At 48.0% G+C, this 288,358-nt stretch overlaps 1 protein-coding gene across 3 annotated transcripts; it reads right to left on the bottom strand.

Annotated features, from left to right (window-relative positions):
* Positions 1 to 82,975: 82,975 nt before the first annotated feature.
* Positions 82,976 to 228,706, bottom strand: LOC147123760 (transcription factor COE3-like). Of its 3 annotated transcripts, none has more exons than XM_085975725.1 (9): positions 228,043 to 228,706; positions 204,602 to 204,735; positions 201,474 to 201,600; positions 152,459 to 152,547; positions 117,994 to 118,059; positions 115,738 to 115,915; positions 104,940 to 105,119; positions 99,941 to 100,138; positions 82,976 to 91,863 (listed from the first exon to the last, which is right to left on the bottom strand). In XM_085975725.1, the coding sequence occupies exons 1-9, from the start codon at positions 228,101 to 228,103 to the stop codon at positions 91,832 to 91,834; spliced, it is 1,065 nt and encodes a 354-aa protein (XP_085831851.1). In that variant the 5' UTR covers positions 228,104 to 228,706; the 3' UTR covers positions 82,976 to 91,831. The 3 variants fall into 3 exon arrangements, with proteins under 3 accessions (XP_085831851.1, XP_085831862.1, XP_085831855.1); XM_085975736.1 differs by having other exon boundaries at positions 99,941 to 100,030; XM_085975729.1 differs by having other exon boundaries at positions 204,602 to 204,732.
* Between the last annotated feature and the right edge of the window lie 59,652 nt (positions 228,707 to 288,358).

The raw sequence follows: 288,358 nt of genomic DNA, 5'->3' as shown, positions 1-288,358 counted from the left end.
AGTGTTATTTCATGGCCTCTCCTCGCCCTCCTAATTTCTCTTTTAAGTATGCCCCTGCACTTTTTATACTCCTCTAGGGCTTCCTCCGTCTTTAGTCTTTTGTAATTGCCAAAAGCCCCCCTTTTTTTCCTAATGCATTTTTGTATATCCCTTGTCATCCAAGGTTCCCTTTGCTTGTTGGTCCTACCCTTGACCTTTACAGGAACATGTTGGCGTTGTACTCTCTCTATTTCCCTTCTGAAAGTCTCCCACTGTTTTGATGTGGATTTTCCTATAAGTAGCTGCTCCCAGTCCACTTTGGCCAGATCCTGCATTATCATATTAAAATCGGCCTTCCCCCAATTTAGAACCCTTATTTCCGGGCCGTCTTTGTCTTTTTCCATGACCACCTTAAATCTCACCGAATTATGGTCACTGTCGCCAAAATGCTCTCCTACTGACACTTCCACCACTTGCCCGGCTACACTCCCTAGAATTAGGTCCAGTACCGCCCCCTCTCTTGTAGGACTTTCTACATGTTGGCTCAAAAAGCTCTCCTGGATGCACTTTAAGAATTCTGCACCCTCTAAGCCTTTCACACTCTGACTATCCCAATTAATATTGAGGAAGTTGAAATCCCCCACTATTATTACCCTATTATTTTCGCACTTCTCTGAGATTTGCCTACATATCTGTTCCTCTATCTCCCCCTGACTGTTTGGGGGCCTATAGTACACTCCCAGCAAAGTGCTTGCCCCCTTTTTGTTTTTAAGTTCTACCCATATGGCCTCATTAGAGGAACCCGCTAATATATCGTCCCTCCTTACAGCAGTAATTGACTCCTTAATTAATATTGCAACACCCCCTCCCCTTTTCCACCCCCCTCTGTCTCGCCTGAAGATTCTATACCCCGGAATATTGAGCTGCCAGTCCTGACCCTCCCTCAACCATGTCTCCGTGATAGCAACAATATCGTACTCCCATGTGTTCAACAACAACTTCAGTTCATCCACCTTATTTGCAAGACTCCTTGCATTAAAATAAATGCCTTCCCGCCCTGCCATATTCCCTTTTGCCTTCACATATTTGCTCTGCCTTCCCAGCTGACTTGTTTTTTCCTCCGTATTTGGCTGTAAATCACCCCCTACTATAGCTCCACTCTGTATCCCATCCCCCTGCCAAGTTAGTTTAAACCCCCCCCAGCAGTGCTAGCAAACCTCCCCGCAAGGATATTGGTCCCCCTCTGGTTCAGGTGTAAACCGTCCGACTTCTACAAGTCCCACCTTTCCCAGAAGCAGACCCAGTGATCCAGGAAACTAAAGCCCTCCCTCCTGCACCATCCCTTTAGCCACGCATTCATCTGTTCTATCTTCCTATTCCTATACTCACTAGCACGTGGCACCGGGAGTAATCCAGAGATTACAACCTTTGAGGTCCTGCTCTTTAATCTTCCACCTAGCTCCTTAAATTCTTGCTGCAGGACCTCATCCCTCTTTTTACCTATGTCGTTAGTACCAATGTGGACCACGACCTCTGGCTGTTCACCCTCCCCCTCCAGAATGCCCTGCAGCCGCTCAGTGACATCCTTGACCCTGGCACCAGGGAGGCAACAAACCATCCTGGATTCACGTCTACGGCCACAGAAACGCCTATCTGTTCCCCTTACTATAGAATCCCCTACCACTATTGCTCTCCCACTCTTTTTCCTCCCTTCCTGGGCAGCAGGAGCACCCCCAGTGCCAGGAAGTTGGCTGCTGCTGCCTTTCCCTGGTGAGTCATCCCCCTCAACAGTATCCAAAACGGAAAATCTGTTTGAGAGGGGAATGGTCACAGGGGTCTCCTGCACTACCTGCCTGCTTCTATTGCTCCGCCTGGTGATCACCCATTTCCTATCTTCCTGTGCAGCCCTTACCTGCGGTGTGACCAACTCACTAAACCTGTTATCCACGACCCTCTCAGCATCGTGAATGCTCAACAACCCATCCACCCGCAGCTCCAGCGCCTCAATGCGGTCTGCTAGTATCTGCAGATGGATGCATCTCCGGCACACGTGGTCATCAGGGGCACCGGCAGTGTCCCTGAATTCCCACATAGAGCAAGAGGAGCATATCACGGGGCTGGGCTCTCCTGGCATGACCTTCCCTTTAATTAATTTAAATTAATTCACTATCACCAATTAAAGATATCTCTAAGGCGCTTGTATAGTCTACCAACAGTCCCTGCTATACCAGAAAAGACCCTAGTAACTATAAACTACAGAGTTAAAGTTTAAAAAAAGAGAAATACTCACCAACCAATCACTTACCTGCTCCCTGCTCATGAATGAACTTTTGCAACCTCCGATTGGTTGCCCAGTGCTCACGTGATCCCAGCCGGCTCATCGCACTAACTATGCCGCTGGATCACGCAAACACAGCGCGCCGGGAGCTGAACCGGGCCACAGAGAGGAAATGCAAGCAGGCCCAGGCTTCAACTGTCGGCGCGCTAGGTAAGTGTAGGTTGGGGGCTCGCACCCACGGGAAGCCGCCGACACCAATTTCTGGGCCAATGTGTGTGTGTGGGTGTGGGTGTTTTTTTTAAGGTATCTTGCTGGGTCCCTATCAGTCGGGAGTATATATGCGTCCTCTGGTTCAGACAACAGAGGGCAGTGGTGACCACTATAGAGATAAGCAGAACAACACCAACAATCGCACACAGGAAACGGGTAATCAATAGACGCTGGCTGAATCTCATTGACTCTCCTAAATACCACACAGCACGCTGGCGTCAAATTATTTCCCGTTACTTTGAGGCAGCCGCTAGCTCGTTGAAAAACAATGGCCCAGAAATTCGGGTCGGAGGCTTCCCGCGGCCACAAGCCCCCGACCTGCACTTACCTAGCGCGCCGGCCATTGAGCTGTGGGCCCGTGTGGGATTCCGACCCTGGGCCTGTTCCAACTGCCGGCGCGCAGTGCTTGCGTATCCCAGGGGCGCAGTTAGTTCGAAGCGTCCCCTGGGATCACGTGGGCCATGGAGAGCCAATGGTAGCAGGGAATGCCCATTCATAAATTTGACAGGAAGAGCTGTCAAAACCATAAATACTATAAGCCCCAAAACATCACTAAAACTTCAAATAATTTTTTTATTAAATCACATTTTTAAAATAACTATAAATTACATAAAATAACTATTTTAAACAATAATTTAAATTTTTGGAAAAATTAATTACATTTTCTAACAGGGCTAAAAATAAACTTACCTTTCTTTAAAGTATTTAAAAATAATAAACCTGTGGAAAAATGTTTTAATTTTACTTAATTCACCACTTACCTTGTTAAAAGCAGGCCTTGCGCCTGTTCTTTAAAAGCGTAGCTCCTGGAGACTTACCCTCCCGGAGAAACCTGCAAAGAAAATGGGGGTTCCAGGCGCACGCGCTGCCTCTCCGGTGCACGCGTTCGACCTGTGAACCCCCTCCTTTAAGGGAACGGAAGTTCCGGTTTCCCGCGCATGCGCAGTGCATGCACGAAACCGGCACTTTCGTTGGCCTTACGCGTGAGTACCCCGTGCGTACTCACCCGTGGGGACCCGAAGTTCTGGGCCATTTAAATATCTCAATTACTCTGCCTTCCCTTCACAGTGTTATTGCCTCGGGAGGATACAGTTCAGTGAGTATCCTGTGTCCTTCACTTCCTCAGTGCCTAGCCCATTATTACTCATCTTGTGATCCAGGTAGGCTATTTGAACATGGTGTGCATCACGACATAGTCTGATCCCGTTCTCACCCAGCATGCTCATACATTTGTCCTTCCACGGGAAATGTGTTGGGGGGGTGGTCTCCTCTACATAGAGATTAAGAGCAGCCATGACCCACCCACCCCCACCAGAGCCCTGAATTTCCACGGGGTTTCACCCCATCTCCTGCCGTAACTTTGCCGTGAGATCGGCAGAACCACCGGGGAAAGAGCATCAGCAGTCGAAAACAACGAGACGGTCCCAGTGGGATTTTCCGGACCTCGCCCTGGCCTTGGAACTGAGGCCAACTGCAGCAACCACCACCCACCCTCTCCCACCACCTGCCCCCCCCGCACTACCTCAGGCCTGGCCGAGACCGACTAGCTCCGGCCCGTGCCGAGGACATCGAAGCGGACACTCTCGCCAGTCCCTGTGGCCTAGAGGCGGACTGAAGGAGTGCTGCACTGTCGGAGGTGCCGTCTTTCAGACGAGAATTTAAACCGAGGCCCCGTCTGCCCTCTCAGGTGGACGTAAAAGATCCCGCGGCATTACTTCGAAGAACAGCAGGAGAGTTATCCCCGGTGTCCTGGGTCAATATTTATCCATCAATCAACCTCACTAAAAAATAGATTATCCGGTCATTATCACATTGCTGTTTGTGGGATCTTGCTGTGGACAAATAGGCTGCAGTGACCACACTTCAAAAGTACTTCATTGGCTGTGAAGGCATTGAAACATCCTGAGATTGTGAAAGGCGCTACATAAATGCAAGTTCTTTCTTTCTTTCTTTCTAGTTTCAGCCCCTGAGCTATTGGAACGGCTGAGCCAAAATCAGCCGCTCCTCACGGTGAAGGGAGGAAGGGGAATGAGCAGCAGAAAACACTGCCAAGCAGGGTTGGCGCTGCCTTTGCTCAGGCGGGATTCGAATTCCACCGGGGTGGTTTTTGGGAGCAGGGCAGCTAACTTCCTGCTCAGATATAGCTGCTATGTTACGTGAGGGGGGTGGTGGGGGGGGGGGGAGAGGAGAAAAGTAGTGCGAGCCTGAGCGACAAGTTACTTATTGTTTGCAATTATACAAAATTGAAAGAAGGCTCATTTTAAATGGGATTTAAAATCACGTCATTTCACAGCATCTTTTTCCCCCCTCACAGTGACGTTTGGCCTCAGTTATGATATATTTTCCTGAATTATGGAAAATATTTGATACCGGTAATGCTACCTGTACCTTGCTGTAAGATATTCGTTTCAACTCTTTAGGGTAATCAGGTAAGAAACAGCCAAAAGTCCTTCATACCTGTGGGTCAGGTTTTGTAGCTTGAGGCCTAGCAGTTTCAGGCTTTGCAGAGTGAGGCCCAGCAGTTTCAGGCTTTGTAGTTTGAGGTCTTTGTAGTGTATGTACCTTTAAGAGGAACTATGTTTTTGAAGCCCCTGTATACTGTAGTACCAGTAGTGACCACTCGGGTATATAAGCCTGTGTAGCGTCTTGGGTAGTTAGTTCACCTCCAGACTTTGTTCAGTAAACACTTGTTAAATCAACCCCTGCATTCCGTGTCTCCATTAACACACGGATCTAACAGTGGCGACGAGTTAGAAACGAACTTACCTGCAATTCGGCAGCACCTCAAGGGGATCGATTCCTCAGACGAAGGTCGAAGACAGAAGCAAGAAAAAAATAAAAATAAATAAATAACTCGAAGAAACTCGAAAACGAGGGCCAGGCTTGGTCTCCAGTCTGTGGTTTCCCCAGCTAAACGGGCTGGTGGCAGGTAGTGCACTGATCCTTCCTGGGCTGCGGCGGGCTAGAGCTCGATCGGGTGGCTCTGCAACGGGGCCGGGCAGCGAGTCGGGAAGTAGAAGCAAAGAGAGAGAGAGGGTGGAGCACTCAGGGCGCGTCCAGTGCTGCAAAGCAGGTCGGCGTTCGGACCGAGCAGAGGGAGGGGAAAGTCCCAGAGGGTCCGCTCCACGACGGGAACGGTTCTCCAAGTAACGGAGAAACTATTGAAGCGATAAAAAATTTTTTTTTTTTAAATAGAAATACCGCGAAAAACTGCAGGTCGCAATGGGAACTGCGGAGAACAGCGTTGGCAGCAGCAGCGGCAGAAAAGCGCGGGAGGCGCCATTTTGATCCATCGGGGACGGAGGAAAAGCGCGGGAAGCGCCATTTTAGATTTTCAAGATGCCGAAGACTGGCAATATTACTGCTTTCGATAGTGATATAGAAGATTGGACCACATATGTGGAAAGAGTGGAGGTATATTGCAAGGCGAATGAAGTAGCGGATGATAAAAAGGCATCGGTACTTCTAAATCTGATGGGCGCAAGGACATACGGGCTGTTACGAAACTTGACCACTCCAGCCAAACCGATGGACAAGAATTTTAAGGAGATTGTGGATACCTTACAAGAGCACTTAAACCCAACTGCTGATAGCGGAACGATTCAAATTCTTCAGGAGGAATCAGCACAAGAATGAAAGTAACGCGGATTACCTCACCGAATTACGAAAGCTGTCAAAGCACTGCCAATTCGGGGCAGGACTGGCAGATTCTCTACGAGACAAATTCGTCTGCGGTCTCCTAAGCGAAGGAACACAGAAAAGACTACTTTCTGAGAAAGATTTGACACTGGACAAGGCTTTCAGTGTGGCTGTATCATACGAAGCAGCAGCAAGAGGAGCTGCAGAGATACAGCAAAAGCCACAGGACTTCGGCACCCATGAAATGACACGGGGTTTCGAGAGATGTTATCGCTGCGGCAGATCCACCCATGACCAGAAGGGCTGCTGGTTCAAGGACAAAGCATGCAGGCAATGCGGAAAGATGGGACACATTGCACGTGTATGCAGATCTGGAAAGAAATCCGCTGACAGTAAAAAGGTCAAAAAGGAAAAGTACAGAAAGGTACAAATGATGACGGACAGTAGCTCCAAAGACCAGAAGAGCGATAGCGACTCCGGAAACAAGAGACTAAGCTGTCTCAAATTACATAATGTAATTGCCAAAGAAGATTACCAGACCATTTGGGTTACCCTCACAATAGCAGGGTCCCCAGTCAAAATGGAGCTAGATACAGGATCAGCTCTGACCGTCATGAGTCGACGGGATTACAAGCGGCTATTTCCGCATATACCTTTGAAAGACACATCCATTATCTTGAAAACATATACGGGGCAGAAAGTATATCCCAGAGGGAAAATAAGGGTGCCTGTTCTATACAACGGCAAGGAAATACAGAAGTTGTATTTATATGTTCTGCAAGATGGTGGTCCACCGTTATTGGGACGTGAATGGATCAGAAAGATACGTTTAGACTGGCACTCCATTCAGGCACTGACGGTGACCAGTAAGAAAAAAAACGATGATGACGTCATACCTGGACGATTAAAAGAAATCTTGGCTAACGCCAAATAAGTGTTTCAACAGGAACTAGGAACGCTGAAAGGCGCCACCGCCTCAATAAAAGTGGAAGATGCGGCAATTCACAAGTTTTTTAAGGCAAAGCCGGTGCCATACGCAATTCATCCAGCCGTCGAGGCAGAGCTAGAGAATTTAGAAAAAGCAGGCGTGTTATCCAAGGTAGATTGGAGCGAGTGGGCAACACCCATCGTCCCGGTCATGAAGAAAACGTTGAATAGTGATAAATCTGAAGAACAGAGAAAAGTTAGCATCTGTGGGGACTTCAAGGTGACTGTAAACCCGGTTCTTCACACGGTACAGTATCCTCTTCTGAGGATAGAAGATATTTTCGCCTCACTATCCGGAGGGAAACGTTTCACCAAAATTGACTTAGCACAGGCATATCTACAGATGGAGGTTGAAGAAGCCTCTAAAAAGTATCTCACGATAAACACACACAAAGGCCTGTACCAGTACAATCGACTGGTTTCCGGAGTGGCATCAACTCCGGCTATCTGGCAAAGAGCTATGGAGCAAGTCCTGCAAGGGATTCTGGGGACTCAATGCTACCTAGACGACATCCTTGTAACAGGAGAAAACGACAACGAGCACCTTGCCAACTTGGAGCAGGTGCTCACGAGGCTGAGAGAACGGGGCCTACAAGCAAATCGCCCCAAGTGCAAATTTTTCCAGAAACAAATATCATATTGTGGCCATGTCATTAACGAAGAAGGGTTGCATAAGTCACCTGAAAAAATTGAAGCGGTCGTAAAGGCCCCAGCGCCTGAAAATGTCTCACAATTAAGGTCGTTCCAGGGATTAGTAAATTACTATCATAAATCTTTACCAAACTTGTCGACGGTTCTGCACCCGCTTAACGCACTGCTAGAAATGGGAATAGTTTGGAAATGGAGCGAAGACTGTAAACGTGCCTTCCATAAATGCAAAGGCTTGATCACGTCCAGGGAAGTGTTGGCTCATTACAACCCATCACTGCCAATCAGACTGGCATGCGATGCATCCCCTTACGGCGTGGGAGCGGTATTATCGCATAGATTCCCTGATGGCTCGGAGCGGCTGATAGCTTTTGCGTCATGCTCATTGAACTCAGCTGAGCGTAACTATGCCCAGATCGACAGGGAGGCACTCAGCCTGGTGTGCGGGGTGAAGAAATTCAACCATTACCTACACGGACAAAAATTTACCTTGTTGACTGACCATCAACCCCTTGTCTCCATATTCAACCCTAAAAAGGGCGTTCCCATTATGACAGCGCAAAGGCTACAGAGGTGGTCCCTTTTCCTAGGGGCACACCAATATGACATAGAATACAAAGGAACAAAACAGCATGGGAATGCTAATGGGTTATCGCGCCTACCATTGCCAACGGTGGAAGAGGCGCCTACAGTGGACCCAGTGGAGATGTTCCACTCGACCATAGTGGAATGTCTACCGGTGACAAATTCTACCATTCAAAAGGAAACGCGAAATGACCCGACTCTCTCACGAGTCTACGATTTAACGGTGAAGGGATGGCCAGCACATGGCGAACCACTGTTGCCAGCATTCTCGCAAAGAAGAGAACAGCTGTCAGTGTGCCGAGGAACCTTGATTTGTGGATCCAGAGTGGTGATTCCACCCAAACTCAAGGATAGAGTGCTAAAGGAGCTTCACGAGGGGCATCTGGGTGGAGTGAAAATGAAGAACTTAGCCAGAGCGTTTGTGTGGTGGCCAGGTATCGATGGAGACATCGAAGAAATGACCAAGAGCTGTCTAGGATGCCAGAAGGTCCAAAACGCCCCACCACAAGCCCCTCTACATCCATGGGAGTGGCCCTCATCTCCATGGCAAAGGGTACATATCGACTTTGCTGGTCCATTTATGGACTCAATGTTCTTAATCGCGGTGGATGCACACTCCAAGTGGCCGGAGGTAATAAAGATGTCCTCCACCACCACGGAAAAAACCATCACAGTATTAAGGACCATATTCGCCAGGAATGGGCTGCCTGAACAGATCTGTTCTGATAATGGACTGCAATTTGTATCCGAAGAATTCAGGAAGTTCTTAAAAAACAATGGGGTTAAGCACTACACGTCCGCCCCATACCATCCCGCCACCAATGGATTGGCTGAAAGGTTTGTCCAGACCTTCAAGAAGGCCATAAAGGCCATGGGTAATGAAGACATAAATCTACAACATAAGGTCGATAACTTCTTGTTTGCGTACAGGAATGCAACACATGTGGTTACAAACCAAACCCCCGCCATGATGTTTTTCAATAGCAGACTAAGATGCCGGCTGGATTTGGTCAAGCCAAACGTCAGAAGGGACGTAGAGAACCAGCAATTTCAAAGCATGAATGAAAGGCCAACTAGAACCTTCCAGATAGGTCAACCAGTTTTGGCCCGGGACTACCGTACCGAGAAATGGCAGCCTGGAACTATTTGCACACAACTAGGACCGCTGATGTATACCGTGGACATTGGAGAAAGCATAATAAGGCGCCGTGCTGACCAGATCATAGAGTCATCCGAAAAGGGACAACCTACACCACAACGCTATATGCCTAGCGATGAAGCAGAGATACCCATAGTATCTACCTCCGATCCGGTGATACTGGAACCAGATGAACCCGACACTGGCATTCAAGCCGAATCGACCTTGCCAAAAGAACCTACTACACCACTGAAACCTACTACATCACCGAGGCGTTATCCGGACCAAGTCAGGAAGCCTCCAGAGAGACTGAATTTGTAATTGATTAACTTCAGCAAATATGTATATTATTGTTCTTGTAAAAATGTTATTTAATGATTACTTAAAATGTTATGTACTATTTATCTAAAAGGGGAGGAACCTTTAAGGTTCCTTTAAGAGGAACTATGTTTTTGAAGCCCCTGTATACTGTAGTACCAGTAGTGACCACTCGGGTATATAAGCCTGTGTAGCGTCTTGTGTAGTTAGTTCACCTCCAGACTTTGTTCAGTAAACACTTGTTAAATCAACTCCTGCATTCCGTGTCTCCATTAACACACGGATCTAACAGTCTTGAGTTTCAGGCTTTTCAGTTTGAGGCCCAGCAGTTTCAGGCTTTTCAGTTTGAGGCCCAGCAGTTTCAGGCTTTTCAGTTTGAGGCCCAGTAGTTTCAGGCTTTTCAGTTTGAGGCCCAGCAGTTTCAGGCTTTGTAGTTTGAGGTCTTGAGTTTCAGGCTTTTCAGTTTGAGGCCCAGCAGTTTCAGGCTTTTCAGTTTGAGGCCCAGTAGTTTCAGGCTTTTCAGTTTGAGGCCCAGCAGTTTCAGGCTTTGTAGTTTGAGGTCTTGAGTTTCAGGCTTTTCAGTTTGAGGCCCAGCAGTTTCAGGCTTTTCAGTTTGAGGCCCAGCAGTTTCAGGCTTTGTAGTTTGAGGTCTTGAGTTTCAGGCTTTTCAGTTTGAGGCCCAGCAGTTTCAGGCTGTTCAGTGTGAGGCCCAGCAGTTTCAGGCTTTTCAGTTTGAGGTCCAGCAGTTTCAGGCTTTTCAGTTTGAGGCCCAGTAGTTTCAGGCTTTTCCAATTGAGGCCCAGTAGTCTCAGGCTTTGCTGTTTGAGGCCCAGCATTTTCAGTTTAAGGGCTTGAATTTCAGGCTTACCCGTTGAAGTTGTTATTACAGAGCAGATACACAACTGGCTATATTAGCCAGTAGTAATGTACTGAACTAACAAACCATGGCAAGTTTTGAAATTGGATTCAATAAAATCTGGTCATTTGTGAGCTGGCGCCAGAAAAATAACCATGAATGATGCCAGATTGTCATAAAAACCCAACTGGATAACTAATGTTCTTCAGGGGAAAGGGGCCCTCCACCCCTACGCAGGCTGGTTGACACATGACCAAGTCCCTCAATAAATGCCCAGAGATATCGTTGTGCTTCAGTAAAAAGCTTCATTTTTTAAAAACTGAACATGTCGTTTGAAATAATTCCCACACTTTGAAAGACGCTGCATTCCATTTCTGACCTTTCTACCCAAATTCGGCTTCTGAAGAACAGGCTCCTGTTATTGTTAATGACTGCAGAAATGCTAAGTTAAACTCTAACTCTATTGCATCTCTTCCTGAGGGAGGGGAAGGGTCGTTTCCAAGTGCCATTCAAATCCTGAGCAGTCAGCTGGTTACGGTAGAATAGTGGTTAGGTTACTGGTAACTAGTAAGCCAGTAGGCCTGGACTAATGATCTGGGTCAAAAACATGAGTTCAAATCCCACCACGGCAGCTGGGAAAGTTAAATTCAGTTAATTAAATAAAATAAAATCTGGACTATAAAAGCTAGTATCAGTAATGGTGACCATAAAACTACCAGATTGTTGTAAAAACCCATCAGGTTAACTAATGTCCTTTACTTAAGGAAATCTGCCATCCTTACCTGGTCTGGCCTATAAGTGACTCCAGACCCACGGCAATGTGGTTGCCTCCTTAAGCTGCCCTCTGAACTGGCCCAACAAGCCACTCGGTTGTATAAGGTGGCTCACCACCACCTTCGCAAGGGCAATATTTAAAAAAACAAAGGCATGTGCACATATCAGGAAACAGCTGCTGTTAGGATGCCTCTTACAATGACAGGAACCAATTGAACCCATCCCTTTCTTAAAAAGAGAATATAAAATCACAGATTATTTCTTAGTTTATTGATGGACGATAAAAGTGGTAAAACAGATAGAAACAAATGTGACCGAGAGAGAGAGAGAGAGTCAGATCAAACCCTGAGCTTGGCCACCAGGGCATGCGGGAAATATTCAGGCCACAGCGAAAGAGCCAGGAAGCTGAGCTTTGGTGTCAAACGATAGATTTGTGAACAAACATTGAAGAAACATTGGGGTTCTTCCACCAGGAGAGGAAGAGATTGGAAGTCTCTCAGATAGTTAGTCATCGCATCACGGAATCATACAGTGCACAGAAGGAGGCCATTCGGCCCATCGTGCCTGTGCCGGCTCTTTTGAGAAAACTATCCAATTAATTCCACTTTGCCACCCATTCCCATAGCCCTGCAAGTTTTTCCTTTACAAGTATATATCCTGTTCTCTTTTGAAAGTTACTATTGAATCTGCTGCCATCGCCCTTTCAGGCCGTGCATTGCAGATCACAACAACTCACTTCGTAAAAAAAATTCTACTCATCTCCCCTCTGGCTCTTTTGCCAATTATCTTGCATCTGTGTCCTCTGGTTACTGACCCTCCTGTCAGTGGAAAGAGTTTCTCCTTATTTACTCTGTGAAAATCCCTCACAATTTTGACCTCCTCTATTAAATCTCCCCTTAACCTTCTCTGCTCTAAGGGGAACAATCCCAGCTTCTCCAGTCTCTCCACATAACTGAAATCCCTGATCTTTGGTATCATTCAGGTAAATCTCCTCTGCACCGTCTCCAAGGCCTTGACAGCCTTCCTAAAGTGTTGTGCCCAGAATTGAACACTAGGGGCTGGATTTTCATTGAGGAGGCGTGTAGGAGGCGGGACTACAACTTTTGGGGTTGTAGCCCCGCCTCCATCGAGTTGTGGCCAACCCACGCGATTTTCACTTGATTGACCTTGTTGAGCCCGCCCAGCGGGCTCAGCAGGCCAATTAAGGGCCACCCAGCAACAGGTGACATCACAGATTGTCATTTCATCTGTCAAGAGATTTTGACAGATGAAATATTAGTGTTTGACAGCTGTTTGAAGCTGTCAAACACTGACAATCTGTACTCTAAGTTAATTCCTTCCTCTCAGGATGATTTAGAGATCTCTCCAGAACAGAAAGCAGAATGCTGCAGATTTTGACAGATCGCAGCCATTCTGCTTTCTGTGCCGGTGAGATGAGGGACTCCCGAGACCTGAAGGAAGGAAGGCTGTAAATGTAAGTACATGTAAGTAAAACTTCTTTAAACACTTTACACACACCAAACACACTTACCTCTGCACTCATGCACCCATCACTCACCTGAACACCGGACATCTCGATCCCTCCAAGCCCTTCATCCCGACGGTCCGCCTCGCTAACTTGGCGTGGTTTGGAGCCGTTGGGAATCCTACACTTCACCAATAAAAATAGGGATTAGCCTAAAAACTGCCTGTTAACAACCTTTGCAACTGGCATGGAGGCGGGTGGGGGCAAGATGGGTTCGTGCCCCCCGATTTCAAGATTTTAACCCCCCACACGCCTCCAATCCCGCCTCCACTGCTCAATGAAAATCCTGCCCTAGATGCCCCTTACCCTGCTGACTGTCAGTCACTCACTCCTCTTCCTCTACCTGTATCTCTCTACATGGTGTGACTGCATTCTGGAGTAAACCATCTCCCCTGTGCTCGCTGACCTACTTTGGCCCCTGGTAAAGCAACGTCTCGATTTAAAAATTCTCATCCTTGTTTTCAAATCCCTCCATGGCCCTCGCCCCACCCTATCTCTGTAACCTTCTCCAGCCCCACAACCCTCTGAGATATCGGCACTCCTCCAATTCTGGCCTCTTGCGAATTCCCAATTTTAATTGCTCAACCATTGGCGGCCGTACCTTCAGCTGCCGAGTCCCTGAGCTCCGAAATTCCCTCCCTAAACCTCTGCGCCGCTCTACTTCTCTTTCCACCTTTAAGATGCTCCTTAAAACCTACCTCTTTGACCAAGTTTCTGCTCAAACATCTCTTTATATGGCTCAGTGTTAAATTTTGTTTGATAACATTCCTCTGAAGCGCCCTTGGGACGTTTTAATACGTTAAAGTCGCTATATAAATACAAGTTGTTGTTGTTGTAAACTATCCAGATATTCCTCCCCATCCCTTATGTGTCGGAGTGTGTCCTGCTCTTCTTCTTCCTTCTTAGGCAGTCCCTCGGAACCGAGGAGGACTTACTTCCACATTAAAAATGAGTTCACAGGTGACTGATGAGTCCAATGTGGGACCTACAGTCTCTGTCACAGGTGGGGCAGACGGTGATTGAAGGGGCAGGTGGGTGGGGTGCTTGGGTTGATGTGCACTCCTTGCGCTGCCTGCGTTTGGCTTCCGCTTGCTCCCGGCGAAGAGACTCGAGGTAGTTCGGCGCCTTCCCGGATGCTTCTCCTCCACTTTGTGCGGTCTTGGGCCAGGGATTCCCAGGTGTCGGTGGGGATGTTACACTTTTTCAAGGAGGCTTTGAGGGTATCCTTGAAGCATTTCCTCTGCCCGCCTGGGGCTCTCTTGCCGTGCCGGAGCTCCGAGTAGAGCGCTTGTTTTGGGAGTCTCATATCGGGCATGCGGACAATGTGACCTGTCCATCGGAGCTGATTGAGCGTGGTCAAAGCTTCGATGCTGGGGATGTTGGCCTGAACAAGAACACTGACATTGGTGCGCCTATCCTGCCAATGGATTTGCAGGATCTTGCGGAGGCAGCGTTGGTGGTACCTCTCCAGTGCTTTGAGGTGCCTGCTGTACATGGTCCATGTCTCTGAGGCATACAGCAGGGTGGGTATCACAGTTCAGGTCAATGATTCTGAGCCAGAGTGATGCAAGGCATAGACATTTCCTATAGATATGGCCATCTGGGACAGTCTCGCTATCCAAAAATACCCATATTCTGCAGTCCCGACGCACTGCATGTGCTGACATTGCCTACTTTATATTTACTTAATTATTGTACAGCAGTTAATCATTTATCTCCAGTACTGATTCGCCTTTAATACTAAATTATGCTGATCAGATGAATTTAATTTGATTTCTATTAGTTACTCCCATTACTCAGTAATATATCTATTTACTTATTTAAAGATGATGGTTAGTTTTTGCCTTTTGTATCTTAGGCATTAATTCTTTTTTTCATTTAAGTAGTGTCTTAATATACCACCTAGTTAAATATTAAAGTGTGAATAAATAACTGAGGACTTAATGTTTATTCCTCAGTCGCTCCTTTCTCTGTGTTAGCTAGGACGCCACTTTTTCGAATTCTTCACTCAATTCAGCGCTGTCACCGCTCCGACTGCCCCTGTGGGCTGTTTGTTAAACGTTCGCTCCAGCCCTTTCCCACAATGCTGCGCTCTGTCGCCACTCCCACTCCCCCCAAAGTGATAGCATAGCGGTACTGTTACTGGACTAATAATCCAGAAGCCTAGACTAATGATCCAGAGGCACGAGTTCAAAATCACACACAGATCACACACACACAGAATCCCCACAGTGCAGATAGAGGCCATTTCGGCCCATCGAGCCTGCACCGACACATATCCCACCCTATCCCCGTAACCCCACATATTTAATCCCCTAACACTAAGGGTCAATTTATCATAGCCAAATCAACCTAACCCGCACATCTTTGGACTGTGGGAGGAAACCGGAGCACCCGAAGGAAACCCATGCAGACACAGGGAGAATGTGCAAACTCCACACAGACAGTCGCCCGAGGCCAGATTTGAACCCGGGTCCCTGGCGCTGTGAGGCAACAGTGCTAACCACTATGTCACCGCGGCAGCTGGGGAATCAGTAATGGTGACTTGCCAGATTGTTGTAAAAACCCACCTGGTTCACTAATGTCCTTTAGGGAAGGAAATCTGCCGTCCTTACCCGGTGACTCCAGACCCACAGCAATGTGGTTGACTCTTAACTGCCCTCTGAAATGGCCTCTCTGAGCAAGCCACTCAAGGTCATGGGCAATAAATGCTAGCCCTGCCAGTGATGCCCACATCCCAAGAATGAATACAAAAAAAACTGCTGTTTTTTTTAACTGTGTAAAGGGGTCAGAATTGGACTTAGATCACTGGTTGAAAGGACAGGGGAAATATCGGAATATGGCAGCAGGAAGAGCAGACGGGATTAGGGCCACTGCTCGTGTGCAGGACAGACACTGACACGGACCGGATGGGCCGAATGGCCTGTTGTAATCTCCACGAGCCAGGGGAGTGGGGGGAGAAAACAGAGGAAACGCTAGGGATGCGTGAAAGCAGTACCAATTCCGAGCCAAAAAAAAAGATTATTAGTGAAGCGCCTGCACACAAATGGACGAGATACAGTCAGCGATCACATCAGAGGCACGAAGGTGATGTGCCTCTTGGCGGAAGAAGAGGTGCTGCCGAGCACTTTTTCCAGCATTGACGGTGCCCCTTTAATTAAAAAAAAATAAAGAGTGGCCTTCGGCTGGTGTTGCATGGTGTGGTTAGTGGCTCACTCACCTCTGCTGGCCTGATCTTCACCTACCACTCCATTAGTGTCAGCTCCGCCATGTCCAAATTATTCCCTGCATTTCCCCCCACCCCCCGAGAGTGCCACAGCACCGTTAATCACAGTGGGCCCTCGGTATGCAAGTACCGATGGATCCCTTCCCTGAATCATTATCAATCAACCAGGGCTGGCATCCGTATCAGCAAGCCTGGGGTAGGGTGAGGAAGGAAGGAGCTGTGCAGTGAGCGAGAGGCTGAGGTGGTTCGAATACACATGGTTGGGGTGGGGGGGGGGGCGGTGATTAATTGCCGGGGTGATAAACGGACCACCTTGATGTTAACACAAAGAGCAACACAACAACAACTTGCATTTATACAGCGCCGTTAACGCAGTAAAAACGTCCCAAGGTGCTTCACAGGGGCGATTATCAGATAGAATTTGACACCGAGCCACAAAAGGAGATATTAGGACAGGTGACCAAACGCTTGGCCAAAGAAGTAAGTTTTAAGGATGGTCTTAAAGGAGAAGAGAGAGGTAGAGAGGCGGAGAGGTTCAGGGAGGGAATTCCAGAGCTTGGGGCCTCGGCAGCTGAAGGCACGGCCTCCAATGATGGAGCGATTAAAATCGGGGATGCACAAGAGGGCAGAATGGGAGGAGATATCTCGGGGGGTTGTGGGGCAGAAGGAGATTACAGAGATAGGGAGGGGCGAGGCCATGGAAGGATTTAACAAGGACGAGAAATTTAAAATCGAGGCGTTGCCGGACTGGGAGCCAGTGTAGGTCAGCAAGCACAGGGGGTGATGGGTGAACGGGACTTGGTGTGAGTTAGGACACGGGGCAGCAGAGTTTTGGATGAGTTCCAAGTTCACACCATGTTTAAAGGAGCACAGAGCCCAATTAGCTGGCACTTGCGATCAATTGTCACAAGACCCGTATGAGGACCGTGGAAAAGTAGAAAGACCGACAGACTTGGGGCCACATTTTACCAGGCTCTTTTCTCTAGAATAGAGAAGGCTGAGAGATAATCTGGCAGAGGTTTTTTAAATTATGCAGGGTTTCGATAAGGTGGACGCAGAGAAGCTGGTTCTGCTGGTGCGGGAGTCCGAAACTGGAGGCCATAAATATAAGATCTGTTATAAATCTCATCAAGAAACTACTTATGAAATAACGCTAGACGGCCAGCTGGTGGCGCCGTCCAAGGAGTATAAATACTCAGGCGTGGGCCCCAGCTTGCTAGGGACATTTTGTAAGACAAGGAGCTAGTGAAGTACAACTAGACTTCCATGTTCTGAAACAAGTTGATTAAAGCTTTGCTTCATACTCAAACCAAGTGCGTAGTGAGTTTTATTACGTCAAGATCGTCACTAATAAATCCAGTAAGGAATTCAGGAGAAACCTGAGTTTAGAAGAATGAGAGGGGATCTCATCGAAACTTATAAAATTCGAACAGGACTAGACAGACTAGATGCAGGAAGGATGTTCCCGATGGCGGGGGAGTCCAGAACCAGGGGTCACAGTCTAAGGATAAGGGGTAAGCCATTTAGGACAGAGATGAGGAGGAATTTCTTTGCCCAGAGAGTGGTGAACCTGTGGAATTCTCTGCCAAAGAAGGCAGTAGAGGCCAATTCACTAAATATATTCAAGAAGGAGTTGGATATATTTCTTAAGGCTAAAGGGATCAAGGGATATGGAGAGAAGGCAGGAACAGGGTACTGAATTTGGATGATCAGCCATGATCTCATTGAATGGCGGAGCAGGCTCGAGGGGCCGAATGGCCTACTCCTGCTCCTATCTTCTATGTTTCTATGTTTCGATGTAACCTCTTTACCCAGAGAGCGGTGAGAATGTGGAACTCGCTACCACAGGGAGCGGTTGAGGCGAATAGCACAGGTTTAAAGGGAAGCTGGATAAACACGAGGGAGAAAGGAATAGACACGATGGGTCGAACAGCCTCCTTCTGTGCTTTAAATTTAAATGATTCTATGACGGGGATATGCTGATAGGGTGAGATGAAGAGGGGTGGGAGGAGGCTGGTGTGGAGCATGCACCCGTTGGGCTGAATGGCCTGTTACTGTGCTGTCCATTCTTTGTAATTCTATTTCACCGCTTATAATGGGACAGTGCCAGCAGAGACCTCCCGACAATAATTCACTGCTTTTTGATCGTTTCTACTTCTATTTTTCCTCCTCTTCTGACATTAAAAATCTAATTAGATCTGAACCGAAGCAATTAAGCCGAAAGTTCTAATGGAATTACAAATTGATTTCTGCCAATTCCTTTGTCCTGTATTGATTTGTCTTTTCTTGTTTCATTCTTCAAGCGACACGAGAAAGTAACAAAACACCAGACACTCCTGCGAGGGACGATCGCTGTCCCGAGTCCTGAGATCTGTTACTTAAAGGGACAGGCCCAGTGCGGCAAAAGGGGAGCGGAAAGATCATGAGCGCTGGAAAGCTACAAGCAGAATTTCGGGAAATGCGCCAACATGCGCAATTGAGTATCATGTGCAGTTTTGGTCGCCTTATCTGAGGAAGGATGTTCTTGCCATGGAAGGAGTGCAGCGAAAATTCACCAGGCTGATACCTGGGATGGCAGGAATGACGTATGAGGAGAGATTGGGTCAATTGGGCTTATACTCACTGGAGTTTAGAAGATTGAGAGGGGATCTCATTGAAACTTATAAAATTTTAACAGGACTAGACAGACTAGATGCAGGAAGGATGTTCCCAATGGTCGGGGAGTCCAGAACCAGGGGTCACAGTCTAAGGATAAAGGGGTAAGCCATTTAGGACAGAGATGAGGAGGAATTTCTTCACCCAGAGAGTGGTGAACCTGTGGAATTCTCTACCACAGAAGGCATGGAGGCCAATTCATTAAATATATTCAAGAAGGAGTTGGATATATTTCTTAAGGCTAAAGGGATCAAGGGATATGGGGAGAAGGCAGGGACAGGGTACTGAATTTGGATGATCAGCCATGATCGCATTGAATGGCGGAGCAGGCTCGAGGGGCCGAATGGCCTACTCCTGCTCCTATCTTCTATGTTTCTATGTTTCTATGTCAGCCAGCGTTTGGAAAGAGGGAAGAAGCAACTTGCATTTCTTCAACAGCTTATCACATGCTTGGGATGTCCCAAGGCATAGATATTACATATTAGAATTTACAGCACAGAAACAGGCCATTCGGCCCAACCAGTCCACGCCAGCCTCCCCCCACCCTACTTCATCTCACCCTATCAGCATATCCTTCCATTTACTTATGTACTTATCCAACTTCCCCTTAAATGCATCTGTGCTATTCACCTCAACCACTCCCTGTGGTAGCGAGTTCCACATTCTCACCGCTCTCTGAGTAAAGAAGTTTCTCCTGAATTTCTTATTGGATTTATTAGTGACTATCTTATATTGATGACCTTTAGATTTGGACTCCCCCACGAGTGGAAACATCTTCTCGATGTCGACCCTTATCGAACCCCTTCATAATTTTAGAGACCTCAATCAGCTCACCTCTCAGCCTTCTCCTTTCTCAAGAAAAGAGCCCCAGCCTGTTCAATCTTTCCTGATAGGAACAAGCTCTCAGTTCTGGCAACATCCTTGTAAGTCTTTTTTGCACCTTCTCCAGTTCCTCTATATCCTTTTCATAATGCGGAGACCAGAACCGTGCACAGTACTCCAAGTGGTCCAACTAAGGTTCTATGCAAGTTTTGACATCATTTCTCGGCTTTTCAATACTTTCCCTCTAGAAATGAACCTCGGTGATTTGCCTGCATTTTATATGGCCTTTTAACCTGCTACTTTTAGTGATTTGTGTATCTGTAACCCCCAGATCCCTTTGCTCCTCTACCCCATTTAGACTCTTATTTTCCAAGGAGTAGATGGCCTCATAAGAACATAAGAAATAGGAGCAGGAGTAGGCCAATCGGCCCCTCGAGCCTGCTCCGCCATTCAATAAGATCATGGCTGATCTGATCCTAACCGCCAATCTACTATCACAGAACCATCTCCTGAATCTAACAGAATTAGACACACGAAATAGGAGCAGGATCAGGCTACACGGCCCCTGGGCCCGCTCCGCTACCCACAGGGCCATGACCAATCCGAACCTAGACTCATGTCCAAATTCCTGCCCGCTCCCCGTAACCCTTAATTCCCTTTACGTCTAGGAAACTGTCTATTTCTGTTTTAAATTTATGTAATGATGTAGCTTCTACAGCTTTTTGGGGCAGCATATTCCATGGACCTACCACCCTCTGAGTGAAGTAGTTCCTCATCATCTCAGTTTTGAAAGAGCAGCCCCTTATTCTAAGACTATGCCCCCTAGTTCTAGTTTCACCCATCATCGGGAACATCCTCCCCGCATCCACCCGATCCAACCCCTTCACAATCTTATATGTTTCAATAAGATCGCCTCTCATTCTTCTGAACTCCAATGAGTAGAGTCCCAATCTACTCAACCTCTCCTCATACGTCCATCCCCTCATCCCCGGGATTAACCGAGTGAACCTTCTTTGTACTGACTCGAGAGCAAGTATGTCTTTTCTTAAGTATGGACACCAAAACTGTATGCAGTATTCCAGGTGCGGCCTCACCAATACCTTGTACAACTGAAGCAATACCTCCCTATTTTTATATTCTATCCTCCTAGCAATGAAAGCCAACATTCCATTGGCCTTCTTAATCACTTGCTGCACTAACCTTTTGAGTTTCGTGCACCAGGACCCCCAGACCCCTTTGTACTTCGGTACTTTCCAGTTTCTTGCCATTAAGATAATAACTTGCTCTACGATTTTTCCTGCCAAAGTGCATAACCTCACACTTTCCAGTATTGTATTCCATCTGCCAAATCTCTGCCCACTTACTTAGCCTGTCTATGTCCCCTTGCAGGTTTTTTATGTCCTCCTCACTCACTACTTTCCCCCCCATCTTAGTATCATCTGCAAACTTTGATATGTTACACTCGGTCCCCTCCTCCAAATCGTTAATATAGATTGTAAAGAGTTGGGGACCCAGTACTGACCCCTGCGGAACACCACTAGTTACTGATTGCCAGTCTGAGAATGAACCATTTATCCCAACTCTCTGCCTTCTGTTAGATAGCCAATCCTCTATCCAATCTCTATCTTATTCTTCATAAAAACATAGAAGATAGGAGCAGGAGTAGGCCATTCGGCCCCTCGAGCCTGCTCCGCCATTCAATGAGATCATGGCTGATCATCAAAATTCAGTACCCTGTCCCTGCCTTCTCCCCATATCCCTTGATCCCTTTAGCCTTAAGAAATATATCTAACTCCTTCTTGAATATATTTAATGAATTGGCCTCTACTGCCTTCTGTGGTAGAGAATTCCACAGGTTCACCACTCTCTGGGTGAAGAAGTTCCTCCTCATCTCAGTCCTAAATGGCTTACCCCTTATCTTTAGACTGTGACCCCTGGTTCTGGACTCCCCCGCCATCGGGAACATCCTTCCTGCATCTAGTCTGTCTAGTCCTACCAAAATGGACCACCTCACAACTTATCTGTATTGAAATTCATCGGTCGTTTACATGTCCAATTCCGCATGTTTCTTGCTGTATTTTGCTGCAGTCTTCCTCAGTATTAACTATCTGGTCTCCATTTTACGAAAAGGATACAGAGGCACTGGAGAAGGTGCAAGAAAGATTTACACGCATGATACCAGAACTGGGAGGTTATACCCATCAGAAAAGGCGGAACAGGCTGGGGCTCTTTCTGTAGAAAAGAGAAGGCTGATGGGGTCTTTTAAGATTATGAAGGGGTTCGATAGGGTCGACGTAGAGAAGATGTTTCCACTTGCGGGGGGTGACCCGAACTAGGGGCCATCAATATAAGATAGTCACCAATAAATCCAATAGGGAATTCAGGAGAAACTTCTTTACCCAGAGAGTGGTGAGAATGTGGAACTCGCTACCACAGGGAGTGGTTGCGGTGAATCTGTGGAATTCTCTGCCCCAGAGAGCCGTGGAGGCTGGATCATTAAATACATTTAAGGTGGAGATAGACAGATTTTTTTTTACAAGATAAGGGTGTGAAGGGTTATGGGGAGCGGGCGGGGAAGTGGCTTTGAGCCCAGGATCAGCCATGATCTTATTGAATGGCGGAGCAGGCTCGAGGGGCCAAAGTGGACTATTCCTGCTCCTATTTCTTATGTTCTATCCCCCAATTTGGCATCATCCACTTGGTGTTGTTCCCGACTAGGTCCAAGTGAGATGGCAAAAGAAACTGACACGGTCAATTTCATGTGTGGGCTGGGGTGGAGGGTGGAGGCCAGTCTACAGAACCTAATGAGATGTCCTTTCTTTCTGTCCTTTCCCATCCGTAGTCCTTATTTTTTTCCAACCAGGCAGACACTTGCAATACAGGCACCCTGCTGACTAGATAATTACCCACTTCCATGCAATCCTGCGTTTGCAAAGCGCGAGTCAATTTTTTTTTTAATCGGTTCAGAAAGCTGGAGAAATAAGTCAGGAAAAAAAAAAGTAATTTGTTCCATCTTTATCGCAGGACGTTGCCATGGTTTTGACTCGGTGTGTGATGTCCCGTCTTTTTTATATATAGATAATATATAAGTTCAATAACAGAGTGAACTTGTTCCATATGGTGACCAGGGAGAGACTCACAAATCCTCACAGCAGGATAACTAAAGAGGCTGGAGGCCAGGTGCAGGATTCAAAACCTCCCCTGCCCTATCCTCCCTCCATGTCACTAAATCTTAAAGAGGGGGAAAATTCTACAACTTGTATTTACAGCAGTAGGACTTTCATTTATGTAACACTGTTCACAACATCCCAAAGCGCTTTACGGCCAATGAAGTACTTTTTGAAGTGTAGTCACTGTTGTAATGTAGGGAAACGTGATAGCCAATTTGCGCCCAGCAAGATCCCGCAAACAGCAATATGATAATGACCAGATAATTTTTTTTTTAAGGGATAAATATTGGCCAGGACACCGGGGATAACCCCCCCCTGCTCTTCTTCGAATAGTGGCCATGGGATCTTTTACACCTACCTGAGAGGGCAGACGGGGCCTCGGTTTAACGTCTTATCTGAAAGACGGCACCTCCGACAGTGCGGCACTCCCTCAGTACTGCACTGGGTGTGTCAGTCTGGACTTTGTGCTCAAGTTTCTGGAGTGGAACTTCAACCCGCAATCTTCTGACTCAGAGGCAAGAGTGTTACTCACTGAGCCACGACTGACACCTTTATGGCACCTTCACCACGGAGGGAGCAGTCCCTTCGGAATGCTGAAAGGGCGGGGGGGGTGGGGAGATGTGTTTGGTGGTGGGATCACGCTGGAGGTGGCAGAAATGGTGGAAGATGATCCATTAAATGTGGAGGTTGGTGGGGTGAAAGGTGAGGACAAGGGAAACCGTATTGTGGTTCTGGGAGGGAGGGGAAGGTGCGAGAGCAGAAGTGCGAGAAATGGAATGGACACGGACCGCTCCCTCTACAACACCCTGGGCCACTCCTCAATCACTCCCCAACACCCGCTCCCCTTCGCCCGGCACCTTCCCATGCTAGCGCAGGAGATTCAACACCTGCCCTTTTACCTCCACCCTTCCCACTGTCTAAGGCCCCAAACACTCCTTCCAGGCAAAACAGCGATTCACTTGTACTTCTTGCAATTTAGCATACCGTATTCGCTGCTCACGATGCGGTCTCCTCTACATTGGGGAGACCAAACGCAGATTGGGTGATCGCTTTGCGGAACACCTCCGTTCAGTCCGTAAGAGTGACCCCGAGCTTCCGGTCGCCTGTCACTTTAATTCTCTGCTACACTCCCACTCTGACTTCTCCGTCCTCGGCCTCTTACACTGTTCCAATGAAGCTCAACGTAAGCTCGAGGAACAGCTTCTCATCTTTCGATTAGGCACTTTACAGCCTCCTGGACTCAACATCGAGTTCAACAATTTCAGACTATAAACCCTTTTTTTTAACATGGCTGTAATGATCAATAACATGTCATTCTATAGTGGACACTAGGTGGAGCCGTATATAGCTGTATGTATAAGACTACACTACCCAGCTGTATGTATATTAAGACTACATTACCCATGAGGCACTATGCTACCCACAAGGCAGCAGTCAAGATGGAAGCCTCTACAGATACTGTACCTAGTCCACATGTGCTCAATAAAAGTGTCTAGCAAAAGCTAGCTGTGTTCATAATAAGAATGTCTATTTATTAATGAACATAAGATGGTACCAGGATGGTGAAGATCTGCTAAAAATTGTGAAAAGCGACATGGAGAATTTGAAGCCACCAGAGCGTTTGAAACTCACAGGAAAAATCGACTACAATTGGCAGACTTTTAAACAACAATTCGAACTCTACATTGCAGCCATCGGATTCGGTACAAAGCCAGATGCAAGGAAGATAGCGTTGCTGCTTACGGTTGCAGGCCCACAGGAGATAGAGGTATTTAATACATTTGTATTTAATCCAGAGGAGAACAGAGAAAAATTAGAAGATGTGCTAAAAAAATTTGATGCACATTGCTCTCCCAAAAAGAATGAGACCTATGAAAGATATATCTTCTGTTCTCGGACACAGCAGCAAAATGAGACTTTTGATAGCTTTATAACTGATCTGAAACTGAAAGCACAGACATGTAATTTCTCTGAGCTCAAAGCATCCATGATTCGTGACCAGATTGTGTTTGGTATTCATGATAAAAAAGTCAGGGAACGTCTGTTGAGAGAAACCGAACTAAATTTGGAAAATGCGGTGAAAATATGCCAAGCCAGCGAGCTAGCTCGAAAGCACGCGAAGACTTTCAGTGAAATCAATAATGATGCGATTGTAATGAGTGATAATGCTGCTGTCGGTGCTGTGTCCTATAAGGGGAAGAAACATGGGCAGAACAAAAATGAAAAGCAATCGCAGGATGAAATTTTTAATTGTAAATGCTGTGGTTACAAACACCAGTTAAGACAATGCCCAGCGTTTGGAAAAATGTGCACAAAGTGTAATGGAAAGAACCACTTTGCCAAACAATGCTTTTCAAAAGTAAAAACAACGAAAGGGCAACGAGTTAATGTAATTGAGGACACTGATTTAAGTGAGACATTTTTTGTACGAATGGTGTCATGTGACGATATCAAAAAGGATAGAGAAAATGTGCAGCCCTCAGAAATGGACAATGCTGAACATAACGTCAATGCAGTAAAATAGGACAAATGGATGATCCCACTGCAGGTAAATGGAGCATTAGTTACATTGAAACTGGACACTGGGGCAAAAGCAAACTTAATCAGTATGAGTGACATTAAAAATATGAAAGAAAAGCCCAAAATACAGAAAAAGTCAGTACTACTGAAGGACTATAATGGACAGAAAATAGATAGCTTAGATGTATGCAGACTTAAAGTGACAGTCAAAGACAAAGTGCATCATCTCATGTTTTCTGTTGTGGCTGAAAGACTTGATTCGATACTAGGTGACAAAGCTTGTGAGGACTTAGAACTGGTCAAGAGAGTCTACCGTATAAACTGTGCCATAAGCAGACCAGATGACTCAGGTGATGAAGCAGAGAGCCCATCAAGGATGAAAAGGCCAAAGGGTATCCATGTCTTCAAAAAGCCTAGTTTCTCCAAGAAGAAAGAAAAAGACTTTAAGGTCAAAGAGAAGCCAAAGGAAGAAAAGCACAAAGAGGAAAAACACAAGGAGAAAAAGTCCAAAGATATAACCGCAGCAGATGTTGTTAAGCAGTGGAAAGAGAAAAAGAAAAAGAAGAAGCCTGCACCAGAGCAGGAAGCAGTTCCGGTGGATACTCCTTCTTCCCTCAGGCCAATCTTTGGTGTTCCATTAGCCGAGGCTGCTGAGAGGACTATGCTGTGTGATGGGATCCAGCTGCCAGCAGTTTTTCGAGAGTGCATTGACTACATTGAGAGTTATGGCATGAAGAGTGAAGGAAACACTGAAACCCTCTCCAAGCAAAGATCGCAAGGAGACCTCGATCTATACAAGAGCAGATCGATGACAATGCCGCAACTGCATCTTGTCATTCACCGCCAGAACAATCTCATGAAGACACATCAGGCTTACCCGTGTTGAGAAGATCCACACGTGAGGTAAAAAAGCCTGATAGACTTAATCTTTGAGTACAATGTAAAGCTTTGAAAATGTGTTGACTGTTTTGAAAATGTTTATGTTTATAGAGCACTAACAAAAGTGTTACTGATATTATCTTTATTGTTTTCTTGAAAGTTGATTGATATTGATTTTGTTAAACCTCAAAGAAAGGGGGATGTAATGATCAATAACATGTCATTCTATAGTGGACACTAGGTGGAGCCGTAGAGCTGTATATAGCTGTATATATAAGACTACATGACCCAGCTGTATGTATATTAAGACTACATTACCCATGAGGCACTATGCTACCCACAAGGCAGCAGTCAAGATGGAAGCCTCTACAGATACTGTACCTAGTCCACATGTGCTCAATAAAAGTGTCTAGCAAAAGCTAGCCGTGTTCATAATAACAATGTCTATTTATTAATGAACATAAGAATGGCAACTGTTGAAGATTCTGCCATTCCCATTTACACCTCTTCTAGACTTATCTTTTGTTTCTTTACTTGTCCCAATATATCTCCTTTTGCTTTGTACTATCATACCTTTTGTCATTTAATCTCTTTTGTCAGCCACCCTATCACAGACCTTCCCTTTTGTTCTTTCCTCCTCTCCCCCCTTTCCCTGCCCCTACACTGGCTTAAAATCTGTTCTATCTCCAACTTTTTCCAGTTCTGACGAAGGGTCATCGACCTGAAACATTAACTCTGTTTCTCTCTCCACAGATGCTGCCTGACCTGCTGAATATTTCCAGCATCTTCAGTTTTCATTCTAAGTTTATGAAACCTGTCCTCATAATTTAACCCTTTAGGCCCCGGGTATCATCCTGGTGACTCTGCGCTGTGCTCCCTCCAAGGCCAATATACCCTCCCTGAGGAGCGGTGCCCAAAACTGAACCCAGCACTCCTGATGGGGTCGGACCAAGGCTCTGTACAACTGAAGCTTCACGTCCTCCCCCTTTGTATTCCAGCCCCCCCCTTGAGTTAAAAGCCAACATTTCACTAGCCTTTTAGATTACTTTTTGTACCTGTGCACGAGCTTTTGGTGATTTGTGTTCATGGACACTCAAATCAACTCCACACCTCCTAATCTCTCACCACTCAGGTAATAACCCAATTTATCTAGCTTAGGTTCAAAGTGGATGAGCTCACACTTTCCCACATGTGTCTTTGTCCCTTGTCAATGTTCTGCTCCCAACTGCACGACTTATTCTCCCTCGTAATTTTGTGACATCTGCAAACTTGGACAGAAAGCTCTCTATTCCTTATATTTTTTTATTTGTTCACGGAATGTGGGCATCGCTGGCATTTATTGCCAATCCCTAATTAAGAACATAAGGAATAGGAGCAGGAGTAGGCCATACGACAACATCGAGCCTGCTCCGCCATTCAATAAGATCATGGCTGATCATCCACCTCAACTCCACTTTCCCGCCCAATCTCCATATCCCTTGATTCCCCGAGAGTCCAAAAATCTATCGATCTCAGTCTTGAATATACTCAACGATTCAAAATCCACAGTCCTCTGGGGCAGAGAATTCCAAAGATTCACAACCCTCTGAGTGAAGAAATTCCTCCTCATCTCAGTCTTAAATGGTCGACCCCTTATCTTGAGACTATGCCCCCTCGTTCTAGACACTCCAGCCAGGAGAAACAACCCTGTCAATCCCCTTCAGAATCTTGTATGTTTCAATGAGATCACCTCTCATTCTTTCAAACTCCAGAGAGTATCGGCCCATTCTACACAATCTCTCAACAGAGGACAGCCCTCTCATCCCAGAAATCAATCTAGTGAACCTTCATTGCACCGTTTCCAAGGCAAGTATATCCTTCCTTAGATAAGGAGACCAAAACTGTGCACAGTACTCCAGGTGTGGTCTCACCAAGGCCCTTGAGAAGGTGGTGGTGAGCCGCCTTCTTGAACCGTTGCAGTCCGTGTGGTTCGCACAGTGCTACAACTCTCTATTCATTTTATACTTGCATATCTATTGCACCTTTCATGACCTCAGCACATCTCAAAGTGCTGTACAGCCAATTAAGTAATTTTAAAGATTTAAAAACATCCATTCTCGGGATGTGAGCATTGCTGGCAAGGCCGGCATTTCTTGCCCATCAGATGATCTGGTCATTGTCACATTGCTGTTTTTGCGGGAGCTTGCTGTGTGCAGATTGGCTGCTGCGTTTCCTACATTACAACAGTGACCTCACTTGAAAAAGTACTTCATTGGCTGTAAAGCGCTTTGTGACATCCTGACATCGTGAAAGGCGCTATATGAATGCAAATTCTTCCTTTGTCGTTTAATCTATTTTTGTTGGTGTTGGTTGAGAGGGGAATGTTGGTCAGGACACCCGGAGAATTCCCCTGATCTTTGAATAGTACCGTGGGATTCTTAACATCCCTCATTGTACCATCGCTCCAGGCAGACGGGTCTCGGTTTAGCATCTCATCTGAATAAGGTGCTAACCCACTGACCTCTGAACTCTTCAAGTCAACAGTTCCTACCTGGGGAGTACGACTGTCTTGGAAAGTCCTCTTACTGAGAATTTGTCCTTTTACATGCAATTCATATGTTTAAAACAAATGAAAGATTTATAAGAGTTTAGGGCCTAGAAATTCAGTGCCCTTAGCACCGATTTTGCGGCGCTAGAGGGCCTAGCGCTGCAATTGGCGCCGGTTCCTAAATTGCCTGGGGCCCTTCCGCGGCGGTAGACCGGTAGCGCTGCGCCGGCACCGATGACGTCATCGGTGTGCGCAGCGTCCCGGTTGCCGTGGTAACCCGGCCCCAAGCCGAAATTCAGTTGCGACCGCCTCGCCAGTGGCAGCCGCAACTAAGACTCCGGCAAACGAGTGTTGCCGGAGTCTGCGCCGGCGCTTTAAGGAGGCACGGCGGCCGGCCGCTTTCCCGCCGGCCGCCTGCCCGCAGCTCCCTCCCCGGACTTCTCCCCCCCCCCCCCCCCCCCCGGAACAGATGCAAGCCCGGCACTTGTCCGAGGTGCCGGGCTCATTTTTGAAGAGATTTGCGCGGGCCGCGGCCGGGTGCAGGCAGCTCCTCCTTAACGGAAGGAGGAGGCCTGCACTTCCCGAGCCGGCCGCACCGCAGTGGGCGCCGCAGCGCCGGAATAGCGCCGCAATGCGGCGCGTTGCGCCAGTTTTCAGGCGCTAAAACCCTTCAGTAGCGCCGGCAGCCATTTGGGCGCGGCGCTACTGAATTTTTGGCGCGCGCAAAGGGACTTAGCGCCGGCGCTAACTTCCGGCGCTAAAGCCCTGGCGCAGCGCAAACTCAATTTCTAGGCCTAGATCTGTAGTGTATGTAACTGTTCTACCTTTAAGAGAACTATTGTATGTAACCGTCCACCTTTAAGAGAACTATTTTAGGTATGGCACTACTTTATCCTGGCTGCTGTATACTGTAATACCGACGGTGACCACACCGGTATATAAGTGCTGTGGCAGAATTTATTGGGCAGATTCGCCCTGACCTTCGAATAGTAAAGTCCTGTTTAAGTTACTCTTGTAGTCTGTGTATTACTTCGCTATACAACCCACAGACTTTACAGTGGCGACGAGTTCGATCTTACCCTGCGGCAACAATACTTCTGAAGAAGTTAACGAAGCGTCGAGAAGAGGCAACCGCCCTCGTCGTTTTGCTGAGAGAAAACTCGAGTCTGCAGACCAAGAAAGGAGGAAGATTTCAAACACGAAGTCTTCCATCAGCAACAGGCACGGATTGTCCCTTCTGCCACGGTGGTGAGTGAGCCGATCAACACGAGAAGCAAGTCGGCCACGGTGACTGTGAGTAAAGGGAAAATAGAAACAAATAAACGGAGGATAAGGGCGGTGCACTCGACCACGGTCGAGGGGGAAAGGAGCCGGACAGAAGTCGGGCCCAGAGGCGCTGAGACTGGGGCAGCGTGGAGCAGAAGCCGCGGTACAAGCGGGCTGGGGAGCGTCGTGAGACGGCTAGACCGCGACGGCGAAAAAGGCCGGACAACTACCGCGACCACGAGGCGCTGCGACTGGGATCGTAAGGCGCGGGAAGATATAAACATAAATAAGCCACGGAGAACTCAGCCACAGCCGGGGAGGAAAGCACCGGACTGCGAGAGGCTGGGAGGCGTGATTGGGGTGAAAAAGGCCAGACAGTGACTGAGGCCACGAAGCGCTGCGACCGGATCGTAAGGCGCGGGAAGAGATAAAATAAATAAACCGCGGAGAACGCAGCCGCAGCCGGGGAGGAAGCACCGGACTGCGAGAGGCTGGGAGGAGCGATTGGGTGAAAAAGGTCGGACAGTGACCGAGGCCACGCAGCGCTGCGACCGGGATCGTAAGGCGCGGGAAGAGATAAAATAAATAAATCGCGGAGAACTCAGCCGCAGCCGGGGAGGGAAGCACCGGACTGCGAGAGGGCTGGGAGGCGCGATTGAGAGCCGTGCGAGCGGGAGAGACAGAGCCCGAGCGAGAGCCGCGCGAACGGGAGAGACAGAGCCCGAGAGAGAGCGAGCGAGAGCCGCGCGAGCGGGAGAGACAGAGCCCGAGCGAGGGAGACTGAGCGAGATCCAGCCAGCGGCTGAGACCGTTCGCCGTCAACGGGTTGTACCCAGAGCCGGTTGCCCGGCCGAGAGAAGGGAACGCGCTGAAGCCGAAGTGCAGGCTGCGAACCCCGAAAGCCAGCGGCCGTCGCCCGAGGGAAAAGCTTACCCCTCCCGCCAGGGGAAGAAAAGCGGGAACCGCCATCTTGAAAGTGGGCGGGGAAAGAAGAGAAGCGCGGGAAACCGCGGGAAGCCGCCAGTAGGCGGAGAAAAAGATAGAAGCGGGAACCGCCATTTTGAAAGGGGCGGGGAAAGAAGATAAGCGCGGGGAAACCGCCATCTTAAAAAAAAAATTTTTTTTTAAAAGAGTTAAAGAAATATTTCGTTGTTGTTTATCAGGGAGGTGAAGATGCCTAAGCGTGGTAACATCAACGATTTCGATTCCGAGGTAGAAGATTGGGCCACGTATGTAGAACGCATTGAGATATATTGTGAGGCCAATAAAATAGAGGATGATGATAAAGCTATAACCTTGCTAAACTCGATGGGGGCGAAGACATACGGGCTATTGAAGCATCTTCTAGCACCAGTTAAACCGGCGGATCAAACCTTCGATAATATTGTTGCTGTTCTGAAGGATCACTTGAACCCCACACCGCTGATGTTGGCGGAACGATTCAAATTTTATGCGAGAATGCAACGGAAAGAGGAAAGCAACGCGGAATACTTGGTCGAACTGCGTAGGCTAGCGAAATACTGCCAGTTTGGAGGAAATCTGACAGAGGCATTGCGAGACAAGTTCGTGTGCAGGTTGTCGAAGGAAGGAACGCAAAAGCGACTGCTCGAAGAGAACGACCTTACACTGGATAGGGCTGTCCTTATTGCAGCATCACACGAAGCCGCAGCGAAAGGAACTGCGGAAATGCAGCTGAAGGCAGCGGTCCTCAGTGTGGATCAAATTACTTCGGGTGCAACGAAATGTTATCGTTGTGGGAAGACAACACACGGCCAGAACCAATGCTGGTTTAAAAACCAGGACTGTAGGAAATGTGGCAAACTGGGTCACATAGCCAAAGTATGCCGGTCAGGGAAGAAGACCAACAACCAAAAAAAAAAAGCCATCACAGGAAAAGTACAACAAAGTACACAAGGTGGTTGAGAAGAGTTCAGATGAACAGAATTCGGATTCAGACCCAAGCGGCCAGGAACTGGGTAGTCTGAGAATTCATAATGTGAGTAAGGAAGCTGACCTACAAACTATCTGGGTCATGCTAAAAATAGCCGGAGTCCAAGTGAGAATGGAATTGGACACTGGATCAGCCCTATCAGTCATAAATCGAAGGGATTACAACCGTCTATTCTCACATATACCCTTGAGAGGTACCAAGTTCGTATTGCAGACATACACGGGGCATAAAGTATACCCCATGGGAAAGATAAGAGTCAAGGTGAGAGACAGGGGCAAAGAACACCCCGGAATGGACTTATACGTACTACCTGAGGGAGGACCACCACTTCTAGGGCGGGAGTGGATCAAGAAAATAGACATGGAATGGCACTACCTCAAAGCAATAATGAGTGAGGACTCGGGGCAGACAATCAGCTCAGACTCTGAAACGGATGACGATAAGACCAGCCCAAGCATGAAAGACAAGTCTAAAAAGAACTTGCTGACTAAGGTTGGTAGAACGAATGTGGGCCTAAAGGCTTATGCTCCAGAGGAGAACAAAGTTTCAGAACAGAATTCCTCTGAACAACAACAACATAGCTTGACAGAGAATTCTGAGTCTGTTCAAGTTACAGACATATATATTACTGAGGAACATCGAGCTCGAACGCAAACTTATTTCAGATTACGACAGCAATTAGAACAATTGAATTGCCGTCTCGAGCAAGAGATGAAAGCAATGAAAAAGTTCTATGATACCGAATGGGAGAATCTGGAAAGACAACAGAAGCAGCTGGGGAAGAAAAGGGAGCAGGAGCACACAAACCGTCTGCACGAGGAGGCCAAATGAATCAAAGCTGATTCGGCTTCTGAAGGGGCGTGCTCCAATCCGGTGGAACAAGATGTGCCGCAACTGAAGGCGCTGGTTAGCAGGTTGCAGGCAGAAAAAGCTGAGTTGGTCGACATGACTTCCGAGCTCCTACTGAAGTTGGGTGCAGCATCACCGGACGATTCATTTGTGGAAATTCGAATGATGGGGGCTGCGGATGATGGCGAAGTAGAAGCAGCAAAGGAGCCCCAGGACAAGGTTCTAAACAGCCCTGCAGCTAATGGAAAAGGGATGAGGACAGAAGAGTTAACAGTCAGCCAACTCCTCCAGGGAAAGGTTATAAACAGCCCTGTAGTTAATGGAAAAGGGATGATGGCAGAAGAGTTAACAGTCAGCCAACTCATCCATATGCTGAGGGATAAAACTCTAAAATGGGAAAAACTTAAATACGAGCCTCAATCTTCAAAGGGAAGGGAGCTTTCAAAAGTCATTGGAAGAGCTGAGGTGGCAACCCAGACTGAGAAGTCTGCAGCAGAACAGCCCTTGGATGCCAAAAGTACGCTGACGCACGGCAATGTAGAACAACAGAATACTGAAACAGCTACTTCAGTAGAGGGATTGAATAGTCCGATCAATCAATCTCCGAATGAAGTTGAAGTATTGAAATCACAAATGAGGTAATTAGTAAAAGATTTGCAGGAAGCCCAGAAAAAGCGGGATGAATCTGAACGCATGATGAAGTCTCTTCAGGACAGATGTCGGGATTTGGAACAAAAGTCGGCTAACGTCCAGCTGGGTAAGGAGGAAATAGAAGACCCTCTCGCGGGCCTAGCTCAGGACGACACCGAATATTACCATGATCTGTTGAGTGACACTGAATATTACGAGGACCTGGTCTGCCCAGCTTGTGCCGAGAACTCCCAAAGTGCCGAAATCAGGATGAATCACTTAAAGTCTAAGGAACATAGGGAGATGGTGGCGTTACAGCTGGCAGCTGACAATGGAGCCCCGAGAGTCTCCAAGAAGCAAAAAAGGAAAAGACGAAGCAGAAGATGATAACCATCTGAACCATTATTACCTCTACCCGATCACACACGTGGTACCCCGAACGGAGCCAAATCAGTTGGAAAGTAGGAAAATTTCCCAAGGCAATCCAACTGTTTTTTGTTTGTTTTAAAAAGTCAGCAATGCTGGTTCAGAAGTGATGGAAGTAAAGCTGTTAAGTCTAGGGAAGGACTATGGGATGAGTCCCTCTAGCAAGGTGACCCGACTACACCGCGGAGGCGTGGTCCGGACCGAGTCAAGAAGAGCAGAGACTGAATCTGTGAACTGTTTCCCGCAGAGACTGAATCTGTGAACTGTTTCCGCAGAGACTACCTCTGTGAACTGTTGTAACATGAAGTTGGATATGTTATGATGTTATGTTAATGGGGAATAAGTATGTTGTAAGCTAAAAAGGGAGGATTGTAGTGTATGTAACTGTTCTACCTTTAAGAGAACTATTGTATGTAACCGTCCACCTTTAAGAGAACTATTTTAGGTGTGGCACTACTTTATCCTGGCTGCTGTATACTGTAATACCGACGGTGACCACACCGGTACATAAGTGCTGTGGCAGAACTTATTGGGCAGATTCGCCCTGACCTTCGAATAGTAAAGTCCTGCTTAAGTTACTCTTGTAGTCTGTGTATTACTTCGCTGTACAACCCACAGACTTTAAAAGATCGAAGATTAAATTAATTCTCCAGGATGGATTTATGGGTCTGTTCATTTTGAGCAGTGTTTAACAATTGAGAGGAGAAAGAAAGACAGAAAGAAAGAAGGAAAGAACGAAAGAATGAAAGAAAGACAACAACAACTAAAGCAACTTACATTTATATAGTACGATAGCAAAATACTGCGGATGTTGGAAATCCGAAATAACAACAGAAAATGCTGGAAAAACTCAGCAGGTCAGGCAACATCCGTGGACAGAAATTTGAGTTGACGTTTCGGGTCGAACCCTTCTTCAAAACTGAAAAGAAAAGATAGATCAGAGGCAGGGCTGCGATCGGACAAAAGAATAAAAGAAACAAAAGAAGTAAAAAAGAGACAATATAAGGTATTAGAAGCTAGACGAGATGGTAATAGGCTGAGATTGGGTGTAAAGTGTACTGGCAGGGCAGGAGATAGCTGCCAGGTGTGAGAGAGAAACAAAAGGAAAGGGGGGGGGAAAGGAGTGGGAAAATTACAAGAAAAATGAAATAGGGGCCGAGGTTATGATCTGAAATTGTTGAACTTGATATTGAGTCCGGAAGGCTGCAGAGTGCCTAATCGGAAGATGAGGTGCTGTTCCTTGAGTTTACGTTGAGCTTCCGTGGAACAATGCAAGAGGCCAAGGACGGTGAGGTCCGAGTGGGAATGGAGCGTTGAATTAAAATGACAGGCGACCGGAAGCTCGGGGTCACCCTTACGGACTGAACGGAGGTGTTCCGCAAAGCAGAATACTGTATTCGCTGCTCACGATGCGGTCTCCTCTACATTGGGGAGACCAAACGCAGATTGGGTGACCACTTTGCGGAACACCCCCGTTCAATCCGTAAGGGTAACCCCGAGCTTCCGGTCGCCTGTCATTTTAATTCAACGCTCCATTCCCACTCGGACCTCACCGTCCTTGGCCTCTTGCATTGTTCCATGGAAGCTCAACGTAAACTCGAGGAACAGCACCTCATCTTCCGATTAGGCACTCTGCAGCCTTTCGGACTCAATATCGAGTTCAACAATTTCAGATCATAACCTCGGCCCCTATTTCATTTTTTCTTGTAATTTTTCCACTCCTTTCCCCCCCCCCCCGCTTTCCTTTTGTTTCTCTCTCACACCTGGCAGCTATCCCTTGCCCTGCCAGTACACTTTACACCCAATCTCAGCCTATTACCATCTCGTCTAGCTTCTAATACCTTTTATTGTCTCTTTTTTACTTCTTTTGTTTCTTTTATTCTTTTGTCCGATCGCAGCCCTGCCTCTGATCTATCTTTTCTTTCCAGTTTTGAAGAAGGGTTTCGACCCGAAACGTCAACTCAAATTTCTGTCCACGGATGTTGCCTGACCTGCTGAGTTTTTCCAGCATTTTCTGTTGTTATTTTCCATTTATATAGCGCCTTCAACATAGCAAAACATCCCAAGGCGCTTCACAGGTGCGTTATCAAACAAAATTTAACACCAAGGCACATAAGGAGGCATTGGGGCAGGTGACCAAAAGCTTGGTCAAAGAGGGAGGTTTTAAGGAGCAACTTAAAGGAGGAAAGAGAGGTCGCGAGGCGGAGAGGTTTAGGGAGGGAATTCCAGAGCTTAGGGCCTTGGAGTCAGAAAAAAAGAACGAAAGAAAGAAAGAAAATGAAAGAAAGAAAAGAAAGAAGGGAAGGAAGGCTTGCATTCATACAGCACCTTTCACGATGGATTTTAACCCCTTCACTGGCTCCTGTCGCGAAGATAATCATACAGTTAAAGAAAGAAAGAGAGGGCCGCATTTTGGGAGGAATAAGAAGAAACGTACAGAAAGCACTTGCATTTCTGTAGCGCCTTTCCCGTCTCCAGGACGTCCCAAAGTGCTTCACAGCCAATGGAGTACTTTGGAAGTGTAGTCACTGTGAAGGGAGACAAGGCCAAGCCTCGCCACACCTGTCGATGGGATTAAAAGCTGGAGAAACGAAGGCTGCAGTAAACTTTTTCTCATGTACTGAAGACGTATCATTGACTACGAATGGAAAAACTTCGACAAGTTGCTCTATTAATGTTTAACTGGCGCTGAAGTGCTGAACTTCTCAGTCTGGGTTGAAACCTGCTGTGGTTATTCAATAATCTTGAAATTTTTTTTGCTGTTAACCAATTTCCTCCCTTCAGGAATTAATTCCCATTGGGATATAACCCTTCAATACTTTACTTCATTCAATGATGGGCGTCACAGCCCATATTGATCTTTTTATTTAATTTGGTTCTTGGGATGAGGGCAACACTGGCAAGGTGGTATTTAGCGCCTCTCCCACGTTGCCCTGAGGGCCATTAAGAGTCAACCCCAAAATGTGGGATTGGGGCACGGAAGCTAATTGTTGCACCGTTTACTGCTGCTTGCCCTCTGAGGTCATCCGATTCACCAGGAAGTGAGCCTGGGACCTTCAGGTCCCTGCATGGACTTCGGGCCGCATCATACAGTGCACTTGCCTATCAAGGGGCGCGACCTTGCCTGCCCCTGGGGAGGCGGGTATGGAGGCGGGACTGCCGGGAAAATGGCAGAATCTGGGGGCGGGTGCCCATCCCGCCCCCAACCCGCCTCCGTGCCATCTTCCCAGGAGGTGGGTAGCCGACCCGCGCCGGGTCCCGTCTCCTTGGAGGCGGGAAGGGGATTACTGTAGTGTATGTGCTTTAAGTCAGAACTACTTTTTACAGCTCCTGTATACTGTAGTACCGGCAGTAACCACACCGATATATAAGCTGTGCGCATGCCTCTGTACTCCAGTCTAGAGATGACCCTCCTCCAGTAAAGACCTGTTGTTTGTTTATGTACAGCATCCGTGTAATTCTTTATCCACTGAACCACGGATCTAACAATTACAGCCAGTTAACTGCCTGTTAACAGGTAGTTAACAAGCAGTTAAGAGGATTATCCCCATTTTTCCACCAGAGGTGCAGGCTTCCCCACATCGGGAAACCCCGCCAGGGTCACCGAGGCGAGCAGTGGGTCTGCAGGGGTCTGCGGGGTGCAAAAGTGCGCTGTAGAGGTAAGTGATGGGTACAGGTGTGGAGAGGTAAGTGTGTGAGGTAAGTGGAAAGTGATAGAAAATGTTTACTTACCTTTGTTTCTTCCTGTAGGCTTCAACAGTTGGGGATGCGGAGAGTCTCGCATCTCACCGCCAGAGATGACAGATGGCTGCTGCATTCTCCGATGCTACAACCATCTAATTTCTGCTCACAACAGAGGTTTGGTGAGTCTTGAATACAAGGACTCATCAAACAGCAGAGAATGTCAGTGTTGGACAGCTTCACAGAGCTGTCAAATGATGACAATTCATCTGTCAAAAGATGAAACATCATACGCTGATGTTCCCGGTAACTAGCTTCCCCTTAATTGGCCTGCTGAGCCCGCTGGGTGGGCTTAACAAGGTCAATCAAGGGAAAACAGCTTGGGTTGGCCAGAAGTCGATGGAGGCGGGGCTAAAACCCGACAAGCAGCAGTCCCGCCTCCAACGCGCCCCCATTGACAAAATCGCCGCCAAGGTATCCGGGGAAGCTCTGATTTGTAGTGAATCTGCACTGTACACCCCTCTATTGCCTCAACGCCCCTCCCCATAGTGTGGAACCCAAAACTGCGCACACCCCTCATAATTCTGAACGCTTCTATTGAATCTCCCATTAACCTTCTCTGCTCTCAGGAGAGCAATGCCAGCTTCTCTAATCTTAAAGATACTTCCTAAAGGCTTGCATTTATATAGCAGCTTTCACGACGTCCCAAAGTGCTTTACAGCCAATGAAGTACTTTTTGAAGTGTAGGACGGTTTTCCACTCCCGTGCACCAGTGTTGCAAAGGAGCAACTGCGAATGGGGTAGGGCCAGAGAAGCAGGCGGTGAGCCCATGCGGCCGAAATCCGTTGAGCGCGTGTTTTTTTTCCCCAATTGAGCAGCACTGGGGGGAGAGCAGCAGGCTTGCTGATGAAGAGACTTTTCTTTTACACAGCTAGTTGTTAGGCTGCTGAGTGATGTGTAGCACTTTCACACCTTGTGAGCCAGAAGGTCGTGGGTTCAAGTCCCACTCCAGAGACTTAATCCCAAAAATCTAGGCTGACACTCCAGTGCGGTACTGAGGGAGCGCTGCACTGTCGGTAGGTGCTGGGTTTCGAATGAGACGTTAAGCCGAGGCCCCGTCTGCCCTCTGGGGTGGATGTAAAAAATCTCATGGCACTATTTTGAAGAAGAGCGGGGGAGTTATCCCTGATGTCCTGTCCAATATTTATCTCTCAGTCAACATCACTAAAACAGATTATCTGGTCATTATCACATTGCTGTTTGTGGGAGCTTGCTGTGTGCAAATTGGCTGCTGCGTTTCCTACATTACAACAGTGACTACACTTCAAAAAGTACTTCATTGGCTGTAAAGCACTTTGGGACGTCGTAAAAGGTGCTATATAAATGCAAGTCTTTAGGAAGTATCTTTAAGATTAGAGAAGCTGGCATTGCTCTCCTGTGAGCAGAGAAGGTTAAGGGGAGATTTAATAGAGGCGTTCAAAATTATGAGGGGTGTGCACAGTTTTGGGTTCCACACTATGGGAGGGGTGTTGAGGTAATAGAGGGGTGTACAGCATAGATTCACTAGGATGCTGCCTGATGTGAGGAAATAGATACACAAAAAAAAAATTAAAAAATTAGGGCAGTTTTCATCAGAACAAAGTGGATTAAGATATGATTTGATTGAGGTGTTTAAAATAATGCAGAGAAGGGACAGAGTAGATAGAAATTGACTGTTTCCAGTGATTGAGGGGACGTGGATACAGGAACTTAGGAACAGGGCTACGGCTCATATAAAGGATAAATAACCTGAACTGGCTGGACCCATGGTCTGTTTCCAACTTCGGTGGCAAAAACAGGAAGACAGATTATTATCTGAACGGCAATAGATTGGGAAAAGGGGAAGTGCAACGAGACCTGGGTGTCGATAGCAAAATACTGCAGATGCTGGAAATCCGAAATAACAACAGAAAATGCTGGAAAAATTGAGCAGGCCAGGCAACATCCGTGGAGAGAAATTAGAGTCGACGTGGGTGTCCTTGTGCACCAGTCGCTGAAGGTAAGCATGCAGGTGCAGCAGGCGGTTAAGAAGGCAAATGGCATGTTGGCCTTCATAGCGAGAGGTTTCGAGTACAGGAGCAAGGATGTCTTGCTGCAGTTGTACAGGGCCTTGGTGAGACCACACCTTGAGTATTGTGTGCAGTTTTGGTCGCCTTATCTGAGGAAGGATGTTCTTGCTATGGAGGGAGTGCAGCGAAGATTCACCAGACTGATACCTGGGATGGCAGGAATGACGTATGAGGAGAGATTGGGTCGATGAGGCTTATATTCGCTAGAGTTTAGAAGAACGAGAGGGGGTCTCATTGAAACTTATAAAATTCTAACAGGACTAGACAGACTAGATGCTGGAAGGATGTTCCCGATGGTCGGGGAGTCCAGAACCAGGGGTCACAGTCTAAGGATAAGGGGTAAGCCATTTAGGACTGAGATGAGGAGGAATTTCTTCACCCAGAGAGTGGTGAACCTGTGGAATTCTCTACCACAGAAGGCAGTTGAGGCCAATTCATTAAATATATTCAAGAAGGAGTTAGATATATTTCTTAAGGCTAAAGGGATCAAGGGATATGGGGAGAAAGCAGGGACAGGGTACTGAATTTGGATGATCAGTCATGATCTCATTGAATGGCGGAGCAGGCTCGAGGGGCCGAATGTCCTACTCCTGCTCCTATCTTCTATGTTTCTATGTTATTCAATCTAAATCTATGAAGATTGGAAGAATATTTGCCCCCATATGCAGCCACTTACCTTTACGAGCACGTCCCTGTAATTTGGACCTGCTGGCTGGATTTTCCATATCCCGGTAAATTTGCTCCCGGCACAAGAATAAATCTGCTCAGATGAGCTGACGACAAATATTTGGAGGCGGTCAGTTCACCACTGGGCTCTATTCCAGCGAGGAGCCGTAGGTGTCAGCTGTGGCTCAGCACTCTTGTCTCTGAGTCAGAAGGCCATGGTTTCAAATCCCACTAGTGAGACTTTTACTGAGGGAGCGCTGCACTGTCGGAGGTGCTGTCTTTCGGGTGAGATGTTAAACCGAGGCCCCCGTCTGCCCTCTCAGGTAGGTATAAAAGATCCCACGCCACAATTTTGAAGAAGAGCAAGGGAGTTCGCTCCAGTGTCCTGGCCAATATTTATCCCTCAACCAGCAATTCAATAAGACAGATTACCTGGTCATTATCTCATTGCTGTTCGTGGGAGCTTGCTATGCGCAAATTGGCTGCCGCGTTTCCTGCATTATGACAGTGACTACGCTTCAACGTACTTGGTTGACTGTAAAGTGCTTAAGGACATCCTTAGGTTGTGAAAGGTCATATATAAATGCAAGTTCTTTCTGTGAGGTTGGAAAATCTTTCCTTTATTGCCCACCATTTTGAAATTGCCATGGCAACAGAATGTGGCACCACAAAATCTACTTGTGAGCAAAAGTGCTGAGGAACTGAGTTGTTGCAACTGGTTCCAACTTCTTCCGCCCTTCTGATAAGAGGCTGAGCTCATGAGGCAAATATTAAAATAATCCCGCAACAGGTGCTGGGCCTAGCTCACTCCTAGTCACCTCAGTTAATCTGTTTTTGATGGTGATACTTGAAGGAGGAATGTTGGTCAAGGAACTGGCAAAATACCCTGCTGTTCTTTGACTGGTGCCACGCTGATATATACTTTATTAGGCAGGCGACACCTAGATAGGATATAATTGCAAAATACTGCGGATGCTGGAAATCTGAAATAACAACAGAAAATGCTGGAAATACTCAGCAGGCCAGGCAGCATCCATGGAGAGAGAAACAGAGTTAACGTTTCAGGTCTGGGACCCTTCATCAGAACTGGAAAAAGCTGGAGATGTAACATATTAAGCATGTAGTGTATGTGCCTTTAAGTCAGAACTACTTTTACAGCTCCTGTATACTGTAGTACCGGCAGTGACCACACCAGTATATAAGCTTTGCGCATGCCTCTGTACCCCCAGTCTAGCGACTACCCTCCTCCAGTAAAGACCTGTTATTTGTTAATGTACAGCATCCGTGTGATTATTTAATAATAGCATATCCACTGAACCACGGATCCAACAGTGGCGACGAGTGTCGATTCGAATCTACCTGCAACATAAAAAATAAAAAAAATAGTCGAGGCCAGGAACACGGGCGTCGACCACGAGCAACCGCCCAGCAGTCAGGCAGAGATCCAACTTCGCAGGGGAGGCTGTGGAGAGCAGGGCTTGGTTCCCCAGCCACAACGAGCAGTAAGAGACCGACGACAGGTCCAGCGCAGACCCTTCCCGAGCAGCGGCGGCTGGAGCCGACCGATGGCGGAGAGAGAGCCGAGCAGCGTCGACGGGGTAAGACAGGGGTGAAGAGCGCAGGGTGCAGCCGGGGGTTGAACACCGAGCGGCGTCGAGGAAAATAAAACAAACCGGAGAGAGGGTAAGAAACAGCCGGGTTCTAGACTGAGCGGCGTCGAAAAATATAAAAAGAAGAACGCGCAGAGCACAGCCAGTGCTCACGGGCTGAACAGGGTCCGCGGGGCAATGAAAGGGGAGACGCCATTGAGCCGCGGAGAAGAAGGAAGAGTGCGGGAGGCGCCATTGAGCCGCGGAGAAGAAGGGAGAGCGCGGGAGACGCCATTGAGCCGCGGAGAAGAAGGAAGAGCGCGGGAGACGCCATTTTTAGAAGCCGCAGCGGAGAAGAAGGGCGAGCACGGGAAGGAAGGAAAGCGCGGGAGACGCCATTTTGTGCCAGCGGAGAAGAAGGGGAAGCACGGGAGGCGCCATTTGTGATAGTTAACACACAACCAAGGATGCCGAAGCATGGCAGTATCTCTACGTTCAACAATGAAGTCGAAGATTGGGCAACATATGTAGAACGTATTGAGGTGTACTGCAGGGCGAATGAAGTGCCAGATGCTAATAAAGCACTGGTTCTGTTAAATTCCATGGGTGCAAAAACTTATGGGTTACTGTGAAATCTAATAACCTCAGAGAAGCCGGTAAACAAGAATTTTGAAAGCACAGTAGAAATCCTACAGGACCACTTAAACCCCACACCGCTGCTGATAGCAGAACGATTTAAGTTCCATAAAAGGAACCAACACAAAGACGAAAGCAATGCTGAGTACCTAACGGAACTGCGCAAGCTATCGAAACACTGCCAGTTTGGAGCGGGACTAGCAGACACGTTAAGGGACAAGTTTGTGTGTGGGCTACAAAGTGAAGGAACCCAGAAACGGCTTCTATCAGAAAAGGACCTTACGCTGGACAAAGCTTTCAGTATGGCAGTATCACACGAAGCAGCCGCAAGGGGCGCTGCAGAGATACAACGGAGACTGCAAGAATATGGCACCAATGAAATGTCCTATGGAACAGGGACGTGCTATCGCTGTGGCAGAACAACACATGACCAGAAAGATTGTTGGTTCAAGGACCAAGTGTGCAGACAGTGTGGGAAAGCAGGACACATAGCAAGAGTCTGCAGGTCTGGGAAGAAAACCAACAGTAAGAAATCTCCACAGGAGAAGTACAAAAAGGTACACCAGGTGATGGACAGTGGTTCAGACGAACAGAAAAGTGACACAGACTCCGGAAGCAAGGAGCTGGGTTGTCTGAAACTACATGATGTAACCGAAATAGAGGATCACCAGACTATCTGGGTTACACTCAAGATAGACGGAGCCCAAGTGGAAATGGAATTGGACACAGGGTCAGCTCTAACAGTCATAAATCAAAGAGACTACAAGCGGCTATTTTCACACATACCCTTGAAAGCTACAGAGATTGTCTTGAAGACGTATACGGGGCAAAAAGTCTACCCCAAAGGAAAAATAAGGGTGAAAGTGACATATAAAGGCCAGGAAATACCTAAAATGGATATATATGTATTGCCAAATGGAGGACCACCACTGCTAGGACGTGAATGGATCCGGAAGATACAATTAGATTGGCATTCCATACAGGCACTGAAGGTTGAGGCCAAAAAGGATGACGACGTCACACCTGGACGACTGTCAAAAATGCTAACTGACGCAAAAGAAGTGTTCCAGGAGGGACTAGGAACACTAAAAGGAGTAACAGCAATGATTAAAATAGAGGAAAATGCAAGCCCAAAGTTTCTGAAGGCCAGACCAGTGCCTTATGCGATCAGACCAGCTGTTGAAGCAGAGCTGGAAGGGTTGGAATGTTCAGGAGTACTGTCCAAAGTGGACTGGAGCGAGTGGGCTACACCCATCGTTCCTGTGATGAAGAGGTCGTTGAGTAATACGCCTGGGGAACCAAAGAAGGTCCGCATCTGTGGGGATTTTAAGGTGACAGTGAACCCAGTCCTTCACACGGTGCAATATCCGCTTCCACGAATTGAGGATATTTTCATCTCACTATCTGGAGGTAAACGCTTCACCAAAATTGATCTAGCCCAGTACTTGCAAATGGAGGTAGAAGAAGCTTCGAAACATTACCTTACGATCAACACTCATAAAGGTCTCTATCAATACAACCGGCTGGTGTTTGGAGTAGCCTCGGCTCCGGCTATCTGGTAAAGGGCGATGGATCAGGTCCTGCAGGGGATTCCAGGGACCCAGTGTTATTTGGACAACATCTTGGTCACGGGCGAAAATGACGGTGATCACCTCGCCAACTTGGAGAAGGTGCTCACCAGATTAAAGGAGTATGGGCTACGAGCTAATCGCCACAAGTGCGAGTTTTTCCAGAAACTGATCTCGTATTGTGGCCACGTCATCGATGAAGAGGGGTTACATAAGTACCTGGACAAGATTGAGGCAGTAGTCAAGGCTCCAGCACCGGAAAATGTGTCACAACTGAGGTCGTTCCTCGGGCTGGTAAACTGCTACCACAAGTTCTTACCAAATTTGTCTACGGTATTACACCCGCTGAACACCCTACTGCAAACAGGGGTACCATGGAAGTGGGATGACGAACGTAGACGAGCTTTCCAGAAGTGTAAGGAATTGATCACATCAAAAGAGGTGTTGGCCCATTTCAACCCAGCACTACCAATTCGTTTGGCATGTGATGCATCACCCTACGGTATTGGAGCGGTGCTGTCGCACAAATTCCCAGACGGGTTGGAGAGGCCAGTAGCCTTTGCGTCTCGGTCACTAACCTCAGCCGAGCGCAACTACGCCCAGATTGACAGGGAGGCCCTCAGCCTAGTATGGGGAGTAAAAAAATTCAACCACTATCTGCATGGGCAGAAGTTCACCTTGCTGACTGACCACCAACCACTTGTCTCCATCTTTAATCCTAAGAAGGGCGTTCCAGTGATGACTGCACAGTGGTTACAAAGATGGTCCCTGTTTCTAGGGGCGAATCAATATGAAATAGAATATAAAGGCACGAAACAGCATGGGAACGCTGATGGGCTATCGCGCCTGCCACTGCTTACTGTGGAGGAAGCACCAGCAGTGGACCCTATCGAGATATTTTATTCGTCAATAATTGAACGATTGCCAGTAACAAACGCGGATATGGAGGAGACCCGCAATGATCCGACGCTGTCACGGGTATATGAATTGATGGTGAGGGGATGGCCAACACATGGCGACTCAATGTTGCCAGCATTCTCATCCAGAAGAGAACAGCTGTCAGTCATAGAGTCATAGAGTCATAGAGTTTTACAGCGCAGAAAGAGGCCCTTCGGCCCATCGTGTCTGCGCCGTCCATCAATCCCTGTCCAGTCTAATCCCATTTTCCAGCATTTGGTCCATAGCCTTGAATGCAATGGCATTTCAAGTGCCCATCCAAATGCTTCTTGAATGTTGTGAGGGTTCCTGCCTCTACCAGCCTTTCAGGCAGTGAGTTACAGCTTCCAACCACCCTCTGGGTGAAAAAGTTCCTCCTCAAATCCCCTCTAAATCTCCTGCCCCTTACCCTGAATCTATGCCCCCTTGTTATTGACCCCCCTACTAAGGGGAAAAGTTCCTCTTTATCTACCCTATCTATGCCCCTCATCATTTTGTACACCTCAATCAGGTCCCCCCTCAGCCTCCTTTGCTCCAAGGAAAACAACCCCAGCCTGTTTAGTCTTTCTTCATAGCTGAGGTGCTCCATCCCAGGTAACATCCTGGTGAATCTTCTCTGCACCCTCTCCAAAGCAATCACATCCTTCCTATAGTGAGGCGACCAGAACTGCACACAGTACTCCAGCTGTGGCCTCACCAGCGTTTTGTACAGCTCCATCATAACCTCCCTGCTCTTATATTCTATGCCTCTGCTAATGAAGGCAAGTATCCCATATGCCCTTTTAACCACCTTATCTACCTGTTCCGCTGCCTTCAGGGATCTATGTACATGTACACCAAGGTCCCTCTGGCCCTCTGTACTTCCTAGGGTCCTACCACTCATTGTGTATTCCCTTGCCTTATTTGTCCGTCCAAAATGCATCACCTCGCACTTTTCAGGGTTAAATTCCATTTGCCACTTTTCCGCCCATCTGACCAACCCGTTAATATCGTCCTGTAGCCTGAGGCTTTCCTCCTCGCAATTTACCACCCCACCAATTTTCGTGTCATCCGCGAACTTACTGATCATACCTTTTACATTCTCATCCAAATCATTAATGTAGATCACAAACAGCAAGGGACCCAGCACCGATCCCTGAGGTACCCCACTGGACACAGGCTTCCAGTCACAAAAGCAACCTTCGACCATCACCCTCTGCCTCCTGCCACTCAGCCAGTTTAGGATCCATCGCGCCAAGGCCCCCTGGATCCCATGGGCTCTTACCTTCTTGACCAGTCTCCTATGCAGGACTTTGACAAAAGCTTTACTGAAGTCCATGTAAACCACATCCACAGCATTTCCCTCATCCACACACCTAGTCACCCCCTCGAAAAATTCAATCAGATTGGTCAGACATGATTTACCCTTGACAAAGCCATGCTGACTATCCCCAATTAATCCTTGCTTCTCCAAGTGGAGGCTAATTTTGTCCCTCAGAATTTTTTCCAATAATTTCCCTACCACAGATGTTAGGCTCACTGGCCTGTAATTCCCTGGTTTATCCCTGCTACCCTTCTTGAATAATGGTACTACGTTAGCTGTTCTCCAGTCCTCTGGTACATCCCCTGTGGCCAGAGAGGTTCTGAAAATTTGTGTCAGAGCCCCTGCAATCTCCTCCTTTGCCTCACACAACAGCCTGGGATACATCTCGTCCGGGCCTGGGGATTTATCCACTTTTTGGCCTGCTAAAACCGCTAGTACCTCCTCCCTCTCGATGCTAATATGTTCAAGTATGTCACAGTCCCCTTGCCCGACTTCTATGTCTACATCGTCTTTCTCCATAGTGAACACAGAGGCAAAAAATTCATTTAAAACCCCACCTACTTCATCTGGCTCTACACACAGCTTGCCACTTTGGTCCCTAATGGGCCCTACCCTTTCCCTGGTTATCCTCTTGCCCTTAATATACTTATAAAACATCTTAGGATTTTCCTTTATTTTGCTCGCCAGTGTTATTTCATGGCCCCTCCTCACCCTCCTAATTTCCTTCTTAAGTATGCCCCTGCACCTTTTATACTCCTCTAGGGCTTCCTCCGTCTTTTGTCTTTTGTAACTGCCAAAAGCCCCCCTTTTTTTCCTAATGCATTTTTGTATATCCCTTGTCATCCAAGGTTCCCTTTGCTTGTTGGTCCCACCCTTGACCTTTACAGGAACATGTTGGTGTTGTACTCTCTCTATTTCCCTTCTGAAAGCCTCCCACTGTTTTGATGTGGATTTTCCTATAAGTAGCTGCTCCCAGTCCACTTTGGCCAGATCCTGCCTTATCTTATTAAAATCGGCCTTCCCCCAATTTAGAACCCTTATTTCCGGGCCGTCTTTGTCTTTTTCCATGACCACCTTAAATCTCACCGAATTATGGTCACTATCGCCAAAATGCTCTCCTACAGACACTTTCACCACCTGCCCGGATACATTCCCTAGAATTAGGTCCAGTACCGCCCCCTCTCTTGTAGGACTTTCTACATGTTGGCTCAAAAAGCTCTCCTGGATGCACTTTAAGAATTCTGCACCCTCTAAGCCTTTCACACTCTGACTATCCCAATTTATATTGGGGAAGTTGAAATCCCCCACTATTATTACCCTATTATTTTCACACTTTTCTGAGATTTGCCTACATATCTGTTCCTCTATCTCCCCCTGACTGTTTGGGGGCCTATAGTACACTCCCAGCAAAGTGCTTGCCCCCTTTTTGTTTTTAAGTTCTACCCATATGGCCTCATTAGAGGAACCCGCTAATATATCATCCCTCCTTACAGCAGTAATTGACTCCTTAATTAATATTGCAACACCCCCTCCCCTTTTACACCCCCCTCTGTCTCGCCTGAAGATTCTATACCCCGGAATATTCAGCTGCCAGTCCTGACCCTCCCTCAACCATGTCTCCGTGATAGCAACAATATCGTACTCCCATGTGTTCAACAACAACTTCAGTTCATCCACCTTATTTGTAAGACTCCTTGCATTAAAATAAATGCCTTCCAGCCCTGCCATATTCCCTTTTGCCTTCACATATTTGCTCTGCCTTCCCTGCTGACTTGTTTTTTCCTCCGTATTTGGCTGTACATCACCCCCTACTATAGCTCCACTCTGTATCCCATCCCCCTGCCGAGTTAGTTTAAACCCCCCCGAGCAGTGCTAGCAAACCTCCCCGCAAGGATATTGCTTCCCCTCTGGTTCAGGTGTAAACCGTCCGACTTGTACAAGTCCCACCTTTCCCAGAAGCAGACCCAGTGATCCAGGAAACTAAAGCCCTCCCTCCTGCACCATCCCTTTAGCCACGCATTCATCTGTTCTATCCTCCTATTCCTATACTCACTAGCACGTGGCACCGGGAGTAATCCAGAGATTACAACCTTTGAGGTCCTGCTCCTTAATCTTGCCCCTAGCTCCCTAAATTCTTGCTGCAGGACCTCATCCCTCTTTTTACCTATGTCGTTGGTACCAATGTGGACCACGACCTCTGGCTGTTCACCCTCCCCCTCCAGAATGCCCTGCAGCCGCTCAGTGACATCCTTGACCCTGGCACCAGGGAGGCAACAAACCATCCTGGATTCACGTCTACGGCCAGGGGACAGTGATGTGTGGATCCAGAGTGCTGATTCCACCCAAGTTAAGGGAGAGAGTGCTAAATGAGCTACATGAAGGTCATCTGGGGGGAGTGAAAATGAAAAGCCTTGCTAGGGCTTATGTGTGGTGGCCGGGAATCGATCAACAAATCGAAGACCTAAGTAAGAGCTGCTTAGGATGCCAGAAGGTCCAAAATGCACCACCACATGCCCCTCTACACCCTCCTCTCCATGGCAACGGGTGCATATTGATTTCGCTGGTCCATTCATGGACTCAATGTTCTTAATAGCAGTGGATGCTCATTCAAAGTGGCCTGAGGTGATAAAAATGTCTTCAACCACTACAGAGAAAACGATCGCAGTCCTACGGACCATATTTGCCAGAAACGGTTTGCCAGAGCAGATTTGCTCTGATAATGGACCACAGTTTGTGTCCGACGAGTTCCAAAAATTCATGAAAAGGAATGGGGTAAGGCATTACACATCCGCCCCGTATCATCCAGCCACAAATGGATTGGCTGAGAGGTTCGTACAAACCTTTAAGAAGGCGATAAAGGCCATGTGTGACGATGAAATTCCACTACAGCATAAGATGGACAATTTCTTATTAGCCTACCGAAACGCGACACATGCAGTTACCAACCAGACCCCGGCCATGATGTTCTTTAACCGAAGGTTGAGATCTCGTCTGGACTTGCTCAGACCAAATGTGCGAAGAAATGTTGAGGACAAACAATTCCAGCACATCAACGAGAAGCCGACAAGGAGCTTCAATGTAGGGCAACCAGTCTTGGCCCGGGACTATCGAACAGAGAAGTGGCAACCCGGAACGATATGTACAAGGCAGGGGCCATTAATGTACACAGTGGATGTCGGGGAGAACATTGTGAGACGCCACGTCGATCAGATCTTAGCGTCACAGGAACGCGTCAACCCCATGTCTCGAGTACCTGGGGATGAACCCGACATACCGGTAGCATCTACTTCAGACCCAGTAGCAGTGGAACCCGATGAACTACCCGATGAAAAGGGGTCAGAATCGCCTCTGCACCAAGAACAAGAACCTCTGGAAAGGCGCTATCCCGAAAGGGTCAGGAAGCCGCCCCAAAGACTGAATCTATAAATGGACTTTTGTTGTTTAAAGTACATGTTGAAATGATAATTGTTATTTGAATATTAGGGGTATTACTAATCTAAAAGGGGAGGAATTGTAGTGTATGTGCCTTTAAGTCAGAACTACTTTTACAGCTCCTGTATACTGTAGTACCGGCAGTGACCACACCGGTATATAAGCTTTGTGCATGCCTCTGTACCCCCAGTCTAGAGACTACCCTCCTCCAGTAAAGACCTGTTATTTGTTAATGTACAGCATCCGTGTGATTATTTAATAATAGCATTTCCACTGAACCACGGATCCAACAAAGCAGGTGCAGAGACGGTGGGCCGGGGGGGGGCGGTTAGGAGGGGAGGAAGAAATAGAAAGAACATCCTGTCCAAAGGACAGCATCTCCACCAATGCTGCACTCTCTCAGCACTGTGCTCAAATAGCAGCTTATAGATCATGGGGGAAAAATTCAGTTGGTAGCGCCACCCATTAGCGCCTTAAGAGGGCACTAAGTGGGGCGCAAACCAACTAGCGCCCGGTCGCGGCACTGCCCACACCTCCTGCAAAATTCAGTGGGAGGTTAGTGGTGGTGCTAACCGGTAGCGCCCTGCGACGCTGCGCCGCTGGCGATGACATCATTGGTGTGCGCAGTGCCCCGCTCACGCCCCGGCCGTGATATTCAGCAGCGCCCCCTGATTTACCGCCGGACGCTATGTCCGACAGGGTCAGGGGGGCGTACCTGCGGTAGGGAGTCGCAATATAAATGCGAGGTGCGGGGCGGCCATTTTTGTTGCTGGCCGTCTGCCAGCACCTGCCTGCGCTCCTGCCCCCAGCCTCCTGAACCACCACCCCCCCCGCCCCGTGGAGTGCTGGCTGCGCTCCAAGAGCCCGGCACTTCTCTTGGGTGCCGGGCTCTTTTGCCTGCACTCCCGATCCACGGGGGCCCAGCTGGGCCCCAGGTCGCGCTGCACAAGGCCCCGCCCCTTTAAGAAGGGGAGGAAGGCCTGCAATACCACGGCGCGGCGTGCCGCAGTGTGTGGCGCTGCAGCACGTAGCGCCATGATATTCACTCGCAGCGCCCCAAGAGGGAGGCGGAGCACTTCCAGTAGCGCCCCGCTTGCCTCTTGGGGCGCAACCACTCAATTTCCGGCGCGGGTGCGCTAATTTTTCCAGGGAGCCCCAGCGAAGTAAGCGCCTCAATTGGACGCTACTCAATTTTTAGCCCCATGTCTTCACATGCTGGAGTGGGGCTTGAACTCACAACAGTTCATGTTGTAAATGAGAGTTTTTCTTTTCTGTGTTCATTTTCAGGATGTGGGCTTCGACGGCAAGACTGACAATTTATTGCCCACCTCTGGTTGCCCTGAGAAGGTGGTGGCCTCTCTTCTTGAACCATTGGCAGCAGTTTGATACAACTGAGTGATTTGCTAAGGCCACTTCAGAGGGCAGAGCATAAGAACATAAGAAACAGGAGCAGGAGTCGGCCAATTGGCCCCTCGAGCCTGCTCCGCCATTCAATGAGATCATGGCTGATCCAATCTTGGCCTCAACACCACTTTCCCGCTCTCTCCCCACACCCCTCGACTCCCCTGTAGTTCAAATGTCTGTCAGTCTCCACCTTGAATATATTCAATGACTCCGCCTCCACAGCTCTCTGGGGTAGAGAATTCCAAAGATTCACGACCCTCTGAGAGAAGAAATTCCTCCTCATCTCCGTCTTAAATGGGCGACCCCTTATTCTGAAACTATGCCCCCCTAGTTCTAGGTACCCCACGAGGGGAAACATCCTCTCAGCATCCACCCTGTCAATCACCCCTCAGCATCTGTTTCAATAAGATCCCCTCTCATTCTTCTAAACTCCAATGAATATCGGCCCAGCCTGCTCACCCTCTCGTTAAGGTAGCTAAGAGTCAACCGCGTTGGTGTGGGACTGGGCTCACAAATAGGCCCGCACCGAGGCTAGTTCTGATGAAAGATCATCGACCTGGAACGTTAGCTCTCTTCCGCTCACCTCAGATGCTGCCTGACCTGCTGAGCATTTCCAGCAGTTTCGGTATTTATTTCAAATTTCCAGCGTCTGCAGTATTTTGCTTTTGAGTTCTTGTCGGCCCAGACCAGGTCAGGACGGCAGGTTTAATTCCCTAAAGGACATTAGTGAACCATTAGTGTTGGGTTTTTACAACAATCCGACCAGTGTTTTAGTTCAGATTATTTTTTTTGGAACCGAATTCAAATTCTCAAACTGCCGTCGTGCGGTTTGAACTCATGCTCCCTGGATTATCAGTCCATGTCAGAGTGCTGCCGACTAAACCAAGTTGACACCCAGAACTTTGAGACATTTTATAAATTAATTGTCCTTGGGATGTGGGCAACATTGCCCAGACTGCATTTATTGATCAGCTGCCCTGAGATGTATCTACAGCCCGTGGGGTGAAGGTGTTCTCACAATGGTGTCACGTAGGGAATTCCAGGTTATTGACCCAGCGATGACGAAGGAATGGTGCCGATATATCGACAAGTCGGGATGGTGCAAGACAGGGAAGGAAAATTGGAGATGATAAGGTCCCGCATAAGAGATTAGCGTGTAAAATTAAGGCACATGGGATTGGGGGCAAGGTATTGACTTGGATAGAGAACTGGTTGGCAGACAGAAAGCAAAAAGTTGGAATAAATGGCTCTTTTTCCGAGTGGCAAGCAGTGACTAGTGGGGTACCGCAGGGATCGGTCCTCGGACCCCAGCTATTCACAATATATATTAATGATCTGGACGAGGGAACTAGATGTAATAGCTCCAAGTTTGCAAACGACACAAAGCTGGGTGGGCGTGTGTGCTGTGAGGAGGATGCCGAGAAACTCCAGTATGATTTGGACAGGTTGGGTGATTGGGCAGAAGCATAGCAGATGCAATATAACGTGGATAAATGCGAGATTATCCACTTTGGTGTCAAAAACAGGAAGGCAGATTATTATCTAAATGGCAATAGATTGGGAGAAGGGGAAGTGCAACGAGACCTGGCGTCCTTGTGCACCAGTCGCTGAAAGTAAGCAGGCAGTTAAGAAGGCAAATGGTATGTTGGCCTTCGTAGCGAGAGGGTTTGAGTACAGGAACAAGGATGTCTTGCTGCAGTTGTACAGGACCTTGGTGAGGCCACATCTTGAGTATTGTTTGCAGTTTTGGTCGCCTTATCTGAGGAAGGATGTTCTTGCCATGGAAGGAGTGCAGCGAAGATTCACCAGGCTGATACCTGGGATGGCAGGTGTAGTGTATGTGCTTTAAGTCAGAACTACTTTTTACAGCTCCTGTATACTGTAGTACCGGCAGTAACCACACCGGTATATAAGCTGTGCGCATGCCTCTGTACTCCAGTCTAGAGATGACCCTCCTCCAGTAAAGACCTTGTTTGTTTATGTACAGCATCCGTGTAATTATTTATCCACTGAACCACGGATCTAACAGTGGCGATGAGTGTTGATGCGAGTCTACCTGCAACATTAAACAAAAAAAAAACAAAAAAAATAGTCGAGTCCAGGAACACGTGCGTCAACTGCAAGCAACCGCCCAGCAGTCAGGCAGAGATCCAACTTCACTGGGGAGGCTGTGGAGAGCCGGGCTTGGTTCCCCAGCCACAACGAGCAGTAAGAGACCGACGACAGGTCCAGAGCAGACCCTTCCCGAGCAGCGGCAGCTGGAGCCGACCGACGGCAGAGAGAGAGAGCCGGGCAGCGTCGACAGGGTAAGAAAAATGGTGAAGAGAGCAGGGCGCAGCCGGGGGTTGATCACCGAGCGGCGTCGAGGAAAAATACTGCAAAACTGGAGAGAGAGAGGGTAACAAACAGCCGGGTTCTAGACTGAGCGGCGTCGACAAATATCAAGAGAAGAACGCGCAGAGCACAGCCAGTGATCACGGGCTGATCAGGGTCCACGGCGCGAAGCAAGGGGAGACACCATTGAGCCGCGGAGAAGCAGGGAGAGCGCGGGAGACGCCATTGAGCTGCGGAGAAGCAGGGAAAGCGCGGGAGACACCATTTTATAAGAACATAAGAACATAAGAAATAGGAGCAGGAGTAGGCCAATCGGCCCCTCGAGCCTGCTCCACCATTCAATAAGATCATGGCTGATCTGATCCTAACCGCCAATCTACTATCACAGAACCATCTCCTGAATCTAACAGAATTAGACACACGAAATAGGAGCAGGATCAGGCTACACGGCCCCTGGGCCCGCTCCGCTACCCACAGGGCCATGACCGATCCGAACCTAGACTCATGTCCAAATTCCTGCCCGCTCCCCATAACCCTTTATTCCCCTTACTTCTAGGAAACTGTCTATTTCTGTTTTAAATTTATGTAATGATGTAGCTTCTACAGCATTTTGGGGCAACATATTCCATGGACCAACCACCCTCTGAGTGAAGTAGTTCCTCCTCATCTCAGTTTTGAAAGAGCAGCCCCTTATTCTAAGACTATGCCCCCTAGTTCTAGTTTCACCCATCATCGGGAACATCCTCCCCGCATCCACCCGATCCAACCCCTTCACAATCTTATATGTTTCAATAAGATCGCCTCTCATTCTTCTGAACTCCAATGAGTAGAGTCCCAATCTACTCAACCTCTCCTCATATGTCCATCCCCTCATCCCCGGGATTAACCGAGTGAACCTTCTTTGTACTGACTCGAGAGCAAGTATGTCTTTTCTTAAGTATGGACACCAAAACTGTATGCAGTATTCCAGGTGCGGTCTCACCAACACCTTGTACAACTGAAGCAATACCTCCCTATTTTTATATTCTATCCCCCTAGCAATGAAAGCCAACATTCCATTGGCCTTCTTAATCACTTGCTGCACCTGCATACTAACCTTTTGAGTTTCGTGCACCAGGACCCCCCAGATCCCTTTGTACTTCAGTACTTTCCAGTTTCTTGCCATTAAGATAATAACTTGCTCTACGATTTTTCCTGCCAAAGTGCATAACCTCACACTTTCCAGTATTGTATTTCATCTGCCAAATCTCTGCCCACTTACTTAGCCTGTCTATGTCCCCTTGCAGGTTTTTTATGTCCTCCTCACTCACTACTTTCCCTCCCATCTTAGTATCATCTGCAAACTTTGATATGTTACACTCGGTCCCCTCCTCCAAATCGTTAATATAGATTGTAAAGAGTTGGGGACCCAGCACTGACCCCTGCGGAACACCACTAGTTACTGATTGTCAGTCTGAGAATGAACCATTTATCCCAACTCTCTGCCTTCTGTTAGATAGCCAATCCTCTATCCATGCCAGAATATTACCCCCAATCCCGTGATTTTTTATCTTAAGCAATAATCTTTTGTGTGGCACCTTGTCAAATGCCTTTTGGAAGCCTAAATACACTACGTCCACTGGTTCCCCTTTATCCACCCTATATGTTACTTCCTCAAAGAACGCCAGCAAATTTGTCAAACATGACTTCCCCTTCATAAAACCATGCTGACTTTGTCCTATTAAATTATGATTATCCAAATGTCCTGTTACTGTCTCCTTAATAATGGACTCCAATATTTTACCTACCACAGATGTTAGGCTAACCGGTCTATAGTTTCCAGCCTTCTGTCTACTGCCCTTTTTAAATAAGGGCATTACATTAGCAGTTTTCCAGTCTGCTGGGACCTTTGCTGAGTCCAGGGAGTTTTGGAAAATTATTACCAATGCATCCACAATCCCTACCGTCACTTCCCTCAAGACCCTAGGATGTAAGCCATCAGGTCCAGGTGATTTATCCGCCTTGAGTCCCATTATTTTACTGAGTACCACTTCCTTAGTGATTTTGATCGTGTTTAGCTCCTCCCCCCCATAGCCCCCTGTTTGTCCAGTGTTGGGATATTTTGTGCCAGCGGAGAAGAAGGGGAAGCACGGGAGGCGCCATTGGTGATAGTTAACGCACAACCAAGGATGCCGAAGAGTGGCAGTATCTCTACGTTCGACAATGAAGTCGAAGATTGGGCGACATATGTGGAACGTATTGAGGTGTACTGCAGGGCGAATGAAGTGCCAGATGCTAATAAAACACTGGTTCTGTTAAATTCCATGGGTGCAAAAACTTATGGGTTACTGCAAAATCTAATAACCCCAGAGAAGCCGGTAAACAAGAATTTTGAAAGCATAGTAGAAATCCTACAGGACCACTTAAACCCCACACCGCTGCTGATAGCAGAACGATTTAAGTTCCATAAAAGGAACCAACACAAAGACGAAAGCAATGCTGAGTACCTAACGGAACTGCGCAAGCTATCGAAATACTGCCAGTTTGGAGCGGGACTAGCAGACACGTTAAGGGACAAGTTTGTGTGTGGGCTACAAAGTGAAGGAACCCAGAAATGGCTTCTGTCAGAAAAGGACCTTACGCTGGACAAAGCTTTCAGTATGGCAGTATCACACGAAGCAGCCGCAAGGGGCGCTGCAGAGATACAACGGAGACCGCAAGAATATGGCACCAACGAAATGACCTATGGAACAGGGAAGTGCTAACGCTGCGGCAGAACAACACATGACCAGAAAGATTGTTGGTTCAAGGACCAAGTGTGCAGACAGTGTGGGAAAGCAGGACACATAGCAAGAGTCAGCAGGTCTGGGAAGAAAACCAACAGTAAGAAATCTCCACAGGAGAAGTACAAAAAGGTACACCAGGTGATGGACAGTGGTTCAGACGAACAGAAAAGTGACACAGACTCCGGAAGCAAGGAGCTGGGTTGTCTGAAACTACATAATGTAACCGAAATGGAGGATCACCAGACTATCTGGGTTACACTCAAGATAGACGGAGTCCAAGTGGAAATGGAATTGGACACAGGGTCAGCTCTAACAGTCATAAATCAAAGAGACTACAAGTGGCTATTTTCACACATACCCTTGAAAGCTACAGAGATTGTCTTGAAGACGTATACGGGGCAAAAAGTCTACCCCAAAGGAAAAATAAGGGTGAAAGTGACATATAAAGGTCAGGAAATACCTAAAATGGATATATATGTATTGCCAAATGGAGGACTACCACTGCTAGGACGTGAATGGATCCAGAAGATACATTTAGATTGGCATTCCATACAGGCACTGAAGGTGGAGGCCAAAAAGGATGATGACGTCACACCTGGACGACTGTCAAAAATGCTAACTGACGCAAAAGATGTGTTCCAGGAGGGACTAGGAACACTAAAAGGAATAACAGCAACAATTAAAATAGCGGATAATGCAAGCCCAAAGTTTCTGAAGGCCAGACCAGTGCCTTATGCGATCAGACCAGCGGTTGAAGCAGAGTTGGAAGAGTTGGAACGTTCAGGAGTACTGTCCAAAGTGGACTGGAGCGAGTGGGCTACACCCATCATTCCTGTAATGAAGAGGTCGTTGAGTAATACGCCTGGGGAACCAAAGAAGGTCCGCATCTGTGGGGATTTTAAGGTGTCAATGAACCCAGTCCTTCACACGGTGCAATATCCGCTTCCATGAATTAAGGATATTTTCGCCTCGCTATCTGGTGGTAAACGCTTCACCAAAATTGATCTAGCCCAGGCGTACTTGCAAATGGAGGTAGAAGAAGCTTCGAAACATTACCTTACGATCAACACCCATAAAGGTCTCTATCAATACAACCGGCTAGTGTTTGGAGTAGCCTCGGCTCCGGCTATCTGGCAAAGGGCGATGGATCAGGTCCTGCAAGGGATTCCAGGGACCCACTGTTATTTGGACGACATCTTGGTCACGGGCGAAAATGACGGTGATCACCTCGCTAACTTGGAGAAGGTGGTCGCCAGATTAAAGGAATATGGGCTATGAGCTAATCGCCACAAGTGCGAGTTTTTCCAGAAACAGATCTCGTATTGTGGCCACGTCATCGATGAAGAGGGGTTACATAAGTCCCCTGACAAGATAGAGGCAGTAGTCAAGGCTCCAGCACTGGAAAATGTGTCACAACTGAGGTCGTTCCTCGGGCTGGTAAACTATTACCACAAGTTCTTACCAAATTTGTCTACGGTATTACACCCGCTGAACACCCTACTGCAAACAGGGGTACCATGGAAGTGGGATGACGAACGTAGATGAGCTTTCCAGAAGTGTAAAGAATTGATCACATCAAAAGAGGTGTTGGCCCATTTCAACCCAGCACTACCAATTCGTTTGGCATGTGATGCATCACCCTACAGCATTGGAGCGGTGCTGTCGCACAAATTCCCGGATGGGTTGGAGAGGCCAGTAGCCTTTGCGTCTCGGTCACTAACCTCAGCCGAGCGCAACTACGCCCAGATTGACAGGGAGGCCCTCAGCCTAATATGGGGAGTAAAAAAATTCAACCACTATCTGTATGGACAGAAGTTCACCTTGCTGACTGACCACCAACCACTTGTCTCCATCTTTAATCCTAAGAAGGGCGTGCCAGTAATGGCTGCACAGCGGTTACAAAGATGGTCCCTGTTTCTAGGGGCGAATCAATATGAAATAGAATATAAAGGCACGAGACAGCATGGGAACGCTGATGGGCTATCGCGCCAGCCACTGCCTACTGTGGAGGAAGAACCAGCAGTGGACCCTATCGAGATAATTTATTCGTTGATAATTGAACGATTGCCAGTAACAAACGCGGATATAGAGAAGGAGACCCGCAATGATCCGACGCTGTCACGGGTATATGAATTGATGGTGAGGGGATGGCCAACACATGGCGACTCACTGTTGCCAGCATTCTCATCCAGAAGAGAACAGCTGTCAGTGTGCCAGGGGACAGTGATGTGTGGATCCAGAGTGGTGATTCCACCCAAGTTAAGGGAGAGAGTGCTAAATGAGCTACATGAAGGTCATCTGGGGGGAGTGAAAATGAAAAGCCTAGCTAGGGCTTATGTGTGGTGGCCGGGAATCGATCAACAAATCGAAGACCTAACTAAGAGCTGCTTAGGATGCCAGAAGGTCCAAAATGCACCACCACATGCCCCTCTACACCCATGGGAGTGGCCCTCCTCTCCATGGCAACGGGTGCACATTGATTTCGCTGGTCCATTCATGGACTCAATGTTCTTAATAGCAGTGGATGCTCATTCAAAGTGGCCTGAGGTGATAAAGATGTCTTCAACCACTACAGAGAAAACGATTGCAGTCCTACGGACCATATTTGCCAGAAACGGGTTGCCAGAGCAGATCTGCTCTGATAATGGACCACAGTTTGTGTCCGATGAGTTCCAACAATTCATGAAAAGGAATGGGGTAAGGCATTACACATCCGCCCCGTATCATCCAGCCACCAATGGATTGGCTGAGAGGTTCGTACAAACCTTTAAGAAGGCGATAAAGGCCATGTGCGACGAGGAAATTCCACTACAGCATAAGATGGACAATTTCTTATTAGCCTACCGAAATGCGACACATGCAGTTACCAACCGGACCCCGGCCATGATGTTCTTTAACCGAAGGTTGAGATCTCGTCTGGACTTGCTCAGACCAAATGTGCGAAGAAATGTTGAGGACAAACAATTCCAGCACATCAACGAGAAGCCGACAAGGAGCTTCAATGTAGGGCAACCAGTCTTGGCCCGGGACTATCGAACAGAGAAGTGGCAACCCGGAACAATATGTACAAGGCAGGGGCCATTAATGTACACAGTGGATGTCGGGGAGAACATTGTGAGACGCCACGTCGATCAGATCTTAGCATCACAGGAATGCGTCAACCCCATGTCTCGAGTACCTGGGGATGAACCCGACATTCCGGTAGTATCTACTTCAGACCCAGTAGCAGTGGAACCCGATGAACTACCCGATGAAAGGGGGTCAGAATCGCCTCTGCACCAAGAACAAGAACCTCCGGAAAGGCGCTATCCCGAAAGGGTCAGGAAGCCGCCCCAAAGACTGAATCTATAAATGGACTTTTGTTATTGAATGTACATGTAAAAATGTAATTGTTATTTGAATATTAAGGGGGTATTATTTGTTGTATCCGTGTGTTAATGAAGACACGGGAAGCAGGAGTTGATTTAACAAGTGTTTACTGAACAAAGTCTGGAGGTGAACTAATTATACAAGACGCTATACAGGCTTATATACCCGAGTGGTTACTACCGGTACTACAGTACACAGGGGCTTCAAAAAAACATAGTTCCTCTTAAAGGTACATACACCACAATTCCTCCCCTTTTAGATAAATAGTACATAATATTTTAAGCAATCATTAATTAACATTTTTCAAGAACAATAATCTACACATTTGCTGCAGTTAATCAATTACAAATTCAGTCTCTCTGGAGGCTTCCTGACTCGGTCCGGATAACACCTCGGTGGTGTAGTAGGTTTCGGTGGTGTAGTAGGTTCTTTCGGCAAGGTCGATTCGGCTTGAATGCCAGTGTCGGGTTCATCTGGTTCCAGTATCACCGGATCGGAGGTAGATACTATGGGTATCTCTGCTTCATCATTAGGCATATAGAGTTGTGGTGTAGGTTGTCCCTTTTTGGATGACTCTATGATCTGGTCAGCATGGCGCCTTATTATGCTTTCACCAATGTCCACGGTATACATCAGCGGTCCTAGTCGTGTGCAAATAGTTCCAGGCTGCCATTTCTCGGTACGGTAGTCCCGGGCCAAAACTTGTTGACCTATCTGGAAGGTTCTAGTTGGCCTTTCATTCATGCCTTGAAATTGCCGGTTCTCTACGTCCCTTCTGATGTTTGGCTTGATCAAATCCAGCCGGCATCTTAGTCTTCTATTGAAAAACATCATGGCGGGGGTTTGGTTTGTATCCATATGTGTTGCATTCCTGTACGCAAACAAGAAGTTATCTACCTTATGTTGTAGATTTATGTCTTCATTACCCATGGCCTTTATGGCCTTCTTGAAGGTCTGGACAAACCTTTCAGCGAATCCATTGGTGGCGGGATGGTATGGGGCAGAAGTGTAGTGCTTAACCCCATTGTTTTTTAAGAACTTCCTGAATTCTTCGGATACAAATTGCGGTCCATTATCAGAACAGATCTGTTCAGGCAGCCCATTCCTGGCGAATATGGTCCTTAATACTGTGATGGTTTTTTCCGCGGTGGTGGAAGACATCTTTATTACCTCCGGCCACTTGGAGTGTGTATCAACCGCGATTAAGAACATTGAGTCCATAAATGGACCAGCAAAGTCGATGTGCACCCTTTGCCAGGGAGATGAAGGCCACTCCCATGGATGTAGAGGGGCTTGTGGTGGGGCGTTTTGGACCTTCTGACATCCTAGACAGCTCTTGGTCATTTCTTCGATGCCTCCATCGATACCTGGCCACCACACAAATGCTCTGGCTAAATTCTTCATTTTCACTCCACCCAGATGCCCCTCGTGAAGCTCCTTTCGCACTTTATCTTGGAGTTTGGGTAGAATCACCACTCTCGATCCACACATCAAGGTTCCTCGGCACACTGACAGCTGTTCTCTTCTTTGCGAGAATGCTGGCAACAGTGGTTTGCCATGTGCTGGCCATCCCTTCACCGCTAAATCGTAGACTCGTGAGAGAGTCGGGTCATTTCTCGTTTCCTTTTCAATGGTAGAATTTGTCACTGGTAGACATTCCACTATGGTCGAGTGGAACATCTCCACTGGGTCCACTGTAGGTACCTCTTCTACTGTTGGCAACGGTAGGTGCGATAAACCGTCAGCATTCCCATGCTGTTTTGTTCCTTTGTATTCTATGTCATATTGGTGTGCCCCTAGGAAAAGGGACCACCTCTGTAGCCTTTGCGCTGTCATAATGGGAACGCCCTTTTTAGGGTTGAATATGGAGACGAGGGGTTGATGGTCAGTCAACAAGGTAAATTTTTGTCCATGTAGGTAATGGTTGAATTTCTTCACCCCCCACACCAGGCTGAGTGCCTCCCTGTCGATCTGGGCATAGTTACGCTCAGCTGAGTTCAATGAGCGTGACGCAAAAGCTATCGGCCGCTCCGAGCCATCAGGGAATTTGTGCGATAATACCGCTCCCACGCCATAAGGGGATGCATCGCACGCCAGTCTGATTGGCAGTGATGGGTTGTAATGAGCCAACACTTCCTTGGACGTGATCAAGCCTTTGCATTTATGGAAGGCACGTTTACAGTCTTCGCTCCATTTCCAAATTACTCCCGTTTGTAGCAGTGCGTTAAGAGGGTGCAGAACCGTTGACAAGTTCGGTAAAAATTTATGATAGTAATTTATTAATCCCAGGAACGACCTTAATTGTGAGACATTTTCAGGCGCTGGGGCTTTTACGACCGCTTCAATTTTTTCAAGTGATTTATGCAACCCTTCTTCATTAATGACATGGCCACAATATGATATTTGCTTCTGGAAAAATTCGCACTTGGGGCGATTTGCTCGTAGGCCCCGTTCTCTCAGCCTCGTGAGCACCTGCTCCAAATTGGCAAGGTGCTCGTTGTCATTTTTTCCTGTTACAAGGATGTCGTCTAGGTAGCATTGAGTCCCCGGAATCCCTTGCAGTACTTGCTCCATAGCTCTTTGCCAGATAGCTGGAGCTGATGCTACTCCGAAAACCAGCCGATTGTACTGGTACAGGCCTTTGTGTGTGTTTATCATGAGATACTTTTTAGAGGTCTCCTCAACCTCCATCTGTAGATATGCCTGTGCCAAGTCAATTTTGGTGAAACATTTCCCTCCGGATAGTGAGGCGAAAATATCTTCTATCCTCGGAAGAGGATACTGTACCGTGTGAAGAACTGGGTTTACAGTCACCTTGAAGTCCCCACAGATGCGAATTTTTCTCTGTTCTTCAGATTTATCATTATTCAACGTTTTCTTCATGACCGGGACGATGGGTGTTGCCCACTCGCTCCAATCTACCTTGGATAACACGCCTGCTTTTTCCAAATTCTCCAGCTCTGCCTCGACTGCTGGACGAATTGCGTATGGCACCGGCCTTGCCTTAAAAAACTTGGGAATTGCCGCATCTTCCACTTATATTGAGGCGGTGGCGCCTTTCAGGGTTCCTAGTTCCTGTTGAAACACTTCTTTGGCGTTAGCCAAGATTTCTTTTAATCGTCCAGGTATGACGTCATCATCATTTTTTTTCTTACTGGTCACCGTCAGCGCCTGAATGGAGTGCCAGTCCAAACGTATCTTTCTGATCCATTCACGTCCCAACAACGGTGGACCACCATCTTGCAGAACGTATAAATACAACTTCTGTATTTCCTTGCCGTTGTATACAACAGGCACCCTTATTTTCCCTCTGGGGTATAATTTCTGCCCCGTATATGTCTTCAAGATAATGGACGTGTCTTTCAAAGGTATATGCGGAAATAGCCGCTCGTAATCCCGTCGACTTATGACGGTCAGAGCTGATCCTGTATCTAGCTCCATTTTAACTGGGGACCCCGCTATTGTGAGGGTAACCCAAATGGTCTGGTAATCTTCTTTGGCAATTACATTCTGTAATTTGAGACAGCTTAGTCTCTTGTTTCCGGAGTCGCTATCGTTCTTCTGGTCTTCGGAGCTACTGTCCGTCATCATTTGTACCTTCCTGTACTTTTCCTTATTGACCTTTTTACTGTCAGCGGATTTTATTCCAGATCGGCATACACGTGCAACGTGTCCCATCTTTCCGCATTGCCTGCATGCTTTGTCCTTGAACCAGCAGTCCCTCTGGTCATGGGTGGATCTGCCGCAGCGATAACATCTCTCGAAACCCCATGTCATTTCATGGGTGCCAAAGTCCTATGGCTTTTGCTGTATCTCTGCAGCTCCTCTTGCTGCTGCTTCATATGATACAGCCACACTGAAAGCCTTGTCCAGTGTCAAATCTTTCTCAGAAAGTAGTCTTTTCTGTGTTCCTTCGCTTAGGAGACCACAGACGAATTTGTCTCGAAGAGAATCTGCCAGTCCTGCCCCGAATTGGCAGTGCTTTGACAGCTTTCGTAATTCGGTGAGGTAATCAGCGTTACTTTCATTCTTGTGCTGATTCCTCCTGAAGAATTTGAATCGTTCCGCTATCAGCAGCGGTGTTGGGTTTAAGTGCTCCTGTAGGGTATCAACAATCTCCTTAAAATTCTTGTCCATCGGTTTGGCTGGAGTGATCAAGTTTCGTAACAGCCCGTATGTCCTTGCACCCATCAGATTTAGAAGTACCGATGCCTTTTTATCATTTGCTACTTCATTCGCCTTGCAATATACCTCCACTCTTTCCACATATGTGGTCCAATCCTCTATATCACTATCGAAAGCAGTAATATTGCCAGTCTTAGGCATCCTGAAAATCAAAAATGGTGCCTCCCGCACTTTCCCTTCTTCCCTGCTGAGTCAAGATGGCGCCTCCCGCCCTTTCCCGCCGCTGCCGCTGCTGCCAACGCTGTTCTCTGCGGTTTTTATTTATATATATATTTTTAAACAGTTTCTCCGTCACTTGGAGAATCGTTCCCGTCAGACTCTCTGGGACTTTCCCCTCCCTTTGCTTGGTCCGAACGCCGACCTGCTTTGCAGCGCCGGCCGTGTCCTGAGTGCTCCACCCTCTGTCTCTGTTTGCTTCTGTCTTCAGACTCGCTGCCTGGCCCCGCTGCAGAGCTACCCAATCGAGCCCCAGCCCGCCGCCCAGGAAGGATCAGTGCACTACCTGCCACCAGCCCGTTTAGCTGGTGAAACCACAGTTTTTTTTTTCTTTTTTTCTTCGACCTTCGTCTGAGGAATCGAACTCCTTGAGGTGCTGCCGACTTGCAGGTAAGTTTGTTTCCAACTCGTCGCCACTGTTGTATCCGTGTGTTAATGAAGACAAGGGAAGCAGGAGTTGATTTAACAAGTGTTTACTGAACAAAGTCTGGAGGTGAACTAACTATACAAGACGCTATACAGGCTTATATACCCGAGTGGTCACTACCGGTACTACAGTACACAGGGGCTTCAAAAAAACATAGTTCCTCTTAAAGGTACATACACCACATTATTAATCTAAAAAGGGAGGAATTGTAGTGAATGTGCTTTAAGTCAGAACTACTTTTTACAGCTCCTGTATACTGTAGTACCGGCAGTAACCACACCGGTATATAAGCTGTGCGCATGCCTCTGTACTCCAGTCTAGAGATGACCCTCCTCCAGTAAAGACCTGTTGTTTGTTTATGTACAGCATCCGTGTAATTATTTATCCACTGAACCACGGATCTAACAGCAGGAATGACGTATGAGGAGAGATTGGGTCGATTGGGCTTGTACTCGCTGGAGTTTAGAAGAATGAGAGGGGATCTCATTGAAACTTATAAAATTCTAACAGGACTAAACAGACTAGACGCTGGAAGGATGTTCCCGATGGTCGGGGAGTCCAGAACCAGGGGTCACAGTCTAAGGATAAGGGGTAAGCCATTTAGGCCAGAGATGAGGAGGAATTTTTTCACCCAGAGAGTGGTGAACCTGTGGAATTCTCTACCACAGAAGGCAGTAGAGGCCAATTCATTAAATATATTCAAGAAGGAGTTGGATATATTTCTTAAGGCTAAAGGGATCAAGGGATATGGGGAGAAGGCAGGAACAGGGTACTGAATTTGGATGATCAGCCATGATCGCATTGAATGGCGGAGCAGGCTCGAGGGGCCGAATGGCCTACTCCTGCTCCTATCTTCGATGTTTCTATGTTTCTATGATGGTGTTCCCACAATATTGCTGCTCGATCATCTCTGTGAGAGATTAGGGAGGACCAAGGGCCACAATTATAAGTTGTACAAGGCCAGATCTAGGTTGGATGTCAGGAGATGATTCATTTCCCAGAGAATAGTGGACCTGTAGAACAGGCTGCCGGCTCGTGTGGGGACGCCGATTCGCTGAATTCCTTCAAGCGAGAGCTGGATTTGTTTCTGGCTGGGGCGGAGATCACCCCTTAAAGAAGATAGGCATTGCAGAGAATTATCAGGACCAGAGTGATCTCCTGGATTAGTTTTGATCGCTGAGTGGATTGAAGAGGAATTTCTCGGACTTTCCCCCCCCAAATGGTTTTTGCCTCTCCCGGGAGAACACGTGGTTTCGGGTGGAGCGGAGAGTGTATAAATTGTGATTTACAAGGGGCCGGATTTTGCTGTAGAAATAATGCTGAGGCTATCCGTTATTAAAGTGTAAATCGGACAGCAAATTCTGGCGACCGCACACGTGCAGTTAAACACGGAAATCAGGAAGTCGCTCTCCGAGTTGTCCAGCTTTTCCAGAGGCTTCGCTGTACCGGTATCACACTGAGCGATTCGACATCAAAACACATGGAACAGCATGAAGTTGCTGTTCTTACCTGATATATAGGCACAAAACTCATCAGAAAATGTTAGGGCTTGTCCATTCCAGTATAAGTAAAATTTTAACGGCGTGCTAAGTCTTAATTACTGAGAAACAACCTCTCTGACATTGAAAATTAACTTTTACAAGTGTGGAGTCTCATTCCTTCAGATTTTAATTATTGTTGGAGATTTTTTTTTAAACTGAAATACTTTTTTTACTTTTTCTTTCTGTCTATTTTCCCTCTCTCTCTTAATCCAATATTTTCTTTCCCTGTCTTTATTTTGCTTTCTGTGCATGATTTGACATTGAATTCATTAGGGTCAATAACCAGGGGGCATAGTTTCAAGGTAAGTGGCAGGAGGTTTAGCGGGGATTTGAGGAAAAACTTTTTCACCCAGAGGGTGGTTGGAATCTGGAACTCACTGCCTGGAAGGGTGGTAGAGGCAGGAACCCTCACATCATTCAAGAAGCATTTAGATGAGCACTTGAAATGCCATAGCATACAAGGCTACGGACCAAATGCTGGAAAATGGGATTAGAATAGACAGGGCTTGATGGCCGGCGTGGACACGATGGGCCGAAGGGCCTCTTTCTGTGCTGTATAACTCTATGACTCTATTATTCGAACTTACAATTTCTAGTTCAGACTCTGCACCGCTCATTAATGGTTCTTCAATCTGATTAGTTAAGGGGGTACACAGCTGCTTTCTGTGGACACACAGGTCTCAGATGCCCTGTAGAGGGCGCTGCATGTTTTGGCTCTTTGATTTACAGTAAGTTCCCATAGAAAGAAAGAGGAACTTGCATTTATATAGTGCCTTTCACGACCGCAGGACGTCCCAAAGCGCTTTACAGCCAATGAAGTACTTTTTGTAGTGTATTCACTGTTGTAATGTAGGAAACGCTGCAGCCAATTTACACACAGCAAGGTCCCACAAACAGCAATGTAATAAAAATGTTTTTATTTGTTTATGGGATGTGGGCGTCGCTGGCAAGTCCAGCATTTATTGCCCATCCTTAATTGCCCTTGAGAAGGTGGTGGTGAGCCGCCTTCTTGAACCGCTGCAGTCCGTGTGGTGAAGGTACTCCCACAGTGCTGTTAGGGAGGGAGTTCCAGGATTTTGACCCAGCGACGATGAAAGAATGGCTGATATATTTCCAAATCAGGATGGTGTGTGACTTGGAGGGGGATTTGCAGGAGATGGTGTTCCCATGTGCCGCTGCCCTAGACCAGATAATCTGTTTTAGTGATGTTGGTTGAGGGATTTAATATTGGCCAGGACAACGGGGAGAACTCCCCTGTTCTTCTTCAAATTAGCGGCCATGGCATCTTTTACATCCACCTGAGGGGGCAGATGGGGCCTCAGTTTAACATCTCAGCTGAAAGACGGCACCTCCGACAGTGCCGCACTCCCTCAGTACTGCACTGGGAGTACCAGCCTGGATTTTGTACTCAAGTCTCTGGAGTGGGACTTGAACCCACAAGCTTCTGGCTGAAAGGCCCAAGTGCTACTGACAAAGCCACGGCTGACCCTACATGCCTCAGCTGGCGGACGCAGCTGGTGGGGATGCATAGAAACATAGCAGCGGCGGCGGCGAGCTACAAAAGGCGGCAGCGGGGCCAGGAGAGGCCTCAGAGCAGCGGCGGCAGGTAGCGGGAGCAGCGGACCTGCGGGAGACTCGGCGGCGGCGGCGAGCTACAAAAGGCGGCAGCGGGGCCAGGAGAGGCCTCAGAGCAGCAGCGGCAGGTAGCGGGAGCAGCGGACCTGCGGGAGACTCGGCGGCAGCGGCGAGCTACAAAAAGCGGCAGCGGGGCCAGGAGAGGCATACCAAACTCCAGTCTGCGAGCTCAGAAGTTGCAGAGAGGTAAAAAGTAATCAGGGTGTGACGTCACCAGGGAGCAGGTAAGTGATTGGTTGGTGAGTATTTCTCTCTTTTCATTACAAGCTTGAATTCTGTGGTGTTAAATTTCTAGGGGCTCTGTGTTGTAGTGAGGACAGTTGGTAAATAAAGTGCCCTAGAGTATACCTGTAACTGGGGTATTGAATAAATTTTTAGATTAATTAAAGGAGTAAGTCATGGCAGGAGAGCTCAGACCCGTGTTCTGCTCCTCTTGCTCTATGTGGGAAGTCAGGGACGCTGCCAGTGTCCCTGGCGACCATGTGTGCGGGAAATGCATCCAGCTGCAGCTACTTGTAGACCGCATTGTGGCGCTCGAGCTGCGGGTGGATGAGTTTTGGAGCATGCGCGATGCTGAGAGGGTCGTGGATAGCACGTTTAGCGAGTTGTTCACGCCTCAGGGTAGGGCTGCACAGGGGGTGACCATCAGGCGGAGCAACAGAGGCAGGCAGGAAGTGCAGGGGCCCCCTGCGGACATCCCCCTTTCAAACAGGTATACCAAGTTGAATACTGTTGAGGGGGATGACTCACCAGGGGAAGGCAGCAGCAGCCAGCTTCCTGGCACCAGGGACGCTTCTGCTGCTCAGAAAGGGAGGAAAAAGAGTGGGAGAGCAATAGTGGTAGGGGATTCTATCGTAAGGGGAACAGATAGGCGTTTCTGTGGCCGCAAACGTGACTCCAGGATGGTTTGTTGCCTCTCTGGGGCCAGGGTCATGGATGTCACTGTGCGGCTACAGGGCATTCTTAAGGGGGAGGGTGAGCAGGCAGAGGTCGTGGTCCACATTGGGACCAACGACATAGGTAGGAAGGGGGATGAGGTCCTGCATCAAGAATTTAGGGAGCTAGGTAACAGATTAAAGAGCAGGACCTCAAAGGTTGTAATCTCTGGATTACTCCCGGTGCCACGTGCTAGTGAGTATAGGAATAGGAGGATAGAGCAGATGAATGCGTGGCTAAAGAGTTGGTGTAGTGGGGAGGGTTTTACTTTCCTGGATCACTGGGCCTGCTTCTGGGGAAGGTGGGACTTGTACAAGTTGGACAGGTTGCACCTGAACCAGAGCGGGACAAATATCCTTGCGGGGAGGTTTGCTAGCACTGTTGGGAGGGGTTTAAACTAACTTGGCAGGGGGATGGGATACAGAGGGGAGCTGAAATAGGGGGTGATGTGCTGCCAATTATAGAGAAAAAAACAAGTCAGCTTGGTAGACAGGGCAAATATACAAGGGCAAGGCTGGATGGCATCTATTTTAATGCAAGGAGTCTTGCAAATAAGGTGGATGAACTGAAGGTGTTGATAAACACATGGGAGTATGATATTGTTGCTATCACGGAGACATGGTTGAGGGAGGGGCAAGACTGGCAGCTCAATATTCCGGGGTACAGAATCTTCAGGCGAGACAGAGGGGGGGGTATAAGAGGAGGGGGTGTAGCAATATTAATTAAGGAGTCAATTACTGCAGTAAGGAGGGATGACATATTAGCAGTTTCCTCTAATAAGGCCATATGGGTGGAGCTTAAAAACAAGAAGGGGGCAAACACTTTGCTGGGAGTGTACTATAGGCCTCCAAACAGTCAGGGGGAGATAGAGGAACAGATATGTAGGCAAATCTCAGAGAAATGTGCAAATAATAGGGTAATAATAATGGGGGATTTCAACTTCCCCAATATTAACTGGGATAGTCAGAGTGTGAAAGGCACAGAGGGTGTAGGATTCTTAAAGTGCATCCAGGAGAGCTTTTTGAGCCAGCATGTCGAAGGTCCTACAAGAGAGGGGGCGGTACTGGATCTAATTCTAGGGAATGTGGCCGGCCAAGTGGAAGAAGTGCTAGTAGGTGAGCACTTTGGTGACAGTGACCATAATATGGTGAGATTTAAGGTGGTCATGGAAAAGGACAGGGGTGGGCCGGAAATAAAGGTTCTAAATTGGGGGAAGGCCGATTTTAATAGGATAAGGCAGGATCTGGCCAAAATGGACTGGGATCAGCTACTTGTAGGAAAATCCGCATCGGAGCAATGGGAGGCTTTCAGAAGGGAGATTGAGATCATACAATGGCAACATGTTCCCGTAAAGGTCAAGGGTGGTTCCAAAAACCACAGGGAACCTTGGATGTCAGGGGATATATGAGAATGGATTAGAAAAAAAAGGAGGGCTTTTGGCAGATACAAAAGGCTAAAGACGGAGGAAGCCCTAGAGGAGTACAAAAAGTGCAGGGGGATACTTAAAAAAGAAATTAGGAGATCAAGGAGGGGCCATGAAATAACACTGGCGAGCAAAATAAAGGAAAATCCTAAGATGTTTTATAAGTATATTAAGGGTAAGAGGATAACTAGGGAAAAAATAGGGCCCATTAGGGACAAAAGTGGCAATCTGTGTGTGGAGCCGGAAGATGTAGGAGGGGTTCTAAATGAATTTTTTGCATCTGTTTTCACTATGGAGAGGGACGATATAGACATAGAAATAGGGCGGGGGGACTGTGATATGCTCGAACACATTAACATCGAGAGGGAGGAGGTATTGGCGGTTTTAGCAGGCCTAAAAATGGATAAATCCCCAGGCCCGGATGAAATGTATCCCAGGCTGCTGTGTGAGGCAAAGGAAGAGATTGCGGGGGCTCTAACACACATATTCAGAACCTCTCTGGCCACAGGGGATGTGCCAGAGGACTGGAGAACCGCTAATGTAGTTCCATTATTCAAGAAGGGGAGTAGGGAAAAGCCGGGGAACTACAGGCCAGTGAGCCTAACATCAGTGGTGGGAAAATTATTGGAAAAAATTCTGAGGGACAAAATCAGTCTCCACTTGGAGAGGCAAGGATTAATCAGGGATAGTCAACATGGCTTTGTCAAGGGAAGATCATGTCTGACTAATTTGATTGAATTTTTTGAGGGGGTGACTAGGTGTGTGGATGAGGGCAACGCAGTGGATGTGGTATACATGGATTTCAGTAAGGCCTTCGATAAAGTCCCGCACAGGAGACTGGTCAAGAAGGTAAGAGCCCATGGAATCCAGGGTGCCTTGGCACGTTGGATATAAAACTGGCTTAGTGGCAGAAGGCAGAGGGTGATGGTCGAAGGTTGTTTTTGTGACTGGAAGCCTGTGGCCAGTGGGGTACCACAGGGATCGGTGCTGGGTCCCTTGCTGTTTGTGGTCTATATTAATGACTTGGATATGAATGTAAAAGGTATGATCAGTAAGTTCGCGGATGATGCAAAAATTGGTAGGGTGGTAAACAGCGAGGAGGGTAGTCTCAGTCTGCAGGACGATATCGATGGGTTGGTCAGATGGGCGGAACAGTGGCAAATGGAATTTAACCCGGAAAAGTGCGAGGTGATGCACTTTGGGGGGACTAACAAGGCAAGGGAATACACAATGAATGGTAAGACCCTAGGCAAGATGGAGGGTCAGAGGGATCTGGGTGTGCAAGTACACAGATCCCTGAAGGCAGCGGAACAGGTGGATAAGGTGGTAAAAAAGGCATATGGGATACTTGCCTTCATTAGCCGAGGCATAGAATATAAGAGCAAGGAGGTTATGATGGAGCTGTATAAAACACTGGTTAGGCCACAGCTGGAATACTGTGTGCAGTTCTGGTCGCCACACTACAGGAAGGATGTGATAGCTTTGGAGAGGGTGCAGAGGAGATTCACCAGGATGCTACCGGGGCTGGAACGCTTCAGCTATGAAGAGAGACTGGGCAGATTGGGTTTGTTTTCCTTGGAGCAGGGGAGGCTGAGGGGGGACATGATTGAGGTGTACAAAATTATGAGGGGCATAGATAGGATTGATACTAAGGAGCTTTTTCCCTTAGTAGAAGGGTCAATAACTAGGTGGCATAGATTCAAGGTAAAGGGCGGGAGGTTTAGCGGGGATTTGAGAAAGAACTTTTTCACCCAGAGGGTGGTTGGAGTCTGGAACTCACTGCCCGAAAGGGTTGTGGAGGCTGGAACCCTCACAACATTCAAGAAGCATTTGGATGAGCACTTGAAATGCCATAGCATACAAGGCTACGGACCAAATGCTGGAATATGGGATTAGATTAGACAGGGCGTGATGGCCGGCGCGGACACGATGGGCCGAAGGGCCTCTATCCGTGCTGTATAACTCTATGACTCTATGACTCTAAGATAGGAGCAGGAGTAGGCCATTCGGCCCCTCGAGCCTGCGCCGCCATTTAATGAGATCATGGCTGATCATCCAAATTCAGTACCCTGTCCCTGCTTTCTGCCCATATCCCTTGATCCCTTTAGCCTTAAGAAATATATCTAACTCCTTCTTGAATATATTTAATGAATTGGCCTCTACTGCCTTCTGTGGTAGAGAATTCCACAGGTTCACCACTCTCTTGGTGAAGAAATTCCTCCTCATCTCTGTCCTAAATGGCTTACCCCTTATCCTTAGACTGTGACCCCTGGTTCTGGACTCCCTGACCATCGGGAACATCCTTCCTGCATCTAGTCTGTCTAGTCCTGTTAGAATTTTATAAGTTTGCAGAGGAACTTTGTTGTAAGTTTATAAGTTATAAGATGCAGAGGAAGACAAAGAAGTTGCATTTAGATAGCACCTTTCACATCTTCGAGACACCCCAAAAGACTTGCAGCCAATTAAATACTTTTGAAGTTGGCGTCAGCGGTGTTATGTAGGCAAATGCAAGATTATCCTTCGCCCATACAACAGCAGGGACGGTGAATGCAACGCCACCGGCATCTACCTGGCGAACCGTAGCTGGGTCCCATCCACAAAAACTCCCATGCGTAGACTTGTAAGAATGGAATTGGAAATGTGCATACTTGCTCAGTTTGCTTGCAATACGTGTACAGGAACCTCAATCAAAATGAAATGAGTAAAAGGAACTGAACTCGATGGAAGAATGGCAGGTGAGGAGCGGGATTGAAAGTTGCAGTGATAAATATAGATACTGATGATTAAATACTCTACGGAGCTCTAACCCTCCATTCCAGGGGCCATGGGAATACGGTCTGTCCAATGCATCCAGTCACGGTTGAATAATCTAGATGATAATGTGAGATTGATATTCTGCACTTTCACTCGATTACCTTTGGGAGTCAGGGAGATGTTGGGCTGTTTTCCCTATTGTTACTCACACCATCAAGAGATTAAATAAGTTGGGAAGAGTCTGTGACTGTTCAAATAGTCCTCTGAAGTTTCCACTAGTTTGAAGTTTTTATGCTTCCAACTACACCGTCCAATATGTTTTTCTCCGCACTGCATCCTATGTGAATATAACACCTTTCAGAAGCTCAGGCTGTTCCAAAGCGCTTTACAGCCAATGAAGTACTTTTTAAATGGAGTCGCTGCTGTAACGTAGGAAATGTGGCAGTCAATATGCGCACAGCAAGCTCCCACAAACTACAATGCGATAATGACCGGCTAATCTGTTTTGATCATGTTGGTTGGAGAATAAATATTGGCCCCAGGACACTGAGGAAAAACTCCCCTGCTCGTCTTTAAATAGTACCTCACCTGAGAGGGCAGACGAGGTCTCGTTTAAAGTCTCATCTGAAAGACAGCGCCTCCAACAGTGCAGCACTCCCTCAGTACTGATTTGCTGATTCTCTATTGCCCATTTTCTGCCATCACCACAGAAAAATCCCTGCCCTCCACTGCCGCATCATAGGCCTTTCTCTGCCGCCTCCCCCCACCACCCCCACAGTTTTCCTTGGCTCTGAACTTGCTTAAAAGCTGTTAGCTCTTAACATTTCCCAGCCTCGATGAAAGGTCATCGACCTTAACTCTGTTTTACTCTCCACTGATGCTGCCTGACTGGCTGAGTGCTTTTCCAGCTTTATTTTGTTTTTAATACCAATTTCACTGCCTTCACTTGTGGGGACAAGATTACATAGAAACATAGAAGATAGGAGCAGGAGTAGGCCATTCGGCCCTTCGAGCCTGCTCCGCCATTCAACGAGATCATGGCTGATCATCCAAACCCTAGCACCCGGTCCCTACACCGACAGCCATCCCACCCAAGCCCTATCCCCATAACCCCGTAACCCCACGTATTTAATCCCCCATAACACTAAGGGCCAATTTTTATCATGGCCAATCAACCTAACCCGCACATCTTTGGACTGTGGGAGGAAACCGGAGCACCCGGAGGAAACCCACGCAAACACGGGGAGAATGTGCAAACTCCACACAGACAGTCACCCGAGGCCGGATTTGAACCCGGGTCCCTGGCGCTGTGAGGCAACAGTGCTAACCACTATGCCACCGTGCTTGGCGGCAATGGCATCTTGTTTAAATAGCCTGCTGATGATAGTCATTGGCCCAGAACTTCGGGTCTCCACGGGTGAGTACGCACGGGGTACTCACCCGTAAGCCCAATGGAAGTGCCAGTTTCCTGCATCCACTGCACATGCGCGGGAAACCGGCACTTCCGTTCCCCTGAACGCAGAGGTTCAGAAGTCGAACGCGTGCGCAGGAGAGGCAGCGCGTACACATCGAACTTCGTTTTTTTTTACAATTTTTCTCTGGAGGGTAAGTCTGCAGAATTTAGAAATGTAAAAACCAGGCATAAGGCCTGCTTTTTACAAGGTAAGTGGTGAATTAATTAAAATTAAAACATTTTTTCCACAGGTTTATTATTTTTAAATACTTTAAAGCAAGGTAAGCTTATTTTTAGCCCCGTTAGAATATAAAATTATTTTTTCAAAAATTTAAATTATTGTTTAAAATAGTTATTTCATGTAATTTATAGTTTGTTTAAAAAATGTGATGTTTTTTAAAAATTTATTTGAAGGTTTAGTGCTATTTTGGGGCCGTAGTATTTATAAGTCTTGATAGCACTTCCTGTCAAGACTTATGAATGGAGCATTCCCTGCTCTGATTGGCTCCCCATGGCCCACATGATCCCAGGGAACGCTTCGAACTAACTGCGCCCCTGGGATACGCAAGCACTCCGCGCCGGCAACTGGACCAGGCCCCGGATCGGAATTCCACGCGGGCCCACAGCTCAACGGCCGGCGCGCTAGGTAAGTGCAGGTCGGGGGCTTGCACCCACGGGAAGCCCCCGACCCGAATTTCTGGGCCATTGTTTAAGCTGCCACATGAAGTAAGAACATAAGAAATAGGAGCAGGAATAGGCCACTCGGCCCCTCGAGCCTGCTCTGCCATTCAGTAAGATCATGGCTGATCTTGGGCTCAAAGCCACTTCCCTGCCCGCTCCCCATAACCCTTCACTCCCTTATCTTGCAAAAATCTGTCTATCTCCACCTTAAATGTATTTAATGACCCAGCCCCCACGGCTCTCTGGGGCAGAGAATTCCACAGATTTACGACCCTCTGAGAAGAAAAAATTCCTCCTCATCTCAGTTCTAAAAGAGCGACCCTTTATTCTAAAACTGAGCCCCCGAGTTCTAGATTTCCCCACGAGGGGAAACATCCTCTCTGCATCTACCTTGTCGAGCCCTCTCAGTATCTTATATGTATAACGTCTCGTCCGAAAGACGGCACATCTGACAGTGCAGCACTCCCTCAGTACTTATGTATAAGTATGGTTACTTATCTATGCAACGTTTTGTCCATCTCTGATGGGCTATATGATGTTGGGGGCCCAAAACTCTCGGTCCTTTGCCATTCTCCCACCATAACTTTGGCTGGAGTTCGGGAGTTGTGCCGTTAGACTGGAAAATTGCTAATATCTCTCCATTAGTTAGGGAGGGTGGGAGAGGGAAACCAGGTCGAGACAGATCTGCCCGTTTAACCGGGGCATGTCGCTAGAAGCTGTCATTAGGGACAGAGTGACAGAGCACTCGGACACATTTGAGTTGATCAGGGAGAGTCAGCAAGGATTTGTGATTTCATGTCTGGGACTACTCTAGTTGAATTTTTTTGCGGAGGTCACCAACATAGTGGATAGGGGCGTGTCTGCGGATGTTGTCTATATGGACTTCCGTTTGATAAGGTTCAGCGCAAGAGATTATTAGGAAAAATGAAAGCGCACGGAATTGGAGCTAACCTTGTAATATGGGTTAGAAATTGGTCGGGCGAAAGAAAGACTTGCATTTCGATAGCGCCTTTCACAACCAAAAGTCCCAAAGCGCTTTACAGCCAATGAAGTACTTTTGAAGTGGAGTCACTGTTGTAATGCGGGAAACGCGGCAGCCAATTTGCGCACAGCGAGATCCCACAAACAGCAATGTGATAATGACCAGAGAATCTGTTTTAGTGACGTTGGTTTAGGGTTAAATATTGACCAGGACACCGGGGACAACTCCCCTGCTCTTCTCCGAAACACTGCCGTTGGGTCTTTTTCGTCCACTGAAGAGGGCAGACGGGGCCTCGGTTTAATGTCTCATCTAAAAGACGGCACCTCTGACAGTGCAGCACACCCTCAGCACTGCACTGAGAGTGTCAGCCTAGAACTTTGGGCTCAAGTCTGTGGAGTGGGACTTGAACCCACAACCTCCTGACTCAGAGGCGAGAGTGCTGCCCACTGAACCATGGCTGACAGAGTGGGGACAAAGGGGAGGTTAGGAGAGAGAGTGGGGATAAAGGGGAGGAATGATACAGAGAGTGGGGATAAAGGGGAGGTTAGGAGATAGAGAGTGGGGACAAAGGGGAGGTTAGGAGATAGAGAGTGGGGATAAAGGGGAGGTTAGGAGATAGAGAGTGGGGACAAAGGGGAGGTTAGGAGAGAGAGAGTGGGGATAAAGGGGAGGAATGATACAGAGAGTGGGGATAAAGGGGAGGTTAGGAGATAGAGAGTGGGGACAAAGGGGAGGTTAGGAGATAGAGAGTGGGGACAAAGGGGAGGTTAGGAGATAGAGAGTGGGGATAAAGGGGAGGTTAGGAGAGAGAGTGGGGATAAAGGGGAGGTTAGGAGAGAGAGAGTGGGGATAAAGGGGGGGTTAGGAGAGAGAGAGTGGGGATAAAGGGGAGGTTAGGAGAGAGAGAGTGGGGATAAAGGGGAGGTTAGGAGAGAGAGAGTGGGGATAAATGGGAGGTTAGGAGATAGAGAGTGGGGATAAAGGGGAGGTTAGGAGAGAGAGAGTGGGGCTAAAGGGGAGGTTAGGAGAGAGAGTGGGGCTAAAGGGGAGGTTAGGAGATAGAGAGTGGGGATAAAGGGGAGGTTAGGAGATAGAGAGTGGGGATAAAGGGGAGGTTAGGAGAGAGAGAGTGGGGATAAAGGGGAGGTTAGGAGATAGAGAGTGGGGATAAAGGGGAGGTTAGGAGATAGAGAGTGGGGATAAAGGGGAGGTTCGGAGATAGAGAGTGGGGATAAAGGGGAGGTTAGGAGATAGAGAGTGGGGATAAAGGGGAGGTTAGGAGATAGAGAGTGGGGATAAAGGGGAGGTTAGGAGATAGAGAGTGGGGATAAAGGGGAGGTTAGGAGATAGAGAGTGGGGATAAAGGGGAGGTTAGGAGATAGAGAGTGGGGATAAAGGGGAGGTTACGAGATAGAGTGGGGATAAATGGGAGGTTAGGAGATAGAGAGTGGGGATAAAGGGGAGGTTAGGAGATAGAGAGTGGGGATAAAGGGGAGGTTAGGAGATAGAGAGTGGGGATAAAGGGGAGGTTAGGAGATAGAGAGTGGGGATAAAGGGGAGGTTAGGAGATAGAGAGTGGGGATAAAGGGGAGGTTAGGAGAGAGAGAGTGGGGATAAAGGGGAGGTTAGGAGATAGAGAGTGGGGATAAAGGGGAGGTTAGGAGATAGAGAGTGGGGATAAAGGGGAGGTTAGGAGATAGAGAGTGGGGATAAAGGGGAGTTTAGGAGATAGAGTGGGGATAAATGGGAGGTTAAGAGATAAAGTGGGGATAAAGGGGAGGTTAGGAGATAGAGAGTGGGGATAAAGGGGAGGTTAGGAGATAGAGTGGGGATAAAGGGGAGGTTAGGAGATAGAGAGTGGGGATAAAGGGGAGGTTAGGAGATAGAGAGTGGGGATAAAGGGGAGGTTAGGAGATAGAGAGTGGGGATAAAGGGGAGGTTAGGAGATAGAGAGTGGGGATAAAGGGGAGGTTAGGAGAGAGAGAGTGGGGATAAAGGGGAGGTTAGGAGATAGAGAGTGGGGATAAAGGGGAGGTTAGGAGAGAGAGAGTGGGGATAAAGGGGAGGTTAGGAGATAGAGAGTGGGGATAAAGGGGAGGTTAGGAGATAGAGAGTGGGGATAAAGGGGAGGTTAGGAGATAGAGAGTGGGGATAAAGGGGAGGTTAGGAGATAGAGAGTGGGGATAAAGGGGAGGTTAGGAGATAGAGAGTGGGGATAAAGGGGAGGTTAGGAGATAGAGAGTGGGGATAAAGGGGAGGTTAGGAGATAGAGAGTGGGGATAAAGGGGAGGTTAGGAGATAGAGAGTGAGGATAAAGGGGAGGTTAGGAGATAGAGAGTGGGGATAAAGGGGAGGTTAGGAGATAGAGAGTGGGGATAAAGGGGAGGTTAGGAGATAGAGAGTGGGGATAAAGGGGAGGTTAGGAGATAGAGAGTGGGGATAAAGGGGAGGTTAGGAGATAGAGAGTGGGGATAAAGGGGAGGTTAGGAGATAGAGAGTGGGGATAAAGGGGAGGTTATCTGATTGATGGGATGTGACAAATGGAGTTTCCCAGGGATCTGTATTTGGGCTTCAGCTTTTCATCATGTATATTAATGATTTGTTTGGGGTGGGGTCCACTTCTTAAAAGGGCATCACTGCAGATGTACGGTAGTGTAGTGGTTATGTCACTAGATTAGTGAGGTCTGGACTAATAATCCAGAATACAAATCCCACCAGGGCATTTTAAGAATTTGAATCCAGAAGGCTGTAAAGTGCCTAATCGAAAGATGAGGTGCTGTTCCTCGTGCTTATGTTGAGCTTCACTGGAACAGTGTAAGAGGCCGCGGACAGAGAGGGAGTGGAGCGGAGAATGAAAGTGACAAGCGACCGGAAGCTCAGGGTCATGCTTACTGACTGAACGGAGGTGTTCCGCAAAGCGGTCACCCAATCTGCGATCTGCCTTCTGGACTCAACATTGAGTTCAACAATTCCAGGCGGCTGTTGATGATTCTGCCGTCCCCATTTGCAGCATTTAACCTCTCCTGCCTCCCACACTAGCACAGAATGTTCCTTCAGTTCCTTCCTCCCCTCCCCTCCCCCTTTCCCTGCCTCTGCACCTGCTTAAAGCCTGTTACATCTCGAACCTTTTCCGGTTCTAATGAAGGGCCACAGACCTGAAACGTTAACTCTGTTTCTCTCCCCACGGATGCTGCCTGGCCTGCTGAGTGCTTCCAGCATTTTCTGTTGTTATTTCAGATTTCCAGCGTCCGCGGTATTTTGCTATCGTATGGTTGACTCCTAGCTGACCTCTGAAGCGGCCTAGCAAGCCAGTTAATTGGATCAAACCGCTACAAAGAATGGCAGCGGTTCAAGGCGGCGGCTCACCACCACCTTCTCAAGGGCAATTAGGGATGGGCAATAAATGCCGGCCTTGCCAGCGACGCCCACATCCTGTGAATGGAAGAAAACCTGATCAACAGGCTTTCTGGTGCCGTTTGGTTCTCATGTCTCCTATAACTGATGTACAGATTCAGGAAAGCCCCTGGTTTGTTTCTTGATCTATGGTGAGTTCATCAATCTCAGTGGGTGTGGGGCGGGGGCTGTTAGAGTTGTCTTGAGCACCCTTAGACTAGGGAGCAGGGGGTGAAAATCAGCTAAGATTCCCACTCCTGATCACTGCCCAGCAATGTCTTAGTGGGGTACCGCAAGGATCGGTCCTAGGACCCCAGCTGTTCACAATATATATTAATGATCTGGACGAGGGAATTGGATGTAATATCTCCAAATTTGCAGACGACACAAAGCTGGGTGGGAGGGTAAGCTGTGAGGAGGATGTCGTGAAACTCCAGTACGATTTGGACAGGTTGGGTGATTGGGCAGAAACATGGCAAATGCACTATAATGTGGATAAATGTGAGGTTATCCACTTTGGTGGCAAAAACAGGAAGGCAGATTATTATTTGAATGGCAATAGATTGGGAGAAGGGGAAGTGCAAAGAGACCTGGGTGTTCTTGTGCACCAGTCGCTGAAGGTAAGCATGCAGGTGCAGCAGGCGGTTAAGAAGGCAAATGGTATGTTGGCCTTCGTAGCAAGAGGGTTCGAGTACAGGAACAAGGATGTCTTGCTACAGTTGTACAGGGCCTTGGTGAGACCGCACCTTGAGTATTATGTGCAGTTTTGGTCGCCTTACCTGAGGAAGGACGTTCCTGCCATGGAAGGAGTGCAGCGAAGATTCACCAGGCTGACACCTGGGATGGCAGGAATGACGTATGAGGAGAGATTGTGTCGATTGGGCTTATACTCACTGGAGTTTAGAAGATTGAGAGGGGATCTCATCGAAACCTATAAAATTCTGTCAGGCCTGGACAGATTAGATGCAGGAAGGATGTTTATGATGGCAGGGGAGTCCAGAACCAGGGGTCATAGTCTAAGGATAAGGGGTAAGCCATTTAGGACTGAAATGAGGAGGAATTTCTTCACCCAGAGAGTGGTGAACCTGTGGAATTCTCTGCCACAGAGGTCGGTGGAGGCCAGTTCATTAAATATATTCAAGAAAGAGTTGGATATATTTCTTAAGGCTAAAGGGATCAAGGGATATGGGGAGAAGGCAGGGACAGGGTACTGAGTTTGAATGATCAGCCATGATCTCATTGAATGGCGGAGCAGGCTCGAAGGGCCAAATGGCCTACTCCTGCTCCTAGCTTCTATGTTTCTATGTTAACAGGAGGAGATGCATCTGTAATTCCCCCCTGCACCCCCACCCCCCGATGAAATAGCCTGCCAATGCTCATTGTGTAGAATCATAGAATGGTTACAGCACAGAAGGAGGCCACTCGGCCCATCAAGCCCGTGCCGGCTCTCTGCAAGAGCACTTCAGCTAGACCCACTCCCCCCGCCCTTTCCCCGTAGCCCTGCAAATTTATTTCCTTCAGGTACTTATCCAATTCCCTTCTGAAAGCCGCGATTGAGTCTGCCTCCACCACCTTCTGCATTCCAGATCTGCCTGAAAGGGTGGTGGAGGTAGCTTCAATCACGGGTCTAGGGTCACATCCTTAAGATGACCACTTAAGTAAGGCACCAGTGCAGCCCCTACATGAGTCAGCGCATTTAGGAGCGATAGGATGGGGTGGGAACAAAGATATTCAAGTATATGGAACAACATTTACAACGCAACAGATACTAGGAGGTTGCGGGGTGGGGGAAAGTTAAGCAGCCAATCTATACACCCCTCCTTGCCCTCTGCAGAACAATGCTTCTTGGCAGCTGATGAGATTACTCCGAAACAGAAGGGGATGCTCCGGGAACTTCCTGAAAGGGTGATGGCGATACGCCTTTAAAATCTGAGGCCGGCAGTGATGCAGGATCGTAATTCAAAAGAAAAGACACAGCTGAAAATATATGGAGAACAAGCAGATAGTAGCAGACTTGTACTTCCCTAATCTGTTGTGGCATCTTTGTTTAAATGTGGTAATACATTTGCACGCAGGCTGGAGAGTGCTGTAAAACACGCTATTTTGAGATGCTGTGAGAACCTGTGTTTTTCTTCTTAGAATCATACAGCACAGCAGGAGGCCATTCGGCCCATCGTGCCTGTGCCGGCTCTTTGAAAGAGCGATCCAATTAATCCCACTCCCTCCCTGCTCTCTCCCCAGAGCCCTGCAAAATTTTTCCTTTTCAAGTATTTATCCAATTCCCTTTCTGAACGTTACCTTTGAATCTGCTTCCCCCGCCCTTTCAGGCAGCGCATTCCGGCTCACAACAACTCACCCGTGTCAAACAATTTCTACAAAGCTCTTTCGCCAATTATTTTAAATCCGCGTCCTCTGGTTACCTACCCTCCTCCCAGCGGAACCAGTTTCTCCATATCTACTCTGTCGAAATCCCTCATAAGAAGAGGCAATATAAACTAAATGGCACAATTTCAAAAGGGGTGAGACCCCTGGGGGCGTATGTGTACAAATCTTAGAACGTAGGAAAGAACATAAGAAGCAGGAGCAGGAGTAGGCCATTTGGCCCTTCGAGCCTGCTCCGCCATTCAATAAGATCATGCATAGCTAGAAGGTGGCAGGACAAGTTTGGAAGGCTGTTAAAAAACCATATGGGATCCTTGGCTTTATTAATAGAGGCACAGAGTACAAACACAAGGAAGTTATGCTGAACCTTTATCAAAAAAAACTAGTTAGGCCTCAGCTGGAGTATTGTGTCCAATTCTGGTCACCGCACTTTAGGAAGGATGTCAAGGCCTTGGAGAGGGCGCAGAGATTTACTAGAATGGCACCAGGGATGAGTGACTTCAATTATGTGGACAGACTGGAGAAAGCTGGGCTTGTTCTCCTTGGAGCAGAGAAGGTTAAGAGGAGATTTGACAGAGGTGTTCAAAATCATGAAGGGCTTTGATAAGAGCAAATCAGGAGAAACTGTTTCCAGGAAGGGTCGGTAACCAGAGGAGGCAGATTTAAGGTGATTGGCAAAAGGACCAGAGGCGACACGAGGAAAAAAATGTTTTCGCAGCGAGTTTTTGTGATCTGGAACGCGCTGCCTGTAAGGGCGGTGGAAGCAGATTCAATAGTGACTTTCAAAAGGCAATTGGAGAAATACTTGAAGGGACAAAATTTACGGGGCTCTGGGGAAAGAGCAGGAGAGTGGGATTAATTGGAATTGGATAGCTCTACCAAAGAACCGGCACAGGCACGATGGGCCGAATGGCCTCCTTCTGCGCTGTTTCACTCTATGATTCTATAATTTTGAACACCTCTATTCAAGATATTCAAGAAGGAGTTGGATATATTTCTTAAGGCTAAAGGGATCAAGGGATATGGGGAGAAGGCAGGGACAGGGTACTGAATTTGGATGATCAGCCATGATCGCATTGAATGGTGGAACAGGCTCGAGGGGCCGAATGGCCTACTCCTGCTCCTATCTGTTTCTATCTTCCCTTAACCTTCTCTGCTCTAAGGAGAACAATCCCAGAGTCCCCAGTCTTGAAGAAGCTTGTTAATTATGTTTTATTCCTGACAGACTCAGAACGCAAAAAGAGAGAGATTAAAAAAAGGTGTTTGAATTAATTTATTTAGGAATTGTAAAAGTCATCGTTAACACACTGATATTATACACAGCTTTAAGTACAACTTCAGCGGGAGTTTAAAAAAAAATTAAAAAATCACAAAGTGTTAACAGTATTTTAAAACTACGTACAAAAAACACAACGGAGAAAGCAACAGATTGGTACCAGTCTCATATCACAAGAACAGCAAGCATTTAAACATATTGTACTGTACAGTACTTGGCAAAACCCCATCTAGCCCAGAGAATGTTTAACCCTTTGATATCTATATATACACAGCCTATACAATGCACACACACGCTCTCCCAGCTTCAGTGGAAGTATCGCCTCTGCGCTAAAGATAATATTGCCCGGTCCCTCTGTTCGATATGCGGGCGCTAAGCTCCAGAGACCAGAAGGTCCCAAGTTCGAACCCTTGGTCTACGCTGAGTTGTCTGACCTCAACCAGTTGAGTTGCTGCAATTGGCCTCAGCGTCTTCTGAGTGAGGTGGGGTGGGGTGGGGGGAGAGAGAAAGGGGGCAGGGGAAGTAGCCAAGATGGGGATGGGGGGGAGGGGAGATTCCATTCCTGATCACTTGGGTGAGATAACCCGGCGAGAAACTCGACGGCTTCGTGAGAGTGATAGGAAAAACGAGGAGAACTTTGGAAAATAAAAATAACGCGGACTGCTTCAAAGAAACTTGCCAGTCCTCAATGAGTAGGCGTAGGAGCGAGCGAGATATTCACTCTCCAATGAGACAATACACAAGACGAGATTTTTTAAACAAAAATTCATTCACGGCATGTGGGCAGTCACTGGCAGGGCCAGCGTTTATTGCCCATCCCTAGTTCCCCTCGAGAAGGTGGTGGTGAGCTGCCTTCTTGAACCGCTGCAGTCCGTGTGGTGAAGGTACTCCCACAGTGCTGTTAGGGAGTTCCAGGATTTTGACCCAGTGACGATGAAGGATCGGCGATATACTTCCAAGTCAGGATGATGTGTGGCTTGGAGGGGGACTTGCAGGTGGCAGTGTTCCCATGCGCCTGCTGCACTTGTCCTTCTCGGTGGTAGAGGTCGCAAAATATCTAGTGCTATCTTCACCCAGCACATGTCCAAACACTCACACACACACACTCATTCAGGCAGCAGTCAGGAGCGGGAACCTTGGCTGATTTTTCCCCACTCCTCCGCCCATGGGATGTTGAGGCCAATTACAACATCGCTGTGGTAACTGCGACTGAGATCAGCACAGTCTATTCATGGCTTTTCACCGTGCTGAAGTTTGTGCTTTCGGTCAAAGTGATAATGGTGTTTGGATACTCTGGTGCCAGTGTGTGGTCAGTATCGCAAAGCCTCGCTGTATCATTCCCAGGTAGCAACACATCCTCTGTAAATTATTTTGATGAATTTTGTGCTTATCTAGGAGAGGCACATGTAGCTGGGATTGGAATACTTTCTGCGGTTTGTACCCAGTATCAGTGTCAAACACACCCAGGGCAGGTACAGCACGGGTTAGATACAGGGTAAAGCTCCCTCTACACTGTCCCATCAAACACTCCCAGGGCAGGTACAACACGGGTTAGATACAGAGTAAAGCTCCCTCTACACTGTTCCATCAAACACTCCCAGGGCAGGTACAGCATGGGTTAGATACAGAGTAAAGCTCCCTCTACACTGTCCCATCAAACACTCCCAGGGCAGGTACAGCATGGGTTAGATACAAAGTAAAGCTCCCTCTACACTGTCCCATCAAACACTCCCAGGGCAGGTACAACACGGGTTAGATACAGAGTAAAGCTCCCTCTACACTGTCCCATCAAACACTCCCAGGGCAGGTAGAGCACAGGTTAGATACAGAGTAAAGCTCCCTCTACACTGTCCCATCAAACACTCCAGGGCAGGTACAGCACGGGTTAGATACAGAGTAAAGCTCCCTCTACACTGTCCAATCAAACACTCCCAGGGCAGGTAGAGCACAGGTTAGATACAGAGTAAAGCTCCCTCTACACTGTCCCATCAAACACTCCCAGGGCTGGTACAGCACGGGTTAGATACAGAGTAAAGCTCCCTCTACACTGTCCCATCAAACACTCCCAGGGCAGGTAGAGCACAGGTTAGATACAGAGTAAAGCTCCCTCTACACTGTCCCATCAAACACTCCAGGGCAGGTACAGCACGGGTTAGATACAGAGTAAAGCTCCCTCTACACTGTCCCATCAAACACTCCCTTGAGCTCAACTTGACATGGCTGATTGACCAGTGATTGGTACCAATGCACCCATTAAAGCACCCCTGGTTTTAGAGTGAGCTGTGCAGAAATTTCTAAAACATAGACGCCAAAAGATCTGTTATATTAAGATATAAAAGCACACTGTATTATAACCCCACCCCCACTTACTTCTCTGTTTCATGAGGTGGATCAAGTTTTCAATTAATTTTCATCCGTAACAAATCTCGCAACTCAAGCTATGACTACCCGTTGACCTTCCTACTGTGCGCTTCTGGATACAGGGTAAAAGATGATCACTCTGCTGAGCAATGACATCCATGCTTTCTCTTGCCTTCCCTGTGCTGCTGATATGCAGCATGATGGCCTAGCTCGGGGAATAAAAAACATCTCCAACACAGTCTTCTTAAGGTGAGGCCTAGGAACCTGAGGCGGTGAAGGCCTTTGGGCCGCTTGGCCTCCCCACCATCACCATGAGGGTGAGCGACGTCTGCTGTCACGCCGTCAAGTTTTAACTCAGAACTCGATGCTGGGATTTTTCAGCTCGATGTCGGTTCCGTCCTTTAAACGGCAAACTTAAGCTCCTAATTCCTGGCATTGCTGGGCTGGTCAGACGCCCTTCAGAGGTACAGGCCTCTGCTGATTCAGCTGCTCGCAAACATCATACCTTGGGTTTTACCAATGAATTTTCTTTTGGTACGAGTGCACACGTGTGTGTGTGAGTGTGCGCACGCGCGAGTGTGAGTGTGAGTGTGCACGCGGGTGTGTTTTACCTACGGCTGGTTTTTTTGCCTAACGTACAAAGTAACTAATTAGCCCCTCCCTCCCCCAACCCAACAACCATAACCCAACTGTTGAAAGGTGATGTAAACATGACGTGGTAACTGTCGGCGTACTTGACTTCAACTTATCGAAGACCAATAGGGCACCGAAAGAGACGAAACGATTTCTTAATCGTCAAAATTTACGTGTTTGACCGAGATTTTGGTCACCTGTCCTCATGCCTCCTTATGCAGCTCGGTCTGATTTAACGCTCCCGTGAAGCATCTTGGGGGCGTTTTACTATGTTCAAAGTGCTATACAAACGCAAGCTGTTGTAGCTGTGAACCATTAATTGGAAAATGTTTTGGGACGTCCTGTAGATGTGAAAGTGGCTGTCGGAATACAGACCCTTTCCGTTTCTGACCTCTGCTGTAATTGTTGCTGATGTCACGCGCTCCCCATTTTTACATCACCTTTCGACACCTATTTTGCTCCGTCTTCGACGGATTTACCTTGCGTGTCCCTTTGTTGCTGTTGTTTTACTTATTTTTTTAATCAAGTAACGTTCTGGCTTATTAAAAGAAAGCGCAAATCTGGCATATCAACAAGCATCTAGGTCTACTGATGTTACAGAAAAAAACTGCATCTCTGAGCCCATTCTACAAGACACACAGTATCCTTTAGAAATAGTTTGCACTGAGATACAAGTCGCTTATGAAACTAATTATTATTATTTTTTTAAACAGTGGAAACCCTGCCCCAAAACCTGTGATAAAGAGACCCTAAAACATGCTGTAAGGCCCTACTTAAGGCTGCAAAATCTGATGTTGTTGAAATGAGATTGACTTCAGTTATATCAGATTTTTTGAACAAGTAATTCTCAGGAGAGGGGAGCTGAGGAGAATTTTTTTCACCCAGAGGGTGGTGGGGGTCTGGAACTCACTGCCTGAAAGGGTGGTAGAGGCGGAAACTCTCATCGCATTTAAAAAGTACTTGGATATGTCGTAACCTACAGGGCTACGGACCAAGAGCTGGAAAGTGGGATTAGGCTGGAGAGCTCTTTTTCAGCTGGCACAGACACGATGGGCAGGATTTTCATTGGGCTGTGGAGGCGGGATTGGAGGCGTGTGGGGGTTTAAAATCGCGAAATCGGGGGGCACGAACCCATCCCGCCTCCATGCCAGTTTCAAAGGAGGCGGATACCCGACCTGTGCTGGGAGCCGCCTCCCCGAGGCGGGAAGGGGATTAGTGCCAATTAACTGCCTGTCAAACGCTGATATTTCATCTGTCAAAAGCTCTTGACAGATGAAATGTCAATCTGTGATGTCACCTGTTGCTGGGTGGCCCTTAATTGGTCTGCTGAGCCCGCTGGGTGGGCTCAACAAGGTCAATCAAGTGAAAATCGAGCGGGTTGGCCACAACTCGATGGAGGCGGGACTACAACCCCGAAAGTTGTAGTCCCGCCTCCTACATGCCTCCAGTATCAAAATCCAGCCCGATGGGTGGAAAGGCCTCCTTCTGTACCGTAAATTTCTATGATGTGGGCGTCACTGGCAAGGCCGGCATTTATTGCCCATCCCCAGTTGCCCCTTGAGATGGTTGGTGGTGGGCCTTCTTCTTGAACCGCTGCAGTCCACGTGGTGAAAGTGCTGTTAGGGAGGGTGTTCCAGGATTTTGACCCAGCGGCCATGAAGGAACGGCCGATGTATTTCCAAGTTGGGACGGTGCGTGACTTGCGAGGGGAACTTGGAGGTGATGGTGTTCCCATGCGCCTGCTGCCCTTGTGGTGGTGGAGGTCCCGGGTTTGGGAGGTGCTGCCGAAGAAGCCTTGGCGAGTTGCTGCAGTGCATCTTGTAGATGGTACACACTGCGGCCACGGATTAACGCATTGGCCTCGAAAACTCACTCCGCAACTTCAATCACGAACGAGCCAAGAGTATATATGAAATTCCTCTGTCAACTATTGTAACAAAGGTTACCTGCTTCAAGTCATGACTTTCATTAAAACAGAGGACTAAGGAATTTCATATGGGTCGGTTAATAAGTTCTTTGCTAGTAAAAAAGGAGACTGGCCTGCATTGATATAGTACCTTATTCATCTCTCAGGAATATCTCAAAGTTATTCATATACGATGAATTACTTTGGAGTATAGTTACTGCGGTTGCGTAGGTAAATGCCGAAACGCACAGCAAGATCCCAAAAAAATAGCAATTGGACGAATGGCCAGTTTTTCTGCTTTTTTGTGGTCTTAAACGGAGTGTTTCTAAACAGAGTGTTAAAGTTGGGAATTTGGAGAGAGTGGGAATTCGGAGCAGAGGGGGAAGGGGCTGCTGCTTTTTGCCTCCAATACTAGTGGTGCTTTGCGTCACAGGGAAATATTTAATTTCATCTACCTATAACGTAATCTATCAGCTAAGTTAATGAAATATACCTGAACTTTAATTAATTAAATAAATAAAACAAGGTTATATCGGGATGGCAGTGCAGCTGGTGGCCACAACTGCAGCATGTGGGAGTCTGTGGAGAGCACTGTGATCCCGGACGACCACGTCAACAGTAAGTGTCTGCATCTCGAAGAACTTCAGCTCAGAGTTGTTGAGCTGGAGTTTGAGCTGCAGACATTGCGGGGCATCAGGGATGGGCAGAGTTACCTGGACACTTTGATCCAGGAGGCGGTCACACTCCTTAGGTTAGGTAGTGGTACAGGTCTGGTTAGTGGTCAGGGACAGGAGGGTGTGACTGCAACTCAGGCAGGTAAGGGGACCCCAGGTGCAGTGCTGGAGGAGCCTCAGCCTTTGCCCTTGTCCAACAGGTATGAGGTTCTTGCTGCCTGGGTGGATGAGGGCAAAGTCTGCAAGGTGGATGAGCAAGCTGACCATGGCACCATGGTGCAGGAGGCCATTCAAGTGGGGGGAGTGAAAGGGAATGTAGTAGTGGTAGAGGACAGTATAGTCAGAGGGATAGATTCCGTTCTCTGCAGCCAGGACCGGGAGTTCCGAAGGTTGTGTTGCCTGCCTGGTGCCAGCGTTAAAGGCATCTCCTCGCGGCTGGAGAAGAGCTTGGAGTGGGAGGGGGAGGATCCAGTTGTCATGGTCCATGTAAGAACCAATGACATAGGTAGAACTAGGAATGAGGTTCTGCTGAGAGAGTTTGAGGAGCTAGGGTACAAATTAAAACACAGAACCTCAAAGATAATAATCTCTGGATTGTTACCTGAGCCATGTACAAATTGGCATAGGGACAAACAGATCAGAGAGTTAATTGTGTGGCTCAAAGAGTGGTGAGGGAGGAAGGGGTTTCGATTCATGGGGCACTGGCACCAGTACTGGGGAGAGGGAGCTGTTCCGTTGGGACGGGCTCCACTTAAACCAGGCTGGGACCAGTATCCTGGCGAATCGAATAACTAGGACTCTAGGGGAATCAAGGGATATGGGGATCGGGCGGGAAAGTGTAGTTGCGGTCGAAGATCAGCCTTGATCTTATTGAATGGCGGAGCATGCTCGAGGGGGCATATGGCCTACTCCTGCTCCTATTTCTTATGTTCATGATGTCGTTGGTTGAGGGAAGAATGTTGGCCGGGATATTAGGAGAACTCCCTTTCCCTTCTTCAAATAGTGCTAAGGAATCTTTGATGCCTACCTGAACAGGCAGACAGACCCTCAGTTGAACATCTAATCCCAAAGACGGCACCTCTGACAGTGCTGCACTCCCTCAGTGTTAACCCGCAAAATGGGACAAGAGTTAACCCACAAAATAGGACAAGAGTTAACCCACATTATTCCAGAACAAGATGGCCTCAACTCTTAAACCACAGAACAGCAACATAGGAAAGGCCACTGAACCATATCCAACATGACCCCCCCGAGGTGTCTAGGCGATTGGCTGTTAAGTTCTTCTCTACAGTCTCACAAAAACAGATTTTGCAGCGTTAAGTTTACAACTTAGCAAACATCATTTTGTACAATATTCGTTACTTTTGGTCCCTGTTTATCCCTGATAAGATTGGAATTTGCAGCGAGCGTGGGATGTCAAACAAAGTGCGGTAAGGTGAAGTGTTTTCACACAGAGCGAACGATGCGGCTGGACGGACTCCTCCTCCCTCTCCAATTACTGCTCTAAACCTGCCGCACCTGACGGCAACAGTGCGCGTGCGGCCAGCTGGATAGAACGGTAAAGATATTGGGGGGCAAACTTTGTCAGCGGATCTCCTGCGAGGGAAGAACATTTATATCACTCCGTTCACAATCTCAGGACGTCTCAAAGCGCTTTATAATCACTGAGGTGCAGTCACTGTTGTAATGTGGGAAACGCAGCAGTCAATTTGTGCACAGCAAGCTGCCACAAACAGCAATGTGATAATGACCAGATAATCTGTTTCGGTGATATCGGTTGAGTGATAAATATTGCGCCAGGACACCGGGGAGAACTCCGCTGCTCTTCTATGAAATAGTGGCCGTGGGATCCTTTACCTCAGTTTAACGTCTCATCCGAACGACGGCACCTCCGGCAGTGTAGCACTTCCCTCGGCACTGCGCTGGGAGTGTCAGCCTGGATTTTTGTGCACAAGCCTCGGGAGTGGGACTCGAACCCACAACCTTCTGACTCCGAGGTGAGTGCGCTACCCACTGAGCCACAGGCTGACACACAGCGGACCAGCAGATGAGTGGGAGAAACCTATACGGTATCCAATAGTGAATTTGGCAACGCAGCGGCAATTCTAATTGTTCGACTCCCCCTGTGTCTTTTTTCTCTTTACAGAGTTGTGGAGCTGAATGGTCCTGCCCGTTGCGTCAAGCATCGCGGAAGCTGGGACCTCGAGCTAAACGCTGCAGGTGGAATGTTCCGAGGCCATGGAGCCGGCGTGACAAATCGTGCGGGGCGGAGGTAAGCATCCAGAATTTTACAAAAGCCTCCCGCCATGGAATAGGCCTCGCCAGTCGGATGGAGAGGCCTCAGAAGGTTCCGGCCCTTCGTACTTCGCTGAAGGGGGTCCTGGCTGAAGATGGTGTCCGGTCGAAGAGACAAGAGGAGGAGGGGAGAGAGAGAGAGAGACACACACAGAGAGACAGGCGGTTCATGTGACATAATTATGATGCTGACAAAATGGCCACCAATAACCTTTGAATAATAATTAGTCCCCACACATGCTGCAGATAGAGAATTTCCGTGGAACAGCGCACTGGCCGGTTTACTCTCCGGTCTGTGACCAAGACCGCCACAACCACTTGAGTTCAGGACGCATGAGGCGACTGGGCCTTCATTGACGACGAAACACTTCGGCCCTCCCGCTGTTCCCTGTCGAGCGCTCTCACGATTTCTCTTCATGGTATCGGTCTTGGTATCGACCAGCACACAGATTTCATTCTAAAATGTTCCTCTTTTTTTTTTGTTGTTATTGTAATTGTCGCCTATGTTGAAAACATTTTCTTTCTCCTGCAAGAGTTCCGCCGTGATGCTTCTCTCTTTCCCACCAAACCAGAAGGGGGGCGGGGGGGGAAATAAATTGGGGGGAAAAAAATAATCTCCTTAGTTCGGACTGTTTTTTTTATAAAGTTGATGGCCCGCCGTCATTGGCCCGACTCGGGCTGAGGGGGGGGAAAGGTCAGGAAGGGGAAGGGTCAGGAACCTCACTGTCCGTCTCCTGCACAATGCCTCAGATCATTAAACTCGTGGACAGCTGCTCGGAGTATTTCGCTCGCTTCGGAAAGGATAAAATGCTCAAGAGTCCGCGGCTAAAATATCGTCGCCGTCTCGAGTTTGTAGGCGGGGGAGGCGGGGGTGGGGGGGAAAGAAAAAAAAATTAAGGGTGAGGTCGGGCCTTGCCTCCTGCTTGCGGGGGCATGCTGTTTGTCGTCTTCATGCACGAGTCTCCTCTTCTACATCGGAGGCACTATCAGGCCAGACATGGCTTGAGAAAAGAAGAAGGAGAAAAAAGAAAACGCATTTTAGATTGCTTTCGCTCTTTCTCTTCTCTTCCTGCGTGACGTAAGAAAACTACTCGGCACTTGGTCTGAGTATTAAACAACTGTTTTTCAACATGGAGGTCTAGTTGTGTCCTTCACTAGTTCCTGTTAAAGAATGTCCTGAGCAAGCTGGCCCCATGCCCGAGTATTTATACTCTCCCTGGACAGCGCCACCAGCAGGCCGCCCAGTATTATTTCATAAGTCATTTCCCATGAATGACAAGATTCATGTCACTGCGTCCATTGCCCAGAGCGTGATGCAAGCTCAGAGGGTGGGGGGTGGGGGGGCAGTTGTGCGGCCCACCTGCCCCTTCACCCACTCACTCCGTGAGCCTCTGGGTTGACCAGTGGTCTGCCCAGCTGTGGGATGTTGGCTTGTGCTTCAATCCAAGGGTTATTCCCGTTTCCTGCTCTCCAACAGAGTCAAGCTGTTAGGAAGCAGTGATGTCCCAGTTCCCATATGGCACTGCTACAACAGAAGTTTTGGTCCTCGGGATACTTTCCGCCCCCCCCCGTCCCCAACCTTCTGTGACCTCCATTCAACAAGAGACGGGGAGAAGCAACACCCACCAATATTGACAACAAGGGTCAAAGGTGAGGTGACTCCCAGGTTGTCCAAGGAATGGGAGTCGGGAGCGATGGCAACATTGGCAGCAACAAGTAGAAGGACATCCTCCAAACTCCAGCAGACATATTTTAGTGACTTGTTACCTTGTGAATGCAGATCTAGGTAAGGGATGTGAGCGCTGGGGAATTGGATGTCTTTCCCTTTCCAGCACCCAGTGAGGGCATCAAGCGTTCCAGGTCAAGTCCCCTAACTCTGCCCCAACAATATGCCTCAGCCCTAAACTCCGACTCACCAGTGTGGCAGTTTTTGATTTACATCAGTCGTCTTGTGGTCTCACTGGCTGACCGAGTGCCAATCTAGTGGTAGATTTTTATTTTTGGTTAGCAGGGGGTTTAAGGGAATTGGATAAATACTTGAAAAGGAAAAATTTGCAGGGCTCTGGGGAAAAGGGTGTGGGAGAGGGACGAATTGGCTCGCTCTTTCAAAGAGCCGGCGCAGGCGCGATGGGCCGAGTGGCCTCCTTCTTAGCTGTGCGATTCTGTACGGGCACAGATTGGTCAAAGTCACGGGAATCTTATGGCCAGTCGGAAGAGGAGATTTTCATCCCGTCAGCCCCGGGGCGTGGGTTGGAACCCAAGAGCCTGAATTACCAAATCTCCGGGATTGCCCTGGAGTCTCCGGGAATTGAAGATTAATCTCCAGGACACTGCCGGGTGCCCAAAATAAATCATAAGCGCATTAAAAAAAAAAACCTTTCAACACTTTCGGCCTGTATTCTCTTGAATTCAGAAGAATGAGCAGGGATCTCATTGAAGCATACAAAATTATTACAGGGCTTGATAGGGTGGATGCTGGGAGAATGTTTCCCTTGGCTGGGGAGTCTAGAACCAGGGGCCACAGCCTCAGGATAAAGGGTAGGCCATTCAGGACTGAGATAGAAACATAGAAGATAGGAGCAGGAGTAGGCCATTCGGCCCCTAGAGCCTGCTCTGCCATTCTGTGTCCCTGACGACCATGTGTGCGGGAAGTGTATCCAGCTGCAGCTACTGACAGACCGCGTTGCGGCGCTGGAGCTGCGAGTGGATACATACTGGAGCATTTGTGATGCAGAGGACGTCGTGGAAAGCACGTTTAGGGAGTTGGTCACACCACAGGTAAAGGCTGCACAGGCAGGAAGAGAATGGGTGACCACCAGGCAGAGTAGTAGGCGCAGGCAGGTAGTGCAGGGATCCCCTGTGGCCATCCCCCTCTCAAACAGATATACCGCTTTGGATATTGGTGAGGGAGATGGCTTATCAGGGGAAGGCAGCAGCAGCCAACTTCCTGGCACTGTGGGTGGTTCTGCTGCACAGGGCGGGAGGAAAAAGAGTAGGAGAGCTATAGTGATAGGGGATTCTATTGTAAGGGGAATAGATAGGCGTTTCTGCGGCCACAAACGAGACTCCAGGATGGTATGTTGCCTCCCTGGTGCAAGGGTCAAGGATGTCTCGGAGCGGCTACAGAGCATTTTGGAAGGGGAGGGTGAACAGCCAGTTGTCGTGGTGCATATCGGTACCAACGATATAGGTAAAAACCGGGATGAGGTCCTAAAAGCTAAATATAGGGAGTTAGGAGGTAAATTAAAAAAAATAGGACCTCAAAGGCAGTAATCTCAGGATTGCTACCAGTGCCATGTGCTAGTCAGAGTAGAAATAGAAGGATATTTCAGATGAATATGTGGCTAGAGGAATGGTGCAAGGGGGAGGGATTCAAATTCCTGGGACATTGGAACCGGTTCTGGGGGAGGTGGGACCAGTACAAAACGGACGGTTTGCACCTGGGCAGGGCTGGGTCCGATGTCCTAGGGGGAGTGTTTGCTAGTGCTGTGGGGGAGGGTTTAAGCTAAAATGGCAGGGGGTTGGGAACCTGTGCAGGGAGACAGAAGAAAGGGAAACAAGGATAGAAGCAAAAGACAAGGAGAAAAGCAAAAGTGGCAGTCAAGAGTAATCAAGTGTTTAAATCTAACATGGCCACAGTAAATAATAATTCTAAAAGGTCTAAGAGTGTTAAAAAAACAAGCCTGAAGGCTTTGTGTCTTCATGCGAGGAGCATTCGTAATAAGGTGGATGAATTAACTGCGCAAATAGATGTAAATGGATATGATATGATTGGGATTACGGAAACATGGCTCCAGGGTGACCAGGGCTCGGAACTCAACGTCCAGGGGTATTCAATATTCAGGAAAGATAGGCAAAAAGGAAAAGGAGGTGGGGTAGCATTGCTGGTTAAAGAGATTAACACAATTGTAAGGAAGGATATTAGCTCTGATGATGTAGAATCTGTATGGGTAGAGCTGAGAAATACCAAGGGACAGGAAACATTCGTGGGAGTTGTATACAGACCCCCAAACAGTAATGCGGAGGTTGGGGATGGCAATAAACGGGAAATTAGAGACTCGTGCAATAAGGGCATAGCAGTTATCATGGGTGACTTTAATCTACATATAGATTGGGCTAACCAAATTAGTAACAATACTGTGGAGGAGGAATTCCTGGAGTGTTTACGGGATGGTTTCCTGGACCAATATGTTGAGGAACCAACTAGAGATCAGGCCATCTTGGGTATTATGTAATGAGAAAGGAATAATTAGCAATCTTGTTGTGCGAGGCCCCTTGGGGCGGAGCGATCATAATATGATAGAATTCTTCATTAAGATGGAGAGTGAAGTATTTGACTCAAATGGATCAAGGGATATGGGGAGAAAGCAGAGACAGGGTACTGAATTTGGATGATCAGCCATCATCTCATTGAATGGCGGAGCAGGCTCGAGGGGCCGAATGGCCTACTCCTGCTCCTATCTTCTATGTTTCTATGTTTCAATGCAATCATGGCTGATCATCCAAATTCAGTACCCTGTCCCTGCTTTCTCCCCATATCCCTTGATCCCTTTAGCCTTAAGAAATATATCTAACTCCTTCTTGAATATATTTAATGAATTGGCCTCAACTGTCTTCTGTGGTAGAAAATTCCACAGGTTCACCACTCTCTGGGTGAAGAAATTCCTCCTCATCTCAGTCCTAAATGGCTTACCCCTTATCCTTAGACTGTGACCCCTGGTTCTGGACTCCCCCGCCATCGGGAACAGCCTTCCTGCATCTAGTCTGTCTAGTCCTGTTAGAATTTTATAAGTTTCAATGAGATCCCCTCTCATTCTTCTAAACTCTAGCGAATATAAGCCCAATCGACCCAATCTCTCCTCATACATCATTCCTGCCATCCCAGGTATCAGCCTGGTGAATCTTCGCTGCACTCCCTCCATGGCAAGAACATCCTTCCTCAGATAAGGCGACCAAAACTGCACAAAATGCTCAAGGTGTGGTGTCACCAAGGCCCTGTACAACTGTAGTAAGATATCCTTGCTCCTGTACTCGAATCCTCGATGAGAAGAAATTTCTTCACACACAGGGTGGTGAATCTTTGGAATTCTCTACCCCAGAGGGTTGTGGAGGCTCAGTCATTGGGTAAATTCAAAACAGAAGTCGATAGACTACTGACTAGTAAGGGCATCAAGGGATATGGCGATAGGGCCGGTGAATGGAGTTGAGGCAGAAGATCAGCCATGATCTCATTGAATGGCGGAGCAGGCTCAAAGGGGCCGAATGGCCGACTCCTGCTCCTATTTCTTATGTTCTGTTTATTAGTTGTAAAAATGTTGGAGTTGGGGAAAGAAAAGGCTGTTTGACGGAGAGTCATGAATCATCCAATCGGGTCATGAAGAGCCTGTTCGCTCACCAATGGGTGGGCCGTCGCGAGGATGGATGTGCCGGGCGACCAATGGCGGGTGTGCGGGGCGGTTGTCGGGAGGAGGTCACATGATGAATCCTCCAGGATTACACCCAACCAGAGCTTGGCAACCCTCGTCCTGAGGTGAAAGGTCAGCACTTAACCCACTGCAGAGACTGAGGTCCTCCTCCTCCTCCTCTTCCCTCCCTCCCCCACAACAGTAGATTCATTTAACATCAGCTCACAGAAATACTCTCGTGGGCATTAAACAGCAATCCTGTGAAATAGATCAAATTGCTTAAAGCCGTCTTGATAAGCGTCAGCACAAAGCTCTGTTCACAGTAATGAATCGCAGAGGTGGTCCCTCGATCCCTTTCCTATGTTCCTATCAAATAAGAACATCAGAATTAGGAGCAGGAGTAGGCCATATGGGCCCTCGAGCCTGCTCTGCCATTCAATAAGATCTTGGCTGATCTTCGACCTCAACTTCACTTTCCCGCCCGATCCCCATATCTCTGATTCCCCATGAGTCTAAAAATCTATCGATCTCAGCCTTGAATATACTCAACGATTCAGCAACCACAGCCCTCTGGGGCAGAGAATTCCAAAGATTCAGAACCCTCTGAGTAAAGAATTTCCTCCTCATCTCGGTCTTAACTGGCCGACCCCTTATCCTGAGACTATGCCCCCTAGTTCTAGACACTCCAGCCAGGGGAAACAACCTCTCAGCATCTACCCTGTCAATCCCTCTCAGAATCTTATATGTTTCAGAGAGTATAAGCCCTCTGGATTAATTTTGGAGTCACAATCCCAAGGCTGACCATGCAAGAGGAAAAAGACTGATTAAGTAACGGTAATGTACAGAGTAGAGTAAAAAAGTGAACAGAGGAATCCTGTCTCTGGCATTAAGAGTCAAGGCCCTGGTTTGATGGCTAAAGAGCGGGCTCAATAAAGAGCAACAAGGTAGATACAGAGGGCGGGAGGCACCAATCAGGCGACAGACTGTGACTAGGGTTGGTGCAGTCCTTGAAAATTCATTTTCATGGGCGGATACAAGAAGGTTGAGCTAAATATCGACAGACATCGGACAAAAGAGAGATAGACAAGTACAAGAGGCAAATGGACATTTGACATGAGAGTTGGAGTGCCCGAAATTAGCTACCTTTTAGTAACAAAAAAAAGTGGTGGAATTGGTGTGGGGGCGGTGGGCAGCGTTCCCGCTGATTTTTGTTTTTCACTGCACGGTCCCTTGCGCCGTACCTCTTCCAGCGGCAGCGCTGGGGAGCGACCTGCGCGGGACCGCACGATTGGTGCGCAGTCACGTGGCTGCGCACCTTAGGGGGTCACATTGGCGGAGGCGGAAGGGGGAATTTTTTTTGCCATTGCACTCTTTGTGCTGCTTTCCCTCCAATGTTCTGCACTCCTGTGGGTGCTGGTTACGCGGCACTTGTGCAAAGGGCAGAATCCACCCCGCTCCCTTTTTTGTGTGCAAATGGCCAGCCTGACGTTGAATGCTGGCAGGCTATTTGACTGTGGGGAGAGGCGCATCGCAGTGCAGAGTCCAACCCTAGTCCTCATACACTATCCACGCACGTGCACTTTGCAACGGGGGCCGTGGGGGTGCGGGGGGGTGGGTGGGTGTGGTGGAGGAGGGGGTCACGGAATAGCGATCGGGAACAGGATGGATTTATTTTCCATACATGGTTTATGGCCAGTGATAACAAGACAACTGTTGCCCTTGCGAGATTAGTAAACTCAGTACCCAGGGAATTAACCCGGGACCACCCTGGTTTGTGCCTCTTTGTACCACACAGTTTGGTGCATAGAAACATAGACATAGAAACATAGAAGATAGGAGCAGTAGGCCATTCGGCCCCTCGAGCCTGCTCCGCCATTCAATGCGATCATGGCTGATCATCCAAATTCAGTACCCTGTCCCTGCTTTCTCCCCATATCCCTTTAGCCTTAAGAAATATATCCAACTCCTTCTTGCACTCCCCCAAATAGCCCTCGGGGAGGGCTACCGTAACATCTTCTCATTGCCAAGGGTGACTGGCAACTGGTGTTACAATGTTGCGCCAAAGCCAGCTTTACTCACAACCCCTCGTCCCTTTATTAGCTCCACTTTGAGTTCACTACTGCTGTTAGATCCCATACCCCACTAGCTTAGTGAAGGTTAATGCTGCCTTAAATTCAAATGACTCTTTAGAGACAGAAGTGTGAAGTGATGTATTTTGGTAGGAAGAATGAGGAGCGGAAATATAAACTAAATGATATAATTTTAAAGGGGGTGCAGGAACAGAGCGATCTGGGGGCTCACATACACAAATCTCTGAAGGTGGCAGGACAAGTTGAGAAGGCTGTTCAAAAAGCATACAGGATCCTTGGCTTCATTAATAGAAGCATAGAATTCAAAAGCAAGGAAGTTATGCTAAACCTTTAGAATAATCACTGGTTAGGCCTCAGCTGGAGTATTCTGAGCACCGCACTTTAGCGAGGATGTCCAGGACTTGGAGAAGGTGCAGAGGAGGTTTACCAGAATGGTACCAGGGATGAGAGACTTCAGTTGCGTGGAGAGACTGGAGAAGCTGGGATTGTTCTCCTTAGGGCAGAGAAGGTTAAGAGGAGATTTAATAGGGGTGTTTAAAATTATGAGGTGTTTTGAGTAAATAAGGAGAAACTGTTTCCACTAGCAGGAGGGGTCGGTAACCAGAGGACACGGATTTAAGATAAATGGCGAAAGAAGCAGAGGGGCGATGAGGAGAGTCTCTTTTATGCAGTGAGTTGTTCTGATCTGCAACGCACTGTCTAAAAGGGTTTCACTAAGAAGGAAGGGAATCTGCCAACCTAGCAGGTGTGGCCTACATGCGACTCCAATCCTGTACAACCTGTTCGACTCTTAATGACCGCTCAGCAAGCCACCCGGTGGTAACTACTACTAGAAGGCCCACCACCACCTTCTCAGGGTAAGAAGGAATGGGCAATAATTGCGGCCTTGCCAGTGTTGCCAACATCGTATGGAGCATAAACGCGACAAGCGCCGGCATCAACCATGAAGTTGGGCCGGATGGCCTGTTTCTGTGTTGCAGACTCTATGCAATTCCCTATGTCTGTAATGGCCCACAAGGGCCAAATATCTTTCTAACGCTCCCTTTCAGATTTATTCATGAAGACTTGGGCGGGGTAGTGGAGAATTGCTGGCACCTGTGGAATCCGAGCAACCGTCCGCACTTTCAGGAGCAGAGGGGAATAAACCGAAACCCAAAAGTAATCATGTTGGGTGGAGAACACCGTTTTGGTTGGGATCTGAAATTGAGACCACAGATCCTACAGCTTCGAAAATGTGGCCTAGATCACATCTTTTGTGAGAATGTTTCACCCTCTCAAAAAACCTACGGCGGTAATAACTCCTCTCTTGTGCCGTGTAGCCACTCTCCAAGTGCTCCACCGACCACACAGCAACCACAGCACTTCTTACCCACAATCCTAATGGGAACATCCCCACAGAGTTCAAGTGCAGCCTATGAGCTCGTGTGCTGACCTCCGACCTCCCACGCCCCTGCATTTCAGCCACCAACCTCCCTTGCGTTTTTATTTGTCTGAAACTGCTGACAAAAAAAACTCCCACCCTTAAAGTGCAAAATAAAAGAAATAATAAAATAAATACCGTTGAATGCGGCAGCTTAGCTCACCTTGCAGGCTGTTCCCATTGGAGCCGGTGCAGGTAGGGGGCGGTGAGGCCTGTGGCCTAACGACAGGGGCAAAGGCGCTCTTCTGTTTCACTGCAGAGATCATATTGACAGGAGAGAATGAGAAAATGCCTGGGGTAGTGTTACCATTGGAAGAGAGGGTGATGGAGGATGCCGTCATAGGAGGGCTGGACGGCATGACTGCAACAGAAGACAGATACGAAGGGAATACACGTTAGCATTCACAGTGCTTAAGGGAAGCTAAGCTACAGATTGCCTCACCTGATTCTAAGTGAGACATAGCCAAAAGTTCCTCTCCTTTCCCCCCACCCCCCCACCGCCTCCACACACACTCCCTTCTCTTTTCACTCCACCCTCTCTCTCACGCTGTTTCCATCTGCAGTACTCCGAGACATGGACCATGTACAGCAGGCACCTCACAAAGCACTGGAGAGGTACCGCCAACGCTGCCTCTGCAAGATCCTGCAAATCCATTGGCAGGATAGGCGCACCAACGTCAGTGTTCTTGCTCAGGCCAACATCCCCAGCATCGAAGCTTTGACCACGCTCAATCAGCTCCGATGGATGGGTCACATTGTCCGCATGCCCGATACGAGACTCCCAAAACAAGCGCTCTACTCGGAACTCCGACACGGCAAGAGAGCCCCAGGTGGGCAGAGGAAACGCTTCAAGGACACCCTCAAAGCCTCCTTGAAAAAGTGCAACATCCCCACTGACACCTGGGAATCCCTGGCCCAAAACCGCACAAAGTGGAGGAGAAGCATCCGGGAAGGCGCCGAACACCTCGAGTCCCTTCGCCGGGAGCAAGCGGAAGCCAAGTGCAAGGAGCGCACGTCAACCCAAGCACCCCACCCACCCGCCCCTTCAACCACCGTCTGCCCCACCTGTGACAGAGACTGTAGGTCCCGCATTGGACTCATCAGTCACCTGAGAACTCATTTTTAATGTGGAAGCAAGTCATCCTCGGTTCCGAGGGACTGCCTAAGAGAGGAGACTGCGTTCAGTTCTGGACACGGCATTTCAGGAGGGAGATATATTGGCCTTGGAGGGGGTGCAGTGCAGATTCACCAGAATGATACCGGGGACTATAAGGGTTAAATTATGAGGGCAGGTTGCATAAACTTATTTTTTTTAAATTCCCTTGAGTTTAGAAGATTGAGGGGTGATCTGATCGAGGTGTTTAAAATGTTAAAAGGATTCAATAGGGTGGATAGAGAGAAACCATTTCCTCTGATGGGATCAGGAACGAGGGGACATAATCTTAAGGGCTTATTCTTAAGGGGCTTGACAGGGTCAATGCTGAGAAAATGTTTCTCCTGGCTGGGGAATGTAGAACATGGGGTCACAGTCTGTGAATATACTCAGTGGCCCAGTAATTCCGGTCCCAACGCGTGAGTATGGACGGGGTACTCACGCGTGGGCCCGTTGGAAGTGCCGGATTTCAGCATGCACAGCGCATGCGCGGGAAACCGGCATTTCCTCCAAGGGGTTCAGAGGCCCAACGCGTGCGCGCAGGACTCTGCGTGCACGTGTTGAACTTCCTTCTTTTTGACAGGTTTGCCCATGTGCAAAGGCCTCAGCTTTTTAGAAATGTAAAAAGGAGACGTAAGGACTTGATTCTTTAAGGTAAGTGGTCTATTTTTTTAAATTATAACATTTTTTCCACAGCTTTATTGTTTTTAAGGACTTTACAGTAAGGTAAGTTTATTTTTAGATCCGATTTCTTAAAAAATTATTTTTTTCAAAAATTTGATTAATTGTTTAAAATAGTTTTTTAAAGTTATTTATAGTTCATTTAATTAGTGGGATGTTTTTTAAAATTTTATTTAAAGTTTAAGTAGTGTTTTGGGCGCCCGTAGTTTTCATGAGTTTGACAGCTCTTACTATCAAACTCATGAATGAAGTTTTCCCTCCCCTGATTGGCTGCCCAGTGCTCACCTGATCCCAGCCGGCACATTGAACTAACTACGCCGCTGGATCAGGTAAGCACAGCGCGCCGACAGCTGAACCGGGCCAGTGACAGGAATTCCAAGCAGGCCCAGGCTTCAGCTGTCGGCGCGCCGGGTGAGTGCACATTGGGGGCTTGCACGCGCGGCAAGCCCCCGAACCTAATTTCTGGGCCAATGACTCAGCATCCACAGCTCTCTGGGGTAGAGAATTCCAAAGATTCACAACCCTCCAAGTGAAGAAATTTCTCCTCATCTCAGTTCTAAATGGCCGACCCCTTAACCTGAGACAATGACCCCTAGTTCTAGACTCTCCAGCCTCTCAGCATCTATCTTCTCAAACTCTCTAAGAAATCTATATGTTTCAGTGAGAACACCTCTCATTCGTCTAAACTCGAGTATATATTTTGTTTTATTCATTTATGGGATGTGGGCATCGCTGGCAAGGCCAGCATTTATTGCCCATCCCTAATTGCCCTTGAGAAGGTGGTGGTGAGCCGCCTTCTTGAACTGCTGCAGTCCGTGTGGTGAAGGTACTCCCACAGTGCTTAGGGAGGGAGTTCCAGGATTTTGACCCAGCGATGATGAAGGATCGGCGATATACTTCCAAGTCAGGATGGTGTGTGACTTGAAGGGGATATTGGAGGTGGTGGTGTTCCCATGCGCCTGCTGCCCTTGTCCTTCTAGGTGGTAGAGGTTGTGGGTTTCGGAGGTGCTGTCGAAGAAGCCTTGGCGAGTTGCTGCAGTGCATCTTGTAGACGGTACACACTGCAGCCACGGTACGCCGGTGACAGAGGAAGTGAATGTTTAAAGTGGTGGATGGAGTGCCAATCAAGCGGACTACTTTGTCCTGGATGGTGTTGAGCTTCTTGAGTGTTGTTGGAGCTGCACTCATCCAGGCAATTGGAGAGTATTCCATCACACTCCTGACTTGTGCCTTGTCGATGGTGGAAAGGCTTTGGGGAGTCAGCAGGTGTATGTTTCAATGAGATCACCTCTCATTCTTCTAAACTCCAGAGAGTTTAGGCCCATTCGACACAATCTCTCCTCATAGGACAGCCCTCTCATCCCAGGAATCAATCTAGTGAACCTTCATTGCATCCCCTCTAAGGCAAGTATATCCTTCCTTAGGTCCCTGGGACCAAACCTGTACGCACAGTTAAATAGTGTGCCAATGCTTGAGCCTGGTTTTTCTGATTGGCGCTCTTTCGAATGGGTTACCGTGACAACGATGGGATAAATCCGGGCTCGAGGGCTCAAGGGTCACACGTGAACAACGGCTGATTGGATCGAGCTACCAAAGGCCTCTAGGTGCCTGTGGAATGATGTCTCCCCGCCCCTCCTCACCCCGGGCAAAAGTCGGTGCCCTCGGGAGAGAAGGGGGAGCAAATTGGGGGACAAAAAGACAGGAAAGTTCAGAAGGCCCACCTCACAAGGTTTGCCCCGGAGCGCCTGAGATCCAATTCAGTTGTGAACTCCAGGAGCCCAGGTGTCTCTGGCTCCACAATAAAGGAGTAAGGCTGACAGGCGAGACGTAGTAAAAGGGAAGGGGTGGCAGGACGGGGAAATCATGAATAATAAAATCCATCACGGATTAAAATGGCTGCTGTGCTTTGGCACAGGTGAGTGATCTCACGATTTGGACCCAACAGTCCACAAGGGGGTGGGGGTCATTTTGACATTGGGCGATGGTCCATATTGGTTCGAGTGCACGTTGAACGCCTTGCTCCTGATCTCCGTTAATCGGGAGAGAGGTGTTTAAGGGGCGCCCGAGCTGCTATCGCCCGTTTCACACCGTCGCCCGCCCCCGTCAAAAATTTATCCCCTGCCCTGACCCTCCAATCACTTCTAAGCCCCCCCAAAAAAACTAAGGTTCCACGTGGTAGACTGGTCACGAAGTTAAAAGCCCATGGGGTCCAGGGCAAAGTGTCAAGTTGGGTTCAAACCTGGCTCGGAGACAGGAAGCAGAGGGTAATGGTTGATGGGTGTTTGTGTGACTGAAGGCTGTTTCCAGTGGGGTTCCGCAGGGCTCAGTACTGGGTCCCTTGCTTTTTGTGGTATATATCAATGATCTAGACTTGAATATAGGGGGTATGATTAAGAAGTTTGCAGATGATACTAAAATCGGCTGTGTGGTTGATACTGAAGGAAGCTAGCTGTAGAATGCAGGAAGATATCAATAAATTGGTCAGGTGGGCAGAACAGTGGCATTTGGGGAGGGCTAACAAGGAAAGGGAATACACATTAAGTGGTAGGGCACTGAGTAGTGTAGAGGAACAAAGGGATATTGGAGTGCATGTCCACAGATCCCTGAAGGTAGCAGGCCAGATAGATAAGGAGGCATACAGAATGCTTGCCTTTATGAGCCGTGGCATAGAATACAAGAGCAGGGGGGGGTTATGTTTCAACTGTATAAAACACTAGTTAGGCCTCAGCTAGAGTGCTGCATGCAGTTCTGGTCACCACATTACAGGAAAGATGTGATTGCACTAGAGAGGGTACAGAGGAGATTTACAAGGATGTTGCCGGGAGTAGAGAATCTTAGCTATGAGGAAAGACTGGATAGGCTGGGTCTGTTTTCCTTGGAACAGAGGAGGCTGAGGGGAGACCTTGTTGAGGTGTATAAAATGATGAGGGGCCTAGATAAAGTGGATAGAAAGGACCTATTTCCCTTAGCAGAGGGGTCAAAAACCAGGGGGCACAGATTTAAAGTAATTGGTGGAAGGTTTAGAGGGGATTTGAGGGAAAATTTCTTCACCCAGAGGGTTGTGGGGGTCTGGAACTCACTGCCTGAAAGGGTGGTAGAGGCAGGAACCCTAACCACATTTAAAAAGTACTTGGATGTGCACTTGGGGTGCTCTAACCTGCAGGGCTACGGACCAAGAGCTGGGAAGTGGGATTAGGCTGGATAGCTCTTTGTTGGCCGGAGCGGACACGATGGGCCGAAATGGCCTCCTTCCGTGCTGTAACTTTCGACGATTCTATAATTCAATCTGTGGCCTTCGAAGGTCAGTGCAGAACTTTGCCCAACTTACTGGCATAAGGAGAGTTGGCAGTCGACCCATTCAGGAAGCTAGGAGAGCCTGGTATTCCCAGATTGGTCATCCCGGCGTTCCCGTACCCGTTCATGCTGGTGGTGTTGTAGTTAGACTGCTGGGGTGTGGAGCTGGTCACGTACCCACGTGGGGAGACACTGTTAGTATTGCGGGAGTAACCTGCACAGAAAAAGACACGAGGCTCATTCCAATAGTGAAAACACAGTGCAAGCAGGGCATGGACATGTCAGATACAGAGCACATGCACAGCACGAGGGTCAGATTGATAACCAACAATAAATTTGTAAAAATATATGAAAATAAACAAAGAAAAGACTTCAATTTATACTGTGCCTTTCACGACCACTGGACATCCCAAAGCGCTTTACAGCTAATGAAGTACTTTTTGAAGTGGAGTCACTGTTGTATTGTAGGAAACGTGGCAGCCAATTTGCACACAGCAAGGATCACACAAACAGCAACGTGATAATGACCAGATCATCTGTTTTTTAGGTGGTGGTTGAGGGATCAATTTTGACCAGGACACCGGGGAGAACTCCCCTGCTCGTCTTCGAAATAGCGCCGTGGGATCTTTTACGTGCACCTGAGAGCGGTTTAATGTCTCATCCGGAAAGACAGCACCTCCGACAGTGCAGCACTCCCTCAGTACCGCACTGGAGTGTCAGCCTAGATACTTATGCTCAAGTCTTTGGAGTATGTAGATAATAACAGATATCTGACTGTATTAGAAAATACCGGATCTCTGGGAGTGAGTTACACAGAGAGTAATAGATACCTGGCAGTGAGTTACACAGTTTAATGGATACCCGGCAGAGCTTTAGTAGAGGATATTGAATGGTTGTTCGTGCATTATGCGACGTAAATGCAAATTAAGCTTTCAGATAATGTTTTACTTCAGCAGTTGGTTTAATAGTGTACCCCTCTTTACCGCTGGGTATATCACACAGTTTTCGGTCAGTTTGTATCTGACAATTCACTAACGGCAGATAGCACCATACTCTACGTGGCGCTAACGTTTACACAGAAGCATAATGATTGGGACACAATCAATATAGTGAAATTAGGAAGCATAATAAGAACATAATAAAAAGTAGGAGCAGGAGTAGGCCATACGGCCCCTCGGGCCTGCTCCGCCATTCAATAGGATCATGGCTGATCCGAATCTAGACTCACGTCCACTTCCCTGCCCTCTCCCCGTAACCCCTAATTCCCTTATCTGCTAGGAAACTGTCTATCTCCATTTTAAATGTATTTAATGTTGCAGCTTCCGCAGCTCTCTGGGGTAGCAAATTCCATAGATTTACTACCCTCTGAGTGAAGAAGTTTCTCCTCATCTCAGTTTTGAAAGGGCAGCCCCTTATTCTTAGATTATGCCCCCTAGTTCTAGTCTCACCCATCAGTGGAAACATCCTCACCGCATCCACCCGATCAAGCCCCCTCACAATCTTATATGTTTCGATAAGATCGCCTCTCATTCTTCTGAACTCCAATGAGTAGAGTCCCAACCTACTCAACCTTTCCTCATATGTCAACCCCCTCATCTCCGGAATCAACCGAGTGAACCTTCTCTGAACCGCCTCGAGAGCAAGTATATCTTTTCTTAAATATGGAAACCAAAACTGTACGCAGTATTCCAGGTGTGGCCTCACCAATAACTGCAGCAAGACTTCCCTGTTTTTATACTCCATCCCCCTCGCAATAAAAGCCAAGATTCCATTGGCCTTCCTGATCACCTGCTGCACCTGCATACTAACTTTTTGTGTTTCATGCACCAGGACCCCCAGATCCCTTTGTACTGTAGCACTTTGCAGTTTCTCTCCATTTAGATAATAACTTGCACTTTGATTTTTTCTGCCGAAGTGCATAACCTCACACTTTCCAACATTATATTCCATCTGCAAATTTTTGCCCACTCACTTAGCCTGTCTATGACCTTTTGCAGGTTTTTTATGTCCTCCTCACTCACTGCTTTCCCTCCCATCTTTGTATCGTCGGCAAACTTGGATACGTTGCACTCGGTCCCTTCCTCCAAATCGTTAATATAGATTGTAAAGAGTTGGGGTCCCAGCACTGACCCCTGCGGAACACCACTAGTTACTGATTGCCAGCCCGAGAATGAACCATTTATCCCAACTACACACGAAGGGCGGTAGAAGTTTGGAACTCTCTTCCGCAAATCGCAATTGATGCTAGATCAATTGTTAATTTTAAATCGGAGATTGATTTTTTTGAGGAGGTAACAAGGAGGGTCGATGAGGGTAGTGCGTTTGATGTAGTATATATGGATTTTAGCAAGGCTTTTGATAAGGTCCCACATGGCAGATTGGTCATGAAAGTAAAAGCCCATGGGATCCAGGGCAAAGTGTCAAGTTGGATCCAAAATTGGCTCAGAGGCAGGAAACAAAGGGTAATGGTCGAAGGGTGTTTTTGTGACTGGAAGGCTGTTTCCAGTGGGGTTCCGCAGGGCTCAGTACTCGGTCATTTGCTTTTTGTGGTATATATAAATGATTTGGACTTGAATGCAGGAAGTATGAATAAGAAGTTTGCAGATGATACAAAATTGGCCGTGTGGTTGATAATGAAAAAGAAAGCTGCAGATTGCAGGAAGATATCAACGGACTGGTCAGGTAGGCCGAACAGTGGTAAATGGAATTCAATCTGGAGAAGTGTGAGGTAATGCATTTAGGGAGGGCTAACAAGGAAAGGGAATACACTATAAATGGTAGGACACTGAGAAGTGCAGAAGATCAGAGGGACCTTGGAGTGCATGTCCACAGATCCCTGAAGGTAGCAGAACAGGTAGATAAGGTGGTTAAGAAGGCATACAGAATGCTTGCCTTTATTAGCCATGGCATAGAATATAAGAGCAGGGGGATTATGCTTGATCTGTATAAAACACTAGTTAGGCCGCAGTTAGAGTACTGCGTGCAGTTCTGGTCACCACATTACAGGAGGGATGTGATTGCACTAGAGGGGGTGCAGAGGAGATTTACGAGGATGTTGCCTGGGCTGGGGAATTTTAGCTATGAGGAAAGACTGGATAGGCTGGGGTTGTTTTCTTTGGAACAGAGGAGGCTGAGGGGAGACCTAATTGAGGTGTATAAAGTTATGAGGGGCCTAGATAGAGTGGAAGGGTCAATAACCAAGGGGCATAGATTTAAAGTAATTGGTCGGAGGTTTAGAGGGGATTTGAGGGGAAATTTCTTCACCCAGAGGGTGGTGGGGGTCTGGAACTCACTGCCTGAAAGGGTGGTAGAGGCAGAGACCCTCATCACTTTGTTACGGTGTTGGGGGTAATATATTAGCATGGATAGAGGATTGGCTAACTGACAGAGAGTTGGAATAAATGGGTCATTTTCAGGTTGACAAACTGTAACTAATGGGGTGCCACAGGGATCGGTGCTGGGGCCTCAACTATTGACAATCTATATTAATGACTTGTATGAAGGGACCGAGTGTCACGTTGCTTAATTTGCTGATGATACAAAGATAGGTGGGAAAGCAAGTTGTGAGGAGGACACAAAGGGGTAGATTTTCCTGAAGCTGTCGGGAAGGAGGCGGGACTACAACTTTCGGGTTTTAGTCCCGCCTACATCGACGTCCAGCGGGCTCAGCAGGCCAATTAAGGGCCACCCGGCAACAGGTGACGTAACAGACTGAAATTTCATCTGTCAAGAGGTCTTGACAGATGAAATATCAGTGTTTCACAGCTGTTTGAAGCTGCTTAGAACATAAGAAGTAGGAGCAGGAGTAGGCCATACGGCCCCTCGGGCCTGCTCCGCCATTCAATAGGATCATGGCTGATCCAAATCTAGACTCACATCCACTTCCCTGCTCTCTCCCCGTAACCCCTAATTCCCTTATCTGCTAGGAAACTGTCCATCTCCGTTCTAAATTTATTTAATGTTGCAGCTTCCACAGCTCTCTGGGGTAGCAAATTCCATAGATTTACTACCCTCTGAGTGAAGAAGTTTCTCCTCATCTCAGTTTTGAAAGGGCAGCCCCTTATTCTAATATTATGCCCCCTAGTTCTAGTCTCACCCATCAGTGGAAACATTCTCACCGCATCCACCCGATCAAGCCCCCTCACAATCTTATATGTTTTGATAAGATCGCCTCTCATTCTTCTGAACTCCAATGAGTAGAGGCCCAACCTACTCAACCTTTCCTCATACGTCAACCTCCTCATCTCCGGAATCAACCGAGTGAACCTTCTCTGAACCGCCTCGAGAGCAAGTATATCTTTTCTTAAATATGGAAACCAAAACTGCACGCAGTATTCCAGGTGTGGCCTCACCAATACCCTGTATAACTGAAGCAAGACTTCCCTGTTTTTATACTCCATCCCCCTTGCAATAAAAGCCAAGATTCCATTGGCCTTCCTGATCACCTGCTGCACCTGCATACTAACTTTTTGTGTTTCATGCACCAGGACCCCCAGATCCCTTTGTACTGTAGCACTTTGCAGTTTCTCTCCGTTTAGATAATAACTTGCTCTTTGATTTTTTCTGCCAAAGTGCATAACCTCACACTTTCCAACATTATATTCCATCTGCCAAATCTCTGCCCACTCACTTAGCCTGTCTATGTCCTTTTGCAGGTTTTTTATGTCCTCCTCACTCACTGCTTTCCCTCCCATCTTTGTATCGTCGGCAAACTTGGATATGTTGCACTCGGTCCCTTCCTCCAAATCGTTAATATAGATTGTAAAAGAGTTGGGCTCCCAGCACTGACCCCTGCAGAACACCACCAGTACAGGAAACTCTCGATTTACCGGCACCTAAATAACCGGAAATCTCTGTTAACCGGCAAAATTCAGGAGTAGGTTCAGGTAAGTTTTACTTCATATTAGTGGCCGTTCCTGGATCTGTGGCTGGGTTCCTGCACCTGTTGCTAAGCAACAGGGACGCTTGGATCTTGTGGCTGGGTTCCTGCACCTGTTGCTAAGCAACAGGGAAGCCTGGATTTGTTGCTGTGTACGGAGCTCTCATACCTTTTACTATACCTCTCTGTAATCCGGACTTTTTGATAAACCGACACCACGCCGGTCCCGTTGGTGCCGGATAATAGAGTTTCCTGTAATTGGATATGCACTTGAAGTGCCATAACCTACAAGGCTATGGACCAAGTGCTGGAAAGTGGGATTAGGCTGGATCGCACTTTGTCGGCCGGCACAGACAAGATGGGCCGAATGGCCTCCTTCTGTGCTGTAAATTTCTATGATTCTATGATAGCTTGCTGTTAACCAAAGGGATATGGGCCAAAGGCAGGTATATGGAGTTAGGTCACAGGTCAGCCATGATCTCATTGAATGGTGGAACAGGCTCGAGGGGCTGAATTGCCTCCTCCTGTTCCTAATATACATTTACAGAGATTACTGAAATTCCTAAGGAACTGGGGAGCAAGGTGAGCAGAAGAGGAAAAGAGACAGATGCTGGAGCGCTTTTCCCTAGAAAAGAGAAGACTGAAGGGGTGACCTGATAGAGGGCTTTAAAATGATGCAGGGGCTGGATAGGGTAGACGTAGAGTAGATGTTTCCACTGACGGGGGAGTCCAAAACTAGGGGCAATAAATACAAAATAGTCACTAATACATCAGGGAATTCAGGAGAAACTTCTTTATTCAGAGAGTGGTGAGAATGTGGAACTCGCTATCACAGGGAGTGGTTGAGGTGAACAGTACAGATGCATTTAAGGGGGAGCTAGATAAACACATGAGGGAGAAAGGAATAGAAGGATATGTTGATGGGGTGAGATGAAGAGGGTGGGAGGAGGCTCGTGTGGAGCATTAAACACCAGCACGGACCAGTTGAGCCGAATGGCCTGTTTCTTTGCTGTTAATACTCAGTAATTCATCTCGGTTGAGAACCCTCGTTGTACCACAGGTTACTCACTGACGCTAACTGTGTCCAGGCTCAAGTTTGGAGATTGGCCAGCTAGGGGTGATGTCTGTGGAGCCATAACACGCACCTCCCAGCAGTCAGGGCGGGATGGAGGGGGGGGGGGAAATCAGAGATTGGAAAAGGGATTTTCTTTTCCAAATCAAGCGGCTCACTAAGTTGAAGCAAAACAGCTACTCCAGGGAGGAGTCAATCACAATCTACCTGAGCGACAGCTGTGCCTTGGTGCCAGGAGCCCGGCCCTCTCCACCAACAATCTCAGGCGTCAACTCGGCCTGCTAATTGAGAACAGAGAGAGCCTCCCTCCCCCTCTCTCTCCCCCACTGATTGCACGTGGCAGCTGTGAGGACACGGCCTCTTGATTAGGCCTCGTTTCATCCAGCTCCGACCTCCCGGGGTCCCGTAATTGGCCACAGTTACCAGAGGCGCGCGCCCCTGCAAAAAAACAGCAGGGGGCGGCTGGTGAGAAGCCGAGGGGATCTTTCAAGAGGCAATCTGCTGCCTGAAACCTTCGGGGCTCCGTGCCTACAGGCCCCGAGCTCCAGCAGCACCAGAGGCACAGCACATTAAGGCTAGAGAGGCTCAAGTGACCACACAATGAGAGCAGGCCATAGGGATGACACGTTTCCCTGTTATATATCAAAAAGCCACTTTGCTCAAACAGAGACGACACAAATTGTTCCATTTTATTTTCGTTACCTCGCCTCAGACAGGTTTTTCTTTTTTTTTTCCCACTTTGAGATGCTGATTGTCAGTTACAAACCTGAGGAATAAAGTCTGGGGTCAGAATAATCACTGTTTATTTTTCCATTACTTTTCCTTTCGGGCCAGGCAGTGACAGAAACTGGAACCGAAGGCTGGTGTTAGTCAAGACACGTCCTGATAATATAAAAGTACATTCTGGCTGTGAAAGCGATCGGTAAAATCTCAGGGAAAAAAAAAAACAAGGGTCAGCTGTGGCTCGGCGGATAGCACCCTCACCTCTGAATCTGGAGATTGTAGGTTCAAATCCCACGCTAGTGCCTTGAGCACAAAAAATCTAGGCTGGCTCTCCCAGTGCAGTACTGAGGGAGTGCTGCACTGTCAGTAGGTGCCATCTTTCGGATGAGATGCTAAACTGAGGCCCCGTCTGCTCTCAGGTGGATGTAAAAGATCCCCCGGCACTATTTCGAAGAAGAGCAGAGGTGAGTTATCTCCGCTGTCCTGACCAATATTTATCCCTCAACCAACATCAATAAAAAAACAGATTATCTGATCATTATCATATGGGAGTTTGCTGTGCGCAAATTGGCTGCCGCGTTTCCTACATTATCACACTTCAAGAAGTACTTCATTGGCTGTAAAGCACTTTGGCATGTGCGGTGGTCATGAAAGGCGCTATAGAAATGCAAGTCTTTCTTTTCTTTTTACTTCCCTCTCTATCATTCCACCCTTACCCATTAGAGCCGTGGGTCAGTGGGAAGCACTCTTGTCTCTGAGTAAGAAGTTTGTGGGTTCAAGTCCCACTCCAGAGACAACTGTTGCCAGCGCCGGTTGGACTTATTACTAGGGGTTTCATCATATGACCTCTCCCCTCCTCATCAATCAGCCTCTTTTCCTCATCTCCAATATATTTATAACCAATAAATAAAAGTCTTCAAAGAAAATGAACAAGACACACAGGGCTAGATTTTCGTGGAGCCGTCAGGCGGGGTTTCAGTTGTGTGGGGGGGGGGGGGAAATCCCAAATTTGGGGGTCCCGACACCATCCCACCCAAAACCCCGCCCCACGTAAGTTTCAGGGGCGGCGGGTACCTGCCCCGCACTGGGACCCGCCGAAACCAGGCGGGATGGGATTAGTGCCAATTAACTGCCTGTTAACAGGTAGTTAACAGGCAGTTTTTAGCCTAATCCCTATTTTGAGGGGTTTCGTGTGGGTTTCCCGACGGCTCCAAACCACGCCAGGTTAGAGGAGTCGGGCCGTCGGGTTGAAGGACTTGGAGGGGTCGCGATGTTGGCGCTCAGGTGAGTGATGGGCGCATAAGTGCAAAGGTAAGTGTGTTTGGTGTGTCTAAAGTGTGTAAAGAACTTTTACTTACCTGTACTTAACAACGTCAATCAAGGGAAAATCGCGCGGATTGGCCGGACGTCGAAGTAGGCAGGTCTAAAACCCGAAAGGAGAAGTCCCGCCTTCTTCCCGACAGGTTCGGGAAAATCGACCCCACAATGTTTAAAAAATGCCTTCGAATGATTTCCCCCCCCCCCGGGGGGTCGCTCGCAGCAGTGTCCAGGAGATTAATCTTCAATTCCTGGCGACTCCAGGGCAGTCCTGGAGGGCTGGTGACCTTATCAGAGACTTAAGAACAAAATCTAGACTGACAATTCAAGGCAGTACTGAGGGAGTACTGCACTGTCAGATGAGATGTTAAACCGAAGCCCCGTAAGGGAATCAAGGGGTATGGGGATAGTGCAGGAAAGTGGAGTTGAGGCAGAAGATCAGCCATGATCTCACTGAATAGCGGAGCAGGCTCAATTTGCTGAAAGGCCTACTCCTGCTCCTATTTCTTACGTTCTTATGTCTGCCCTCTTGAGTGGATATAAAAGATCCCACACCACTACTTCAAAGAAGAGCAGAGGATGACACAAAACCTGGACGTATCGTGAACAGTGAGGAGGATAGTGACGGACTTCAAGAGGACATAGACAGGCTGGTGGAATGGGCGGACAGGTGGCAGATGAAGTTTAATGCAGGAAAGTGCAAAGTGATACATTTTGGTAGGAAGAACGAGGAGAGGCAATATAAACTGAAGGGTACAATTCTAAAGGGGGTGCAGAAACAGAGAGACCCGGGGGTATATGTGCACAAATCGTTGAAGGTGATAGGGCAGGTTGAGAAAGCGGTTAAAAAAGCTTACGGGATCCTGGGCTGTATAAATAGAGGCATAGAGTACAAAAGCAAGGAAGTTATGATGAATGTTTGTAAAACACTGGTTCGGCCTCAACTGGAGTATTGTATCCAATTCTGGGCACCGCACTTTAGGAAGGATGTGAAGGCCTTAGAGAGGGTGCAGAAAAGATTTACAAGAATGATTCCAGGGATGAGGTACTTCAGTTATGTGGGTAGACTAGAAAAGCTGGGGTTGTTCCCCTTAGAGCAGAGAAGGTTGAGAGGAGATTTGATAGAGGTGTTCAAAATCATGAGGAGTCTAGAGCGAGAAACTGTACCCATTGGCAGAAGGGTCAAGAACCAGGGGACACAGATTTAAGGTGATTGGCAAAAGAACCAAAGACGACGTGAGGAAAAACTTTTTTACGCAGCGAGTGGTTAGGACCTGGTGGCGGAGGCAGACTCAATCATGGCTTTCAAAAGGGAATTGGATAAGTACCTGAAGGAACAATGTTTGCAGGGCTACAGGGAAAGGGCGGGGGAGTGGGACTAGCCGAAGTGCTCTTGCAGAGAGCCGGCATGGGCTCGACGGGCTGAATGGCCTCCTTCTTTGCTGTAACCATTCTATGATTCTATGATTCCCCCCTGGTGTCCTGGGCCAATATCTATTCCCTCAACCAACATCACTAAAACAGATTATCTGGTCATTATCACATTGCTGTTTGTGGAAGCTTGCTGTGTGTAAATTGGCTGCCGCGTTTCCTACATTACAACAGTGACTACACTCCAAATAGTACTTCATTGGCTGTAAAGCGAGTTGGGATGTCCTGAGGCGGTGAAAGGCACTGTATGAATGCAAGACTCCCTTTCCTTTTTCATTTTCTTTCAAAAACAGTTTAGTTTCCTGCCTCAAATCTGGCAGATTCTGGTATGTACCAGCTGGCTGGGCGATGGGCGAGAAAGGGATTCGACTCAGTTGAGAACCCCCGCCCCAACTTGTGCCACAGATTACCCGCTGACGCTAAGTGCGTCCAGGCTCAAGTATGAAGATTGGCCAGATGGGGCGATGTCTGTGGAGTCACAACCCCTAGCGATGGTCGGCCTCTTCAGGCCTTGGAAAATGGTACTTTTTTTCCCAAATCAAGCGGCTCACTGAGTTAAGCAAAACTGCTAGAAATGGTGCGGAGAGGGGTCAGTCACGGGCTCGCCGAGACAGCACTGTGCCTTGGGGCTAGGAGCCCGGCCAGCTCATCCGACAATCTCAGGCGTTCCTCAGCCTATTAATTGAGAACAGAAAGGTGAGCCTCTCTCGCTCACTGACTGTAGGACGGGTTACGTGTGACTCCTCTTCGCGTGGAGACAGCGTGACATAAAGAAGGAAAGAATCGCATTTCACAACCACCGGACATCCCAAAGCACTTTACAGCCAATGAAGTACTTTTTGAAGGGTCGTCACTGTTGTAATGCAGGAAACACGGCAGCCAATCTGCACACAGCAAGCTCCCGCAAACAGCAATGTGATAATGACCAGATAATCTGTTTTAGTGATGTTGATTGAGGGGATAACTATTGGCCCTTCTTTGAAACAGTGCCACGGGATCTTTTATGTCCTCCTGAGAAGGCAGACGGGGCCTCGGTTTAACGTCTCATCCGAAAGACGGCACCTCTGACAGTGCAGCACTCCCCTCAGTACTGCACTGGAATGTCAGCCTAGATTTTTGTGCTCAAGTCTCTGGAGTGGGACCTGAACACATGACCTGTCTGACTCAGACACGAGGGTGCTGCCCACTGAGCCATGGCTGGCACTAGAAGTCGTGTATCCCATCCTTCCTACGATCTACATCCATTTACAGCCCAAGGTCGGTTGTCCTCACCGTTTTATTTTGACTTGCCTCATTTCCTTTTCTGCTCCGATGGTGTCGTGAACTTTGGGCTTTGACCCTTCACCTTGCTTTCTCAACCAAAAAAATAAATAAACTAAAAGAATGAGAAAGAGAGATGGATTGGCAAACCTTGATCGTTGGCTTGCGCTGTCTCCGAAACGTTAACAGCCAGCTGGCCGCTGTAGGAGTTCACCCCCATCATCCCCGAGTGGCCAGAGGTGTTGCCGAGGGACGGAAGTTGGTTGTGGCTCCGCGGGACGCTGTACAGAGCTTCCGCGATATCTGCCGCTCGCTTCAGGATAATCTCCTGCAGGGAAAACGCACAAATGGGTTAAGACTTAACAAAAGACGGAACATTTCTGGAAATGCCCAACTGGCCACGTAGTGTCTGAAAAAGAAAGATCTATTACAGCTCAATAGTGGGGGCAGGAATGACGTATGAGGAGAGATTGGGTCAATTGGGCTTATATTCGCTGGAGTTTAGAAGAATGAGAGGGGATCTCATTGAAACTTATAAAATTCTAACAGGACTAAACTAGACAGACTAGATGCAGGAAGGCTGTTCCCGATGGCGGGGGAGTCCAGAACCAGGGGTCACAGTCTAAGGATAAGGGGTAAGCCATTTAGGACAGAGATAAGGAGGAATTTCTTCACCCAGAGAGTGGTGAACCTGTGGAATTCTCTACCACAGAGGGCAGTTGAGGCCAATTCATTAAATATATTCAAGAAGGAGTTAGATATATTTTTTTAAGGCTAAAGGGATCAAGGGATATGGGGAGAAGGCAGGGACAGGGTACTGAATTTGGATGATCAGCCATGATCTCATTAAATGGCGGAACAGGCTCGAGGGGCCGAATGGCCTACTCCTGCTCCTATCTTCTATGTTTCTATGAACTTGCATGGTGAAGCTGTTTCATTGGACTGACCAAAACGTAGAAAGAACTTGCAGTGAGATAGTCACTGATGTACTGCAGGGAGACGTGGCAGCCAATTTGCGCACAGCAAGATCCCACGCTTTAGGTGTGTAATCCACGATGCGGAACCCCAGCATGCAGGGAGCCTCACCAGTACAGGTTGGAGAATTGTGGCTCCAATTTTGGAGCTCTGTCATCGTACAATGCTTCTTGTTAGCACGGCTTCCTTGCTGGGAGGGTGGGATCGCGGAATGGGTCAGTTCACTGGGAGAGTGGGATCGCTGGGAGGGTGGGATCGCGGAATGGGTCGGTTCACTGGGAGGGTGGGATCGCGGGGAGGGTGGGATCGCTGGGAGGGTGGGATCGCGGGGAGGGTGGGATCGCGGGGAGGGTGGGATCGCTGGAAATGTGAGATCACGGGATTGCTGGGAGGGTGGGATCGCTGGGAGGGTGGGATCGCTGGGAGGGTGGGATCGCTGGGAGGGTGGAATCACTGGAAGGGTGGGATCACTGGAAGGGTGGGATCACTGGAAGGGTGGGAGCTTGGGATCGCTGGAAGGTTGGGATCATGGGATCGCTGGGAGGGTGGGATTGCTTTTAATTGGAGGAGGGATATTGCATGCCAGTGATAAGATGGCTGCCAGAAATTTTTACATGAAAGGGTTTATGTTTAACAATAAAGAAATAAGATTTCACCAAAATTACATTATTGTTCAAAGCTTAAAAACCACGTAGAATTTTCTGATGAGATCAGTTGTTGGCAATAACATTTCTCTTTGTATTCTTATTCAAACTCATTACAACCCAGGACCTCAAAACTATGGACCTTCTATCTTCTCTCAGTCATAATTTCTTTCTCCCATCTTGAGGATACGCTTGATATCACCTGAACCTGTTGATTATCTCATGCTGCCGTTTAGTCTTTTCAATGTTGCTGGTGTCCTGCACAAAGGGCCTTGGTCCATCACTGTGCAGGTCAAATGGCAATTCCTGAATTAGTGCCAGGAATTAAATACAAGACATTAATTATAAATACAAAGATATTAATGGGGTACGTGATGGAGAAGGTCACAATGAGGCCATTGGTTTCTCTTCTCTCTGAACCTCTTCTGCCAATTCGGATCCAGGGTTTGGTAGGGTTTATTGTCAAGGGTGGACCTATCAAGTGAGCACAGAAGGACCAAAAGAATAAAAATCCAGAAATGATTGTGGAGGATATCAGTGAATGAACACACAGCATTTCTCTGTCTGCTATTTTAGCAAAGGAATAAACCCATTTAACATAAATGTGTGACTACAACGGACAAAAGGCACGTCACACAAACACGCTAAGTCTTCATCCACTAATATTGCAAACAGCAGTTTAAAGGCTGTCAAAATAAAGTATTTGCTTCTCCAGAGCTTCAAGATCTTGCTCCAAGAAGACTGGGTGTGGCTGCCCCTGGCAACGCACTCTCCTTCTCTCGCCTACCTGGTTGTTGTGTGGCATCCCGTACAAGGCTTCGACCAGGTCAGCCGCTCGCTTCAGCAGAACCTCCTGCAAAGCAAACAACTGTCATTAAGAACGGGTCCTCCTTGTTTCGGGTTTGTTGGCTGTGTGTGTGGATAGATAGAGAGATGGAGAGGGAGAGAGAGAGAGAGAGAGAGACACACACACAGACAGACAGAGACAGAGAGATAGATAGAGAGATAGAGAGATGGAGAGGGAGAGAGAGATATAGACAGATCAAGAGGGATTAAGAGAGACAGACAGAGAGATAGATAGAGAGATAGATAGAGAGATGGAGAGGGAGAGAAAGAGATAGAGAAAGACAGATCGAGAGGGATTAAGAGAAACAGACAGAGAGATAGAGAGATAGATAGAGAGATGGAGAGGGAGAGAGAGGGATAGACAGAGAGATAGATAGAGATGGAGAGACAGATAGATAGACACAGATAGACAGAGATAGACAGATAGAGAGAGATAGACAGAGATAGATAGAGAGATAGAAAGAGAGATAGACAGATAGATAGAGAGATAGATACAGAGAGAGAGATAGAGATAGATAGGTAGATAGATAGAGACAGAGAGAGATAGACAGATAGATAGGTGAGAGATAAATAGAGAGATGGAGAGAGACAAATAGAGAGATAGATACAGATAGAGGTATAGAGGTGGGGAGAGATAGAGAGACAGAAAGTGAGATAGATAGAGGGAGAATTAGATAGATAGCGATAGAGCGATAATGAGACAGAAATGGAGATACTGTAGAAAGAAAGAGATTGAGATAAAGATAGTGATAGGTATAAAGAGATAGGAAGACAGATAGACAGACATGGAGCGAGAGAGACAGATAGATACAGATAAATAGACAGGCAGACAGTGGACACACAGACATAAATACAGAGCCTTCATGTATATCGGCATCTATTTAAGTACAGACAGACAGACAGACAGACAGGTCGACACACGGACATGTTCCTGTACTTCCACTTTTATTTTTTATTTTTCATTCCCTCTAAAAGCGATTTGAAATGAATTGGGAGCTGAGGGATTGCGGAGTTGTGAGTATAATCCACTGATGCAGCAGTCGGATGATTGAAAGCACATTAAAGTTTGCAAGAAGGGAACGAGAAGTCTCATTGCTCCTCAAAGGAACTGTCTCCAGCCCGGCTGATTTCTCCCTGGTTCTTTTCCATGTGAATGTGAGTTTAAGGTCAGTCAGATAATCAGAGGCTGTGTGTGGCAGTTTTACAGGAGACTTTGGTTTATCCGGAGGTTGTATGTCCGGAAACCTTGATCTACCGGCAGAGATCAGGAGCCATTTTGTTAGGTTTTTTTCTTCTCGTGGCTTTTTTCCCCAACAGTCAGGCTCTAGAAAGTCTCTCTGAAGCTGTTGCTAAGCTACAGAGACGCTTCCAAGGTACGGGCCGACTGTTTGAAGCTGTTGCTAAGCAACAGTGTTTGTTGTCAGATACGGAGATGAAAACCTCCGTATGCTTCAACATTAACGCTGGTATGTCCGGCAGTTTTGATAGATCGGCAACAGCTCGGTCCCGTCGGTGCTGGATATAACAAAGTTTCCAATACTTATTTATTCGATCGCACCTCAAAAGAGGTCTACTGGCGGCCAGTACATGGTAGAAGGGGTAACATGTGCAGGGAGAGCTCCTTACAACATAGAAACATAGCAGGTAGGAGCAGGAGTAGGCCATTCGGCCGCTCGAGCCTGTTCTGCCATTTAATGAGATCTTGGCTGATCATCCAAATTCAGTACCCTGTCCCTGCTTTCTCCCCATATCCCTTGATCCCTTTAGCCATAAGAAATATATCTAACGCCTTCTTGAATATATTTAATGAGTTGGCCTCAAGTGCCTTCTGTGGTAGAAAATTTCAGAGGTTCACCACTCTCTGGGTGAAGAAATTCCTCCTCATCTCAGTCATAAATGGCTTACCCCTTATCCTTAGACTGTGACCCCTGGTTCTGGACTCCCCCTCCATCGGGAACATCCTTCCTGCATCTAGTCTGTCTAGTCCTGTTAGAATTTTATAAGTTTCAATGAGATCCCCTCTCATTCTTCTAAACTCTAGCGAATATAAGCCTAATCGACCCAATCTCTCTTCATACGTCATTCCTGCCATCCCAGGTTTCAGTCTGGTGAATCTGTGCTGCACTCCCTCCATGGCAAGGACATCCTTCCTCAGATAAGGTGACCAAAACTGCACACAATACTCAAGGTGTGGTCTCACCAAGGCCCTGTACAACTGCAGCAAGACATCCTTGCTCCTGTACTCAAATCCTCTCGCTATGAAGGCCAACATACCATTTGCCTTCTTAACCACCTGCTGCACCTGCATGCTTACCTTCAGAGACTGGTGCACAAGGACACCCAGGTCTCGTTGCACTTCCCCTTTTCCCAATCGATTGCCGTTCAGATAATAATCTGCCTTCCTGTTTTTGCCACCAAAGTGGATAACCTCGCATTTATCCACATTATACTGCATCTGCCATGCATCTGCCCAATCACCCAACCTGTCCAAATCACACTGGAGTTTCTCTGCATCCTCCTCACAGCACACACGCCCACCCAGCTTTGTATCGTCTGCAAACTTGGAGATATTACATCTAGTTCCCTCGTCTAGATCATTAATATATATTGTGAATAGCTGGGGTCCTAGCACCGATCCCTGCGGTACCCCACTAGTCACTGCCTGCCACTTGGAAAAAGACCTATTTATTCCAACTCTTTGCTTCCTGTCTGCCAACCAGTTCTCTATCCAAGTCAGTACCTTACCACCAATCCCAAGTGTTTTAACTTTGCACGCTAATCTCTTATGCGAGACCTTATCGAAAGCCTTCTGAAAGTCCAAATACACCACATCCACTGGTTCTCCCTTATCTATTTTACCAGTTACATCCTCAAAAAATTCCAGTAGATTAGTCAAGCACGATTTACCTTTTGTAAATCCATGTTGACTTTGTCTGATCCTGTCACTGTTTTCCAAATGCTCTGCTATTACATCTTTTATAATGGACTCTAGTATTTTCCCCACTACCGATGTCAGGCTTAACGGTCTGTAATTCCCCGTTTTCTCTCTACCACCTTTTTTAAATAGTGGGGTTACATTAGCTACCCTCCAATCCATGGGAACTGTTCCAGAGTCTATAGAATTTTGGAAGATGACAAGCAATGCATCTACTATTTCTAGGGCCACTTCCTTAAGTACCCTAGGATGTAGATTATCAGGCCCTGGGGATTTATCGACCATCAATCCCGTCAATTTCCCTAACACCATTTTCCCTACAAATACTGATTTCATTCAATTCCTCCCTCTCATTGGACCCTATGTTCCCTGACATCTCTGGGAGTTTATTTGTGTCCTCCTTTGTGAAGACAGAACCAAAGTATGTATTTAATTGGTTACCACTTCTTTGTTCCCCATTATAAATTCCCCTGATTCTGACTGCAAGGGACCTATGCTTGACTTCACCAATCTTTTTCTCTTCTCATATCTATAGAAGCTTTTACAGTCAGTTTTTATGTTCCCTGAAAGCTTACTCTCATAATCTATTTTCCCCCTCTTAATTAATCCCTTTGTCCTCCTTTGCTGAATCCTAAACTGCTCCCAATCCTCAGGTTTGCTGCTTTTTCTGGCCAAATTATATGTCCTCTCCTTGGATCTTATGCTGTCCCTAATTTCCCTTGTTAGCCACGGTTGAGTCACCTTTTTTGTTTTATTTTTATGCCAAACAGAGATGAACAAATTCTGTAGTTCATCCATGCGATCTTAAAATGTTTGCCATTGCCTATCCACCATCAACCCTTTAAGTAAGGTTCCCCAATCCATCCTAGCCAACTCATGCCTCATACCATCGTAGTTTCCTTTATTTAAATTCAGGACCCTAGTCTCCGAGTCAACTACTTCACTCTCCATTTTAATGAAGATTTCTATCATATTATGATCGCTCCTCCCCAAGGGGCCTCGCACAACAAGATTGCTAATTAATCCTTTCTCATTACATAATACCCAGTCTAAGATGGCCTGATCTCTACTTGGTTCCTCGACATATTGGTCCAGGAAACCATCCCGTATATGCTCTAGGAATTCCTCCTCCACAGTATTGTTACTAATTTGGTTGGCCCAATCTATATATATAGATTAAAGTCACCCATGATAACTGCTGTGCCCTTATTGCACGTGTCTCTAATTTCCAGTTTAATGCCATCCCCAACCTCAGCATTACTGTTTGGGGGTCTGTATACAACTCCCACTAATGTTTTCTGCCCCTTGGTATTTCTCAGCTCTACCCATACAGATTCCACATCATCAGAGCTAATATCCTTCCTTACTATTGTGTTAATCTCCCCTTTAACCAGCAATGCTACCCCACCTCCTTTTCCATTTTGCCTATCCTTCCTGAATATTGAATACCCCTGGATGTTGAATTCCCAGCCTTAGTCACCCTGGAGCTATGTCTCCGTAATCCCAATTATATCATATCTGTTTACATCTATTTGCGCAGATAATTCATCCACCTTATTACGAATGCTCCTCGCATTAAGACAGAATTAAGTCCTTAACTTAACACTCTTAAGTCCTTTTAGAATTATTATTTACTGTAGCCATGTTTGATTTACACCCTTGATTTCTCTGCCTTCCACGTTTGCTTTGCTCCTTCCTGTCTTTTGTTTCTATCCTTGCTTCCCTTTCCTCTGTCTCCCTGCACAGGTTCCCAACCCCCTGCCATTTTAGTTTAAACCCTCCCCAACAGCACTAGCAAACACTCCCCCTAGGACAACCTACCTCTTTGCCCAAGCTTTTGGTCACTTGTCCTAATATCTCATGTGGCTCAGTGTCAAATTGTGTGTGATATCGCTCCTGTGAAGCGCCTTGGGACATTTAACTACGTTAAAGGTGCTATATGAATGCAAGTTGCTGTTGTTGACTTCATAAGATGTGTGAAACAGAATGAGCCGAGTAAGTGACTCCCATAGGGGTAGGTATCTGGCATTGTCAAGTTGGCGTGAGTGGGTCTGGTTGTAACTGCTGTCCAAGGTCAGTTCTGAAATTAAATTTAATAAATCTGGTATTTTGTAGCTTGCTATAAGAAAGCACTTTACAGCCAATAAAGTACTTTCGAAGTGGAGTCACTGTTGTAATGTAGGAAACGCAGCAGCCAATTTGTGCACAGCAAGATCCCACAAACAGCAATGTGATAATCAGCTATTTTTTAAGTGAGGTGGGTTGAGGGATAAATATTGGCCAGGACATTCATAATAACTCCCCTGCTCTTCTTCAAAATAGAGCCATAGGATCTTTTACGTCCACCTGAGAGAGCAGACGGGGCCTCGGGTTTAACGTCTCCTCTGAAAGACGGCACCTCCGACAGTGCAGCACTGCACTGGGAGTGTCAGCCTAGCTTTTGTGCCCATGGAGCGGGACTTGAACCCACAACCTTCTGACTCGGAGGCGAGGAGAGCGACCCACTAAGCCACGGCTGACACAAGAGAGATAAAGTGCAGCAAAGGACAGTTTCTAAAAAGAGAAGACGGGCTACTCCCCCAGGAGGAAAAAGTCAGTCTGTCATTTTGTCTTCAGATGCTCGCTGCATATTTCTAGGTTGTTCTATTCTCAGTTTGAAATAAATTCCTTGCAAGACTTTGACCGCACGTACTCAGTCCTCAAAGGGAGGCGAGCCCTAAGGTGCAACTTTAAGAGTGAAAGGAAACAAGGCTTGGATTCACATACAGGAAACTTTTGATTAACCAGCCCCTAAATAACCGGAACGCTCTATCCACCGGCAAAATTCAGGAGTCGGTTCAGGTAACTTTTTTTTACCTTTATTACTTTTTTTACTCCATTTGTTGCTGTGCAAGGGTGTAGCTGAAGCTGTTGCTAAGCTACAGAGACGCTTGCAACTTGTGCCCATTGTTTTGAAGACAGGGTTTGTTGCTTTATACGGAGCTCTGAGCTCCGTATCTTTTACTATAGCGTTCGGTTATCCGGAATTGTTGATGAGCCGGCACCACGTCGGTTCCGTCCGTGCCGGATACCAGAAAGTTTCCTGTATTGACACATCAGGGGAAAAATTCGGTAGCGACCGTTTTGAGGCGCTAACATTGCCCGGGCGCAAACTTTAGCGCCCGGTGCTAATTATCGCCAGCGACCACAAAATTCAGTTTTAGTGCCCCTGGAGGTGATTGGAGCGCTAAATCAAGCGCTACACACTTCTCTTAGGGCGCTAACGTCGGGGAGCGAGGCGCAACCGCAGAGCGCTACTCAAGCTCAGGCCCTGTCAATCACCCAGTACTCAGACAGACTGGCGCCTTCCAGTTCTTAAAGGGGAGGGTCCATCATGCTGCACAGCCTCACCCTGATCACTGCTGCTTGTGACCCGGGCCTGCAAGGAGCTGCAACCCATCAGCCAGGAATCTCATGGCTGATCAGAGGCCCAGGGAGAGAGCTCGCCGGTTCAGCGACCAGGCTTTGGTGGCTCCGGTTGCGGCCGTGGAATGCTGACGGGCAGTGCTGTTCCCAGACACTGGCAGGAGGCCATTGCCGCAGGACTTCAGGAGGATGTGGAGGGAGGTGGCCCAGTACGGCTCAGCCAGAAACCTGGTCCACAGGACTCACACCCAGTGCTGCAAGAAGTTCAACCACCTCACTCTGGCGGTCAGGGTGAGTAGATGCTGGAGAAACCTCTAGATACCACCATCTCAACCTCACTCTGTGCACAGACGGTATACACCACCACATTTCTTAAAGCTAGGGGGATCAAGGGATATGGAGAGAAGGCAGGAACAGGGTACTGAATTTGGATGATCAGCCATGATCTCATTGAATGGCGGAGCAGGCTCGAGGGGCCGAATGGCCTACTCCTGCTCCTATCTTCTATGTTTCTATGTATCCCCAACACTCACCTACCAACTATGCCCATTTACTAAAAGTGACATCCACATCTCACACCTTGCATATGTTAACAGCTATTCAACTATGGTAGACACATCTGCCAAACACATGGCGGCACACTCACTCACACGCTGTCCTTTTTCTTGCAGGCCAAGCTTGCTCACAACAGGAGGGAGCAGCAACACACGGGAGGAGGTCAAGCGGAGCTGCACCCCCTCACACAGCTGGAGGAGCGAGTGCGCAGCACCATCCCTGCCCAGGTCATGGGCGCTGTGGCAGTCGGCGAAGTCGACCCCCTTGGGGACAACAACCTCTTCACTTCGCCCTCCTCTCTCATACAACTTCCCCCTCACAACACAAGCCCTTCCCACGTTCCATCTAAGTATACTGTCTCCATTCCTTGCTTCCTTCCTGCCCCCCTCCCGTGACATTAAACCCACTCTTGTGCCTTAATGCTTTCAGATAATCAGCCACCATCTGACCAGCCTGTCCCTCAGCCGCTCAATGGCAGCGGCGTGGGAGAGGAGGAACACCAAGCCGAGCCTCACTGCCTGTGTCTCCTGAGGACGAGACATCCGATACTGGGGCCATGCGGGCACTGGAGGGGAGCGGAGGAAATGGCTCTGATGTGGGTGAAGCTCCGGGACCCCGTGGGCTGCAGCAACGCCATGGGAGAAGGGAAGCTCGGGGGCCATCTCCCCGGAAGGTGAGTGCGTGCCTGAGTTCTGCTGCATGGGGCTCGGATGAGGACCTCGATGTGGAGGCGATGACCACACAGGCAATGAGCATGCATACCGAGCTCATGGGTGCAATGGCAAGGGTGCCCGAGAGCATGGATGCACTGGCTAGGACCGCGGAGGAGTCCGCCTCCAGCATTGCACTCATCTCTGCTCACACCATCGAGCCCACCCTTGGGACTTTGCAGAGGATGGTTGCCTCACAGAGAGACCATGGGGACCCCGACCTCATGCCGTGTGTCATGGGTGAGGTGGCAGCAGCTATTGCAGCACAGGCTTAGTGCTGTAATGGAATCAATGGTTGGTGCCATCCAATGACAGACTGCTCTCATGCAGTCTCAGATTGATGCCACGCAAGCACTGACTGCTGCCATCATCGCTGGGTTGCCCACAATCCACCGAGCACCGGGGATCTGACGGTGCCGCAGCAGGCCAGTAATCTGTACTCGAGCAGATTGCTCTGGATGCTGAGGTTCTGCTCCGGGGGAGTGGCAGTGTGTTGGTCGAGCAGGAAGGCGCTGTCCTCTCTCAGGATGACAGCATTCCTGCTCCCACCACTGGTACTCCGCCATTACACTTGCCGCAGCCTGTAACCCAGCCAGCCCAGACCTCTGCCGCCCATGCTGAGCTGGTGCAGTCTGCAGCCGGGCCCGCCAGGCCCAGGGCTGGTCGAGGGCATCCTGCAAGGCCATCTGCAGTCTCTGGCTCCCAGACTCAACAGCCTTACGCCAGTCTTGCTGCAGCCACTGGGGCCCCATTACGGAGGAGCAGTAGGGTTGGGAGGGGGGAATTGCAAAGGCGGGGGGGGGGAAATCATTGAGGAACGCCCAATAAATAAAATGTTAATAGCAAATGGGGGGAGTATGTGTAAATAATTTGATGTATTTGTCAATATCTTTTTGAGTTTGGTAAGAAATAGTTCCGTTTGCTAAGAACCAGTTGTGTTTGTCGATAAATTGTGTTTGTTTATTATTGGTTGTGTTTGATAACAGAGAGTTGTACAGAATAATAATTTTTTATTTCGACGTAGCACATTTTGTGATGTTTCTCATTTGAGCTTTGCCCGGTGATCGGGGCTGCGAGCTGGCTGCAATGATGTGTTGTTCTGCGCAAAGGCCATGTGCTACCTCATTTATTGGAAGCACCGTCTAATGAGGCGCTCACACACGGCCCTTGCAGAAGCAAGACTGAGTGGCTCCCTCCTACATTTTGCGCCTCCTCCTCCTCCTCTTCCTCCTCCTGAGGTGGACCTGCAATCCCTGGTGGCAATGGCTGGGCCCTCAGAGTGGCCAGGTTTTGCAGCATGCAGCACACAATGATGAAAAGCGAGACTCGATCAGGGGAGTACTGCACTGCAGGGCTCCTCCAGAGCAGTCAAGGCAGCGGAACTGTTGCTTTAGCACTCTGATAGTCTGTTCGATCAGGTTCCTGGTGGCACTATGGCTGTCATTGTATGCGTGCTGAGCAGGAGTGTTGGGGTTGCGGAGGGGTGTCATCAGCCAGGTGGCGAGTGGATAACCCTTATCTCCGAGCAGCCAGCCATGAGCTTGATGTGGTGGGTGGAACAGTGCTGGGACACCAGTCTGGCGCAGGGTGAATGCATCATGGCTGCTACCAGGATAGCGGGCATTGACGGCAAGGATGCGCTGTCTGTGGTCGCACACCAACTGCACGTTCAGAGAGTGGAAGCCTTTGCGGTTACGGAACACCTCTGCATTGTGATGAGATGCCCGCAATGCCACGTGGGTGCAGTTAATGGCGCCCTAAACCATGGGCAAGCCCGCTATCCTTACAAAGCCACATGAGCGTACATGCTGTTTGTCTCTGGTCATGGGGAATGAGATGTATTCCCTTCTCCTTCTGTACAGAGCATCTGTGACCTCCTGGATGCAGCAATGGACGGCGAACTGAAATGTTTGCAATATCCCCTGTTGAAGCCTGGAAGGAGCCGCTGGAGTAGAAATTGGGAGCGACTGTGACCTTCACTGCCACTGAGAGAGACGTCCTGGCCATCAGGTCCAGGGGATTTATCGGCTATCAGTCCCATTAATTTCTCCAGCACTATTTTTTTACTAATACTAATTTCTTTCAGTTCCTCAGTTTCGCTAGACCCTTGGTTCTCCACTATTTCCGGGAAATGTTTTGCATTTTATTCCGAGCAGACAGGCACAAAGGGCTGGATTTTGATACTGGAGGTATGTAGGAGGCGGGACTACATCGAGTTGTGGCCAACCCACTCGATGTTAACTTGATTGACCTTGTTGAGCCCGCCCAGCGGGCTCAGCAGGCCAATTAAGGGCCACTTGGCAACAGGTGATGTCGCAGATCGACATTTCATCTGTCAAGAGCTTTTGACAGATGAAATATCAGCGTTTGACAGCTCTTTGAAGCTGTCAAACACTGACAATCTGTACACGAAGTTAATTCCTTCCTCTCAGGCTGATTTAGAGATCTCTCCAGAACAGAAAGCTGAATGCTGCAACTTTTGACAGCTCGCGGCCATTCTGCTTTCTGTGCCGGTGAAATGAGGGACTCCCGAGATCTGAAGGAAGGAAGCCTGCATTAGTAAGTAAAGGTAAGTAAAACTTCTTTAAACACTTTACACACACCAAACACACTTACCTCTGCATTCATGCACCCATCACTCACCTGAACACCGGACATCTCGAACCCTCCAAGCCCTTCAGCCCGACGGTCCACCTCGCTAACTTGGCGTGGTTTGGAGCCGTCGGGAATCCCACACTTCAACATTAACAATAGGGATTAGGCTAAAAACTGCCTGTTAACTACCTGTTAACAGGCAGTTAATTGGCACTAATCCCCTTCCCGCCTCGGGGAGGCGGGTCCCAGCCTCCTTTGAAACTGGCATGGAGGTGGGTTGGGGGCGGGATGGGTTCGTGCCCCATGATTTCGAGATTTTAATCCCCCACACGCCTCCAATCCCACCTCCACGGCCCAATGAAAATTCTGCCCAAAGTATTTGTTTAATTTCTCTGCATTATTCCCCATTATAATTTCTCCTATCTCAGCCTGTAAGGGACCCACATTTACTTTTGCTAATCTTTTCCTTTTTACATAGCTATAGAAGCTTTTACAGTCTGTTTTTATGTCTCTCGCTAGTTTACTCTCATATTCTCCTTTCCCTTTCTTTATTAATTTCTTGGTCCTCCTTTGATGAATTCTAAAATCCTCCCAATCTTCAGGCTTAATACTCTTTTTGGCAACATTATAAGCCTCTTCCTTTGATCTAATATTATCTTTAACTTCTCTTGTTAACCACTTTTCTGGTGGGGTTTTTGTGCCTTAAAGGAAAGTATTTTAACATAGAAACATAGAAGATAGGAGCAGGAGTAGGCCATTCGGCCCCTCGAGCCTGCTCCGCCATTTAATGAGATCATGGCTGATCATCCAAATTCAGTACCCGGTCCCTGCTTTCTCCCCATTGCCTTAAGAAATATATCTAATTCCTTCTTGAATATATTTAATGAATTGGCCTCAACTGCCTTTTGTGGTAGAGAATTCCACAGGTTCACCACTCTCTGGGTGAAGAAATTCCTCCTCATCTCTGTCCTAAATGGCTTACCCCTTATCTTTAGACTGTGACCCCTGGTTCTGGACTCCCCGGCCATCGGGAACATCCTTCCTGCATCTAGTCTGTCGAGTCCTGTTAGAATTTTATAAGTTTCAATGAGATCCCCTCTCATTCTTCTAAACGAATATAAGCCCAATCGACCCAATCTCTCCTCATATGTCATTCCTGGATTTTGAAAGGAATTTGTCGTAAATTATGTATTAATTCTTTAAATGCTAGCCATTGCTTCTCCACCGTCATACCTTTTAATGTAGTTTCCCAATCTACCGTAGCCAACTCGCCCCTCATGCCTACGTAGTTTGCTTTGTTTAGATTTAAGAGCCTAGTTTCGGATTTAACTAAATCACTTTCAAACTCAACATAAAATTCTATCATATTATGATAGAACTCGCCATAGTAAGTCTCCTTTAAAAGAGTCGATTAAAGTAGGAGGTTGGCAGTGATTTATAAAGACAGCCATTGTGATAGTGCTGGGTTACACTGTGCATTGCAGTGCTGCACTAATTCATTTTTAATGTCCTTTTTTACCTTAGCAATATTTTGAAAATAAATATTAATAATAAACCAACCTGAGCTTGACGCTCCCAATTCATCAGTCGCTTGGGAAGGTTATAATGATTACCATCAGAAGTTCTATATGACCGTGGGGGGAAATATTATTGATATCTATACTCATCCAAACCTAAAAACGAGAAGTCCCCTGCACCACAGGTGTCACTCATTCAAATTCCCCCAAGATCGTAGCCATGGCAATGATCCGCTAACGTCGCACAGATTTTTAACTGCAGCCTCCCAAATTACCACATTAAGGACTGTTCTGCCAGGAGGTTTGGCCGCATATATGGTACGTGGGAAAAACTAGGAACTACGCGTCAATGAATCCCACACCATCACTCGTACAGACCTCTCCTCAACTCAATCCCAGCCTGTAACTCACTCCTCAACTCCTCTCCTCAACTCAATCCCAGCCTATAACTCACTCCCAGGTATCTGTTATTCTATATATAAACCACCCAAACCCCTTGATTCGATCCCAGCCTGTAACTCACTCCCGGGTATCTGTTATTCTATATATAAACCCCCCGAACCCCTTGATTAGATCCCAGCCTGGAACTCACTCCCGGGTATCTGTTATTCTATATATAAACCCCCCGAACCCCTTGATTAGATTCCAGTCTGTAACTCACTCCCGGGTATCTGTTATTCTATATATAAACCCCCCCGAACCCCTTGATTAGATCCCAGCCTGTAACTCACTCCCGGGTATCTGTTATTCTATATATAAACCCCCCGAACCCCTCGATTAGATTCCAGTCTGTAACTCACTCCCGGGTATCTGTTATTCTATATATAAACCACCCAAACCCCTCGATTAGATTCCAGTCTGTAACTCACCCCCGGGTACCCGTTATTCTATATATAAACCACCCAAACCCCTTGATTAGATCCCAGCCTGTAACTCACTCCCGGGTATCTGTTATTCTATATATAAACCGCCCAAACCCCTTGATTAGATCCCAGCCTGTAACTCACTCCCGGGTACCCGTTATTCTATATATAAACCACCCAAACCCCTTGATTAGATCCCAGCCTGTAACTCACTCCCGGGTATCTGTTATTCTATATATAAACCACCTGAGCCCCTCGATTAGATCCCAGCCTGTAACTCACTCCCGGGTATCTGTTATTCTATATATAAACCACCCAAACCCCTTGATTAGATCCCAGCCTGTAACTCACTCCCGGGTATCTGTTATTCTATATATAAACCGCCCAAACCCCTTGATTAGATCCCAGCCTGTAACTCACTCCCGGGTACCCGTTATTCTATATATAAACCACCCAAACCCCTTGATTAGATCCCAGCCTGTAACTCACTCCCGGGTATCTGTTATTCTATATATAAACCACCTGAGCCCCTCGATTAGATCCCAGCCTGTAACTCACTCCCGGGTATCTGTTATTCTATATATAAACCACCCAAACCCCTTGATTAGATCCCAGCCTGTAACTCACTCCCGGGTATCCGTTATTCTATATATAAACCACCCAAACCCCTTGATTAGATCCCAGCCTGTAACTCACTCCCGGGTACCCGTTATTCTATATATAAACCACCCAAACCCCTTGATTAGATCCCAGCCTGTAACTCACTCCCGGGTATCTGTTATTCTATATATAAACCACCTGAGCCCCTCGATTAGATCCCAGCCTGTAACTCACTCCCGGGTATCTGTTATTCTATATATAAACCACCCAAACCCCTTGATTAGATCCCAGCCTGTAACTCACTCCCGGGTATCTGTTATTCTATATATAAACCACCCAAACCCCTTGATTAGATCCCAGCCTGTAACTCACTCCCGGGTACCCGTTATTCTATATATAAACCACCCAAACCCCTTGATTAGATCCCAGCCTGTAACTCACTCCCGGGTATCTGTTATTCTATATATAAACCACCCAAACCCCTTGATTAGATCCCAGCCTGTAACTCACTCCCGGGTATCTGTTATTCTATATATAAACCCCCCGAACCCCTTGATTAGATCCCAGCCTGGAACTCACTCCCGGGTATCCGTTATTCTAAATATAAACCCCCCGAACCCCTCGATTAGATTCCAGCCTGTAACTCACTCCCGGGTATCTGTTATTCTAAATATAAACCCCCCGAACCCCTCGATTAGATTCCAGCCTGTAACTCACTCCCAGGTATCCGTTATTCTAAATATAAACCCCCCGAACCCCTCGATTAGATTCCAGCCTGTAACTCACTCCCGGGTATCCGTTATTCTAAATATAAACCCCCCGAACCCCTCGATTAGATTCCAGCCTGTAACTCACTCCCGGGTATCCGTTATTCTAAATAAACAACCCCCAAACCCCTCGATTAGATTCCAGCCTGTAACTCACTCCCGGGTATCCGTTATTCTATATATAAACCATCCGAACCCCTCGATTAGATTCCAGCCTGTAACTCACTCCCGGGTATCCGTTATTCTATATATAAACCCCCCGAACCCCTCGATTAGATTCCAGCCTGTAACTCACTCCCGGGTATCTGTTATTCTATATATAAACCCACCGAACCCCTCGATTAGATTCCAGTCTGTAACTCACTCCCGGGTATCTATTATTCTATATATAAACCACCCAAACCCCTTGATTAGATTCCAACCTGTAACTCACTCCTGGGTATCTGTTATTCTATATATAAACCCCCCGAACCCCTCGATTAGATTCCAGTCTGTAACTCACTCCCGGGTATCCGTTATTCTATATATAAACCACCCAAACCCCTTGATTAGATCCCAGCCTGTAACTCACTCCCGGGTATCTGTTATTCTATATATAAACCACCCAAACCCCTTGATTAGATCCCAGCCTGTAACTCACTCCCGGGTATCTGTTATTCTATATATAAACCCCCCGAACCCCTCGATTAGATTCCAGCCTGTAACTCACTCCCGGGTATCCGTTATTCTATATATAAACCCCCCGAACCCCTCGATTAGATTCCAGCCTGTAACTCACTCCCGGGTATCTGTTATTCTATATATAAACCTCCCGAACCCCTCGATTAGATTCCAGCCTGTAACTCAGTCCCGGGTATCTGTTATTCTATATATTAACCGCCCGAACCCCTCGATTAGATTCCAGTCTGTAACTCACTCCCGGGTATCTGTTATTCTATATATAAACCCCCCGAACCCCTCGATTAGATTCCAGTCTGTAACTCACTCCCGGGTATCTGTTATTCTATATATAAACCCCCCGAACCCCTCGATTAGATTCCAGCCTGTAACTCACACCTGGGTATCTGTTATTCTATATATAAACCACCCGAACCCCTTGATTAGATCCCAGCCTGTAACTCACTCCCGGGTATTTGTTATTCTATATATAAACCACCTGAGCCCCTCGATTAGATTCCAGCCTGTAACTCACTCCCGGGTATCTGTTATTCTATATATAAAACACCCGAACACCTCGATTAGATTCCAGCCTGTAACTCACTCACGGGTATCGGTTATTCTATATATAAACCCCCCGAACCCCTCGATTAGATTCCAGCCTGTAACTCAGACCTGGGTATCTGTTATTCAATATATAAACCAACTGACCTGCTCGATTAGATTCCAGTCTGTAACTTACTCCTGGGTATCCCTTATTCTATATATAAACCCCCCAAACCCCTCGATTAGATTCCAGCCTGTAACTCACTCCCGGGTATCTGTTATTCTATATATAAACCCCCCAAACACCTCGATTAGATTCCAGCCTGTAACTCACTCTCAGGTTTCCATTATTCTGTATATCCCAACATCAGCAAGTCAAAAGCCATCATGTTTGGCCATACCAGAAACTCTTCACCTTAGCCCCTTAAAACAGATGATCTGGTCATTATCACATTGCTGTTTGTGGGAGCTTGCTGTGCACAAACTGGCTGCCCCGTTTCCTACATTACAGCAACGACTACACTTCAAAAGTACTTCATTGGCTGTAAAGTGCTTTGGGACGTGAAAGGCGCTATAGAAATGCAAGTTTTATTTTCGTTGGAAGGAATGAACAGAGGAATTTTGGCCAGGTACGTGTGTTATGAATATCACAGGGCGGCGAATTCCCATTTCTGACTTACTAGGCTCGTGTTGCCAGAATGTCCTGTTTCGATTTCAGGCTGAGGTATGTTACCTGGCTGGATAAATGCCGGCGAGAGTTTCGCGGAGAGTTTTCGAAGGGTTTTGATAAGAGCAGGTGAGGAGAAATTGTTTCCAGCGGCAGTGGTAACCAGAGGACACAGGCTTGAAATAATCAGCAAAAAGAACCAGAGGCGCGACGGGGAGGGACAAAAAACATTTTACTCAGCGAATTGTTATGCTCTGGAATGAAAGGGAGCCGATTGAATCGTAATTTTCAAAGGAGAATTGGATAAACACTTGAAGTGGTAAATTTTGCAGGGCTCTGGGGAAGAGCAAGGAGGAGCGGGACTAATGGGACAGCTCATTCAAAGAGGCGGCACGGCCACGATCAGCAGAAAGGCCTCCTTCTAGGCCGCATCATTCCATAATTCTATGATATATACGTAGCAGCAAGTGCAGTGGCAGCTTGAACTATATCAGAGCAGTCGGAGAAGCCCTAAGCCATCATTATATCAATTCAGAAATTACAGGTTTGCGAGAAACTCCATGCATCACTGCAGCTGAAAGTGGGTTATTATTCATAATTTTCCTATTTGTTTAAATTGACTTGGGCGCATGAATTACAGCCTGAACTACCATCATCGCCAGGCCTCAGCTGGGAGCTGGCAAGCAGTTGGCTGTTTTCCATCCTTGACGCTATCTACTTAACCTCGGGTCAGGCCTGCTACAAGACTGGTAATCAAAATAGCATGGCTTTATTGTTGAGGTGAGCTGTCGGGGAAAACATCAGCGCTTTAACCCATCGTGCCCAGGGCTCATTCTCACAGTCCATCCATCCATAGGCCAGGCCTCAAGCTGCATTTTCCTGAAGGTTTATATAGATTTACATCGAATGCACAGCGCAGGAACCGTCCACGCGGCCCAACTGGTGTTTATGCTCCACACCAGCCTCCTCCCACCCCCTCTTCATCTCATCCGATCAGCACAACCCGCGATTCCTTTATCTCTCCTTACAGTGTCAGCTGTGGCGCAGTGGGTACCACCCTCACCTCTGGGTCAGAAGGCTGTGGATTCAGATTCCCACTCCAGAGACTGGAGCACAAACAAATATAGGTTGACACTCCAGTGCAGTGCTGAGGGAGTGCTGTGCTGTCTTTTTAAGAACATAAGAAATAAGAGCAGGAGTAGGCCATACGGCCCCTCGAGCCTGCTCCGCCATTCAATAAGGCCATGGCTGATCATCGACCTCAACTCCACTTTCCCTCCCGATCTCCATATCCCTTGGATTCCCCTAGAGTCCAAAAATCTATCTCTCTCAGCCTTGAATATACTCAACGATTCAACATCCACAGCCCTCTGGGGCAGAGAATTCCAAAGATTCACAACCCTCTAAGTGAAGAAATTCCTCCTCATCTCAGTCTTAAATGGCCGACCCCTTATCCTGAGACTGTGCCCCCTCGTTCTAGACTCTCCAGCCAGGGGGAAACAACCTCTCGGCATCTACTCTTGTCAATCCCCCTCAGAATCTTGTATGTTTCAATGAGATCACCTCTCATTCTTCTAAACTCCAGAGAGTATCGGCCCAATCTACACAATCTCTCATCATAGGACAGCCCTCTCATCCCAGGAATCAATCTAGTGAACCTTCGTTGCACCGCCTCCAAGGCAAGTATATCCTTCCTTAGATAAGGAGACCAAAACTGTGCACAGTACTCCAGGTGTGGTCTCACCAAGGCCCTGTACAATTGTAGTAAGACTTCTTTACTCTTATACTCCAACCCCCTTGCAATAAAGGCCAACATGCCATTTGCCTTCCTTATTGCTTGCTGTACCTGCATGCTAGCTTTCTGTGTTTCTTGTACAAGGACACCCAAATCTCTCTGAACACCAACATTTGAAAGTTTCTCCCCATTTAAAAAATATTCTGTTTTTCTATTCTTCCTACCAAAGTGAATAACCTTACATTTCCCTACATTATACTCCATCTGCCACCTTACTGCCCACTCACTCAGTCTATCTATATCCCTTTGCAGACTCTGTGTTCTCCTCACAGCTTACTGTCCCACCGAGCTTTGGATCATCAGCAAACTTGGATACATTACACTCGGTCCCTTCATCTAGGTCATTAATATAGATTGTGAATAACTGAGGCCCTAACACTGATCTTTGCGGCACCTCACTAGAAAACAAGAATAAACAAAGAGGGAGAAAATACTAGAAAGAGGAAAGACAAAATGAAATAAAAGGCAACAGAGAGGGAGGAAGCCAAAGTGGAACCGAATGAGATGAATGAATGCAGATAAAGGATACAGAGGCAATGGAGAAGGTGCAATAAATATTTACAAGGAAGATACCAGAACTGAGGTTATACCTGCCAGGAAAGACTGAACAGGCTGAGTCGCTTTTCCCTAGAAAAGGCAAGGCTAAGGGGTGACCTGATAGAGGTCCTTAAGATTATGAAAGGGTAGAGAAAATATTTCCACTTGCAGGCGAGACCAGAACTAGAGGCCATAAATCTCAGGTGGTCACTAATAAATTGAATAAGGGATTCAGGAGAAACCTCTTTACCCAGAGAGTGGTTAGAATGTGGAACTCGCTACCACAGGGAGTGGTTGAGGCGAATAACATAGATGCATTTAAGAGGAAGCTCGATAAACACACGAGGGAGAAAGGAATAGAAGGATATGGTGATAGGGTGAGATGAGGTAGGGTGGGAGGAGGCTGGTGTGGAGCATAAACACCGGCACGGACCAGTTGGGCCGAATGGCCTGTTCCCGTGCCGTAAACTCGAGGTCATCCTCTGTAGGTGAGAGTGGCTCCTTCTCAGGGCTGTGAGTCCAAGAGTGAGCCAGACACAGGCCCAAGAATAAGAGGGAAACCACAACGCCTACAGCACGGGTTATTCAAGTTTCATTTCAGGCCACTAAAGCAATTTCACTTCTTGTTTCTCACTGCCCCCCGAGGCTAGACAGCTGATTGAGGACATGGTGCAATTTGTCATAATCGTCCTACAAAACGGATTTTAATAAAAGGTTCTTAATTCCATGAACATGACACTGGCTTGCCCACTCAAATAACGTAAAGCGCAGCTGATGGCTTGCTGGCTCAATATGAACTGGATGCACTGAGGAAAGATTTGGAAATATGAAATGATTACATAAACTACATTATTTAGTGCATTAATATAGTGACAGCCCTCGCCTGCTCTCAGCTTCAATTTAAAACCTCCAGGGCAAAGCTATGTGCAGTTTGTTATTTATAGTGAAATTGTTCCGTATCCCTGTTTGCAATGTCACTACAAATAGAGGACAGCAACAGTCACCACCTCCAAACGTTCTGACTCCCAACAGAGTGCTCTAAGGGGTTAACAGAGCACGACACAAGGTGACTGAGAATTGTGGCCTCGCGCCCACCCCCCCCTTCCCTATCTCTGTAACCCCCTCCAGCCTTACAACCCTCCGAGATCTCTGCGCTCCTCTAATTCTGGCCACTTGAGCATCCCCCGATTTCCATCGCTCCACCATTGGCGGCCGTGCCTTCAGCCGCCTGGGCCCTAAGCTCTGGAAATCCCCCTCCACCTCTCTCTCCTCCTTTAAGACGCTACTTAAAACCTACTTCTTTGACCAAGCTTTCGGTCACCTGCCCTAATATCTCCTTATGTGGCTCGGTGTCAATTTTTGTTTGATAATCGCACCTGTGAAGCGCCTTGGGTTGTTTTTACTACATTAAAAGCGCTATATAAATGCAAGTTGTTGTTGTCGTATTATGCTCGATTGTTAAATCCCTCCTACCTCACATGAACAGGAGCGATGCTAACACACGCACTTTAACTTGTGCACACGAGTTCAATGGTGTAGAGGGGTCACTGACTCAGACACCCAGCTGTGAAGTATGTTTATGAGCCACTTAAACTGCCTCAGCCCATCTGTTGCTGGATCTCTCATCCTGGCCTTAGTTACCTCCAGCCTCGACTGCTCCGACGCTCTCCCGGCCGAGCCTTGCCCCTTCCACCCTCCACAAACTTGAGCTCGTCCAAAGACTCTGCTGGCCCCGTGTCCTAACTCGCACCCAGTCCCGTTCACTCATCGCCCCCCTGTGCTCGCTGACCTACGCTGGCTCTCGGTCCGGCAACGCCTCGATTTTAAAATTCTCATCCTTGTGTTCAAATCCCTCGGTGGCCTCGCCCCCCCTCCCTATCTCAGTAACCTCCTCCAGCTCTACAACCCCACCCGAGATCTCTGCGCTCCTCCAATTCTGGCTTCTTGTGCATCCCTGCTTTTAATCGCTCCACCATTGGCGGCCGTGCCTTCAGCTGCCTGGGCCCTAAGCTCGGGAACTCCCTCCCCTAAACCTCTCCGCCTCTCTAACTCCTTTAAAGCATTCTTTCAAATCTACTGTTTTGACTAAGCTATTGGTCACCTGCCCTAATCACAGAATCACAGAAACCCCACAGTGCAGATAGAGGCCATTTCGGCCCATCGAGCCTGCACCGACACATATCCCACCCGATCCCCGTAACCCCACGTATTTAATCCCCCTAACACTAAGGGTCAATTTATCATAGCCAATCAACCTAACCCGCACATCTTTGGACTGTGGGAGGAAACCGGAGCACCCGGAGGAAACCCACGCAAACACGGGGAGAATGTGCAAACTCCACACAGACAGTCACCCGAGGCCGGATTCGAACCCGGGTCCCTGGCGCTGTGAGGCAACAGTGCTAACCACTATGCCACCGTCCTTATGTGGTTCGGTGTCAAATTTTGTCTGATAACGCTCCTGTGAAGCGCCGTGGGATGTTTCACTACATTAAAGATGCTATATAAATACAAGTTGTTGTTGTTGAAAAGGAAAAAAATTGCAGGGCTATGGGGAAAGAGCGGGGCAGGGACAGGGAGGGGAGGGAGTGGGACTAATTGGATCGCTCTTTCAAAGAGCCGGCACCGGCACAATGGGCCAAATAGCCTCCTTCTGTGCTGTACGATTCTATTTCAGAAATAAGCTTTGCTGCACACTGGAAAGAGAGAGAGAAAAGGGATTGTATAAAAGGGATTGTTTTACTTACCTCGTTCGATTACCGCACCAAGAGCAGTAGGGGGAAAGTGACCCACAAGCAGCAAGTCAGATAGTCAGATCCCCACCCTCGTCGGGCAAACCAACCTTGGACAGTTCCTCTAACAATGATGAATCTCCCATCCACCACGCTCCACCCCCACTAACAGCAACTTAAGTGCCAGAGTGGAGAATCTTCGGGTGGGAAAAGGGGAGCGTCAAAATATATTTCAGGTAATGTATCAGGAGGGCAGGAGCCGAGCTCCCAACATCTCAAATTGGGTTGTGTCTTTTCCAATGAGTGTCTGTCGAACAAGAGAGGTAAGGTTCGAGCAGGAATTAGCCTGTACTCTCGGCCCTCTGGGGCAGTGGGGGGAGGAACACATGACACAGGATGCGGATTCCCCAGCCTCTGCTAATGCAGTTAGCGTTTAACAAACACTTCAAGGTCTGGAGACCCTTCTCAACACATATCTGGTCGAAAACGGACAGGAGTAAATTTGATAGTTCTACCTGTCCCAAATTGAATTTTTTGCTGCTGTCTCGTTGATGCAATGGCACACTCTAAGTACGCTCAGATAGTCCCTGAAGGAATCAGGAACCGCACTTATGGGTTTATATAGCTTTACCTTGTCCTCTCTCTCTCTTATATACTAAATATCTTTGCTGGAAGTTGTAAACAAGGCTTCTGCAGAAATATCGAAGTTTTTTAAATTTTGAGTACACATTACGCAGTAGGGGAACGCTACTTCGTAATTGTGGAGAGAAAGAGAGAGAGGCAGAAAATTGAGGATTAGAGGTGTAGAACTAAGGAGAGGGAAAAGACACAAGGGAGAGATCACAGAGATAGAGAAACGGTGAGAGTGAAAGAGAGAAAAAGAGTGAAACTGTAGAGAAATAGGGAGAAAATGAGATAGAGGTGGAAAAACAGACAGCAATGAAACAGAACGAGGAACAGTGGAAGGGATTGATAGAGAAACAGAGAGAGACAGAGACAGGCAGAGAAAGAGAACAAGTGGCAGAGAAAGAGGGAGGCAGAGACGGAGAGAGGCAGAGAAACAGAGAGAAAGGCAAAGAGAGGCAGAGGCAGAGAAAGAGAGGCAGAGAGAGACAGAGACAAATCGAGAGAGGCAGGTGGAGAAGCAGAGAAACAGAGGCAGAGAGGCAGATCGAGAAACAGAGGGGCACCGAGACAGAGAGGAGAGGCAATGAGACACACGCAGGGGGCTGAATTTTGCCAGCGCTCAGAGGGCGGGTTCGGAGACAGGTCCGCTGTCAAAATCAAAAAGATCGACAGCGGGGCGGTATTCCGCTCTGAACCCGCCTCCTCGTGAGTTTCTCTAGTGCCGGCTCTGCCTGTGCTCTGCAGACCCGACACTAAGTGGCGGGTCAGGCAACTCAGATAGTTACGAGGGTGTTTAAAGCAATTTAATCAGCATTTTCCCAAGTTTTCCACGAGGTTCACGTTGCTCGGGGATCACGCCAGGTAAGTGTGTCGGGTTTTAAACAATTCTCCATTTCTGTGAATAGGTGACAGCTGCAAAAGTGGTATAAAAGCTACCATTTCACAGCTGGTCACTTTCCAATCCTAGAGGCCGGAGCCTTCAGGATTTAGAATACACTTTTCAGCTTTATGGAGGTTTGAAGTGTTTGGAGCAAACTCTCTATCCAGTGTCACCTCCTTGGAACAACCTCTCTCACCATTGACAGATCGCTTCCGTCATCTCAACCTCACCTGCCATCTATTCCATCAGCATCGGTGCCCTTGAAAAAAATCTCACCTTGCTCCTCAGAATCCCAACACAATCTGCCCCAACACCAGCATCACCAGGCACACCAGCACCAGCCTTCTCCGCAATCACCTGATGCTGCACAGGACACAGGGCATCAGCACCCGAGCACATTGCTGTCCGGGAGGCCAGGGATGGCCTCACCATGGCTAGATTTACTTCACATGACGCTGTACACCCTGGCTGCCACATGATGCGCCAGGTTGGTACCACCCCACCCCACACCATAAAGCATCCCTACAATGCCCAAGCCATTCCTTTCACACTCATCACCATTGCGGGTGTACCGTTGTGTCTCACCATTCACTGCAACTCACTAAGCCACTTCCAAAGGTTCACACAAATCTCTCCAAGAATGCAAAGTGTTGAAAATAAAGGTTTCAATGTTTGGCAGCATATTAACAGAAACTTCACATGAACATTGGCTAAAACACACAAGTGCCTACCCTGGTGTGTTGTTAGTTGGTATGATTGGACTAGGATGAGGGGGAGTGTGAGGGGTGGCTAGTGAGATGGGGAAGTGATAACGTAGATAGAGAGGGATGGGTGGAGGTGTAAGGTAAATTGGTGTGAGTAAGGATGTGCAGGAGTAGGGTAGGGAAGGCAGAGTGATGGGGATGTGATGAGTGGCACAGCAGGATGAGGTTGAGTGTGGCTTTGCAGTAACATTTTGTGATCGACTGAGATCATTGAAAGGTTTGCACCACTGCAGCCAGGCACTCCTGACCACATCCCTGCTTGTGTCTTCCTGTGCAATGTGCAAACAGGTTGCGTTGATCTCCTGGGGAGGTGTCTTCTGCCCATTGGAAGGGAAGAGGACCTCCCTGCTTGCTGTGACTCCCTCCATAAAATTTGCTGGGCTACAGGGAAAGGGCAGGGTGGAGTGGGACTAATTGGGCAGCTCTTTCAAAGAGCCGGCACATGCACGATGGGCCGAATGGCCTCCTTCTGTGCTGTATCATTCTAAAGAGTATTAGTATAAGTTATGGTGGACAGTAGAAATAAGTTCAAAGGATTGTCTGTGGAGAGAGAGGGCTTGTGTGATATGGTGGGTAAATCATGTCAACCTATGGAAAGTGGATGACTTTGCAGGGCTAAAGGCTAAAAGAATTCTTTAAAAAATTCTTATATTCTTATTGATCATCTCGCTTTGATTCCGATTCATTGTCCAAATTACAACTTCATCCTTAATCCTTAGAAGCTTTCAAATCAGCCACAAATCTCTGGTGAGGGACCTTTTCAAATGCTTTCCGATACATTTCTCAACTGCACTATGCTCACCCACCAATTCTGTTAAGTTCTCCCCAAAACTTCCAATTAACTTGCTAAGGCATGGCCAGCCTTTCATAAGCTCAAGTTGGCTGGCAATTATTGCCTTCATGTTTAATGAATGCATTCAAATGGACTTTGATATTTCTCTCGCAGTAGATGCCTCAGCCGTGACCAAAGAACATAAGAAATAGGAGCAGGAGTAGGCCATTCGGCCCTTCGAGCCTGCTCTGCCATTCAATGAGATCATGGCTGATCTTCTGCCTCAACTCCATTCACCGGCCCTATCGCCATATCCCTTGTCAGAAATCTATCGACTTCTGTTTTGAATATACCCAATGACTGAGCCTCCACAGCCCTCTGGGGTAGAGAATTCCAAAGATTCACCACCCTCTGTGTGAAGAAATTTCTTCTCATCTCAGTCCTGAATGGCCTACCCTTTATCTTGAGGCTGTGGCCCCTCTCTCCAACTCTCGGGATCATTGTTGAGAGATGGGAATTGCAAACAGCTCTCCCCCAGAACCATCCCTCTCTCCAATGGGCTGTGAAATGTTTCTACCAGTGATCCCTCCAAAACTCCTACCAATCACTCTGTCAAGTGTTCCTGGATAACAACAGAAAATGCTGGAAAAACTCAGCAGGTCAGGCAACATCCGTGGAGAGAAATTTGAATTGACGTTTTGGGTCGAACCCTTCTTCAAAACTGGAAAGAAAAGAAAATAGATTGAAGGCAGGGCTGCGATCGGACAAAAGAAGTGAAAGAAACAAAAGATGTAAAAGAGCTAGACGAGATGGTAATAGGCTGAGATTGGGTGTAAAGTGTACTGGCAGGGCAAGAGATAGCTGCCAGGTGTGAGAGAGAAACAAAAGGAAAGGGGGGGGCAAAAGGAGTGGAAAAATTACAAGAAAAAATGTGTAATAGGGGCCGAGGTTATGATCTGAAATTGTTGAACTCGATATTGAGTCCGGAAGGCTGCAGAGTGCCGAATCGGAAGATGAGGTGCTGTTCCTCGAGTTTACGTTGAGCTTCCGTGGGACAATACAAGAGGCCAAGGACGGTGAGGTCCGAGTGGGAATGGAGCGGTGAATTAAAATGACAGGCGACCGGAAGCTCGGGGTCACCCTTACGGACTGAACGGAGGTCTTCCGCAAAGCGGTCACCCAATCTGCGTTTGGTTTCCCCAATGTAGAGGAGACCGCATCGTGAGCAGCGAATACAGTATACTAGATTGCGAGAAGTACAAGTAAATCGCTGTTTCACCTGGAAGGGGTGTTTGGGGCCCTGGACAGTGGGAAGGGGGGAGGTATAGGGGCAGGTGTTACATCTCCTGCGCTTGCACGGGAAGGTGCCAGGCGAAGGGGAAGGGCTGTTTGAGGTGATAGAGGAGTGGACTAGTGTTCCTGGATGTTCCTCCACTGCCTCAGCCCATCTGCTGCTGAAACCCTCATCCAGACCTTTGTAACCTGTAGACTTGACTATTCCAACGCTCTCCTGGCCGATGTCCCAGCTTCTGACATCCATAAACGTGAGCTCATCTAAAACTCTGCTGCCCGTGTCCTAACTCACACCAAGTCCCGTTCACCCATCACCCCTGTGCTCGCTGACCTACATTGGCTGGCAATGGCTCAATTTAAAAATTCTCATCCCTGTTTTCAAACCCCTCCATGGCCGCACCCCTCCCTATCTCTGTAGCCTCCTCCAGCCCTACAACCCCCCGAGATCTCTGCGTTCCTCCAATTCTGGCCTCTTGTGCATCCCTGATTATAATCGCTCCACCATTGGCGGCTGTGCCTTCAGCTGTCCAGGCTCTAAGCTCTGAAATTCCCTCCCTAAACCCCTTCGCGTCTCTCTCTCCGCCTTTAAGATGCACCTTAAGACCTATCTCTTTGTCCAAGGTTTAATTATCTGTCCTAATATCTCCTTATGTGGCTTGGTGTCAAATTTTTGTCAGAGTACGCTCCTGTGAAGCACCTTGGGACGTTTTACTCCGTTGAAGGCGCTATATAAATACAAGTTGGTGTTGTTGAATGTAGTCCTTGAACCTTTTCCAGCTGGTGCAGTTTTCAAATCACCATTTTATGAATAATCTCTATTTACTTTTTCCATAAACACATCCCCCAGCTCATCCAATAGTCGTATTGAGAATACGAATGACATTTTCTGCAGTGAAAAACAGATAAAGAACTAATATTTCTGTTACTTGTTGCCCACCCTACCTCAACCCTCTCCCCTCCTCTCAAGGTGGTGACTGATGTTGGGGTACGGGTTTCTTCGGCGCTGTAATGCCCTTTGATATTTCCACCACCCCTGCAATCCTTCATTCACCCTGTATGACCTTTGGCAGCGATACCAGCGAGTGCCCGAAGGCTGTTGGACGGTGAGGGACAATGCAGCTAGGCTCCAGTCCTGTCCTCACCTGACCGCCACTCCCTGGAAAGGGTCACTGCCTCATCAGCTGAAACCAGGACCTTTGGCCAATTACACCGCACCCCTCCCCCACCACTCTCCCCCACCCCCTCTACTGCACCACCCCCCCCACATCCCCGCTGCCTTCCTAACCCAGAGAGAGAATACTCTCCACTTGCCTGGATGAGTGCAGCTCCAGCAACACTCCAGAAGATCGACACCATCAAGGACAAAGTAGCCCGCTTGATCGGCACCCCATCCACTACCTTAAACATACGATTCGAGGAACAGCACCTCATCTTTCTATTGGGCATGTTACAGCCTTCCGGACTCACTGAGTTCAACAATTTCAGACCATAACCTCTGCCTGCATTTTTTCGGATGACATCTGATGCTGATGATTCTGCTATTCCCATTTACACCTCCTCTAGACCCATCTTTTGTTTCTTTACTTGCCCCATTACCATCTCCTTTTGCCTCGCACCATTATCCCTTTTGTCTTTTAATCTCTCCTGCCTCCCACCCAATCACAGACCTTCCCTTTTGTTCTTTCCTCCCCTCCCCCCTTTCCCTGCCCCCACACTTGCTTAAAACCTGTTGCATCTCTAACTTTTTCCAGTTCTGATGAAAGGTCATCGACCTGAAACGTTAACTCTGTTTCTCCCTCCACAGATGCTGCTGAGTATTTACAGCATTTTCTGTTTTAATTTCAGATTTTATTTTTTATTTCAGATTTCCAGCATCTGCAGTATTTTGCTTTTTGTATTAAACATTCACTCCACCACCGGCGCACCGTGACTGCAGTGTGTACCATCTACAAGATGCACTGCAGCAACTCGCCAAGGCTTCTTCGGCAGCACCTCCCAAACCCGCGACCTCTTCCACCTAGAAGGACAAGGGCAGCAAGCACATGGGAACACCACCACCTCCAAGATCCCCTCCAAGTCACACACACCGTCCTGACTTGGAAGTAGATCGCTGTTCCTTCATCGTCGCTGGGTCAAAATCCTGGAGCTCCCTCCCTAACAGCACTGTGGGAGCACCTTCACCACACGGACTGCAGTGGTTCAAGAAGGCGGCTCACCACCACCTTCTCAAAGGGCAATTAGGGATGGGCGATAAATGCCGGCCTTGCCAGCGACGCCCGCATCCCGTGAATGAATAAAAAAAAAACCTGCCACTCTCTTTGACATCAGCTAACACAGACCAGAGCATCAAGCTTCCTGTACAGTATAACTCCCTTCAGCTTCTAGGCATACAAAGTCCACACACTTGTCTACACTTCTGCAGTCCTGACACAGTATCATGTAGGGGCTAACACTTACTGCCTCCATTCTTCCTAATATTATATTAAGAGCTCTTACTATATTAATATAATAATAATTATCTCCTGAGGGAGATGAGAATCCTGAGCTAAAACAATTAAGAGGAAAATTGTAAAAATTCATCTGTGACCCCCTTCAGGACTTCAATATCAGCAAAACGCCAAGAGATTATTAAAAACCAATGTACAGCGGGTAATTAAACAATCTTCAATCTTTTATAGCAATAATATGATGTATTATTTAATAAGTTATATAATATGCTGAGAGGCTGGGCGGTGCAATGGATTAGAGGTCTATCTTTTAATCTCTGGGGCCTAGCTCCGAATCCAGCAGAGACTGATGTGACGGAATGAAAAAAAGAAATGGGGGAAAGAAAGAAAAGAAGGAAATACGGAAGAAAAGAGGGAAAGTAAGAAGGAAAGAAAGTAAATAAAGAAGAAAAGGAAAGAAAGAAAAAAAGGAAAAGGAAATAAAGAAGGAAATGAAGAAGGAAAGAAAGATTTGCATTTCTATAGCGCCTTTCACAACCTCAGCGTCTCCCAATGCGCTTTACAGCCAATGAAGTACTTTTTGAAGTGTGGTCACTGTTGTAACGTAGGAAACACAGCAGCAAATTTGCGCACAGCACGATCCCACAAACAACAACAAGATAGTGACCAGATAATCTGTTTTTAGTGATGTTTGGTTGAGGGATAAATGTTCTTGCTATTCCTCTGAAATGTATTATCACATTATTCGCATCGCGAATCCTCACAAAGGGCGAAAGAAACTACGCGCAAATTGAAAAGGAAGCACTCGCCATAGTTTTTGGAATCAAGAAATTCCAACAGTTCCTGATCGGCAGAAAGTTTACCCTGATAACCGATCACAAACCGCTCCTAGCAATATTGGGGCCCAAATCTGCCATTCCTGCAATGGTGGCATCAAAAATGCAATGTTGGGCAGTGTTATTGTCACAATATGACTAAACGATTGAACACCCCACTTCAAACGCAATCGCAGATGCCTTGTCCAGGTTGCCACATGAGGACTTGTGTATTGGGAGTGAAGGTGCGATTTTCACGCTAGGAGCAGTTGACGAAGACTTTCCCGTGAATGCAACTGAGATTGCAGATGAGACTCAAAAGGACTCAGTACTGAAAAGAGTGTATGAAAGCACCTTGAATGGATGGACTGATCAGTGTCTGGACACAGAGCTGAAACCATTCCATAACCGTCGTACTGAATTGTCTTGTGAGCAAGGTTGTATCAAGTGGGAAAACAGAGTGGTACCTACTTCTTTGAGATAGAATTCTGGCCGAACTTCACACTGAACATCCAGGGATCGTCAGTATGAAATCAATTGCAAGAAGTTTTGTTTACTGGCCTGGATTGGACAGTGATCTTGAATCACTTGTCAGCAAATGCAGCGTTTGCCAAAATTGCAGAAACAAACCACCCAAAACTCCACTACAACCCTGGTCATGGCCAAGTAGACCTTCTCAGAGAGTGCATGTAGACTTCTGTGAGAAAGCAAGTGATTATTTCCTGGTACTTGTAGATATTCACTCAAAGTGGATTGAAGTGAAACACATGGGTTCAAATACTACAACTGAACGTACCACAGATGAGTTGAGGTCTCTCTTTGCATGTCATGGCTTACCTGAACAGCTTGTTTCCGACAATGGCCCTCAGTTCCATTTTGCTCCATTCCAAGAGTTCATGAAACGGAATGGTATCAAACACGCGCTCATTCCATATCATCCAGCTTCAAACGGAGCAGCTGAAAGATCAGTTGGAATAGTGAAAGAAGCTTTCAAAAGCAAGTGTTGCCGGGTTGTTCGGGACTCAGCATGAAGCAACGTTTGGCAAATTTCTTGCTGAAGTACAGAACTACTCCGCACGCTACAACTGGACATACCCCAGCAGAACTCTTGATGAAGAGGAGATTGAGACGATTGAGTCTTGTTCAACCAAATTTGGCCTCAATAGTTGAACAGAAACAGTTGAGTCAGAAACGTTATTGTGACAGCAATCAGAAAGAACGCAGTTTCAGACAAAACGAGTGTGTTCGTGTTCTCAGTCCCCCCGGCAAGTCGAGTTCACACAAGTGGGATATAGGAACCATAGTAGAGGTTGGTGGAACCAAGAGATATTGGGTGGAAATTGCTGACAACATCCGAAGTGTTCATGTAGATCAAATGATCTCTGCCAGAGATGAACCAAGATGTGATCTTGAACCACTTGATCATGAACACATACATGAGTTTGACTCCGTTCAGCCTTCAGAAACTGAAGTACCAGGTTCAATCAAGTCTGAGATAGAAACAGGATCATCTTTGAGTTCAGAACCAGAACAAAACAGCTCGAAAATTGGTTCAACACCAAAACCTGCTGTAAGGAGATCAGTAAAGGCTCCGCAAACCTGTTATTAAACTGGATTTGTAGCTGATTTAAAAGAAAAAAGCCGGGAGTTTTTGTTATGTGGTACATGTAATGCTGGGAAAGGTGGGACCACAGTCTTGCTGTATTTGAGAGGGGAATATGTACATTTTTTTATGGGGAGAGGCAGTGTAATGGATTATCACAGGGTTTGTCACATGGTTCAGTATGAACATGCTCAGTTCGCTCTGGCCTAGTAACCAAGCACCTTGACTAACAATTCATCGTGTCTCTGGCCTTCATTTGTTCTACCCACATAATTACAGCCTCAAAATAGTGCCATGGGATCTTTAACCCGAGAAGGCAGATGGAGCCTCAGTTTAACGTCTCACCCGAAAGACGGACTGATGTGAATGAAGTCATCTCTCCCTGCTGCCTGTAAAGGCCTCGAGTTAAGATGAGTCTGAGAGGCTCCTGATGGGTTGCCGGGCCCACAGCTTGGCACAGACTGGCACTGATTTGGGAATCTCACTCCGCGACCAAAAGATGGATGGTGCGGGCGGACTTCAGTTACGTGGAGAGACATAGAAACATAAACATAGAAGATAGGAGCAGGAGTAGGCCATTCGGCCCCTCGAGCCTGCTCCACCATTTAATGAGATCATGGCTGATCATCCAAATTCAGTACCCTGTCCCTGCTTTCTCCCCAAATCCCTTCTTGAATATATTTAATGAATTGGCCTCTACCGCCTTTTGTGGTAGAGAATTCCACAGGTTCACCACTCTCTGGGTGAAGAAATTCCTCCTCATTTCTGTCCTAAATGGCTTACCCTTTATCCTTAGACTGTGACCCCTGGTTCTGGACTCCCCGACCATCGGGAATATCCTTCCTGCATCTAGTCTGTCCAGTCCTGTCAGAATTTTATAAGTTTCAATGAGATCCCCTCTCATTCTTCTAAACTCCAGTGAGTATAAGCCCAATCAACCCAATCTCTCCTCATACGTAATTCCTACCATCCCAGGTATCAGTCTGGTGAATCTTCGCTGCACTCCCTCCATGGCAAGAACATCCTTCCTCAGATAATGCGACCAAAACTGCACACAATACTCAAGATGTGGTCTCACCAAGGCCCTGTACAACTGCAGCAAGACATCCTTGCTCCTGTACTCAAACCCTCTCGCTACGAAGGCCAACATGCCATTTGCCTTCTTAACCGCCTGCTGCACCTGCATGCTTACCTTCAGCGACTGGTGCACAAGGACACCCAGGTCTCATTGCACTTCCCCTTCTCCCAATCAATTGCCATTCAGATAATAATCTGCCTTCCTGTTTTTGACACCAAAGTGGATAACCTCGCATTTATCCACGTTATATTGCATCTGCCATGCTTCTGCCCAATCACCCAACCTATCCAAATCATACTGGAGTTTCTCGGCATCCTCCTCACAGCACACACGCCCACCCAGCTTTGTGTCGTCTGCAAACTTGGAGATATTACATCTAGTTCCCTCGTCCAGATCATTAATATATATTGTGAATAGCTGGGGTCCAAGGACCGATCCCTGCGGTACCCCACGAGTCACTGCCTGCCACTTGGAAAAAGACCCGTTTATTCCAACTTTTTGCTTTCTGTCCGCCAACCAGTTCTCTATCCAAGTCAATACCTTGCCCCCAATCCCATGTGCCTTAACTTTACACGCTAATCTCTATGTGGGACCTTATCGAAAGCCTAAGAGAGAAGCTGGGCTCGTCCTCCTTAGGACAGAAAAGTTTAAGGGGACATTTAATTGAGGTGTTCAAAATCATGAGGGGATTTGATTAGAGTAAATAAGGAGAAACTGTTTCCACTGGCAGGAGGGTGGGTAACCAGAGGACACAGATTTAAGGTGATTGAAAATGAACCAGGAGGGGAGATGAGGAGAATTTTTTTGACGCAGCGAGTTGTTGTGATCTGGAATACACTGCCTGAAAGGGGGATGGAAGCAGATTCAATAGGAACTTTCAAAAGGGAATTGTCTATAGATTTTAAATTGAAAGAATTGCAGGACTATGGGGAAAGAGCAGGGGAGTGGGACTAATTGGATAGCTCTTTCAAAGAGCCGGCACAGGCACGATGGTCGAATGGCCTCCTTCTATGAAGTCAAAATGCTCTTTCAAGATTGCCAACACCCTCCGAGGAACTCCCAATGCAGCAGTCCACGCGAATCTTGATGCTGCTCCAAAGATGAGCTGAAAGGACCCTTTGGCCTCGCTCGGCGACACCGAGAGACATCTGCTTGGTCGCTTGTGTTGGGATATCCTTCAGGAACCACAACTTTCGGTTTTGTAGATGATGTTTGACGTAAGAAAATTACTAGGCACTTGGTCTAAGCGTTAAACAAAGCTTTAATCAACTGTTTTACAACATGGAGGTCTAGTTATGTCCTTCACTAGTTCCTGTTAAGAATGTCATGCGCAAGCTGGGCCCGTGCCCGAGTATTTATACTCTCCCTGGACAGCGCCACCCGCAGGCTGCTCAGTATTATTTCATAAGTCTTTCTTTCATGAATGACTGATTCATGTCAATGTTCATGCACACTGGGGACAAAAGTCCACAGCTATCCTGGCAATAGATCTGGCGTAAATGTGGCAGGATGGCAACGAATTCAGCCAAGGCCCAGATACAAAACCTCCAGGCCTTCTCTGCAGGGCCTTGTTTCACCCCAGTGTATCAGGATTTACTAATGTACCCCTTTACCTCAATGTACCACAATTCACTAATGTACCTCCTCACCCCAATATGCCATCATTCACCAATGTAGCCCTTCACCCTAATGTACCATCAGTCACCCCAATAAGAACACAAGAAATAGGAGCAGGAGTAGGCCAATCGGTCCCTCGAGCCTGCTCCACCATTCAATAAGATCATGGCTGATCTGATCCTAACCTCAAATCTTCTATCACTGTGCATCCACCTGAACCCATGTGATCTCCCGGGAGAGGCGAAAAACCAGATAAAGACCCAATGGCCAATTTGGGAGAAAAAAATCTGGGAAATTCCTCTCCGACCCATCTAGGCGATCGAAATTCTTCCAGGAGATCACTCTGTCCCTATATTTTCTACACTACTTACCTTCTGTAAAGGCGATCTCCACCCCAGCCAGGAACAGGAATAAAACCATCTCCTGAAATCTAACACAGAATTAGAACACAGTAGGAGCAGAACCAGGCTACACGGCCCCTGGGCCCACTCCACTACCCACAGGGCCATGACCATTCCGAACCTAGACTCATGTCCAATTTCCTGCCCGCTCCCCGTAACCCTTAATTCCCTTTACTTCTAGGAAACTATCTATTTCTGTTTTAAATTTATTTAATGATGTAGCTTCCACAGCTTTCTGGGGCAGCAAATTCCACAAACCTACCACCCTCTGAGTGAAGAAGTTTCTCCTCATCTCAGTTTTGAAAGAGCAGCCCCTTATTTTAAGATTATGCCCCCTAGTTCTAGTTTCACCCATCATTGGGAACATCCTCACCGCATCCACCCAATCAAGCCCCTTCACAATCTTATATGTTTCAATAAGATCGCCTCTCATTCTTCTGAACTCCAATGAGTAGAGTCCCAATCTACTCAACCTCTCCTCATATGTCCATCCCCTCATCCCTGGGATTAACCGAGTGAACCTTCTTTGTACTGACTCAAGAGCAAGTATGTCTTTTCTTAAGTATGGACACCAAAACTGTATGCAGTATTCCAGGTGCGGTCTCACCAATACCTTGTACAACTGCAGCAATACCTCCCTGTTTTTATATTCCATCCCCCTAGCAATTCACTAATGTACCCCTTTAAAAAGAAAGACTTGCATTTATATAGCGCCTTTCATGACCACAGAGTGTCCTAAAGCGCTTTACAACCAATTAAGTACTTTCTAAAGTGTCGTCACTGTTGTAATGTGGGAAACGCAGCAGCCAATTTGCGCACAGCAAGATCCCACAAACAGCAATGTGATAATGACCGGATAATCTGTTTTTAATGATATTGGTTGAGGGATAAAAATTGGCCCAGGACACTGGGGATAACTCCTCTGCTCTTCTTCGAAATAGTGCCGCGGGATCTTTTGTCCACCTGAGAGAGGCAGACGGGGCCTTGGTTTAAACATCTCATCCGAAAGACGGCACCTCCGACAGTGCAGCGCTCCCTCAGCACTGCACAGGAGTGTCAGCCAGGATTTTTGTGCTGCTTTGTACCCCTTCACCCCGAACGATTCCTGCAATTGTGTTCTCTCAGTGACTGATGACCTTTCTAAGGTCCCATGACTGTTGTGATGCCCTGTTAACCTGGGTGCATCCAATGTTTTTCTTTAGCGAATGAAAGAATGTATAAATCTGACCTTGGGTAATCGCTCGGGGTCCCCTGGGTGCCGTGGGATCACTTTTTGTAGCCGTTGGAATCCATAGTCAATCGTGGGTTCATTCAGCGCTGTAGAATTAGAAGGAAACAAGAGGAAATCAGTCAATGGCAATGAGGGAGATAGTAGAGATAAAGGATACAGTCGTAAAGGCCAAGACACTGGCAGAGTCTTCAACGGCAGGGGTTAGACACCACAGCTAACCCAATGCTGTCTTCAGCCGTTAGCTACACATGCATGCGACTAGACAGTGAACCCTAGCTCAGGATTCTGAGGCCAATTGTGGTGGTCTTATCGCGGCCCCCTGACTGACATCAGCAAAGCACAGTTTAGTGTCAGCTGTGGCTCAGTGGGCAGCACCCTCGCCTCGGAGTCAGAAGGTTGTGGGTTCAAGTCCCACTCCAGAGACTTGAGCACAAAAATCTAGGCTGACACTCCAGCGCAGTGCTGAGGGAGCGCCGCACTGTCGGAGGCGCTGTCTTTCGGATGAGACGTTAAACCGAGGCCCCGCTTGCTCTCTCAGGTGGTCGTAAAAGATCCTACGGCCACTATTTTGAAGAAGAGCAGGGGAGATATCCCCGGTGTCCTGGCTAATATTTATCCTTCGATCAACATCACTAAAAAACAGATTATCTGGTCATTATTATCACATTGTAGGAGCTTGCTGTGCTCAAATTGGCTGCTGTGTTTCCTACATTACAACAGTGACTACACTTCGAAAAGTACTTCATTTGCTGTAAAGCGCTTTGGGATGTCCTGAGGTTGTGAAAGGCGCTATAGAAATGAAAGTCTTTCTTTCTTTCTTTCAGACTGAACATGGTGCGTTCGTGGTCTGCACTGATCAGTTCCACACTGGAGATTGCAATTACCAATGGAGCCATCAGGGAAGGATCCTTCAGACACCATCACAAGCTTAATGTCTGACCCTAATAACCACAGGAAGTTGTGGAAGTTTCATCAGACCTGGGTTTCTGATTGTCAGTGTGGTTTAGTTGGTAGGGCTCTCCTCTCTGTGTCAGTGGCATGATACTGCACAGAAGGAGGCCATTGGGCCCATCGTGCCTGTGCCGGCTCTCTGGTAGAGCTATCCAATTCGATCCACTCCCCCCCGCCCCCCGCTCTTTCCCCACAGCCCTGCAAATATTTCCCCTTCAAGTATTTATCCAATTCCCTTTTTGAAAGTTACTGCTGAATCTGCTTCTACCGCCCTTTCAGGCAGCGCATTCCAGATCACAACAACTCGCTGTGTAGAATAATGTTTCCTCATGTTGCCTCTGGTTCTGGGTTCGAGTATGATTCCAGAACTTGAGTACGTTACCTAGACTGACACCACAGTGCAGTGCTGAACAGCTGAAGACGCCATCTTTCAGGTGAGACATTAAAGTGAGCTCCTCGTCTGCCTCAGTTCCTTCCCTTTCCCTTTCCACAAATAGATCAAATTGTCCCCAGAACCCATTTGTACTGCTCGCTTCTATATCCTTTCCTGGCAACTTGTTCCACAAGTATATTCCCTCTGCCTTCCATTCTCTGTAATCTCCTTCAGCCCTACAACACCCCCCCCCCCCCACCGAGATATCTGCGCTCCTCTAATTCTGCCCTCTTGAGGATCCCTGATTATAATCGCTCAACCTTTGGTGGCCGGGCCTTCTGTTGCCCAGGCCCTAAGCTCTGGAATTCCCTGCCTAAACATCTCCGCCTCGCGACCTCGCTTTCCTCCTTTAAGACGCTCCTTAAAATCTACCTCTTTGACCAAGCTTTTGGTCACCTGCCCTAATTTATCCTTATGTGGCTCGGTGTCAAATTTTTTTGTCTTAAAATACTCCTGTGAAGCACCTTGGGACGTTTTACTACGTTAAAGGGGCTATATAAATACAAGTTGTTGTTGTTGTTGTGGTTCTAACCACCTCCTAATTATTAATAGGTTTAATTTAGTTTGTTGTACAGAAGATTAAGGGGTGATCTAATCCTTTAATTGACAATAGGGAGTGCACAATGTCACTCTGCTGTAGATGAAGTGCATTGGGACTGTTCTGACAGGTGTGATAAGTCACAAAATAAATGCGCCTTCTTTGCTTCACAACAAAGCTAAAGTAAACACGGGAATTTGGCCAGATTCTGTTCAATTCCCAGTGGGGGTTGGGCCCACAGCACCAAATGTCCCCCAGTTCATCTCGAGTCATCACAAAATGAGCAATCTCACTAGGAGAGGTCGTGGGACGCTGGATGTGAAAGGTGCGGTAATGTTTCCGTAGAGGACTGTTTTTTTCTCAGGTTGGTGTTGAGGCTTGCATGGCCTTGCCCCCCCCTCCCTATCTCTGTAACCTCCTCCAGCCCTACAACCCTCCGGAGATCTCTGTGCTTTTCTAATTCTGGCCACTTGCGCATCCCCGATTTTCTAACGCTCTACCATTGGTGGCCGAGTCTCCAGCTGCCTGGACCCTAAGTTCCCTCCCTAAACCTCTCCACCTCTCACACCTCCCTTAAGGCGCCCCTTAAAACCTGCCTCTTTGACCAATTTAATCACCTGCCCCAATATCTTCTTATGTGGCTCGGTGTCAAATTTTGTTTGATAATCGCTCCTGTGAAGCGCCTTGGGACGTTTTACTACGTTAAAGGCGCTATATAAATGCAAGCTGTTTGTGGGGGGCGGAGGAGAGGGCTACAGGGAACAAGAGGAGGAGAGGGTGTTTAGACCTGAGGTGGAGCACTGAGCATAGACGTCATAATTAGAGAAGGAAGAAAGGCTGTGATGGAGCCAGGTGTCGTAATCTTGACGGGATCATCACCCGTCAAGGCAGACATTTTCCTCTATGCTACGAAACAGTAACTGGAGAATATTCCAATCAGAAAATCTTCAAAGGGAAGCAATCAGAGAGAGTTCCAACTCTTAAGCGACTCCTGCTGGTAAATTTTCGTCTGTGGACATGTGGCGGGGGGAAAGGGTAGGATGGTGTTGGGTTGAGCTCCAAGTCGGGTTGCCAACACTCCAGGGTTGTCCTGGAGTCTCCAGGAAATGAAGATTGATATCGAGTACGCTGCGGGAGAAAAATCACGGGGCAATTTTTAAAAAAAAATTGTGTTTCATTTTTTCATTGTCGTTGAACACTTTCGCTTAATAGTTATATAAAATATATTGGAGGTGGGGAACAAAGACTGTTTGACCGAGAGTCATCCAGTCGGATAATGAAAAGACTGTTTGCTTTCCAATTGGCCGTGGGAAGGCGAAGGCGCCGTGAGGAAGGGCGTGTCGGGCGACCAATGGCAGGAGCTTGGGGGGGGGGGGTGCGGGGGTTGGCTGAAGACGGGAGGTCATGTGAATGAAACCTCCAACAATCTGTCCCGCCAGAGTTGGCCACCCTCACCTTCGGGCAACCATTTCCTTGCAAGCAAAGAAGCTTCAGTAACTGGAGAAGCTTCGAGTCAGAAGGGCTTCAGGGGGAAGAACAATCAGAGAGGGGTTCCAATTCCTTGGTTACCCCTTGGTAAACTGGTGGACATCATAGAAACATAGAAGAGAGGAGCAGGAGTAGGCCATTCGGCCCCTCGAACCTGCTCCGCCATTTAATGAGATCACGGCTGATCATCCAAATTCAGTACCCTGTCCCTGCTTTCTCCCCATACCTCTTGATCCCTTTAGCCTTAAGAAATATATCCAACTCCTTCTTGAATATATTTAATGAGTTGTTCTCCACTGCCTTCTTTGGTAGAGAATTCCACAGGTTCACCACTCTCTGGGTGAAGAAATGGCTTACCCCTTATCCTTAGACTGTGACCCCTGGTTCTGGACTCCCCCGCCATCAGGAACATCCTTCCTGCATCTAGTCTGTCTAGTCCTGTTAGAATTTTATAAGCTTCAATGAGCGGAGGGGCAGCGGGGGCGCGGTAGGACAGCCTTGGGCTGGGCTCCAATAGTCCGACAGTCCGCCAGCACTGGCTATGCAGGCTCCCGCAGGCAGATGGGCTATTTGAGCAAGGTGCGGGGGGGCGGGGACTGATACCTGGGTAAAAGTAAAAGTCGACACCGTCAGGAGAGAGAAAAAACAAAGAAAGACTTGCATTTCTATAGCGTCTTCACAACCACCGCATGTCCCAAAGTGCTTTACAGCCAATGAAGTACTATTTTGAAGTGTAGTCAATTCAATTCAATTCAATTCAAATCGCTTTATTGGCATGACAAGGTACATCTTATGTTGCCAAAGCATTGAAAAACATTTATGGTTGAACACATAAACGCAGATCTATCCATACAGTGTATAAACAGATATATCCCTGAGTGTATAAATATACATTCGTATAATTTGTATATACTCTATTCTTAGATTTACTGGTTGTCCCTCTGTTTATGGCAAGCTGTAACATAGTGTGCCGCTAAGGTTACACAATTTCTCTGTTCCCCTAGTAGGTATGGGAGTTTTTGGTCGTCATTCAAATTTCTGAATTCAGGGCATATTTCTGTGAATTTTGGGTAGAAATTCTCCCTGATGCCCTGATATTTTCCACAAGCTGTGAGGAAGTGCATCTCTGTCTCCACCACTCTCTGACTGCAGTGAGAGCATATCCTGTCCTCTCACTGTTGTAATGTAGGAAACGCAGCAGCCAATTTGTGCACAGCAAGCTCCCACAATGTGGTAATGATCAGATAATCTGTTTTTGTGATGCTGATTGAGGGATAAATATTGGCTGGGACACCGGGCCATGGGATCGTTTATGTTCACGAGGGAGCAGACGGGGCCTGGGTTTAACATCTCATCTGAAAGACGGCACCTCCAACAGTGCAGCACTCTCTCGGCACTGCACTGGGAGTGTCAGCCGAGATTTTTGTGCTCAAGTCTCTGGAGCGGGACTTGCGCACTCGGAGGCCAGAGTGCTACCCACTGAGCCACAGCTGAAGAGGTGGAAAAACAGGAAATGGAAAGGAAAAGAAACACACAAAGCCAAGCCTCTCTGAATAACGGACTGGTTTGAGAACACCGGCCCTCCCTAGCGGGGCCTCATCTCTGTAAAGAGGTGATAAGCTTGAATCCCAGAGAGGACCGAGCAATGAACGGTCAACAAACAGCAAGGCTGATGATCGAGGTGTTTATTAGAGTAGAGGAACTCTTGTAGATTTTTACATTTTTTGGTTGTGCGCATGCAGGAATTTCACAATCTGTGGCCCAGTGGGTAGCACCTTTGCCTCTGAGTCAGAAGGTTGTGGGTTCAAGTCCCACTCCAGAGACTTGAGCACAAAAATCTAGGCTGACACTCCAGCGCAGTGCTGAGGGAGTGCTGCACTGTCAGAGGTGCCGTCTTTCAGATGAGACGTTAAACCGAGGCCCCGTCTACTCTCTCGTAAAAGATCCCATGGCTATTATTTTGAAGACAAGCAGCGGGAGTTCACAGAAATCACAGAAACCCCACAGTGCAGATAGAGGCCATTTGAGCCCATCGAGCCTGCACTGACACATATCCCACCCGATCCCCGTAACCCCTACACCAACACATAGAGTCATAGAGTCATAGAGTTTTACAGCACAGAAAGAGGCCCTTCGGCCCATCGTGTCTGCGCCGCCCATCCATCCCTGTCCAGTCTAATCCCATTTTCCAGCATTTGGTCCATAGCCTTGTATGCAATGGCATTTCAAGTGCTCATCCAAATGCTTCTTGAATGTTGTGAGGGTTCCTGCCTCCACCACCCTTTCAGGCATTGAGTTCCACATTCCAACCACCCTCTGGGTGAAAAAGTTCCTCCTCAAATCCCCTCTAAATCTCCTGCCCCTTACCCTGAATCTATGCCCCCTTGTTATTGACCCCCCCACTAAGGGGAAAAGTTCCTCTTTATCTACCCTATCTATGCCCCTCATTATTTTGTACACCTCAATCAGGTCCCCCCTCAGCCTTCTCTGCTCCAAGGAAAACAACCCCAGCCTGTCCAGCCTCTCTTCATAGCTGAGGCGCTCCATCCCAGGTAACATCCTGGTGAATCTTCTCTGCACCCTCTCCAAAGCAATCACATCCTTCCTATAGTGAGGCGACCAGAACTGCACACAGTACTCCAGCTGTGGCCTCACCAGCGTTTTGTACAGCTCCATCATAACCTCCCTGCTCTTATATTCTATGCCTCGGCTAATGAAGGCAAGTATCCCATATGCCTTTTTAACCACCTTATCTACCTGCTCCGCTGCCTTCAGGGATCTATGTACATGTACACCAAGGTCCCTCTGACCCTCTGTACTTCCTAGGGTCCTACCACCCTATCCCCGTAACCCCACGTATTTAATCCCCCTAACACTAAGGGTCACATTTTATCATAGCCAATCAACCTAACCCGCACATCTTTGGTGTCCCCGGTGTCCTGGCCAATATTTATCCCTCAATCAACATCTAAAACAGATTATCTGGTCATTATCACATTGCTGTTTGTGGGATCTTGCTGTGCGCAGATTGGCTCCGTGTTTCCTACGTTACAACAGTGACTACACTTCAAAAATACTTCATTGGCTGTAAAGCGCTTTGGGGCGTCCAGTGGTCGTGAAAGGTGCTATAGAAATGCAAGTCATTCTTCTTTTCCCTGCTCGGTTATGCAATTAAATTTTCTAGATGGATCTAAACAATAAAAATGTTTAACACACTTGCTTTAAGAAGACAATTTTTTTTAAATAAAGTTTAGCTGGATGATTATAATTGGATATTTTTACATCAGTACTCCCATCTGAGTTTGTTCTGTACCCTGTATTTCTCTTTGTCTCGGTCTGTGTCGCTTCTCGCCCCTCCTGCCAGTTTAGAGACATTAATGATCTGAGGTCGCACTCTAATATAATTTAATTTAGTCTGTGGTCTAGGATCGAGGCAAAACCAGCCACAATGACACCATTATCATCTATTGCCAGTCGTTCTGAATCAGCTGATTTTATTCCCAGCTCTCTCGCTCCATCTCTCGGTTAAGTTGTTTCAATCCTTCTTTAACTTCAGAGACTTGAGCACAAAATCTAGGCCGACACTTCCAGCGCAGTGCTGAGGGAGTGCTGCACGGTCGGAGGTGCCGTCTTTCGGATGAGACAAAAGAAATAGGGGCAGGAGGGGGCCCCCTCGAGCCTGCTCCTCCATTCAACAAGATCATGGCTGATCTTCTACCATCAACTCGACTTTCCCGCCCTTATCCCCATATCCCTCGATTCCCTCAGTGTGCATAAATCTATCGATCTCGGTCCTGAATATACTCAAGAGGTTGAGCCTCCACAGCCCTCTGGGATAGAGAACTCCAAAGATTCACCACCCTCTGAGTGAAGAAATTTCACCTCATCTCAGTGCTAAATGGCCGACCCCTTATTCTGAGATGTTAAACCGAGGCCCCCATTTGCTCTCTCAGGTGGACGTGAAAGATCCCGTTGCACTATTTTGAAGTGGCGCAGGGGAGTTCTCCCCGGTGACATGGCCAATGTTAATCCCTCGATCAACACTGTGGTGATGATCTCATTGCCGTGTGTGGCACCTCGCTGTATGCAATAATCGGCTGCCGCGTTTCCGACAGTGCAACGCTGAATGCACTTGGAAAAAAATATTTAGTTGGCTGTAAAGCTCTTTGGGAAGTCCTGAGGTCGTGAAAGGTGCTATATAAATGCAAATCTCTCTTTCTTTCCCTCACTGTACTCAGTCTCAATCGCTGAGAAGGGTTCCAAGTGGGACACAGAGGAAAGAAGTGGCACAGAATCACTATGGGATGGAAATTGCAGTGTTATACTGTGAACAAATTGACAAACAGACTGGGGTGAAATTCATCTGATTGCTATTTTAATTAAGTCATTAACCCGTTAGATTGACATTGAATTAATGTCTTTGTTAATGGTGATTAGAAAGATTTTCCAAACTCATTATAAGGAGTGCACAGAGTAATTTCAAACCCTTAAAGTACTGGATAGAACTCAATGAAGAAGCACCATTCAGCCAGAAGGAACAAAGAGGGATTGATAGCAAAACTGGCCATTCACAGCTCTTTATAAGCACCAGCACTAGAATTTTAAAAAACTATTTTTAGAAGTAACTGAAATTTATTTTTTGTTGTATAAAACAACATATTAAAGCACAAACTCCTCAAATTTTCTGCGGTAGCTTTGAAAGTAATAAATGTATACATAATATAGACTAACGTGTTACCGTTGGCTCAGTTGGTTGCTGAGAGGTTGTTTCCCCTGGCTGGAGTGTCTAGATCGAGGGGGCATAGTCTCAGGATAAGGGGTCGGCCATTTAAGACTGAGATGAGGAGAAATGTCTTCACTCTGAGGGTTGTGAATCTTTGGAATTCTCTGAGATAGATAGATTTTTGGACTCTAGGGGGATCAAGGGATATGGAGATCGGGCGGGAAATTGAGGTCGAAGATCAGCCATGATCTTATTGAATGGCGGAGCAGGCTCGAGGGGCCGTATGGCCTACTCCTGCTCCTATTTCTTATGTTCTCACTAGCTGGGGGGGCCCGGCGTTGCCAGGGCAGTTCAGAGGGCCGCGCGGTTGATGGCCGGCCGCTGCCGCTCCCCCACTCTGTGTCTCGGGCCGCGCGGTTGACGGCCGGCCGCTGCCGCCCCCCTGCTCTGTGTCTCGGGCCGAGCGGTTCACGGCCGCCCGCTGCCGCCCCCCTGCTCTGTGTCTCGGGCCGAGCGGTTGTGAGGCCCGGCCCGAGTGACCCCAACTCACCTCCTGCTCCGGCGGGCCGACGCAGCTGCCCCGCTCGCTGCTGAGGAAAAGCAGGGGAAAAACTGGCGGCGACTTTTCGGGAGGCTGCAGGATTAGGTCCCGCCCGTGACGCACCGATTGGTCAACCATCAGGTCACTGAACTGTAGGATTGGTCAACCATCACGTCACTCAACGCTAATGAGCAGTAGGATTGGTCAACCGCTAATGAGCGGAGTTTTGAACGTTTTTTGTATACTGTCCGAACAATTTTTGTCTGACCAAAAAGTAAATACGCCTATGACACTCCCCTGATCATCAGCTTTCTTTTGATATAACATATGTGTAGGTACGCTCTATAACTTGTGTGTATAGCGGACAGACAGACATACAGACAGACATACGGACAGACATACGGACAGACAGGCGGACAGACAAACCAACTGCTTTATTATATATATATGATAGATAGATAGATGTTGCACTCTTGGCTTTGACCCAGAGGTTTGTGGGGTCAAGCCAATTTGCGCACAGCAAGGTCCCACAAACAGCAATATGATAGCGATCAGACAATCTGTTTCAGTGATGTTGGTTGAGAGATAAATATTGGCCCAGGACACCGGGGAGAACTCCCCATATCTCCAAAATTGTACCATGGTATCTTCCACCTCAACCTGAGGGGGCAGACGGTGGCTTCAGTTAAATGTCTCATCCGAAAGACGGCACCTCCGACAGTGCGGCACTCTCTCAGCACTGCGCTGGGAGTGTCGGCCTAGATTTTTGTGCTCAAGTCTCTGGAGTGGGGACTGAAACCCGCAACCTTTCTGACTCAGAGGCGAGGGTGCTACCGACGGAGCCACGGCTGAGGCGTAACCGAACGTTGGAGCAGGCGAGGGGGGGGGCCTACTCCCGTTCCTACGTTAACAGAGGTGCTAACCTGTTGAACTTAAACCTCTATTATAACGGCAGGGAGAGGATTTGATCCCAGCGGCATAAACGCAGCTGAGGTGAGGCGGCGGTTTCGACCGGCAGAAGACACGTAGCCTAGCTACCTAGGCCTCAAGTAGGCCGCTCTCCTCTCCGGGCAAGGAATGCCACACCTCCTGACTAAACATCTTCCATTCCCCCCCCGCCCCACCGCCCCCGCGCCTGCACGATGGAAACAATTTCCATCTTTATGTAATGCAAATTCGAAATTTGTGTGTGTGTATAAAAAAAATGCTCCCATAATCAGGCCATTAATCACAAAAAGGCTGTCAGCTTTGACTTTGGGGACAATTTGTCAAGCAAGTTGCTCACTCCAGTTTGTCAAGTACAGATCTTGTACTCGCTGTAATGATTGACACTCCAAATATAAGCAAGTCGAATAGCTTGTTTACACTAATATGCATAACTCGCTGTTTCATGAATAACAATCAGGTGCTATCCCCCGCTCCGCATACACACACCTCCACAAAGATCAGAGCCCAGTCAGCCAACTGCAAATAGTCTTTATTACTCGAATTACAATATTTGCTTTCTATTGAAACACCCTTTGCGGTGTGTTTACCTCCAAGAGCTCTGTGATAAATCAAATTGATTTAAGGCAGATTGTTTGCACTGAGCAAAGGGGTGTTAAAGCTCAGGATTGTTACTGGGGCTGTTCTATTGCAACACGCTTGATTACATCCAAATGGCTGATTTATTTATCTCTCACCTATTTAAATATTTACGTTGATTCATCTCTCTTCCCCGCTCTCTCTTTGCTTTGCACTCTCTATCTAACTCGCGCTCCATTTTCCATCGTTGTCCATCTCCCTCTGTTTATCTCCGGCTCGCTCTGTCTTTCTTCCTCCTTTATCTGTCCCTACGTACGTCTGACTGTCCCAACAACAACTTACTATATTAAAAGCTCTAAATAAATGCAACAAAAACGTCCCAAGGCGCTACACAGGAGCGTTACCAGACAAAATCTGACATCGAGCCACATAGGGCGAAATAAGGGCAGGAGGGAGGTTTTAAGGAGCATCTTAAAGGAGGAAAGAGAGGTAGAGAGGCAGAGAGGTTTAGGGAGGGAATTCCAGAGCTTAGGACCTCGGTGGCTGAAGGCACGGCCGCCAATGGTGGGGCGAAGGAAATCGGGAATAGAAACATAGAAGATAGGAGCAGGAGTAGGCCATTCGGCCCCTCGAGCCTGCTCCGCCATTCAATGCGATCATGGCTGATCATCCAAATTCAGTGCCCTGTCCTTGCTTTCTCCCCATATCCCTTGATCCCTTTAGCCTTAAGAAATATATCCAACTCCTTCTTGAATATATTTAATGAATTGGCCTCTACTGCCTTCAGTGGTAGAGAATTCCACAGGTTCACCACTCTCTGGGTGAAGAAATTCCTCCTCATCTCTGTCCTAAATGGCTTACCCCTTATCCTTAGAATGCACAAGAGGCCAGAGTTGGAGGAGCTCAGAGATCTCGGAGGGTTGTAGGGCTGCAGGGGCTCAATGGCGGAACAGGCTCCGGGGGATCAATGGCCTACTCTTGTTCCGTTGTACCTATGATCCTGGAGGAGGCTACAGAGCTAGGGAGGGTGAGACCGTGAAGGGATTTGAACAAAAGGGTGAGGATTTTTAAATCAAGGCGGTAGTAGACCGGGAACTGGTACGGGCCAGCAAGCACAGGGGCGATGGGTAAGCGGGACTCGGTGCGAGTCAGGACATGTGCAGCAGAGTTTCAGATGAGCTGAGATTTATGGAGGATGGAAGATGGGAAGTCAGTCAGGAGAGCGTTGGAATAGGCGGGTCTGGGGGCAACAAAGGCATGGACAAGGGTTTCAGCAGCAGATGAGCTGAGGCGGAACGGAGACGTGACGGGTGACATTACGGAGGTGGAAATAGGTGGTCTCGGTGATGGAGAGGATATGCGGTCTGGAGTTCACTCTCCCACTGTATCTCAGCTACACTGTTTTTGTGCTCCGCCTCAGTTAGATCGCCACCTTAATCTTCTCTACTCGAGGGATTGCAAGCCTAGTCGATGCAAGCTGTCCTCATAATTCAACCCTATTAGCCCCGGGATCATTCTCTGCTCCCCACCCCCTCTCCCTCCACAGCCGCTGACACTCACTACACCCCCCCCACCCCCTCACCTTATGGACAGCCTTCTCCTGATGTTGACGCCCGAGCTTCCCGCTGCCTGATTTCTGTCCTACCCGACAGACATGTGGCGCTTTCCACCGGGAGCCGATCCAAGCCACTGACCCGAGGCCCGGAATTTAAAATCAGCCGGGCCTTCCGAGTTGGTCTCCCGCGCGGGATTCGCGTCCACTCCCACCGGGAGTTGACATCGGCCCGTCCATCTCTCTTTCTATTGCGTCTCTTCCTTTCTCTTTTCTGTCTCTCTTCCATCGGTCACTACGGGCTGGATTTTGCCAATGGGAAGTTTTCGGAGGCGGGACTCCCACTTGTCAGGTTTCAGTCCCGCCTCCATCAACTTCTGGCCAACCCACGCTAGTTTCCCTCGATTGACCTTGTTAAGCCCGCCCAGCGGGCTTAGCAGGCCAATTAAGGGGAAGCCGGTTACAGAGAACGTCAACATATGACGTTTCATCTGTCAAAAATTTTTGACAGATGAATTGTCATCGTTTGACAGCTCTGCGAAGCTGTCAAACACTGACATTCTCTGTAGTTTGATGAGTTCTTGAATTCAAGACTCATCAAGCCTCTTTATTTAGCAGAATTTAGATGGTTGCTGCACTGGAGAATGCAGCGGCCATTTGTCATCTCTGCCGCGCAGATGCGAGACTCCACATACCCAACTCTTGAAGCCTGCAGAAAGAAGCAAAGATAAGTAAACTTTTTCTAACATTTCCACTTACCTCACACACTCACCTCTCCACACTTGCACCCATCACTCACCTCCACAGCGCACTTTTGCACCCCTCCGACCCCCGCAGACCCACTGCTCGCCTCGGTGACTCTGGCGGGGTTCGGAGCCTTCGGGAAGCCCGCACTCATGTGGGTAAAATGGGGATAATCCAATTTCTGCCTCCAGGAGATGGGACCCGGCGAGGGTCGGCTACCCACCTCCTGGCAAGATGGCACGGAGGCGGGTTAGGCACCCCCTCCCCCAGATTCTGCCATTTTCCCGTAAGTCCCGCCTCCCCAGGGCTTGCAAGATCGCGCCCTACGTTTCTATGGGCTGGATTTTGTCAGCCCCGAGGAGGCGGGTATGGAGGCAGGACTGCCAGTAAAGTTGCAGAAGGTGCGGCCGGCTGGCAAACCCGCCCCCATCCCACCTCCGTGCCCTTTTGCCAGGAGGCGGGAAGCCGTCCTGCCCGGGGTCCCGGCTCCTTGAGGCGGGAAAGGGATTAAATCCTATTAACTGCCTGTTAACAGGTAGCTAACAGGCAGAAAAAAGAATGAGTCCCATTTTGCCTTTCCAAGTGCAGGCTTCCCGACCTCGGAGAACCCCGCCAGGATGTAGGAGACGAGAAGGAGGTCTGCGGCAGTCGCAGGGATCTGAAAGTGAGATGTAGAGGTGAGTGATGGGTATTATGTCCGTGTGTAATTGAGACACGGACTGCAGGAGTTGGTTATAACAGGTCTTTACTGAGTGGAGACAAACTGGAACTACTATGCAAAAGTTACTACACAGGCTTATATACAGGGGTGGTCACTACTGGTACTGCAGTATACAGGGGCTGCAGAATATAGTTCCTTCTGCAAAGTACATACACTACAATTCCTCCCCTTTTAGCTAAACAGTACATAACATTCGATTAATAATTAAATAACATATTTACAATTACAGTTGCTAGATACATTAGCTGAAATTAAGCAATTATAAGTTCAGTCTTTGAGGAGGCTTCCTGATTCTGTCTGGATAACGCCTCTTTGGGGTATCAGGTTCTTCTGGCAAAGTTGATTCGGGATCAACGTCGTTGTTTGGTTCGTCTGCTTCCAATATCACCGATTCTGAGGTAGATGCAATTGGTACTTCGGTTTCATCACCAGGTGTATTGGATCGTGGTGTGGAATTGACGTTTTCCAGTGACTCTAGAATCTGGTCAGCATGGCGTCTTACAATGCTCTCTCCAACGTCCACGGTATACATTAGAGGTCCTTGCCGTGTGCAGATCGTTCCTGGCTGCCATTTCTCTGTGCGGTAGTCCCGGGCCAAAACTGGTTGACCTATCTTAAAACTCCTGGTCGGCCTTTCATTCATATTCTGAAACTGCCTGTTCTCCACATCTCTTCTGATGTTTGGCTTAACCAAATCCAAGCGGCATCGTAGTCTTCGATTAAAGAACATCATGGCTGGAGTTTGGTTGGTAACCGCATGTGTCGCATTCCGGTAGGCAAACAAGAAGTTATCCACCTTGTGTTGTAGGGGTATGTCTTCATTACACATTGCCTTGATAGCCTTCTTGAATGTTTGAACGAACCTCTCAGCCAATCCTTTGGTGGCTGGATGATATGGGGCAGATGTGTAATGCTTAACACCATTGTTCTTTAAGAACCTCCGGAACTCTTCAGACACAGACTGTGGTCCATTGTCGGAGCAAATCTGTTCAGGCAGCCCATTTCTGGCGAATATGGTTCGTAAGACTGTGATAGTTTTTTCTGTGGTGGTTGAGGACATTTTTATTACCTCTAGCCACTTTGAATGTGCATCCACCGCAATTAAAAACATCGAGTCCATAAATGGACCAGCAAAATCAATGTGCACCCTTTGCCATGGAGATGAAGGCCACTCCCATGGATGTAGAGGGGCTTGTGGTGGGGCGTTTTGGACCTTCTGGCATCCTGTACAGCTCTTGGTCAGCTCTTCGATTTCTCTATCGATTCCCGGCCACCACACAAATGCTCTGGCTAAGTTCTTCATTTTTACCCCTCCCAGATGAACCTCATGAAGCTCATTGAGCACTCTATCCTTCAATTTGGGTGGAATTACTACTCTGGATCCACACATCAAGGTTCCTCTGCACACTGACAGCTGTTCTCTTCTCGGCGAGAATGCTGGCAACAGTGGTTCGCCATGTGCTGGCCATCCCTTCACCGTTAAATCATAGACCCAGGAGAGTGTCGGGTCATTTCGTGTTTCCTTTTCTATGTTTGCATTCGTCACAGGGAGACATTCGACTATGGTCGAGTGGAATATCTCCACTGGATCCACTGCAGGTGCTTCTTCCACCGTCGGCAACGGTAGGCGCGACAATCCATCAGCATTCCCATGCTGTTTAGTTCCTTTGTACTCGATGTCATATTGGTGTGCCCCTAGGAAAAGGGACCACCTCTATAGCCGTTGTGCTGTCATTATCGGGACGCCCTTCTGAGGGTTGAAAATGGAGACAAGAGGTTGATGATCAGTTAGTAGAGTAAATTTCTGACCGTGCAGGTAGTGATTGAACTTCTTCACCCCCCACACCAGGCTGAGGGCCTCTCTGTCAATCTGGGCGTAGTTACGCTTGGCTGAAGTTAACGAGCGTGACGCAAAAGCTATCGGCCTCTCTGAACCATCAAGGAATTTATGTGACAGTACCGCTCCAATGCCGTAGGGAGACGCATCACACGCCAGTCTTATCGGTAGTGATGGGTTGTAGTGAGCCAATACTTCTCTTGAAGTGATTAGGTCTTTACTCTTCTGAAAGGCCCGCTTACATTCATCACTCCATTTCCATGCTACTCCAGTTTGTAGTAGGGCGTTCAGTGGGTGCAGAATTGTGGACAAATTCGGCAAAAACTTATGGTAGTAATTCACCAATCCGAGGAATGACCTCAGTTGCGACACATTTTCAGGCGCTGGAGCCTTAACTACCGCTTCAATTTTGTCAGGGGACTTATGTAACCCCTCTTCATCAATCACGTGGCCACAATACGATATCTGTTTCTTAAAAAACTTGCACTTGGGGCGATTGGCTCGTAGCCCATGTTCTCTTAGTCTAGTGAGCACCTGCTCTAGGTTGGCAAGCTGTTCACTGTCATCTTCACCTGTCACTAGGATGTCGTCCAAGAAACACTGAGTCCTCAGAATCCCTTGCAGGACTTGTTCCATCACTCTTTGCCATATCGCCGGAGCTGATGCTACTCCGAATATCAGTCGATTATACTGGTAAAGACCTTTGTGAGTGTTTATCGTGAGATACTTCCGAGAGGATTCTTCAACCTCCATCTGCAAATATGCTTGTGCTAGGTCAATTTTTGTAAAACGCTTCCCTCCAGATAGTGAGGCGAAAATATCTTCTATCCTCGGAAGAGGATACTGTACTGTGTGAAGGACTGGGTTCACCGTCACCTTGAAGTCCCCACAGATGCGAACCTTCCTTGGCTCCTCAGACTTATTGTTTAACGTTTTCTTCATGACAGGAACGATGGGTGTCGCCCACTCGCTCCAGTCTACCTTAGATAACACGCCTGCATTCTCCAGATTCTCCAGCTCTGCCTCGACAGCTGGGCGAATTGCATATGGTACCGGTCTTGCTTTGAAAAACTTGGGAATTGCATTCTCTTCTATTTTTATTGAGGCGGTTACGCCTTTAAGAGTTCCCAGTTCTTGTTGAAATACCTCTTTGGCGTTAGCTAAGATTTTTGACAATCGTCCAGGTGTGACGTCGTCATCCTTTTTACCAGCCACCGTCAGTGCCTGAATGGAGTGCCAGTCTAAACTTATCTTTCTGATCCATTCACGTCCCAATAACGGTGGTCCACCATCTTGCAGTATGTACAGATACAATTTCTGTATTTCCTTGCCGTTGTATTCGACAGGCACCCTTATTTTCCCTCTGGGGTATACTTTTGCCCCGTATACGTCCTCAAGATAATGGATGTCTCTTTCAAGGGTATGTGTGAGAATAGCCGCTCGTAGTCTCGTCGATTCATGACGGTCAGGGCTGATCCTGTATCCAATTCCATTTTGACTTGGGACCCTGCTATCGTGAGGGTGACCCAAATGGTTCGGTGATCCTCTTTTGCGATTACGTTGTGAAGTTTGAGACAGCTTAGTCTCTTGTTCCCGGATTCACTATCGCTCATCTGGTCTTCGGAACTACTGTCCGTCATCTTTTGTATTTTCCTGTACTGTTCCTTAGTAGCCTTTTTGTTGTCGTTAGTCTTCTTCCCAGACCTGCAAACTCGTGCAATGTGTCCCATCTTTCCGCATTGCCTGCATATGTTGTCCTTGGACCAGCAGTCCTTCTGGTCATGGGTTGTTCTGCCGCAGCGATAACATTTTTCAAATTCCCGTGTCATTTCGTGGGTGCCGTATTCCTGTGGCTTTTGCTGTATTTCCGCAGCTCCCCTTGCTGCTGCTTCGTACGATACTGCCGCGCTGAAAGCCTTATCTAGCGTCAGCTCTTTCTCTGAGAGTAACCTCTTCTGGGTTCCTTCACTCAGGCGTCCACAGACAAATTTGTCCCGTAGGGTATCTGCCAGTCCTGCTCCGAACTGGCAGTGCTTTGATAGCTTGCGTAGTTCTGTAAGGTAATCAGCATTGCTCTCATCTTTATGCTGATTTCTCCTGTGGAATTTAAATCTTTCTGCTATCAGCAGCGGTGTAGGATTTAGGTGTTCCTGTAGGATATCAACAATTTTGTTAAAACTCTTCGCCATTGGTTTGGCTGGAGTAATCAGGTTCCGCAATAGGCCGTACGTTCTTGCGCCCATTAAGTTTAGTAGTACCGATGCCTTTTTCTCATCGGCTACTTCGTTTGCCTCGCAATATACTTCGACTCTTTCCACATACGTGGTCCAGTCTTCTATTGCATTATCGAAGGCAGTGATATTGCCAGTCTTCGGCATCTTGGAAATCTAAGATGGCGCCTCCCGCGCTTTGCCTTCTTCCCCGATTTAACAAAATGGCACCTCCCGCGCTTTCCGTCTTCCCCGCTGCTGCTATCGCTGTTACTGGCGTTTTATGCCTTGATGGCGACGCCTATGGTCTTCGCGCACTTCCCCCCGCGCTGCTACTAACGCCGCTCTCCGCGGTTCCCGTGGCAAACTGCAGCTCCTCGCGGCTTTCTGTGCTTCAAATTTTTTTTATTTCCCCGTTGTCGGAGCAACCCTGCGGGACACTTTCCTCCCTCTTCTCGGGTCTGTACGCTGCCCGGCTTCGTAGCACCGGCCGCGCCCTGTGTGCTCCACCCTCTCTCTCCTCTTCCCGACAACGCTGCTCGGCCCCGTTGAAAAGCCACCCGATCGAGCTCTAGCCCGCCGCAGCCCAGGAAGGATCAGTGTACTACCTGCCACCAGCCCGATTAGCTGGAACACCATCGACAAGATAACCAAGCCCCGCTCTCGACAGCCTCTCCTGCAAATCTTCAACTCCGATGAATCAGAGGCGGTTGCCCACGGTCGATGCCCGTTTCTTCTGTTTGTTTTATTTTATTTTTTTCTTCTGGCCTCGACCTCTGACAACTTCGCTTCAGGGATGGATCCCCATGAGGTGGTGCAGACTGTAGGTAAGTTCGGATCTGCTCGTCGCCAGTATTATGTCCGTGTGTAATTGAGACACGGACTGCAGGAGTTGGTTATAACAGGTCTTTACTGAGTGGAGACAAACTGGAACTACTATGCAAAAGTTACTACACAGGCTTATATACAGGGGTGGTCACTACTGGTACTGTAGTATACAGGGGCTGCAGAATATAGTTCCTTCTGCAAAGTACATACACTACAATGGGTGCAAGTGTGGAGTGGTAAGTATGTAAGGTGAGTGTTAAGTGTTATAAAATGTTCACTTACCTTTGTTTCTACCTACAGCCTTCAGCCGCTGTGGATCCGGAGTCCCGACATCTCCACTGTAGATTTCACAGGCTGGCTGTTGGATCCTCCGAACCAACAGCCAGGTGATTTCTACAAAGTTGAAAGGTTTGATGAGTCCGGAACACAAGGTCTCATCAAACTACACAGAATGTCAGTGTTTGACAGCTTCACAGAGCTGTCAAACACTGACATTTCTTCTTTCAAGAAATCTTGACAGATAGCACTGTCAATGACTTCCCCCCTAATTGGCCTGCTGAGCTCGCAGGGCAGGCTTAACAAGGTCAATCAGGGGAAAATCCTGCTGGTTGGCTAGAAGATGATGGAGACGGGACTGAGACCCGGCAAGCAGCAGTCCCGCCTTCAACACGTCTCCATTCATAAAATCCAGCCCTTTGTGTCTCCTTGTGCCTCTCCCTGTGTCCACAGTTCTCGAAACATCCCAAAGCATTTCACAGTCAATGAATCACTTTAGAAGTGTAGTCACTGTTGTTTTGAAGGCAAATGCAACAGCCAAGGTCCCACAAACAGCAATGGCCAGTAAACGTGTGCTAGTGAGGTCGGTCGAGGGTTGAATGTCGCCATCGACAATGGGAGAACTCCTAACTGTACTTTGAAAAATGCCCGGTTTATATCCGTGTGAACAGGCAGGCAAGGTCTTGGTTTACCGTCTCATTCTAAAGACAGCGTCACCAACAGTGCAGCACTCTCTCAATACTGAACCGCTCAGGGGGGGCGGGGGGCGCGATTTTATCCCTACTCGCTCAGCAGAAACCTGGCGGTTGGGCACTTAAAATTGCCCCGGCTCTGACCTGTCCGAAATCCGCCATGATCGCAACATCAGCAATTTTAACCTGCTCTCCCGAGCAGGCGGCAAGGACACACGCCCGGAGCCAACGGGGTCCTTCTTTACATAGGCATGTTGCTGCCCGATGACATCATTGCGACCCGGGAATGACGTATGAAGAGAGGTTGGGTCGATTGGGCTTATACTCGCTGGAGTTTAGAAGAATGAGAGGGGATCTCATTGAAACTTATAAAATTCTAACAGGACTGGACAGACTAGATGCAGGAAGGATGTTCCTGATGGCGGGGGAGTCCAGAACCAGGGGTCACAGTCTAAGGATAAGGGGTAAGCCATTTAGGACTGAGATGAGGAGGAATTTCTTCACCCAGAGAGTGGTGAACCTGTGGAATTCTCTACCACAGAAGACAGTAGAGGCAAATTCATTAAATATATTCAAGAAGGAGTTAGATATATTTCTTAAGGCTAAAGGGATCAAGGGATATGGGGAGAAGGCAGGGACAGGGTACTGAATTTGGATGATCAGCCATGATCTCATTAAATGGCAGAGCAGGCTCGAGGGGCCGAATGGCCTACTCCTGCTCCTATCTTCTATGTTTCTATGTAACTGTAATTTTAACTCAGGCCTGAGCGGGGGAATCTACCTGGAGTTTAAATGGGGGCCTCTGTCAACTTAAGAGTCCTGGAGTAGGGCTTCAACCCACAGCCTTCTGGCAGGCGTGCGCCCAACTCAGCCATACTGTTCCATCATTAACTATCGCTTAGAAACCAACATCTACGGGACTCTTGGTGCCAATCGGAAGTACTCAGGGCAGCAAACCGCAATAATCTGCATCAGCCGTGGCTCAGTGGGTAGCACGCTCTCTCTCTCTCTCTCTCGCGCCTCGGAGTCAGAAGGTTGTGGGTTCATAGAAACATAGAAGATAGGAGCAGGAGTAGGCCATTCGGCCCTTCGAGCCTGCTCCGCCATTCAACGAGATCATGGCTGATCATCCAAACCCTAGCACCCGGTCCCTACACCGACAGCCATCCCACACAAGCCCTATCCCCGTAACCCCGTAACCCCACGTATTTAATCCCCCCTAACACTAAGGGCCAATTTTTTATCATGGCCAATCAACCTAACCCGCACATCTTTGGACTGTGGGAGGAAACCGGAGCACCCGGAGAAAACCCACGCAAACACGGGGAGAATGTGCAAACTCCACACAGACAGACAGTCACCCGAGGCCGGATTTGAACCCGGGTCCCTGGCGCTGTGAGGCAACAGTGCTAACCACTATGCCACCGTGCTTGAGCACAAAAATCCAGGCTGATACTCCCAGCGCAGTGCTGAGGGAGCACAGCACTGTCGGAGGTGCCGTCTTTTGGATGAGACATTAAACCGAGGCCAACAGAAAATGCTGGAAAAACTCAGCAGGCCAGGCAACATCCGTGGAGAGAGAGAAATAGAGTCAACGTTTCGAGTCAAACTCTTTGTCAAGACTGGAAAGGCACAGGAAATGAAATAGATTAAAAGGCCAGGCTGGGAGAGAACAAAAGAGAAATGAAGAGACATTAAGAGGTATTCAAAACGAGATGAGATGGTGGTGGGACTAGTGGAGACAAAAGACGGCTCTAGATTAGGTGTGAAATACGCTGGCAGAATGAGAGACAGCTGCCATGTGGGAGAGAGAAAAAGGGGGAAAGGCCAAAACAAAGGTGTGGATAAAAAATATAAGTAAAAATGTAATAGGGGCCGAGGTTATGATCTGAAATTGTTGAACTCGATATTGAGTCCGGAAGGCTGTAAAGTGCCTAATCGGAAGATGAGGTGCTGTTCCTCGAGCTTACGCTGAGCTTCCGTGGAACAATGCAAGAGGCCGAGTACGGTGAGGTCTGAGTGGGAATGGGGCGGTGAATTAAACCGAGGCCCCCTGTCTACCAATGTTCCCTCTGAGCTGTGCAGATAATGGGAAAGGTCCCGCTCACCGGCTTTTCTATTGTAAATACCGCGCATTCGCAGAAATTTAAAGGGACCGCGCATTGAAAGAAACCGGCCGCGCAGAACAAAGTGCCGTTCACAGGGAACATTGTCGTCTACTGTCTCAGGCCGACGTGAAAGATCCCAGGGCACTATTTAGTAATACCAACATTTATATGGCACCTTATCAACTCAAAACTCCTTCAGACAACTAATAACGTTTGGAACTCAGTGACTGTTATTCTGCAGGCCAATGGAGCCATTCCTAGTGTCCCACCCACAAACACTAATGCGATGACTAGCCAGCTAGTATGGTTTTTTTTTTATTTGTTCACGGGATGTGGGAAAGGCCAGCATTTATTGCCCATCCCTAATTGCCCTTGAGAAGGTGGTGACGAGCCGCCTTCTTGAACCGCTGCAGTCCGTGTGGTAAAGAAAGAAAGACTTGCATTGATATAGCACCTTTCACAACCACCGGACATCTCAAAGCACTTTACAGCCAATTAAGTACGTTTGAAGTGTAGTCACTGTCGTAATGTAGGAAATGCGGCAGCCAATTTGCACACAGCAAGCTCCCACAGACAGCAATGTGATAATGACCAGATAATCTGTTTTTATTATGTTGGTCGAAGGATAAATGTTGGCCAGGACACCGGGGATAACTCCCCCGCTCTTCTTCAAAATAGTGGCCATGGGATCTTTAACATCCACCTGAGAGAGGCAGACGGGGCCTCAGTTTATCGTCTCATCCGAAAGACGGCACCTCCGACAGTGCAGCAGTCCCTCAGTACTGCACTGGAGCGGCAGCCTAGATTTAGGTACTTCAGGTCCCTGGAGTGGGACTTGAACCCACAACCATTCTGGCCTAGAGGCGAGGGTGCTACCCACTGAGCCACAGCTGACACATAGTGAAGGTACTCCCCCAGTGTTGACTTCCACTCTTGGCAGCGATTTGGTACAACTGACCAACCACTGTGCTATCGTATTTCCTGTTGTCGGTATGGATGAGGGAGAATTGTTGGTCATGACACCAGGGGAAGAACTCCCTTCACTTCTTGGGAAGACACGGAAGATCTTCAATCTCCACTTAAATGGATAAACAGGATCTCGGCTTAACATCTCTCCCCTCCCCCCAAACCCTGCCCCCCTCCCACACCGAAAAGAAGGATGACCTAAAAAAAAGGTTCACCAAACGCTTTCTGGTGTTCACGAAGACACGAAGCTCCTTTAAATAAATGGCTTCAAAAGAGAAACAGTACAGATGAACGCCGTCGCCATCCGGTGACACGGAAACCCACGTGGACCTTCCAGAACGCCGCTGGGACCCAGAGGTTTCATTCAGCTCGCTGTTAATTTATTTCTCCGCATAGTCTTTGAAATAGAATATTGCAAAAAAAAAACCTCAACTGCATTATCTCCTCTGTGTAAGCGTCTGCTCAGCGGCTCGTGAAAGGGCCCTGAGAAAATCAATACCAATTACCTCAGAGTGCAATGACGCTGATTCCTCCAATTGCAGCATATGTTTGTGTAGAATCAGGCAATTCATCTTTATATCAGCTAAGTAATGCACTAGGGGGTGAAAGGTCAACCGAGCTTCCCTCCTCCTCCTCCTCCCCCCACCCCCCTTTATAATTACCTCGCTATGAAACAGGAAAGTGTTTATTGATTGGCTTGAACGTACTGGAATCTGCCAATCAGGAGCGGGATGGGACGGCGAGGCGAGGGGGAGGGCGGAAGGCAGAGGAGATGGAATTGGGTCATACAGTAGTTGGCTGTTAATATCTGGCAGTATTCAGCGCACTTTATCGTTCTGGCTGGCAGTTTAAAAAGGTACATATTTGACTCGGGTAGGATAATTCACATCTGGCAGTGTAATCCGCCCTTATTTCACTTCACACTCTTTGAGTACATCGGCTCCCGCTCTACCAACGCCTTGATTTTTAAATTCCCATCCTTGTTTTCTAATCCCTTGCCCCTCCCTATTTCTGTAACCTCCTCCAGCCCTACAACCAACGCTCCCTCTGAATTTGTTTTGGGGGCCGCACATGAGGGGCTTTTCCATTTTAAAGCCGGTGAGACGGCCGTGCGGGACCTCCAGACCGCTGTGCGGCCGCGGTGCTCAAAGGGAAAATTGCCAACAACCGCCCCCCCCACCGAGATCTGTGTGCTCCTCCAATTCTGGCCTCTTGTGCATCCCCGATTTTAATCGCTCCACCATGCCTTCAGCTGCCTGGGCCCCAAACTCTGGAATTCCCTCCCTAAACCTCCCCGCCTCGCTACCTCTCTCTCCTTTAAGACGCTCCTTAAAACCTACCTCTGACCAATCTTTTGGCCACCTGTTCTAATATCTCCTTATGTGGCTCGGTGTCAAATTTTGTTTGATAACGCTCCTGTGAAGTGCCTTGGGCCATTTCATTAAAGGCGCTATATAAATACAAGTTGTCATTGTTGTTGAGAAAGGCTATGCAGTATGTGCCACCCAGGGAGGAGCTGTTCTGGGGAGGTGGGGTTTGGGGTCCAGGAAACAGAAGGGTAGAAATGGGGAGTGTGCGGAATTAGGCAAAATAACTCCCGCAAACATGAAGGTTGAACAAGAGATTTGGGCCAAAGCTGCTGCTGGTCATATAGAATCTGACAGCACAGAAGGAGGCCATTCGGCCCATCGTGCCTGTGCCGGCTCTTTGAAAGAACGATCCAATTAGTCTCACTCCCCCCTGCTCTTTCCCCAGAGCCCTGCAAATGTTTCCTTTCCAAGTATTTATCCAATTCCCTTTTGAAAGTTACCATTGAATCTGCTTCCACCGCCCTTTCAGGCAGCGCATTCCAGATCACAACAACTCGCTGCGTAAAAATAATTCTCATTTCCCCGAACTGGCTCTTTTTGCCAATTGTCTTATTATTAAGGTTGCATCTATTTGCAACACCAGGGGCTGGATTTTCATTCAGCAGTCGGGAAGGAGGCGGAACTACAACTTTCGGGTTTTAGTCCCGCCTCCATCGACATCCGGCCAATCCACTCGATTTTCCCTTGATTGACCTTGTTGAGCCCGCCCAGCGGGCTCAGCAGGCCAATTAAGGGCCACCCGGCAACAGGTGACGTCACAGACTGAAATTTCATCTGTCAAGAGTTTTTGACAGATGAAATATCAGTGTTTCACAGCTGTTTGAAGCTGTCAAACACTGACAGTCTGACTTCTAACCTGAGTCCTTCTACGCAGACTCAGAACTCACACCAGCACTCAAAGCTGAAGGCTGTCACTTTTGACAGATCGCAGCCATTCGGCTTTCAGTGCCGGCTGAGTGATGGACGCCCGACGCCTAGAGGAAGAAAGGCTGTTAAGGTAAGTACAGGTAAGTTAAACTTCTTTACACACTTCTGACACACCAAACACACTTACCTTTGCACTCATGCACCCATCACTCACCTGAACACCGACATCACGACCCCTCCAAGTCCTTCAACCCATCGGCCCGCCTGATCCAACCTGGCGTGATTTGGAGCCATCGGCAATCCCACACGACACCCCTCAAAATAGGGATTAGGTTAAAAACTGCCTGTTAACTGCCTGTTAACAGGCAGTTAATTAGCACTAATCCCTTCCCGCCTCAGGTCAGCGGGTCCCAGTGCGGGGCGGGTATCCGCCTCCTCTGAAACTTACGTGGAGGCGGGTTTTGGGTGGGATGTCGGGACCCCCGAATTCGGGATTTTTGCCCCCCGCACACCTAAAAGCCTGCCTCACGGCACACTGAAAATCTTGCCCCAGATCTCTGATTGGTCACCTTGGAGGACAAGGCAAACCTAGCAGTTTATCTGGAATGTGTACTTAGATCCTGCCTGCCACAGTAATCAAGTACTTTGCAATGAGTAATTTGAGCCATTCATTCTGACTGCCAGGCACCAGACAGAGCTCACAGGCAACAGGCAGGGCACACCCTCGTGGATTAGGACCTTCTCCCCCCCCCCGCCATAACAAGTTCCTGCCCCCCCAATAAGTTTCTAACCTTACCCTCACCCCCGAGTTTCTCTCCCCAACAAGTTCCTGATCTTCCACCCCCCCCGACCCCAGTGAGTTCCTGACCTTCTCACCCCCGCAAGTTCCTGATCTTCTCCCCCCTCCACCCCTCCATAGATGGGGCATTGTGTGTGGGTCACGGATTTTTAACAGGTTTATTGGGTATGAAGTGATTAGTGACAGTGTCATGACTTCCGGATTTCATCCAGTCCAATGATGCCACTTGCCATACATGCACTGAGCTTTTCGAGAAATCAACCAGGTCTAGGGGGAGGAGTGGGAGAACATGGTGCGGGTGTAAAGGGTGTAGGGTTAGGAGTGGAAGAACATGATTCGTCTTCCCATCTGGATCATGTTCTCGCTCTCACCCCCCCCTTTAGGCCCGGATCACGTTCTTCCCCCATCCCCACTGTGCTCTCCGTGCTCTTTACCACCCCCTCCCCGAGTTCCAGACCTCCTCTTGCCCCGAGTTCCTGACCTTCTCTCGCCCCGAGTTCCAGACCTCCTCTCCTCCTCCGAGCTCCTCTCCTCTCCGATTCTCTCTTCCACTCCTTCGATCCTCTCTCGCTCCCCCTCTGATCTCCTCACTCTCCCCTCCGATCCCATCTCTCTCTCCGCCCTCTGATCCTCTCTCTCCCCCTCCAATCTTCTCCCCTCTCTCTAGGAGCTCTTTTCTCTCCCCCCCTGGTTCCCTCTCTCTCTCCACCTTTTCGATCCTTGATCTTCCCCCGCTCCACCCCCCCCTCACCAGCCACCAATGTATCCCCTGACCTTCTCCACACGGAGCTGAGGAAAGCGTGGCCCACAGTGCAGGCTGCAACGGTCGTGTACTGCGCATGCGCAGCTCCGGTATACAGCGTGCTTGCGCAGAAGGCGAAAAGGTGTTTGTGCCGATAATCATATTAATGATGAGGTTTATGTTTGGAAACACAGCAGGCACATCTGAAGAAGAGATATCGCTGTTGGTCTCTTTGTCTCAGTTGGTGTTCCCTTGCTCCCACAGTCTTCATGCTGTTAAAATTTAAAATTGGCATCACCCAGTCACTACCTCAACTGTCAGCCGTGGCTCAGTGGGCAGCACTCTCACCTCTGAGTCAGAAGGTTGCGGGTTCAAGTCTCCACTCCAGGGACTCGAGCACAAAATCTAGGCTGACACTCCAGTGCAGTGCTGAGGGACCACCATCACCTCCAAATTCCCCCTTCAAGTAACACAATCCCGACTTGGGCATATATCGCCGATCCTTCATCGTCATTGGGTCAAAATCCTGGAACTCCCTCCCTAACAGCACTGTGGGAGTACCTTCAGCACACAGACTGCAGCGGTTCAAGAAGGCGGCTCACCACCACCACCTTCTCAAGGGGCAACTAGGCATGGGCAATAAATGCTGGCCTTGCCAATGACACCCACATCCCAAAACAAAAATTTAAGTGGGAATGGTAAAATAACTTACTTAGAAAGAGAAAAATACGCTTTTGCTTTGCCCCAAAGACCATATTATTATTTATGTACCTTGTACTGCCCACCTTGTACTATTCCCTGGCCTGAGGTTAGTTAAGGAACCTACCCTCAGGCTTCGGACGATGGATCCTTGCACCCACCCAGCTGTGCGGAGGTGGCCGAGAGTGCAACACAAGTTGAATCAGTGTCTGAAATGTTTTTAATGAGGTGATACCACATGTTGAGGCCTTTCAACTTTCCAATGAAGTTTATCATGGGGATGATAAACTTCATTGGAAAGTTCATTCCTAACTTGTCAGCCAAGACAGCCTGTCTGCGAGACCTGCTACATAAAACAAATGAGTTCGCATGGACAGAAAGACATGAACAAGAGTGGATAAACCTCAAAACAGTGCTGACAACCACACCTGTACTCACCTTCTTTGACCCAACAAAAAAAATCATACTATGACAAGTCATCCAAAACTCTAAAACCATTGACAAGGGATGATGTTGTCAGGATTGAGGATCCAGATGCATGGAACAGGAAAGCTACAGTTCTTGAGGAAGTAGGACCAAGGTCATACACTGTTAGAACTGAGGAAGGACAGATTCTCAGGAGGAACCGCCGTTCCCTCCTAAAACCACAAGAGACTATTCAAGACCAGATTGATGACAATGCCGCAACTGCATCTTGTCATTCACCGCCAGAACAATCTCATGAAGACACATCAGACTTACCCGTGCTGAGAAGATCCACACGTGAAGTAAAAAAGCCTGATAGACTTAATCTTTGAGTACAATGTAAAGCTTTGAAAATGTGTTGACTGTTTTGAAAATGTTTATGTTTATAGAGCACTAACAAAAGTGTTACTGATATTATCTTTATTGTTTTCTTGAAAGTTGATTGATAGTGATTTTGTTAAACCTCAAAGAAAGGGGGATGTAATGATCAATAACATGTCACTCTATAGTGGACACTAGGTGGAGCCGTAGAGCTGTATATAGCTATATGTATATAAGACTACACTACCCAGCTGTATAGATATTAAGACTACATTACCCATGAGGCACTAGGCTACCCACAAGGCAACAGTCAAGATGGCAGCCTGCACACAGGAGCACACATGCTGCATCTCTACAGATACTGTACCTAGAGAACGTGTACTGAATAAATGACTAGCTAGAAGCTAGCTGTGTTCATAATAAGAATGTCTAGTTATTAATGAACATAAGATGGTACCAGGAGTGGGGTAAGGTAGCTTGGATGACCATTCTCCAAGATGGAAGTCTTGAGTGTGCTCACCTGAGATGGCTTGTGAGCGCCCTTGAGGCACACATCTCCAACAACGACCCAGCCGAGGTCTAGCCTTTTCTTATGTTCATTAATAACTAGACATTCTTATTATGAACACAGCTAGCTTCTAGCTAGTCATTTATTCAGTACACGTTCTCTAGGTACAGTATCTGTAGAGATGCAGCATGTGTGCTCCTGTGTGCAGGCTGCCATCTTGACTGTTGCCTTGTGGGTAGCCTAGTGCCTCATGGGTAATGTAGTCTTAATATCTATACAGCTGGGTAGTGTACACACACCAGGGACTCGAGCACAAAATCTAGGCTGACACTCCAGTGCAGTGCTGAGGGACCACCATCACCTCCAAATTCCCCCTTCAAGTAACACAATCCCGACTTGGGCATATATCGCCGTTCCTTCATCGTCATTGGGTCAAAATCCTGGAACTCCCTCCCTAACAGCACTGTGGGAGTACCTTCAGCACACAGACTGCAGCGGTTCAAGAAGGCGGCTCACCACCACCACCTTCTCAAGGGGTAACTAGGCATGGGCAATAAATGCTGGCCTTGCCAATGACACCCACATCCCAAAACAAAAATTTAAGTGGGAATGGTAAAATAACTTACTTAGAAAGAGAAAAATACGCTTTTGCTTTGCCCCAAAGACCATATTATTATTTATGTGCCTTGTACTGCCCACCTTGTACTATTCCCTGGCCTGAGGTTAGTTAAGGAACCTACCCTCAGGCTTCGGACGATGGATCCTTGCACCCACCCAGCTGTGCGGATGTGGCCGAGAGTGCAACACAAGTTGAATCAGTGTCTGAAATGTTTTTAAATGAGGTGATACCACATGTTGAGGCCTCCTCGCCCTCTCCTCCCACAAAAAGATTACACAGAAATTACTACCAGGGAACAGGCTGTCCAGCCTAAGCAGTCCGCGTTGGTGTTTATTCTACGCACGGGCAGTGGGGGTTCCTTATCCCCGTGTGCCTGCTGGCTTTCCATATCTGCATCACTTTAAGCACCTCTCTAACCTATTCCTTCGTTATTCAAAACCATGAAGGGTTTTGATCGAGTAAACATGGAGAAACGGTTTCCATTGGCAGGTGGGTCAGTAACCAGAGGACACAGATTTAAGGTAATTAGGACAAGAACCAGGGGCGACATGAGGAAGAACGTTTTTTTGCAACAGGTTGTTATGATTTGGAAGGCGGTGGAAGCAGATTCAATAGTAACTTTCAACAATTAATTGGGTATATACTTGAAATTTGCAGGACTATGGGGAGTGGGACTAATTGGACAGCTCTTTCAAAGAGCAGGCACAGGCATGATGGGCTGAATGGCCTCCTGTGCTGCATTATTCTATGATTCTTAAATGCTGACTTCTTCTTGAACCACGGCAGTCTGTGTGGTGAAGGTGCTCCCACAGTGCTGTTAAATCGAGAGTTCCAGAATTGAGACCCAGCGACGAGAAAGCAGATTATAAATGCTCAGTACAGCCATGTATCGAGCGCTGATAATATCAGAGTTCACTTCCATTTCGGCACAAATCACCACACTTCCAAATGTACTGGAGAGGGTGGGGAGAAGGGCAACGGGGAGAAGGGCAACGGGGAGAAGGGCAATGGGCATTGCGGCGCTGGAGCTGCGGATGGATGGGCTTTGGAGCATTCATGATGCTGAGAGGGTCGTGGATAACACGTTTAGTGAGTTGGTCACACCGCAGGTAAGGGCTGCACAGGCAGAAGGGAAATGGGTGACCATCAGGCAGAGCAGTAGAGGCAGGCAGGTAGTGCAGGAGACCCCTGTGGCCATCCCCCTCTCAAACAGATATACCGATTTGGATACTGTTGAGGGGGATGACTTACCAGAGGAAGGCAGCAGCAGCCAACTTCCTGGCACCAGGGGTGCTTCTGCTGCTCAGGAAGGGAGGAAAAAGAGTGGGAGAGCAATAGTGGTAGGGGATTCTATCGTAAGGGGAACAGATAGGCGTTTCTGTGGCCGTAGACGTGACTCCAGGATGGTTTGTTGCCTCCCTGGTGCCAGGGTCAAGGATGTCACTGAACGGCTGCAGGGCATTCTGAAGGGGAAGGGTGAACAGTCAGAGGTCGTGGTTCACATTGGGACCAACGACATGGGTAGGAAGAGGGATGAGGTCCTGCAGCAAGAATTTAGGGAGCTAGGTAGCAGTTTAACGAGCAGGACCTCAAAGGTTGTAATCTCTGGATTACTCCCGGTGCCACGTGCTAGTGAGTATAGGAATAGGAGGATAGAGCAGATGAATGCATGGCTAAAGAGTTGGTGCAGGAGGGTGGGCTTTAGTTTCCTGGATCACTGGGCCTGCTTCTGGGGAAGGTGGGACTTGTACAAGTCGGACAGGTTGCACCTGAACCAGAACGGGACAAATATCCTTGCGGGGAGGTTTGCTAGCACTGTTCGGGGGGGTTTAAACTAAAATGGCAGCGGGTTGGGAACCTGAGCAGGGAGACAGAGGAAAGGGAAACAGGGATAAAAGCAAAAGATAGGAAGGAGAAAAACAAAAGTGGCAGTCAGAGAAATCAACGGTTTAAATCAAACGTGGCCACAGTAAATAATCATTCTAATAGGTCTATGAGCGTTAAAAAAACAAGCCTGAAGGCTTTGTCTTAATGCGAGGAGCATTTGTAATAAGGTGGACGAATTGGCTGCGCAAATAGAGGTAAACGAATGTGATTTGGTTGGGATTACGGAAACGTGGCTCAAGGATGGCCAAGACTGGGAACTCAACATCCAGGGGTATTCGATATTCAGGAAAGATAGGCAAAAAGGAAAGGGAGGTGGGGTAGCATTACTGGTTAAAGAAGGGATTAATACAATTGTAATGAAGGATATTAGCTCTGATGATGTGGAATCTGTATGGGTAGAATTGAGAAATACTAAGGGGAAAAAAACATGAGTGGGAGTGGTATATAGACCTCCCAACAGTAAGGCGGAGGTTGGGGATGGCATTAAAAGGGAAATTAAAGAAGCGTGCAATAAGGGCACAGCAGTCATCATGGGTGACTTTAATCTACATATAGATTGGGCCAACCAAATTAGTAACAATACTGTGGAGGAGGAATTCCTGGAGTGTTTACGGGATGGTTTCCTGGAACAATATGTCGAGGAACCAACCAGAGATCAGGCCATCTTAGACTGGGTATTATGTAATGAGAAAGGATTAATTAGCAATCTTGTTGTACGAGGCCCCTTGGGTCGGAGCGATCATAATATGATCGAATTCTTCATTAAGATGGAGAATGAAGTAGTTGACTCAGAGACTAGGGTCCTCAATTTAAATAAAGGAAACTACGATGGTCTGAGGAGCGAGTTGGGTAGGATTGATTGGGGAATGGCACTCAAAGGGTTGACGGTGGATAGGCAATGGCAAACATTCAAAGACCGAATGGATGAGCTACAGAATTTGTTCATCCCAGTTTGGCGAAAAAATAAAACAAAAAAGGTGACTCAACCGTGGCTAACAAGGGAAATTAGGGATAGCATAAGATCCAAGGAGAGGACATATAAATTGGCCAGAAAAAGCAATAATCCTGAGGATTGGGAGCAGTTTAGGAGTCAACAAAGGAGGACAAAGGGATTAATTAAGAAAGAGAAAATAGAATATGAGAGTAAGCTAGCAAGCAACATAAAAACTGACTGTAAAAGCTTTTATAGATATGTGAAGAGAAAAAGATTGGTGAAGTCAAGCGTAGGTCCCTTACAGTCAGAATCAGGGGAATTTATAATAGAAAACAAGGAAATGGCAGGCCAACTAAATACATACTTTGGTTCTGTCTTCACAAAGGAGGACACAAATAACCTCCCAGAGATGCTGGAGAACATAGGGTCTGATGAAAGGGAGGAACTGAAAGAAATCCGTATTTGTAGGGAAATGCTGTTAGGAAAATTGATGGGACTGAAGGTCGATAAATCCCCAGGGCCTGATAATCTACATCCCAGGGTACTTAAGGAAGTGGCCCTAGAGATAGTAGATGCATTGCTGGTCATCTTCCAGAACTCGATAGACTCTGGAATGGTACCCATGGATTGGAGGGTAGCTAATGTTACCCCACTATTCAAAAAAGGTGGTAGAGAAAAAGCAGGGAATTATAGACCGGTAAGCCTGACATCGGTAGTGGGGAAAATGCTGGAGTCTATTATAAAAGATGTAATAGCAGAGCACTTGGAAAGCAGTGACAGGATCGGACAAAGTCAACATGGATTTACAAAAGGTAAATCATGCTTGACTAATCAACTGGAATTTTTTGAGAATGTAACTGGTAAAATAGATAAGGGAGAACCAGTGGATGTGGTGTATTTGGACTTTCAGAAGGCTTTCGATAAGGTCCCACATAAGAGATTAGCGTGCAAAATTAAGGCACATGGGATTGGGGGCAAGGTATTGACTTGGATAGAGAACTGGTTGGCGGACAGAAAGCAAAGGGTTGGAATAAACGGGTCGTTTTCCGAGTGGCAGGCAGTGACTAGTAGGGTACCGCAAGGATCGGTCCTCGGACCCCGGCTGTTCGCAATATATATTAATGATCTGGACGAGGGAATTGGATGTAATATCTCCAAATTTGCAGATGGCACAAAGCTGGGTGGGACGGTAAGCTGTGAGGAGGATGTCGTGAAACTCCAGTACGATTTGGACAGGTTGGGTGATTGGGCAGAAACATGGCAAATGCACTATAATGTGGATAAATGTGAGGTTATCCACTTTGGTGGCAAAAACAGGAAGGCAGATTATTATTTGAATGGCAATAAATTGGGAGAAGGGGAAGTGCAAAGAGACCTGGGTGTTCTTGTGCACCAGTCGCTGAAGGTAAGCATGCAGGTGCAGCAGGCGGTTAAGAAGGCAAATGGTATGTTGGCCTTCGTAGCAAGAGGGTTCGAGTACAGGAACAAGGATGTCTTGCTACAGTTGTACAGGGCCTTGGTGAGACCACACCTTGAGTATTGTGTGCAGTTTTGATCGCCTTACCTGAGGAAGGACGTTCTTGCCATGGAAGAAGTGCAGTGAAGATTCACCAGGCTGATACCTGGGATGGCAGGAATGACGTACGAGGAGAGATTGTGTCGATTGGGCTTATACTCACTGGAGTTTAGAAGATTGAGGGGATCTCATCGAAACCTATAAAATTCTGTCAGGCCTGGACAGACTAGATGCAGGAAGGATGTTTCTGATGGCCGGGGAGACCAGAACCAGGGGTCATAGTCTAAGGATAAGGGGTAAGCCATTTAGGACTGAAATGAGGAGGAATTTCTTCACCCAGAGAGTGGTGAACCTGTGGAATTCTCTGCCACAGAGGGCGGTGGAGGCTAGTTCATTAAATATATTCAAGAAAGAGTTGGATATATTTCTTAAGGCTAAAGAGATCAAGGGATATGGGGAGAAGGCAGGGACAGGGTACTGAATTTGGATGATCAGCCATGATCTCATTGAATGGCGGAGCAGGCTCGAAGGGCCGAATGGCCGACTCCTGCTCCTATCTTCTATGTTTCTATGAGAAGGGCAACGGGGAGAAGGGCAACGGGGAGAAGGGCAACGGAGAGAAGGGCAACGGAGAGAAGGGCAATGGAGAGAAGTCCAAGCTCAAGGAGAATGAACTACAAGGAAAGAGGAAAGTTTGGGGTGATCTAAGTGAGGGCCTTTCACGATTACGAGCGGTGATTGACAAAGTCAATCCAGGCAAATTATTCAGTGTGGTGATGGGTTCAAAATAACTAAGGACACATGTTAAAATCATTTACAAATTACTTAGGATTTAAGAGTAAAAAAGGAAATCAGATGGAACTTCTCCATCTGAAGCAAGGGTTGTGGGTTGTGTTACTGGGGAAGGCTGTTAAAAAAAGAAAGAACTTGCATTTCTATAGCACCTATTAAGACCTCAGGACGTCCCAAAGCCCTTTACAGCCAATGAAGTACTTTTGAAGTGTAGTCACTGTTGTAATGTAGGAAACGCAGCAGCCAATTTTAAGCACAGCAAGCTCCCACAAACAGCATTGAGATAAATGGTCAGATCATCTGTTGTTCTCTTTAGTGATGTTGGTTGAGGGACAAATATCGGCCAGGACACCGGGGAGAACTCCCCCTGCTCTTCTTCAAAATAGTGCCGCGGGATCTCTTACATCCACCCGAGAGGACAGACGGTTTAACGTCTCATCTGAAAGACGGAGCGGCGGAAGTAGCCTCAATGGGGAATTGAATACTTTCTGAAGACCGAAGGGATTGAGGGATATGGGGAGAAGTGGGCGGAGGGGGAGGTGCGGGGTCGGTGGGGGATGAGGCCTATCAAAAGGGTTTGTTGGGCCTAAGGCCCATTCATGTTGCTGGAAGCCCTTTGTAGTGGTGGCAAAGTGAGAGGGGAAAGGGGACACGGCTCAATCTTTCATTAGCAAGGGCCCGTTCCTTAAAGAGCCAAACACGGGGAGGAAGGCAGCCGGCAAGGGTTTGCATTTTGGGCTGACAGTAATAAATTGCGGCGTAATAATGATGAAGTGCCGGCAAATGACAATTACCACCAATCTACGGGCAGTGCCAAGTTAGGCGGGAGAGAAAGCAGAGCCGTATTAAAAACACACACAACGCTACCTTAAGCAGTTTTATACAGTTATCTAATTCATTATTATCCTGTTCAAGCCCTGCTACTGTGGCTTCGCTGCTCATTAAGATGAGGAATGAGGCTGTGGCAGCAGAGAACATTCTTCTGTTAAATAACAGAGCTCCCCTAACCATGCTCGTTCAGGTGAATTTTCCTCTCCTTCTCCTCCTGCCTCAAGAACAACAACTTCCTTGAACGCGGTAAGACGAAAATCGGACAAAACTTGACACCAAGCCAAAGGAGGAGACATTAGGACAGGGGAATCAAAGATCGTGGGTTCAAGTCCCGCTCTAGAAACTTGAGCACAAAATCTAGGGCTGGCACTCCCAGTGCAGTGCTGAGGGAGTGCTGCACTGTCGGAGGTGCCGCATTTCGGATGAGACGTTAAACCGAGGCCCCGTCTGCCCTCTCAGGTGCAGGTAAAAGATCCCACGGCCACTATTGGGAGAAGTGCAGGGGAGTTCTCCCCGGTATCCTGACCAATATTTAATCCCTCAATCAGATTATCTGGTCATTATCACATTGCTGTTTGTGTAACCTTGCTGTGTGCAAATTGGCTGCTGCGTTTCCTACATTACAACTGCACTTCAATAATAATGAATTGGCTGTAAAGCATGTTGGGACACCGAGGTCTTGAAAGGCCCTATATAAATAAATGCATGTGCTTTGTTTTCGTTCTTAAATAAATCCCACTACTGCTGCTTCTCAAGACAGTCATCACAATTTACAAGAAGAGCTGTTTGTGGGAGCTTGCTGTGCGCAAATTGGCTGTCGCTTTTCCTACATTACAACAGCGACTACACTTCAAAAAGTGCCTCATTGGCTGTAAAGCGCTTTGGGACGTCCTGAGGTTGTGAAAGGCGCTATATAAATGCCAGGCCTCCTTTCTTTAAACCGATAGTTTGCTTAGACATTAAAGCGCTATTTGAAGGAGAGCGGGGAGTTCTTCTGAGGTCCTGGCCAATATTGCCACCCCGCTCAATCAAAAATCAGAGGAACGAGCCAGCCCTCTCACTGATGACTGTGGAATCTTGCTGAGCACAAAAAAAACCACCACATTTGCACTGCACGGCAAAAAGAATTCATTGCAGGCGGACCACTTCGAGGTCTTTCGGCCAGATGCGACGAGGCTCCTGTGTCAATGCGGAAAAGGTCTTTCTCCCTTTCACCTTAAAAGGAAGCGACTGAACCACTTGTCCAACGCCCGCAATGAACTGCGGCAACAATGCCCCCCCCCCCCCCCCCCGCTGACGGTCCCTTTGTATCGACTGACTTGCCTGCCTCCCCATCGCTTCAGCACAGCAACAAAAAAAAAGGCACTCTTTAAAAAAAAAATTAAAATTTCAAACGATTTGCAAGGGGGATATAGACCCCGGAAAAATCAATCTGATCGGATCGATTCTCATTGAAATTTCATGAACTTTAAACTCGGATGGTCCCTCCTGAGGGGCCAAAGCATGTAATCCTTGGGTGGCGGGGGGGGGGGCTACTATCACTTAAATGAAGGGCTTGGCTCCCCTCGGGAAGGTCCATAAAGGAGGCATCAGCCCTTCAAGACAGTAAGCTTGCCACTTAAAAGGGGCCTCATTAAACCTGAGGATGATGTATGATCGATAGGTCTGGATAGTGATTGGTTTCTAAATTCACTCAGCTCATCTCCTTTTCTCCTGACTGAAAAGAAAAAGCTTAGGAGATGGCAAGCAGTCCCTCAGTGGTGTTTTCTGCCACCCTCTGTAAACTTCAGCTCATCCAAACTCCCGCTGCCCGTAGCCAAACTCTCGCCAAGTCCCGTTCACCCATCGCCCCCTTGCACTCGCTGACCGACATTGGCTCCAGATCCGGCAAGACCGCGAGTTTAAAATTCTCGTGTCTGTGTTCAAATCCCGCCGTGGCCCTCGTCCCCCTCCCCATCTCTGCGGCCTCCTCCAACCCCACAACTCCTCCCACCCGAGATCGCTGCGTTCCTTTAATTCTCTCGGCCTCCTCTACATTGGGGAGACCAAACGCAGATTCAGTGATCGCTTTACTAAACGCCTCCGTTCCGTCCGCAAGTGTGGCGCCGCGCTTCCACTCCCACTCTGACCTCTTCGTCCTCGGCCTCCGACACTGTTCCAACGAAGCTCAATGTAAGCTCGAGGAACAGCACCTCATCTGTCGGTTAGGCACTTTACAGCCTCCCGACTCGACTCTGAGTTCAATAACTCCACCACTCCCATTTTTTCCAGACAGTGGGTGCTGGTAATGATTCAGCTGCCGCCGTTTACAGCTGCTCTCGACCCATCTTCTGTTTCTTTACTTGTCCCATTCCCACCCACTTCCCTACATTACAACAGTGACTACACTTCAAAAGTACTTCATTGGCTGTAAGGCGCTTTGGGACGTCCAGTCGTCGTGAAAGGCGCTATAGAAATGCAAGTCTTTCTTTTTTTGCCTCGCACCATCATCCCTTCTAACATTTAGGGCTGGGTGTTCATTGGGCCGTGGAGGCGGGATTGGAGGCGTATGGGGGGTTAAAATCCCGAAATCGTGGGGGCACAAACCCATCCCGCCCTCAACCCGCCTCCATGCCAGTTTCAAAGGAGGTGGGTACCTGACCCGCACTGGGACCCGCCTCCCTGAGGCGGGAAGGGGATTAGTGCCAATTAACTGCCTGTTAACAGGTAGTTAACAGGCAGTTTTTAGCCTAATCCCTATTTTCATCGGTGAAATGTGGGATTCCCGATGGCTCCAAACCACGCCAAGTTAGCAAAGCATGTAGTTGGGATGAAGGGCTTGGAGGGGTCGAGATGTCCGGTGTTCAGGTGAGTGATGGGTGCATGAGTGCAGAGGTAAGTGTGTTTGGTGTGTGTAAAGTGTTTAAAGAAGTTTTACTTACCTTTACTTACCTTTACAGCCTTCCTTCCTTCAGGTCTCGGGAGTCCCTCATCTCACCGGCACAGAAAGCAGAATGGCCGCGAGCTGTCAAAAGTTGCAGCATTCAGCTTTCTGTTCTGGAGAGATCTCTAAATCATCCTGAGAGGAAGGAATTAACTTGGAGTAAAGATTGTCAGTGTTTGACAGCTTCAAACAGCTGTCAAACGCTGATATTTCATCTGTCAAAAGGTCTTAACAGATGAAATATCAATCTGTGACGTCACCTGTTGCTGGGTGGCCCTTAATTGGCCTGCTGAGCCTGCTGGGCGGGCTCAACAAGGTCAATCAAGTCAAAATCGCGTGGGTTGGCTAGAACTCGATGGAGGCGGGACTACAACCCCGAAAGTTGTAGTCCCGCCTCCTACACGCCTCCTCAATGAAAATCCAGCCCTTAGTCTCTCCAGCCTTCCACCCTATCACAGACCTTCCCTTTTGTCCTTTCCTCCCCTCCCGCCTGTCCCTGCCCCTACACTTGCTTAAAACCTGTTACATCTCTAACTTTAAAGATCTTACTGTGCTAATTGAAGAGCGGGGATTGACCTGAAACGTTAACTCTGTTTCTGTCGCTACAGATGCTGTCTGGCCTGCTGAGTGTTTCCAGTATTTTCTGTTTATATTTTTTTTAAGACGTCCCTGGTGGATGCCTAAAGCAGGCTTTCAATTCCTTGAATATGTTAATTAGTTTTTTAAAACTCATTCACAGGATGTAGACGTCACCAGCATTTATTGCCCATCCCTAGTTGCCCTCGAGAAGGTGGTGGTGAGCCACCTGCTTGAATACAACTGAGTGGCGTGCTGGGCCATTTCAGAGGGCAGTTAAGAGTCAAGCACATTGCTGTGGGTCTGGAGTCACATATAGGCCAGACCGGGTAAGGGCGGTAGATTTCCTTCCTTAAAAGGACATTCGTGACCCAGATGGGTTTTTATGACAATCCGATAGTTATATGGTCACCATAATTTTTTAAATTCCAAATTTATTTAATTGCATTTAAATTCTCCAGCTGCTGTGGTGGGATTTAAAAAAATATCTCTGGATCATTAGTCCAGGCCTCTGGATTACTAGTCTAGTAACGTAACAACTATGCTACCGCACCGTACCAATGGCTTAACGCCGGCTGAAATGGAGAAGTTAGTTCTTCAGGATTCTTCAGTTGACCCCCTCGCCGCTCCCAATGAAAATAAACCTCTTCCTGTAGATACAGGAGGACTGCCCCGCCTTCACCCATAGCTCACTCCAACTCCAACCCCAACCCGAATCCCCACCAGCCACCCCCCCCCACCCCCAGCTTCCTGAGACGTACCCAAGATCTGCTGCTGGCGAGACAGGTGGCCCTAAATTAACCTTTCCCCCATTGGGCGAGCTATCTGTGGAGGCGCGACTGGCCGCCCGAGTATGCAGAGGAGGAGGCCCCTCGATCCTCGGGCCGCTCACTTTTCATGAGCTCGTGGGTTTGTGTCCCGGTCCGGAGACTTGCGCGCATAATCCAGGCCGACACTCCCAGTGCAGTGCTGAGGGAGAGCTGCACTGTCGCAGGTGCCCTCTTTCGGATGAGACGTTAAACCGAGGCCCCGTCTGCTCTCTCAGGTGGATGTAAAAGATCCCATGGCCACTATTTCGAAGAAGAGCAGGGGGAGTTCTCCCAATATTCATCCCTTGACCAACATCACAAAAACAGATTATCTGGTCATTGTCACATTGTTTGTGGGAGCTTGCTGTGCACAAATTGGCTGCCATGTTTCCTACATTACAACAGTGACTTCGCTTCAAAAGTGCTTCATTGGCTGTAAATTGCTTTGGGACGTCCTGAGGTTGTGAAAGATGCTGTCGAAAAGTTCTTCCTTTCTTTCTCCCCTCTAGGTTATAAACTACTGGGTTTGAGGTCCATAATAGGAGCTTGAGCTCCTCATCTAGGCTGACACTCCAGTGCGACCCTGAAGGAGTGCTACGTCGGAGGCCCTATCCTTTGCATGAGACATTAAACGGAGGTCCCATCCAGCTGTTCTGTAGGTACGAGGACATCAAAGATCCATTGCCACTAAAGAGACAGGAAAGAGTGTTCCTCATGTCCTCACCAGCATCCCTCTCTCAATTAATGCTACCAGAAAAACTGTTTAACGCTAATTGTGGGACTTACGTTTCTCAAAATGGCTACCACATATATGTACAGAACAACCACTTCACTGTTAAGGAAGCAAGGTGGGTAGATAGAGTTAAGATACAGATAAGCCATGACCTAACTGAATGGCGGGACAGGCTCGAGGGGCTGAATGGCCTCCTCCTGTTCCTATATAACAGGCTCGAGGGGCTGAATGGCCTCCTCCTGTTCCTGTGTAACAGACTAGTGGGGCTGAATGGCCTCCTCCTGTTCCTGTGTAGACTCGAGGGGCTGAATGGCCTCCTCTTGTTCCTGTGTAGACTCGAGGGGCTGAATGGCCTCCTCCTGTTCCTGTGTAGACTCGCGGGGCTGAATGGCCTCCTCTTGTTCCTGTGTAGACTCGAGGGGCTGAATGGCCTCCTCCTGTTCCTGTGTAGACTCAAGGGGCTGAATGGCATCCTCCTGTTCATGTGTAACAGACCGGTGGGGCTGAATGGCCTCCTCCTGTTCATGTGTAACAGACCAGTGGGGCTGTATGGCCTCCTCCTGTTCCCATGTAACAGACTTGAGGGGCTGAATGGGCCTCCTCCTGTTCATGTGTAACAGGCTTGATGGGCTGAATGGCCTCCTGCTGTTCCTCTGCAACAGACTAGTGGGGCTGAATGGCCTCCTCCTGTTCCTGTGTAGACTCGAGGGGCTGAATGGCCTCTTCCTGTTCCTATATTCAATGTAATTGACTGCATGCGAAGTACTGAGAGGTGTGATCAATGCAAGTCTCTCTCCTTTAAGCCGGCCTTCGAATGCACCTCTGCCACCCAGACCCTACTCTTGAAGTACAACACTACCTCGCGGAGCAGGGGAAGAGAGAAACTGAACAAGCACAACAAACAGTGTCGGGGCGGGGGGTGTGTGGGGGCTGGATGTGAACGGATTGTCGGCGTGATCTGATAGCATAAATCAGGATCAATACTCCCAACAAGGGAGGGCGATCGATAGCAGCTACATTATTGCAGCAGTCTGTCTCTTATGAGGGTGTGTGTGTGTGTGTGTGTGTTTTGCTCTGCCTGTCAATATCTCTCAAGAGCTTCTCTCATTAACTCATCCATAAATATCTGCCGGGGGGCCTCTGACAAAGAGCGATCGCGGTGGGGTGGGTTGGGGGGGCGGTGGCGGAGAGGCGGTGGTGGGTATGTGCAAGGAGATCATCTCGATGAGAGTGCATTTTGGTGCTGTCCCTGGGAGGGTGGATTGGGGCGCTGGTGCACACACCCCCTGGGTCCCGAAGATACCACAGCTCCGTGCGACGTTTTCTCAGCCAGCTCAAAGTGCCGAGCTCATAACATCAATTTTATTACCATTCTTTGTCAATCTAATGATGATCTTTATTGAGCGTCTTTACTAACAGCTAGAGTAAAGATTTCATACCACATTAGTTGCAGGATTTATGCGCTCAGTCGCAGTTCTGAAGGGGAAGTGCAGAGGGTCCGTCGCTTCAGCCTCGCGCCCTCCCCCATCCCTGCTGCCCCCTCAATTCTCCTCCCTCGCGCCCCCCGCCCCAATGACTCACCCATGGGCACACCGGCTGGGCATTCAGCGCGTCACCACATGGCCATTCTTGGCGAGCGAGCGGCGGGAGGCTATTCAACCGCGGAGGGCATCACTGGGCAGGCTGGATTCCGGCCCGCAGCCCAGCAGGTGTCGCTGGAGAGCCCCCGCCCCCCCCCACCAGGAGCTGGTGTTTTCCTCCACTCCGACCCAGGGAATCTAAGTGCAATTTAGAAACTCCTCCTCGCCATCCACCAAGTGATTTGAAAGAAAGACTTGCATCTCTACAGCGCCTTTCATGACCTCAGGACGTCCCAAAGTGCTTGACAGCCAATGATGTGCTTTTTGAAGTGTAGTCACTGTTGCAATGTAGGAAACGCGGCAGCCAATTTGTGCACAGCAAGCTCCCACAAACAGCAATGTGATAATGACCAGATAATCTGTTTTTAGTGATGTTGATTGAGGGATAAATATTGGCCCAGGACACTGGGGAGAACTCCTACAAAGTATTTACAGCACAGAAACAAGCCATTCGGCCCAAATGACCAGTGCCAATGTCTGTGCTCAACACCCTTCTTCATCTACCCCCATCAACAAAACCGTCAATCCCTTTCTTCCTCATGTTAGCAGAGAAGGCGAGGAGATTTGATCGAGGTGTTTAAAATCATGAAAGATTTAGATAGAGTAAATACAGAGAAACTGTTTCCAATGGCCGAAGGGTCGATAACCAGAGGGCACAGATTTAAGGTGATTGGCAAAAGAACCCGAGGCGACATGAGGAAAAACATGTTTATGTAACGAGTGGTTAGGATTTGGAATGCGCTGCCTGATAGGGCGGTGGGTACAGAGTCAATAGTAGCCTTCAAAAGGGAATTGGATAAATACTTGAAGGAGAAAAAATTGCAGGGATATGGGGGAAGAGTCGGGGAGTGGGACTAACTGGATTGCTCATCGAAAGAAACGGCGCAGGCTCGATGGGCCGAACGGCCTCTTTCTGTGTTGTACTATTTTGTGATTCTACCTGCTTATCTAGCTTCCTATTAAATGCATCTATGCGATTCACCCCCACTGTTCGATGTGGTAGAGGGTTCCACATTTTCAGCGGTCTCCAAAGTTGAAGAACTCCCCTGCTCGTTGTGGACAGTGCTTCAAAATTGAGCAGGGGGCCTCACAATTGGGGACAGGCCTTCAAAATCGCAGCCGCCTGTTTGCCGGCGGATGTAGGGGACTGGCCGACTACGCCCAGAAGTCAAAATCGACCCGATGCGTCCAGCTCAATTTAAAATTCTGGCTGGGTCTGTTTTCCTTGGAACAGAAGAGGCTGAGACCTTATTGAGGTGTATAATATTATGAGGGGCCTAGATAAAGTGGATAGAAAGGACCTATTTCCCTTAGCAGAGGGGTCAAAAACCAGGGGGCACAGATTTAAAGTAATTAGGGGAAGGTTTAGAGGGGATTTGAGGGGAAATGTCTTCACCCAGAGGGTTGTGGGGGTCTGGAACTCACTGCCTGAAAGGGTGGTAGAGGCAGGAACCCTAACCACATTTAAAAAGTACTTGGATGTGCACTTGGGATGCTGTAACCTGCAGGGCTACGGACCAAGAGCTGGGAAGTGGGATTAGGCTGGATAGCTCTTTGTTGGCCGGCGCGGACACGATGGGTCAAAATGGCCTCCTTCCGTGCTGTAACTTTCTATGATTCTCTATGAACTCCAATGATGTTGACTTTGTCCGATCCTGTCACTGTTTTCCAAGTGCTCTGCTATTACATCTTTTATAATGGGCTCTAGCATTTTCCCCACTACCGATGTCAGGCTTACCGGTCTGTAATTCCCCATTTTCTCTCTACCACCTTTTTTTGAATAGTGGGGTAACATTAGCTACCCGCCAATCCATGGGAACTGTTCCAGAGTCTTTAGAATTTTGGAAGATGACCAGCAATCTACTATTTCTAGGGCCACTTCCTTGAGTACCCTAGGATGTAGATTATCAGGCCCTGGGGATTTATCGGCCTTCAATCCCGTCAATTTCCCTAACACCATTTCCCTACAAATACAGATTTCTTTCACCTCAGGGTTGGAGCTCAGGCCAGGCAAGGTGCATATCTGTTCTCCCAGCTGGTTGAAAGGATCCTATGTGAAACGAGGCCTGGTACCAGTTCTTGGTAAGCCCGAGCCTACAACGTGAAACTGACAGCCGTGGCCCAGTGGGTCGCACTCTCTCTCTCGCCTCTGGGTCAGAAGGTTGTGGGTTCAAAGTCCCACTCCAGAGACTTGAGCACAGGCATCTAGGCTGACACTCCAATGTAGTACTATGGGAGTGCTGCACTGTCGGAGGTGCCGTCTTTCAGATGAGATGTTAAACCGAGGCCCTGTCTGCTCTCTCAGGTGGACGTAAAAGATCCCACGGCACTATTTCGAAGAAGTACAGCGGAGTTATTCCCGGTGTCCTGGTCAATATTTATCCCTCAATCAACATCACTAAAAAACAGATGATCTGGTCATTATCACATTGCTGTTTGTGGGAGCTTGCTGTGCGCAAATTGGCTGCTGCATTTCCTACATTACAACAGCGACTACATTTCAAAAAGTACTTCATTGGCTTTAAAGCGCTTTGGGACGTCCGGTGGCCATGAAAGGCGCTATATAAATGCAAGTCTTTCTTTCTGCATTTAAACGGTACTAATTTTGCTCAGCGAGAGCCACAGCGGAAGCTGGCGTGGGCAGTGAAAATGTCACATCGGCGCTTTGGGTGGTGCTCTTTTGAAGGGGAGGCTATGTCATCTCATAGAATCATAGAATGGTTACAGCAGGAAGTAGGCCATTCGGCCCGTTGAGCCCATGCCGGCTCTCTGCACTTCAGCTAGTCACACTCCCCCCGCCCGTTCTTAGGCCAGAGCAGATGCAGCTTGACTTTCTATTACTAGCTCTGTTATACCTCACTTCGCCCCACCATTGGCGGCCGTGCCTTCATCTGCCTGGGCCCTAAGCTCTGGAATTCCCTCCCTAAACCTCTCCACCTCTATCTCCTCCTTTAAGGCGCTCCTTAAAACCTACCTCTTTGACCAAGCTTTTGGTCACCTGTCCTAATATCTCCTTATGTGGCTCGGTGTCAAAATTTTAGAATCATAAAGTGGTTACAGCACAGAAGGTGACCATTCAGCCCATCGATCCTGTGCCAGCTCTCTGAAAGAGCACTTCAGCTATTCCCACTCCCCTGTCCTTTCCCCATAGCCCTGCAATTTTTTTTCCTTTAGGTACTTATCCAACTCCCTTTTGAAAGCCACGATTGAATCTGCCTCCACCACCCTCTCAGGCAGCGCATTCCAGATCTTAACCACTCGCTGGGTAAAAAAGCTTTTCCTCATGTCGCCTTTGGTTGTTCTGCCAATCACCTTGAATCTGTGTCCTCTGGTTCTCGACCCTTCCATCAATGGGAACCGTTTCCCTCTATCTGCTCTGTCCAGACCCCTCGTGATTTTGAACACCTCTCTCCAATCTCCTCTCAATCTTCTCTGCTCCAAGGAGAACAACCCCAGCTTCTCCAGTCTATCCACATAACTGAAGTCCCTCATCCCTGGAACCATTCTTGTAAATCTTTTCTGCACCCTCTCTAAAGCCTGTAGGATTCGCAAAATCCAGAAAATACAGTCTAGATTGGTAAAACCCCTGAAATGGCCACATTGTGAGAACACAAGATGGAGTTGGCAGTTCTCATGGCTCAGTTCAAAAGGACAGACCAGCAGTATCTTACAGCAGCCTGAGTCATCACCGATTAGAAGATTCCAGAACTTACTGCTATTGATATGATAATATGGTTACAGTAGTAACGAAGTCAAAACAAAAGTATTTACACCTCAAGGTGTGTTAATTGCTAGCAAAACGCAAACCCATCTCTGAAATCACAGAGCAAAGACAAAACCTATTATCTGTACCAAACTCAGAGGGACACAGGACTGATCCCATTAGTTTCATTTACAAGACATTAAAATAAAGTACTTGCTTTTGTCAAAGCAGCCTGCCCATTACCTTGACAAAAGAAAACCCCTGATTTGGCGCCGAGATAAGGACAAGGAAACAGTATAACTGTGGAGGGAAATTCGACAGCAGGCGTCCTCTCTTTCATTCAGTGAGATTCAATCAGATCCATCACAGATTCACACAGACACGAGGTCAAGGACAGAGCGGGGAGGACCCACAAGATTGTGCAGGAGAGGAGATTCAGAAGTTCAGTCCAGATCCAAGACCATCAGGAGTTCGAAGGCCGAGTGGAGAGGAGACGGTTCGAGGAGTTCGGAGGACTTTCAAGATTGTGCAGGAGAGAGATTCAGCCAGACTCAGACAGATCCACAAGATTCACCAGAAGCAGTGAAGTCCAAGTCCAGATACCATCAGGAGTTCGAAGACCGTGCGGAAGAGGAGACGGCTCGAGGAGTTCGGAGGACTTCCAAGTTTGTGCAGGAGAGCGGGTCCAGGAGCCGGTCCCATAAGGAAGACTGAAGATCCCAGACGTAACAAGGAGTACCAAGGTCCAGGAGGGTTTTAAAATTCTGGTGAGCATAAAGGCCCAACTCTACCTAACTGACATAGTTGAGGTATATTTTAGCAATGGGAGGGTTTGTAACATTAAGGGTTTTGTAATTCAGGAGTGTGATTTATCCCTCGATGTGTTTGTGCGCTTCCCTCACCCCCGCTTTTAGCTTATCGCTATTTTAGAACTGTTTATATGCTTTAAAGTTATTTTTCTCAGTGTATAATTTAGTCCTCTGTGAGAAACGTTATTTTTCGTCTGCATTTATTCTTGCCATTTTCTCTGTGTACATTCTCTTTCAAAAATAAAGATCGTTTTGATTTAAAACTCAATCTGTCTCATCTGACCATTTGTCTTCCAAGTCACGAGTTGGGCCAACACACAAAGGTTGTCTGGCAATAAGCCCAGTGTCTAGAGCCGGTGAGGGGGGAGCGCTTCGGAACCGCTCACGAGTAGTGCGAAATCAAAACCGATCTAGCACACCATAAGCTCGTTAAAACGACCCCTTACAAGCCTTCACATCCTTCCTAAAGTGCGGTGCCCAGAATTGGACACAATACTCCAGTTGAGGCCGAACCAGTGTTTTATAAAGGTTCATCATAACTTCCTTGCTTTTGTACTCTATACCTCTATTTATAAAGCCCAGGATTCCATATGATTTCTTAACGGCTTTCTCAACCTGCCCTGCCACCTTTAATGATTTGTGCAAATATACCCCCAGGTCTCTCTGTTCATGCACCCCCTTTTGAATTGTACCCTTTAGTTTTGTTTGCTAATGCTCCTGTGAAGCGCCTTGGGATGTTTTACTACGTTAAAGGCACTATATAAATGCAAGTTGTTGTTGCTATGTGTCACTTGCGGGCACTGGATACCTGAAATGGGTACAGTTCTGGTCACCACATTACAGGAAGGATGTGATTGCACTGGAGAGGGTACAGAGGAGATTTACGAGGCTGTTGCCAGGACTGGAGAATGTTAGCTATGAGGAAAGATTGGATAGGCTGGGGTTGTTTTCTTTGGGGACCAGAGGAGGCTGAGGGGAGACTTAATTGAGGTGTGTAAAATGATGAGGGGCCTAGACAGAGTGGATAGGAAGGACCTATTTCCCCTAGCAGAGAGGTCAATAACCAAGGGGTGTAGATTTAAAGTAATTGGTGGAAGGATTAGAGGGGAGTTGAGGAGAATTTTTTTCACCCAGAGGGTGGTGGGGGTCTGGAACTCACTGCCTGAAAGGGTGGGAGAGGCAGAAACCCTCCTCATATTTAAAAAGTACTGGGATATGCACTTGAAGTGCCGTAACCTACAGGGCTACGGACCAAGAGCTGGAAAGTGGGATTAGGCCGGAGAGCTCTTTGTCGGCTGGCGCAGGCACGATGGGCCGAATGGCCATCCTTCCGTGCCGTAAATTTCTATGCTTCTATAATTTCTCATTCACAGCACTGAAAACCCATGCAAAGAATCAACTGTAATAAATAAAAACAGAAAAATGCTGGAAACACTGGGCAGGTCAGGCAGCATCTGTGGGGAGAGAAACAGAGACAACGTTTCAGGTCGGTGGCCCTTCGTCAGACACTTCAACTCCGTGGCTTGCGAGCTAATCTTCACCCCTTTACCGTGCTGAATAAACAGGCCGGGCCCATACAGTTCTGGGGGGTTAGGAGACTGAGCCCTTATGAGGGGTTAATACATCTCCCATCAAAGCAAAGTGGCATGGCCTAGTGAGTCTCTGGTCTTGTCAATATTCAGCTCTGTGCTGATTCCCTTTGTGCCCAATGTGCTGTGTTGATAGAACTTTTTGTAATACCAAATCTGTTGAATAATGCATTTGATGAGGAAATCTATTTTTCAATCTATCGGCTTCCCGACGCCATAGAAACAGATCATCTAGCGATATTCCGAGAGTCTGTTGTCAGCCTGACTAAAGTGCATTACTCTGATAAATCTAATTGAAGAAAAGACTCATACAGCGCCTTCCACGGCCACCGGCCGTCCCAAAGCGCTTTACAGCCAATGAAGTACTTTTTGAAGTGTAGTCACTGTTGTAATGTGGGAAACGCGGCAGCCGATTTGTGCACAGCAAGCTCCCACAAACAGCAATGTGATAAATGACCAGATCATCTGTTTTTTTTGTTATGTTGGTTGAGGGATAAATATTGGCCTCGGGACACCGGGGAGAACTTCCCCCTGCTCTTCTTCGAAATAGCGGCCGCGGGATCTTTTACGTCCGACCTGAGAGAGCAGACGGGGGCCTGGGTTTAACGCCTCATCCGAAAGGCGGCATCCTCCGACAGTGCGGCAGATGGTTAGAAGTAGGGCTTTTCAATCCGCCCTGGCCCGCAGCGCTCGTTACTGCAGTCCCCATTGTAACAGTCCGACATGACAGAGTACAAAATAACAAAGGTCCAGTGGAAAAAGAAGACGGATAAAGATGACAGCACTGGATTCTGGTGAGTAGTTGCAAACCATTAGTTCTAAGTGCCATTGGGAGCCAACGTGCCCAGAGGTGAAATCTCGCTCCACCCTCCACTTATGGCACTGGGCCCACCCTTAGACAAGAGTAAATATTTTCCGTCCCCCCCTCACTCCAATCATCCAACACTCCCTTCTCCCCCCGCCACACTCCCCACCTCCCGACCTTCCCACCCCCACACCCCCGCACCCCATTCCAACGTCTCACTGAAAATGCTGAAGCTCGCTAAAGGTATGCTTCCACAGTTAGCATTATTCATTCTCGGGGGTGTGGGTGTCGCTGACAAGGCCGGCATTTACTGCCCATCTCGAGTTGCCCTGAGAAGGTGAGGGTGGGCCTCCTGACTGATACGACTGAGTGACATGCCAGGCCACTTCACAGGGGTAGTTAAGAGCTTTCAGTTATGCGGAGAGACTAAGAGAAGCTGGGCTTGTTCTCCTCAGAGCAGAGAAGGTTAAGGGGAGATGTAATGGAGGTGTTCAAAGTTACGAGGGGTTTTGATAGGGTAAATAGGAAGAAACTGTTTTCAAAGGCGGGAGGGTCGTTAATCAGAGGACACAGATTTAAGATAATTGAGAAAAGATGAGAATTTCTTTCCCACAGCGAGTTGTTATGATCTGGAATGCGCTGCCTGAAAGGGTGGTGGAAACAGATTCAATAGTAACTTTCAAAAGAGAATTGGATAAATAATTTAAAAGGGAAAAATTAGCAAGGGTTATGGGCAAAGAGCAGGGGAGTGGGAACTAATTGGATCGCTCTTTCATAGAGCCGGCACGGGCACGATGGGCCGAAGGGTTCCTCCTGTGTGTTAAGTTTCGATGGTTCTGTGTTGAGGTGGGTGCTCTGCAGTAGTGGCCCAATGTTGCACAGGAGCAGGAAACCTGTCAGTACAGGTGTCCCAGGTGGAATAGCCATAGCGCCCAACACTGACCTGTGTAGACGAATCTCCCCGGCGCTCCTTTACAGAACTGCTTGGACTTGTAAGACAGCGTGACCTCCACCACGCCCGGGATGTGCCGCGGGGGTGTCTGCACTCGGATCGCGTGCGGCGTGATGAGCTGGCCGGGAACAGAGAGCAAGAAAGAAAATACCGGTGATTGAAGAAAACGGTTGAATGAACTTTGAACTCAGCCCCAACTGAATGATGTGAAACATGGGTATATGATGTGTCCCCATAGTGGGGGCTGCCCAATCAGGCCATTCTATGGTCATAGACACGTTGTCCAGCCTCTACCTGCCTTTGGGCTCATACATTGGAGAGACGGGAAGAGTTGGGATTACGAACATACGAACAATGGCGGACAGGTAAAGACCCTCTGGTCCATCTAGCCTGCCCCACACAATTGCGATACCTCATTTGTCACAATATATACACGCCCCACCCCCACCCAAAACCATGTGATCTCCTGGGAGAGGTAAAAAAAAACCAGATAAAAAACCCAGGCCAATTTAAGGGGAAAAAAAATCTGGGAAATTCCTCTCCAGACCAATCTAGGTGACCGAAACTCGTCCAGGAGGTCACTCTAGCCCTGAATTTCCTGCAGTACCCACCTTCTGTAAGAGGTGATCTCCGCCCCAGCCAGAAACAGGTCCAGCTCTCGCTTGAAGGAATTCAGCGAGTCCGCGTCCACCTCACAACACGGCGGCCTGTTCCAGAGGTCCGCCGTTCTCTGGGAAAAGTGACATCTAACCTCGATCTGGCCTTATACCCAACTTAAATTTGTGACCCCTAGTTCTCCCTAACCTACTTAATGGAAACAAACTGTCAAATGGAATCTATTCACTTCATTATCTTGCAAACCTCAGTCAGATCACCTCCAAGCCTACACTTCTCTAGTGTGGAGCCACCGCTCTTTTAGCCTACCTTGATAACTAAGATGCTTTAAAGTGAGAATTAGTCTCGTGGCTCCTCCTCTGATTGTTCTCCTGAGAGCAGAGAAGGTTAAGGGGAAGATTCAATAGAGGCGTTCAAAATCATGAAGGGTTTCGATAGGGAGAAACTCTTTCCACTGGCGTTTAAAAAACATTTTTTTTAGGAGAGTTGTCCTGGTGTCTAGGCCAACATTCACCTCACTGCTGATAAAATAGGCCAACTGTTCATTCAGTTCCTGCCTGTGGGATCTTGCTGTGCACACATTAGTTGCCCGATTTGCCTGCAGAGCAGAGGCTGCATTTTTAAAAGTTACCTGTTGGTTGCGAAGCATCAATGCCAACTTTTTACTTCAGTTTTCCAACCTTTATTGTTTTTACTGCTCGTTTTGTTTACTTTTTAAATTATTATTAATATTTCCTCATATGTACAGCGACGAGCACCTGATGTATTGAGTGCACTGAATACATTTGCAGAATTAGAACCATTACAATCATAAAGCACAGAAAGAGGCCATTCGGGCCATCGTGCCTGTGCCGGCCCTTTGAAAGAGCGATCCAATTAGTCCCACGACCCTGCCCTTTCCCCGTAGCCCTGCAAATATTCTCCCCTTCAAGCATTTATCCAATTGAAAGTTACTATTGAATCTGCTTCCACCACCCTTTCAGGCAGTGCATTCCAGATCACAACAAGTCACTGAATAAAAAAAGTTCCCCTCTGATTCCAGCCGTGGCCCAGTGGGTAGCACCCACACTTCTCGGTCATAGAAGGTTTGTGGGTTCAAGTCCCACTCCAGAGACTTGAGCACAAAAATCTAGGCTAACACTCCAGTCCAGTGCAGTGCTGAGGGAGTGCTACACTGTTGGAGGTGTTGTCTTTTGGATGAGATGTCTGCTCTCTCAGGTGGATGTAAAAGATCCCATGGCCACTAATTCTAAGAAGAGCAGGGGGAGTTCTCCCCGGCACCCTGGCCAATATTTATCTTTCAACCAACAACACTAATAAACAGATTATCTGGTCATTATCACATTGCTGTTTGTGGGAGCTTGCTGTGCGCACATTTGGCTGTCGCGTTTCCTACATTACAACAGTGACTGCACTTCAAAAAGTACTTCATTGGCTGTAAAGTGCTTCGGGACGTCTGGTGGTCGTGAAAGGCGCTATAGAAATGCAAGTCTTTCTTTCTTTCCGCCAATTATCTTAAATCTGTCTCCTCAGGTTACCGACCCTCCTTGCCAGTGGAAACAGTTTCTCCTTATTTACTCCATCAAAACCCTTCATGATTTTGCTGCTAAAATAGCGTTGCCTTGGGCTGTTATCTCAACCTACATGTGGGCTATCTTTTTGGTCCTTGAAATGTGCCTTCTCCAGACTCGGTCTGGACCACAGACCTCAGCTGCCCTCTGGCATCCTGCCCCGGCGGCGGTGGACATTCCTGGTGGGAATCACTGGAATCAGATCAACAGATCCCCGACTGATCTTTGCCCCTCCCTAGCCCAGACGTTCCAAGACCCCGGCTGAGAGCAACTGACCCAGTGGAAAGGGAGCCGGGGGGGGGGAGGCGGGAGGCTCAAACCCGGCACCTTCCGGGTCTCTATGTTCCCAAGTGCCAAAACTGCGAAGTGAAATCGCGGGCCGTCAATCAAAGGGAGTGTCATGGGGGGGAAGCAAAAGACTAGCGGGAGTCTAGCAGAGCATCCTGACAGCTAATTTAACAGAAGCATTGGGAAAAGGAGCAGGAATAGATCATAGATCCCACAACCCCGCAACCCTCACTTGGGGAACGGTCTCCTAGTGGAGAAACCGAGGAAGCGGGAACAATAACGGGGATGGGTGGAGAGAAATACGTTATTATTTTGTTTAAAAGCTAGTTGTCATGAATCTCATCATTCGTGAAGAAATAACTCATGAAGTAACACTGGGCGGCCAGCTGGTGGCGCCGTCCAAGGAGTATAAATGCTCAGGCGTGGGCCCAGCTTGCTCAGGATGTTTCTGTAACTGGGAACTAGTGATTGTAACTAGAAATGGTTTTGAAACAGTTGATTAAAGCCTTGTTTTAAACACAAACCAAGCACTCAGTATTCTTTTTACATCACTAGTCATCCCGCATTTAAAGCCTTACTGGAGCTCTGGTTCCTACAGGGGTACCACACGAATCGACAGTTTTTGTTTTACGATTTAGGGCATACCTCACTCCAGACAAGCATCGTTCCAAACACGACCTGTAATCCGTCAAAGAAGTTGTCTCCAATGATGATGACGGTGGCTCCTCCTGTCGTCCACCCTTCACTTGGGCTAATTGCTTTGATGCATGGAGTGGCTGCTTTGCGAGAGAAAAGACAGAGAGTGGTTTAGCATGGTCTGGAGATTGCCGCGCGCGCACCGCACCGCCACACGCGGTCCGGTCCGCTTCAACTCCCGCGTTGCTTCACAGTTTCCGAATCGCAAAGCCGTCTCGCGCACCCGCCCTCTCAAACGATCGCCACGCCACAACAAACGCGAGAGCAAGGTGGTCGTCCATTCGCACCGTCCCGCCGTGCCCGCTGACGTAAGAAAACTCACTGAGCCCTTGGTTTGAGTATAAAGCAGGGCTTTAATCAACTGTTTCACAACCATGAGTTTCTAGTTACATCGCTAGTTCCTGGTTACAGAAACGTCCTGGGCAAGCTGGGCCCACGCCCGAGTATTTATACTCCTTGGACGGCACCACCAGCTGGCCGCCCAGTGTTACTTCATGAGTCATTTCTTCATGAATAGTAAGATTCATGTCACCCGCTGTGCCTCCAGACGATTCACGAGGTTAATTCCAGAGATGAGGGGTTTGACTTATGAGGAAAGGCCATTAAATACATTTAAGGTGGAGATAGACAAATTTTTGTAAGATAAGGGAGTGAAGGGTTATGGGGAGCGGGCTGGGAAGTGGCTTTGAGCCCAAGATCAGCCATGATCTTATTGAATGGCGGAGCAGGCTCGGGGGGGCCGAGTGGCCGATTCTTGCTCCTATTTCTTATGTTCCCCTCGTCAGCCACATTAGTCATGTCAGAACAGGAGGTGGCCATTCGGCCCTTCCAGCCCGATCCGCATTCAATTGGCCCCGGGCTGATTTATATCTCACCTCCATTTAGTTCCATATCCCTTACCGCCCTTGCCAAACAAAAATCTATCGATCTCAGTTTTGAAATTTTCAATTGAGCCCCCCCCCAGCCTCAATAGCATTTTTGGGGGAGAGAGTTCCAGAATTCCACTACCCTTTGTGTGAAGAAGTGCTTCCTGATATCACCCCTGAATGGCCTGGCTCTAATTTTAAGGTTATGCCTCCTTCTTCTGGACTCCCCCCACCAGAGGAAACAGTTTCTCTCTATCTACCCATCAACTCCTTTAATCATATTAAGCACCTCAATTAAATCACCCCTTAACCTTTTATACGCGAGGGAATACAGGAAACTCTTTTTTATCCAGCACCGACGGGACCGGCGTGGTGCCGGTTGATCAAAAAGACCGGATTACAGAGAGGTATACTTACCAAGGTACGAGAGCCCCGTACACGGCCACAGGTGCAGGAGCCCCAGTTACACGGCACTTGTGCAGGAGTCCCGGTTACACGGCCACAGATCCAGGAGTCCCTGTTGCATGGCGACAGGTGCAGGAACCCCGGTTACACGGCCACTAATAAAAAGTAAAACTTACCTGAACCTACTCCTGCATTTTGCCGGTTAAGAGAGATTTCCGGTTAATTAGGTGCCGGTTAAAAGGGAGTTTCCTGTACAAGCCTAGTCTATGTAACCGGTCCTCTTAATTTAACCCTTTTAGCCCCGGTATCATCCTGGTGAATCTGCGCTGCACCCAAGGCCAGTATATCCTTCCTGATGTGCGGTGCCCAGAACTGAACGCAGTGCTCCAGATGCAGTCTAACCAGAGCTTTATACAACTGTAACATTCAACCTCCTTGGCTGCTCATTAATTACTTGGATAGTGGGTATGTTCTGCGTATTCTAGAGAGAAGAAAGAAAGACTTGCATTTCTATAGCGCCTTTCACGAGCACCGGACGTCCCAAAGCGCTTTACAACCAATGAAGTACTTTTTGAAGTGTAGTCACTGTTGTAATGTAGGAAACGCGGCAGCCAATTTGCACAGCAAGCTCCCACAAACAGCAATGTGATAATGACCAGATCTTCTGTTTCAGTGATGTTGATTGAAGGATAAACATTGGCCCAGGACACCGGGGAGAACTCCCCTGCTCTTCTTCGAAATAGTGTCATGGAATCTTTTACGTCCACCTGAGAGGGCAGACGGGGCCGCGGTTTAACGTCTCATCCAAAATCCCTCCCTCTTCTTAAATACGGCACCTCCGACAATGCAGCTCTCCCTCAGCACTGCACTGGAGTGTCAGCCTTGAGTTTTGTGCTCAAGTCTCTGGAGTGGGTCTTGAACCCACAACCTTCGGACTCAGCAGCAAGGGTGCTACCAACTGAGCCACAGCTGACATACAAATAGCTAGGTTGACATTTCAGCACCGTGACTTACTTTAACATCTGATCCAAAGGACGCTGCCTCTAACCATTCAGCACTCCCTCAGTACTGTGGTGTAGGGGGGAATTTTGCCAGCCCTGGGGAGGCAGGTAAGGAGATGGGACTGCCGGGAAAATGGCAGAATCTGGGGGCGGGTACCTATCCCGCTCCCAACCCGCTTCCGTGCCATCTTCCGAGGAGGCAGGTACCCGACCCGCGCTGGGAGCCGCCTTCCCGAGGCGGGAAGGGGATTAGTGCCAATTAGCTGCCTGTGAACAGGTAGTTCACAGGCAGTTTTTTTTTGGGGGAGAATCCCTATTTTCAGCCCTGAAGTGTGGGCTTCCCGATGGCTCCGAACCTCGCCAGGGTCAGCGAGGCGGGCCGTCGGTCTGCGGAGGTCGGAGGGGCCGAGATGTCCAGTGTGCAGGTAAGTAATGGGTGCAAGTGTAGAGAGGTGAGTGCGTGAGGTGTGTGTAAAGTGTTTTAATAAGTTTTACTTACCTTTACTTCTTCCTCCAGGCTTCCTCCCTTCAGGTCTCGGGAGTCCCTCAGCTCAGCGGCACAGAAAGCAGAATGGCCGCTGAACTGTCAAAAGCTGCAGCCTCTGCTTTCTGGTCCGGAGAGATCTCTAACTGAGCCTGAGTGGAAGGGCTCAACTTAAGAGGACAGATTGTCAGTGTTTGACAGCTTCACAGAGCCGTCAAACGCTGACAAGTCATCTGTCAAAAGCTCTTGACAGATGAAATGTCACTCGCTGGCGTCACCTGTAACCGGCTTTCCCTTAATTGGCCTGCTGAGCCTGCTGGGCGGGTATAACAAGGTCAATCAAGGGAAAATACGTCAATCTGACGAAAGGTCATCGACCTGAAATGTTGGGCTAGATTTTCGGGGAGCCGTCAGGCAGGGTTTCAGGCGTGTGGGGGGGGCGGAAATCCCGACTTTGGGGGTCTCGACACCATCCCGCCCAAAACCCCGCCCCACGTAAGTTTCAGGGGCAGCGGGTACCTGCCCCGCACTGGGACCTGCCGAAACCAGACGGGAAGGGATTAGTGCCAATTAACTGCCTGTTAACAGGTAGTTAACAGGCAGTTTTTAGCCTAATCCCTATTTTGAGGGGTTTCGTGTGGGTTTCCCGACGGCTCCAAACCACGCCAGGTTAGAGCAGGCGGGCCGTCGGGTTGAATGAGTTGGAGGGGTCGTGATGTCAGCGCTCAGGTGAGTAATGGGTGCATGAGTGTAAAGGTTAGTGTGTTTGGTGTGTCTAAAGTGTGTAAAGAACTTTTACTTACCTGTACTTACCTTAACAGCCTTTCTTCCTGTAGCCGTCGGGAGCGCAGCACTCAGCCGGAACTGAAAGCTGAACGGCTGCGATCTGTCAAAAGTGACAGCCTGCAGCTTTGAGTGCTGCTGAGATTTCTAAATGAGTCTGCGCAGAAGGACTCATCTTAGAAATCAGGCTGTTTGAAGCTGTGAAACACTGATATTTCATCTGTCAGAAATCTTGACAGATGAAATTTCAGTCTGTGACGTCACCTGTTGCCGGGTGGCTCTTAATTGGCCTGCTGAGCCCGCCCAGCGGGCTCAGCAAGGTCAATTAAGGGAAAATCACGCGGATTGGCCGGACGTTGAAGTAGGTGGGTCAGAAACCCAAAAGTCCCGCCTTCTTCCCGACAGGTTCGACAAAATCAACTCCGTTAACTCTGTTTCTCTCTTCACAGATGCTGCCTGACCTGCTGAGTATCTCCAGCATTTTCTGTTTTTATTTAAGGGAAAATAGCGTGGGTTGTGACATGAATCAGTCATTCATGAAAGAAAGACTTATGAAATAATACTGAGCGGCCTGCGGGTGGCGCTGTCCAGGGAGAGTATAAATGCTCGGGCACGGGCCCAGCTTGCGCAGGACATTCTTAACAGGAACTAGTGAAGGACACAACTGGACCTCCATGTTGTAAAACAGTTGACTAAAGCTTTGTTTAACGCTTAGACCAAGTGCCTAGTAGTTTTCTTACGTCAGGTTGGCTACAAGTCGATGGAGGCGGGACTAAAACCCGACAAGTGGGAGTCCCGCCTCCAAAAGCTCCCAATTGAGAAAATCCAGCCTGTAGTGTCAGTTGTGAGGCCGTCGCTCTGGGATGTGCTGCCGGTCTCCTGCCAAGGTCATGGTGAGAGAACCTCCGCGAGATTTCCAACCCACGATGACTCCAATAACCAGGGGTGTGGGGGGGGGCGGGGGGGGCGGCGGGTGGAGGGTGGCAGGGGATTAAAACTTTCCCGCTTTATTCCCCGGCCATGTCTGCGTCAAGCATTCTGTGGTTAGGCATAAGATTTATTTGTTTAATTCATTCTCAGGGTATGGGCGCCACTGGCAACCACTGACCTCCACCCCCGCTCCCACTCCACCCAGTTCTCCACTCAAGGGTGAAAGCCTGCCTGGGCTGGATTCGAGGCCGACTGTGTCGGTGAAAGGACAGGATCCGACTGACACGATGCAGTTCCCGAGTGAAGGAAAGCCTGGGTGCAGCTGCCTGGACTCGGCCCAAGACCCATACCCTGAAGAAAATAAACAATTCTCTTCTGTTAATTCACTGCACTGCTCACTCCCATAAACTCAATGAATTTATTTGCTTCAAAAAATGCTACCAGTTCTTAATGGGTTAAACCACCTATTGACCAGTACAGTGATAAAGAACTTTCCAGAATTCAACAACAGCTTGTATTTATATCGCGCCTTTAACATAGTAAAACGTCCCAAGGCGCTTCACAGGAGCGTTATCAAACAAAATCTGACACTGAGACACATAAGGAGATATTAGGACAGGTGACCAAAAGCTTGGTCAAAGAGGTCGGTTTTAAGGAGTGTCTTAAAGGAGGAGAGAGAGGCGGAGAGGTTTAGGGAGGGAATTCCAGAGCTTGGGGCCCAGGCAGCTGAAGGCACGGCCGCCAATGGTGGAGCAATTAAAATCGGGGATGCTCAAAAGGCCAGAATTGGAGGAGCGCAGAGATCGCGGAGGGTTGCAGGGATGGAGGAGGTTACCGAGACAGGGAGGGGCGAGGCCACGGAGGGATTTGAAAACAAGGATGAGAATTTTTAAAATCAAACTTCAGATAAATTGAAGTGACATTACAGGATTTGAGTGTGATATCATGGGTTATATGTCATGACTCACAGATGCATCCGTCAGCCCATAAATCATCGAACCATTGTTCAGCTGGACAGGATGCAATGGAGACAGTAAGTTGAGAACTCACCTTACACCATTCAATGATGGAATTATGTTATTCTGGGAAGGGTTTTCTGATTCCTACTGCATTGGCATCACAGCCAGCCTCAGCTTGTTCATGAATTGCCTTGGGCACGTTAATCGTCAGAGTAAAGGCTTTAAGGTACGGAACAACAGTACAAAACGTTTACTCCAGGACTGAACGATGCTTCATGCTGCAGCAGAAACGGAGTCACCGTTGAGTTTCAAGGGTCTGCCACAGAGGGAAAGCCATCATTGTGTTGCAGAGTCTCTAAACCCAACTGTCGAGGGAGTTGCATGTGTAAGAGGTTATGTTTGCCCAATACTGACTGCGGACTCTCTTCTCATGGAGATGGGCCGCATGTCGTCTTCTTCTTCTTAGGCAGTCCCTCGGAACCGAGGATGACTTGCTTCCACATTAAAAATGAGTTCTCAGGTGACTGATGAGTCCAATGCGGGACCTGCAGTCTCTGTCACAGGTGGGGCAGACGGTGGTTGAAGGGGCGGGTGGGTGGGGTGCTTGGGTTGACGTGCGCTCCTTGCGCTGCCTGCACTTGGCTTCCGCTTGCTCCCGGCGAAGAGACTCGAGGTGTTCCGCGCCTTCCCGGATGGTTCTCCTCCACTTTGTGCAGTCCAGAGGTTCCCAGGTGTCGGTGGGGATGTTGCACTTTTTCAAGGAGGCTTTGAGGGTGTCCTTGAAGTGGACCACTTTCCATACCTCGGGAGCCTACTGTCAACAAGGGTAGACGTCGACGACAAAGTCCAACACCGCCTTCAGTGTGCCAGTGCAGCCTTCGGTCGCCTGAGGAAGAGAGTGTTTGAAGACCAGGACCTCAAACCCGGCACTAAGCTCATGGTCTGCAGAGCAGCAGTGATACCCGCCCTGCTGTATGCGTCAGAGACTTGGACCATGTACAGCAGGCACCTCAAAGCACTGGAGAGGTACCACCAACACTGCCTCCGCAAGATCCTGCCAATCCACTGGCAGGATAGGCGCACCAACGTCAGTGTTCTTGCTCAGGCCAACATCCCCAGCATCGAAGCTTTGACCACGCTCAATCAGCTCCGATGGACGGGTCACATTGTCCGCATGCCCGATACGAGACTCTCAAAACAAGTGCTCTACTCGGAGCTCCGGCACAGCAAGAGAGCCCCAGGTGGGCAGAGGCCCCATGTACATAAGCCCAGAGAACCAAGTCTTAAGGATGGTCAAGTGTGTCAAGTGTGCGCAAGGGTGCCAAAACGTGTGCAGGTGTGCCAAGTGTGTGCTGCTGGGGTGTACCTGGTTTGAATGACACAGCTTGACACCACAGAGCACTGGTTTGCTTCTCACTGCTTGTCCAGCGAGTACTTGAAGCTGGGCCCCAGAGGTGAGATGCCAGTGTCCAGATCAGTACACAAGCCAGTCACCGCCACTCCTGCCCCACCCACTCCAAACCCCACTGCTCTATTTAACAGCGCACTTCCAGTCAAGGCGACACGGTAATACGGAGGCGCCGCGGGTGAACGTTCTCGGTCCTGCCAATCTCACACCTCGTGGGCTGATTGACAGCGGTGTGTGGCATTTGATAGATCGGAAGGGAGTCAACGTGAAAAGGCCACACTCCTGGGGAATTACTGAGCAAATCTGGGGAAAAAAAAAGAAATGCAGCCTGAAATCTGACAGATTAATTGGATCGAGTTTCATTGGTCGACAGAGAGAGGAAGCGTTTTCATTTGCGGTCGTCAAACACCAGCTTCATTTCTTCGGCCTATCCCACCCTGATTGAAGCTGGTTGTTTTTTGTGTGTTAAATATCGTCAAAGCTAACAAAGCAGACAAAAAAATGAATGATGGAAGGCGCATTAGCCCAGAGGTCAAAGGTGACTCTTGAACAACTAATAATGTTTACCTACACGATTCAGCGAGCTGCTGGCTTGAGCTGCTTCAGCACTGGGGAGCTTATATTTATATTGCTCGCTGCCAGGACTAGTCTTTGACTAGAGTGGGTCTGTTCCGGCCTTTATCTGGGCCGGGCGGGGCGGGGCGGGGTGTTGGGTTGGAGGAGATTGGTGTCCGGTAGATCCTCTTGGCAACACGCTCCTTTTTCCCCCGCCCCCCGATTCCCTCCCCAGTTTAAATATTCGTCTCAACGAAATTTCAATGTGCAGCGACGCGATCTGAGGTAAAACGGAACTTGCCACTTTTGTGGGAGCGGGGGTGGGGGGGTTGTAATTCTTCTTTCTAATGAGCTTTTTATTCCCTCGCCTGCCTTCCTCTCCTGATAGTCAATGGAGTAAAGTCCCTGATGTAAGAAAACTACTAGGCACTTGATCTAAGCGTTAAACAAGCTTTAATCAACTGTTTTACAACATGGAGGTCTAGTTGTGTCCTTCACTAGTTCCTGTTAAGAATGTCCTGCACAAGCTGGGCCCATGCCTGAGTATTTATACTCTCCCTGGACAACGCCACCCGCAGGCCGCTCAGTATTATTTCATACGTCTTTCTTTCATGAATGACTGATTCATGTCACTCCCCGTGAGTGAGGCGCGCCGCCCTCTGTTACCTCGCCTATTTTTGCCGCTTTTTTTGAGAGCGAGTGTGGCCATTGGCACAGGGTGGGGTGGAGGCGGGGGGTCAACATAGGCAAGACAGAACCTGTCGTTGTCTAATGTTGAAATGTTAAAAATTATGAGGGGAGGCTTTTGATAAGAGTAAATAAGGAGAAACTGTTTCCAGTGGCAGGAGGGTTGGTAACCAGAGGACACGGGTTTAAGGTGATTGGCAAAGGAACCAGAGGAAAGATGAGAATATTTTTAGACAGCGAGTTGATCTGGAATGCACTGCCTGAAAGCAGATTCAATACTAACTTTCAAAAGGGAATTGGATAAATACTTGGAAAGGAAATTATTGCAGGGCTGTGGGGAACGAGCGGGCGAGTGGGACTAATTGTACAGCTCTTTCAATGAGCCGGCACAGACACGATGGGCCTCCTTCCGTGCTATAAGATTCTATGGTTAGAAACATAGAAGATAGGAGCAGGAGTAGGCCATTCGGCCCCTCGAGCCTGCTCCACCATTCAATGAGATCATGGCTGATCATCCAAATTCAGTACCCTGTCCCTGCCTTCTCTCCATATCCCTTGATCCCTTTAGCCTTAAGAAATATATCCAACTCCTTCTTGAATATATTTAATGAATTGGCCTCAACTGCCTTCTGTGGTAGAGAATTCCACAGGTTCACCACTCTCTGGGTGAAGTAATTCCTCCTCATCTCTGTCCTAAATGGCTTACCCCTTATCCTTAGACTGTGACCCCTGGTTCTGGACTCCCCGACCATCGGGAACATCCTTCCTGCATCTAGTCTGTCTAGTCCTTTTAGAATTTTATAAGTTTCAATGAGATCCCCTCTCATTCTTCTAAACTCCAGCGAGTATAAACCCAATCGACCCAATCTCTCCTCATATGTCATTCCTGCCATCCCAGGTATCAGCCTGGTGAATCTTCGCTGCACTCCCTCCATGGCAAGAACATCCTTCCTCAGGTAAGGCGACCAAAACTGCACACTATACTCAAGATGTGGTCTCACCAAGGCCCTGTACAACTGCAGCAAGACATCCTTGTTCCTGTACTCAAACCCTCTTGCTACGAAGGCCAACATACCATTTGCCTTCTTACCCGCCTGCTGCACCTGCATGCTTACCTTCAGCGACTGGTGCACAAGGACGCCCAGGTCTCGTTGCACTTCCCCTTCTCCCAATCTATTGCCATTCAGATAATAATCTGCCTTCCTGTTTTTGACACCAAAGTGGATAACCTCACATTTATCCACGTTATAGTGCATCTGCCATGCTTCTGCCCAATCACCCAACCTGTCCAAATCATACTGGAGTTTCTCGGCATCCTCCTCACAGCACACACGCCCATCCAGCTTTGTGTCGTCTGCAAACTGATTCATTCACACACGGATGCTCCGTTGTCAGGAGGCTTGTGATGAGGCCAGTTAGCTGTGGAAACCCGGTCTGATTTGTACCCCTCCTGAATGCAGGGGACAGAATTGGAAAATCAGCAACTCCTGAATTTCACATACTCCTCTTGCCTCTTCATACACAGCCAGTGATGGGAAGTCTACAGAATTTACAGCACTGGGACAGGCCATTCGGCCTAACTGGTCCGTGCCGGTGTTTATGCTCCACACCAGCCTCCTCCCGCCCTACTTCATCTCACCCAATGTGCACCCAATTAATCTGACAGATTTCCTGCTGTCATATTTGCTCAGTCAGTTCCCAGGAGTGTTGCCTTTTTACGTTGACTCCATTCCGATCGATCAAATGTCACACGTCACCTAGGCATAAGTACGCACACACAAACACGTACACTGACACACAGTGAGTGTCCATGCATGGGATATGTGTGTGCATGCATGGGACACACACACAGTCATGGACACAGATGCTCACACGCACACACACACACGACCCCGGATATACATACACAGGATCACAGATACACACACACATGCATAATTAACACCAGGTCATGGATGAGTGCAGCTCCAGCAACACTCAAGAAGCCCGACACCATTCAGGACAAAGCAGCACCTTAAACATTCACTCCCTTCACTACCAGCGCACAGTGGCTGCAATGTGTACCATCTACAAGATGCACTGCGGCAACCCGCCAAGGCTTCTTCGGCAGCACCTCCCAAACCCACGACTTCTACTACCTAGAAGGACAAGGGCAGCAGGCGCATGGGAACACCGCCACCTCCAAGTTCCCCACCAAGTCACACACCATCCCGACTTGGAAATATATCGGCCGTTCCTTCATCGCCGCTGGGTCAAAATCCTGGAACTCCCTCCCTAACAGCACTGTGGGAGCACCTTCACCCCACGGACTGCAGCGATTCAAGAAGGCGGCTCACCACCACCTTCTCGAGGGCAACTAGGGATGGGCAATAAATCCTGGTCTTGCCAGCGACGCCCACATCCCAGGAATGAATTAAAAAAAGCTGAGGTAATAGCAGTAAACAGTGTTTCATTAGCAACTTTAAATACTACGATTTCTTAAAAATACAGATATAGGTTACATAAGAAAAACAGGAACATTAGGAACAGGAGTAAGCCATTCAGCCCTTTGAGGCTGCTCCGTCATTCATTTAGATCATGGCTGATCTGTATCTCAGCTCCATTTACCTGCCTTTGATCCATGTAACTGGACACCCTAACAAAAATCTGTCAATCTCAGTCTTGAAAGCTTCAATGGACCCCCAGCATCCACAGTATTTTTGGGGGAAGAGTTCTGAATTTCCACTACCCTTTGTGTGAAAAAGTGCTTCATGATTTCCATCCTGAATGGCCTGGCTCTAAATTTAAGATTATGCCCCCTCGTTCTTGATTCCTCCCACTTCCCTATTCGGCCCATCGAGCCTCTGCTTCTACCTCTTTGAAAGGGCTGTCCAATTAGTCTCACTCCCCCTCTGCTCTTTCCCCGTAGCCCTGCAAGTTTCTCCTCATCAAGCCTTTATCCAATTCTCTTTTGAAAGTTATGATTGAATCTGCTTCCTCCGCCCTTTCAGGCAGCGCGTTCCAGATCACAACAACTCGCTACGTAAACAAAATGTTTCCTCATGTCGCCTCTGGTTCTTTTGCCAATCACCTTAAATCTGTGTCCTCTGGTTACCGATCATTTGGTCACTGGAAACTGTTTCTCTGTATTTATTCTAAATTGGGGGAAATGAGACTAATTGGATAGCTTTTTCAAAGAGCCGGCACAGGCATGATGGGCCGAATGGGGGAGTGGGAGACCAAACGCAGATTGGGTGGCCGCTTTGCGGAACACCTCCGTTCAGTCCGTAAGGGTGACCCCGAGCTTCCGGTCGCCTGTCACTTTAATTCTCCGCTCCACTCCCACTCGGACCTCTCTGTCCTCGGCCTCTTACACTGTTCCAATGAAGCTCAACGTAAGCTCGAGGAACAGCACCTCATCTTTCGATTAGGCACTTTACAGCCTTCTGGACTCAACGTAGAGTTCAACAATTTCAGATCATGACCTCGGCCCCTATCTTTTTTATCCATTTTTTTCTCTCTCTCACATGGCAGCTGTCGATCATTCAGCCAGTGCCATTTACACTTCATCTAGACTCATCTTTTGTTTCTTAACTTGTCCCATTACCATCTCCTTTGGCCTTGCACCATCATCCCTTTTGTCTCTTAATCTCTCCTGCCTTCCATCCTATCAGACCTTCCCCTTTGTTCTCCCCTCCCCCCTTTCCCTGCCCCGACACTTGCTTATAAACCTGATACCTCTCCAGCTTTATCCAGTTCTGACAAAGGGTCATCGACCTGAAACGTTAACTCTGTTTCTCTCTCCACAGATGCTGCCTGGCCTGCTGAGTGCTTCCAGCATCTTCAGTTTTTATCCCAGCTTCTCTAGTTTCTTCACATCACTGAAGTCTTTCATCCCTGGTACTATTCTGGAAACATAGAAGATAGGAGCAGGAGTAGGCCATTCGGCCCCTCGAGCCTGCTCCGCCATTCAATGAGATCATGGCTGATCATCCAAACTCAGTACCCTGTCCCTGCCTTCTCTCCTTCGCACCCACTCTGTTAAACTCAGGCCACATCTGCCGGTTTCAAAAGGTCAGGTGGACGTTAATAATCCCAGGTAAATACTGACGATGACCAAGGGTTTGTCTCAGCCATCATTCCTCCCTCAACCAACACCAGACCAAAAAAAAACCCCAGATTAACTGGTCACTGCTGTTTCTGTGGGCTGTTGCTGTCTGAAAATTGGCTGCTGTGTTTGACAACATGGTAAATGGAATTCATGGTCCGCGAAGCCCTATGAGGTTTTTCTGAGGAATATGAGAAGGTGCAAGTAAATGCCAGTCCTTCTTTATCACTTGACATCACTCATCTTGCATATAGAAAGCAAGAACTTGCATTTATATAGCGCCTTTCATGATCTCACCATGTCCCAAAATGCTTTACAGCCAATGAAGTAATTTGATGTGCAGTCACTGTTGTTATGCAGGAAATGAGGCAGTCAATTTGTGCACAGCAAGCTCCCACAAGCAACAATGAGATAAAGGTCCAGATAATCTGTTTTCAGTGATGTTGGTTGAGGGATAAATGTTGGCCAGGACACCGGGGAGAACTCCCCCTGCTTTTCTTTGCAATAGTGTCGTGGGGTCTTTTACGTTCACCTGAGGACAGACAGTTTAACATCACATTCGAAACACGGCCACCTCCGACGGTGTAGCACTCCCTCAGTACTGCACTGAAGGGTCAATCACAACAACTTGTTATTTAGGTAGCGCCTTTAACATAGTAAAACGTCCCAAGGCGCTTCACAGGAGCGTCATCAGACAAAAAGTGACGGTGAGTCAAATAAGGAGATATTAGGGCAGGTGACCTGACCTTTGGAGGTAGGTTTTAAACAGCGTATTAAAGAAGAGAGAGGTGAAGACATTTGGGGAGCGAATTCCAGAGCTTAGGGCTCAGGTGGATGAAGGCACGGCCACCAATGGTGGGGCGAAGGAAGTGCGGGATGTACAAGAGGCCTGGGTTGGCGGAACACAGAAGATTATAGGGCTGAAGGAGGATACAGAGATAGGGAGGGAAGAGGCCATGGAGGGATTGAAACACGAGAGTGAGCTTTCTTTTAATTGAGATGTTGGTGGACCAGGAGCCAACATTGGTCAGCAATCACAGCGGTGATGTGTGAACAGGAGGGACTTAATGTTATAGGGAGCCGAGTCTCTGGAGTGGGACTTGAACCCATGACCGTCAGACTCCAGCGGCCAGAGTGCTTGCTACCCATGAGCCAATGCTGACATTTACATTTGCGTCCAATTTTAAAATAACAAATCAAATCTCTGTGTGTGGAGTTCATCAGTTTTTTTCGCACGTGGGGTTAATCCACGAGAGCGAGATCAGCCAATTGGGTGTTGGACCCAGGCCTAGAAAGTCTTTGGCTTCAGGTCCGGGCAATGTTCATTCATCCATCCAGGGGGATTAAAGCGAGGACCACGTCTGAGGATCTGAGGGGAAAACAGAAGACTGCCGAGATTGAGCAGGTGCCAACCACACTGTTGCTGCATCTTCTGGCTGCCCAGCAATGCAAACGGGGAATCAGTGCCACAATCAATAGGCGTTGCATGCCTAATGGAGACTGACCTCTGTCAGTCTCTCCCTGTCAGTGTGAGGTTGCCAAGTGTTGGAGGCTCTAATGAGCCAATGTCTGGAGCGCTGCAAATGGTCCCAGCCACGGACTAATTACCCACTCCCCTCATAGGCCAATGACTGAAGGCATCCCCCCCCCTCCCCACCACCCTCCCGAAGGATGGTGCTGAGCTCAACACGGCAGGATTATCTGAATGGCAATAGATTGGGAGAAGGGGAAGTGCAACGAGACCTGGGTGTCCTTGTGCACCAGTCGCTGAAGGTAAGCATGCAGGTGCAGCAGGCGGTTAAGAAGGCAAATGGTATGTTGGCCTTTGTAGCAAGAGGGTTCGAGTACAGGAACAAGGATGTCTTGCTACAGTTGTACAGGGCCTTGGTGAGACCGCACCTTGAGTATTGTGTGCAGTTTTGGTCGCCTTACCTGAGGAAGGACGTTCTTGCCATGGAGGGAGTGCAGCGAAGATTCACCAGGCTGATACCTGGGATGGCAGGAATGACGTATGAGGAGAGATTGTGTCGATTGGGCTTATACTCACTGGAGTTTAGAAGATTGAGAGGGGATCTCATCGAAACCTATAAAATTCTGTCAGGCCTGGACAGGCTAGATGCAGGAAGGATGTTTCTGATGGCTGGGGAGTCCAGGACCAGGGGTCATAGTCTAAGGATAAGGGGTAAGCCATTTAGGACTGAAATGAGGAGGAATTTCTTCACCCAGAGAGTGGTGAACCTGTGGAATTCTCTGCCACAGAGGGCGGTGGAGGCCAGTTCATTAAATATATTCAAGAAAGAGTTGGATATATTTCTTAAGGCTAAAGGGATCAAGGGATATGGGGAGAAGGCAGGGACAGGGTACTGAATTTGGATAATCAGCCATGATCTCATTGAATGGCGGAGCAGACTCGAAGGGCCGAATGGCCTACTCCTGCTCCTATCTTCTGTTTCTATGTTTCTCCCTCATGTACTGATCTAGCTTCCCCACATAACCTTCTATTCCTTTTTCCCTCATCTAGCTTCCCCTACATGCATCTATTCTATTCGCCTCAACCTTGCGGTAGCAAGTTCCACATTCTCCCCACTCTCTGTGTAAAGAAATTTCTGCTGAATTCTCTATTGGATTTATTAGTGACTATCTTATATTGATGGCCCCCCACTTTTGGACTCCGCCCCCCCCCAACCCCCCCACAAGTGGAAACATCTTCTCTACATCTACCTTACTGACCCCTTTCCTAATTTAAAGGCCTCTCTATCAGGTCACCTCTCAGTCTGCTCCTTTCCAGAGCCTGGTCAGTCTTTCCTGCTAATTGTACCCCCTCAGATCTGGTGTCGTCCTTCTAAATCTTTGCTGCCCCTTCTCTCGTGCTTCTTTAGTAATATGGAGACCAGAACTGTGCACGGTGCACAGGAAGAGAAGAAATCGCGAGGTCTCCGCGTAACACCGTCCAACAATCAAAATCTATTTGGTTTTGTAACAGAACTCTCTTATTATATCCCTGCCACTAAAAGAGCCATCTTCTTGTTTTATTACAGACTAATCTTCGTGCCTCAAGTTATCTTTGAATTTGCAATAACGACTTTTAGACTCTGAACACACTGTTTCCAATTAGCCTGCCCAGATGGCAGCTGCTCAATCCACTAATAGGATATAAAGTTTCGCTCTTTCTCAGCCATCTGTTCCTTTATTTACGAACCAGTTTCTGCCATATAACTCATGGGAAGCTCAAGTTACCCTTCCTAGCAATCTATGCATCTGTATTATTTCTAGGCCTTGGACACTGCCCCTCTTCCACTGCTGCTCGGATTCTTCAAGGAACCTCAATGTGGATCTTCTCCGGGGGGGTGACCGATATTCACTCCCTGCTGAGGCTGCCCGGGGATCTCCGCAATAATGAAACCTCCCCCATCCACCACTTGAAACATCCACTCCCTCCAACCACCGGCGCACCGTGTGCCATCTGCAGGATGCAATGCGGCAATGTGCCGGGGCTTCTTCGACAGCGTCTCCCAAAGCTGCCACCTTCCTTCCGAGAAGGACAAGGGCAACAGGTGCATGGGAACACCATCGCCACCAAGCTCCACCTCCGAGTCACGCACACACACACCATCCTGATTTGGACATTTATCGCCGTTCCTTTATCGTCTCTGGGTCAAAATCGTGGGACTCCTACTCCGAACTGCATTTGACCCCCTTTCCCCTCGTGATCTGTGCTGAGCTAGGTTGGGGGTTTGAACCGGCGACCATGAAGGAACGGCGACATAGGTCCAAGTCGGGATGACTTTTCGATTTTGCACTTGGAGGTGACGGTGTTCCCGTGACTTCACAGTTTTTGTGCTTCAGTGGAGGAGCTGGGAAGTGCTGCTAAGCAACCGTGGTAAGTGGCATTAGAAAGGGAATTTGCCCACGAACAATGGTGCACAGAGGGAATTAAACCCCAAAGCAACAACAACAACCTGCATTTATACAGCGCCTTTAACATAGTAAAACGTCCCAAGGGGCTTCACAGGAACATAATATCTATAGACTCTGGAATAGTTCCCATGGATTGGAGGGTAGCTAATGTAACCCCACTATTTAAAAAAGGTGGTAGAGAGAAAACGGGGAATTATAGACCGGTAAGCCTGACATCGGTAGTGGGGAAAATGCTAGAGTCCATTATAAAAGATGCAATAGCAGAACACTTGGAAAACAGTGACAGGATCGGACAAAGTCAACATGGATTTACAAAAGGTAAATCATGCTTGACTAATCTACTGGAATTTTTTGAGGATGTAACTGGTAGGATAGATAAGGGAGAACCAGTGGATGTGGTGTATTTGGACTTTCAGAAGGCTTTCGATAAGGTCCCGCATAAGACATTAGCGTGCAAAGTTAAAGCACATGGGATTGGGGGTAAGGTACTGACTTGGATAGAGAACTAGGTGGCAGACAGGAAGCAAAGAGTTGGAATAAACGGGTCTTTTTCCGAGTGGCAGTCAGTGACTAGTGGGGTACTGCAGGGATCGGTGATAGGACCCCAGCTATTCACAATATATATTAATGATCTAGACGAGGGAACTAGATGTAATATCTCCAAGTTTGCAGACGAGACAAAGCTGGGTGGGCGTGTGTGCTGTGAGGAGGATGTCGAGAAACTCCAGTATGATTTGGACAGGTTGGGTGATTGGGCAGATGCATGGCAGATGCAGTATAATGTGGATAAATGCGAGGTTATCCACTTTGGTGGCAAAAACAGGAAGGCAGATTATTATCTGAATGGCAATAGATTGGGAAAAGGGGAAGTGCAACGAGACCTGGGTGTCCTTGTGCACCAGTCGCTGAAGGTAAGCATGCAGATGCAGCAGGCGGTTAAGATGGCAAATGGTATGTTGGCCTTCATAGCGAGAGGATTCGAGTACAGGAGCAAGGATGTCTTGCTGCAGTTGTACAGGGCCTTGGTGAGACCACACCTTGAGTATTGTGTGCAGTTTTGGTCACATTATCTGAGGAAGGATGTTCTTGCCATGGAGGGAGTGCAGCAAAGATTCACCAGACTGATGCCTGGGATGGCAGGAATGACATATGAAGAGAGCTTGGGTCGATTAGGCTTATATTCGCTAGAGTTTAGAAGAATGAGAGGGGATCTCATTGAAACTTATAAAAGGACTAGACAGACTAGATACAGGAAGGATGTTCCCGATGGAGACAGACTAGATGCAGGAAGGATGTTCCCGATGGTGGGGAGTCCAGAACCAGGGGTCACAGTCTAAGGATAAGGGGCAAGCCATTTAGGAATGAGATGAGGAGGAATTTCTTCACCCAGAGAGTGGTGAACCTGTGGAATTCTCTACCACAGAAGGCAGTTGAGGCCAATTCATTAAAGATATTCAAGAAGGAGTTAGATATATATCTTAAGGCTAAAGGGATCAAGTGATATGGGGAGAAAGCAGGGACAGGGTACTGAATTTGGATGATCAGCCATGGTCTCATTAAATGGCGGAACAGGCTCGAGGGGCCGAATGGCCTACTCCTGCTCCTATCTTCTATGTTTCTATAATCAGAGAGAAATTGACACCGAGCCACGTAAAGAGACATTAGGGCGGGTCAAAGAGGTAGGTTTTAAGGAGCGTCTTAAAGGAGGAAGGAGAGGTAGAGAGAGACGGAGCGGTTTTGGGGGGTAATTCCAGAGCTTGGGGTCTAGACAGCTGAAGGCTCGGGTGTCAATAGTGGGGCGAAGCGATTGTTGGGTGCGCAAGAAGCTAGAATTGGAGGAGCGCAGAGATCTCAGAGGATTGGAGGGATTGGAGGAGGTTACAGAGATAGGGAGGGGCGAGACCATGGAGGGACTTGGACATGAGGATGAGAATTATAAATTCGAGGCGATGCTGGACCATGAGCTAATGTAGGTCACTGAGCACAGGCCTGGTATTTTTTCCTGTTTTGCAATGGCCCATCAATGGGAGGAAGAGTCTGAATTATAAGGTGTGGTTTTTCTCTCCAAGAGTGGGATGATGTTCCCCTCACAGCCGGTAGCCAGGAGAACAAGCTGGCTGGCCACCTGGGAGTCCATTCTTTGAGGAGCAGGCCTCAATCGCAATGGGCCGGCTGGCCGGAAACCAAGCGGGATGGGGGGGTGGGGGGCATCCCGATGGACTCCGGGTCGGTTGGAAGGTAAGGTTCCCGGGTGGGGTGTGGGAGGCTTCCCGATCTACGGAAGGGGATTTGGTGGGGGTGGCGGGGAGTAGGGGGGTGGAGGGGGCGGTAGCTGGAGTGGCAGCGGCCCAGGCTGAATTTGCAGGGCCAGGCTGGAGCAAGAGTGACACTGCCAGCCTCAGATAAAAATGGGGATGGAACTCACACCTTTCGGGTCCACCTCAGTTGGACCGCCACCCGGTGCCGATCGGAATGTGCGTGGCACTACACTCTGAGCAGATTGGTCAGAAAAATGGCAATCGGCATTACAGTTACATCACAGAACCCCCGAGGTCCATTTTAAATGGGACCTAGCGCCCGAGTCCAGAGTAGCCCAGTGAACACACTGCCGTAGCAACGACGGAAACGTGTCACTGCCGCCATTTTAGGGCGCTATTGCCTCATTTCTGCCGGGCGGCGAGGGCCGATAATTCAACCGAGTGACTTCAAAATTATGAGGGGGGTTTTGACAGAGCACACAGGGGAGAAAATGTTTCCACTGGCAGGTGGGTTGGTAACCAGAGGACACGGATTTAAGATAATTGGCAAAATAACCACAGGGGACATGAGGAGAATTTTTTTTTTACCCAGTGAGTTGTTATGAACAGGAATGCACTGCCTGAAAGGTTTAACAGTAACTTTCAAAAGGGAATTGGAAATATACTTGAAAAGGAAAAATTTACAGGACTACGGGGAAAAGGCAGTGGGGGGGGGGGAGGGGTGGGACTAATTGGTTAGCTCTCAGAGAGCTGGCACAGGCCTGATGGGCCAAACGGCCTCCTTACTGTGCTGTACAATAGTCATGAAATGGGATCCAGGTTGATGAAGGAAAGTTCATTTAAGATTTGCTGCTGATCTCTTCCGCAGCAGTATAGTCGCGCAGCCCTGCTGTGTTTCTGTAACATTGTTCTTTCAATTCCATACGGGTGTGATATTTTACAGTCTCTTTTGGCAGGCTGTGCCGACGCTGGCTCGTCGACGGCGAGGAATCGTACATTCACGGCTTATGAAAATAAACTGCCTCGTGCCAGCGCAAAAATAAACACAGTAATCAGCCCCTGTTAAGTAAACAGTCTGATGTCTTTTGTGGGGAGTCAAAATTTTGGCCAAGAAAGTATGGCAGCCATTTCTCCTTGAATCTCTCAACTGACGTCTGGCGAAACGAGACTGATTCTCGGGCAAGGCTCGTCAAATTCTCTTCTTTTTTTTGTGTGTGAATGTTGTGCTCAAGAGGGATGGTGCTTGAAAGTGGATCTGCTTTCCTCTTTCAGGCACTCAGTGTCTCCTTCAAAAGGGACTAAAATGGTTAAATTATTAGGACAAGTTGCATAGAATAGAATCATAGAATAGTTACAGCACAGAAGGAGGCCATTCGGCCTGTCGAGCCTGTGCCGGCTCTCTGCAAGAGCACTTCAGCTAGTCCCACTCCCCCGCCCTTTCCCCGCAGCTCTGCAATTTTTTTTCCTTCAGGTACTTATCCAATTCCCCTTTGAAAGCCACGATTGAGTCTGCCTCCACCACCCTTTCAGGCAGTGCATTCCAGATCCTAACCACTCGCTGCGTAAAAAAGTTTTTCCTCATGTCGCCTTTGGTTCTTTTGCCAATCACCTTAAATCTGTGTCCTCTGGTTCTCGACCCTTCCACCAACGGGAACAGTTTCTCTCTATCTACTCTGTCCAGACCCCTCATGATTTTGAACACCTCTATCAAATCTCCTCTCAATCTTCTCTGCTCTAAGGAGAACAACCCCAGCTTCTCTAGTCTATCTACATAACTGAAGTCCCTCATCCCTGGAATCATTCTAATAAATCTTTTCTGCACCCTCTCTAAGGCCTTCACATCCTTCCTAAAGTGCGGTGCCCAGATTTGGACACAATACTCCAGTTGAGGCCGAACCAGTGTTTTATAACACAACACAACAAGATTTTGCAAAATGGGACAAACACCCAATTGAGATCCTACATGCGGAATTCTGTAAAAGTATCCTCTGGACTCAAAGGAAAACAGTAAACAACGCATGCAGGGCGGAACTAGGCCAATACCCATTAATAATCACTATCCAAAAAAGAGCCACCAAATTTTGGAATCACCTACAAATGAGCAACCCCCAATGCTATCACTACGACGCCCTGAAATGCTAAGAGCTGACCATAAAGAAGAATACCCTCAGTCAACTAGTCCTGGGACTCAATAAAGTAACTAATAACAATACTAACAATAACCAGTCCCAGGACAGTGACAGGGTAACACAAAGAATTCGACCCAACACAATCGTCGCTAAGCAAAAGGAAAAATATCTGTCATATTGGGCAGAAACAACAAAAACCCAAAGCAAACTCAATTGCTACTTGGCCCTAAACAGACAATACAACATAGCTGATTACCTGACCATGGTAAAGGATAACAAACTGAGAAGAACCTTGACAAGGTACAGACTTAGCGAACATAGCCTAGCGATCGAAAAAGGCAGACACAGGCAGACCAGGCTGCCAAGAGAAGACAGGATGTGCTCTCACTGCAGTCAGGGAGTAGTTGAGACAGAGATGCACTTCCTCACAGCCTGTGGAAAATATCAGGGCATCAGAGAGAATTTCTACCAAAAATTCTCACAAATATGCCCTGAATTCAGAAATCTGACTGACAACCAAAAACTCCCATTCCTACTGGGGGAGGAGAGAAGCTGTGTAACACTGGCAGCACACTATGTTACAGCTTGCCATGAACAGAGGGACAACCAGTAAACTAAGACAAGAGTATATTGTGTATTTATAGGCTCAGGGATATACCTGTTTATACACTGTGTGAATGGAGCCGCGTTTGTGTGTTCGGCCATGGATGTATTTTGATGCTTTGGCAACATAAGATGTACCTTATCATGCCAATAAAACGATTTGTATTGTATTGTATTGTATTGTATAAAGGTTCCTCATAACTTCCTTGCTTTTGTATTCTATGCCTCTATGAAGCCCAGGATCCCGTATGCTTTTTTAACCACTTTCTCAACCCTATCCTGTCACCTTCAACGATTTGTGCACATACACCCCCAGGTCTCTCTGTTCATGCACCCTGTTTAGGATTAACCCTTTAGTTTATATTGCCTCTCCTCGTTCTTTCAAATTTTGAAATTGTGCCCTGTACTCCCAAGTCCAAGTCATTAATATATATCAAGAAAAGCAGCGGTCCCAGTACTGACCCCTGGCGAACAGCTGTTCAGGGGTGATGTCAGGAAGCACTCTTTTTTAAAACTCATTCATAGGATGTGGGTGTCGCTGGCAAGGCCAGCATTTATTGCCCATCCCTAACTGACCTTGAGAAGGTGGTGGGGAGCCACCGCCTTGAACCGCTGCAGTCCGTGTGGTGAAGGTGCTCCCACAGTGCTGTTAGGGAGGGAGTTCCAGGATTTTGACCCAGCGACGATGAAGGAACGGCGATATATTTCCAAGTCAGGATGGTGTGTGACTTGGAGGGGAATGTGGAGGCGGTGGTATTCCCATGCGCCTGCTGCCCTTGTCCTTCCAGGTGGCAGAGGTCGTGGGTTTGGGAGGTGCTGCCGAAGAAAAGGCTAGTGGAAATCTGGAACTCTCTCCCCCGAAAAGCTGTTGCGGCTGAGGGTTACTTGAAAATTTCAAAACTGGAGATCGCTAGATTTTTGTTAGGCAAGGGTGTGAAGGGAAATAGCCGACAGGCAATGGAAACAAAACATCCCATCAGTCTGAATCCGCATCGGAACCCAAGTCCGAATAGTGAAAGGCCACTCACTGTACAACCCCATCCATCACTGGTATGCTTCAAAAAGCCTCATAACTGCACCTTAGCAGGGCAACGAGGGATGGACAACAGATGTCGGCCTTGCCAGCGAGGCCCACATCCCGAGAATGAATTAAAAATGAAAAGTAGCGGCGACTTTAAATATATACTCGGAATCAAAAAGGCCAAGATTCCTTTCTGCCCTCTCTGTCTTCGGCCCCTCACGCTGTTGCAATGAAGCTCAACATAAGTTCAAGGAACAAGAGTAAAGACGTCTTACTGCAATTATATAGGGCTTTGGTAAGACCACCCTGGAGTACTGTGTACAGTTCCGGTCTCCTTACCTAAGGAACGATATACTTGCCATAGAGGGAGTGCAATGAATGTTCACCAGACTGGTTCCTGGGATGGGGGGATTGTCCTATGAGGAGAGATTGAGTAGACTAGGCCTATATTCTCTAGAGTTTATAAGAATGAGAGGTGATCTCATTGAAACACGCACAATTCTTACAGGGCTTGACAGGGTAGATGCAGGGAGGATGTTTCCCCTGGCTGGGGAGTCTAGAACCAGGGGTCACTGTCTCAGAATAAGGGGTCGGCCATTTAGGACTGAGATGAGGAGAAATCTCTTCACTCAGAGGGCGGTGAATCTTTGGAATTCTCTACCCCAGAGGGCTGTGGAGGCTCAGTCATTGAGTATATTCAAGACAGAGATCGATAGACTTTTGAATATTAAGGGAATCAAGGAATATGGGGATAGTGCAGGAAAGTGGAGATGAGGTAGAAGATCAGCCATGATCTCATTGAATGGCGGAGCAGGCTCGAAGGGCCAAATGGCCGACTCCTGCTCCTATTTCTTATGTGCAGTGCCTGATCTTGAGTAGGTACTTTACAGCCTTCCGGACTCAACATGGAGTGCAACAATTTCAGATCATAACCTCTGCCCCATTTTTTCGGATGGCAGCTGTTGATGATTCTGCTATTCCCATTTACACCTCTTCTAGACCCAACTTTTGTTCATGTCCTTGTCCCATTACCATCATCCCTTTTGTCATTTAATCTCTCCTGCCTTCCAGCTTATCACAGACCTTCATTTTTGCTCTTTCCTCCTCTTCCCCCTTTCCCTGCCTCTGTACTTGCTTAAACCGGTTACATCTCTAACTTTTTCCAGTTCTGATGAAAAGGTCATCGACCTGAAACGTTGACGCTGTTTCTCTCTCCGCAGATGCTGCCTGGCCTGCTGAGCATTGGCGTTCAGCTTGCAGCAGCGCGCGGTGAATCGCGTCCTGAATCTGACCTACCTTCACAGGGGTCGAGTCGCCGAGCCCTCCGCCCGTGCTTCGAGTTGTTGTGGATGAACATGTTGTCCGACACGGCCAGGACATGACCGTCCACGTTAATCGTCGTGCAGATGACCACCTGCAAAGAGAAGACAAGGAGAAAATTTGACAGGTTTTTTTTTGACGTAGCATTAAATAGAACTTACGGCACAGAAACAAACCATTCGGCCCAAAAGCTGGTGTTTATGCTCCACACGAGCCTCCTCCCACCCAACTTCATCTCACCCTATCAACTCATCCTTCTATTTCTCCCTCATGTATTTATCTAGCTTCCCCTTGATAGCACCTTTTCACATCTTCAGGTCATCCACAGTCAATGATATTACTTTGAAATGGCAGAGCTCCCCATTCTTCAACACGGTGCCCACGGAGATCTTTTATGTAAATGGGACATGTGAAATATCTCTCACCAGAAGGACAGCCCCTCCACCAAGACAGCACTCCCTCAGAATAGGCAGCTGGGATTAAATGCTGAAATCCTCAGCGGGGCTTAGAACCCCAAGCTTCTGACTCAGAACTGAAGTCAACTGAGCCATAGAAACATAGAAGATAGGAGCAGGAGTAGGCCATTCGGCCCCTCGAGCCCGCTCCGCCATTCAATGAGATCATGGCTGATCATCCAAATTCAGTACCCTGTCCCTGCTTTCTCCCCATATCCCTTGATCCCTTTAGCCTTAAGAAATATATCCAACTCCTTCTTGAATATATTTAATGAATTGGCCTCTACTGCCTTCTGTGGCAGAGAATTCCACAGGTTCACCACTCTCTGGGTGAAGAAATTCCTCCTCATCCCTGTCCTAAATGGCTTACCCCTTATCCTTAGACTGTGACCCCTGGTTCTGGACTCCCCAACCATCGGGAACATCCTTCCTGCATCTAGTCTGTCTAGTCCTGTTAGAATTTTATACGTTTCAATGAGATCCCCTCTCATTCTTCTAACCTCCAGCGAGTACAAGCCCAATCGACCCAATCTCTCCTCATACATCATTCCTGTCATCCCAGGTATCAGCCTGGTGAATCTTCGCTGCACTCCTTCCATTGAAGAACATCGTTCCTCAGATAAGGCGACCAAAACTGCATACAATACTCAAGATGTGGTCTCACCAAGGCCCTGTACAACTGCAGCAAGACATCCTTGTTCCTGTACTCAAACCCTCTCGCTACGAAGGCCAAAATGCCATTTGCCTTCTTAACCGCCTGCTGCACCTGCATGCTTACCTTCAGCGACTGGTGCACAAGGACACCCAGGTCTCGTTGCACTTCCCCTTCTCCCAACCTATTGCCATTTGTGGTAAACCACTGTTTGTATTCCACTGTGTACATGCCTGGACATGCCTCGGCTGACTCCTCCCACAAGTCCTAGTATAAAGGTGACTGCTCCCCAGCCCTTTGTATTCTGGACCGGTCGACCACTCGAGGCAGACCTTCATTCTTTTGTTAATAAAAGCCTTTAGTTACTCTCTTAACTCTCAGTCTTTTATGAGTAATTGATAGCGCATCAATTTTATTAACAAAATTTTTATAATGGAGAAGATCCTCACACCAGCATGCCTGGACTTAGATCATTGGGAGGCGGACTCATCCACCAAGTTTACTCACTGGCTTAAGTGTTTCGAAAAATTCCTGACCGCCTCCGCAGCTATCAAATCGGACGAGGACAAACTGGATGTCCTGACCTCCAAAGTGAACCACCGAGTGTACTTGGTCATCCAAGACGCGACCTCGTACGCGGACGCTATCAAGCTCCTCAAGGACCAGTACACGCGCCCAGTGAACGAAGTGTACGCCAGGCACCTTCTGGTGAGTCGTAAACAACAACCTGGGGAATCGACCGTGGAATACCTTCAGGCACTGTCTGTGCTTGGCCGGGCCTGTGGTTGTAAGGATGTAAAGGCCGCCGTGTACACAGTGGAACTTATCCGGGACGCTTTTGTAGCGGGCCACAGGTCCAATTACACCCGACAGCGACTGTTGGAGCAGAGTGACCTCGACCTCAACAAGGCCTCTGAACTCGCACTATCATTGGATGCAGCCTACCGGGGCATGGATGCCTACTCCTCTGCACCGTGGACGCCGCGGGGAATGACAGCCTGGGACACGGTAGGACCGCCTCATAGCGCCGTGCCACCCCAGCCACACCCCAGCAACAGCCCAACTACCGCAGCAGTATCCCAAGGCCAGACAGCAGTGCCCCAAGGCCAGAAATGCTACTTCTGTGGCCAGGCAAAACACCCCAGAGCGCGCTGCCCGGCGAAAAACGCGATCTGCTCGGGCTGCGGGAAGAAGGGACACTACGCTAGCATCTGCAGGGCCAAAGCCACCCCGAACCCCAGCAGCGCCGCGTGTGGGCCATGCGGGCCGCCATCTTGGGCCTCCCCGGCCATGTGCGAACCACCGGTACAGCAGCCATTTTGGACGCCTCCAGCCACATGGGGATCATGGACGCCGCCATCTTGGACGACAGCCGGAATGCAGCAGGCCCCCAACACCGCCTCATCTGATACCCGCAGCGACACACCGACCCCTACGCTGGCATCCGTTACACTGGACCAAGTGAGACCGCACCAGCTGGCCAGTTCCACAATGGACATTAAGGTAAATGGTCATGATACAATCTGCCTTTTTGACTCTGGGAGCACGGAGAGCTTCATCCACCCCGACACGGTGCGGCGTTGCTCTCTCCCAGTCCTGCCTGCGCACCAGCGGATTTCTATGGCCTCCGAGTCCCAGTCGGCGGACATCGGCGGCTACTGCGTGGTGACACTCGTAGTAGACGGGACTGTGTACGATCATTTTAAACTTCTGGTCCTGCCTGACCTCTGCGCTGCCGTCCTGCTGGGGTTAGATTTTCAGTGCCACCTTAAAAGTGTTACGATGGCATACGGTGGACCCCTACCCCCACTCACAGTCCGCAGCCAGCAGCTTCCAAATTGCCCGCCGCGCACCAGGTGCAACCTCTCCACACTCAGAGTCACCCCCCCGCCACTGTTTGCTAGCCTCACCCCCGACTGTAAGCCCATCGCCACAAAGAGCAGGCGATACAGTGCCGGGGACAGGGTTTTCATTAAAACCGAAGTGGAGCGGCTCCTGAAGGAAGGGATTATTGAGGGCAGCACCAGCCCCTGGCGAGCCCAGGTTGTGGTCGTTAAGACCAGCGAGAAGCAGCGCCTGGTTATCGACTACAGCCAGACAATAAATCGCTACACCCTGCTGGACGCCTACCCACTCCCCCGCATAGCTGATATGGTCAACCAGATCGCGCAGTACCGCGTCTTCTCGACCATTGACCTGAAATCAGCGTACCACCAGCTCCCTATCCGCCCTGAGGACCGCCAGTATACTGCCTTTGAGGCAAACGGCCGCCTCTGTCACTTCCTTAGGGTTCCCTTTGGCGTCACCAACGGGGTCTCCGTCTTCCAAAGGGAGATGGACTGGATGGTAGATCAAAATGCGTTGCAGGCCAATTTCCCATATCTGGACAATGTGACCATCTGCGGCCGTGACTTGCAGGACCATGACGCAAACCTCGAAAAATTCCTCCGCACCGCCCAACTCCTGAACCTGACATATAACAAGGAGAAGTGCATATTCCGCACAAACCGCCTCGCCATCCTTGGCTGTGTTGTGGAACACGGAGTCATCGGCCCCGACCCCGACCGGATGCGTCCCCTTATGGAACTCCCACTGCCCCAAGGCCCTGAAGAGGTGCCTAGGGTTTTTCTCCTATTACGCCCAGTGGGTCCCCTACTATGCGGACAAGGCCCGTCCGCTGATCAAGTCCACCTCTTTTCCCTTGACGTCAGAGGCCCGCTTAGCCTTCCACCGTATCAAGGAGGACATTGCCAAAGCCACCATGCACGCAGTGGACGAATCCATCCCCTTCCAGGTGGAAAGCGACGCGTCCGACTTTGCCCTGGCCGCTACCCTCAATCAGGCGGGGAGACCCGTGGCCTTCTTTTCACGAACCCTCCAAGGCCCGGAGACCAGACACTCCGCTCTTGAGAAGGAGGCCCAGGCGATTGTGGAGGCTGTGCATCATTGGAGGCACTACCTGGCCGGAAAACGATTTACCCTGCTCACTGACCAGCGTTCAGTTGCTTTCATGTTTAACAACAAGCAGAGGGGCAAAATCAAAAATGACAAGATCTTGAGGTGGAGAATCGAACTTTCCACCTACAATTACGAGATCTTGTACCGGCCCGGGAAGCTCAATGAACCCCCAGATGCGCTATCGCGTGGCACCTGCGCCAACGCGCAGATCGATAGACTGCGGGCCCTCCACAATGACCTCTGCCACCCGGGGGTCACCAGGTTCTTCCACTTCATCAAGGCCCGCAACCTGCCGTACTCCATTGAGGAGGTCAGGACCATGACCAGGAACTGCCAAGTCTGCGCTGAGTGCAAACCGCACTTTTATAGACCAGACAGGGCCCACCTGATAAAAGCCACTCGCCCCTTCGAGCGCCTGAGCGTTGATTTTAAAGGGCCTCTCCCCTCCTCCGACCGCAATGTGTACTTCCTCAATATTATTGATGAGTACTCCCGTTTCCCGTTCGCCATCCCCTGCCCAGACATGACCAGTGCCACGGTCATTAAATGTCTGAACGACCTCTTCACCCTGTTCGGTTTCCCCAGCTATATCCATAGCGACCGGGGCTCATCGTTTATGAGCGACGAACTCCGTCAGTACCTGCTAACTAGGGGTATTGCCACAAGCAGGACCACCAGTTACAACCCCCGGGGGAACGGACAGGTGGAAAGAGAAAATGCGACAGTTTGGAAGGCCGCCCTGCTAGCCTTAAAGTCTAGGGGCCTTCCAACCTCCCGCTGGCAGGATGTGCTCCCCGATGCGCTCCACTCTATTCGGTCACTGCTCTGCACTGCCACTAACGCCACCCCTCATGAGAAAATGTTTGTCTTCCCAAGGAAGTCCACATCGGGGACATCGCCACCGCCATGGCTGACGTCCCCAGGGCCGGTCCTATTGAGAAGACACGTGAGGACCCATAAAACGGACCCCCTGGTCGAGAGGGTCGACCTCCTCCACGCCAACCCCCAGTATGCTTACATTGCATACCCGGACGGGCGGGAGGACACAGTCTCCATAAGAGACCTTGCACCCTCGGGGGCCGCAGTAACCCACTACTCACTACCACCCCACCCCACGATCCGATATCCAGCCCCAGCAGACGGCAGGCGTGGGCCCCGCGACCTGCTCGACATCTACGAGGACGACACGCCTGTGCCACAGCCTACGCAGGACTCGACGCCGGAAGCTCCACTACCCCTGCCGTCGCCACGCCGATCACAGCGGCAGACAAGACCTCCGGAGAGACTCCAATACACTAACTTTTAATACACTTCACCCCGCCGGACTCAATTTTAAACAAGGGGTGAATGTGGTAAACCACTGTTTGTATTCCACTGTGTACATGCCTGGACATGCCTCGGCTGACTCCTCCCACAAGTCCTAGTATAAAGGTGACTGCTCCCCAGCCCTTTGTATTCTGGACCGGTCGACCACTCGAGGCAGACCTTCATTCTTTTGTTAATAAAAGCCTTTAGTTACTCTCTTAACTCTCAGTCTTTTATGAGTAATTGATAGCGCATCACCATTCAGGTAATAATCTGCCTTCTTGTTTTCGACACCAAAGTGGATAACCTCGCATTTATCCACGTTATATGGCATCTGCCATGCTTCTGCCCAATCACCCAACCTGTCCAAATGATACTGGAGTTTCTCGGCATCCTCCTCACAGCACACACGCCCACCCAGCTTTGTGTCGTCTGCAAACTTGGAGATATTACATCTAGTTCCCTCGTCCAGATCATTAATATATATTGTGAATAGCTGGGGTCCAAGGACCGATCCCTGCGGTACCCCACTAGTCACTGCCTGCCACATAAGAACATAAGAAATAGGAGCAGGAGTAGGCCAATCGGCCCCTCGAGCCTGCTCCGCCATTCAATAAGATCATGGCTGATCTGATCCTAACCGCCAATCCACAAGCTAACCCTTGGCAGAAGTCTGGAACTCTTTTCCGCAAACGGCAACTGATGCTAGATCAATTGCTAATTTTAAACCTGAGATTGATAGCTTTCTGTTAAACAAAGAAAAATAAACTTGCATTGATACAGCGCCTTTCAATGACCGCCGGACGTCCCAAAGCGCTTTACAGCCAATGAAGTACTTTTTGAAGTGTAGTCTCTGTTGTAATGTAGGAAACGCAGCAGCCAATGTATGCACAGCAAGCTCCCACAAACAGCGATGTGCTAATGACCAGATAATCTGTTTTCAGATGTTGATTGAGGGATAAATATTGGCCAGGACACTGGGGAGAACTCCCCTGCTCTTCTTCGAAATAATGCCATGGGATCTTTTACGTCCACCTGAGAAGGTAGATGGGGCCTCGGTTTAACGTCTCATCTGACAGTGCAGCACTCCCTCAGTACCGCACTGGGAGTGTCAGCCTAGATTTTTGTACTCAAGACATTGGAGTGGGACTTGAACCCACAACCTTCTGACTCAGAGGCGTGGGTGTTAACCAAAGATATTAAGCGATATGGGTTAAAGGCAGGTATATAGAGTTGGGTCGCAGATTAGCCATGATCTCATTGAATGGCGGAACAGGCTCCATGGGCTGAATGGCCTCCTCCTGTTCCTATGTTCCTTACTATCCATCATCCTGGAACATAGGAATTGCTAGCCGATAAAAGACTAAGGTCCATCTAGTTCGGCTTCTAACAATTTGGTAGTCACATGATGCAATGATAATGGAGTTGTTGACTAATCGTAGTAAGCACTCTCTTATCAATAAGCTACAACAGACCCAGACATGAGGCGAGGAAAACCCCAGTAGGAGAACTTTGGGAACCAGAGGTCCAAAGTCACCTGTTCCTCCCAAGCACGTTACACTCACCACATGTCATGTCTCAAATTACTCATATACTGCGTCCCCAAATGTTATTTTCTGAAAGAAATTTAATTTACAACAATAACAACAACTTGCATTCATATAGCGCCTTTAACATAGTAAAACATCCCAAGGTGCTTCAGAGGAGCCACATAAGGAGATAGTCGGACAGGTGATCAAAAGCTTGGTCAAAGAGGTAGGTTTTAAGGAGTGTCTTAAAGGAGGAAAGAGAGGCGGAGAAGATTAGGGAGGGAATTCCAGAGCTTAGGGCCCAGGCAGCTGAAGGCACGGCCGCCAATGGTGGAGCGATTAAAATCAGGGGTGCTCAAGAGGCTAGAATTGGAGGAGCGCAGAGATCTCGGAGGGTTGTAGGGCTGTGTCAGCTGTGGCTCAGTGGGTAGCACACTCGCCTCTGAGTCAGAAGGCTTCACTCCAGGGACTTGAACACATAAAGCTAGGCTGACACTCCAGTGCAGTACTGAGGGAGCGCTGCATTGTCGGAGGTGCCGTCTTTCAGATAAGATGTTAAACCGAAGCCCTGTCTGCTCTCTCAGGTGGATGTAAAAGATCCCATGGCACTATTTCAAAGAAGAGGAGGGGAGTTCTCCCCAGTGTCCTGGGCCAATATTTATCCCTCAACCAATATAACAAAAACAGATTATCTGGTCATTATCACATTGCTGTTTGTGGGATCTTGCTGTGCGCAAAATGGCTGCCGCGTTTCCCACATTACAACAGCGACTCCACTTCAAATTGGCTATAAAGCGCTTTGAGACGTCCGGTGCTCGTGAAAGGCGCTATAGAAATGCAAGTCTTCTGTGTCTTTTCTGATTGCATTTGAATGAATCAATACGAACTGTTTCCACTCGGTTGACCACTCACTCGCTGAACTACTGTTTCTGCAGATTAGTTTTTAACTTTACCCCCAGCAACCCCCCCGGTCCAGCGCAGGCCGCGTCCTCTGGTTCTACTGTCCTGGACAAGGTGAAACAAAACTTGTTCCACCCATATGATAGCAAACCCAAGCTCCATCTTGCAAGCGGCCTAAGGAGGAGCTGGCGTTTAAAGAGGTAATGAAACTGCGCGGAAAAATCATTTTATTTTTATTTTGGCACACCCTTGCACGATGCGCAGTAAGCAGGCAGTTAAGCCTTGTAAGTGATGCCGCTTTCCATGGCGTAATTTCATTATCAGTCACTAACAGTGCCTTACCAAGTGGTTGTGTGTAGTCCCCTCTTTGTTTTGATGGATCTTTTGACAGATTAACCAGTGGCTTTATTTAATTACCTTCGCCTCACCTCAGAAATGCAATGCATATAAAAAAAAAAGCTCGAGCCCCTAATGGAATTGCTCTCGTAATAAAGCAGTTTGTAAAATGGTTGAGGAAGTTCGCCAATTTTCATTGTCCTCCGAAGCCCGGGGCCAGTTCGAGGCGCGTGTGTTTTCTTTTTAATTACTCCTTGCAGAGTCAATCCCTCTTAATCAGGCACTGCTTACATTTGCTTCGTGGCGCTAAGGAAGGTTTCGCTGTTTCCCCTTCACGCATTCCACGTTTTTCTTCACCGGAGTAACGTATCACAGATGTGACTCTGAATTATTATTTTATAACTTAAAACCAAGCCCACTCCACCGTCTCCTTTTCTGACTCATTCCATCTCAGGATCTTCGAACTGTGGAACATAAGAATTAGAAGCAGGTGTCGGCCATTCAGCCCTTCGAGCCTGCTCCGCCATTCAATGAGATCATGGCTGATCTTTTACCCCAACTCCACTTTCCTGCCCGATCCCCAAACCCCAAGAGTCCAAACGTCTATCGATCTCAGTCTTGAATATAGTCAACGATTCAGCATCCACAGCCCTCTGGGGTAGAGAATTCCAAAGATTCACAACCCTCTGAGTGAAGAAATTCCTCCTCATCTCGGTCCTAAATGGCCGACCCCTTATCCTGAGACTATGCCCACTCGTCATTCCCTCCCTCACTCTTCCCATCCTCCTGCAAATTACAAGTTAGTTATTTATTTGTATGTTACATGTTTGGTCCTCAGAACATTCTCCCCTCCTCTCCAAAGACACGGTCTTTACCACCTGAATATTAAGCTTCACAACTCTGGGGCACTGCATTTTAGCAAGGATCGAGGCCTTGGAGAGGGTGCAGAGGAGATTTACTGGAATGGTAACAGGGATGAGGGACTTCAGTTATGTGGAGAGACTGGAGAAGCTGGGGTTGTTCTCCTTAGAGAAGGTTAAGGGGAGATTTAATGGAGGCGCTCAAAATCCTGAAGGTTTTGATCGAGTAACTAAGGAGAAATTGTTTCCACTGGCAGAAGGGTCGGCAAACAGGGGACACAGATTTAAGGTCATGGGCGAAAGAAACAGAGGGGAGGTAAGAAGACATTTTTTTTAATGCAGCGAGTTGTTGTGGTCTGGAATGCACTGTCTGAAAGGGTGGTGGAAGCAGATCCAACAGTAATTTTCAAAAAAGGGAATTGGATCAATGCTTGAAGGGGGGAAAATTGCAGGGCTATGGGGTGTGGGACTAATTTGATCGCACGTTCAAGGAGCCGGCGCAGGCACAATGGGCCGAATGGCCTCCTTCTGCGCTGCAAGATTCTAAATGTGACTCCAGTCCCATGTCAACATGGTTGACTCAACTGCCCTCAAAATAGCCTAGCAAGCCACTCAGTTGTATCTTGAACCAGTGGTTCAAGAAGGCCCACTATTATGGTCTCAAGGCAACTTGGGATGGGCAATAAATCTTGGTTTTGCCAGTGATATCCACATTTTTGGTTATTTTTGAAGTTGTGTCAAGACACCCAACAAGGTGGCGAAAGAGGGCATCAAATTGAGCTGGGGGAGGTGGGCGAGAGGAATCCTGCACAATTCAAGAGAGCATTTTTTTTGAGAGAGTATTTGTGAGGTGGAACAGGTTGGAGAGAGGGTCAAAGCACGGTGACTTAAGGATCGGCTGTCAGTGGTAGGGTGGAGTGACCACGGAACAAGCAGCGAGCCAGAGACGAGGGAGCGGAGGCCGTCTACTGAGGCAATTTGGCTTGATTATGGCAGTCATTACATAGACATACTTGCAGTATTACAGGAAACTTTGTGCTATCCGGCACCCACGGGACTGAGCTGCTGCCGTTGCCTGAAAACTGCCGTACTCTCCAGAGTTAATGTTGAGAGATACGGCGATTCTTATCTCCGTATTTGACAACAAACACTGTTGCTTAGCAACAGCTTCTAAACACTCGGGTGTGGCCCTAAAGCTCTGTAGCTGAAGCTGTTGCTGTAGCTACAGACCTTGCACAGCTTGACTGTTCAAACAAAGCAAAAAAAACAAACAAAAAGAATAAAAAACGGCTGCTGATTTTTGCCGGTGGCTCCAGAATGCCGGATAGCTTGCCTCCGGATAGCACAAAGTTTCCTGTACATAGAATTAGCAGCACAGAGACAGGCCATTCGGCCCAAAAGGTCCATGCAACACAACCTGATCCTTTCCTCATCTAATGCCCACACCCCACGTACCTCCAGCACAGCTCTCTGGGATAGTGATCGAGAGAAGGAATCCTGGCTGATAATTTCACTGCCCGCCCAGGTTGGGGGAAGGTGGAGGCGGGGGGTGGGGGGGGATGGCGAGACTAAAGCTTATTGTCGAGCATCAACCACAGCACCAGCTGGGTAACAGCCATCTGAAAGCAGCCCTGGTATTGAAGCTGGGGCCCTCCTGGTCTCCAGGACTCTCATAGAGTCATACAGCACAGAAAGAGGCCCTTCGGCCCATCGTGTCTGTGCCGGCCATCAGGCCCTGTCTAATCTAATCCCATTTTCCAGCACTTGGTCCGTAGCCTTGTATGCTATGGCATTTCAAGTGCTCATCCAAATGCTTCTTGAATGTTGTGAGGGTTCCTGCCTCTACCACCCTTTCAGGCAGTGAGTTCCAGATTCCAACCACCCTCTGGGTGAAAAAGTTCTTCCTCAAATCCCCTCTAAACCTCCTGCCCCTTACCTTGAAACTATGCCCCCTGGTTATTGACCCCTCTACTAAGGGGAAAAGTTCCTTTCTATCTACCCTATCTATGCCCCTCATAATTTTGTACACCTCAATCAGGTCCCCCCTCAGCCTTCTCTGCTCCAAGGAAAACAACCCCAGCCTGTCCAGTCTCTCTTCATAGCTGAAGCGCTCCAGCCCAGGTAACATCCTGGTGAACCTCCTCTGCACCCTCTCCAATCACATCCTTCCTATAGTGTGGCGACCAGAACTGCACACAGTATTCCAGCTGTGGCCTAACTAGCGTTTTGTACAGCTCCATCATAACCCCCCTGCTCTTATACTCTATGCCTCGGCTAATGAAGGCAAGTATCCCATATGCCTTTTTAACCACCTTATCCACCTGTTCTGCTGCCTATCGGGCAATGTCTCAATGGTAGAGCAGTCTGATCCTTCATCACATTGCAGTTTGCCAAACTGGACATCTCTGATCACTTTAGGCACATGCAATTGGAATACCAGAAAAAGAAAATAATTTGCATTTCTATAGCGCCTTTCATGGCCCCAAAGCGCTTTACAGCCAATGAAGTACTTTTTGAGCTGTAGCCACTGTTGTACAGTAATGTGGGAAACGCAGCAGCCAATTTACGCACAGCAAGATCCCACAAAGCGTCAACGTGATCATGACCAGATAATCTGTTTTCAGCGATATTGCTCGAGGGATAAATATTGGGCCAGGACACCGGGGAGACTTTCCCTGCTCTTCTTCCAATAGTGCCGTGGGATCTTCTACGTCCACCCGCGAGAGCAGGCGGGGCCTAATGTCTCATTGAAAACACGAAAAAGGAAATAGGAGTATATTTTGAGAGGGTGAGATGAAGCAAATAGAGTGAGAGGAGGCTCCAGTGGAGCACAAACACTGGGCCGAATGGCCGGTTTCTGTGACGTAAATTCTATGTCATAGAGTCATAACAGCACAGAAGGAGGCCATTCGGCCCATCGAGTCCGTGCCGGCTCTCTGTAGAGCAATCCAGTCAGTCCCATTCCCCCGCTCTATCCCCGTAGCCCTGCAAGTTTAGATGTAATTCGATGTAGTACAACAGCAGAAACAACTTACATTTATATAGCGCCTTTAAGGTAGTAAAACATTCCAAGGCTTTCAATAGGGAGTTGGATAACTACCTGAAGGAAAAAAAATCTGCAGGGCTACGGGGAAAGGGCGGGGGGAGTGGGTCTAGCTGAAGTGCTCTCGCAGAGAGCCGGCACGGGCTCGACGGGCCGAGTGGCCTCCTTCTGTGCTGTAACCAGTCTCTGATTCTAAGGCATTTCACAGAGAGGGTATGGGGTCGGAAGCTCAGACAGGGTCCAAACAGGACGCCAAGGTTGCGAACAGTCTGCCTGAGCTTCAGACAGTGGCCGGGGGAGGGGGCGGAGGCGGTGGAACAATGTCCGTGCTGACCATCTACTGTGGCCCTCGCCCCGATGTAAGCGAGATCTTACTTTGGGCATGGAGCGAGAGTGCAGTATCAGCACAGTCAGCAGCACGAAACACGCCTCCATCAGGCAACAGAAAATATCCACCTTCTTTTTCAGCTGACTGGGCACTGCTGGAGGGGACAAGTTCAGATAAACGTGATACCCGACTCCGAAATGTGATTTTAATAAACCGGCTCTTGCCGGCCAAATATTTCCTACAGAAAAAAAACACACAGTATCGTGGAAGTGTTGGATTGGGAACTTCCATTCTGAGAAATGCACAGCGATTCTCAACACCTCTGGCACTCTCCGCCAATGACGCGGTGCCAAAACAGGATGAGAATTTTAATTTGGCAGTGTTGCTGGACTGGGGTCCAATGTAGGTCAGCGAGCACAGGGGTGATACCATTTGTCAGAGGGTGCTGGGGGGTGGGGGTGGGGGTGGGGGGACACCCTATGATCTTCGGAAGACAATCGGCAGTCGTTACAAATAAAAAATCATCAAACAATGAGACCGCCCTTTCAGATAAACTTAAGCTTGTTCGTGTAGAAAAACTTACAGTTCTCCCAATTGCATCACATCAAACTAACTCTTAAATGTCTTCAAGATTCTTACCCTTCCCAGAAGTCATTACATGAAGATCTTCCTCACAAATGTCCTAAATTTGCCTTTTCTCATTATGAACCTGCACCTCACCCACTCCTTGTCCTAGTGTCAGCCGTGGCTCAGTGGGTAGCACCCTCGCCTTTGAGTTAGATAAGTCGTGGGTTCAAGTCCCCCTCCAGGGTCTTGACATAAAGCTAGGCTGACTCTCCAGGGCAGTGCTGCGCTGAGGGAGTGCTGCACTGGCAGAGGTGCCGTCTTTCGGATGAGACGTTAAACCGAGGCCCCGTCTGCTCTCCCAGGTGGACGTAAAGGATCCCATGTCACTATTTCGAAGAAGAGCAGGGGAGATATCCCTGGTGTCCTGGGCCAATATTCATCACTCAAAACAGATTATCTGGTCATTGTTACATTGCTGTTTGTGGGAGCTTGCTGTGCGCAAATTGGCTGCTGCGTTTCCCACATTACAACACTGACTATACTTCAAAAGTACTTCATTGGCTGTGAAGCGCTTTGGGACGTTTGATGGTCGTGAAAGGCGCTATAGAAATGCAAGTCTTTCTTACTCTCAAGGTTCATCTTCAATATTAATATCTTGTTCACCTTTTAGAAAGGACCACCTCCTTTCAATGCTGAAGAGTCCAAGTTTCTCCAGTGTCCCTTCATAATCCTATTTCTCTTTCCAGGATTGACTGAACAGCCTCAAACAGAAACACGATACCTTGCTGGCTAAACCGCAATGATCACCAAGAAACCAGGGGCGCGATCTTGTCAGCCCTTGGGAGGCGGGACTGCCGGGAAAGTGGCAGAATCTGGGGGCGGGTACCCATCCTGCCCCCAACCCGCCTCTGTGCCATCTTGCCAGGAAGCGGGTACCTGATCCGCGCCAGGTCCCGTCTCCTGGAGGCAGGAAGGGGATTACAGCCACTTACAGTTAAGAGGATTATCCCCATTTTTCAATCAGAGGTGCGGGCTTCCCGACGTCGGGAAACCCCGCCAGGGTGATCGAGGCGAGCAGTGGGTCTGCGGGGGTCGGAGGGGTCCAAAAGTGCGCTGTGGAGGTGAGTGATGGGTGCAAGTGTGGAGAGGTGAGTGTGTGAGGTGAGTGAAAAGTGTTAGAAAATGTTTACAGGAAACTTTCTGATATCCGGCACTGACGGGACCGAGCTGGTGCCGTAACATCAAAAGTGCCAGACATACCAGAGTTAATGTTTAAGCATACGGAACTGAGAAGCTTCGTGTGAATCAACAAACCCTGTTGCTTAGCAACAGCTTCAAAACAGTCGGCTGCAGCTGCAAGCGTCTATAGCTGAAGCTGTTGCTATAGCTACAGACCTTGCAGTGCTTGACTGGGGGAAAAAAAAGCAACGAGAACTAAAACAAAATACAGAAAACAGCTCCTGATTTTTGCTGTTAGATCGAGTATTCCGGACATATAACTTCCGGATAAACCAAAGTTTCCTGTACTTACCTTTGTTTCTTCCTGCAGGCTTCAACAGTTGGGGATGCGGAGAGTCTCGCATCTCACCGCCGGAGATGACAGAATGGCTGCTGCATTCTCCGATGCAACAACCATCTGATTTCTGCTCAGCAGATAGGTTTGATTAGTCTTGAATACAAGGACTCATCAAACAACAGAGAATGTCAGTGCTTGGCAGCTTCACAGAGCTGTCAAACGCTGGCATTTCTTCTTTCAAGAAGTCTTGACAGATAGCACGTCTGACGTTCACATGCTCTGTCAGTGACTTCCTCCCTAATTGGCCTGCTGAGCCCGCTGGGTCAATCAGGGGAAAGTCCCGCTGGTTGGCCAGAAGATGACGGAGGCGGGACTGAGACCCGACAAGCAGCAGTCCCGCCTCAAGCACGTCTCCATTCACAACATCCAGCCCAAACTGTTTGTTAGAAATAGCAGCTCACTTAACACAGCTTCCAAGACAAAAACACAGCATCCACAGCATAAATAAGGTAACGGGGTGTACCTGGAACCATTGGAATTACAGGTCAGAGCAAGTTATGCTAGCATTGTACAAGCAATGGCGTCCATTCCTGGAGTATTATTTCATGCAGTTTAGGCCACCTTACCACAAATAGGATATAGATAAAAGAAAGAAGGAGTTGCATTTATATAGCGCCTTTCACCACCTCAGGACGTCCCAAAGCGCTATACAACTAATAAAGTACTTTTTTTTTTGGACGTGGAGTCACTGTTGTAATGTAGGAAACGCAGCAGCCAATTTGCACACAGCAAGCTCCCACAAACAGCAATGTGATAATGACCAGCTAATTTGTTTTTTTAGTGATGTTGATTGAGGGATAAATATTGGTCAGGACACCGGGGAGGACTCCCCTGCTCTCCTTCGAAATAGTGCCGCGGGATCTTTACGTACACCTGTGAGGGCAGACGGGGGCCTCGGTTTAACATCTCATCCGAAGTATGGCACCTCCGACTGAACCTAGATTTTGTGCTCAATGTAGATGGTGAACCAGGTGGACCGTGATATTTTTTGCGTCTAGCAATTCCTATGTTCCGATTCCAGACAATTCTCCGCCAGCAAGACTCCCCAGACAGCAAAAATGGCAGCCATTTCACACACTGCAAGAAGATGGGTGACCAGTTATTCTGTTTCCAACATTGCTGGGTGAAAGAGCAATGTTGGCCCAGGTTGACCCTGATCCTTTTCTGCATAGTGCCACCGGAGTTTTAACAACCGCTTGAATAGGCAGCTGTGAATCATGGCGTCATACAGCACAGCAGGAGGCCATTTGGCCCATCGTGCCTGTGCCGGCTCTTTGAAAGAGCAATCTAATTAGTCACACTCCCCCGCTCTTTCCCCATAGCCCTTGCTCGATGTAATATACTATTTAAAAGACAGCAAGCTCTGGCAATGCAGTGACTACACTTCAAACGGTATTTTATTGGCTGTAATGAGCTTTGGAACATCCTGAGGTCGTGAAAGGCTCTATATAAATAAAAGTCTGTCTTTTGTTTTCACGATCCTGGCAGTCGGCTGATACAAGAAAATGGAGTTGTTGACTAATCACAGCAATCAATCTCTATCAATTAATCTACAACAGACCTAGACATGATGCAAGGAAAACGCCCAGTGGGAGAGCTTTGGGAACCAAAGGTCCAAAGTCACCTGTTCCTCCCGAGCACGTTACACTCACCGCACATCATGTCTCAAATTACTCACATACTCTGTCCCAAAATGTTATTTGCTGAAAGAAATCTTTTTTTTTTCCTTATTCATTCACAGGATGTGGGCATCGCTGGCAACCCCAGCATTTATTGCCCATCACTGAGTGGCTTGCTAGGCCATTTCAGAGGGCAGTTAAGAGTCAACCACATTGCTGTGGGTCTGGCGTCACATATAGGCCAGACCGGGTAAGGCAGCAGATTTCCTTCCCAAAAGGACATTAGTGAACCAGGTGGGTTTTTACAACAAATTACATGGTCGCCATTACTAATACTAGCTTTCTATTCCAGATTTATTTATAAACTGAATTTAAATTTCCCAGCTGCCATGGTGGGATTATGAACTTATATCTCCAGATCATTAGTCCAGGCCTCTGAATTACTAGTCCAGTAACATAACCACTATGCTACTGTTCCCTTTAATTTGCATTTATTTGTCCACAAAACAACAATCACTGCACTGCTAAGGAATTAATTGAGTCACATTCCCCTCCAAGTCACACCTCATCCTGACTCGGACATATATCGGCCGTTCCTTCATCGTCGCTGGGTCAAAATCCTGGAACTCCCTCCCTAACAGCGCTGTGGGAGCACCTTCACCACACGGACTGCAGCGGTTCAAGAAGGCGGCTCACCACCACCTTCTCAAGGGCAATTAGGGATGGGCAATAAATGCTGGCCTTGCCAGCGACGCCCACATCTCAAACAAATTTTTTTTAAAACAGGTTAAGTGAGCAAGAAGGTGGCAGATGGAGTATATAATGTGGGGAACTGAATGAATAAAAGAAAAGCACTTTGAGGTGTGTGGAGCTAATAAAGCGTCATATAAATGAAATATTATTTTACTTTACAACATCTCTTCTTGTAACTTGTGACAAAGTCATGGAGGACGACAATGGATGAACTGTCTTGAGAAGCAGCAGTAGTGGGATTTATTTAAGAAAGAAAACAAAGCACATGCATTTATTTATATAGGGCTTTTCAAGACCTCAAGGTGTCCCAACATGCTTTACAGCCAATTCATTATTATTGAAGTGTAGACACTGTTGTAATGTAGGAAACGCAGCAGCCAATTTGCACACAGCAAGGTTACACAAACAGCAATGTGATAATGACCAGATAATCTGTTTTTTTAGTGATGTTGATTGAGGGATTAAATATTGGTCAGGATACCGGGGAGAACTCCCCTGCACTTCTTCCAATAGTGCCATGGGACCTTTTGCCTGCACCTGCGAGAGAGCAGACGGGGCCTCGGTTTAATGTCTCATCTGAAAGACAGCACCACCGACAGTGCAGCACTCCCTCAGTACCGCACTGGGAGAGTCAGCCTAGATTTTGTGCTGCAGTCTCTGGAGTCGAACGTGAGCCCACAACCTTCTGACTCAGAGGCGAGAGTGCTACCCACTGAGCCACGGTTGACACAGCTCGTACATATCGTGTTAGGGTATTGCAATATTCTGAGGTGACCGTTAACCGCAGGTCTCTGTCGAACGACGCATCACTCCTCCCGAACCCACCTTCACCCCTCCCTGCTGTCCTCTGAATGAATCGGAGTCCCAGCACCTTGTGTGACTTTTCCTTTCAAGTATTACCCGTTTCCATCAGAAATTGTGAGCAAACGAGCGCCAACAGCAACAAAGTAAAACCCTGGTCACGCCGTCTTTGCAGGGACTGCAGTGTTTCAGAATGCAAGGCTCTTCCTCCGTTACCAGCAAGTACAATAAAAAAAATCCCCCCCCGCAAATAAATAAACACTTGGTGCAAATTGTTACGATCTAGAATTCACTGCCTGAAAGGTTGGTGGAAGCAGACTCAATAGTAACTTTCAAAAGGGAGTTGCATAAATGATTGAAATGGAGAAGCTTGCTGGGCTATGGGGAAAGGGCAGAGGTGGGGGAGTGGTACTATTTGGACAGCTCTCTCAGAGAGCTGGCACAGGCACAATGGGCCAAATGGCCTCCTGCTGTGCTGTATCATTCTATGATTCTATGCTCCCTCTCCCCCTATTTTAAACCGAGCTCCTTCTCGATAATCAACGTATTGTCCTGCTTTTAATGCTGGAGATGCCCAGCACAAACGCAGAAGCCTGACCACTAGGCCGCCAAGGCCCGATCCCTGGCACAACGCAGCGAGAGAGCTCGGCTGAAGCTTAAATTGAGCAGATGGGGCTAATTCCTTTTTACATATAAACATAGAAGATAGGAGCAGGAGTAGGCCATTCGGCCCCTCGAGCCTGCTCCGCCATTTAATGAGATCATGGCTGATCATCCAAATTCAGTACCCTGTCCCTGCCTTCTCCCCATATCCCTTGATCCCTTTAGCCTTAAGAAATATATCTAACTCCTTCTTGAATATATTTAATGAATTGGCCTCAACTGCCTTCTGTGGTAGAGAATTCCACAGGTTCACCACTCTCTGGGTGAAGAAATTCCTCCTCATTTCTGTCCTAAATGGCTTACCCCTTATCCTTAGACTGTGACCCCTGGTTCTGGACTCCCCCGCCATCGGGAACATCCTTCCTGCATCTAGTCTGTCTAGTCCCGTTAGAATTTTATAAGTTTCAATGAGATCCACTCTCATTCTTCCAAACTCTAGCGAATATAAGCCCAATCGACCCAATCTCTCCTCATACCTGACAGTGCTGCAGAATCCACAAAGCCACTTCTACGAACGTGAGCCCACCCCCGATCAGCCAATATTGTTGTATCGGTACCTTTCTACCTAGACACAATTTAGGACTCAGAACTCAGAGATTCAAACATGAAGTGCTTTATTGGAAGGAAAGGAAGTTCTGGAAAGTTCCGAACAAAGAGAGCTAAACTTAACCGAGAACACCCAACCATTTATCTCCTGTGACAGCGCCACCACAGGTGGGAGGAGAACACACAATAGAACACACAATACATAACAAATATGAAGCCCTGTATGAAGGCGGCAAGACTTTGCACACGAGGATGCTGCCAGCCATTTTTCTTTTAGTCACCCAACTGGGCTCATGAGGATGTCAGAAGTCATAGAGGGAGTCCATTTTTCTAAAGAGCTCACCCACAGGTGGCCGGCCTGCTCCTCGTGAGCACTGAGCGTTCTGAGAGCGCAAGAATACAAGAGATCCGAATTTAGAAACACTCAGCAGGTCAGGCAGCGTCCGTGGAACGCTTCCAGCATTTTTTCTGTGTTGTAATTTCAGATTTTCCAGCATCAGCAGTATTTTGCTATTGCAGAAGAGATCCTGATTTGTTTTGGCATGGACTGCACACAGTCACTGGGCGAGCCTCTTGCACCATTCACGTGCCTCATTCCGGGGTGGGGGAGTCTCTGGTTCATTGACGATAACTATTATGTGGAGCTCTGTCCAGCCCTTTGGATGACCGCAGTTCATCACTTAGCACCCATTTAGAAGAGGTTGTGCAATACATCACAACCTTCCTTGAATCATTGATGACATTCTGCTCCGCCTCTACAGACTAGGCCGGCACTGAAATCGTTAATATTCGGTGTTTTTTTTAAAAACTTGATCTTGGGATGTGGGCAAGTCAGCATTTATTACTCCTCCCGAGTTGCCCTGAGTACATTGAGTGGAACTGGAGTCAACTGTAGGCAGATCAGGTAAGGGTGGCAGGTCCCTCTCCCGTAAGGACATTCGCGAACCAGTTGGGTTTTAACAACAATCCAGCATCAGTTCCTTCTACACTGTCCCATCAAACACTCCCAGGGCAGGTACAGCACGGGTTAGATACAGAGTAAAGCTCCCTCTACACTGTCCCATCAAATACTCCCAGGGCAGGTACAGCACGGGTTAGATACAGAGTAAAGCTCCCTCTACACTGTCCCATCAAACACTCCCAGGGCAGGTAAAGCACGGGTTAGATACAGAGTAAAGCTCCCTCTACACTGTCCCATCAAACACTCCCAGGGCAGGTACAGCACGGGTTAGATACAGAGTAAAGCTCCCTCTACACTATTCCATCAAACACTCCCAGGGCAGGTACAGCACGGGTTAGATACAGAGTAAAGCTCCCTCTACACTGCCCCATCAAACACTCCAGGGCAGGTACAGCACTGGTTCGATACAGAGTAAAGCTCCCTCTACACTGTCCCATCAAACACTCCCAGGGCAGGTACAGCACGGGTTAGATACAGAGTAAAGCTCCCTCTACACTGTCCCATCAAACACTCCCAGGGCAGGGACAGCACGGGTTAGATACAGAGTAAAGCTCCCTCTACACTGTCCCATCAAACACTCCCAGGGCAGGTACAGCACGGGTTAGATACAGAGTAAAGCTCTCTCTACACTGTCCCATCAAACACTCCCAGGGCAGGTACAGCACGGGTTAGATACAGAGTAAAGCTCGCTCGACACTGTCCCATCAAATACTCCCAGGGCAGGTACAGCACGGGTTAGATACAGAGTAAAGCTCCCTCTACACTGTCCCATCAAACACTCCCAGGGCAGGTACAGCACGGGTTAGATACAGAGTAAAGCTCCCTCTACACTGTCCCATCAAATACTCCCAGGGCAGGTACAGCACGGGTTAGATACAGAGTAAAGCTCCCTCTACACTGTCCCATCAAACACTCCCAGGGCAGGTACAGCACGGGTTAGATACAGAGTAAAGCTCGCTCGACACTGTCCCATCAAACACTCCCAGGGTGAGTACAGCATGGGTTAGTTACAGAGTAAAGCTCCCTCTACACTGTCCCATCAAACACTCCCAGGGCAGGTACAGCACAGGTTAGTTACAGAGTAAAGCTCCCTCTGCACTGTCCCATCAAACACTCCCAGGGCAGGTACAGCACGGGTTAGATACAGAGTAAAGCTCCCTCTACACTGTCCCATCAAACATTCCCAGGGCAGGTACAGCACAGGTTAGATACAGAGTAAAGCTCGCTCTACACTGCCCCATCAAACACTCCAGGGCAGGTACAGCACGGGTTAGATACAGAGTAAAGCTCCCTCTGCACTGTCCCATCAAACACTCCCAGGGCAGGTACAGCACTGGTTCGATACAGAGTAAAGCTCCCTCTACACTGTCCCATCAAACACTCCCAGGGCAGGTACAGCACGGGTTAGATACAGAGTAAAGCTCCCTCTACACTGTCCCATCAAACACTCCAAGGGCAGGTACAGCACGGGTTAGATACAGAGTAAAGCTCCCTCTGCACTGTCCCGTCAAACACTCCCAGGGCAGGTACAGCACGGGGTTAGATACAGAGTAAAGCTCCCTCCACACTGTCCCGTCAAACACTCCCAGGGCAGGTACAGCACGGGTTAGATACAGAGTAAAGCTCCCTCTACACTGCCCCATCAAACACTCCCAGGGCAGGTACAGCACGGGTTAGATACAGAGTAAAGCTCCCTCTACACTGCCCCATCAAACACTCCCAGGGCAGGTACAGCACGGGTTAGATACAGAGTAAAGCTCCCTCTACACTGTCCCCTCAAACACTCCCAGGGCAGGTACAGCACGGGTTAGATACAGAGTAAAGCTCCCTCTACACTGTCCCATCAAACACTCCCAGGGCAGGTACAGCACAGGTTAGATACAGAGTAAAGCTCCCTCTACACTGTCCCATCAAACACTCCCAGGGCAGGTACAGCACGGGTTAGATACAGAGTAAAGCTCCCTCTACACTGCCCCATCAAACACTCCCAGGGCAGGTACAGCACGGGTTAGATACAGAGTAAAGCTCCCTCTACACTGTCCCATCAAACACTCCCAGGGCAGGTACAGCACGGGTTAGATACAGAGTAAAGCTCCCTCTACACTGCCCCATCAAACACTCCCAGGGCAGGTACAGCACGGGTTAGATACAGAGTAAAGCTCCCTCTACACTGTCCCATCAAACACTCCCAGGGCAGGTACAGCACGGGTTAGATACAGAGTAAAGCTCCCTCTACACTGCCCCATCAAACACTCCCGGGGCAGGTACAGCACGGGTTAGATACAGAGTAAAACTCCCTCTACACTGTCCCATCAAACACTCCCAGGGCAGGTACAGCACGGGTTAGATACAGAGTAAAGCTCCCTCTACACTGTCCCATCAAACACTCCCAGGGCAGGTACAGCACGGGTTAGACACAGAGTAAAGCTCCCTCTACACTGTCCCATCAAACACTCCCAGGGCAGGTACAGCACGGGTTAGATACAGAGTAAAGCTCCCTCTACACTGTCCCATCAAACACTCCCAGGGCAGGTACAGCACGGGTTAGACACAGAGTAAAGCTCTCCTACTATGCCCGATCAACCACTCTCATGTCAGGTATAACACTGTTTTCATGCAGAGTAGGGTGACATTCCTCTTAATGAAAAACAGGAGAATTTTCGTTACTCTCTGTACTTAATGGCCCGGTAACAAATACACAGGAATGTGCAGCTTTCAAACAAGCAACTTAAGGTGAAAGGTTTCCCCTGTTCTCTCGGTGTGCTGAAACGGTAGACTCATTCCTCAGAAATGATTTTGCTACCCCCAACAATATTCAGCTGGACCTGTCTAATCCCCCATTTCCCTGCCCTTTCCCCATATCCTTTTATGTTCCGCCTTTTCAAACACTTAGGGGGAGAAATTGAGTATAGCCCCGTTTGGGGCGCCAGCCTCGCCAGGGCGCTAAAAGTAGCGCCCCGGAAACAGTCGCGCCCGCCCACCAGAAATTGAGTGGTTGCGCCCCAAAGGGAAGCACGGTGCTACTGGAGGCACCCCGCATCCCTCTTGGGGCGCTGCGAGTGAATATCGTGGCGCAACATGCCGCAGCGTGTGTCGCGCTGCGGTATTGCAGGCCTTCCTCCCCTTCTTAAAGGGGAGGGGCCTTGTGTAGCACAGTCTGGGGCCCAGCTGGGCCCCCGAGGATCGGGAGTGCAGGCCAAAGAGCCCTGCACCGAAGAGAAGTGCCGGGCTCTTGGAACGCAGCCGGCACTGCGCGGGGGTGGTGGTGGGGGGGGGCGGTGCAGGAGGCCAGGGACGGGAGCGCAGGCAGGCGGCCAACAAGAAAAATGGACGCCCCGCACCTCTCCTTTAATTTGCGCCTCCCCGACCGCAGGTAGGCCCCCTGAACCCGTCGGACATAGCGTCCGGCGGTAAATCAGGGGGCGCTGCCGAATATCACGGCCAGGGCGTAAGTGAGGTGCTTCGCACACCGATGACGTCATTGTCAGCGGTGCAGCGCTAACGGTTAGCGCCACCACTAACGTCCCGCGGAATTTAGCGGGAGGCGTGGGCAGTGCCGCGCCCGGGCGCCAGTTGGCTTGCGACCTACTTAGCGCCCTCTTAAGGCGCTAACGGGTGGCGCAACCAACTGAATTTCTCCCCCTTAGTGCTTCAGTCTCTGCCTCAATTGCCCCTTGTGGTAAAGCATTCCATGTTCTATTAACCCTCCATGTGAAAACATTTCTTTAACTTCCCCTCAGTGTCATTTTTTTTTTTTATTCGTTCATGGGATGTGGGCATCACTGGCAAGGCCGGCATTTATTGCCCATCCCTATTTGCCCTTGAGAAGGTGGTGGTGAGCCGCCTTCTTGAACCGCTGCAGTCCGTGTGGTGAAGGTGCTCCCACAGTGCTGTTAGGGAGGGAGTTCCAGGATTCTGACCCAGCGACGATGAAGGAACGGCGATATATTTCCAAGTCAGGATGGTGTGTGACTTGGAGGGGATGTTCTTCAGTCTCTGGTGAGGGAGTGTCCAGAACAAGGGGGCGTAGCCTTAAAATTAGAGTTAGGCCGTTCAGGGCTGATGTCAGGAAGCACCTCTTCACACAAAGGAAATCTGGAACTCTCTCCCCTCAATAAACCTGTTGAGGCTGTGGGCGGGGGGGTCAACAGAAAATTTCAAAACTGACATTAAGAGATTTTTGTTAGGCGAGTGGGACTAGCTGAAGTGTTCTTGCAGAGAGCCGGCATGGGCTCGACAGCAGCAGCCAACTTCCTGGCACTGGGGGTGCTCCTGCTGCCCAGGAAGGGGGGAAAAAGAGTGGGAGAGCAATAGTGGTAGGGGATTCTATAGTAAGGGGAACAGATAGGCATTTCTGTGGCCGTAGACGTGAATCCAGGATGGTTTGTTGCCTCCCTGGTGCCAGGGTCAAGGATGTCACTGAGCGGCTGCAGGGCATTCTGGAGGGGGAGGGTGAACAGCCAGTGGTCGTGGTCCACATTGGTACCAACGACATAGGTAAAAAGAGGGATGAGGTCCTGCAGCAAGAATTTAGGGAGCTAGGTGAAGGATTAAGGAGCAGGACCTCAAGGGTTGTAATCTCTGGATTACTCCCGGTGCCACGTGCTAGTGAGTATAGGAATAGGAAGATAGAACAGATGAATGCGTGGCTAAAGGGATGGTGCAGGGGGGAGGGCTTTAGTTTCCTGGATCACTGGGTCTGCTTCTGGAAAAGGTGGGACTTGTACAAGTCGGACGGTTTACACCTGAACCAGAGGGGAACCAATATCCTTGCGGGGAGGTTTGCTAGCACTGCTGGGGGGGGTTTAAACTAACTTGGCAGGGGGATGGGGTACAGAGTGGAGCTATAGTAGGGGGTGATTTACAGCCAAATACAGAGGGAGAAACAAGTCAGCTGGGAAGGCAGAGCAAATATGTGAAGGCAAAAGAGAATATGGCAGGGCTGGAAGTCATTTATTTTAATGCAAGGAGTCTTGCAAATAAGGTGGATGAACTGAAGTTGTTGTTGAACACATGGGAGTACGATATTGTTGCTATCACGGAGACATGGTTGAGGGAGGGTCAGGACTGGCAGCTCAATATTCCGGGGTATAGAATCTTCAGGCGAGACAGAGGGGGGTGTAAAAGGGGAGGGGCTGTTGCAATATTAATTAAGGAGTCAATTACTGCTGTAAGGAGGAATGATATATTAGCGGGTTCCTCTAATGAGGCCATATGGGTAGAACTTAAAAACAAAAAGGGGGCAAGCACTTTGCTGGGAGTGTACTATAGGCCCCCAAACAGTCAGGGGGAGATAGAGGAACAGATATGTAGGCAAATCTCAGAAAAGTGCGAAAATAATAGGGTAATAATAGTGGGGGATTTCAACTTCCCCAATATAAATTGGGATAGTCAGAGTGTGAAAGGCTTAGAGGGTGCAGAATTCTTAAAGTGCATCCAGGAGAGCTTTTTGAGCCAACATGTAGAAAGTCCTACAAGAGAGGGGGCGGTACTGGACCTAATTCTAGGGAATGTAGCCGGGCAAGTGGTGGAAGTGTCAGTAGGAGAGCATTTTGGCGACAGTGACCATAATTCGGTGAGATTTAAGGTGGTCATGGAAAAGGACAAAGGCGGCCCGGAAATAAGGGTTCTAAATTGGGGGAAGGCTGATTTTAATATGATAAGGCAGGATCTGGCCAAAGTGGACTGGGAGCAGCTACTTATAGGAAAATCCACATCAAAACAGTGGGAGACTTTCAGAAGGGAAATAGAGAGAGTACAACGCCAACATGTTCCTGTAAAGGTCAAGGGTGGGACCAACAAGCAAAGGGAACCTTGGATGACAAGGGATATACAAAAATGCATTAGGAATAAAAGGGGGGCTTTTGGCAGTTACAAAAGACTAAAGACGGAAAAAGCCCTAGAGGAGTATAAAAAGTGCAGGGGCGTACTTAAAAAAGAAATTAGGAGGGCGAGGAGGGGCCATGAAATAACACTGGCGAGCAAAATAAAGGAAAATCCTAAGATGTTTTATAAGTATATTAAGGGCAAGAGGATAACCAGGGAAAGGGTAGGGCCCATTAGGGACCAAAGTGGCAATCTGTGTGTAGAGCCAGATGAGGTAGGCGGGGTTTTAAATGAATTTTTTGCATCTGTGTTCACTATGGAGAAAGACGATGCAGACATAGAAATCGGGCAAGGGGACTGTGACATACTTGAACATATTAGCATCGAGAGGGAGGAGGTGCTAGCGGTTTTAGCAGGCCAAAAAGTGGATAAATCCCCAGGCCCGGACGAGATGTATCCCAGGCTGCTGTGGGAGGCAAAGGAGGAGATTGCAGGGGCTCTGACACAAACTTTCAGAACCTCTCTGGCCACAGGGGATGTACCAGAGGACTGGAGAACAGCTAACGTAGTACCATTATTCAAGAAGGGTAGCAGGGATAAACCAGGGAATTACAGGCCAGTGAGCCTAACATCTGTGGTAGGGGAATTATTGGAAAAAATTCTGAGGGACAAAATTAGTCTCCACTTGGAGAGGCAAGGATTAATCGGGGATAGTCAGCATGGCTTTGTCAAGGGTAAATCATGTCTGACAAATCTGATTGAATTTTTCGAGGGGGTGACTAGGGGGGTGGATGAGGGAAATGCTGTGGATGTGGTTTACATGGACTTCAGTGAAGCTTTTGACAAAGTCCCGCATAGGAGACTGGTCAAGAAGGTAAGAGCCCATGGGATCCAGGGTGCCTTGGCGCGTTGGATCCTAAACTGGCTGAGTGGCAGGAGGCAGAGGGTGATGGTCGAAGGTTGCTTTTGTGACTGGAAGCCTGTGTCCAGTGGGGTACCTCAGGGATCGGTGCTGGGTCCCTTGTTGTTTGTGATCTACATAAATGGTTTGGATGAGAATGTAAAAGGTATGATCAGTAAGTTCGCAGATGACACGAAAATTGGTGGGGTGGTAAATTGCGAGGAGGAAAGCCTCAGGCTACAGGACGATATAAACGGGTTGGTCAGATGGGCGGAAAAGTGGCAAATGGAATTTAACCCTGAAAAGTGCGAGGTGATGCATTTTGGACGGACAAATAAGGCAAGGGAATACACAATGAGTGGTAGGACCCTAGGAAGTACAGAGGGTCAGAGGGACCTTGGTGTACATGTACATAGATCCCTGAAGGCAGCGGAACAGGTAGATAAGGTGGTTAAAAAGGCATATGGGATACTTGCCTTCATTAGCCGAGGCATAGAATATAAGAGCAGGGAGGTTATGATGGAGCTGTACAAAACGCTGGTGAGGCCACAGCTGGAGTACTGTGTGCAGTTCTGGTCGCCTCACTATAGGAAGGATGTGATTGCTTTGGAGAGGGTGCAGAGAAGATTCACCAGGACGTTACCTGGGATGGAGCGCCTCAGCTATGAAGAGAGGCTGGACAGGCTGGGGTTGTTTTCCTTGGAGCAAAGAAGGCTGAGGGGGGACCTGATTGAGGTGTACAAAATGATGAGGGGCATAGATGGGGTAGATAAAGAGGAACTTTTCCCCTTAGTAGGGGGGTCAATAACAAGGGGGCATAGATTCAGGGTAAGGGGCAGGAGATTTAGAGGGGATTTGAGGAGGAACTTCTTCACCCAGAGGGTGGTTGGAATGTGGAACTCAATGCCTGAAAGGGTGGTAGAGGCAGGAACCCTCACAACATTCAAGAAGCCTTTGGATGAGCACTTGAAATGCCATTGCATACAAGGCTATGGACCAAATGCTGGAAAATGGGATTAGACTGGACAGGGATTGATGGACGGCGCAGACACGATGGGCCGAAGGGCCTCTTTCTGTGCTGTAAAACTCTATGACTCTATGACTCTAGGCCAAATGGCCTCCTTCTGTGCTGTAACCATTCTATGATTCATTCTATGATTCAAAAGAACCAAGGCGGGTGGATGGAGTTAAGATACAGATTAGACATGATAGAATTGAATGGCGGAATAGGCTCAAGGGGCTGAATGGCCTTCTCCTGCTCCTATACAGGAAACTTTGGTTTATCCGGAGGTTAACTGTCCGGAATGCTCGAGCCACCGGCAAAATTCAGGAGTCGGTTCAGTAAGTTTTTTTTCTTTTCATTGCTTTTTTTCCCACCAGTCAGGCTCTGCAAGGTCTAGCTAATGCTGTTGCTTAGCTACAGACGCTTGCAAGCTACGGCCGACTGTTTAGAACAGGGTTTGTTGCTAGATACGGAGCTCAAAAGCTTCTGTATGTTTTAACATTAGCACTGGTTTGTCCGGCAGTTTTGATGGGACAGCAACAGCTCGGTCCCGTCGGTGCCGGATAGCACAAAGTTTCCTGTATTCCTATTCCCACTGCTGCTGATTCACCAGCCAGTTAGAACAATCTTTCATGACGTATCCTCTCAAAACCTTTGTTAGTTTTGAAAATCTCCCTCTTAACCATCATCACTTGGTTAAGTGGTTTGTTCGGCCAGTTCAGAGGACCGGTTAGAGTCAACCATGTTGGTGTGGGACTGGAGTCACATATAGGCCCAGACTGGGTAAGGACGGCAGATTTCCTTCCCTCGAGGGACATTCGTGAACCAGTTGGGTTTTTACAACAATCCGACAGCTTCGTGGTCACTTTTACTGAGACCAACTTTTTAAATTTCCAGATATTTTACAACTGAATTCAAATTCTCAAACTACCATGGTGGGATGAAAACTCCCTGCATTAGTAGCCCAAGCTTCGAGACTGCTGATCCAGTAACATAAACACTACACTACAATGGTATTACATTACATAGAATATGGAACAGAAACAGGCCATTCGGCCCAACCAGTCCGTGCAGGGGTTTATGCTCCACTCGAGCCTCCTCCCGTCTTTCCTCATCTAAATCTATCAGTGTAATCCTCTATTCCCTTCTCCCTCATATGCTTGTCCAGGTATGTTAGCCTTTATTACAAAGGGATTGAAGTATAAGAGTAGGGATGTCTTGCTGCAATTATATAGGACCTTGGTGAGCCCACACCTGGAATATTGTGTACAGTTTTGGTCTCCTTACCTAAGGAAGGATATACTTGCCATAGAGGGAGTGCAGCGAAGGTTCACCAGACTGATTCCTGGGATAAGGGGATTGTCCTATGAGGAGAGATTGAGTAGACTAGGCCTATATTCTCTAGAGTTTAGAAGAATGAGAGGTGATCTCATTGAAACATATATAATTTTTAAGGGGCTTGACAGGGCAGATGCCGAGAGGATGTTTCCTCGGGCTGGGGAGTCTAGAACCAGGGGTCACAGTCTCAGAATAAGGGGTCGGCCATTTAGGACTGAGATGAGGAGAAATTTCTTCACTCAGAGGGTGGAGAATCTTTGGAATTCTCTACCTCAGAGGGCTGTGGAGGCTCAGTCGTTGAGTATATTCGAGACAGCGGTCGATAGATTTTTGGATACTAAGGCACATGGGGATAGTGCGAGAAGGTGGAGTTGAGGTAGATCAGCCATGATCTTATTGAATGGCAGAGCAGGCTCGAGGGGCCGAATGGCCAACTCCTACACCTATTTCTTATGTTTATATGTTCTTATTAGTGCACCCACCTGTCTCCCTGCACCGTGGAGTACTTTGTCCTGGAATTGACCCCTCCAACAGGTTAACTTTCTACTCTCCTTTGGCACAGCGAGCACGCCCGTAACCCAACTGAACAAACGGAGAACACTGGGCCCTGACTCACTGTGACAGAACGCAGTACCTCCTGTGTGAGCAATTGAGATACGATACGTCACTGCACTGGGGCACACACAAGACTTTATAGGAGGTACGAGGCGGAGAAGATTACGCGTCTCAGTAACGCCCTGATTGGCCACAGACCTGAAACATGCCTTTGCCATCACTTCGCCAGATTCCCGGCCTGCTGAGATTTAACATCTAAACCCAAGATATCAAAGCAAATTGGATCAAACTTTGCAGTGAAAGAAAAATAGTTGCATTTTGATAACACGTCTTAAAGCACTTCACAGTGAATTACTTTGAGGTGCAGTCACTGTCTTGTTGGCACAGCAAGCTCACGCTAATAGCAGTCAAAAACCTGCTAACCTGTTTTTGGTGGAGAATAGGTTGGGGGGAGGGGGGAATGTTGACCAGGACACTGGGAGATCTCCCTGCTCCTCATCACATTGCGCCGAGTCATCTTATAACGTCCACCCAATTCACTGGAACATGCAGACAGTCCTCAGGTTTAACCTCTGGTCTGAAAGACGACACCTCTGACAAGGCTTCACTCCCTCCATCACTACTGGACCGTGTCAGCTGTGGCTCAGTGGGCAGCGCTCTCGCCTCTGAGGCAGAAGGTTGTGGGTTCAAGTCCCACTCCAGAGGCTTGAGCACATAAAGCTAGGCTGACACTCCCAGTGCAGTGCTGAGGGAGTGCTGCACTGTCAGAGGTGCCGCTTTTCGGATGAGACATTAAACCGAGGCCCCGTCTGCCCTCTCAGGTGGACATAAAAGATCCCAGGGCACTATTTCGAAGAAGAGCAGAGGAGCTCTCCTCGGTGTCCTGGCTAATATTTATCCCTCAACCAAGATCACTAAAAAAACAAGATTATCTGGTTATTAACTCATTGCTGTTTGTGGGATCTTGCAGTGCACAGATCGGCTGCTGCGTTTCCTACATTACAACAGTGACTACACTTCAAAAAGTACTTCACTGGCTGGAAAGCAAGTCAGCGAGTCAGTCTAGATTATGTGCTCAATGTTTGCATTGGGGCCTGAACCCACAACTATCTCATTCAGAGGTAGGAATTGAACAGACCGCACCAAGCTGACACACAGGGGAGATTCACCCCCGAGAAGACTGAGGGGTAACCTAATGAAGGTCTTTAAAATTATTCGATAGGGTAGATGTAGAGAAGGGTGTTTCCACTTGTGGGGGAGAACAACACAAGGGGCCATCAATATAAGATAGTCACTGATAAATCCAATAAAGAATTCACAAAAAACTTCTTTACTCAGAGAGTGGTAAGAATGTGGAATTCGCTACCACAAGGAGTGGTTGAGGGGAATACTATAGATTCATTTAAGGGGAAGCTAGATAAGTACTTGAGGGAGATAGGAATAGGAGGATAGGCTGATCGGGTGTTTGGAGGCTCATGTGAAGCATAAAACAACGGCAAGGGGATTCGATAGTTACTGGAGCAGTCAGGCGTTTCTGTGGCCGCAGACGTGACTCCAGGATGGTATGCTGCCTCCCTGGTGCCCAGGTCAAGGATGTCACTGAGCGGCTGCAGAACATTCTGAGGGGAGAGAGTGAACAGCCAGAGGTCGTGGTCCATATCGGTACCAACGACATAGGTAGAAAGAGGGATGAGGTAGATTTCAGGGAGCTAGGAAAGAGATTAAAAAGCAGGAGCTCAGAAGTAGCAATCTCTGGATTACTCCCAGTGCCACACGCGAGTGAGTGTAGAAATAGGAGGATAGCGCAGGTGAATGCGTGGCTGGAGAGATGGTGCAGGTGGGAGGGCTTCAGATTCCTGGGGCATTGGGGCCGGTCCTGGGGGAGGTGGGACTGGTACAGGCCGGACGGGTTACACCTCAACAATATCCTCATGGGGAGGTTTGCTCGTGCTGTTGGGGAGGGTTTAAACTAAGTTGGCAGGGGGATGGGCACCAGGATGTAGAATTAGAAAGGAGAAACAAAGGGCACTCATTGGGAGAGACGGGTCGCACTAAAGTAAGAAATAGTAAGGTATTAGGTGGGGTCAAACTAAGAGAGAACACAGGATGATCTAAGATGGGTTTACAGTGCATGTGTGTGAATGCACGAAGCACAGTAAACAAGGTAAGTGAGCTGCAGGCACAAATAGCCACATGGGAATATGATGTTGTGGCAATAACGGAGACCGGGCTCAAAAAAGGGCAGGATTGGGTAGTAAATATTCCTGGATGTTCAGGAAAGATAGGGAAGGAAAGATAGGAGGTGGTGTGGCAGTATTGGTTAAGGAGAATGTTACAGTGCTGGAGAGGGAGGATGTCCTGGAGAGGTGAAGGACAGAATCTATATGGCAAGAGTTAAGAAATAATAGAGGTGCCATTACACTACTGGGTGTATTCTATAGACCAGCAAATAGTGGGAAAAATATGGAGGAGCAAAATTGCAGAGAAATTACAGAGAGGTGCAAGAACTATAGAGCAGTGATAATGGGGGACTTCAACTATCCTAATATAGACTGGGATCGTAATAGTGTAAAGGGCAGAGAGGGGGAAGAATTTCTGAAGTGTGTTCAGGAGAACTTTCTTGATCAGTATGTTTCTGGCCCAACGAGGAAGGAGGCATTGCTGGATCTGGTTCTGGGAATGAGGTAGGTCAAGTGGAGCAAGTGTCATTAGGTGAACATTTAGGGAACAGTGATCATAGTATCATACGGTTTAGATTAGCTATGGAAAAGGACAGGGAACAATCTAAAGTAAATTGGAGGAAGGCCAATTTCAGTGGGATGAGAACGGATCTGGCCCGGGTAAATTGGCAGGCAAAACTGTAATGGAACAATGGGCTACCTTTAAAGGGGAAATAGTTCGGGTACAGTTGATGTACATTCCCACTAGGGGAAACGGTAGGGCAACTAAAGTCAGGGCTCCCTGGATGATGAAAGAGATAGAGAGTAAGATGAAGCAAAAAAAAGCACGTATGACAAATGTCAGGTCGAGAATCAGGCTAAATATAGAAAGTTCAGGGGAGAAGTGAAAAAGAAAATAAGAGGGGTAAAGAGATGGTATGAGAATAGAATGGCAGCTAACATAAAAGGTAATCCAAAAATCTTCTATAGGCATATAAATAATAGAAGGGGTGGGGCCAATTAGGGACCAAAAAGGAGACCTACGCATGGAGACAGAGGGTATGGCTGAGGTACTAAACGAGTACTTTGCATCTGTCTTCACCAAGGAAGAAGATGCTGCCATAGACATAGTAAAGGAGGAGGTAGTGGAGACACTGGATGGGATAAAAATTGATAAAGAGGAGGTACTAGAAAGGCTGGCTGTACTTAAAGTAGATAAGTCACCAGGAGCAGATGGGATGCATCCTAGGGCGCTGAGGGAAGTGAAGGAAGAAATTGCGGAGGTACTGGCCATAATATTCCAATCCTCCATAGATACAGGGGTGGTGCCAGAGGACTGGAGAATTGCAAATGTTACACCCTTGTTCAAAAAAGGGTGTAAAGATAAACCCAGCAACTACAGGCCAGTCCGTTTAACCTCGGTAATGGGGAAGCTTTTAGAAACAATAATCAGGGACAAAATTAACAGTCACTTGGACAAGTGTGGATTAATTAAGGAAAGCCAGCATGGATTTGTTAAAGGCAAATTGTGTTTAACTAACATTATCGAGTTTTTTGATGAGGTAACAGAGAGGGTTTATGAGGGTAATGCGGTTGACGTGGTGTACATGGATTTCCAAAAGGCGTTCGACAAAGTGCCACATAATAGGCTTACCAGCAAATTTGAAGCCCATGGAATAAAAGGGACAGTGGCAGCATGGATACAGAATTGGTAAGTGACAGGAACCAGAGAGTGGTGGTGAACGGTTGTTTTTTGGACTGGAGGAAGGTATACAGTGGTGTTCCCCAGGGGTCGGTACTGGGACCATTGCTTTTCTTGATATATATTGATGAATTGGATGTGGGTGTACAGGGCACAATTTTAAAATTGCAGTTGACACAAAACTTGGAAGTATAGTGAACAGTGAGGAGGATAGTGATAGACTTCAAGAAGACATAGACAGGCTGGTGGAATGGGCGGGCACGTGGCAGATGAAATTTAACGCAGAAAAGTGCGAAGTGATACATTTTGGTAGAAAGAATGAGGAGAGTTGCATGAACAGAGACCTGGGGGTATATGTGCACAAATCGTTGAAGGTGGCAGGGCAGGTTGAGAAAGCAGTTAAAAAAGCTTGCGGGATCCTGGGCTTCATGAACAGAGGTACATGAAACTCTCTTTTAACCGGCACCTAAATATCCGGAAATCTCTCTTAACCGGCAAAATTCAGGAGTAGGTTCAGGTAAGCTTTACTGTATATTAGTGGCCGTGTAACTGGGGTTCCTGCACCTGTGGCCGTGCAACAGGGACTCCTGGATCTGTGGCCATGTAACCGGGACTCCTGGATCTGTGGCCGTGTAACCGGGGTTCCTGGATCTGTGGCCGTGTAACCGGGGTTCCTGCACCTGTGGCTGTGCAACAGGGACTCCTGGATCTGTGGCCGTGTAACCGGGACTCCTGGATCTGTGGCCGTGTAACCGGGGTTCCTGCACCTGTGGCCGTGTAACCGGGACTCCTGGATCTGTGGCCGTGTAACCGGGACTCCTGGATCTGTGGCCGTGTAACCGGGACTCCTGCACAAGTGCCGTGTAACCGGGGCTCCTGCACCTGTGGCCGTGTACGAGGCGCTCGTACCTTGGTAAGTATACCTCTCTGTAATCCGGACTTTTTGATCAACCGGCACCACGTCGGTCCCGGATAAAAAAGAGTTTCCTGTATAGAGTATAAAAGCGTGGAAATGATGATGAACCTGTATAAAACACTGGTTCGGCCTCAACAGGAGTATTGTGTCCAATTCTGGGCACCACACTTTAGGAAAGATATGAAGGCCTTAGAGAGAAAAGATTTATGAGAATGATTCCAGGGATGAGGGACTTCAGTTACGTGGATAGACTGGAGAAGCTGGGGTTGTTCTCCTTAGAGCAGAGAAGATTGAGGAGATTTGACAGAGGTGTTCAAAATCATGAGGAGTCTGAACAGAGTAGAGAAAAGCTGTTCCCATTGTCAGAAGGGTTGAGAACCAAAGGACACAGATTTAAGGTGATCGGCAGAAGAACCAAAGGCGACATGAGGAAAAACTTTTTTACTCAGCGAGTGGTTAGGATCTGGAATGCAATGCCTGAAAGGGTTGGTGGAGGCAGACTCAACAATGGCTTTCAAAAGGGAGTTGGATAGGTACCTGAAGGAAAAAAATTTGCAGGGCTACGGGGAAAGGGCGGGGGAGTGGGACTAGCTGAAGTGCTCTTGCAGAGAGCCGGCACGGGATCGACGGGCTGAATGGCCTTCTTCCGTGCTGTGACCATTCTATGATACTATGATTCTATGACAGGCCAGTTGGGCCAAATGGCCCGTTTCTATGCTGTAAATTCCATGTAACTCAGCACAGAATGGCATTTATACACAATGACTAAGAGGCAAGGGGAGGCGGGGGGGGGGGGCGGTGGGCAGAAGTAATACTTTTAACGTAACCTATTTCTTTTTTCAGAAGGAGTAGCACTGTAGCAAGTCTGGTGAACCTTCGCTCTCACTGAAGGCATGTTTCAGGCAATTTGAAGATCCATCATCGGCTCGCACACCCACGATTTTCAACATGAAAAACCCAACAGTCGTGCGGCAATAAACCTTTGGCTAATCTTTGCCTCTCCCCAACACCCCTCCCCCCCCCGACGTCTCACCGCTCATTCCCAGCGGTACACAACAGACAGAGTTATCTCACACATCATCGACATGGCAGTCAAACCAGTTATAGGATTTTTTCTATGCTAATAGCAGATTAGGCCGTTTAATCCTTCACTCTCTTACTCTCCTGAGAGTGAAGTCTCCATCAGACACCAAATCGGAATCGGAATACATATTGTCTTGCTATTACTTTTTCTGTTTTGATGAGATTCACTGACTACATCACTTGCAAGCGGGAATTAACCTTTTCAGTGTCTGCGCAGGACCAACTATTCCAAAGACCGTCAGTCAACGAGAAAGACCCGTTGTGTCAGCCGTGACTCAGTGGGTCGCACTCTCGCCTCTGAGTCAGACGGTCATGGGTTCAAGCCCCACTCCAGAGACTTGAGTAAATTAATCTAGGCCGACACTCCCCGAGAGAGTGCCGCACCGTCGTAGGTGCCGTCTTTCGGATGAGACGTTAAACCAAGGCCCCCGTCTGTTCTCTCAGGTGGACGTAAGAGATCCCAGGGCACTACATCGAAGTAGAGCAGGGGAGTCCTCCCCGGTGCCCTGGCCAATATTTATCCCTCAATCAACACCTAAACACAGATTATCTGGTCATTTACCTCATTGTGGGAGCTTGCTGTGCGCACATTGGCTGCCGCGTTTCCTACATTACAACAGTGACTACGCTTCAAAGAGCGTTTCATTGGCTGTAAAGCGCTTTGGGACATCCTGAGGTCGTGAAAGGCGCTATAGAAATGCAAGTCATATAAAAGTAAAATTATTCTGGTGTCACATACTCTTAAGTATAGTGGGGTCTGGTTTCTGCTGGCTATAGCGTCGCAATCCGGGTGGAATCGGCCGAACCAGCGCAAAAGATCGGGAGAATTTTAAACGTAAGTGAGATACGCCCAAAACCACCTGAGGCTCGTGATTTCCGCCATCTTCTCCGCTGGTTAAATTCGCCCGGATCAGCCCCGCCCAGGATACTGGCCACACCCCCATGTCAAAATCGAGGGTTTGCATTGATTGCGCTGGTGCGGGGAAGGCTCTTCGACTTGCGCTCATTACTTGCTGCGAGCAACCCGGGGAGAAAGTTAATTGAACACTTTCGCTAATTGGCGCATGCTTTAAAAGAACGTTTCATATCAAAAAATGTTGAAGTTGGCGAGTGTATATCAATGAAACTTTAAAAAAAACTATACTGAAGCATTTTCAGTGATTTCAAATCACGTTCAGCAGAGGCGGAGGACTGGACACCCTTATTAAAAATGCTTATTTTGTTGATAAACCCATTTTCAGCTGCGTTAGTGAAACTGTGCCAAGTCGCCGCCCTTAAATACCTCAAGGAATACTATATAACCGAAAGAAAAAGAAACAATTACGTTCTAGTACGCTGCGCTGGTTCATGGAAGATTTTACGTTTGCGATGAAGCAAATTAACTTTCGTGGAACCCGGAACTGCAACCTAACCAACGCAAGTTCAAATGCATTTTTTCAGCGCAATTTCCTGGTTGCAGCCCAAAGCGGAAACTCTGCCCCCAGCACCTTTAATGAAGCAACCCATCCCAAGGCACTTCACAACAGAGCAAATCAATTAGACACCGAGTATCCTCGACGGAATGGTACAGTACATGGCTAGCAACCCAGAGTTCATGAGTTCCAATCCCACCATGGTTAAGACAGGAGACTGAGCACTAACAGCAGGGAACGGCTATGAAAGCTACAGGATTGTCACCAACTGCTTCAATAATGCACTTCAGGGATGGAAACCTGCCGTCAGGCAAAAGTGTCACTCCAGTCCACACAGTATGTGTTCATGTCCTCAAGGTAACCAGTGATGGGTAACAGATACTGTCTTGCAAGTGTTGCTCACACCCCAGTGCCTTGGCCAATATTTATCCCTCATTCAACATCACTAAAAACAGATCATCTGGTCATTATCGCATTGCTGTTTGTTGGAGCTTGCTGTGCGCTAACTGGCTGCCATGTTACCTATGTTACAACAGTGACAACATTACAAAAAACTACTTCATTGGCTGCAAAGCACTTTGGGACGTCCTTGTTAGCAGTCAACCTCCGTTCTCCTCTGGTTCACAACAACACATTTCAAGTAATCACAAGGCTTCGTAGTGGAGTGTACGGAACAGATTTTATTGATACACGGTAAAGGTGACCAGCCTTTAACTGTATACAAAGAGTGGCTTTTTTCACTTCCTGTAACCATCAAACACGCTGACATACTGTTGAAAACTGTTGTGTATGTACCTTTAAGAGAGAACTGTTTTACAGCTCCTGTATACTGTAGTACCGGCAGTGACCACACCTGTATATAAAGCCGGAGCAGGCTTCTGTACTTCAGTCTTGAGACTACCCTACTCCAGTAAACACCTGTTGATTGTTAAGTTACAGCCTCCGTGTAGTTCTTGGGGAAACATTCTATTTAAAGAATCACGGATCTAACAGTGGCGACGAGGTTGATTCGAATCTGCCTGCAACTCTGCATTTCCCGTTGAGGAGTCGCTCCGGGAGGACGGTGGAAGAAAGTCGAGGCCAGAAGCACGGGCGTCGACCACAAGCAACCACCCAGTCATCCGGCAGCAAGTCAACATTGCAGGAGTGGCTGTTGAGAGCCGGGCTTGGTTCCCCAGCCACGACGATCCAGCAACAGACTGGCAACAGGTGCAGCGCACACCCTTCCCGGACAGCGGCGGCGGGAGCCGACCGACGGCGTAGAAAAGCCGAGCAGCGTCGACGGGGTAAGAGAGAGGGTGAAGCGCACAGGGCGCGGACGGGGGTTAAACGACCGAGCGGCGTCGAGGACAAAGGAGCAGAGAGGGTAAAGCAGTAGCCGGGTTCAGGACCGAGCGACGGCAACGGGAAAGGCGCACAGGAGAATGCGCAGAGCACAGCCAGGGCTCAAGGGCTGAACCACGTCCGCGGGGAGCAGAAGGGAGAGCGCGGGAGACGCCATTGAGCCGCAGAGAAGAAGGGAGAGCGCGGGAGACGCCATTTTTAGAAGCCGCAGCGGAGAAGAAGGGCGAGCGCGGGAAGGTAGGACAGCGCGGGAGACGTCATTTTGTTCCAGCGGAGAAGAAGGGAGAGCGCGGGAGATGCCATTTAGACAGTTAAAATACACCCAGGGATGGCGAAGAGTGGCAGTATCATGGCGTTCGACAATGAAGTCGAAGATTGGGCGACATATGTGGAACGCATTGAGGTGTACTGCAGGGCGAATGAAGTGCCAGATGCTAGGAAAGCACTGGTTTTGTTAAATTCCATGGGTGCAAAAACTTATGGCTTACTGCGAAACCTGATAACCCCAGAGAAGCCCGTGGAGAAGAATTTCGAAAGCATAGTAGAAATCCTACAGGACCACTTAAGCCTCACACCGCTGCTGATAGCAGAAAGATTTAAGTTCCACAAAAGGAACCAGCATAAAGACGAAAGTAATGCTGAGTACTTAACGGAACTGCGCAAGTTATCGAAACACTGCCAGTTTGGAGCGGGTCTATCAGATACGTTAAGGGACAAGTTTGTGTGTGGGCTTCAAAGTGAAGGAACCCAGAAACGGCTTCTGTCAGAAAAGGATCTTACGCTGGACAAGGCTTTCAGCATGGCAGTATCACATGAAGCAGCCGCACGGGGCGCTGCAGAGATACAACGGAGGCCGCAAGAATACAGCACCAATGAAATGTCATATGGAGCAGGGAAGTGTTATCGCTGCGGCAGAACGACACACGATCAGAAGGATTGTTGGTTCAAGGACCAAGTGTGCAGACAGTGTGGAAAGACAGGACACATAGCAAGAGTCTGCAGGTCAGGGAAGAAAACCAACAGCAGGAAATCTCCACAGGAGAAGTACAAAAAGGTACATAAGGTGATGGACAGTCGTTCAGACGAACAGGGAAGTGATACAGACTCCGGAAGCAAGGAGCTGGGTTGTCTGAAACTACATAAGGTAACCAAAATGGAGGATCACCAGACTATCTGGGTCACACTCAAGATAGACGGAGTCCAAGTGAAAATGGAATTGGACACTGGATCAGCCCTAACAGTCATAAACCAAAGGGACTACAAGCGGCTATTTCCACATATACCCTTGGAAGCTACAGAGATTGTCTTGGAGACGTACACGGGGCAAAAAGTCTACCCCAAAGGAAAAATAAGGGTGAAAGTGAAATACAAAGGCCAGGAAATACCTAAAATGGACCTATATGTACTGCCAGATGGAGGACCACCACTACTAGGACGTGAATGGATCCGGAAGACACAACTAGATTGGCATTCCATACAGGCACTGAAGGTTGAGGCAAAAAAGGATGACGACGCCACACCTGGATGCACCAGAAGTGTTCCAGGAGGGACTCGGAACACTAAAAGGCATAACAGCAATGATTAAAATACAGGAAAATGCAAGTCCAAAGTTTTTTAAGGCCTTATGCAATCCGACCAGCCGTTGAAGCAGAGCTGGAAGGGTTGGTACGTTCAGGAGTACTGTCCAAAGTAGACTGGAGCGAGTGGGCTACACCCATCGTCCCCGTAATGAAGAGGTTGTTGAGCACAGCTGTCATCATGGGTGACTTTAATTTACATATTGATTGGACTACCCAAATTAGTAAAAATTCTGAGGAGGAGGAATTCCTGGAATGTTTTCGGGACGGTTATCTGGACCAATATGTCGAGGAGCCGACTCGAGATCAGGCCATTTTAGACTGGGTATTGTGCAATGAGAAGGGACTTATCAGCAATCTTCTTGTACGAGGCCCCTTGGGTCAGAGCGATCATAATATGATCGAGCTCTCAGTCGAGATGGAGAGTGAGGAAATTGAATCAGAGACTAAGGTCCAGAACTTAAATAAAGGGAATTACGAGGGTATGAGACGGGAATTGGGTAAGATTGATTGGGTGGTGTTTCTGGGGGGATTGACAGTGGATAGACAATGGCAAGCATTCAAAGATAGAATGGAAGAATTCCAGAACATGTTTATACCGGTTTGGCATAAAAATAAACCTAAAAAGGTGACTCAACCGTGGATAACGAGGGAAATTAGGGACAGCATAAAATCAAAAAAAAGGGCATATCAACTGGCAAAAAAAAGCACCAGACCGGAAGATTGGGGGCAGTACAGGATACAGCAAAAGAGGACAAAGGGATTAATCAGGAAGGGGAAAATAGAATACAAAAGTAAACTTGCAGCAAACATAAAGACAGACTGCAAAAGCTTTTATCGGTATATCAGGAGGAAAAGACTGGTAAAATCCCAAGTCGGTCCCTTGCAGTCCGATTCGGGAGAATATATAATGGAGAATAAGGAAATGGCAGACCAATTAAACTCATACTTTGGTTCTGTATTCACAAAGGAGGACACAAATAACCTCCCAGGAATATCGGCAAACATAGGGACTAATGAGAGGGAGGAGCTGACAGAAATTAGTATCTCTAGGGATATGGTGTTGGGTAAGATGAGGGGACTGAAGGCCGACAAATCCCCGGGGCCTGATAAACTACATCCTAGGGTACTTAAGGAGGTGGCCCTGGAGATAGCAGATGCTCTAAGGATCATCTTCCGGAACTCCATTGACTCGGGAACAGTACCCGTGGATTGGAGGGTAGCTAATGTTACCCCAATATTTAAAAAGGAGGGTAGAGAGAAAGCAGGGAATTATAGACCAGTAAGCCTTACATCGGTTGTGGGCAAAATGCTAGAGTCCATTATTAAGGATAAAATAGCGGAGCACTTGACAAATGGGGAAAGGATCGGACAGAGTCAACATGGATTTACAAAGGGTAAATCGTGTTTGACTAATCTGCTGGAATTTTTTGAGGAAGTAACTGGTAAAATAGATGGGGGAGAGCCAGTGGATGTGGTGTACCTTGACTTCCAGAAAGCCTTCGATAAGGTTCCACACAAAAGATTATCATGCAAAATTAAGGCTCATGGGATTGGGGGCAAAGTATTAACGTGGATAGAGAACTGGCTGGCGGATAGAAAACAGAGAGTTGGAATAAACGGCTCGTTTTCGGAGTGGCAGGCAGTGACCAGCGGGGTGCCGCAAGGATCTGTCCTGGGACCCCAGCTGTTCACAATATATATAAATGATCTGGATCAGGGAATTGGATGCAATATTTCCAAATTCGCTGACGACACTAAACTAGGAGGAGGGGTGGGCTCTGATGAGGATGTCAGGAGGCTACAGTGCGATTTGGACAGGTTGGGGGAATGGGCGGATACGTGGCAGATGCACTATAATGTGGATAAATGCGAGGTTATCCACTTTGGGGGTAAAAACAGGAGGGTAGATTATTATCTAAATGGCAATAGATTGGGAGATGGGGAAGTGCAGAGGGACCTGGGTGTTCTTGTGCACCAGTCACTGAAGGAGAGCATGCAGGTGCAACAGGCGATTAAGAAGGCAAATGGTATGTTGGCCTTCATATCAAGGGGGTTCGAGTATAGGAATAGGGATACCTTACTACAGCTGTACAAGGTGCTGGTGAGACCGCATCTGGAGTATTGTGTACAGTTTTGGTCGCCCCATCTGCGGAAGGATGTTCTTGCCATGGAAAGAGTGCAACGGCGATTCACCAGGCTGATACCTGGAATGGCGGGAATGGCCTACGAAGAGAGATTAAATAGTTTGGGCTTGTACTCACTGGAGTTTAGAAGATTGAGAGGGGATCTCATCGAAACATATAAAATTATGGCAGGCCTGGACAGGCTGAAGTCAGAGAGAATGTTTCCAATGGCCGGGGAGCACAGAACCAGGGGCCACAGTCTAAAAATAGCGGGCAAATCATTTAAAACAGAGATGAGGAAAAATGTCTTCACTCAAAGAGTGGTGAGCCTGTGGAATTCCCTGCCACAGAGGGCTGTGAAGACTAATTCAATAAATATTTTCAAGAGAGAATTGGATATATTTCTGAAGGCTAAGGGGATTAAGGGTTACGGAGAAAAGGCGGGGACGGGGTACTGAACTGGTAAGATCAGCTATGATCTCAGACGAAGATCAGCCATGATCTCATTGAATGGCGGAGCAGGCTCGAAGGGCCGAATGGCCTACTCCTGTTCCTATCTCTATGTTTCTATGTAATACGCCTGGGGAACCAAAGAAGGTCCGCATCTGTGGGGATTTCAAGGTGACAGTGAACCCAGTCCTTCACACGGTACAATATCCACTTCCACGGATTGAGGATATTTTCGCCTTGCTATCTGGGGGTAAACGCTTCACCAAAATTGATCTGGCCCAGGCGTATTTGCAAATGGAGGTAGAAGAAGCCTCGAAACAATACCTCACAATCAACACTCATAAAGGTCTCCATCAATACAACCGACTGGTTTTCGGGGTAGCATCGGCTCCGGCTATTTGGCAAGGGGCAATGGATCAAGTCCTGCAAGGAATTCCAGGGACCCAGTGTTATTTGGACGACATCCTGGTCACGGGCGAAAATGACAGTGAGCACCTCGCCAACCTAGAGAAGGTGCTCGCTAGATTAAAGGAATATGGACTACGAGCTAATCGCCACAAGTGCGAGTTTTTCCAGAAACAGATCTCGTATTGTGGCCATGTCATCGATGAAGAGGGGTTACATAAGTCCCCTGAACAGATTGAGGCAGTAGTCAAGGCTCCAGCCCCGGAAAATGTGTCACAACTGAGGTCGTTCCTCGGATTGGTGAACTACTACCATAAGTTCTTACCAAATTTGTCTACAGTAGTACACCCACTGAATACCCTACTGCAAACGGGGGTACTATGGAAGTGGAATGACGAATGTAAACGAGCTTTCCAGAAGTGCAAAGATTTGATCACATCAAAAGAGGTGTTGGCCCATTTCAACCCAGCAATACCAATCCGGTTGGCATGTGATGCATCACCCTATGGTATTGGAGCGGTGTTGTCGCACAAATTCCCGGACGGGTCGGAGAGGCCAGTAGCCTTTGCGTCTCGGTCACTAACCTCAGCCGAGCGCAACTACGCCCAGATTGACAGGGAGGCCCTCAGCCTAGTATGGGGAGTAAAAAAATTCAACCACTATCTGCATGGACAGAAGTTCACCTTGCTGACTGACCACCAACCACTTGTCTCCATCTTTAATCCAAAGAAGGGCGTGCCAGTAATGACTGCACAGCGGTTACAAAGATGGTCCCTTTTTCTAGGGGCGAACCAGTATGAAATAGAATATAAAGGCACGAAACAGCACGGAAATGCTGCGACTATCACGCTTGCCACTGCCTACTGTGGAGGAAGCACCAGCAGTGGACCCTATCGAGATATTTTATTCGTCAATAATTGAACGATTGCCAGTAACTAACGCGGATATAGAGAAGGAGACCCGCAATGATCCGACACTGTCTCGGGTATATGATTTGACGGTGAGGGGATGGCCAACACATGGCGACCCACTGTTGCCAGCATTCTCATCCAGAAGAGAACAGCTGTCAGTATGCCAGGGGACAGTGATGTGTGGATCCCGAGTGGCAATTCCACCCAAGTTAAGGGAGAGAGTGCTAAATGAGCTTCACGAAGGTCATCTGGGAGGGGTGAAAATGAAAAGCCTTGCTAGGGCTTATGTGTGGTGGCCGGGGATTGATCAACAAATCGAGGACCTAACTAAGAGCTGCTCAGGATGCCAGAAGGTCCAAAATGCACCACCACATGCCCCTCTACACCCTTGGGAGTGGCCATCCTCTCCATGGCAACAGGTGCATATTGACTTTGCTGGTTCATTCATGGACTCAATGTTTTTAATAGCTGTGGATGCGCACTCGAAATGGCCTGAGGTGATCCAAATGTCCTCCACCACCACGGAGAAAACTATTGCAGTCCTACGGACCATCTTTGCCAGGAACGGCTTGCCAGAGCAGATTTGCTCTGATAACGGACCACAGTTTGAGTCCGAAGAGTTTCGAAGGTTTATGAAAAGAAATGGGGTAAGGCATCACACCTCCGCTCCGTATCATCCAGCCACCAATGGATTGGCTGAGAGGTTTGTACAAACCTTTAAAAAAGCAGTAAGGGCCATGTGCGATGACGACATTCCACTGCAGCATAAGGTGGATAATTTCCTGTTAGCCTACAGAAATGCGACACATACAATCACCAACCAGACCCCGGCCATGATGTTCTTTAACCGAAGGTTAAGATCTCGCCTGGATTTGCTCAGACCAAATGTGCGAAGAAATGTCGAGGATAAACAATTCCAGCACATCAATGAGAAGCCGACAAGGAGCTTCAATGTAGGACAACCAGTCTTGGCCCGTGATTACCGAACAGAGAAATGGCAACCCGGAATGATATGCACACGGCAGGGGCCATTAATGTACACAGTGGATGTCGAGGAGAACATTGTGAGACGCCACGTCGACCAGATCTTAGCGTCACAGGAACGAGTCAATCCCATGTCTCGCGTACTTGGGAATGAACCCGACATACTGGCAGCATCTACCTCAGAAACAGTAGCAGTGGGAACCGATGGAAAGGGGCCAGAATCGCCTCCGCACCAAGAACAAGAACCTCAGGAAAGGCGCTATCCAGAAAGGATCAGGAAGCCGCCCCAAAGACTGAATTTATAAATGGACTATTTCTGTTTAATGTGCATGTTAAAGTGTTAATTGTTATTTGAATGTTATGGGTACTGTTAATCTAAAAGGGGAGGAATTGTCGTGAATGTACCTTTAAGAGAGAACTGTTTTACAGCTCCTGTATACTGTAGTACCGGCAGTGACCACACCTGTATATAAAGCCGGAGCAGGCTTCTGTACTTCAGTCTTGAGACTACTCTACTCCAGTAAGCACCTGTTGATTGTTAAGTTACAGCCTCCGTCTAGTTCTTGGGGAAACATCCTATTTAAAGAGTCACGGATCTAACAAAAACCATGAGCCTTTACACACCATATTTTGACAAAATCAAAGGAAAGTGTCGTAGGTAAGACTGTATGATGTATCTATTCCCAAACCCTTTGAAAATTCACCAGTCCAGTTCAATACAGGGTAAATTCACCAGTCCAGTTCAATACAGGGTAAATTCACCACTCCAGTTCAATACAGGGTAAATTCACCACTCCAGTACAATACAGGGTAAATTCACCACTCCAGTACAATACAGAGTAAATTCACCAGTCCAGTACAATACAGGGTAAATTCACCACTCCAGTACAATACAGGGTAAATTCACCACTCCAGTACAATACAGGGTAAATTCACCGCTCCAGTACAATACAGGGTAAATTCACCGCTCCAGTACAATACAGGGTAAATTCAACACTCCAGTACAATACAGGGTAAATTCACCACTCCAGTACAATACAGGGTAAATTCACCACTCCAGTACAATACAGGGTAAATTCAACACTCCAGTACAATACAGGGTAAATTCACCACTCCAGTACAATACAGGGTAAATTCAACACTCCAGTACAATACAGGGTAAATTCACCACTCCAGTACAATACAGAGTAAATTCAGCACTCCAGTACAATACAGAGTAAATTCACCACTCCAGTACAATACAGGGTAAATTCACCACTCCAGTACAATACAGGGTAAATTCACCACTCCAGTACAATACAGGGTAAATTCACCACTCCAGTACAATACAGGGTAAATTCAACACTCCAGTACAATACAGGGTAAATTCACCACTCCAGTACAATACAGGGTAAATTCAGCACTCCAGTACAATACAGGGTAAATTCACCACTCCAGTACAATACAGGGTAAATTCACCACTCCAGTACAATACAGGGTAAATTCACCACTCCAGTACAATACAGGGTAAATTCAGCACTCCAGTACAATACAGGGTAAATTCACCACTCCAGTACAATACAGGGTAAATTCACCACTCCAGTACAACACAGGGTAAATTCACCACTCCAGTACAATACAGAGTAAATTCACCACTCCAGTACAATACAGGGTAAATTCACCACTCCAGTACAATACAGAGTAAATTCATCACTCCAGTACAATACAGGGTAAATTCACCACTCCAGTACAATACAGGGTAAATTCACCACTCCACTACAATACAGGGTAAATTCACCACTCCAGTACAATACAGGGTAAATTCACCACTCCAGTACAATACCGGTTAAATTTACCACTCCAGTACAATACAGGGTAAATTCACCACTCCACTACAATACAGGGTAAATTCACCACTCCAGTACAACACAGGGTAAATTCACCACTCCAGTACAATACAGAGTAAATTCATCACTCCAGTACAATACAGGGTAAATTCACCACTCCAGTACAATACAGGGTAAATTCACCACTCCAGTACAATTCAAGGTAAATTCACCACTCCAGTACAATACCGGTTAAATTTACCACTCCAGTACAATACAGGGTAAATTCACCACTCCGTACAATACAGAGTAAATTCATCACTCCAGTACAATACAGGGTAAATTCACCACTCCAGTACAATTCAAGGTAAATTCACCACTCCAGTACAATACCGGTTAAATTTACCACTCCAGTACAATACAGGGTAAATTCACCACTCCGTACAATACAGAGTAAATTTACCACTCCAGTACAATACAGGGTAAATTCACCACTCCACTACAATACAGGGTAAATTCACCACTCCAGTATAATACAGGGTAAATTCACCACTCCACTACAATACAGGGTAAATTCACCACTCCAGTACAATACAGGATAAATTCACCACTCCGTACAATACAGAGTAAATTCACCACTCCAGTACAATACAGGGTAAATTCAACACTCCAGTACAATACAGGGTAAATTCACCACTCCAGTACAATACAGGGTAAATTCACCACTCCAGTACAATACCGGGTAAATTCACCACTCCAGTACAATACAGGGTAAATTCACCACTCCAGTACAATACAGAGTAAATTCACCACTCCGTACAATACAGAGTAAATTGACCACTACGTACAATACAGAGTAAATTCACCACTCCAGTACAATACAGAGTAAATTCACCACTCCAGTACAATACAGAATAAATTCTCCACTCCAGTACAATACAGGATAAATTCACCACTCCGTACAATACAGAGTAAATTCACCACTCCGTACAATACAGAGTAAATTCACCACTCCAGTACAATACAGGGTAAATTCACCACTCCAGTACAATACAGAGTAAATTCACCACTCCAGTACAATACACGGTAAATTCAACATTCCAGTACAATACAGGGTAAATTCACCACTCCAGTACAATACAGGGTAAATTCACCACTCCAGTACAATACAGGGTAAATTCAAGATTCCAGTACAATACAGGGTAAATTCACCACTCCAGTACAATACAGGGTAAATTCACCACTCCAGTACAATACAGGGTAAATTCAAGATTCCAGCACAATACAGGGTAAATTCACCACTCCAGCACAACACAGAGTTAAATTCAGCACTGCAGTACAATACAGGGTAAATTCACCACTCCAGTACAATACAGGGTAAATTCAAGATTCCAGCACAATACAGGGTAAATTCACCACTCCAGCACAACACAGAGTTAAATTCAGCACTGCAGTATAATGCAGTGAAAATTCACCACTCCAGTACAATACAGAGTAAAAACAGAAAATGCTGGAAATACTCAGCAGGCCAGGCAACATCTGTGGAGAGAGAAACCGAGCTAACGTTTCAGGTCTGGGACCCTTCATCAGAACTGGAAAAAGTTGGAAATGTAACAGATATTAAGCAGGTGCAGAGACGGGGGTGGGGGGGCGTTTAGGAGGGGAGGAAGGAATTGAAAGAACATGCTGTGAAAATGTTGCAAATGGGAATGGCAAAATCATACTGCATGAAAAATGGGGGCAGGGATTATTATCTGAAATTGTTGAACTCTATGTTGAGTCCAGAAGGCTGCAAAGTGCCTAATCGAAAGATGAGGTGTTGTTCCTCGAGCTCACATTGAGCTTCATTAGAACAATGTATTAGGCCAAGGACAGAGAGATCAGAGTGGGAGTGAAGTGGATAATTAAAGTGACAGGCGACCGGAGCTCAGGATCACCCTTACGGACTGAACGGAGGTGTTCCGCAAAGCGGTCGCCCAATCTGCGTTTGGTCTCCCCAATGTAGAGGAGACCGCATCGTGAGCAGCGAATACAGTATTTTAAATTGCAAGAAGTACAAGTAAATCGCTGTTTCACCTGGAAGGGGTGTTTGGGGCTCTGGACAGTGGGAAGGGAGGAGGTATAAGGGCATGTGTTGCATCTCCTGTGCTTGCACGGGAAGGTGCCGGGTGAAGGAGAAGGGCTGTTGGGGGTGATTGAGGAGTGGACCAGGGTGTCGCGGAGGGAGCAGTCCCTTCGGAATGCTGAAAGGGGAGGTGAGGGGAAGATGTGTTTGGTGGTGGGATCACGTTGGAGGTGGCGGAAATGGCGGAGGATGATCCGTTGAATGTGGAGGCTGGTGGGGTGAAAGGTGAGGACAAGGGGAACCCTATCGTGGTTCTGGGAGGGAGGGGAAGGGGTGAGAGCAGAAGTGCGGGAAATAGAACGGACACGGTCAAGGGCCGTGTCAACCATGGTAGAGGGGAATCCTCGGTTGAGGAAAAAGGAAGACATGTCGGAAGCATTGGTATGGAAGGTGGCATCGTCAGAACAGACGCGGCGGAGACGGAGAAACTGGGAGAATGGAATAGAGTCCTTACAGGAAGCGGGGTGGGAGGAAGTGTAGTCCAGGTAGCTGTGGGAGTCGGTGGGCTTGTAGTGGATGTTAGTCGAAAGCCGATCGCCAGAAATGGAGACGGAGAAGTCAAGGAAGGGAAGGGAAGAGTCGGAGATGGACCATGTGAAGGTGAGGGAAGGGTGGAAATTGGAAGTAAAGTGAATGAACTTATCTAGTTCAGGGTGAGAGTAGGAAACGGCACCAATACAGTCATCGATGTACCGGAAAAAGAGGTGAGGGAGGGGACCTGAGTAGGACTGGAACAAAGAATGTTCCACATATCCCATGAACAAGCAGGCATAGCTAGGGCCCATGCGGGTTCCCATAGCAACACCTTTAATTTGGAGGAAGTGAGTGGAGTCAAAGGAGAAGTTGTTCAATGTGAGAACAAGTTCAGCCAGGCGGAGGAGGGTGGTGGTGGATGGGGACTGGTTGGGCCTCTGTTCAAGGAAGAAACGGAGCGCCCGAAGGCCGTCCTGGTGGGGGATGGAGGTGTAGAGGGATTGGACGTCCATAGTGAAAAGGAGACTGTTGGGGCCAGGAAACTGGAAACTGTTAAAGTGACGGAGGGCGTCGGAAGAGTCGCGAATGTAGGTGGGAAGAGACTGAACAAGGGGAGAAAAAAAATAGAGTCGAGATAGGAAGAGATAAGTTCCGTGAGGCAAGAACAGGCTGAAACGATGGGTCTACCAGGGCAGTCCAGTTTGTGGATCTTGGGAAGGAGGTAGAAGTGGGCTGTGCGGGGTTGGGGGACTATGAGGTTGGCAGCCATGGAGGGAAGATCTCCAGAGGAAATAAGGTCAGTAACACACTTGGAAACAATGGCTTGATGTTTGCTAGTGGGGTAATGGTCCAGGCGGAGGTAGGAGAAGTTGTTGGAGAGTTGGCGTTCAGCTTCCGCACGGTAGAGGTCGGTTCGCCAAACAACAACAGCACCACCCTTATCAGCAGGTTTAATGACAATGTCGGGGTTGGATCTGAGAGAATGGAGTGCTGCAAGTTCAGAGGGAGGTAGGTTGGAGTGAGTGAGGGGAGCAGAGAAATGGAGACGGCCGATGTCACGTCGGCAGTTAGCAATTAAAAGATCTAGAGAGGGTAAGAGGCCAGGGGGAGGGGTCCAAGTAGAACGAGAATTTAGAAAGCAGTAGAAAGGATCAACCGTGCGGGGGGAAGACTCCTGGCCAGAGAAGTGGGCACGGAGACGAAGGCGACGGAAGAAGAGCTCAGCATCGTGCTGAGCTCGAAATTCATTCAGATGGGGGCGTAAGGGGATGAAGCTCAGGTCTTTGCTGAGGACTGATCGTTCAGGGTCAGAGAGGGGAAGGTCAGAGGGGATAGTGAAAACACGGCAGGGGGTGAGATTGGAAGAAGGGATGGGATCAGAGGAAAGTAACGGGGAAGGAGGTTCTGGAGGGGCGTTGTTGTCCAAGAGTTGATGAAGCTTGCGATCCTTGACATCAGAAAGGAAGAAAAAAAGTTTTTTGTTGAAGCGTCGGATGAGTCGAAGGATGAAATGGAACTGTGGACCCGGACAGCTTTGAAATAGAGTGCGTCGGTGCTGCTGAAGAGAGAGGTCGAGGTTGTTCATGTGGCGGCGCAAGGCGTTGAGCGTGGATCTCAAGATGCGGCGAGAGCAGTAGTTCGAGGAACGATGAATATCGAAGAGATATTTGTAATCCTGGGTGGATCCGAAACATGAAGGGTGCAAGTTCAATTGGAATCCACGTGGAATAACTCGGAACCGGAGACAGTTACTGATAAAAGAGATGTGGCTGTGAAGCCGAGTCTTGGCAGATACCTGATCAAACACGAGAAGGGAAACTGAAAGCAAGGAAGATGAACAAGGTTGAATAGACAAACGGAAATCCCGTCGGAGAGAAGAGCAGAACTTCTTCAAGGTGGGCATTCCTGGAAGAGAGGTGGCAGTGAACCCAACACTAATATAATAGCAAAATACTGCGGATGCTGGAAATCTGAAATAACAACAGAAAATGCTGGAAATACTCAGCAGGCCAGGCAGCATCCGTGGAGAGAGAAACAGAGTTAACGCTTCAGGTCTGGGACCCTTCATCAGAGCTGGAAAAAGCTGGAGATGTAACAGATATTAAGCAGGTGCAGAGACAGGGGGAGAGGGGTTTAGGAGGGGAGGAAGAAATTGAAAGAACATACTGTGAAAATGTTGCAAATGGGAATGGCAAAATCATACAGCATGAAAAATGGGGGCAGGGATTATTATCTGTGTAATGTATACAACATTGAAGGGACTACTTTGTTTTGCGGATGCACATCCTTAGTTGCGAGCGTATATAACAGACGCGTATCGATTTGTATAGTCAGTGACGAAGTTCCAGTTAACCAGTAAAGATCACTTGAAGTTACTCTCGGTCTCTGCTGCTTTATTATTTTATGTAGTTGTGTATAGCGGTACAAACACAACAAATTGGCGACGAGAATTATGAACCTACGTCTTCCTATTCTGGCATCGCATCCAGAGAACACCGAAACTTGGAAGAAAGGAGCGAGAAGGTAGAGAAAACGGAGCACGCTTGCTAAGCTAGGCTGGGGATACGTAAGTCAAGTGAAAAGTGCACAGGACTTGCATGATGTTAGCTAACTGGTAAAGAAAGAAAAACGGGTTTGGAAAAAAAAATGGTGATGATTGGCACGATTGCAGCATTTGATAGCAGCATTGAAGACTGGGCAACTTACATTGAAAGAGTGGAGTTGTACTGTGAGGATAACGGAGTGGAGGTAGAAAAGAAAGCCACTGTTTTGCTGAGTGTTATGGGCGCAAAGACATACGGGCTGCTACGTAGTTTATTAACCCCTGAAAAGCCAGCAAACAAAACATTCAAACAAATAGTGGACACACTCCAAGACCATTTAAGCCCCAAACCACTGCTCATAGCTGAAAGATTTAAATTCCATCAACGGAACCAGAGCAAAAATGAAAGCATTTCTGAATATTTGGCAAAGTTGCGCAAGTTATCAGAACATTGCCAATTTGGAGTGGGCTTATCAGACGCATTGAGGGACAGATTTTTGTGTGGCATGCAAAGCGAAAGCACACAAAAGAAGCTCCTGTCTGAAAAAGACCTCACATTGGAGAAGGCTCTGAGTATCGCATCATGCCAAGCTCGAAATTCATTCAGATGGGGGCGTAAGGGGAAGAAGCTCAGGTCTTTGCTGAGGACTGATCGTGGCGCTTTAGAAATTCAACAAAAATCCCTGGAATATTCAACTAATAAAATGTCACTGAAACAAGAAAAGAAGTGTTATCGCTATGGCAAAATGTCACATGACCACAATGACTGTTGGTTTAAAGACAAAGACTGCAGACAATGTGGCAGACAAGGGCACATTGAAAGAGTCTGCAAAGCAAATAAGCAGAAAACTGATACAATGCAGAGTAACAAGAAGGTACATCAAGTGACTGAAAACAAGAAACCTTGCACATTCTCCCTGTGTCTGCGTGGGTTTCCTCCGGGTGCTCCGGTTTCCTCCCACAGTCCAAAGATGTGCGGGTTAGGTTGATTTGGCTATGATAAATTGACCCTTAGTGTTAGGGGATTAAATACGTGGGGTTACGGGGATAGGGTGGGATATGTGTCGGTGCAGGCTCGATGGGCCGAAATGGCCTCTATCTGCACTGTGGGGATTCTGTGATTCTGTGAAAGATACACGAAGGTAAACCAAGTGACTGGAAACAGTTCAGATAAAAAAAAAAGTGACACAGACTCAGAGGAAGAGGATTTGGCTTGTCTGAAACTACACAGTGTGAAAGAGACAGAGGATCACAGAATAATATGGATTACTCCTGAAGTGGCAGGAGTTAGGCTGAAAATGGAGTTGGACACAGGCTCAGCTTTAACAGTGATCTCTGTATATGTCTACAAACGACTGTTTTCACACATACCGTTAAGGCCAACTAAAGTACTGTTAAAGACATACACAGGACAAAGAGTGTGCCCCAAAGGTAAAATAAAAGTGACAGTGACATACAAAGAAAAAAAAATACCACAATTGAACCTCTATGTACTGAAAAATGGAGGACCACCATTACTGGGACGCGAATGGCTCAGGAAAATACAGTCGGATTGGCACACCATCCAAGCACTGTTTGTGTCAGCAAAGGAGGACAGCAACGCCACTCCTGAGAGACTGTCACAAATACTCTCTGACTCTCAGGAAGTGTTCAAGAAGGGAATAGGAACACTTAAGGGCATGAAAGCAAAAATTAAGATTGAGGAGAACGCAAATCCAAAGTTCCACAAGGCCAGACCAGTGCCTTATGCAATTCGCCCTTCAGTGGAAGCAGAGCTGGAGAACTTGGAGCAGTTAGGGGTCCTGTCCAAGGTGGATTGGAGTGAATGGGCCACACCTATAGTTCCAGTGATGAAGAAAACCTCCAGCACAAAACCAGGAAAGCCAAGAAAAGTGCGTATCTGCGGAGACTTTAAAGTGACTGTTAACCCAGTCCTCCACACAGTACAGTACCCATTGCCTCGCATTGAGGACATCTTTCCTTCCCTGTCAAGAGGGGAACGCTTCACAAAGATTGACTTGGCCCAGGCCTATCTCCAAATGGAAATTGATGATGCATCAAAGAAGTACCTGACAATAAATACGCACAAAGGCCTTCACCAGTACAATCGGCTGGTATTCGGAATAGCATCAGCTCCTGCAATCTGGCAAAGGAAAATGGACCAAGTCCTGCAGGGGATCCCAGGTACTCAGTGTTATCTTGATGACATCATCATTACTGGCAAGAATGACAATGACCACCTTTCCAACCTCGAACAGGTGCTCATCAGGTTATGGGACTATGGGCTCCGAGCGAACCGAGACAAGTGTGAGTTTTTCAAAAAGGAAATCTCATACTGTGGATATGTGATTGACAAGGACGGTTTACACAAGTCTCCAGACAAGATTGAAGCTGTGATTAATGCACCAACACCTGAAAATGTGTCTCGGTTGAGATCATATCTTGGACTGGTGAACTACTATCACAAGTTCTTGCCCAACCTATCCACAGTGTTACATCCACTAAATGCACTGCTACAGACAGGGTCACAATGGAAGTGGAGTGACAGCTGTGAACAAGCTTTTCAAGAGAGTAAAAGACTCATTACTTCAGAAGAGGTGCTAGCTCACTTTAACCCATCCTTACCTATTCGACTGGCATGTAATGCTTCACCCCATGGCATTGGTGCCGTGTTATCACATAAGTTCTCAGAAAGACCAATAGCCTTTGCCTCAAGATCATTGACTACAGCTGAACGCAATTATGCACAGATTGACCGAGAGGCCCTCATAGTCTTGTGTGGGGAGTCAAGAAATTCAATCACTACTTGCATGGTCAACAGTTTACACTGTTAACTGACCACCAGCCTCTCGTTTCAATCTTCAACCCAAGGAAGGGCGTTCCAGTGATGACGGCACAACGGCTGCAGTGATGGTCACTCTTCCTAGGGGCTCACCTGTATGACATTGAATACAAGGGGACCAAGCAACATGGCAACGCCGATGGTTTGTCACGTTTACCACTGCTGACCTCAGAGAGAACTACAACAGTTGACTCAGCAGAGGTAATTCACACAAAAATAGTTGAGCAGCTACCAGTGACAAACTCCCTCATTGAAAGAGAAACACGCAATGACCCTACATTGTCAAAAGTTTATGACATCACTGTGAAGGGATGGCCAGCGCTTGGTGACTTATTGTTTCCAGCATTCTCAGCTAGGAGGAAGCAGTTATCAGTGTGTCGGGGAACACTGATGTGCGGCTCACGAGTTGTGATTCCTCCCAAGCTTCGTAACCGAGTGCTAGATGAACTGCACGAAGGCCACTTTGGTACGGTAAAGATGAAAAGCCTTGCCCGTGGATACGTGTGGTGGCCAGGAATTGACAAACAGATCGAGGACCTGACAAAGAGCTGCTCAGGAAGTCAAAAGGTCCAGAACGCACCACCACAAGCCCCTCTCCATCCATGGGAATGGCCCTCATCACCATGGCAACGTGTGCGCATCGACTTTGCTGGACCGTTCATGGACTCCATGTTCTTGATTGCAGTCGATGCACATTCCAAATGGCCCGAGGTCATTAAAATGAAATTAACCACATCTGAAAAAAACATTTCAGTTCTGAGGACCATGTTCGCGAGAAATGGCCTACCAGAACAAATCTGCACAGACAATGGACGACAATTTGTCTCTGACGAATTCCAAGGTTTCATGAGGAAAAATGGAATCAAGCACTACACATCTGCCCCGTACCATCCAGCTACAAATGGCTTGGCAGAAAGATTCGTACAGACTTTCAAGAAGGCCATCAAAGCAATGTACAGCGAGAATCTACCACTGCAACACAAGCTAGACAATTTCCTCTTTGCTTATCAGAACTTATTTCTCCACTTCACCTGAAGAAGGAGCAGCGCTCCGAAAGCTTGTGATTTCAAATAAAGCTGTTGGACTATAACCTGGTGTTGTGTGACTTCTTACATTTATCAGAACGCAGTACACGCAGCCACTAATCAGACTCCCGCGATTATGTTTCTGAACAGGAACCTGAGATCTCGCATGGACCTTCTTAAACCGAATGTACGTCGTGATGTAGAGAACAAACAGTTCAAACATTTGAATGCTAAGCCAACAAGAAGCTTCAGTGTGGGACAGTCAGTTCTTGCTCGTGATTTCTGGACGGAAAAGTGGCAACCAGGGACAATATCCACAAGAGAGGGACCACTGATGTATGCTGTGGATGTGGGAGAGAATGTTTGAGACGTCATGTGGACCAAATTCTGGATGTTCAGGTGGAAAACACCCCTATACCTCGCCAAGACTCACCTGACATGGAAACAGACATTCCTGATTCATCAGCATCAGCACCAGCCTCATCCACAGCTGAGAGCTCTACCTGTGCTGATAGCTCATCTGATGCACCTGTACCTGTACAGTCTCATTCCCCAAAGCAAAAGAGTCTGGAGAGACGTTACCCAGAGAGGCAGAGGAGGCCTCCCCAGAGACTTGACTTGTAAAAGGGTTGTTGACAAAATAAAATGTTAAGTTGGAATTTGAATTTTGTTACTTTTAAGAAAACAAAAAGGTTACTGTAAAGACAGGCTCTGTATGTTAATTATAGAAATTTTGCGTTAATATACTATTAAACTAAAGGAGGAGGAAGTGTAATGTATACAACATTTAAGGGACTACTTTGTTTTGCGGATGTACATCCTTAGTTGCGAGCGTATATAACAGACGCGTATTGATTTGTATAGTCAGTGCCGAAGTTCCAGTTGCCCAGTAAAGATCACTTGAAGTTACTCTCAGTCTCTGCTGCTTTATTATTTTATGTAGTTGTGTATAGCGGTACAAACACAACAATCTGAAATTGTTGAACTCCATGTTGAGTCCGGCAGGCTGTAAAGTGCACAATCGAAAGATGAGATGCTGTTCCTCGAGCTTACGTTGAGCTTCATTAGAACAATGTATTGGGCCAAGGACAGAGAGATCAGATTGGGAGTGAAGTGGAGAATTAAAGTGACAGGCGACCAGAAGCTTAGGGTCATCCTTATGGACTGAACGGAGGTGTTTCTCTCTCCACGGATTTCCAGCATCCGCAGTATTTTCCTATTACAATACAGGGTAAATTCACCACTCCTGTACAATACAGGATAAATTCACCACTCCAGTACAATACAGGGTAAATTCACCACTCCAGTACAATACAGGGTAAATTCACCACTCCAGTACAATACAGGGTAAATTCACCACTCCAGTACAATACAGGCTAAATTTACCAATCCAGTACAATACAGGGCAAATTAACCAGTCCAGTACAATACAGGGTAAATTCAGCACTCCAGCACAATACAGGGTAAATTCACCACTCCAGTACAATACAGGGTAAATTCACCACTCCAGTACAATACAGGGTAAATTCACCACTCCAGTACAATACAGGGTAAATTCACCACTCCAGTACAATACAGAGCAAATTCTCCACTCCAGTCCATTACAGGGAAATTCACCACTCCAGTACAATACAAAGTAAATTCTCCACTCCAGTACATTAGAGGGAAATTCGCAACTCCAATACAATACAGGGAAATTCACGACTCCAGTACAATACCGGTGATTTTCCATTACAGGGAAATTCACCACTCCAGTACAATACAGAGTAAATTCACCACTCCAGTACAATACAGGGTAAATTCACCACTCTAGTACATAGAAACTAGGAGCAGAAGTAGGCCATTCGGCCCCTCAAGCCTGCTCCGCCATTCAATTGTGATCATAGCTGATCATCCAAATTCAGTACCCGGTTCCTGCTTTCGCCCCATACCCCTTGATCCCTTTAGCCTTAAGAAATATATCCAACTCCTTCTTGAATATATTTAATGGACTGGCCTCCACCGCCTTCTGTGGTAGAGAGTTCCACAGGTTCACCACTCTCTGGGTGAAGATATTCCTCCTCATTTCTGTCCTAAATGGCCTACCCTTTATCCTTAGACTGTGTCCCCTGGTTCTGGACTCCCCGGCCATCGGGAACATCCTTCCTGCATCTAGTCTGCCCAGTCCTGTCAGAATTTTATAAGTTTCAATGAGATCACCTCTCATTCTTCTAAACTCCAGCGAGTACAAGCCCAATCGACCCAATCGCTCCTCATAAGTCATTCCTGCCATCCCAGGTATCAGCCTGCTGAATCTTCGCTGAACTCCTTCCATGGTAAGAACATCCTTCCTCAGATAAGGCGACCAAAACTGCACACAATACTCAAGATGTGGTCTCACCAAGGCTCTGTACAACTGCAGCAAGACATCCTTGTTCCTGTACTCAAACCCTCTCGCTACGAAGGCCAACATACCATTTGCCTTCTTGACCGCCTGCTGCACCTGCATGCTTACCTTCAGCGACTGGTGCACAAGGACACCCAGGTCTCGTTGCACGTCCCCTTCTCCCAATCTATTGCCATTCAGATAATAATCTGCCTTCCTGTTTTTGCCACCAAAGTGGATAACCTCACATTTATCCACGTTATATTGCATCTGCCATGTTTCTGCCCAATCACCCAACATGTCCAAATCATCCTGGAGTTTCTCGACATCCTCCTCACAGCACACACGCCCACCCAGCTTTGTGTCGTCTGCAAATTTGGAGATATTACATCTAGTTCCCTTGTCTAGATCATTAATATATATTGTGAATAGCTGGGATCCAAGGACCGATCCCTGTGGTACCCCACTAGTCACTGCCTGCCACTCGGAAAAAGACCCGTTTATTCCAACTCTTTGCTTTCTGTCTGCCAACCAGTTCTCTATCCAAGTCAATACCTTGCCCCCAATCCCATGTGCCTTAACTTTACACGCTAATCTCTTATGCGGTACCTTATCAAAGGCCTTCTGAAAGTCCAGGTACACCACATCCACTGGTTCTCCCTTATTTATTTTACCAGTTACATCCTCAAAAAATTCCAGTAGATTAGTCAAGCACGATTTACCTTTTGTGAATCCATGTTGACTTTGTCCGATCCTGTTACTGTTTTCCAAGCGCTCTGCTATTACATCTTTATAATGGACTCTAGCATTTTCCCCACTACCGATGTCAGGCTTACCGGTCTGTAATTCCCGTTTTCTCTCCACCACCTTTTTTGAATAGTGGGGTAACATTAGCTACCTTCCAATCCATGGGTACTGTTCCAGATTCCATCGAATGTTGGAAGATGATCAGCAATGCATCTACTATTTCTAGGGCCACTTCCTTAAGTACCCTAGGATGTCGATTATCAGGCCCTGGGGATTTATCGGCCTTCAATCCCATCAATTTCCCTAACACCATTTCCCTACAAATACTGGTTTCTTTCAGTTCCTCCCTTTCATCAGACCCTATGTTCCCCGGTATCTCTGGGAGGTTATTTGTGTCCTCCTTTGTGAAGAGAACCAAAATATGTATTTAGTTGGTCTGCCATTTCATTGTTCCCCATTAGAAATTCCCCTGATTCTGACTGCAAGGGACATACGCTTGACTTCGCCAATCTTTTTCTCTTCACATATCTATAAAAGCTTTTACAGTCAGTTTTTGTGTTCCCTGCAAGCTTACTCTCATGTTCTCTTTTCCCCTTCTTAATTAATCCCTTTCTCCTCCTTTGTTGAATCCTAAACTGCTCCCAGTCCTCAGGATTACTGCTTTTTCTGGCCAATTTATATGTCCTCTCCTTGGATCTTATGCTATCCCTAATTTCCCTTGTTAGCCACGGTTGAGTCACCTTTTTTGTTTTATTTTTATGCCAAACTTGGATGAACAAATTCTGTTGTTCATCCATGCGGTCTTTGAATGTTTGCCATTGCGTATCCACCATCAACCCTTTGAGTGACATTCCCCAATCAATTCTACCCAACTCGCTCCTCAGACCATCATAGTTTCCTTTATTTAAATTGAGGACCCTTGTTTCTGAGTCAACTACTTCATTCTCCATCTTAATGAAGAATTCGATCATATTATGATCGCTCCGACCCAAGGGGCCTCGTACAACAAGATTGCTAATAAATCCTTTCTCGTTACATAATACCCAGTCTAAGATGGCCTGATCTCTGGTTGGATCCTCGACATATTGGTCCAGGAAACCATCCTGTAAACACTCCAGGAATTCCTTCTCCACAGAATTGTTACTGATTTGGTTAGCCCAATCTATATGTAGATTAAAGTCACCCATGATACAATACAGTGCCCTTATTGCATGCTTCTTTAATTTCCCTTTTAATGCCATCCCCAACCTCCACATTACTGTTTGGAGGTCTATATACCACTCCCACTAATGTTTTCTGCCCCTTGGTATTTCTCAATTCTACCCATACAGATTCCACATCATCAGAGTTAATATCCTTCCTTATAATTGTGTTAATCCCTTCTTTAACCAGTAATGCTACCCCACCTCCCTTTCTTTTTTGCCTATCTTTCCTGAATATCGAATACCCCTGGATGTTGAGTTCCCAGCCTTGTCCATCCTTGAGCCACGTTTCCGTAATCCCAACCAAATCATATTCGTTTACCTCTATTTGCGCTGCCAATTCATCCACCTTATTAGTACATTAGAGGGAAATTCGTAACTCCAGTACAATACAGGGAAATTCACAACTCCAGTACAATACAGACTAAATTCAACATTCCAGTACAATAGAGGTTAAATTCACCACTCCAGTACAATACAGAATAAATTCACCACTCGAGCACAATACAGAATAAATTCTCCACTCCAGTACATTACATGGAAATCCACAACTCCAGTACAATACAGGGTAAATTCACCAGTCCAGTACAATACAGGGTAAATTATCCACTCCAATACAAT

Source organism: Somniosus microcephalus, chromosome 2 (assembly GCF_052327205.1).
Source record: "Somniosus microcephalus isolate GS21.2 chromosome 2, FLI_Smic_1.0, whole genome shotgun sequence".
NCBI classification, from domain to species: domain Eukaryota; kingdom Metazoa; phylum Chordata; class Chondrichthyes; order Squaliformes; family Somniosidae; genus Somniosus; species Somniosus microcephalus.
Note: the sequence above shows the minus strand (reverse complement) of the source record. Positions and strands in the feature narration are given on the sequence as shown.

Bases quoted from the DNA above. Each gene is read 5' to 3' on its own strand.
- LOC147123760 (XM_085975725.1), bottom strand. From the start codon at position 228,103: ATGTTCATCCACAACAACTCGAAGCACGGGCGGAGGGCTCGGCGACTC. The intron at 100,139-104,939 runs GTAAGTTGGGCA...CTTCTGTTGCAG, and splicing joins TGCCAACTCTCCTTATGCCA to TCATGCCGTCCAGCCCTCCT. The intron at 91,864-99,940 runs GTGAGCTAAGCT...TCTTTTCTCAAG, and splicing joins CAATGGGAACAGCCTGCAAG to CCATGTCTGGCCTGATAGTG.